General features: G+C 49.2%; 2 protein-coding genes and 1 pseudogene across 4 annotated transcripts; 2 read left to right on the top strand and 1 right to left on the bottom strand.

Moving 5' to 3' along the window:
* The first annotated feature begins 7,874 nt into the window (after window positions 1–7,874).
* LOC116900868 lies at window positions 7,875–21,344 on the top strand (annotated as a pseudogene).
* A 111,340-nt stretch (window positions 21,345–132,684) lies between these two features.
* Window positions 132,685–206,114, top strand: Prdm11 (PR/SET domain 11). 3 transcript variants are annotated; one of them, XM_032903754.1, is made up of 8 exons: window positions 132,685–132,840; window positions 163,885–164,009; window positions 164,350–164,453; window positions 164,888–165,150; window positions 183,613–183,680; window positions 196,395–196,582; window positions 201,190–201,801; window positions 202,842–206,114. In XM_032903754.1, exons 2-8 carry the CDS (start codon window positions 163,891–163,893, stop codon window positions 205,004–205,006), a joined length of 3,519 nt encoding a protein of 1,172 aa, XP_032759645.1. In that variant the 5' UTR covers window positions 132,685–132,840; window positions 163,885–163,890; the 3' UTR covers window positions 205,007–206,114. The 3 variants fall into 3 exon arrangements, with proteins under 3 accessions (XP_032759645.1, XP_032759646.1, XP_032759644.1); XM_032903753.1 differs by lacking the exon at window positions 132,685–132,840 and adding an exon at window positions 162,802–162,879; XM_032903755.1 differs by lacking the exon at window positions 201,190–201,801 and having other exon boundaries at window positions 132,783–132,840.
* Window positions 206,115–220,004: 13,890 nt separating this feature from the next.
* On the bottom strand, window positions 220,005–260,764 carry Syt13 (synaptotagmin 13). The gene is made up of 6 exons (XM_032903752.1): window positions 260,498–260,764; window positions 234,812–235,037; window positions 232,579–232,713; window positions 229,424–229,725; window positions 224,344–224,473; window positions 220,005–222,477 (listed from the first exon to the last, which is right to left on the bottom strand). The coding sequence occupies exons 1-6, from the start codon at window positions 260,678–260,680 to the stop codon at window positions 222,173–222,175; spliced, it is 1,281 nt and encodes a 426-aa protein (XP_032759643.1). The 5' UTR covers window positions 260,681–260,764; the 3' UTR covers window positions 220,005–222,172.
* Window positions 260,765–287,554: the final 26,790 nt, after the last annotated feature.

The following is a 287,554-nucleotide window of genomic DNA, read 5'->3' as shown; positions in this document are numbered from 1 at the left end:
ACCCCCAGAAAGGGCCTGGTGGATAATCCCCACTCCCAAGGGACCCCTAGGACAAAACAGGCACTCCCTTCCCTCAGCCTTCAGCTCACCAGCCGCCCACCTCCCTCCATCACAGTGAGGGGAGAAAAAAGCCCAGTATTATATGAGGTTTCAGGGTACAGATCTTATGAGTACATCTCACAGTCAGCAACCTCTGGGAGGTGGCCCATCACTTAGATGGAAAACCGGGGTCTGCGTTGGCTTTATACCCAAAAAAGTTGCATCCTTAAATCTGTGGGTGGCAAAGCTGACGTTCTCCCCACCCACAGATCCTGTAGATCTCCGACCAACACAGATCTTAATTGCCCCTGCTTCTTCAGAGTGTCATACGGCCGCTTCTGACCTTTGCTCGGCCTGGGTTCCCAGCAGCACCCTCACCCAGAGAGGTGCCTCCTGCCAAGAATTGGAAGGGCCTCTTCCAGATCTGAGCACACCTGGCCATAGCAGCTGCCACAGCGAATCGAATCACCGAATCCTCTGTCACCTGTCTGTCCTCCTAAGTCCACAGTCACTGCGATGGTGGCTCTTTTGGCCCCCAGACACAGCGGGACTTTCACAGTACTGGATAACTTTGGATCCAACCCTCAGAGAGGCTTAAGGCTTGCTCAGAGTCTCAGACCCTCAGACTGCCAACTCTAAGCTGTGAGGCCCCAGGAGGCCCCAGTCTTCTGGCAAAACAGTGTCATGATTCTGGGATTCTTTGAGACCTCACTACCGTGCCAAACATCACTATGATGGGTGACTTTTGGAGATCCGCACATGAGCCCGTGGAGGGGACTGCTGATAGAGACAGAACCCTGGTGTCTCTCTCTCTCTCTCTCTCTCTCTCTCTCTCTCTCTCTCTCTCTCTCTCTCTCTCTCTCTCTCTCTCTCTCTCTCTCTCTCTCTCTCTCTCTCTCTCTCTCTCTCTGTCTCTCTCTCTCTCTCTCTCTCTCTCTCTCTCTCTCTCTCTCTCTCTCTCCTTCACAGAATTATTTATATAATTCAGTGATAGATCATGAAGGGCACATAGTAGTAGATGATCAGTTGGCTTGGCAACATTGTTTGGATCTTTCTTCCCCACTCCTATGCTCCAGCACCAGGGCATTGTGGGAGTCTCTCTGCCTGGCTGGAGAAGGGATGCAGGAGAGCTGGCGGAGGCAACGATCTGGTTTCTGGGTATAAATAAGTTACGGCTTTATAGCTCTATGTGAAGGGCACGGTGTGTGCCAACCAGCCCAGCAGGCGTGTGAACTGTACCCTCCCTGGGGTAATCAATGGCTAACGTGCTTTTAACCCCAGCCTGCGCACAGTCCTGTGATGCCTGAACCTCAGGTCCAGTGGTGGGCAGGGCACCTGCATTCACAGAGACGGAAGAGAGTATGGGAGCCAATTTTTCTCCCCAGATCCTGAAAAGCAACGTGGTGCTCCCATATCTGAGCCTGTTGGCTCGGCTTCTTGTTTCTTGATAGGTAAAGCAGGTTTAAACGTGCCTTACCCTCCTGACAGTAAGATTTTTGTCTGACCCCCATTCCCACTGGAGTAACCCTTGCATGTTTTCTATCCCTCTGTAAGTGGCCACTCCTGTTTCCTCTTCCCCAGGCTACTGTCAATGCTATTGTATGCCCAGCTCTAAGCACTGCTTCTGACCAGCCCAACAGAGCCTAGGCAAAGCAGATCAGAGACTGGGAGATACAGCCTCCCTTCTCACCTGTCCCTGTGGGCACTGTGACCCTGTGGGCTCTGTTCCCTGCACATAGCCCCTCCTGGATAACAACAGGAAACTCACCTTCCTGCCTGTTGCATCCAGTGACTGTGTTTCCACCCCAGGCCCTTTGCATATGCCCTTTCCTTAGTGGCAAATGCTCTTCCTAAGCCTGCCTTTGCTCCTGTTCCTCCCTCTCTGGCAGGACATCCCGGCAGATCACTTTAGACCGTGCCCCTCCACTGCTTTATCCTATCCAGTCCTTATCACACGTTTTTCTCTCCGTTCTGCCTCATACCCCACCATATTCTTAGCTCTTATTCTCCTCATGTTATATAAACATAGAGAAAGAGAATGGGTAATTACCAGTAATAAATGGCAGCGTGGAGCAGGGCCACAGGCTGTTACTCTGGAAGCAGATGGAGCTGTTCAGTGCACAGCCTGTACAGCAGTACATTGTGGCCGCAGGGTCCAGGCCATCACAGATCTGCCATTTTGCCTGGTAAGATCTGTGGTAGACTTTAGATGGTGCCACGTAAAACAAATGGAGGAATGAATGCACACCACATGTGCGTGCACATGCATGCACGCATACAGACACACATATACACTGTGTGTGTGTGTGTGTGTGTGTGTGTGTGTGTGTGTGTGTGTGTGAGACCCATCACAGACCCTTCTACTGAGGTGGAGGAGAGACAGCAGAGCAGATGTTATTGCCTCGGACCCCTCTGTGCCTCCCTCTGTCCCCATGTTTGCTGTCCTCCGCTCATCTCCACCTTTAATTAGCATTCCTTGTTCATGATCTTTTCATGACAGGGTGGATATTATTTTCTCTGAAAAGCCTTCCTGACCCCTGACCCTGTAGCCAAGCGCCACCCAGTAGAAGGGTCCATGGCCAGGACAATAAGTTTCTTTGTTTTGTCTCTTTTCTACTTTCCCTTTCTTTTTGGCAACCTCATGTAACCTAGGCTCACCTATAATGAACTCAAACTTCTGATCCTCCTGCTTCTGCCTCCCCAGTGCTAGAATTACTGTAAGTCTGACTCTGCCCAGTTTAGGAGGTGCTGGGGGGTGGAACCCCAGGCACACATAACGAGCAAACATTCTACCAACTCAGCTACATTCCCAGATGAGATGCTTCTTCTCGCCTACCCCGGTGCCAGGCACACGGGAACCACTGGAAAGGGATGTGGACTGGCTGCCCTCCTATCTCTCAACAGGCCTATCAAAACTCCAGAAAGAGCGGGGAGCCAATGGCAACCTCTGACCCGGCCCACACACACCTGCTGTCCGGCCTGTCCCTCCTCCCTCCCTTTCTGGGTGGCTTCCCAGATGGTGAGAAATCGGGCAGCCTGGGCCTCTCTCTGCCTGTAGACCTCTTCTCACCCCACAGCATTTTCTTTGTCTTCCTTTTGTTTCTTCCCTCAAGCTGAATCCCCTCCCCCTGCCTGGTGAATGCAAACAGAAAAGAAAATAAAAAGGCCACCTAGCTACATCAACAGTGAGAAATCACCCATTTAAGAAGTAATTGCTGCTGCGGTGTTGTCCGAGCCTGAGTCACCACAGGCAATCAAGCTGTGGCCTGGGACTCCTAGGCTTCCGGGCTGACTTCAGTGCTGAAACTCAGGACATCATTGTTCCCATAGGCACAATGGAGGGGATGGTTTCAGCCCCCAGAGACTGCCTCTGGGGGCTGGAACTCAAGAGTGACAGTAGGACACAGCTGTGTCATCAGGCTGTCAATGGGGCCCTGCCTTTCCTGCCAGAGGGGACTGAGAAACTCAGTGCCAAGAGCCTCCATTTGGGAGGCCTTAGGGCAGGTGTCTAGAGACACCATAGAAAGTGCTGCAGTGCTCCTTTAGGAACTAGGCCACGGTTCTAGTCCCCACATTTCCTTTATAGATTGTAAAACTGAGGTTCTAAAGGGTGGTGGGGATTGACCAAAGTCTCCCATACAGTTCCAGGCATCCCAGATGGACCTCTTGCCTGGACTCCAGTGGCCAACTGCTCTTGGGCTCGCAAGCCTCATGAATCTCCAGCCAGCGTCTCTGTGCTAAGCACCTTCTGAAGGGCATTCATTGCCTTGCTGCCTTCCTTCCTCAGAGTCAAGGCAGACATGCAGTGTAGGCCTTGTGTCACTTCCTCAGATACACACGTAAAGCCCTTGGGTTACAGTAGCCCCTCCAGGCTTTCCTATTTTCCCATTTTCTAAGTAAGATCTTTGGTAAATTGTGGGGGACTTGCTAGCCTTCCAGAGGGGATGATTCAATTAAGGAAGGGGGGTGTGGGGGAGTGAGGGCTGGAAGAAACCTGTGATGTCTTTTCAGGGAAGCTGGGTTGTCAAGGAGACAAGAGGGCAGCCTTCCTGGCCCAGAGGGTGCTCCAGCTGCCCACCTGCCCAGATCCCATGCTGAGGGGGGATTTTGGAGACACCAGGAAGAACAAGATGAGAAATTGTGTCCTAGACTCAGGCCCACTAATAAAATGGGAAAGTCATTTCAAACAGTTTCACTTTTTCCTTCTAAGAGCTGCTTTTAGAGTGCCTGTGGTGCGGTGGGATTTCCTTACAGTTAATTTGGAGTTTCTGTATTTTTATTTAGGATTCACTGGGGATGAGGGAGATAGCATAATCTTTTCAGGACTTGAGGCCTTTCAAGGGAGCTGTGTAGAGGAGAGCAGTGTTTCAGGGGATCCCTCCTCTCCCCTGAGGACGTGAGTGTCCAGAAGTCATTAACTAAGGAGCCACCAGCTCTGCAAGAACAGACCTAGTGAAATTTGTTTTGGAAAGCTGCCTGCCTTTGGGAGGGGTGTGTGTGTCTCCGTTTCTTCCTGGGTTAAGTGGGGATCACAGTTATTCCCATGCCCCCAGTCACAGACCTCTGACTGTTACCCAGGCTGGAAATAAACAGAAACAGCCAGAGGGCAGTATTCGGGAGACCTTCATGAACCCTTGTGAGTCTATTAAAAACACAGCTGGGAATGTGGCTCAGTTGGTAGAGTGCTCTCATAGCATGCACGGGGGCCTGGGTTCGATCCCCAGCACCACTTAAACTGGGCTTGATGCCCCTCCCCCACCCAGTCCCAGATTAGAGTGGAGAGAGGAGCAGCACGAACAGATATTAAAGGTCACCATCAGCTATTGTAGCTTGAGATCAGAGCTAAACATCCTGTCTTAATCAATCACTCAGTCAACTGGGCCTAGTGCATCCCTGTAGTCTCGGTACAGGGGGTAAAAAGAGGGCTGTGGACACAGCTCAGTAACAGAGCACTTGTCCAGAGCTTTTAAGGTCTTGGATTCCACACAGGCTGTCCAGACCTCCCAGGAACATTCTCACCCTAGGGGTCACCTAAGACTGTTGGAGAACACAGATATTCATGCTATGATTCGTAACAGTAGAAAAGCACAGATATTCACATTATGATTCATAACAGTTATGAAGTAGCAATGAAAATAATTTTATGGCTGGGGAGGGAGTCATCACAACATGACACACTATGTTAAAGGAACACAGCACTAGGAAGGTTGAGAACCACTGCCCTTAGAGTATAATTTATGAGGCCTGGACTAGGGGACTAGTGTCACCTCAGAGAATCCAGGACCCCAGCAGGAGAATGCAGCATTAGGATTTAGCATGGGTGTCTTAGAGCTGGGTGTGCTAGGCTGGCTCCCGATCTAACCCTAGGGCAAAGACCTGGGAAAGGAAAATGCCCACATATGTAAGACTCACCACCACCCCCTGACTCATAGGGCTTTCAGACTCCTAGATGGCAGCTGGGCCATCTGCTCTTTCCTGGGCCAGGAAGGGGCAGACATAGGCCACCAGAGCTCTGAATGGCCTCTCTGTAGGGAGCTAGCTTGAAGAACAGATGGTTAGCCCCTGTTCCCTGCTAAGTCACAAGGTCCTCTTCCTGGGAGAAGAGGCCCCCACAAGTCATCCTGTGTCCTGTGTCAGGAAGAAGCTAATCTAAGGGATTAGCAGATTCCAGAAGAACTGGGTGAGGAGGGGAGAGGTTTGAGCAACTGGGCACAGCCACAGTCCAGACAACCTATGAAAGATAAGCCATCAGCTCCTTAGGGAAGGGTGATGGGGAACAGAGATGTTCAGAGCTACCACACCAGGGAGCTCAGGTCACTTACTGCATAGCTTACCCAGGACGAGGCTGAGGATCAGCATTCTATATGAGGAGTCCAGAGTGCTAAGGTTACTTTTCGTCATCCCCCCTCCCTCTTTCTTGCATCTCCTGCATCTTTCTTGGGCTGCACCTCTTGCCCTGTGCTATCAGGACAGAGTAGATGGTTGGCCAGGTCTTCAGCTGGAAAGGTGGAAGCCAGACTCCCCAGATTCAAGCTGTGATTGAGGCCATTCAACCTGACTCATTCATTTCCCCAAGCATTCCTCATCTGAGCACCTACAGTACACCAAGTGCTGGGGGCATAGGACAGTGTTAAGGCCCAAACTTAACATCTTATCATAAGAGAGACAACGGAATCTGTGTCCAGACTGACATAATACCAAATATTACAGAGGTTCCAAAACAGATGGAGGTCCTTTATGGCTGGCATTGCAACTGAGACCCAGGAGTGTGTGTGTTAGTGGGGAAGGGGTAGTCACATGTCCTACAGGGGAAGCATGGCCAGTCCAAGAAAAGCCAGGAAGACCTTAGTACCATGAGATAGGGTCTTAGAGGCCTCAAACTTCCTTTAAAAAAAAAAAAAAGACAAGCCTTCTTGACCTTGATCCTCCTGCATCTACCTTCCAAGAGCTAGAATGAAGGGGATTTCAGCTTATGCAAAGCTCAGGATAGAATCTAGGACCTCCTGCATGCTAGGCAAGCACTCTAACAATTAGATCACAGCCTGAGTCTCCAAACTTGCTATTTTCAAGGGCGGAATCCAACTGGGAAGAGTGGCCAGGCTAGCACTGAAGAGCCCAGGATGGGCCCACTGATGGCTTCCATAGGAGGTGGCTGTCTGGATGATGACAGAGTCACTGCTTGTCCCAATACTACTAAGGGACCCTCTCAGAAACCCTTGATCTGCCTGGCCTTTTCACCCATCTTTCTATTCACCTGCCTGCCTGCTTGCCTATCTGTCTCTCTGTCTGCTTTGCTCAAGCCATGATAACCCCAGCAAGTGGAACTCCCCCAGCCGACTTTGATCTGGGGCGGCGTTCTCTCCTTCTCAAATGAACTGAGCTCTAAGGGAACTGATTCCCTTAAAGGGTAAAGATCCTGCCAGGGCCCTAGGATTATTTATTCACTGCCCAGTAATAGACTGGAGCACATGCCCTGGCTGAAAAGAAGGGGACTCTGAAGGGATCAGGAGCCTGTTTGTCCCACTTGTGCCGATGAGGTGTTTGACTTGGGGATACCTTCCTGGCAGCATCCTTATCAGGAGGAGTGGGCATGGCAGTCCTCTGGCTATATCCATCACATGTGAAATTGCCAGGCCCTCCAGAGAACAGGCCCTAGGCCTCTATCTTCTTTGAGACCAGGTTTGTTCTCTGACTGAGCTTATTTGCAGGGTTAAGACAACAGACTTCCTTCCGTGTAACTTTAACGTTTTTCAAACATTATTTTCAATGATGGTTCTTAAATGCTTTAACCTCCCCTTTAGCCCACCACCCACCAGAGAAAATAGAAAAGAAAAGATACAGGGTGTGTGGGGTGGGGGTGGGGGGTAGACCTGTTTAAAAATAGCTCTTTGGAGTCTGTGTTGTCTGGAAATCGGTAGTTCAATCCACAAGTTAACAGCGACACTCCCATCTGGTTCCTCCAAGTCCCTAAGGTCCTCAGACCCCCAGGTGTCTCCCATGGACCATCAGTGGCCTGCCTCCTCTCCTCTTGGATCCCTGTCTGTTTCTCCTGTAGCCACAGTTCAGAAAGCTGACTCCCCAGAGCATGTTTCCCATACTGTTCCCAGGCAGCAGTTTCCAAGTGCTTGGCATCAGGACACATTTATTAATAAAATGAGCAAAATAACCAAATGCTTTGGCAGCACCAAAACTTGCCAGGGAAGCCTGAAAGCCCAGAGACACCAGAATGTAGAGGTGGGAGAATGTCTGTGAGAGTCATGGAGGCTGTGTCCCTGACCAGTGGTGTCATACTTTCTGAATCCACAGCTTTGGGAGCATCTCCGTAATTTGGCACCATGGCGGATGGGAAGGTGCTCACTGTGACGGGGTCAGGGTGGCTTAAAAAATGGCCACTTGGGCAACAGTCTCACCCAATTGTCCTTCAGAGTAGGGACCAGTCCAGAAACCCCAGCCTAGTGCGACAAGGCAGGTTGGCACAGGTGCTGGGGATGTGCACTGTACACTGAGCAATGCACCTGTGTTACCTACAGGGGTCACCTGCCATTCCAGTGTTGCCCCTGCTCCTGACTGGTTGTGTGGTCTTGGCACCTGATCTGTAGGCTCCTCATCTCTAAGTCTCCTGATGGCTGGGTCCCCCAACCTCATAAGCTCCACACCTCCTCCAAATGCCCTTATTGGGCTTTCCCACCTCTAAGAGTCCTGATCCTGCAGCTCTCTTTTGTCAAATCCCTTGACCTAGGACTTGTTTTCCAACCTCCAATTTCCCCAACTCTACTTGTCTCTGCACTGCAAACACAGCAAGTTCATTCTTGGTTCTCAGAACCAGCTTCTCCACAAACAATTTATCACATGCTTTCCCTGTGTATGCCAGGAGTCAGGCGAGCCCCAGGGAGCCACCCCTTTAACATCAACGCTTTCCCTTTCTTCAGAGTAATGAAGGCTGCACCAATGGATACCTACAGCCAAAGTCCAGATCTAGGTAACGTTTGCAGGAGTCCATTAGTCAGCCAGTCCCCAGTGCAGTCCTTGGAGTTGATGCTACTCCAGTTATTAGGACAATTCACAGAGAGGGACACTGAGGCTCAGCTACAGGAAGTGATGTGCCCTACCGCACAGATGGTGGTGGCTGGGATCCATTCAGTCGCTTGGTCCAGTGCCCAGAGCATCATAAATACTCATTAATTTGTGGTCATCTTTTGCATGGGCTCAGTCCATGACTGTCTTTGGAAAAGAGATGTCCCTGCACATTCTGCCCCGCCCCATACTACAGGAAGTGCCCAGCTGCCTGATGGATTTCTAGCCAGGCTTGGCATCTCGAGCACCGTTAGCTGCCTTTCCAGGCCTCCCCCAGGAGCATTCTGGGAGCTGGATCCAGCCAGGCTCCTTAGCCCCAGGAACACCCACTGGGCCCACGCATTCATCCGCTTTACCCTGAGCTCTGGAAATTCTCGCCAGGTGCAGAGGGAAATGGAACGGGCGGTCTGTTTCCTCGGCTGGCGCCTGAGCGTTCCAGTTCACACGTAGGGCTTTTCTTAGAGCGGGTGTCACTTACTCTAGCAGCAAGCAGAGCTTCAACAGAGAGAGGGTTCCAGACGCTGGGACAGGACCTGAGTGCATCGTCTCCTTCGTGTTCCCAGCAGCCCTACTCAGGAAGGGTCGGTCATTCAGTCCATTTTGCATCCTAGAAAAATTAAGACCAGAGACAAAACAACCTGGCAATACAGGAGAGCTGACATTCCTCGAGGGCTTCTTCCCGCTATCCTAACCTTTATCCATCCATTCCTTTAATCCACGTGGAAGATGAGTCATTGCCCCAGATCATACAGGAAAGCTTGGAGAATTCAAAGCCCGGTCTGTGTGCTTTCAAAACAATTCTTTCTGCTCTAAATGTCAGCATTTGGGAACTGCGTGGTTTCTCTTAGTCTTTGGAACCCCGTCGACAGGTGTGATCCAGATGTTCCCTTGTGGGATCCCTGAAGCACATGGAGTTGGAACCTCCACTTGCTGGATGAGCGTGGGCAGCATCTCCCGTCTGTGCTTCCCCTTAACCAGAAAGAAGGAAGGGTGAACTTCCTCTGCTTTATGTCCTTGTGAGAAACTGCCTAGAGGGAAAGCTCACCTGTGGGTACCTCTGCAGGTCCTAAGGAGGATTTGGAGGGTAAGTTTGCTCATCTGACCCCTGTGGTCCTACTCTGGGTCACTCACTGTCACCATTATTCCAAGTTAGGTTCATGTAGCAAACACTGGGAACATGTATCCTCAGTGTACCAGGGTCCAAGGTGCAGCAAGAAACAAGGTCCAAGAAACCAAATGACTGCCCATCCAACAGACATTTGTGAGAGACTCCTATGGTGAAGCCACTTGGACCATACCCAGCTGATCCTACTGGGACCTCTCCAAAGCAGTTCTCCCTCCTAAACCTCCCCTGTCCTCTGAGACCCAAGGTCATCCCTAAGAAGCCGTCACCCCAGCTTAGATCTCCTGGCATCTTTCCTTGGGATCTCCTCCTGGCTTTGGGAAAAGCCTAGAGAGTGGACTAGAGCCTTCCATGTGCATACGGAGCCAAACTGCTGTACAGGGACTCCAGCCCCAGCTCTGTCCTTTTTGCTTTGAGCCTGGAACCCAGGAAGGTCCCCACAAGTGACCGAGAACATCAGCAATCATTACCAGGGATAATATGATATAACAAATTCCTTTGGCAGGATCAACCTTTATCTGAAGATCAACAGATTTATTAAGACCAAGAACCAACTGAATTATTTTAAAAATATTCCTTGCAGAGAAACTTGGAGGGTAGCTTTGTATAGATTCAAAATGGATATGCTAGGCTCTCAAGCATCTACTTGAGAAACATTCAAAGGGACTGAGACAAAGACTCCGTGTTCTCTGGCCACTTCCAGGGAAGGGCAGGGTTATACTGCCTGTAGGTTATACCTACACATGGGTAGTTGGACCCAGGTTAGACACGGCTCAATCTGGTCTAGTCATTTCTTTTTTCCCTAGGAAGACCAGCTGAGGTGGAATTCAGTCATGCCCAAGATTGTCCTACTTAGCTGCCTTGGCTGGGAAAGCTAAAAGGGGTCCCCTTTGCTAAACCAGCTTAAGCGAGTTTTTTTGACTCATGACTCAGGAGGTGACCAATATGCCTTGCCTCCATGGAGAACAGAAAGACTCTGGGGCTCCATCCTACAGACCTAAGTGGTCAGAGCCAACACCAGGAATGCCATGGGACAGAGATGGCACTGTGACCCAGGGAGTTGGCCTCTTCACTGTTGGGCTGCCATGATGTCTTCCAATTGAATGTGACTGTCATCATCTTACATCAGAGGATCTGTGCTGGCCTGCGAGAGAAACTCAGGAGGTCAGGTATGCTACCATTGTCTTATGGAGGGAAGATGGGACTCATGGGGACAGGAGACACTCAAGCCTTCACCTCCTTGACGTGCTGGTTACCACTAAGAGGTAAACAACGTCTGAGGAGAGTCCCCTGCAGTGCTGTTGAGACAGGAGGTAACAACCCTTGGACAATAAGGTGCCACCCATGGTAGATCATAAGCACATCAGGTAGCACACTAACTCCTCCCCTGAATGGACCAGTAACTCTCCACTGGGCTGGGGGAGCACAAACAAACAAAACAATATCAGCAACAACAACAAGCTTCATATGGATTTCTTATTGGCTTGGTTCACAGCGCCCTCGAAATGGACCAATCTCAATGAAGATGACTTAGTAAAGTCTCGTCTAATTCCTGCTACAAGATCCAAAACCATTGAACCTGGCTATAACTAAGTGTCTCCCCTGGAGTCCTGGAACTCTGGAGTTCTTCTCACTGTCCCTTAATACATCTGTTCTCTGTCTCTCTCTGTCTCTCTGTCTCTGTCTCCCCCCACCCCCCGCCTCTCTCTCTGTTTACTCCTTGTCTGCATTTCCTTACTCTTCTTGGGCTTGAGATAACTCAAAGCTACTGATTCAGGATGGCTTTGGTGTCCTGTCTTTCTACTACCTCAGCTCCCTGACATAAGATGACCAAGAGTCGAGAATGTCTCATTCAAAGAACCCACATCAGTGAAGCTGCCTGAGTCACCCATACTTCTGTAGGCAACCCCAATAACCCAATGGCCCATCAAGGGGAACTGGGATCTAATCCTTGCTTTGGTCTCCCTATCTGGAATGAGCAGACATTTATTTATATCTCCCACATGAAAAGCTCCAGAACACACCATAGCTAGACACAGAGGATGCTTGCTTAGCTCTACAAGGGCCGGAGCCATGTCTCCAAGAGTGACTCTAAGCAGAAGTGCTTCAAGCTCACCTACGTGGTGGCAGCAGTCACCTCAGCGGAAGGACTATCACACCCACCTGAAGGGACAGCTCATGGAAGCCAGCCCCTAGGCTAGTGTCATCTTTGTTCAGCACTGTTAGTTCTCCCCCTACCAGTTCACTGTCTAGTCTTCACTTAAGCCACAATTGGTGTCTTCACCACTGCCCTACTCAGCGTCCCTACATTCCCACATTCCACAACCATGGGGCTCTGTTACCCTTAGGGCAGCTCTGAAATCCTTCCTGGTACACATTGACAGCAGGGAGCAGAAGTGTGGGGCTGATGTGAGTGGGACAAAAAGGGAAAGCAAACTTGCAAGGCTTTGTCAGGTTCTCCAAGCCTGGCCTTGAGTCTGACCAACACTACAGACACCCACAGGCTTATTATAGGCCAGAAGACATCCATTGGCTCAGAGGAATCCAGCTACTCACTGAGCACACCCCTCCTCTCCCCGAAATGAGACTGAGCACTGTGAAGCAGTGCGTTGAGGCCCACCTGGCACGGTTGCCACCACCGGCTGTATATAGAGATGTGTTCACACGGGAAGCTGCACAGGGGAAGCCGCGCCATTCCCAAGTGGTGGGGAGAACAGGCTGGGGAGCCAGGCGGGCTTGTTGCCCGCCCTGCTCTCGGCCTCCTTTTCCTCTGCCGAGGATGGAAGTGCGCCTTGGGGGTTCTGAAGTGGGTGAGCAAAACCAGCTGGGTGCTTAGAACTCGCAGGCTCCCCCTGGACTGACTTCCTTATCCCTGCTCCACACAGGAGGAAATGAAAGTCGTTTTCTTAGACCACAGGAGAAAAGAAAGGAAGAGAGGTTTTATTTAGACCGTGCTCAAATCTTCAGAGATACCATGTTTGAAAGTCACAGGAAAGCAAGGCCTTTGTGCACTGCGCCTCACACATCCAGCAAAGGCAGAGTGAAGCTGAGGGAAGGGAGTGGGCGCTCCATCTTCTGAACACGTCTTCATGCTTTCTAGACTCTGCCTAAGGGTCCCTGGGTTTCCTTGTGACATCCAAGCTGGTTGCCATGGGGACCAGGTTGCTGAAATGTCCATCAGGAGACAGTGATAAAGAGTCTGGTTCAGTTCAGAGACTGGAAAATGGGGCACCCTGTAAGGTCTGCCAAATGTCTCTTCCCCGGACACTAAGTACACAGATGCACACAGTGGCAGTGCCCCATGGGAACTCCCAGCTTGCCAGGCTCAGCTGTGATCTGATAACATGGATTTGAGGGCACATGGTAGCGTCTGAGGTATCCCCATAGAAATGTGGGGACAGACTTCTCTGCAATGGACTTCATCTGAGACCCTGCACAGGGGCAAGAATGAGTTCCCTACTCCCTGCTTCTGACATTGCCATAGAAAGAAGTGGAAAAGGAGCTATCTCAAAACAAACAAACAAACTAACTAACTAACTAACTAACTAACTAACTAACTAACTAACAATAATAAAATCCAAACTGAGTCTGTGCTCCCAGTGGTCTGCCTATGGGTGAGGTTATACTCTATTCCCAGCAGCAGGCAAGTCCTGGATTCTCACAGGGCTCTGGCCTCAGGGAACGGTAGCCAGCAGACTGCCTTCCTGTAGAGGTCTCCTGTTACTCCTGTAGCTCCAATGCCTGAGGCCTGTGGAAAGGGAGAAACTTAATGTGACTACTGAGTTAGTGGGGTCCTTATTACCATGTGAGGCCCTTCTCAAGACAGAGTGGGACCCAAGCCACACCTGCAGCCTTTTCTTGTCCTAACTAGGCCCACCCTCTTTATTCACCAACATTGGCCCCCTCCACCTCCTTCCCTATTGGGGACACCTGTGCAGGAGGCTCCCCACCTTTCTTCCAATGGGCCCTCTGTAGATCTACAGTTTCGGGTAGAGCTGGGTGTTTACCCCAAGGAGGGAGGGAGAGGCAAGGGACAGTGTGAGAACATGGGAAGAGAAAGGGAGGTCTTACTCTGGAGTCTGGTTGAAGCTTCTCACTACCAGAGATGCAAAAATGTCAGAGCAATTTACAGCTGATCAAGGCCTTTCTTTCTCCCTTTATAGTTGAAGACTTGCAATAGGACTTGGTCCAACCTCCCTGTGCAACCACAGTGACTCCTGGTTTTATTTCAGCAGATTATAATCCCAAGGTACCTGCAGAGCTCTGAAAACACCAAAAAGGAGCCATGAACATATTGTGTATGGCTGAGGCTAAGACACGTAATTGCCCTCTCCTTTGAGGAGCCTTGTGCCCACATTTGGGCCTGTCTTGTTCTCCCCATGACTGTCTCCTGTCTTTGAATCTATGTCAAAAATGTCTTTTAAAGTCAGATATAGTGGCACACATCTTTAATCCCAGTGCCCGAGAGGCAGAGGTAAGTGGATCTTACCAGGGTCAGCCTGGTCTCCAGAGAGAGTTCCAGGACAGCCAGGCCTGCACAGAGAAACCCTGTCTTGAAAACCAAAGAGCAGCAATAGTTAAAGAAAAGCATCTTTTAACGAATCCTGCATCTTCTTTGAGAAGCCGGTACCTGTGTTTCATGTGTGCCTTAGTTTTTCCCTGAGTATTTTTCTATTTTCAATAAATCCCAACTTAGCATCACACTGGCTAAGCCCAAAGTTCTTTCCTGTGCCAAAGCCAAGAATCCTGGGCTTGCCTGAGTGGAGATCCCTAAGAGATTAAAGGAACGCCTCAGGACGCCTCTATGCCCTCCCCACCGACAGCCACAGTAGGCTTATCAAAAGGATTAAACTTGGGATAAATACCTGGCACCAAATAAATACTATAGAAATCGTGTTGTGAAATTAAAAATGGGAGAGGGAGGGAAAGAAACCTCACAGCAGTTTTTCAGGAAGGTGGGGTATTGGACTCAGAGAGGTGAGTTAATATACCTGAGGACACACAGCGTGTACATGGCAAGGCTAAGAACTTAGTAAACACCGAGTTCTTGTCAGAACTGCCAGTCTCCGAGGCAGCAGAGGACTGTAGGAACCCTACTGAAATGACAGAGTCCAAGTCCTGTCAGAGGCCTGTCTCAGGAAATGGTTGGGCCTTGCCTAGGTGAGGAAAGGCTGGCTCTAGTTGGGGAAGAAGGAAGACAATTGGACACCTAGCCAAGGCTCACCAAGATCCCAGAATCCCAAATTCTTATTCCAGCTAAGTCCAAGGGAAGGAATGGCCCTGTTCTTTCTGTCTAGTTAGACTTTGAACCCCTATAAAAGCCCTAGATTTAATGTGGCCCAACTGGAGGCCTCAGAGAGCTGGCAGCTGCAGTGTTTACTCAATGTCTCCTCCAGACATCTGGGATTGGGGCAGAGGGAGAGAGAGAGCTGGAAGGGGTTCCCTACACAAGATGGCAGTGATAGCAGCAGTTCTTGTTTTGCGTTCTTGTTTTGCAGTTCTGGGACGATCCCTCAACTTTACTGAAATAATGTGGATTATATATACTTGACTCCGTATGTTCTAGAAATGGGGCTGCCAAGTTTCCAACTCTGACCTTAGGCAAGTTTGCCATGAGGTTGTCATGGGGATGAATGAGTGACTGGCCTGCAGTTCTGGGGGTTCATTTGGAGCCTAAGCAGGATGATTGGGATATAGCATCCCCCTTTCTGCCTGGCTTAGTGGCCCAGAAGGATGCTTTCTTGTGTCCCCAGGGGCATTCGCTCTGTCTTCGCAGGTGGTCTAGGGTGGGGAATCACTGGTTAGCAAGTGTCTGCTAGAGACCAGAGGCTTCCTCCTAAGAACTAGCTGGAGGCCATCTGGTCAGAGGGAATGCAAATGGATTCCCCTCTGTGCTCACTGAGGAAGACTTTAGGAAATGATGACCAGTCCTTCTAGGTGGAGAAATCAAAAGAAAAGGGCTCAGTCCATGCCAGGCCAGAAGTGACTGCTGGCTACTGTGACTTCCTGAGGCCACCATAATGGTGATGGTAAGAAGGGGGCACAGAGACCACCCCCCTCCCCCGAGGGAGAGCTGACAAGAGTGCCCAGGGCCACCTCCCTTCCTTTTCTGTAACCTTCCAAGGTGCTGGCTGCCAGCCCAGGCTACCTGAGACCTCCCTGCTAAAGGCTGAGGCTCCTCCTCTACAGTCCCAGAATCAGAGAATAAGCTTGCAGGCGCAGGGGCTCAAGCTTGGCAGGCAGTGTGCTGAGTTCCCAGTACATTATCTCATTTAATTTCATTAGCAAGAACAGCCTTTGAAGCCTGGTGACAGAGCTTTGAAATCCTGGAGCACTTTAGCCCGGCTGCTTTTAATTTGAAAGGAGATTGAAAAGGCTGTGATCACAGAAATTCCCTTCAGGGACAACACCTAGCTGACTCTCTTCAGGGGAGAGGGGACATGGGACAGTGGTGACAGTGGGAGTGGGCAATTCCAGTGACAAAATGTGCTGTTAACTTGCTGTAAACAATCGAAACCATGTGTGTGTGTGTGTGTGTGTGTGTGTGTGTGTGTGTGTGTGTGTACATGCAGATGTGTTTGAGTGCACATGAATGCATACATGTATATATGTGTGTGTTTGTATGTGTTTACACACACAGGCTGCAGTATCTATGAGAGAAGAGACTGAAGCAAATGAAGCTTTCAGCTGCCTCCCGGAAACAGGAAAATGAGGCTCAACACGTCACAGGAGGAGGCAGCCAAATCAAAAGTATCAGAGAGGTTTCAGCAGGGCCAGGAGCTAGGCTGTGTAACATGGTTCTCTTAGCAGAAGCTCTGAAATCTTGCAGAAAATGTGGCCTTCCACCCTGCACATGGATGTCCTGGAGACCCTTCCATTTCTTTCCCGCCAGATGGTGACAGTCTTGTGGGTGAAGTGTGGTTTACTCCCAACCTTGGGTCCAGTCTAGAACTAGAAGGAACCAGAACTTTCAGTATAGCTAGGTTTAGACTTTCTTTCTTCCTTTCTCTCTCTCTCTCTCTCTCTCTCTTTCTTTCTTTCTTTCTTTCTTTCCTTTCTTTCTTTCCTTTCTTTCTTTCTTTCTTTCTTTCTTTCTTTCTTTCGCGTGCATACCCATGTTACCTGCCCAGTTTTGGGGTTCCCTGGAAAATATCTTTGGGTCTGCCCAATGATGTTCTCATGATACCTGGCTGAGTGTCTGGGGTCTATGGAAGAGCCACATATGCTCTGTGCTGGGCATTGGAGCTTAAGGAAGGGAGGGGCATTGAGCTCACAGTGCATGCTAGAGGGGCCAGGAAATAAGGCTGAGAAGGGAGGACCCTTGTTGCTGGGCTGGGTGAGAGGCATTCCCTAGGAATTATGGGAGCTGCTTTTCCATCTACGCAGAAATGTACCAGGGTGGACCCATTACCAGAGAAGAGGCAGCACCCACAGGGAATCCTGGGTAGCTTGTAAGTCATCTGGGACTGGACAATGACCTTCCTGCCCCCTTGTATTATCAGTGCAACGGTCTGAGGAATATTACTGGAAGCCATGTATTTGACTACTTCATTCTGGGATGGTGGTGTTATTTTGGGAAAGTCTGGAACTTTCAAGATGTGGAGTCTTGATTGAAGAAGTAGGTGACTTGGGGGTGAGAGTTTATAACTTCAACTGACTTCCAGTTTGCTCTCTCTGCTTCTTGTCTGTGGTTGAAGACGTGATCTCCTAGCTTTCTGCTCTTACAACCTGCTGCCATGAGAAACTCTTGTCCCCCTGGAACCATACCCCAAACAGACATTTTCGTCTGTATGTCACTTTGGGAGACAGTAGTTTATCCCAGCAACAATAAAATAATGAAAGCAGCTTCTTTTTCATAACCGTGACAAACTCCCCATCAGCAGTGACTTGAGAGAAGAAGATGTGTTTTGATTTGTGGTTTTACAGGGATTTCGGTTTGTCAGGGAGTGGAGACATGGTGGTCCATCCATCTTCAGCGTTTCAGACTGTGTGGCAGTGGGTTTGTTAATTGTGGGTGACTGGAAGCAGAGAAAGCTAGACCAGAATCAGGCTGCTGGTGTAGACAGCTCATTACCTTGCTGAACAGTAAAGCTTATAGGGCATGTTTTTCTTGGGACGGGCTACTTGCCTAAGAAGCCTCTGGGTGAGCTACCCCCAACTCTAGCCGCAAGTCTGTAAAAGGCCTCATGGGTCATGCTCCAAATGTTTGTGGTCTTAAGGGTGAAGAAAGGAATTCTGATTTTGGATTTGGTCACCCAGTAAGTAGCACAGTCAGAGGATTGTGGGATACAGGTGTGGTCTCCTTTGTGGGTCCAGAGGCAGGGGATGATTGGGCTGTCTGGCACCTGAAGCCCTGCCACGATCCCCAGGTCTACTCTGTGGGCTGTTCCCATTCCACTAAGATCAGACCGCAGGCCTCTGCCTCTCCCTCAGTAAGGGCATATCTCCTGCTGAGCATGTCCAGTGCATCCCTACCAAAGGAAGCTGGGCCCCCAGAAGGCTGTTCTCCTCGCAGAGATTCTCCTCAACTCACATGATATTGAAGTGTGGAGGAAGTGACCCCCCCTTCTCAAGGTCACAGATATGTCAGAGGCAGTGCCAGGACTGGATCTCCATCTCTAGACTGCAGTCTTGGGCTGCTTGGCTCCCTGCTCAGCTTGCAGCCCACTGTGGGGCTGGTGTAAGGCCTGGGAACATCAGAGGACAGGTGGCTCTAATTGCTTCCCAGCTCCTCTAATTGCCCACCCTTCTCAGAGGGCCTGAGCTGCACAGGCTGCCTGCTAGCCCTGAGCTTTTTGCTTTCTCAATCTTTGTTACGGAATTGTGCTTTGAAGAGCCTGCTGGCTGTTTGCTTTGAATTTCCCCTGTGGCTCCTCTGCCCCAAATCCTGACAGCTTAGCGTGGGAAGAATGAATTCCTCGAAGCTCCAGCATATGCTAGGGCTGGGGGATACCTGTTCTTCTGAAGGGGGACTAAGCCCTGGACCAATGGTTCACAGGTCCATCACCTGACCCCCGAAGGTCAGCTGGCTTTTCACAGGGGTTGCCAAAGGCTATCAGAAAACATAGAGCCTTATATCACAATTTATAACAGTAGCAAAAATACCAGTTATGAAGTAGCAATGAAGATAATATTATGTTTGGGGGTTATCACAACAAGAAGAATGGTATAAAAGGGTTGCAGCATTAGGAAGGTTGAGAAACACTGCCCTAGACCCACTCCAGAGACACCCAAGCCTCAGTTTGAGGCAGTCATGGTGAGACAGTAGCACCCACACCTGTCTGCATCTGATGAAGTTCTTCCACCATGTCCTGGTGTGGGAGCTCAGCACACGAGAGACAAAGCGAGCATGCCAGCTGGAGCCACCTCCTTTCCCTCCAAAGTGACAAATGCCATTGTGAGGGCCCCGTCCTCAAACCCTCATGGGATCCCAGTCATCTTACCGAACTGTACCTGTGAAACATCAGTATATGAATTTAGGGAGCACACGCTCAGACCTCAGCAGTTTCCAGTGGTGATCAGCCTGGAGCCTGTCACCTTTCCCCTCCCCCAACCGAGGCTCCTCTGAGAGCTTGGAGAAGGACCACACCATTCTTTCACCCAACCTCCTGCAGTCTCCTGAATAGTGGCTGTGAGACATCACGTCCTAGAGCCAGCCCCAGGACTGTGTCCCCTTATTTAGCAAAAGAGACTCTAGAAAGCGGGAAAAGCCAGGGTCACATTCTTCTCTTGAGGCCTCAAAGGAACCAGCCCAGCTGACTCGATTTCGGCCCTGTGTGGTGCACTTGGGGACTTCCGATTTCTAGGGAAGAAGTTTGAGCCACTAAGCATGTGGTCATTTTACAGTCATGCTGAGGAGCAGCTCTGCCCCTCCTTTCTACGGAGACAGGATATCACACCACTGTAACCCTGGCTGTCCTCAGACCCACTCTGTAGACCGGGCTGGCCTCAAACTTGTGGCAATCCTCTTGCCCTCATCTCCAGGCCACTGGGATTACAGGTAAGAGTCACCATGGTGGCAGACGACAGCAACAGGCTGTGCCCGGATTGCATTTTCTCCCTACTTGTGAACAGTGCCAAAGAAAGTGAAGTCCAAAAGGGATGAGGACAAAGAAGAGTCTGTTCCTTGGAGATATATAATATATTATATATATATCCCCCCCCCGGGAGATATGCTTTCTGTATTAAACTTTGACAGCCCCAGTAGTTCCTTTGAAAGTTTAATCTCACCCATCAAAGTAGAGACATTTTTCAAGGAATTCTGGGAACAAAAGCCCCTTCTCATTCAGAGCGATGACCCTTCACTGGCCTCATATTACCAGTCTCTGTTCGGCCTCTCAGATCTGAGGAGTCTCTGCAACCAAGGGCTATACTATGAAGAGATGTGAATGTCTGTCGGAGCATCAGTAGGGAGAAGAAGGTTTAAATAAGGATGGCAAAGCACAGTTTCTCGGCTGAGAAAAGAAATTGATCAGAAGAGGGCAACAATTCAGTTTCGCCAACCACAGAGATTTAAGGATGAGCTCCGGAGGATCCAGGAAAAGCTGGAATGTTACTTCGGCTCCTTAGTAGGCTCGAATGTGTACATGACTCCGGCAGGATCTCAGGGCCTCCCTCCACATTACAAGGATGTTGATGTTTTTATCCTGCGGCTGGAGGGAAGGAAACATTGGCGCCTGTACTCCCCAACGGTGCCCCTGGCACATGAGTCCAGTGTGGAGCCTGAGGACCCGATTGGCACACCAACACATGACTTCCTGCTGAAGCCTGGTGATCTGTTGTACTTCCCCAGAGGGTCCATTCATCAGGCAGAAACTCCTTCAGGCTTGGCCCCCTCTAATCACCTGATGATTAGCACCTACCAGAGCAATCCATAGGGAGATTGCCTTTTAGATTCCATTTTGGGGCTGGTATTTGATTTTGCAAAGGAAGATGTGATGTTAAGGACCAGAATGCCCAGGCGGATGCTCATGAATGTGGAACCCCCAGCCGATGTAACAACGATGGACGTTGAGCGGCTTGCTGAGGACTCTTGCAGACCAGCTCGGGGGCAGAAAAGAACTGCTGTCATGGGGTTGGGGATTTAGCTCAGTGGTAAAGCGCTTGCCTAGGAAGCGCAAGGCCCTGGGTTCGGTCCCCAGCTCCGGAAAAAAAAAAAAAAAGATTTAAAAAAAAAAAAAAGAACTGCTGTCATTGGATATGAAGAAGGACTTCGTCACGCACAAACTGCCCCCTTTCTGTGTGGGAAGTGGAACAGAGACGATGGACCCAGGTGGAAAGTTGCCGAAGTTGAATAGCATAGTAAGACTGCAGTTTAAAGACTGACCACATTGTCCTCATAGTAGGGCCAGGTCAGAATCAATCTGATGAGCTCAACAAAAGATGGTGTACGTCTATCATTTTCTAGAGAATGTGAGACAGACGGACACAATGGAGAAAGAGGTGGAAACAGAGTTGTATGGACTTCGCTTCCCTTTATCCTATGCGGATGCTCTGAAGGAAATCTGGTGCGGGTCACCAATTCATGCTAAGGACCTGAAACGACACAGGTGAAGAAAAGGAGAACCTGGCAGTGTCTCTGACAGAGTCTTTACTCCAAGTGCTCTAATGCCTTTATGAAGAGAATTGTTATTTTCTTCACGCATGCATTCAGTGAAGGAAAGACTTACTTTCTAGGGGAGTGTTCTAATTAGTACTCTGGGTGGAGGTGTGGTTGGTTGCATAGAAGATTAGGAGAAGAAGCTGGTTCACGTCCTCATGGACATGAGAGGGAAAACGGGAAATTATTATACATCCAAGGCTGTGATAAAACAATACTTCAGACAAGTTTATTTAGTCCAGTGTTGTAGAAAAGGCACAACTCCAGTACATGTGTCATATAGAATTATGTCATTAACCTGGCTTCTTTGTCTTGGTTTTTTGGAAAAAAAAAAAAACTCCAAAAATACTTTTTAACAATTAAAACTTAGGAATAAAGTTTTCTTTTTCTTTTTCTTTTTTTTTTTTAAACAATGGGAAGAAAGAGTCACCATGGCAGCCAGTAAATGCCCTTGATTAGATCCTCTGCAGCCGCACCTCAAGCCTGCTGTTGTTTCCCGAGCCAGCATGACTAACAGGACCACTGGCAGGTGTCAGAAACTGCACTGTATTATTCACCCTCTGTGATGTGTGGACTGGAGGTCAGAGGTCATGCTGTCCACAGAAGCTGCCAAAAGTCAACTCAGACTCCAGAACTGTGGACTGCTGCTGACAGCTCTTAGAGACTGGGCCAGTGTCAAGATCTCGGATGAGGTGGGCAGCCTCCAGGCCTGCAGGCAGCCTCCCTGCAACATTCTCAGGAACCCACAGACTGAGGAAGTTTCAATGCTTACTTCCTGCTTTTTTTCAAGGTTCCACTGACCCCAAGAGGCCACACTCATGTCCTGTTGGCTTACTGGGTTCCTTTCAAGCCTCAGTTTCCTTTCTCTGCAAAGTGGGAAGGAATCTGGGATGGGATTATAAGAATAAAAATACATGCAAGAATTGATCAGCACGTGGTGACTGTCTGCTACATAGTAAGTGTGGTTACCTGTGTACCAGACATAGTTCAAGGCGGGTACTAGGGACAGATCAGAGAAGATGCATTGTCTCTTTTGGGGTGGATGAGGAGTGAGGGCCTTAGGGGCAAGATTCTCCAGGAGGTATCGTTATAGGATCTCATTTCAGCAAGCAGTCACTACACCTCTGGCGGGGTGTTGAGTGGCTGGAGGCTGGTGCAGTCCTCGCTCACACACAGGCCAGACATGAGTTGTTTCACAGCCTTCTGCACAGTAGTAGATTATACCACAGAGTTCCTGGCTTGCTGCTGATTCTTGAGCTTGCACGGGAGCATTTTTACACACTCAACTATCTCACCCGCACTCAGTATAGTGTCTGAATGCAGTAAGCCTGGGATGAGTGAGGTCTTGCTGATTGATTCCCGAGATGCTTTTAAATCATCTTTCCTCTTGTCCAGCACTCATCTCCTTAGTGACCACGCCCTTCTCAGCAGTGCCTGGAGACACACTCCTTTTCTGGTCAAATCGCATGTCTTTCAAACCTTTCTACTCCAGCCTTTGCTCCCAATTCCCACTGTAGAACTTCAAAGGCAGCCAACAATGCTCACGTCAGAGTCCGAATGCCAGGCTGCCTGCAACGTGCTCTACCTGATCAGCTATCACATTGCCTTTAAACTCAGTCTTTCCCTAGCCTCAGGCCATGCACGCAGCACACGCAAATTCTTGTCCAATTATTAACAGGAATGGCTTCTGCTCCTGTTCCCAGTGAATCCTTGCCCCCCTCCCATCCTGAGCATAACCTTGAGGGTTAACATTCCAGTCATCGGGATCCTCACCAGAGTCCACTCATCAGTGTCTCCGGGGTTCACCGTCTTCTCTCTACTGCTGCTCTCATGGACCTTATAGCACTGACTCCATTTTCTGCTACCATTCTGTAACAAAACACCTGAGGTAAATTAATATACTCAGAGGAAAGGCTGGAGGCCAGAGAGATGACCCAGTGGTTAAGAGCATTTGTAGCTCTTTCAGAGGACCCTGGTTCAGTTCCCAGCATCCACATGATGGCTCACAACCTCCTGGGGACCCAACAGCCTCTTCTGACCTCTGTGGGGACTGCCCACACATGGTGCACCTACATAAAAGAAATAAATCTAATACAAATCAAAGTTTAAAAAGGTATTGGGAGTGAGAAAGAGAGACTTGTTTGCTTGGTTGGCCAAGGTTTGACAGCCCAGTCTGAGGCTGACTGGCCTCTCCTTTGAGGCCTGTTGTAAGGCAGCTCACTCTGGAGGAAACTGCTCACTTCGTGACAATGGGAAACAGAGAGGAAGGAGACAGTGACCAAATATTCCCTTTAAGGGCATGCTTCCACTGATTTAACTTCCTGTAACAGGGCCACATGTAATGTCACAGGCTGGGGACCAAGCCTTTTCTAAATGAAGCTTTGGCAGACACTTCAGACTGAAACTATAGCACCTTTCAAAGGCCCCACTTCTAAATATCATCGCACTTGGGATTGGGGTGAGCATATGCATCCTAGGGAACACAAACATCCCACCTCAACTTCTTCCTAACACAGCTGCTTCCTCAACCAGGATGGGAAACACCTGGTGTAAGCAATGCCACCGTAGTCCTCATTACTAATCACTAGGGGCTTAGACTGCTCTAACACGATGGTTCCTCCAGCCACTCAGCACTAAGAACTGGGGCAAATGAAGATTTTGCTTTGCCGTCTGTCCAAATTTCATTTCTGTGATAAAATACTTGACAACAAGCAGCCTAGGATAAAGAATTTATGTTAGCTCAGAATTCTAGGTTACAGTTCAGTATGGTAGGGAAGCCATGGTGGAAGGAGATCGAGACAGCTGGTCACGTCACACCACAGTCACGAGCCCAGAGACATGAATATGCTTTTTGTTTGGTTTCTGCTTGGCTGGATTTCTCCACTCTAGCAGCACCCAGGGAATGGTGCCTCCTACAGTGGGCTGGGTCTTCCTGCATTCATTAACTTAGTTAAGACAATCCCTCCACACACAGACACGCCCATAGGCCAACCCGTGCAGTGCATTGACACTCTCGTCCTAGTTGATTCCTGTCAAGTTAACAATTAAAGCTAACCCTCCTACCATCGTCCTTCCTCCTCATACTGACACAGCCCAGGATACGAGGTTTCCCAGGGCATTCATTTACAAGCATCCTCTGCACGTGGCCTTAGCTCCCTGCATCCGTGTTCCCACCATGCTGGAGAAGTCTCCTTCTCAGACAGTGAAGTTTCCCTACCACACTGCTTTCTAAATGTTGCCATCTCCCCCATCTCTACCTCACCTCATGGCTGCCACACCTCTCCTTACCCTTCTCTCCTCTCACTTTGCCTCCACCACCACCTTACCTCATCCCACCTCCAACATCCCCTCACCTTGCCTCTGCCACACTTTTACTCACCTTACTACATCTCATTCCTACCTCACCTCCACATCCATTCCCTCAACTCCACCTCAACTCAGCTCCAGATCCCCTCGCTACACTTCCTCTCACTTCACCTCAGCCTCGGGTCCTTTCCCTTCCACCTCACTTCCTCCTTCCTCTCCACACTGTCTTCCTAATGTACTTCAAATCATTCCACCTCCCCTCCCCTTCTTTCACTTCCCCTCCCCTCCCTTTTCTCACATCACCTGTCCTCACCTCCCCTCAACTTGACTCACCTCTCTTCTAAGACTCTTCTCAACACTTTCTCTGGGGCCTAAGGGCTTTCTCATTGTTGATATTTATTGCGTCTTTTCTACTCTTGGGCCCCTAATTGCCAACTGCCCAGGGACCCTTGCAGCTGCTCCAGTGTGTCTCTCAGATTATGCCCTTGGCCTCAGATGAACTTTAGAATCACTGGAGTGCTGTAAGGGACACCAAGACTTGGCTTACTTAATTGATCTGAGGGTCCCTGGGCTCCAGGGTGAGAATCCCTTGCAGCTGAGGTAAAATCACTCTCATGGACCTGAAGGAACTTTCATCATGGACCTGACACCAAGGCCAGCCCTCCACAGAGGGTTCTTAAGGAAGACTGGCTTCCATCATTCACTCACAGAGAGGTGTGACATCAGGGCACAGAGCTGTTGGCTGGGGCCAGGCTCTGTGCTCACTTCAGCTCATGACAGCTTCATGTCTTGCTGGAAGGAAATCTCCTTATAGTGCTGAATTGGGGACAATCAATCAAGATCTCAGAATATGAAGGCCCATCAAGTTTGTACAGAGGTCAGCAGTGGAGCCAGAATTCTAATCCCAGCCTGTGCAGGCAGCCTCACCTCCACACAGCTGCACCCCAGTGGGTACAGCTTCCTTCTTTCCTTCTGGACAAATGCTACTAGCGCTCAGATCAAGTTCTGGGGCCTCCTTGACTGCTAACCCACACTGGGGACTTTTTACACCTGAGGCAAACACTAACAACTGAGCCACATCCCCAAACCCATTTTATTATTTATTTGCCTCCTTCCCTGGCACATATTGGCTGGCTAGGAAAGGAAGGAACAGTAGAGGCAAAGATAGGAAAAAGGAGCCAGCTTCCTGCTGTGCTACAACAAACCACAGTGTCTCCCAGGAGCCTTCTTCTAGGCTCTCTTTCCCATCAGACACCAGAAGAGAGTCCAGTGGAGGCAGAACCTAAAAACCATTTCAGGGGGCTGGAGAGATGGCTCAGAGGTTAAGGGCACTGACTGTTCTTCCAGAGGTCCTGAGTGCAATTCCCAGCAACCATATGGTGGCTCACAACCATCTGTAATGTAGTCTGATGCCCTCTTCTGGTGTGTCTGAAGACAATGGCAGTGTACGGTGTACTTACACACAACCAGGAATAAATCTTAAAAAAAAAAAAAAAAGAAAGAAAGAAAAGGAAAGGAAAGGAAACCATTTCGGACAGTAATTGGCAGCCAGCAAGTGCCTGTGTCTGCCAAGATTCCATCTCGGGGCCTTTCCCATTCTGCCAATAAAGAAGCCAAGGATCAGAGAGGTTCACCGTATCCCAGCTGAATACCTGTCTGTGTGACTTGACACCAGGGAAGTGAGGTATCTTTGATGGGGAGGAGTGGATGAAACTTGCAGAGGACATGGGATCTGGCTGTGGATGAGAAGATTTGGGATTTGGATGTAGAGGGATTAGGGTGGGACTGGGGTCAGGGCAGAGTGTTATCGCGAGTGTACAGAGGAAACAAGTGAAGATGGCCGTGAAGAGAAACCAAGGATTTGTGCTTGGTCAGGACGAGGTGGCCCCAAAAAGGAAGGCTTGGGATTTTCTTTTGGGGATTTTTGTTTTGTTTATTTATTTTTATTCCCATTCTTTTCTACTATGGTGTGTGTGTGTGTGTGTGTGTGTGTGTGTGTGTGTTGTTTGTTTTATTTCAAACAAGGTCTTACTTTGTAGCCCAGCCTGGAACTTGATACATAGCCCAGGCTAGCCTTAAACTGATGGCACTCCTCTGCCTCGGGTTTTGACATCCCGGAATCATTAGGAGTAAGCCACAACTTCTCTATTTTAGGGTTGGTTTTATGACAAGTGAGAACCATGGAAGTTTCTACTCCTGCACTGCCACATCTGAGCCACTATGGACCAGTGGGCATCTTCAGGTGAATATGGCCCTGTTGCCAAAGGCCACTCTCATTTCCTCTTTAGAAGGCCTGGCGGTGAATGGCCTTGGATCTAGGCTGGGCCGGAAGCCATGTAACACAGAATTAGGTCATATCCTACAGCCATATTTCCGGGGGTGGAGCCTGCCAGGTAGAAAAGCAAGACTCAGCATCAGTGAACCCCAAGGTCAAGTGGGACTTTCAGCCTGGCTCTGACCTCCACGGAGTCTCCGCCAACGGCTATGTTTTCTTTCTTGGCTGGCTATCGAGGAAAGCCAGCCTTGTTTTCAGCCCTTGGCCAACTAGGACAGGTGCCAGCAGGGACTCTGGCACTGCCCGGAGGCCAGCTGGCCCGTAGGAATGAAGGAGCTGGATTTGCGGGCTGAGAGGCAGAGCAGGATCCCCTCAGCCCCAACACACCTTAGCTGTGGGACTTCGTGCAGGTCTCTGTTCCGTCCATGCTCTGACCTCACCTGTAAAGTGAGGATGATCCTTCCCACTCTGCCGGACTCTGGTTTCTCTGCTCAGTGTGACGGTAGGTGTCACATGTGCTTTCCAGGCTCATGCTGGGCTGTGACAATGAGGAGACAAAGGCAGGTGTCACAGCACCTGGTGCATCTGAGGGGTCCAGCACAGTTATTATTTTGATATCTTTTGTTTTGTGTTTTGACAGAAGGTCTCACATAGCCCAGGCTGTCTCACATGTGTTATGTAGCTGAGGATCTTGAGTTATGGTCTACCTAACTCTACCTTCCAGGTGCCAGGATTACGGGAGTGCACAGCCACAACAAGTTCGTGGTGCTGCGGATGGGACCAGTTTAGCGCATACCCACTGAGCCACATGCCCAGCCCTCAGCACAAACTGGATGGTTTAACCCTATCGGTTAAGGGAATCACCATGCAAGGACCAACTGAGGTTTAGCATGTGAAACCCTCCTCCAAAGAGAAGATGTCACGACCCACACAGCAGCCTGGGGGCTTCTATCTCACCATACCACAGAGCAGCTCCAGGTGGTTACAAGAACAAGAAAACACAAGTCAAAATTATCAACAGTAAAAAGGGAGGAAACATGCTAAGAATCTGCTGACGGGATGATTTTCCACACTGAATAATCTGAACAAATGCCCTGGCCACGAGTATCCAGGAGCAAGTCCAAGCAGCCCTTACTGGGAAGGCTGCTGAAATGACCAGGAGTCAGAATTAGGGAAAACGAGTTCTCTGCCATACTGCTCACAATGGTTAATTTCAAACTGCTATTCGAAGGAGGATCTCCTCCTAACGGAGACCAGGAGCTGAGAGGCCCCTATGAAATTTGTAGAATAGCGTCCTGAGTGTCACCAGGAGGAATCTTTAACCCTTTACGGCAGGGGGATAAGTTTGAGTAAGATGGAGACATATTTGAGTTTCTAGAAAGGAGTTCCCAGAGGAAAGATGCAAATGTCTAATATAAATTAGCAAGCAGAATCTTATTCCAGGAAAAGCAGCAGTGGGGCTGTAAAGGGCATTTGGAAGAGAAATTGCTGGAGACTATCTAGGGAAATGTGGGCAAGAAAGATAACGGAACAGCAGCGAGGAGTCCTTCCTGCCGGGCACCAGGCAGGCTATGAAGGGACAGTAGGAGGAGCAGAACGGGTGGCATTGGGAAGCCCTGTGCCCGTGACTCAAAGAATGATTAATAAGCACGGTGGTACGTCCTTTCTGCTGGGTGCTGTGGGGCATCAGGTCAGCATCATCATGTGCCCCCTGTATTTCAGGGGTTCTATGCCTTCCACAGGAGCCAAATACCCTACCTGGCTCTTTCTGAGGTGTAGGTCCTAACCAGAAAAGATCAGAAATGAATGGAGCTGGGGCTTCAGTGGCCTGTGACAGTGTCTGCTGCCAACAGCATGGAATAGCTGATTATTTCATTTCCTAAAAATGATTCTAAACAGGCAAGTTTTTTAATGAATTCAGGACCAAGGGATGGCCCATTTGCATTCTTTAGTTACTGGCTGATGGGCTCTGGCTACAGAGAAATGGCTGGTGGAAGGTGGAGCCTTTGAGTATTGAACTTGGACCGAGTTCCTCTGCTCTCAGCTCAACTCTGGATGGTTTCGTGGTAGCCTTCTGATCATGGCAGAGAAGGCCAACCTCCATATCAAGGTCAGATTTGCCAATACTGGGACCCAGTAGCCAGCAGCTGCCCAAACATGTTTGTGTGGGCCTCTGCCCTCTTGTGGTATTTTCCTTGGGCCATTCAATATCTGGGATGGGCCCACTCTTCAGGACTGAGTTCCTCACAGGGTAGGAAGTCTCCTCCTCTCTCCGCCCACACCGATCTTCTGACACCTGCTGGTTCCCAGCTGTGAGAGAATAATATTTTTCCCCAAACAATCTGCACAGTCTCAGGCAAAGCTCCCAGGGAGTGACCTTGGAATGACATTGCAAGGAGGGATACACAGAGCATGGTGTGACCTTATGAGCACCGGCAGGTCACATGGGACTGTCATCCTGGCCGTGTTTCATGTGGGAGGATGTGCTCTGAGTGGGCAGGGCATGGACAGAAAGTAAGTTTGCTGGCCTAGAGTCAGAGGCCGATGTTAGTCTTTTCAGCTCTCAGAAGCAATGGCAGCATGGGCTGACTTTGCTCAGATGCTCCTCTACTAAAGGGCCCAGCAAAGGCCATGCTTCCTGGGTCTCTAGGCCCATTAGGTGCCTTGTAGGCCTTTCAGAGGCTCCCAGTATTGAGAAGATGGTAGGCAGAGAACTTGCACCTACGAAGAATGACACCCATGTGACCATTGACCAGACAGACAATGACTAAGTCCCCTTCAGCCCCTGAAGATGTATCTGACCCATAGTCACTTGGAAGTGGAAGCCACATGTTTCTACCTATTGGCACAGCCAGACCTTAGAGACCAGCTGGGGACAAGGGTTTAATCTCATTGGGTTCTGTGTCCAGCTAGGCCCATTAAAATGTTGTGGACTGCCCTGTTGTTTGATGGCTTTCTTTCCTCCTAAGTCACCTGCTCTGGTTCCCATGTCCCTTACCTGCACCAGCACCCCCACCCCACCTAGGCAACGCACAGGAGCTGCCCTACTTTCCTTTCTGATCCTTACTCCCATCCAGTCTATCATCAAACTAGTATAGGTCATAGAGCCATCAGGATCTCATCTCAGCTCCCAGTGGCTCGGGCCGGCTGCCCCAGCAGGACAGTGTCCAGCACTCCAGGCAGGGTCTTCTGTTTGTTTGATGCTGGGGTTGGGATTTAGGAAGCTTATTTTCTCAGGGAGGCAAGCACAATGTCCTATTGTCAGCGTTCTCTAACAATGGTAATCTTGTCTTTTTTCTTAGTTGGTGGAGAAGTTAGAGAAGATGAAAAGATTTTCAGAGATCCCTGAGAAACATCAGCATAAAATTTTTCTTTATTTTTTTAAATTGAAAGTAGATTTTTTAATTAGTACAATATATTTTGATTATATATCATCCCAGCTCTGCCCACCTCCCCACTCACCCAAATCCACTCCTTCCCCATCCCGCGTCAGATACAAACAGGCATCTAAAACTAAGGATGATGAAAACGAATCATATAAAATAAAAGCAAGTTAGAATAGTATAAAACAAGCGAACAGACGACAAAGAACCAAAGAAAAAGCTCAAGAAACACATAGATATTTGTTTATGTCATAGACACATGCATTTGAACACGAAGAAATCCCATAAAGACATGAAACTGGAAACCATAAGGACCTATAAAGAAAGGTGGTGGGGAGGAAGGGGAGGAGGAGGACCAAATGAAGTATTATAAAACAAACATTCTCAAATGCCATTGAGTTTATGTTGTCCATGCTGGGCATGGGGTCTGCCCTTTAGTGTGGTTTGTATACCCAGTGAGACACCTTTGGAGAAAACTAGTATTTCATTTGTAAGTGGTCATCAATTGAAGATAGCTTCTGGGTTAAGGATGGGGCTTCTCGGCTTCTCGGCTTCTCGGCAGTGGGACCATCAGGCCCAGACCTGTGCATGCTGCCACAGTCTCTGAGTGTGTGTGTGTTGGTCCTGCTGTGTTTAGAGGCCCTTGTTCCCCTGGTGTCCTCTGTCCCTTCTGGCTCTTACCCTCTTTCTGCCTCTTCTTTGGTTGGGCTCCCTGGGCCTCGAGGGGAGGGATTTGATGGAGACATCCCATTTAGAACTGAGCGTTCTGAGGTGTCTGGCTCTCTGAACATTTTTCAGATGTGGATCTCTGTATCAGCTCCCATCTGCTGCAGGAGACAGCTTCTCTGATGATGGTTGAGTGAGACTCTGATTTATGGACATAGCAGAATGTCATTAGGAGTCATTTTATTGCTATGTTCCTTTAGCAGAACAGTGGCATTTGGTTTCCCCTTAGTCCCTGGTCTATCTAGTCTCAAGGTCTTGGTCACCTGAGCAGTGTTGGGGTGCGTTACTCCTCATGGAGTGGGCCTTAAACCCAATCAGATTGTCTTAGTTAGGGTTTTACTGCTGTTAACAGACACCATGACCAAGGCAACTCTTATAAAGGACTACATTTAATTGGGGCTGACTTACAGGTTCAGAGGTTCAGTCCATTATCATCAAGATGGGAGCAGCATCCAGGCAGGCATGGTACAGACAGAGCTGAGAGTTCTACACCTTCATCTAGAGGCTGCTAGTGGAAGACTGGCTTCCAGGCAGCCAGGGTGAAGGTTTTAAGCCCACACCCACAGTGACACATGCACTCCAATAAGGCCACACCTCCTAATAGTGCCACTCCCTCGGCCAATATTGGTTGGTGAGTCCCACCAGCTTTGTGACACTATTGCACTAGTATGTCTTGCAGGCAGGTCCTCACTGTAGATTGAAGAGTTTATAGCTGGGTTGATGCTTATCTTTCTCCTTTGGTATCATGCAGCCTACCCTTCAGTGCCATGAACACTACTCAGAAGGGGTAAAGGCTCTAGGTAGACACCAGCTCAACTTTTCCATATTCAATGAGTTATGTAGGTGTTGTCTCTAGCAACGGGCCTTACCATGAGTTTGTGGAGAGCAACCAGTAGCCTTGGCAACAGTCTGGGTTGTTTTGGGGTTCCCATGGAGCCCGTTTAGCCAACAGTTCCCATTCTCAGACCTGGAGCCTTGGTTTGGTAATAAGAGAGGTCCAGTCAGGGCTCTGTTTCCTCATTATTTGGTGTTTCCATTCAGATCACTTTCAGATATGTATCTTTTAAGAAGCTTCTACTCTATTAGCTTTCCATATGACCCCTCATGTGACCCTTAGTGTTAGCTGTCCCTTACCTCCCTTTTCCCTTCTCCCTGTTTGAACTTCCGTGCCAGGCCTCCCCCATCTCCCATCCACCATACTCACTATTCTGTTTCCCTTCCCTAGGGTGATCTAACCTGACCCACTAATCCCTTACTCTGCTTAATCTATGTGGTTATATGAATTGCAGTCTGATTACTGAAGACTTAACAGTCATCAGTGAAGACTTTGGTGTCACTTTGTATGTCAAAGACGTGTGTGTGCACCTTGAACGGAGGCCAAAGGAAACAGTGTCCTGTTCTATCACTTTCTATCTTTCCCCCTTTGAGTCAAGGTCTCTCACTGACCCTGGAGCTAGGCTTGCAGCCAGGAAGCCCCAGTATTCTCCCTGTGTCTCTTCTTCTCAGTGCCAGGGGGGTTAGATGTGTTCAAAAGGCCATGCCTACCTTCCACATGGGTTCTGGGCATCAGAACTCAGACCTTCATGCCATTTGGCAAGTGCTTTACCCACTGGGCCATCTCCAACCCCTGAGCTCAGTTCTTACCAACACAGTGAGGGAGGGAGGGAGGGGATGGGCTGAGTGGTGCAGCTCCACTGTGCAGCTCCACCCATGCCAGGCTTGGGACAGGCAACACACGAAGCAATGGCAGCTTTTCCTGGTGGGGGACTGATTGCGAGGCTGACCGGAGTGATGGGAAATGTCCTACTTCTTGATTGGAGTGGTTCTTACACCAACAATGTCTATCTGTGTAAAGTCCCAAACCTGAGCTCTAGGATTTGTGTATGTTATTAGCTGGAGTGTGACCTTGAGGGAGATGGGGCTGGTGTCCCTGGGAAACATGTGAACTCCTTCTGCCTCAGTTTCCTCAGTTGTAGAATGAGAAAAGCAACAACCCTTCTGTCATGAATGCTTGCAAGATGTAATAGTTCTAAGAATACCCAAGATACCCTACCTGCTTCATACACTATAGCTTCCGTTAGGCTTCCTGCTATATTTAGAATGGTTCTTTTGGATTCCGAGAGCTGACAGGCATCCCCATGGTCACTGTGCTGGTTGAACATGGCTTCTTTCCCTAGCACAGCTGAAACTCAGAGAGCAAGCCTTCCAGAAAGATTACAGGGAAATAAACAAATGCACCTGGCTCCTCAGGACAGAGGCGCATCCGTAGACCAAGCTCTGCCCCAAACCCAGTTCTTTGGCCCTTGCTGTCTTCTGGCTGGTGCTGGGCTCATCCCTGTATGGAGGCCACCATTTTACTGCTCAACCAGTGCTCACACCGCAGGACCTTCTAGGCATGTCTTCTTTGGGGGCAAGAGAAGGAACTTCCAAGCTCTCTGCTTTCCACTTCAGCCTTTCCTCCCAGTTGCTGAGGCATGTTGTCTATGTAGCTGTCCGGAAATGACCTCATCCCTCATCCCTCATCCCTCATCCCTCAGGGGAGGCCCCGCCCCCTCCCTCCTGCACGGATTAGCCTAGCAGACAGGGCTGTGGAACAGAGCTATGGGCAGGGGTTGTGGGCTGCTGGTTCTTCTCAACAGTGAATCTATGGTAAGATTGGGCTGATCCAGTCAAACGAGGAGAGGAAATAGAAGTTATCCATGAGGCCAAGGAAAGAAGAGAAGCTCAGTGGGGCCCAGAGCTCACGCCCTGAAGAGCAAAGAAGAAATGTTCTAGGGCTCACCCGGGCTGTAGCCAGTGTCAGGAACCTTGAAGACTTAATTAGCCCTTGGGGTTACACCCATCTCAGGCTGCCAGGAACAATGAAGCAGGAGGGAGGCAGGTTCTGTCCATGCTGGTGGATCACAGCAGGAGAGCTTCTTCAAAGTTCCCACAGAAACCTCTTGATGTTTCCTAGCAGGATCTTCCAGCTTTCAGAGAGCCACAACGCAGTCTAGAGAGTTGGCAAGCATGGGATTAAAGCTTTACATGGAAAAACTATCTTTTCTCCATTTATCTATCTATCCACCCATCTACCTGTTGAACCGTTATTGATCCATCTACCAATCCACTCACCTACCATGCATTTATCTACCTACTCTACTTACCCATCCCATCCATCTATCCATCTTTCCACTGACCTACTTCATTCATCCACCTACTCATCCATCTGTCTGTCCATCCATCTATCCTTCTACCTGCTTCCATGCCTATCCACTCATCCACCCAATAGCGTATTATGCCACATAAGTATGCCATGGGTACTCAGATAAACACCAAATCCCACCTCCAGGTTTCGCTCCCCGAAGTTTCAGTATCCAGGCTGTTACAGGGCAGAATAACACCAAGAAGGATGGGACGCAGAGCACATGGGACAGGGACAACTGACCATTGCGCCTAGAGGCTCAAGGTGGGCTTCCTGGAGGAGCCAATGAGAGCTTGCCATTTGAAGAATAAAGTGAAGCTAGTCAGATGTGTTAGGGGTGGTGACTGTTCCCCAAATCCAGGAATCCAGACTCCTTGTCTATCTCTGTCTGGGACTTGTCACAGAAAAAGGTCTCCACCATGCAAACCACCCTCCCCTTACTGGTGTGGGCTAATGGCAGGATCTTGCGGGGAGGTTTCAGATCTAGATGGGCTTTTAAGAAGCAGCCGTGTCTTCTCAGGTATCCCCTCCTCCTCCCCATCTGGAGTCGGATGAAGACAGGAATGGCAGAGATAGGTTGGAAGAACACCCCCACTCTCACCCCAGCGTAAGGAGGACCGGACACCTGCAGGGTGTAAACACCTGCTTCCTGCCTGCTGTGAGAACAACCAATAAACCTGTTAGCTTCAACCAAGGGTGTTTGGAGTTTATTTGTTCCAATTCTTGGTATTTCCATAAAAGCACACCAGGAAGAGGAGGGAGGTTTCTCAGAGGGACCCACAATGAGCACACACGCTAGAGAAAGAGAGGCAGGGAGGGAGCTGCTGGGGCATGCTGGGAGATAGACTTAGGACAGCTAAGGGGCTCTATCCTAAGTGAATGGGTCTAACCAGGATAGATGCGCAGGGATGAGTTTGTGAAGAGTATAGGTGCTTTGATACAAGGTCAGTGAACAGCAGAGCTGGACTTACCCTAGGTCTTGCTGCTTTGCTGTTGAAAGTACAAGTCACATGTTCCGTGTGGGAACTAGAGCTGGGAGTCTGGAGACGAAGGCTCCTTAGGTGTTTCTCTGGGACTGGCCTCTGCTAAGAATGCTCTTTTTCAAGAGCTCACAAATAGGAGCCACCAGCAATCCCCACATGGATGGAGGCTCTGCTTCCCCCAGGAGAACCAAATGGATATCTTGCTTGGTCTGGTCCCACCTTCTTGGGGGAGCCTAGAGAAGGCCATCACCAAGAGCTGAGGCTGGCCACTTTTGCCAGCTTCTAGGACTCTAGTAGATGTCACTGGTGCCCAAGTCACCCGCTCCTCTCTGCAGCAACCTGGGCCGAGTAAACAATAGAGCAAAGCTGCAGATAGGGCCCAGCTCACCACCTGGCCACTCTCAGGGCACTAAGGCCACACTGCCCTGGCCCTTTGCCTGCACCACAGATAGCCAAACAATGTAGGAATATGCAGGGCTTGGCTAAGACATCCTACTTCCCTCCCTCTTCTCCTCAAAATGTCTGCTCCTAAATATGAAGACAGAATGTTCCAGAGCACCTTTGTCCACAGCCTTTCTTGACTTTGTAGATGTGTCTTGTTCTGCTGCAGAGAATGAGGGCTTGAATGTGTTTAATACCCTTACCTGTGTCCTCTCTTGATGGCGTCCAGAGCATTTCCTCTCCCACCATGACCCTTGTCATCCACACCAGGCAACATCTGAAGGAAGGTTTTTACCCTCAGCAAGTGATGTCCAAACTTCAGCCTTTCTACACGGAGACTGTGAGGATCAGAAAGTCAGGAAGCTCTATGGAAACACAAGTGCTAATGTAAGAGAAATCTTGTGTCTGCCTATGATCATCTACCTACCGGTCTGTGCATCTGTCCATTCATTCACACTTCCATCCATCTAGTCACCCATTCATTTATCTACCCATTAATCCATTTGTCTACCATTCACCTACTTTTCTTTACACCTTCCATCTATCCACTGACCAGTCAATCTATCCACCCATCTCTTCCCATCTACCCAACCAATTCCTCTACCCACCCATGTATTCATCTACCAACCCATCTACCCATCCATTGACTCACTCACTCACCTACTCACCTATTTACTGTTTGTCTCTCCATCCATGTATCTCTACCCAACACCCCTCTGCTCAGCCATCTATGTATTCATTTGCACACTCATCTATCCATTAATCTAGCCACCCGCCCACCCATCTGTCCATCTACCCAGCCACTCACTCACTTATTCATCAATTCCTCCAGCCATGTACTCATCCACTTATGCATCTCTCCACCTACCCATCCACCTGTACATTCACCCATCCACCCACTCACTCATCCACCCATACAACCACACACACACACACACACACACACACACACACACACACACACACTCACACACGTACATACATACATACATACAGACAGACAGACAACTGGCACCCTGGACTCCCCTGTTCTACTCTTACGTTTTAACCTAGGTAACTACACTGACTACCCTCAGTTTTCTTAGCACCACAATAAGGAAGGCATCTGAGTTCTGCACAGACTGAGATTCAAGCTCCCAGCAATGAGTGTACTGTCAATTTTCTTAACTAGAAAAAGAACCAATGCTTTCTAGCTCCAGATTACTGCAGGGATTTAATGAAGCAGGGAACACTAGCCCTGAGGAGCATCAGCAGAGCCTCTGTGGGCTAGAATGAGAACTCTGTCCTTGGGGTGCATAGAAAGTCTCTGCAGCCGCCTCACCCGGAAGAGCTCAAGGCCACTAGCCAAGGACAACTCTGCTCCTTTTGCAGGAAGCCTGGCCTTGGCTTTCCCTGGGTTGTGACCTAATTTTGGTCTGGCCAGATCTAGCGTCTTCCTTTTCCCCTTATTGTCTCCGAGAGGTCAAGTGTGTTTGGCATGGGCCATTTCTACAGAAATAACACGTACAGCCCACAGACCACAGTGTCACCCACCTCCACATTGTTTCATGCCTTTCTCAAGCACATGTAACTCTGCAGTACGACCCCAGAACTCACCCAGGCACATGTCCTACAAGCCTCACTTCAGCTACCACACCATGGAGGCTGCCAGGGTCCTCTCTGCCACTCTCTTCCTTTTCCTCAGATGGTGGAATAACTTAGCTCTTAGGCTGGTGCTCATTACTCTTCACAGCCTGCCTCATTCCACCATCGCAGGAACTTCGGGATTTTGTTCATTACTGAGAATCCAGCCTCATCGCTTTAAAAGTCATCTCTCCTCTCAGATTGTACATAGACTCCTGGGTAGGGGTGGTGGGTGTCTCAGGCAAGGAAGAGGAGAAGAACAGAGTGAGGTCAAGCTTGCCTGGTTACATGAGGGGCTTGCCTGGGTCACACCTGCCCTTCAAGAGGGCCCATTGGAAGCTGGAGAGGTCAGAGCCAAGTTCAGGTCCTGGTTCAGCTACTTTCTCTAGACTCAGAGTCCCAGTTCCTTTAGGGGACAGGGCTGATCATTCTAATGGTGGAACTGTTTATAACAAAAGCTAAGCTCTGAGCACCCGACAGAGCAGAGGAGCACACCAGACCCACATCTTTGCCTTGGGTGTCACCAGGCTGTGACCTCGAGCTTTTTGTAGCCGCTCTTGATGCCTCTGCCTCATTTGTGTGACTGTGATGCTTCTGTGACTTAATTCATGTGAAATATGAGATCCATGGAGGCTCTGGTAATGCTTAAGTTTTGTGTTATTTCACCACAGAGAGAGACTCTAGCCAAGGCCTCTGTGAAGGCTATATACAGGCTCTCCATGACTGAGCTGCAGGGCAGTATGGGTTTTTGAGACAGTGTCTCCCTGGGTAGCCAAAGTTTGTTTGAAATCTGCTGGCCTCAGCCTCTGCAACTCTCAGATTATAGTTTGAGGCACTCCTGCAAGAATTTTATATAGGCATATAGTTTACATTGCATATGTATACATTATATTTATACATGTATACACTGTTTGCATATATGTATATATTCACACTATCTATGTTGCATGTAATACACATATACAGTATATAACCATATATAAGTATATAATAGTACATATTTTATGCATGCATATGTATGCTTATATTATATGTCTATATGCCTGTCATGTTATCTATGATGCACATGCATATATCCTATATAAATATGTTTGTATTGAATGTATATAGCATGCCTGTGCATGTATATATAACAGATGGTTCTAGGAAGACTCCCAGCACCCTGCAGGGCAGCAGCTGTCTCCCCTCCTGACATCATGGACTGCCACCAGCTGCTGTTCCTTGCAGCAGCCCAGTACTGCAGGCATCTACAGAGCTCAATGTCACTAACCCAGGAAGAGATGCAAATTCAGAAACAGAAGTATGGTTTTCACAGTATTATGTGACTTCCATACGGTTATAATGTTGGAAACCTGTAAGTTGAATCCTTGCTGGTAGGAGACCATCTATAGTCTCTCTCTGTGTACCCCATACTAGTGAAAACAGGCTGTCCACAGCACCCTAGAGAGTTCCTGCATTTAAGGATTTTGCTCTGTGTATGTCCACAGTAGGATCTCGTTGTGTTGACACATCACCTTTGCCTGTCTCTCCTCTTCCTCATTTTTGTTTTTTGTTTTTGGTGGTAGTGGGGGGAGGGTTGTTTGCTCGTTTGTTTTGAGACACGTTTTCTCTAGGTGGACTTGACTGTCTTGGAACTCACTCTGTAGACCAGGCTGGCCTGGAACTCACAGAGATCTGCCTGCCTCTCTCTGCCTCACCTCTGCTAAGATTAAAGGCGTGAGGCATCACCCCACAGCTTGCCTTTGGGTTAATTGTAAAGGGAGCAGAACATGCACATCTGCTTCTCTTTGTACAGATGTTTTGTCTCTCTTGGGCTTGTAGGGAAGGTTACTTTGCTAACATATGAGACAAATGCATGTTTAAATTTGTAGGAAATGACTACAACTCTTTGAACTTGGGGGAATTTTGCTCTTTTCCAACACATAATCTTGAGTCAAGACTCTGATGCCTGTTCCACACACTTAAGGAAAGATTATTCTGCTGCAATTAAATGCAGCTCTGTTGGCCGTGCTGTTGAAATCCGTGGTTCTGCTTTTTTGTCCCTTCTTTGTTGGAGGCGGACTGTCATATTTCTCCAACAGAGTGATTCTTAGACTTCTTTCTGTTCTCCCAACTTTGACCCTGCGTGTTTTTCCGTGCTGCTAGTGGGCACAGACACATCAGAACTGCTGAGGCTTCGTGACGGTATAGGCAGTAAGAAATACTGGCTGGTGTTGCTCACCTTGTACGTTTGGCCTGGTCCTCCTTCAGGCTGTCGTTCAGCTTTCTTCTGTTGAACGTTTGCAGGGTTTATCATGGAACTTCGACCTTTATGTGTCTTTATATCCAAAATGGGTTCTTTGCGGACAGCATATGGTAGACCTTGCTTTTTCGTACAATCCGATAATCTTCACGTTAACATGCGGTGCTATGAATATATATTTAATGTAATGGTGACATTTGGGGAGCTGCAGTTGAGTCAGTCACGTGTGCTTTGTTTATTCTTTCCTGCTTCTTCTTAACTACTCAGACACATCTTGCAGGATTCCATTGTAGGCGCTCTCTCTCTCTCTCTCTCTCTCTCTCTCTCTCTCTCTCCTCTCCCTCTGTTCTTCACTTTCTTTTTCTCTCTTTCTTTTGATGATCTTGGGGATCAAACCCAGGGCCTCATAAATGCTAGGCAAGTGCTCTACCATTGAGCTGCATCATCACCCTTGGTTTGAAAACATTTGGAGACAATGTCTTGATAAGTTGTCCAGGCTGGCTTTGAACTTGCGGTCTTCCTTCCTCAGGAGCTGGAATTACAGACCTATGCCACCAGGCCTGGCTCACCTTAGGTTTTCTAGTGATCTTTAAATTATACCTTTGCTCTGTTTACTTTGAAGTTCAATGTTAGGGATAAAAGTAAGAGTCACATGTGGAACCTCACATACACTAGTCTAAGAAAGCAGGAATTGGGGATTGGAGAGATGGCTTAGTGCTTAGAACATTTGCTGCTCTTGCGGAGAACTGAAGTTTGGTTCCCAAAACCTGTATCAGGTGGATTACAACCTTCTGTAACTCTACCTCCAGGGGACCTGATGCTTCTGACTTCTGCAGGCACCTAAATACACACATGCATGCACAGTGCACGAAACACACACACACACACACACACACACACACACACACACACACACTGAAAAAAAAAACAGAACAAAACAAATTTTTGAAAATGAAAGCTAAAAAGGTCAGTGTGTTTGCTTACCCTCTCATTGTTGGTTTTGATGGTTTTCAGCTCCTCTCTGCTTTCTGGATATCGAGAATGTTGTTGCTAGGGACATTCCTTCTAAACCCAAGTGTCTGAGGATTTGTTTGTATTTCTCTTGAGTAGCTATCCCTAGCAATGCAGTCACTAGGTTCTGCAGTAAGATCATGTTTAATATTTAAAAACAAACTTGTCAAACTGCTTCCAGTGAGGCTTGGCCAGTAGCATTCTCATTTACAAAGGACAAAAAACTCTAAAATGGTTACAGAGGAGGAGACAGTCTTTCCTGTTACTCACAGATGGTTTTGGTGCTCTCTGTTTCTCCCTGCAGACCAGCATCTTTCTCCTTCACCCTGAACACCTCGTTCTGCAGTCTTGCTGCTGTGGAGTGCTCTCCAATTGGGATCATTTTACCGCGTCTTTATTTTAGATCAACTAATCACTGAGTGAAGTGTGTATGTGAATGTGTGCACACCCAGGTCCTGTGTGAAGGTGAAAGGTCAATGTGCTGGTTTGAATAAGAACATGGCCCCCATAGGCTCATATATTTGTATACTTGGTCATTAGGGAGCAGCAATTATTTGACAGGGATTAGGTGGTGTATCCTTGTCGGAGTAGGTGTGGCCTTGTTGGAGGAAGTGTGTCACTGGGGGTGGGCTTTGAGGTTTCAAATTCCTAAGCCAGCCCAGGTGTCTTTCTCTTCTTGCTGCCTGTCTATCCAGATGTAGAATTCTCACTCCTTCTCCAACATAGTGTCTGCTTATGTGCCTGCCATGATGATAACGGACTAAGCTTCTAGACCTGCAAGACAGCCCCAAATAAGTGTTTTTCTTTTATAAGAGTTGCTGTGGCTATGATGTCTCTTCACAGCAATAGAAACCCTAACTAAGACAGTTGAGTCAGGTGTGATAGCTATTCTTGGTTGTCACCTTGACTACATCTGGAATTAACTAAAGCTCAAACAATTGGGCACACCTTTGAGGGATTTGTTTTCTTTTTTTTTTTTTTTTCTTTTTTTCGGAGCTGGGGACCGAACTCAGGGCCTTGCGCTTGCTAGGCAAGTGCTCTACCACTGAGCTAAATCCCCAACCCCGGGATTTGTTTTCTTGATTGGATCATTCAAGGTCACAAGATCAACCCTAAACCTGGGCTGCACCTTCTGGTGGCAACCTATATAGGACATGGAAAAAAGAACAATTCACCTTTTGCCTGCTCGCCCTCCTCACTCCTGCTGGCAAGCTCATTCCTTCACTGCTGTTAGATCCTACTTCTTTAGGATTCTAATGTATACTGAAGGCCAGCTGAGACATCCAGTCTTGTGAATGGAAGAACTACAGGACTTTCTGTTAGGAGACATCCACTATTAGACTAGCCAGACTATAGTCTGGTCATATTTATTATATTTATATATGTTCTATCCATATATCTGGCATATATATAAAACCTCTAGAGAATCCTGATTAATATATCAGGTTGCTTTCTCAACCATTTTCCACCGCATTTTTTGAGGCAGGGTCTCTCACTGAATTTGGAGCATGTCAAATCAGCCAGACTGACTGGTCAAGTGGTTCCAGGGCACTGCCTATCTCTGTTCCCCTCTGGCACTGTGGCTACAGGTGCACCAAAAAACCCTACCCATCTTTTAACATGGCTGCTGTGGCTCCAGAATCAGGTCCTCAGACTATGTGGCAACCATTCTACCCACTGAGCCATCTCCCCGGTCCCCACTTTTATTTTTAAACAGAAGATTTAAAAGATTTGCTGGATCTGAAATCCTAGGTGAGTAGGTTTGGTTTCTATCAGCATTCAAAAGCTACTTTCCAGCTGGGCCTGCTGGCACATACCTGTAACTCCAGTAGTCAGGATGATGAGGCAGGGGGATTGCAAGTTCCAGGCCAGACTATACTACCTAGAGATCCTGTCTCAAAACATAAAAGCAAACTCTTGGGTAAGTATTGTTGTAAAAATATAAAAAATAAAAAGCTGTCTTTTATCCCCCCACTAGGTTCAGCTCCTAAGTGCCCCAAGATATCTGCTAGATATCTTAATTCTCAGTCAGCAAAGCCTCTCACCCGTTCTGCTCCATCTCATATCACACTGCCGAAGGCCTCTCTCTGAGCCTGGCAGCAATCTCTCTACCCATCCAGTTCCCAAGGCAGGTTTCCATGCCAGAAACACACATCCCATCTCCACGGTGGCCCCTTGGCCACCACAAACTCTCCCAAACTCAGTTCTCCACATGAAAAACCACACAGCACAATAACCTTTTACCCAACTGATAAGATATAATTGCCCACCTAAACATACAAAGCCCAGTACCATCCATCCCTTAAGAACATTAATAACAACCTGTAAATACACAGAGTGGAATCTTAACATCACCTGCCCTATTGTCCTGCCACGGCTTCTCTCCCTCTCCCTCCTGTCTCTTCCTCCTTTCCATTCCAGTCTCCTCCTCTTCCTTCAAACTTTTCTCCCGCCCATCCTTCTTTCTCGTCCAATGACAGGCCTCCTTCTATCCTGTATCTACCTCACCTGTGACATCATCCCACAGGTAAACTCCGTGAAAAAGTGCTTGCCTAACAAGCTCAAGCCTGGGTCAATGCTCTGCCTCCCGCCTCCCCACAAAGCTACTTTCAATTGCTTATTGACTTTTATAGTTTCCAACTGTCAATCAGCAGTGACTCTTGCTACTTCATTCCTGTATGGCTTTTTAAAAACACACTAAAGATACAGCTATTTACTGTTGCTTAAAAAAACAAAAACAAACAACAACAACAACAACAACAACAACAACAACAACAAAACTATGTTAGTATAAAGTGCCCGGCTATGGGTTTCACTGCACCTAGATGGTATTCTTCCTTCTGGGATTCCAACTAGACTCTTGCAAACTGGCTAATGTTAAAACCAGGTGGCTAATGCTTGCTCTACACCCCACTCCCCAGCTGTGCCCCTGCTCTGGACCGATTTCCCTTCATCTGTCTTCCTCCCTACCCATCTCCTCCCCTTATCTCAAGTTTAATCTGCTGCTCACCAGTCATGCTCTCAGTTCTGAGATTTTAATTTTTATTTCTAGAACTGTCATTTTGTTATTTTTCAAGGTTTCCCTTGATAACCCTGGAACACCACTTCTGCACACACACCATCTATTTTTGTCCTCCACGTCTCCTCGTAAATATTCATACACAGAGCCGATCTCACGTCTGCTTCCATTATCTGCATTTGCTCTTAGTCAGGAGTCACATTTTCCCAGTTAGCTTCTGGGGTCTTGTACTGTCTCCTTCCATTATATTTTTGAGAGTGTGTATGAAAAAAATGCGGTGGAGATAATCCAATTTCCCCCCTTTTTTTGTGTGCTTTGTTTGCTATAGAGTCGGACCCTCCCGCTGCCTGGTGGGCGGGCAGATGGAGAAGCTGGGTACTGTGTTTCTCTTCACACGTAGTTCGGCTGGAATCGAGAGCTGGAATGACCTGGCATCAGCTCCCCTGACAGCCTCTGTCTTCTCTTGTCAGTATTGAGCTCCAGTTTCAGATGGGTTTTATTATTATCTAAGGTCAGCCGCTTCAGCAAGACGGTCAATATGAGAAAGCGTGCGGCCACCACGGCCTTCTTCATTTCCGTCCGTTTCTTCCATCTCTGCCTTCTAGGAGACCTTTGGTGGGGCGGGTGGGAAGTTGAACGACAGGACACCTCCTCCTCCTGCGTCAGAGCACCCCCTCTCTGCCGGCTTCACTGATTTCCTGTCTTCCAAACTCTAATTTGCCCTACCCACAGCACTCCACTCAAGGCTAAAGTGATTTCCGGTTGACCTTGCAAGGCAGCCCCTTCCTAGACCAGACACTGTTCCAGCTCTGGCTTCCCTTCAGAACTCTGTTCACTGAGGCCCTTTGATCCTACTGCTTTTGATTAGCACATTGAAAGTACAGTTTGGGGCAGACAAGATGACTCAGTGTGTAAAGGTGCCTGCCGTCAAGCCTGCCAATTTGGGTTCTATCCCTGGGAACCCACAGTTTAGAAGGAGAGATCCAACTCCCACAGGTTGTCCTCTCACCTCACGTGTGCTTCTGACATAAAATTGAAGCCTGGTTTTAAAAACCTTTCAGGGATTTTGTTGCTGCGTCTTGGACCTCTCTCTACGTCATCGCCAGAAATACAAGTCTCTGTAGAGTTACACAGCATGATCAGTAGACGATTATTAATAAGACTATAGTTACAATACAGATTAGTGCTCTGACACAGCTGTATAGTCCTTAGTCTTTTCTGGCAGGTGACTGTATCAGCCACTTGCCTTATTGCTAAGACAAAAATGCATGAGGAAGACAAGTTCAAGGTGGGGGTTATTTTGTCTCACAGCTCAAAGGTGCAGTCGGACCTTGTTGGGGAAGTCAACTGTAGCTGGACATGGGGTCACAATGTAGCCAGGAAGCAGAGAGCGGTGCATGCCGGTTCTCAAGCTCTCTTTCTCCTTTTTATTCACTCTGAAATCCAGCCCATGAGATGTAGCTCACTTCCAATTCTAAGTTAACCTCTGGTGTAATCTTAAAGGTCTCCAGGCATAAGGAGGGAGGAGGGAGGCAGAGTGAACCTGTGGTCTAGCACAGGAGGCTGACACCAGCTGCTTCCCTCCAGGTCGAGTATCCAGAGACCTTTGAGGAAAGAGTGGCTGAGCATCCTCTCAGGAACAATAAACCAAGAGGACAGACCTAAGGACACCATACGGCTACCTACTTTTGGCTCTGGCTCTACTATTCTTTGGGGTGGCTGCCGGGAGACCAGAGGATGGTGAAGGGCCCTGGGTGACACAAATATGAAGTCCTGGAGGTGGAAAGACCTAGAAAGGTAGAGAGGACACACTTGTGATAACGGTATGATCAATCAGTCATAATTCCCCAAACCCTACAAAGAAGGCTCAGAGTAGACAAGGATGCTATAGGGCATGTGGGGAAGAAATGTCAGTAAGACACTCAAGGAGAACTTCTCAAGGGAAAGATGAGGCTCTTATGGCTGAAAGGACCCAAGAAAGGTTCAGCACCACAGAGCATCAGTGGAGATGCTAGGGACTAGACGCATGGAGGCTGTAACTAACCCTCCAAAGAGTTCTCTGAAGCAGCCTTATTAGTGACAGCATGACTGAAAACTGTCCTGAAGGCCCCAGAGGAACGAGAGAGAGAGAGAGAGAGAGAGAGAGAGAGAGAGAGAGAGAGAGAGAGAGAATAGTTCTAGACATTCAAAATAACAAGAAATTTGCCTCTAGCTGCCTTTTTTTTTTAAACTACTGGAGGATGCCTTCCACTCAAACGAGAGAGTGAACTATAAAAATATATATGGATCAAGGAAACAGGACATGCAGCTAGGGGCTGGCGAAAGTCTCCTCACAAAACGAGGCCATCTGTCTACAAGTTCAGGCTAGCAGGTCCCAAGAAGATGTTTTTCAGAGGGCGAACTGGAGAAAGGCTAATGTGAATGAAAATACTAAGACTGGTTAGGGCAAACTGGGGACGTTTGTGGTTAGAAAATGAGCTGTTCTTGAGCAGAGAACTGCCGAAAATGAAAATAAAATAAACAGAGGTCACCACAGCAAAGGCTGATCATCTCACCCAAATCACGGAAGAAAGGACAGAGGAAGGGAGGTCAGAGGGAGAAAGGGAGCTCCCCGACTGAGACCTGCGGCTCCTGCCAGCGCGGTCTGAAAAGAAACGCGCCATCGTCTGAGCGTGGTGACAGCGAACAGGGGTGGGGATGGGGATGGGGGATGGGGGATGGGGGATGAGGGGTTAGGGGAAGGGGGCGTCAGAGTAGACAGTGAGAAGGTAAAGACAGAAGGAAGCTCTAAGCACTGGCTGGAGACTAGAGTGTCTTGAGTCAGCACTGGTGGAGATGGTAAAACTGAAAATTAGGGGTTTGGGATTTAGCTCAGTGGTAGGCGCTTGCCTAGGAAGCGCAAGGCCCTGGGTTGGTCCCCAGCTCGAAAAAAAAAAGAACCAAAAAAAAAAAAAAAAAAAAAAAACAAAAAAAAAAACCCTGAAAATTAAAAACAGGATTGCAAGAGCTGGAGAAACCAGAATAAAGCTCAAATCTCAAGTTTTCCTGGGCAGATCTGATTCCAACAGGGTCACTGAAGGCAGCTGTGTCGGGCAGCTGGGTGAGGCTATCTGTGTAGGGATATTCTCAGGGTTAGTTTTGCAAACCGTTAAACCATTTAAACCAAGTCTTAAGCCATTTCACTTTTAAAAGTTACATAAAAGGCTGCTGTGCTGCCCACTGGTAGAATACTTGCCTAGCAGGCAGGCGGCACTCGGTTTGAGCTTCAGTACTGCCCAACAACTACTGGGGGGCCAGGGAGGTAGTCCAGTACAAACATGAAGACTCAAACCGAATCCCAGCACCCACATTAAAAGTTCCCAGTTTTATGGGAACAGAGACAGGAGGATGGCTGAGATTTACTGGCTATCTGCCTTGTTGCAGGTTATAATAGATATTACTATATTATTGGAGCATGGGAAACTAAGACACCCCATCTTTCTCTGGATCCACATATGTATAGATGGGAGAGCTGACACTTGTGTACACACACACACACACACACACACACACACACACACACAACACAACAAACAAACCATAGTAAGAGAATAGACCATCCCCAAAGCCACACCTTGCACAAGGAAGCATTATAATGGTCACCTATACTCAGGTCCTAAGCACAGGGCCTAGAGTTTCAGCTGAGCCTCCTGGGACACTTAACAGCCATTAGTTGATCTTCTGAAAGAGTCTGAGTCGAGGAGCATACAGTAGGCTTGCCCAGGCAGCCCTGCCCTGTGAGCCTTTGCAAACACCCAGGCTGCTACCCCTGAGGGCCATCTCCAGGGTTGGGGGAGGAGCAGTTGCACAAGCAGAGCTGTGCTTCTCCATACCTTCTGCATATCTGTGGTAGAGAAAACAAAAATTAAACCATAAACACACCACAGCTGTTAGCTTCTTAAGAGGAAATAAACGCCTGCCAATCACTGTCAGCAGAGGAAGCCAGCCTTCATCATGTCCTGGCAGAGCGACATCTGGGTAGAGCCCAACCCATTCTGTTGGCAGCCACCCCAGAGGGTTGGGGGACTTGTCGGCTCTCAGCTCAGGCCTGGCCATCAGGAAGAAGAGCAGGAGGCACACTGGGGTCATTAAGCTGAGCGGAGCCTGCCAGATCTTCCCCTCCAGTTGGAGTGGAGCTGGTGAACAAATGGGGGAAGGAAGGAAGAAAAAAAGGAGAAAATGGTGAATTCGGAATCACATCAATCTGAGCTTAAATACTAGTGACCCCAGACTGACTTCAAATTGTACGGTTTGGAGCAGGCAGTAGCCTTGTGTTTCCCAGCCCTCATTGTCTTCCTGCCAGCACAGATGTTCAGTCTGTGGATTGAAAATCAAACCTCAGCTGAGAATGGTGTCCCACGCCTTTAATCTTAGTACCTAGGAGGCAGAAACAGGCAGATCCCCACGTTCAAGCCTGGCCTAGTTTATAGAATGAATTTTAGGTCTACTAGAGAGACACAGAGAAACCCTGTCTCAAAATAAAGAAAAACAAAAATAAAGAGAGAAAGGAAGGAAGAATGGAAGGAAGGACAAAGGAAAGAGAAAGAAAGAAAGAAAGAAAGAAAGAAAGAAAGAAAGAAAGAGAGAGAGAAGAAAGAAAGAAAGGAAGGAAGAAAGAAAGAAAGAGAGAGAAAGAAAGAAAGGAAGGAAGGAAGAAAGAAAGAAAGAAAGAGAGAGAGAAAGAAAGAAAGGAAGGAAGGAAGAAAGAAAGAAAGAAAGAAAAGGAAGGAAGGAAGGAAGGAAGGAAGGAAGGAAGGAAGGAAGAAAGAAAGAAAGAAAGGTGAAAACCTCTACACAAAATGGTCCCTTGCCATTTTGAGAGGTTAAGTAGTTTGCCTCAGATGTCACAGCTGATAGGGACCAACCAGGTGGAAACTCCTTGGTGTGGATCTGAAGTGTGACCAGAGAGCCCCTTGGCCAATGTTATACAGCTCTATAGCTCAGGAGGGGAGTCTTTGGCCCACAAAGCTCTCACGAATGGGCCAAAGAGAAGGAAGGAGATGATGGTGTACTCATCACTGAGGAACCCTGTGGAAGCAGGTGTCAAGCCTGCAGCTGCAGGAAGCCATCCAGCCATGGAGTCATCACTGAGGCATAGATGCCTTTCTTCACTGTGTGATCCTGAACTTCTCTCAGAGATAAAACTTCCTGGAAGGGCTTTAAAAGGGACGTTAGAGCTTGGATGTCTGTGAAAACATTCTGAATTATGTAAGTCCCAGCAGTGTGTGGAGTAGGAGAGAACAGAGCCTCCTAGCTGGAGATCCCAGGCCTAGCTTTCTGACACACTATAGACTGACCAGCAGGCTGGGGAGACGATGCAGCCCATAGAGTGCTTGCCTAAAGTGGGGAACCCTGAGTTACATCCCCAGCATAGCATAACCAGGAGCAAACCTTTAATCCCAGCACTTGGAAGGCGACTTGGGACATCCACGACTTCAAGGCTATCTTCCACCACCTAGAGAGTCTGAGCCCCAGTGGTTTTTCTCTGAAGCGCCTCCTGTACCATTCAACCAGATGTTTGATATAGCCCAGGAGAAAGGCAGCCTTTGTAAGTGGCTCATATGCGGCACCTCGGTAAACACCCTCCCACCTGCCTCCACTCTCTTATACTCCAGGGCTATAGAATCCAGTAACTTGCTGGGGAAATGGGTCAACCCTACTTATCTGGAGAGGGATGACCAAGTTCAGTTTCAAGGGGAGTCGTCAACAGGTCCAAAATCCAGAATCTCCCAACACATACATTTATCTCTTTATCTATTTATTTACTTACTTACTTATTTATTTCCTTTTCCTTTTTTTTTTTTTTTTATTTCAAGACAGGGAGCTCAGAGATCTACCTGCCTCTGTCTCCTGAGAGCTGGGACTAAAGGCATGACTACCATCTGGCTCCTAACACATTTTTAAGCTATAGAAATCAGTGAAGCTATGTGAGGCCACAGAGGAAGGAGATTCAGAGTGGGCAGTGATGTTCTTAACACTGTCTGCAATGTCCCTGCATCACTGGGGCGGGGGCGGGGCTGCATTGCTTTTTTGTTGCTGGAATAAACACTATAACCCAACTTGTAGAAGAAAGAGTTTGTTTTGGCTTACAGTTTCAGAGGGTTAAAATCTATAATGGCAGGGCAGAGAGAGAGAGAGAGAGAGAGAGAGAGAGAGAGAGAGAGAGAGAGAGAGAGAGAATGAATATTGAGCATGGGAGAGGCTTTGAACCCTCTTAAGTCCACCCCTAACAATGTACTTCTCCAGCAATGCTGAACCTCCCAGACCTTCACAAACTGAGAATCCAGTGTTCAAAAATGCCAGAGCCCATGGGCAACATTCTCATACAACCACTTCAAGGACCCAATGGGCTGGTCCAGGCAGAGCCAAGGAGAAACTGAAGGGTGAAGTGAAAGGATGATTGCATGCAGCGAGGACGGGTCCCAGAGTGGAGGGGACAAGGGGCTCCTACTCACTCAGAAAACTCCTCACACACCCAGTGGTATTGCCTAGAGGCCAGCGGGCAGCTGTAAGTGGTGCTTAGTATGAAATCACCCTTCTTTATACATGCCATGCTTGAAGACTTGGCAGAGAACCAAAGCTTATAACGAGATAGCACAGGGCTGGAGAGATGGCTCGGTAGTTAAGATCACTGGCTTCTCTTCCATATGACTGACCCTGGTTCAAATCTCAGTACCCACATGGTAGCTCACACCTGTCTGTATCTAGTTCCAGGGCTTCAGACACCCTCGCACAGACGTACATGCTAGCAATGCATGCAAAATAAAAACAAATTTGAGAGAGAGAGAGAGAGAGAGAGAGAGAGAGAGAGAGAGAGAGAGAGAGAGAGAGAGAGAGAGAGAGAGAGAGAACAGAGATAGCTTATACTAGGTCACCTAGAAGAAGTGGGGAACTGTAGTTTAGGCTGGTTTAATCTGGCTCCCGGTGGTATTCTCTCCACAGGACCCTCTCTTTCACTGGTCTTGCACCCACTCAAGTGCTTGTCCTTTTGGGGACCTTCCTCTTAGCTATCTGCTTAGATGCAAACAGACAAACAGGCAGGAGGCACAACATCAAAGATGCAACGGACTCTTGAGTCCCACAGGCTGGTGAAGAGAGGGCTGGAGGATTGGTCTTTGATCCAGAACTTAGAGGTCTAGAGTCTTTTCTCTGCTGTGGCCTCCAGGTCAGTGTTGTTCTCAGGGGAGGAGTGGGAGGAGGGGGAAGAAAGTCATCCTTGAGATCAGAGCTCTCATTGCCCTCGGCATAAGCTCTTCCCTGAGGCTAAGGCAGCATCCTGGTGTAGGACTACTTCAGCCTGACCCTTACCTGATCCCTGCAGGGGTCCTCCAGGGAGTCCAGAGACAGTTTCTCAAGTTTCCATGTCTGTAAAGTGATGACACATAGGTCCTTCTCAGGGGACAAGTCAAGAGGTATCTGCTGCCAGCCCTGCACGCCTCCTCTGGGGGGAGGAGGAGGAGGAGGAGGAGGAGGAGGAGGAGGAGGAGGAGGAGGAGGAGGAGGAGGAGGAGGAGGAGGAGGAGGAGGAGGAGGAGGAAAGGGTCTGTCTCCAGGCTACCTTACAGGGCTGTGGGTCTATCTGAAGGGTGACTGCACGTACCAGCTGTGGTTATGGCCAGTGGAGCTCTGTGGATGAAGTAAGACTTCCCTGCAGTCTCCTACCCAGAGGGGATGGATCTCTTCGGGTACCACTTGATCTGGGTTTGGCCTTGTAACTTGGCCAGTGGTCTATGACAGATGTGATATTGAATGATTGTTTTTCTACATGGCTGTTGGGTCCAGATCCAGTAGTCATATGGAGAGGTTGGAGCAAATACTCTGGAAAGGATACCGAGAGGTAAACTGAGGCCCAAGCCAGCTGCCAGACTTATCAGCAGGGCAGCTGGGGGCAGACAGCAACAGTCCTCCCACCAAGGGCCCTCTCCCCTTGTGTCCACTGAGTCTACCATGACCAGGGAAGCAGAATAGGTCAGACTAGCCAAACCCTGCCAAGGTGCCAAGCCCTGGAAGCAAGTCATCAAAACGTACCATTAGAAAACAACCGCCATCCCGCCCAAATTTTTTTAAATTTAATTTTGTGTTATGTGTACGTGTGTTCTGCTTGCTTGTATAGCTGTGTGCCATGAGCATGTGGGCCCTACAGAGGCAAGAAGAGGGCTTCAGATTCCCGAAATTGGAGTTTTAGACTGTTGTGAACTGTCATGTGGGCGTTGGGAACTGAACTTGGGTCCTCTGCCGATCCATCTCTCCATCCCTGACATTTGGCTATTTTAAGCCACTAAATCTCAGTACTTCGTTTCAGGATGGTAGATGACAAATAACTGTCACTTGCCTGCCATCAACTGAGTCAGACTTTTCTAATCTAATTACCTCCTGACCCCTGGGAAATATTAAGGCCATGAAGATGTGCTAGACACACCTGAGACAATCTAGCCTCTCATGCTGGTCACTGTGTCATCTCAGATAGGTCTCTCAATGTCTCTAAACACCATCTTCCCTCATCAGTAAGAGAGCTAATAAGAGCACGTGCCTTCAATGTAAGGGCTATCATGAGTTTGGAATAAAGCTCAGCTCCTGATGCATTGCTTCATGCTCAGCAGATGCATGAAGCCATTGTGATTGGTTACATGCATACTCCATGCAGACCCTGATCATATAATGAGAAGACTGAACAAGACATACAGAGATTACCTGCACAGGGCTTATATTCCAGGGAAGACAGGGCAATATAGGAAAACAAGATGAGAGCAGATAGAGGATGTAATAAAGACCTGGGGTAAGGGGGAGTAATAGTCAGGGTTCTCTAGAGTAACAGACTTACGAAGCCAGAACCAGCAGAAAGGGCATCTTCCATGTCTTTATATAAGATCCCAACAGAAGGTGTAACCCACATTAGAGGTGGGTCTTCTCGCCTCAAAAATCCAGATTAGGGGTTGGGGATTTGGCTCAGTGGTAGAGCGCTTGCCTAGCAAGCGCAAGGCCCTGGGTTCAGTCCCCAGCTCCAAAAACAAAACAAAACAAAACAAAACAAAAAACAACAAAAAAAAATCCAGATTAGTAGTAGTGGATCTTCCAACTTCTAGTGAAGCAAAAAAATCCCTCATGGGTGTGCCTCTTGATCTTGGAGTTTTAATTAATTCCAGATGCCATCAAGTTGACAACCAAGAATTGCCATCATAGACGGCTACCAGATCAGGAGACATCTAAAGCTAGAAAGAGCCACTCTTAGGAAGAGCAGACGTCTAAGGGAGAGCAGTGTATGCAAAGGTCCGGGGGTGGAGCTCCAGAACTCAGAGGAATCTAGTGCTACCACTGCACTGTGGAGAGAGGTGAGTGGGAGGAGTCAGTCTTGACAGATGACAGCAGGGTTATTACAGCAGGGACAACTGATACAAGCCCAGGTTAGGAACTGACTCAGAACAATGGCCAGTGTGTGAGGGCCTCAGAGTAACTGGAAAACCCTTACCACTCCAGTTCATCATTTGAGCAGTCTGCGTTCTTATACCTCCTAGTCCCACTTGGGGGCATACCCCTCAGTCTTCCACAGAGGGGCCTCTCTTCCTCTTCCTCTCACCTAGGGCCCTAGCTATTTGGGAAGACATCGAGACGATGACCTGTGGCTCTTCCCCAGTGCTCCCTCCACACAAGGAGCCCAGCAGGCCAGATGGCCTGGAGCCAGGCCTCACTGTGTGTTGATCCACGTCAGCTCGAGCCACAGGATGCAGCTGGCCACCTTAGGCCGTGCAGCAGGAAGGGTCAGCTGGCTGACTGCCACGGACAAAGATGCTGTTTCAAAATACATTCCTCCTGAGATGAAGCCACGAGATTGGGACATCTGTCCAGTGGGCAAGGGCTGTGTGGCCCAGAACCAAGACTGGCAGCTCACTAAGAGCCAGTGATCCAGGGATGGAAAGTAGACCCTTCTTAGAGAGCCTGCAGCTGGTTACACATGAGCACACAGGTGCACACATGTACACACACACACACACACACACACACACACACACACACACAGATGCATGGACCAGTCAGCCAGCAGAGCGGATATGCTCTCCCCTGAGGCCGAGTCACTACGCAGAAAGATAGAGACACATCCCTGAGTCCCTGACGTTTCTGCTTTTGCCTCCCAGATAATTGTGCCAGAAAATAGAAACACCTGCGCCCACCCAGCCCACACCACAGCAGAGCGGTAATTAGGCCCCAGCAGGATGTACCATTTTCCTGGTAGCCTGCTGCCTCTCCCTGCCAGCCAGCCAACTTCCCCAAGGTCTTTGTGATGGGCTCCAGGGGCACAGTTGGTCCATCTTGGTCAAGCTCGTCTTACACTAGTTACTATAATGGTCCCCACTTCACTCTCCTCAGGACCCTTCCTCAGCCTATGACCTGTCGATGAGACTAGGTACTCCCTCAGAGCCATCCTTATGTTCTGTGTCTCAAGGGCATTTGAAGGACTTATGTCAGCTGTGAGCAAGAGGCAGGGTACTCTCTGGGGCGTCAATGGCTAGTCTAGTCCTTCTGGCCAGAGGGACCCGCGGTTTCCTATTCTTGCCCTCCGGGGGCTTGGGCCCTTAGCTAGTACACACACCCACCTTTCTCCCACCCCAGGCTACCTGCTGCTTTCCTCACATACCAAATCCATGCCTGTCCCAGGACCTTGGCACCAACTCTATTCTCTGTTTGAAACATTGGTACCCACTCTATTCTCTGTTTAAACTCCTCTGTCATCAATTCCTGCCTGCCATCTCTATCTCAGCTCAGATAGCCCCTCCTCCAGAAGGCCCGGCCTGCTTAGTTAGAGCCCCTCTCTAAGTCAGTGGCCCTTGGGCCTGGCCTGGCTGTTTATTAGTATTTCCTGGGCATTTAAAAATCTCACTGGATGCCAGGTGTCCTGTAGACCAATGGAGGATGTGGAAGTGGGCATCGGACAAGGCCCCCATGCAGTGCCAGTGTGGAGTCAGGACTGAGAACTCTTGGCCCAGAGTTTTCACAAGCGCTGGCCCCTCCTCCTGGCTGCTGTGTTCCGCGCGCCCAGCCAGCATTGGATGCTGCTCTTCTTCGGGTGGGTAGCTCGGGCATACGATGCCATCACAGCGCTTACCAAACGCTGCCTACAGCGGAACCTGCTTCTTGGTTGCTGCTCATCTCAGCCCGGACAGTTCTGTGCAAACAGAGGAAGTGAGGCTCAGAGAGGGGCAGGCAGTACCTACCCAAAGCATCTGGGACTTTAACCCAAGCTGCATGGCTGCAGAGCCTGGGCCCCTGGGCTGACACCAAATGCTCATTTAGTGTAATCCCCATAACCCTACTAAGCCACCGCTTTCATGATGAGCTCCCAGGGTTCCAAGTCAGGAGACCTGACCAAGGTCACCCTGAAGGAATTGCAAATTAAGGCCAGGCTGGTCTTGGTGGATAAAATGCTTGCTGTGCAAGTAAAATTTAGGTACCCAGGGCCCACATAAAGCTGGGCATCGTGGCTCACCTAATCTCGGTGTTTCACAGTGAGATGGAGTGTGAGGCGGAGACCAAGGAACCTCTGAGTGCTCTTGGGGAAGCTAGCAAACAGCAAAGAAACTCTGCCTCAAACAAAATGGATGACAAGGGCAACCCCTGAGATTGACCTCCACACCACCACCACCTCCGGCTTTTCTCCTTTTTAAACCTGGGTTCTGGGTATTAAACTTGGACCCTCCAGCTTGCACAAGTGTTTATCCACTGAGCCATCTCTCCAGCCTCTTAATTTTTTTTTTTTTTTTGGTTCTTTTTTTCGGAGCTGGGGATCACTAAGTTCCCAGGCCACCTACGAATGCTCTAGCTCAGTCAGGCCTTCCGTGGACGTTCCCTCTGCTTCTTCTTCCAGAGTAACGGGGCTCCAAGGTGGCATCAGGCCCAGCTAGAAGCAGGCACTGTCTGTAGAGTGTACCAGCTCAGACCCATGTCATACCCCAAGTTCTGGTCCCTTAGCAGTTCAAAGCTGGCTTTTTTTGGACCATAAAATGGGAGGGAATCATTTGCAAAGACAGGAAGGAAGGCAATCTGTAAGATTTCTATGAGGCTGCAGAAGGCGCGCACCAGCCAAAGCAATTTCCAGCAGCCATTGGTGCTTTGAAATGGGTACAGTGGTCCCTCCCTTGTGTGGACAATGTAGGGAGGAGGAGAAGAAAAAGCCCCCATGAGGGACCTTCCTGCAGGCGGTGGCTGAGTGGCATCCTGGCACAGCAACGACGTCATTCCTTCAGGGCCCCAAGGAGCCATGCCCACAGGTCGTGTGTTATGTGTGTACAGCTGAAGCGCAGCATGAATGCAGGTGGTAACATTTGGAGGCCTCCGGCCTACACTCTCTAAGAGGGATTCTACATTCGGCCCGCACCTTGGATGCCTGGAGACGGCTCTGCGTCAGCATCATCCCCATTAGCCAGTAATTGCTGTGCTCTCTGGGGTCAGATCTGCACTGAGCAAGAAATCGCCCAGCTAAGGGCTGCGGAGGAGATGGGGAGGGAGAGATCAGGAGCGATGACGTCTGCAGGAGAGAAGCTGGAACCTTGGGAGTTATGTGCGTGGCCGTGTTTAAACCAGGCTTCCTCATCACACGGGGCATGGCAGGCCCCAGCCTCTCAGCTATCCGGTTGGCAGGGCAGAACAGGGCTGCAGTTTCTGGATGAGTCTACCTCTCTCTTCCTCTGTGTGTATTTCCACCAAGACTCACTGACTTTGAGGGGAAGAAGATCTTTTAAAATTGAGGTCCCATTTCCTGTCCAGGCTGCTATGACCCTAGCACTAGGTCCTTAGCTCAGGACACTCGTTCTTCCAGAATCTCCAAATGTGTAAAGCACGCTCTCCCTCTGTTCCACTGCACTCTCTCAGGTAGCCTGAGGTGCAGGAAGACAGATCAGTGAGGGAGGAAACTATGAACTCTGCTTTCTCCTGCTATTCACCTTTCAACCAACCTCCTGTCCCTCTGCTATGAGCACCCTCAGAGGGGTCAGCCTGGCAAATCCCTGGGTTCCTGCCCAGCTCAGCTGAAATAACATTGCTTTGGAGAAGCCTAGCATCTCCACTCCCCCAGCTCTGGTCAACCCCCAGAAAGCCTGACCAGCCATCTTCCTGAGTGTGTGAGTCCCAAGGTCAACTGTGCATTCCCTAAACACTCCCAACATAGGCTTGAGCAAGAACGGTTGGTTCCGTTTAGAGCCCTACTAAGCAAGGCAGATGCTCCTTGGCCCATACCCAGTGTTATCCTTGGACAAGTCCTGAGGTGAACACTGAGTTAATGCTATCTCTTATGCCATTGGTTTTAGACCCTTGCATTGGCCTCTGTTGGACAGACAGGAAATTTTGCTTCTGTATGACTTCTGTTTGAAGACTAGTGTATAGGCCTAGAAGGCTCTAGAATCACGAAAAGGCCCACCACTTCACAGTGAGGTCTCTAGGAAATTCCCCCAGTTCCCTGGCTCTGGGGACTAGAGACCCTGTGACTCCAGCATCATCAGCTAAATCCATATTCCAACTTAGGTGTGCTCAGATTTCTGTCTTTTTTAAGAGAAAAATTTACTTTCTGGTGTTTCTTAACTCATAAAAATTTAGGACAAGTCTAGGAAAGATAAAGTCTAAGAAAGATTGAAAAACATCCAAAAGCTTTACTATTAACCCAAGGCTCCTGACTCATGGTTCAAAATGGCTGCTTGAGCTCCAGCCATCATGCTTACATCCTAGTCACTAGCAGAGGATTCTCATTCCATAGAAGAACATTTCTGATAGCTGTGCTTTTAGGCTGATAATGCTGAACTCAGTCCCTCAGTTACGCCCCTGGTGTGCAAACCTTGTCTTACCGAGAACACAACATGACTCAACCATTGCCTCCTTCTTCTTGCCTGAGTTTGTTTTGCTCTGTTCCTTCCACTCCTCCCACTGCAGGGTTCTGTTGGCAATGACCTGTGAGAGTTCCCAGCCTGAGTGGAGCACTCTGTTCTCAGGTGAAATGGCAGCTCTCTGGAGAGCCTTCCTGATCCATAGGCAGGACCTCTAATGGTCTCAACGCCTTTGGGTGGTCTTCCTCCTGGCATCTGTTGCCATAGTAACTTGCCACAGACTTGAGCTGCGCATCATACATCACCCTCTCTGTTGCTGATGCTGAACTCTCAGACACAGGGCCATCTAAAGCCCATCTGTGGTACTAGAGGATGTATCTTCCCTCAGGGCATCCTCCATATGCGAGCAGTGGGAAGCCTCGTCTGGCTGCAGGAAGCAGTCCTGGTCTCCATTAGGGAAGGGCACATCCAACCCTGGCCCCTCCTGTCTCTGCTCTGCTTCCTGCCCCCTGGGAATTGAGCTGTTCTGTGCCCCATGCTGTGGTCACCAAGACATCCTGCCTCACTGTGTGTCTGGAACCAAGAGAGCGCAGGAGTGCAAACTGACACCTTTGAAAGCCTGAGTCAAAACAAGTCATTTTAAAGCTGTCCCCTGGGCACATGTGCATGGCTGGCACACTCAGGGTGCATGTTCTAGCTCCCTCTTAAGCTAGGAAGCAAGGCTCATGCTGTGGCTTTTGGCTCTCCACATGTGACCTCAGCCTCTTTGTCCCCATCCAATGCTATCTGATCTACCTTCCCATGCTGCAAGTGTGTATGTGTTTGTTTTTTGTGTGTGTGTGTGTGTGTGTGTGTGTGTGTGTGTGTGTGTGTGTACTGAACTGTACTCAGCATGCTTCTCTCCTTGAGTCAAGGGTTCCAATTCCTGGGGTTTTGTTTTCCATTTAGAGATCAAAGGAGCAGAAATTCTGGGGCTCAGGGCCCACAGGCAAAACAAAACAAAACAAGGGAGGTGTGGAGTGGAGGTACTCTTATTAACCTAACAGCTGGCATCAGAGTTCCTGTCACAGGAACGAGATAGTGTTTGGGAAAAAATATTTTGACAAGTGCTGGGGAAGGAGGGAGAACTTGTGAGCCCTGTGTCAATGTCTCAAAGAATGAGAAGACAGTGAACAGAGCATGGGAAGATAGTGTTCTGGGAAAAGGTGTTTACATCTAGCCAAAGAGCAATACACTATCTATTGATGGCCTGTGCTGCTTCAAGGACCAAGAGCGTTCAGTACCTAACATCCCAGGACAATGAGTGCACTTGATTACAGAGGAAGGGACGCACCAGATGACCACCTCTGGCAGTCAACAGAGGAGGAACCACGCTGCCAGGCCTATCAGTGAGACCAAAGGCGCACGCAGGCCTTGTGAACAGCCCAGAGATGGCTCTTGCTTCAGTTCTTAGTGTTTCTCCTTCTCATGTGTCATCGGAACATTAGGTTGATGATAAAGGCTGGGGTGCAGCTCAGCTGATCTGAGCTTTCACAGCATTTGTGAAGCCCTGGGTTTGATCTCAGCGCTGTGTAACCACGTGGTGGCACACAACAAATCCAGGCACGCGGGTGGTGGAGACAGAAAGATCAAGGGTTCAAAGTCATCCTTTGGTACTTGGGGAGTCTGTGGCCAACCCAGGATGTGTGAGATCCTCTTTCAAAGAGCAAAACCAAACTGAAATGCAGCCAAAACGGAAAGTGCTAGGCTGGGTTCTTGGCCTATTTAAGTAACCATAACACAGTGCTTTACACTGGGGCTGTTTATAAGCAGACGTTGTTTGTTTGCTTGTTTTTCCAGAAGTTGAAAGTTCAGAATTATGGATCCAGCAACTCAGTGTCCACAGCGGCACTGTGGCTGGTCCCCACACTGTGCAAAGGCATATGGGTAAAAGCGGTCAGACTGGCTCCCTCAGACTTTTTGGTGAACTCCCTAAAAGTACATAAAATGCCCCAACTCTGCCCGTGGGTATTTGGCTGAGAACGGAGGACTGTTAAATACTGAGGCAGTGTTAACGCCTAACCACACACCTTTACTGTAGCCCCTGTTTTAACTTTTTCACTTATCCCTTATACAGCTAATCCACAGGGGTGCTAGGGCCCCTTGACTCCTGATTGAGAGCTCTGAGACTCTACCCTGAGTCCCACTGCCTGGAGGTGGCGTTGTAAATGGCTTCCACTGGGCTTTTTATCATGACAAGCTCAAGCCCCTATGAATTCTAGCAGCCAATGTCACCTAGACCAGTCCTCTGCCTCTGGCTGCTGCAAACACCTTTTTTTTTTTTCACTTTCATGACCTTGAACTTTTGATCCTCCTGCCTCCACCTCTGAGTGCTTGGATCACGGGCACGGACCACCACACCCTGCTACGGGCACACATCACCCTACCCTGCTTAAGTAATGCACAAGATCAAGCCTAGGACTTCATGCATGCTAGGCAGATGCTGTCGACTGAGCCTGCAGCCTGGCCTGCAGCCTCAGTCCCCAGTAGAATGTTTAATTGCTGCAAACCTCTCCCCTCCCAAGCCATGTACTTGTTGGCACCGTGGCTGTACGAAGGATCCTGTACGAAGGATCCCATTTAGCAATGATCTAGTTTTCTGTCTCTTTTAGTTTCAGCTGGCCTGAGAGTCATTCTCCAGTCAAAACTGGAAAATGTAATATTATATGGGTTTTTGAAATTAGGTTCCAAGAGGCCTTTCAATTAACCCTCTCTCTCTCTCAGAACATACATGAGGTCTGGAGCTGTGGCAGCCATCCTGTGTCCATGAGGACAATACACGGTAAAGCCATCTTGGGAGAGACTCTGCAGCTCCAAGTAACTACTGACATTTTTGAGGGCTACCCAGTCGCCTCACCACATACTGTAAGATGAAAAATAAATCTATTTTTTTTAAGAGTTTATCTTTCAGACTAGTGGTTCCCAGTGTGTGTCTTACCACAGCTTCTGCTCCATAGAGGAACTTATGGGGAAGCTGGTGCCTGGGCCTTGTTGAGCTGTGCAGGCTCAGCATCTCTAAGCTGTCTGAATGATGTGCACACACAACCCACATGGGGGCTGGGGGGTTGTAGAGGCGCTTGCTTGGGTGCCTGTGAAACCTGGTGCATGGCTGCCTGCCTCTAAGTTTGAATCTGTTGATGCTATGTCTCACTGGACTCCTGCTCAGATCTGTCCCCTACCCAGCATGCCCCCTTTCCCTCTTCTGTGCCAGATTTTCATGTAGCGAATTAATTTACATCGCCGGAGCCCAGCACGGCAGGAAGTTCAGCGGTGGCAATTTGGTGAGGGAAATGAGTGTTTTCTAGCTCTGGCCTCAGCAGTGCCAGTGGGTTGGACATCAACAGAGTGCTGTGAAATAGCCCCATTTGCAAGCGTGTGCCTCCAGTGGAAAACCGCGAGTGGGCGTTTGTTGCTGACCCTCTATGTCAGTTCAGAAGACTGGCCTGTGGGCTTCAGGTCCTCCTGCTCCTGTATCTGTGGGCTCCCCAGGACTCCCCTCTTCTTCAGCCACTAGCTGAGCCTGCAAAGGGGGTTGGGTGGGAAGGAGGCTGGGAGATGGTGAAGAATTGTGCAGAGTTCATTGCACACCAAAACAGCCCAACTCTTGGTGGCTTAAAACACCAAAGACTTGTTGTGAAATCAGCAAGTGACCAGCAGAGCCCCCAGGGGTCTGGCCTGTGTATATAGCAGGAGGGTCCACAGGAGGTGGGGTAGACATGATGCTGGGCCCTTCTCTCTTTACATGGCCTGTCATTCCAGCCAAGGTCCTATCAGAACAATGAAGAAAGGACAGTGGAGGCCATGAAGAGGGGAGTCTGAACTCTGCCTTAAAGACCACTTCTGCCCACTCTGGCTTCTCCGGCCCTCCACATTAGCAGATACACACTATACTGGGGGACCAGAGAGACAGGCTGGCCAGTCCAGGGCTCTGTGCTTCCATTGGCAGAGGCAGCCAGAGCAAAGGTCCCTGGTGTGAGAAAGTCTGGGACCCAAGTGTCTGGAACCTAGGCTTGCTGAAGTCAGTCAGGACCTAGTGTGCTCTCAGCAAGTGTTTTATGAATGAATGTCAGAGGGTATGAGAAGAATGAAAGGACCAGAACTCCCACAGGCATGATCTTGGGTGTATATGTTCACTGCTCTCTTGTCTCAGTCTCTCCCATTTCCTTTTCCTTCCTTCCTTCCTTCCTTCCTTCCTTCCTTCCTTCCTTCCTTCCTTCCCTCCACCTGCCTGCCTTCCTTCTGCCCCCCTCCTTCCCTCCTTTCCTTCCTTCTTTCTCAGGTAGCCCAAGCCTTAGACTTGCTATGCAGCTGGCTCAGCATAGCCAGATCGGGAACTCTATCTTTAAAGTTCCCATTAATGGAAGCCAGCCCCAGTCAGTCTTAGCCAGACTGTGGTTCCCAGAAGGAGAGGAATTGAAGAGCCCACTTGGCCCCAGAGTCCAAGTAAGCAAGCAGCAGGCTGGGGTCTAGCAGGGCAGGGACAGCGTGGGGATGATTTGGATGTGGACGGAAACAGTTCCTGGATGAGAGTGCATAGGAGGAGTGAGTCAGGAGGTGACACCACCATCACCTCTCTAAGATGAGGTCACCAGCAAAGCTCCCTCACCCCCGCCCCCTCCCCCGACAGACAGGACAAGCAATGCTGGGGTCCAAAAAAGAGGAGAGACCTTCCCCAGCATGGTCCACAGCAGTGAGAGGTACAAACCCTCTCCCTCTTTCCCTCTTTCCCTCCCTCCCTACCCCCCTCCCTCCCTGTCACCTTCTCTCGCATATTGATTTACTTTAGTCTTTTGTCTGCCCGTGTGGATATGCCCTGTGTCCAGGCAGTGCCTGTGGAGGCCAGAAGAGGGCGTTGGTTTCCTGGAGGTGGGTGATGGTGAGCTGTCCTGTGAGTGCTGGAGACAGAACCAGGGTCCCCTGCAAGCAAGCACTCCCAATGGTTGAGCCTGTTGGGGATTTGTTCTAATGCTTTGATTTCATCAGGAACCTGTGTGTCCAAATGCTGAAGGTCCTTGTTGGTTTTTGATTGATCAATAAAGATGTCAGCAGACAATGATTGGGCAAAGGGAAACAGGGTGGGACCTTTAGATTTGCATGGCCTAGGAACTGGGAAGGAGATGGAGGATCTCCATGATGCAGTGGGAGACAGATCAGATTTAGAGCTGCAGGAGAGAGTCAAGGAGCCATGTAAGAATTCCGGTAGGTGGCCACTGGCTACTTCCTCCATTGGGCCTAGGGTAGCAGGCGGGGGATTAGAACTGCCCAGCCATTGAACTAGATGGCATATTAAAATAAGTTAGTGTGTATGTTGGGCGGGTGGCTGGGGGAGCGTGACCCGCCAGGAGCATAAAGCGGAGTAGCCAAACCCCACACTACATGAGCCATCTCTCCGGTCCTGCCTGTTCTCTTCTTCTCTTTGTTCCACTTTCATAAGCTCAGCTTTGTGACCAGTCAGACCATACCAGGTCAGTGGCAGCAGGGACAAAGACAGAGAGCAATGCTGTAGCCTGCAGCAGCCTGAGGCCTTCTCTAAATCTTTTAGGGACTTTGACTCAGGTCAGTCCCATCCTTGGCCACATTAGGGAAAGGTATACCCAAGAGCAGTCGCTCCTGCGCCCTGTGCATTAGCCCTGTGCATACTGTTGGGTGCCTCTGAAGCGACGTCTCAAAGCTGTGCTCCTCTTTGTCAGTAAGTTGAGGTTATAGAATGGCTCTGGAGATAGCTTTGCCAGGACTCTGTCCTGATCAGATAAAACCAGGAGTTGCCGGTTACAGAAGAGAGGCTAGGCATGCCCTATTACTGTAAAGGGGATTTCTGATGAGATTTTTTTGAAAATTGTAGGTTTCCAACTGGGTAGGGGGAAAGGTCATACATTCTCAGACTTTAAGCACCTGTTGGTGTATTCCTGCTAGAAACAGAGCTATTGAAAAGGAATCTCATCTCTCTGTTGGCATCTTCCAGGCCTTGGCTGTGTTAAAATTCTTGACTGTCATCTGGCACAGGCTTCAATCAGATTCTGGAGTGAGTGACTTCTTTTCCTCCCCTGTCCCCACAGTTTGTCTGTCTTGCAGTCACACCTCAGTCAGGGTCAGTAATGGTTGTAGAACACTTTGCAGTCTCAGTCGGCTCTACAGGAGAATTGTAGGTTGCACAAGTGCATTTATGTATGTGTGTACATATTGTGAGTGTCTGTGTGTGTGCATGCGTGTGCACACGTACACGCAGGTATGCACACGTACACACAAAGACTGGAGGTCAGCATTGAGTGACTTCCTCTGTTCCCCTCCACCTTGTTATTCAAGGCAGGGTCTCTCACTGAACCCAGAGCTCGTCCTTTTATCTAAGCTGGCTGGCCAGTCGGCCCCAGTTCCCTCTGTCTCTGCTCTACAGGATCAAAACCACACTGTCTTTTATGTAGATGCTGCTGCGATCCAAACTCAGGTTCTCTTTCTTGTATAGGGAACATGTTACTGACTGGGCCCGCACTCCCCACTCCCAGCCCTACATCCCAGGCTTTACTGACCTGCCTTGACCCTCTGCAAATGCTTCCCCATAATTGGCTCTGCTCCTGGAGCTGCCAGTCACTGTCTAAGCTAGGAAAGCTACTGTGACCTCTTGCCACACACAACCTTCTTGTCCTGGAGCTGTCGTCCCAAAACACTGACTCGTGCTTTCTCCCCAGAGTCTCCCCAGGCAGTGAGGCAAGACTCAGGGAAACCCCATCTGGCGGAGGCAATCTGTCCATATGGGGCCTACCAATTTCCATAGCAGCTTGGCCCAATGTAAGTGTCCAAGCCCTCAAAGATGATCCTTTTCTGATTGAGGGTTCCCCAAGCAAGCAAATTCAGGAAATGCCCCTTAGAAGAGGCAAGCCTAGAGTTGCAGAGTGAGGGTTGCATGCTTCCCTTCATGTTCAAAGCCTGGCTTCCATTCCCAGAGTCATGCTAATCTGCCATTGGTGGCATAAACTCATGTCCCAGGATGGAGGAGGATCGGAAGTTCAAGGTCACCCTCAGCTACATAATGAGCTCGAGGTCAGCCTTAGCTACACGAGACCCTGTCTTTACTATTTCCTACTGCTGCTGCTGCTGCTGCTGCTGCTACTACTACTACTACTACCACTACCACTATCACTACTACTACTACTACTACTGCTACTACTACTACCACCACCATCACTACTACTACTACTACTACTACTACTGCTGCTGCTGCTACTGCTACTACTGCTGCTGCTGCTGCTACTACTACTACTACTACCACCACCACCACCATTATCACTACTACTACTATAAAGAGAGATATTTAAAATCCTAAGGTGAAAAGGCCTTGACTATATTTAATCTGACATTTTGTGGCATGTGTAACCAGTGCCCTCCGTATGACACTCAGGGCCACCTTGGGAGGGACTGTTACGGATTAGACCCTTGCTTACTCCAAGCAAGCTGGGCAGAGGAACTGCAGAGTGGTGCTGGGAAGGGCCCTGGAGGCCTCAGGAGGGTTCACTTGCCATTATGGATGGTATCCCTCCGTGAAACCATCACAGCCAGTCCCAGGCTAGATTGGAGCCTTCCTCCAGTGGGAAGGCAGGTGTGGAGCCACGGCTCATCCCATGAGCGCTGGAAATGATTCTACTCTAGCCTGCAGGTCTATGACACCCTAACTCACACCTAGAAACCCCACATTTAATGTGTTGACAATAGGGCGCGGGGCTTTAGGGAGGAGTTATTGGGGGTGGGGTGGGAGTTGGGGGATGGGAGTGTAGTTCCTGTAAGAAGAGGAAGGAAGCCCAGATTTACTGTCTCTTCCTGTCTCTATATGTATCTCTTTTATTTTATTTGTTTGTGTTTTCACATATGTGCACTATATGTGCATGTGTAGGGGCCAGAGGTCAATGTCTAGTGTCTTCCCTAGTCGCTCTCTAACTTCTCACGGAGTTTAACTGAACTTGACTTAGGTTCAGTCATGTGTGTTAAAGATGGGGCTGAGACTGAGGGGACAGGGACAGGAGCAGCTTTCAAGCAGAGCCAGGAAGCCAGAAGAGGCATTCATTTCAGGTTCCACCCACCAGTGAGGTTTCCTCCAGGGCAGAAACTCCTCACATATTCCTGGGTCATAAATGCGACTGGAGGTGGCCAGGCAGGTGTCCTGAAGGCAGGTTGCTGCTGTGTGAATACAGTCCAAGCCCCTGTGGAAAATGGAAAAGACAATCAGTCCATGCGGAGTCACCTGGCTGAGGCTGAGGCTGGAGGGTGTGCTGTGACACATGGGGTTTCAGGTGGGACCAAGGCTACCAGGCCCTCCAGAAGCTACTGCAGGTTTTAAGCTCAGTATGGACTGAAAATCACACAGCATGAAGGTTATGGAAAGGAGACCAGGGATCGTGGGTTCCCCAGCTTTAGAAAGGTTGCCTCAGAGCCAGTGGATGGGTACCAGACTCTCACCCATCACAAGCCGGAGTGGGCACAGTCTTGAGTTGTCTCTGCCACTGCCCTGGTGAGAACTGTCCAGCTTAGCATCCTCCTGGCCTGCCTCCTGCCAGCATCGAGATGACTCTCTTAACCTGAGAGTCTCTTAACCTCATATCCTTCCCTCTGCATTTGATTCCCGTCCGGGATCTCCCTGTCCCACCCTACATCTTCCTCATGATGCTCAAGGCACCAAACGTCCCTATCAGTTTCATCCTGATTCTGCAGGTCAACCCACTCTCTCAGTTTGGTCTCTTCTTGCTAGAACCTCAGGGCTTTCTCATGTGCTAGCTTGCTGTTCCGGGAGTAGTCTCTGCTCACATGCCTCCCAGGAACACATCTTGACATACACTCTAGCTGTGCTTCTTTCCAAACAACATCCCTGCCTCTCTCTGATTCCCAGCCCCTTCCCATCTCCATTGACTGCAAAGTATCCACCTGTTGCTACCTGTTGGCCTCCAGCAATGCCATCCTGATATGCTCTTTGACCACAATTGCCAGCCACCTACAGCCACTGAGCCCTTGAAACGTGGGCAGTATGACACAGAACCTGGGTTTTAACTTTTCCTTCTTCTTTTTTTTTTTTTTTTTTTTTTTTTGGTTTGAAGTATGAACCTCCATTCGTAGCTGTGGTTTCTCATGGTGATAATGCAGGGGTCGCACTTTCTCCCCCAAAGGATGCCAGTGTTGCTAGGAGTTGCTAGGGAAAAGATTCCACTGTGTCCACAGCTATACCACACAGCTGAAAGTGTTTTCTGGCACACACAGTAGGCACTGAAACAAAAGACTCATGATGAGGAACTATTATCTCACAACTACATCCATACCCCCTTTGTCTCTCTCAGCAAGTTCCTATTAACGAAGCTCGGTCTCGTTCATTCCCACTCCGCTTCCTGGTGTCCAGCACTAGAGCAGCAGAGGTGAGAGAGGAGCCAGTGCCGCTGCCTCCTCGGCTGGGGACAATGGGACCCAGGGGCCCTTGAACCACAGGCTGAGCATCCCAAAGTCCTCTGCGGTGAACAATGGGACAAAGATAAAAAATCTAGGAGGCTGCAGCCACTAGGGTTTAACCAAGAACATTTCCTGGTGCTCCATGACTTGCCTTGGGAAAATGAGGTCCAAGGTAGTCCAACCGGAAGCTTGGTGGAAGCAGTAAATGTTTCCTGGTGCTGGTCAGAGATGGTGAGCAGGAGGTGCTCATTATCCCTAAAGACAGATAAGAGGGTAAGAAGGGGCCCTGAGAAGCCAATTCAGCAAAGAGCAGACAGAGCAAACCAGGATGCCAGGTCAAAGATGGATTCCAAATAGGCCGTAGTTTCTCAGCTAAAGTGGACAGAGGCCAGGACTCACTTATTTTTTAAGTGACTAGTGGAGCTTGTAAGGCTGAGGGATGAGTGATTGATGGAGCACTTGCCTGCCACACACAGACCCCTGGGTTTAATCCTTAGCACTCTGTAACCTGGATGTGGTGGTACACGACTGTAATTGCAGCTCTTGAGAGATAGAGGATCTGGAGCTGAAGGTCGTCCTTGGCTACGTAGGGAGTCTGAGGTCAGCCTGTGCTACATGAGATGCAGCCTCAAAACAAACAAATCAGCAAAATGTGACCATTGTATCTGGAACATAAAGGCAGCTGGCCAGCGGGTTGACAATGTCAATCAGACCCAGGCGGTTGTGACAACCCAGGTCAGGCCAGACACCACCCAGAATCTCTCACATGAAGTCCTTTGCTTCTTGGTGGTGTTCAAGCCTCCTCCTCGTTTCCTGGCATCCTGCTGCTTTAGGAGTCTCCCAGATTCCTGCTTCCACACTTTCACCCTAACTACGCCTCACGCTGGAGCACATCTCCTCAATGGCAGGGTGCTTGCTCTCCTGGGTGGCAGCTCCTTTATGCTGTCAGGGTTCCTCCTCCATCATACACAGACGTCATGTTACATCACTCTCTAACCCTAAGGTCTGTGCTGTCATCATTATGCAGAGTCCAGCACTAGCCTCACCCTGGTAGGTGTTGGGTGAGCTGTATGAATGCTCGAGAGCTATCCCAGAAAGGCAGAGCTGGAAGCACTTTGCAGTCACTCCCAAGAGAGCCTGTTGCTCTGCTAATGACCAGCCTGAGTCTACAGACAGCATAGGAGCCCACGAGCATGGTGTAGATGCCTGGAGGCTAACAGCAGGATCCTAGAGTGACCTCAGCAGCTCACTATGGGCAGTGCCCTCTTGCTCACCGAGCTAACCTTAGTGTTCCTCCCAGCTCTGCCCTTGTGTAAGAAGCTCTTCCTGCCCCTCCCACCATAGGCTGTCACCATGTGTAGCCGTGGCAGCCATGCTACCTCAGATGGCCTAGGACATGGCAGGCAGGAGGTGAAAGCAAGAGAAATCCAGTAACCAAAGTCAAGCACCCAGTCAAACGGTTCCCGCTAACTCCTATGGCGCAGCCGGAGAGGGCTGGGGTGAGAGTTGGCAGGTGTAGCACCACCAGAATGTGTCTCTGGCACCTAAGGAGGACCAGATTTCACCCAGCATCCTGGGCGGTTGACAACATGTGTGAAAGAGGAACCAGGAGGTGAGATTTTAGTGCATTTTGTGGAACAGGATGAAAGCTGGGGAGGGAGTGAACCAGACTGGGTGCATCTTGTGGAGCAGGAGGCTGGGGAGGGAAGGAGCCAGAGCGTGAGCCGCTGTGATCTGGAGAAGAGCTATCTATGGTCCTTGCTCTGGCCACCCGCAGGTCCTGGTGTTCCCACTTCTCCGAAATCCATTTCCCCATCTGAGAGCACCATCCTGGACTTGACCATCACTTGACTCCACTCTCAGGTTCTCAGCCACAGCCTAGACCTCTCTCTGAGTGCAGAGCCTGGTTTGGTGCTAGTGCTAGGAGATCGCCCAGAGAGCCCTGAGCCTGGGAAAGAGAGGGGCCCTCCCAAGGTGGGAAGGAAAGCCTGGTGAACAGATTCTGTTTTAGGAAAAGGCCAGAGGCAGGACAGAGCTGAGTCGGGTGGCTCACACCCGGAATACTGGCACTTGGGAGGCCAGGGCAGGAGTGTAGTTGCAAGTTCAAGCCCAGCCTGGGTTACTTAATGAACTCTGTGTTTGCTGGGCTGTAGAGTTGTCTATCTCAAGCTAGGACAAGAAGGGGGTGGCGGGGAGAAGAAGGAGGAAGAGGAGGAGGAGGGAGGGGGAAAGGAAGAGGAAGAGGAGGAACAGGAGGAGGAGAGGAGAGAGACAACAAACGAGACTAGAACAGAGTGAAGAAGGCAGAAGGCAGGATTCAGTGTGCTGCTGTCTGGAAGTTCCAGCACTCAGGTGGAGTCCAGGAGCTCAAGGCCAGCCTCATCTGTATAGCGAGCAGAGTGGGCTATGAAACCTCGTTTCAAACCAAAACAAAGGGGGTAGAAGGCAGAACAAGAAAGATGAGGAAGGAAAGAATGGACCCAAATGGCAAGGTCTGAGTTCCTGGACCCGTATAGCACCTGGAGCTGAGATGCTGGATGACACCAGCAAAACAATGAGCTGAGACACAAAGAACCATTAATTCTCTTTAGTCCTGTTCAGTTGTACAAGCCTGGTGCGAGCCCTCAGGACACATGACATGTCCTGCTATAGATTACTAAGGCAGCAACCTTACTCAAGAAAGACACCCCCATCTCTGTCTCCCATTCATTCCCCCCTCTACCCTGCGATTAGAATTGATGTTTCAAAGCACCCCAAGATGGACTAGCTCCTTCCTGCCACCCATGGTAGCTACTGGACTTTTGTGTGCATCTAACTCCCATTTGTGTATGTATTAACCTCTCTTTGGTTAACCTGCACCTAGGGCAGGCTGGGAGGTCTCTTGTGGAGTCAAGAGTCATTTCCACCCACATCTACCAGGTGCCAGGGCCAGGCTGAGTGTGCATCTGGCCCACAGAAATTTCCAGCTGTGAAGCAGCTGCCAGCTTTGCTAACCTACCCTGATCTTTCTCCACCTCTCGCTGCAGTGGCTCATGGGAAACAACGTTAAGGATTCAGCAGGTGCATCCTTTAGTCACCCCTGTGTCTACCATTTCAGCCCCCCTTTCCTGGCAGCTGTTACCTTCAGGCAAATTGCCCCTCTGAGGCCTTTTTCACTCTGGCAAAGCCACTTACTGTGAAATCTGCCACTTTAAGCATCCGTAAGTGTCCAGCTCTGTGGCAGTTTGTGCTCTTGCTTTGCTCTGCAGCCTGCAGTGCTGTCCAGAGCTCTTGTCATCTCACAAAGCACAAACTCAGCCCATTGACAATCCTCTGTTCTCCTCCCTCACTGCCAGACCCTTTCACCGTCCAGTCTCTGTCTCCATGTACTTGACGGCCCGCGTTTCTCACAGAAGAGAGGAATCCTTCCCACAGCAGTTGCTCTCTGTGACTGGCTGATTTCACATAAAGTAGTGTCCTCAAGACCTCGAGTAATTGCATATCACAATTTCTTCCTTTTCCAGGCTGAGTAATAGTGCACTGCCCACATTCCACTTTATCCTCTACAGAGTGGTTGGAGCCAACGTCCACGGCATCCTGAGCCACTAGCACCCGGGTCCTGTGCAAGCCAAGCTTCTTCCATGGAGTGTTTTATGGTGAGAGGGAGGGTAAGTCCAGCATCTATTCTGTCCCCTTTCCAAACAACTGCCTGCCAGGGAGAAGAAAAGGGAGATGGGACAGTGGCTCAGTGGTTAAAGTGATTGCTGCACTGAGGACTGGAGTTTGTACTCCTAGGACCCGTATACACGTTGGGTGCGGTGAGGGTCTGCCTGCCATTCCAGCCTTCAAAGGTGAAAACAAGATCCCCAGAGTAATCTGGTAAGGGAGATGAACCACACCACAGAGCTCTGAATTCGATTGAGAGTCCTGGTCTCCCTGAACAGGGTAGATGAGCCATGAAGGATGATTTCTTGTCGTTAACCTCAAGCCTTCACATGCACATGCACCTGTGGGGGACTGGGTCTAATGCTTCATCTCAGTTCAGCTCCCAAAATCACATGGGAATCTACGCGTCCAGGTGCTGAGGGTCCCTGTGCCCAGTTGGTTTTTGATTGGCCAATAACGTTTCTAACAGCCAATGGCTGGGCAGAGAGATGGAGGCGGGACTTTTAGATTTCCTGGACAAGGGATGAAGGGGAAAAGGAGCAGAATCGCCATGATGGGAAGCAGAGAGATGAGACTTAAGAGCTGCAGGAGAGAAAGCACCCAGCCATGTAAGAGTAAGGGAAGTGGCTCCAGGGGCCACATCCCCGCTTAGGTCTGGGGTAGCAGGGATGAAATATAGATTTAGCAAGTGTTGCCTCAGGAATACCTGAGGGGAGTGTGTTAGCCAGGTAGAGGTTCAGGAGTGACCCAATTATTGAGCTAGTTATGGCATATCAAGATATAAAGTGTGTGTGTGTGTGTGTGTGTGTGTGTGTGTGTGTGTGTGTGTGCGCGCGCGCACGCGCGCGCACGCCTTTTCATTCGTGAATCCAGAAAACTCTGGTGGGTGGTAAGAAGCTCAATTACTCACCAGAAGCTCAGAGCAGTTTGATTACTGCTACATGCATCCCCCCAACATACAAACACACATGTACAGTACACTCCAAACATGTGTGTCCCCTCTCAATACACTTGCAGAAACATGCACATACACATACACATATACACCCTCATGCAAAAACATGCACGCACACATACACACACACACATAAACACACACACACACACACACACACACACACACAGAGGGGGGGGTAGGTAAGGGGGCAGGCCTGGCCTCTGTGCTGCCAAGTCCTGCTTGCATCTCCATGTAGATCACTCCACCACTTGCTGAGACATGATCCATAAGCCACACATAAGTCCCCAACTGTCCTCCTCACTGCCCAGGTGATGCTCACAGGGGAAATGACAAGGTGAGGACAGGCAGAAGTGACCTAGGTGACAAGAGAAATTGCACCTTCTGGGGATCTGCAGTGTCACCTCTGCAGGGAATGAAATTAAATACCTGTCTCATTTCTGGAAGCAGCTCCCTGGGCCTGAGGTTGCAGGGGGAGGAGAGGTGGCTTGGGGTTCCCTGTGTTCTGGGCTTTTCCACCACCAATCTCCTTGTTCTTGAATAGAGACAGGTGAGCTCAGCAGGTGCAGACATCTGCAAGATTCTGCAAACCCAAGGCCCACCCCAAACACTCATGCCTTCCTCAGAAGTGTTCTAAATAATTCCAGCCCTGGAACCCAGCCAGCTTGAGGGGCTGCTAGTACTGGTGACTGTGGACATTTATACCAACAGTGAGGGGCAGGGAAAACGTGGCACAGCTCTCCCAGGCTACCCTCAGAGATGAGCAACCTCCTGCTGCAGGAAACTGCACTGTGTCCGCCTCCCCACAACCACCTCCTTGGATAGCATCCCATCCAAGCGCTCAGCCCACTGACCGGGGGCTGTACCTAAGTGACCTACTTGGATGATGCCTCCCTCCCCCCACTCCCCATCCCTCAGCATCAGTCTCTCTTTCAACAGGATATAAGCTGGTTGTGGTTTCTCTACCTTAACTGGAACCCACGGAAGTCCCACCCCCACTCCCTCCCTGCACACCTGTGTCCTCCCTTTACAGAGAAGGCCTTGGAGAGCAGCCAGGCTGTCTGAGAGCAGCCCCATTCTAACCCCACTCTCATCAAGTTATATCACCTTGTCGGGGGGCACTGATGGCCTCCCCCTCCCCTCCTCCTTCCCCTCCTCCTTCCCCTCCTCCTTCCCCCTCCTTCCCTCCCCTCCTCCTCCTTCCCTCCTCCTGCCCTCCTTTCCTCCTCCTTCCTTCTCCTCCTCCTCCTCCTCCCCCTCATTCCTCCTTTTCCTCTCAACCTTCAAATGCCCCCATTCTGTTTTCCTCTCAACCTTCAAATGCCATCTTTCATATATATGGCTGCCGTGTGTGTGTGTGTGTGTGTGTGTGTGTGTGTGTGTGTGTGTGTGTGTGTCTGCCTCATATAGCAGCCTCCAGACCCTGCAGCTCCTCTTGTCTCCTTAACACTTTTGGGCATTGGCACACAGTAGCCCAGGCTGGACACTCAGCTCATTGCCGAGCCCCTGGTCTGTGGTCCCTCCACCCCTATATGGGCCTATGCAGCCCCTCTCTTCTCTCTATACCAGCCCCCACCCCACCGTGTTCTTTCTCAGTACCCTTCTTAATCCACCCACCTCTCCTTCCAGAGTCATCCTTGCATGTCAGCCCAGGCACAAGCCTTCTGACTTAGTTAGGGTTTTCATTGCTGTGCACAGACACCATGACCAACAACTCTTCTTATAAAGACAACATTTAATTGGGACCGGCTTACAGGTTCAGAGGTTCAGTCCATCATCCTCAAGGTGGGAGCACTGAAGCATCCAGGCAGGGGTGGTGCAGGAGGAACTGAGAGTTCTACATCTTCATCTAGAGGCTGCTAGGAAAATACTGGCTTCCAGGCAGCTAGGACGAGGGTCTTAAAGCCCACACCCACAGTGACACACTCACTTCCTCGGGGCCACACCTTCTAATAGTGCCACTCCTGGGCAGAGCACATACAAACCATCCCACCTTCTATGCTCAGGGTCACTTGTCAATCTTCCTGTGCACTGCTAATTCTAGCCCCTTGCCCAACTCTTATCCCCACAAGGGGTGCCCTGCTTCCCACATAGCATCCTTGGGAGACTCTGTTTAGCTCTACTGCGGCCTCCTGACCTGTGTGCCAATCTCTTCCTGATAGGAGGAGTCCCACATCCTCCACTCTCACCCCCAGGGCACAGCTTCTGGTTCATGAGAACTCTGGTCAGACACTGGGTTGGAGCATGCAGCCCAGAGACTAGTGTGACTGAGGACTGCTGCAGCCATCACCTTCTCTGTTACCTGTGCACAGTGGGCAGAAGTAAGAATCCGGGGACACAAGACCTGGTGACCAACCACAAATATAACCACTTGGATTGGCCCAACTCTGTGACCAATGGACGCCCCCTACTGTAAGACCCCATATTGCAAGGAAAGCTCAGGAAAACCAGCGACCAGGGTGGAGCCATGGTCGCTCAATTTAGCGATTCAAACTTTTTTCCTTCTGCTGCAAGGATACAGGACAAATGCAAGCCACTCCGAGGAAGCTGTTTCACTGGGTTCTAGAAGGGTCTGTCATCCAGCCCACGCCCTGTGGCTTTGCTAACTGCCGTTTGAAGACCAGACTTTCTTCTTGCTCTTTCTACCCCACAGAGATGAACCCAGAGAGGAAGCTCTGTCCCTGGGTGGCAAGGAAGGACAGTTCCCACAGGGCCACTCATACCTTCATTTCCACCTGCTCCACGTCCCGTGCCTCCACATGCCTCCTTCCACCCAACCCACTTAATTGAAGCCAATTATTTTCTACAAAGGGACAGAGAGGATGCGTCTTTGTTCATGTCTTTGTCCCAGCTGGACGAGGAACTGCGGTCTTTGTTTCCAGAGGTGCTCATTAGAGAGCAGCTGAGATGAGTCTGGGTGAGACAGTGCAGGACTGTCACCATAGTGTGTCCAGAATCAGCTATTAGAGACTCTGGTGTGGTGGCCTCGAGGTGAGCACAGAGCTTTTGACATGGGACAGAGCACTTGGGACATTAGCAAGCTGAGGTATAAAAAAATAGGTAGCTGGCATCTTGGGAAAGCCCCAGGGTCCTGGCTTCTGTGACAGTGGCAAAATGGATGTGTAGGTTGATATCTGCAGAGTGCTTGTAGCATAGTATGTGTACTTGGTATCTGATAACAGCTACTGTAACTCACTGGTAATGGACACTCCATTGTCAACATGAAAACACAGTGTGCTTAGCTCTGAGGCCAGCAGATGAGGGTTTGAACCTGGCTGAGCCCTGTCCAGGCTGGGTGGCCTCTCAGAATCTCCATCCTCACTGTAGAGCTGTATCAGGCTGGGTACAAAGGCTTGCTTGGGAGAAGGAGCTGAAACAGTATGAGCTGTGCAGAGGTGGTTAGGTAGAGACTGGGCCAGGCTGCATCCATACTCATCTACCAGGGAAGGTTTTAGCTTTGGAAGCAGGTAACTGGGTGATGCTCACATTCTTTGGGTTTCAGTCCCTGTTGTATAGATAGTCCTTTGAGAAAAAAAAAGCCACATTTTTTTCTACACTAAATTTGTAGACCAGGCTGGCCTCAAACTCACAGAGATCCTCATGCCTCTGGGATTAAAAGCATGCATGTCCACACCTGGCCTAACAGCCACCATTTTTTTTTAAATCATGCAATTATTCCTGCTTGCAAGAGACCATACGAGCAGGCCTGTTGGCTGAATGTTCCCAGAGAAGAAGGCTATTGGGAAGGTCCTCCTAGCCATGTGTATGTAATTCTGCTCTAATGTCATATAGTTTTAGGGCCTTTGGAAGGTGCTAGAAGAATGTGGGAGGTTGATAGGTAGGCAGGAAGAACTCCAACTATGTAACCATGGGGAAGCCAGTGTCTATGTTGATGTTGTTGGGTGAAGATGTTCCACGTGGCTGCTTTGGGGTCCTCTATGCTCCTATAAGCAACCCATCACCAATGCTCTGAAAGCCCAACAAACCCACTGGTTCCTGAGGTTGAACTTTGAAGAAACTGTGGTTTACTCTGTCTTTGGGATCTTGTAAGGAGGGGTTCAGTCACCTACATTTCTTTGTGGAACAAATCCTCTAAATAGTCCTTCGTGGAAGGTAGGAACAGAGCTGATATCCACAGGAAGAGAGCATTCAGAGAGCTGGACACAGATGTGTTTATAAAGGCTCTACATGGTTTCCACTCGACCGACAGCTCACGGCTGTCCACCCTGTGCTGGGCTTAGCAGACAAATTATAAGCATTGAATCTTCTGGCTGCATTTCAGATACAGAAACATCATGTTCCCCAGGAGGCAATGGAGCTTATCCCAGTTCAAAAGGCACGGTTATAGGATACCAGCTTGCTTCGTCAGGAGACAGGGTCTGTTCAACCAGTGAGTCTTCTCCATATCACCCCAACACTGATCCAGTCAGCAGGCTATTTCCGTCCTGGCCCAATGAAGAAATAGAGTTTCTCCACATCAAAATAAGAGGAAGAAATCAAGGCAGGCTTTCTGTAAGAAGCAGTACTTAAGCCTTTAAAGACGGGTCCCCTCATAACAAGCAGAAAGGAACTGAGGGGAAGGGAAAGGCAGGGGACAGGATACAGACAGCACAGAGGACAGGAAGGACAGAGGACAGGAAGGTAGAGCATGCTCACAGGTTAGTTTGTACTCTCCGTGGCCTGGTAGGGTGAATTGACAGTGGGGCAGGGGTTCACCCCAAATCAAGAGATCCTAGTGAGCCTTGGCCTCCAAAGCCTTAAATAGAATTGGCTTAGAAGGAACTTTTCCAGCCGCTTCCCTGCTCAATGTCAGCTGTCACCAACGGCACCAGCATGGGAGCTGGGCTGCTTCCTTATCAGGGCCTTCACTACTACCCAAGCCCTCATGGGACTCCAAGTAGCCTTCTTGACCTCTCCTTACTAGATGCTAGGAGGACCCTTCCCCAGTCTTGACAACTGATCTTGTCCAGACATGGGCAAACATCCCTCTAGACTGCTAGACTCGGGGACCCCTGGACCTAACGGTGTGCAGAATCGCTCCCTCGCCCCTCTACTCTCCCTCTCCACGTCTTCATACGGAAGCAGCCAAGCTTGCACCCTGATCGCTCTTCTGCCTGCCTACAAATGGTCGGTAATTGCCTCACTGCAGCACACCCTGCTAAGACCGCCAAGCTTCCCCCCTGAGCTTCCAAACATCCTCTTCCACAGCTCCGCAGAACACACGCACTGTGGGACCTGTGGCACCAATTTTGATAATGATGATAAATATGGTGATTTTCCAGAGGGTCAGCAGGCCCTGGGCAGAGAGGCAACTTTAGCTGTTAAACTCTGATATGTCATTTCTGTCACTGTGCCAGCAGAACAAAGCTTTTCTTCTTTTTCTGTCATAAAGGCAGCAAAATTACAACAAGTTTAGGAAGGCAAGGGGTGTGCGCCAGGCCACCACTGGTTCCTATTATTCAACAAGGGACTTAATGTTTATTCGAATGTCGTCCGGAGCCTCATCCTGCACAGCTCTGATTGCATTTCTGCATATTTGACTGGGCACAGACTGATTCTCCTGTAATTACAGACACAAGGCGTGCGTAATGTGGTATTCTGCCTTACATTTTTAGTTAAAATTCATATAATAATACCTCTGTATGGCACTAGACAAGCCCTGACATGCCATAGCCACCATGTTGACAGAAAGGGCATCCCAGGTTAACAGAATCAGCAGCAGGTACAAGTCCCTTGCAAATCTGTGGCCCTAGAGACATAGGGTGGTGTCTCAGACAAAAGCAAGTTTTCCCTGAGATCAGATCCTTGGGTGGGGCTTGAAGCTCTGCTATGCCCTCCTGGGAGGATGTTGATCTAAAAGAAGGCTTCAGGGACAGAAAAGGTGATCATTTCCCTTGGCCACATCCTTTATAAAACTATGCAGGATATTTAGGTGTGTGCTTCAGAATTTAAGAACATTATGTTTTCTGACAGAGTTGTGTTTTGCTGTTGTTTTTATCTTTGTTTTATTCAAGGCTGGACCCCTGCTGCCATAGATACCTGGGCTATCAGGAAGTCCAGATGGGCGTCTGGCCTGGTGGTGCTCACCTGTCAGCTACACAGGAGGCTGAAGAAGGAGTTCAAAAGTTCAAAGCTATCTTGTACTGCAGAGCAAGTTCAAGGTCAACATGGGCTAGGACTGTAGCTGAGTGGTAGAGTACTTGTCCAGTGTGAGCAAGGGTCTGAGTTCAATCTCTGGTCTCACACACACATGCAAGTGCACACACACTCGCTCCTGATAAAAACACACCTATCCTAGCCAACAGAAGGGACTGTAAAAAAGTGTGGACACACCACCCTGGAGGCAGACAGAGCACCTGTGTAGAGGAGGCATGGTGCTAGGTACAGATGGCCTCTTCAGGGAAGACCGGATGGTAAATGCTCTACTGGGGCCAGATAAATTCATCCTCCTGGAGACCCCTCCTCTTACAGGCTCTCCTGCAGTCTCCTCCTCCTGGAGATCCCTCCTCCTGGAGATCCCTCCTCCTGCAGACTCCTCCTCCTAGAGACCCCTCCTCCTGCAGACTCCTCCTCCTTGAGACCCCTCCTCCTGCAGACTCCTCCCCCTTGAGACCCCTCCTCCTGCAGACCCCTCCTCCTGGACACCCCTCTCCTGGAGACCCCTCCTTCTGCAGACCCTTCCTCCTGAAGATCCCTCCTCCTGGAGACCCCTCCACTTGAAAACTCCTCCTCCTGTAGACCCCTCCTCTTACAGACTACTCCTTTCAAGGGGTCAAAGTAGTCACTTTCAACAGGCTCTCGGGCTACAGGCTGCACAGATCTGTCAGCCAGCCTGGATTGAACTTGTTTGGGGCCAGATGCTGAGCTCACAGGTGAGTGGAGCCAACACCTCAAGCCCCTGGAGAAGTCACCACTTAAGGAAAGTGTATAAGTAAGCCACAAGGAATCCTGCACTACAATGTGCAGGAACCAGGAAGATGGCCTTCTTAGGCCAGGGCACATCTGCCTTCCTGTTTTCTGCTCTTTCCCAGTAAGCATGCATCCTTTGACAGGCATCCTTTCTGAGGGATATTTAGTGTCCTATTTTCCGTATGTTCCTGCTTCAGGCTGATGTCCCTGTGTAAAGTAGCGCTGAAGGGTCGCTGAGTGTCCTAGCCTGGTTTATGTTTTGGTGTTGCTGGCGATGCGTTCACTGTTAACCATGTGACTTCATGAAAGTGCCTCTATATGAAAGTGTACACAAACAAGCTACACAGAGAGACTGGGAACACTGTGCGCAGGGCTCACAGGCACCCATGGCACTGTAGCACCCGTAGGTCAGTATAGGCTGAGTCATTGTGTAACAGAGCTGAATGAATCTGGTCTAGATGTTAGGTGTGCTTTGGCTGGTACAATGCAATAGAAGACACCTGTGCCGGGGTTGGGGAGTTGGTTCAGTGGATAGGGCATTTGCTGCACAAACCTAAGGATCTTAGTTTGACTATCCAGCATCCGTGTGAAACCCAGGTGGCCATGGTGACCTGCCTGTAATCTCTGTTCAGAAGGCAGAAGATCCTAGGACACGCGGTTGGCTAGGTAAGCCAGACTGGAGAGCCCCAGGTTCAGTGGGAAACTGTCTCAGTAAGTGAAGAGGGAGAGACGGAGGAAGACACAAATGTCAACATCTGGTCCCCATACCTATATGCAACCACACAGGCGTGAACGTGCACACACCACATACACATGCAACAAAAATAAAAAGGAAGAAAGCCATGCCTCAATCTGAGTTTCTGTTCTTTCTTTTGAGCTCTGCCAACTAGCATGTAGGTAGCTAGAGCTACCCATGTGAATAGCCAGAGATAACCCAGTACAACATAAAAGACTGAGAAGGGTATCTGGCAATCAGAGCCAGATCAGCTCTGTCACACTAGAGAATAGCACCTGTGAGTAGCCAGTCAGGCCACTAACTGCCCGTGATTGAGCAAGCCCTGCAAAACTCAGCCAGGCCGGACTCCAGAGCAGCTGAACTGCCTGGCTAGACAATGTACTTATGAGTTAACATTCTTTGCTTTAAGTGACTGTGTTTGGGGCTGCTTGTTATACAGCAGGGACTAGCTGATACATTGAAAGTTTATAGCTGAGAGCTGGGCCAGTGTCTGTCAGATTCCTACATCGAGGCTCTTATCCATTATGTTCTCTCATTTCCTTCTTGACTACAATGACACTCAGAGCTCTGAGCTGAGAGGGAGAAGAACTAGGCTTAATGATGAGGGAAACATCACCTCCCCTGCCAGCAGTATGAATGGCTGTCCCATGCTGAGTACCTTCAAACGGACCACCATCTGAGCTGTCAGTGATGGGATGAAACATTCATGATGGAGCTTGGCAGTGCCTTCCTCATTAGCGCTAATGGCCTTCTTGCCTGTGTCTGTCTGAGGTCCCTGGGAGGAGCTGCATGTGGCTCCTTCTCACGCGGATCTTCCTCATTCCCCCCTGCTCACCAGCAAGTCAGATGTGCAAACTGTCTGCTACTTGCCCATCAACCAGATCATTAGATTGGCTCTGGGGACGATGATGAGAGCCACCCTGATGACATCACCATATGCATATGCCCACTTTGCACTTAGCAATGTCGGCTCACATCTCTCCCTGCATCCTTATAAGCCAAATGGGTGGGAGGCGCCAGGCAGAGAAAGACAGGCACAGTGACTCTCCCACCTCTTCACAAATGAGCTCCCCTCCAAGGGGTTAGCTCGCCCATTGACACCTAGAGCTCTCCCTGTGGACACAGGCCACCTCTTGTGGTTCTGCATGTGGCCGGGTCTGCTGTAGGCTCTGTTGGGTACTTTTCCCCGGCTGTGACAGAATACCTGACACAAACAACTTAACAGAGGAAGGACTTATTTTGGTTCACAGTTTCAAAACGTTTGACCCTCGGTTGCCTCGCCTCATGCACTGGAGCAGACACCTCAGTGCTGGGAGTGTGGGGCTCTTCCCAGTTGTCAACTTGACTATTTCTGGAGTAAACTACAATCCAGAAATGGAGGGCACACCTATGGTCAGGATCTTGGGGCTGGAAGACACAGGTTTTTGATCCAGATCTTGAGGCACAGTGGCCATGAAAAGCTTAGGCCCAGGCAAAGGTGGTACATACCTTTAATTCCAGGAGACAGGGGCAAGCAGATCCCTCAGTTCAAGGCCAGCCTGGGACAGAACGAGTTACAAGTAAAGAACAGCTGAGGTCCAGGCCGGTGGTACACATCTTTAATCTGGGCCGTAACTTCAGCTGGAGGCCTACATAAGGACAATGGAAGAAGAGAGGCTTCCTCCTTCTCTGCCTGCTGCACTTACTTGCCAGCACATCTGTAACTCTTCAGGATTCCAGCTCACACAGAAGAGCAGCTGAAACACCTAGCCTCATGGGACTGAGCAACTACTAGACTCTTAGATTTCCTAGTCACATCTGGTCATTATTGCATCAGTTGGACTGCAGACTATGAGTTATTCCAATAATTTCCCTTAGTATATAGAGACATAAGAGAACATTCCATAAGTTCTGTGACTCTAGAGAACCCTGACTAATACAGAAGTAGAGGCTGCTTTATACTGGTTTGTGGTTAGAAATAGAATAAACCAGGAAGGGGCCAGAGACAAAATATTCTCTAGGACCTGTCCCCAAAGATTCACTTCCTCAAGCTATGGCCTACCTCCCAAAGTTTCCACACCCTCCCCAGTAGTGTCACCAACTAGCAGCAAGCCCTCCACCCATGACCCTGTGGGGGACATTCCACATTCACACTGTGGCAGTTCTCACTAACTGTAGTCCTGGAGGTGGCCAGGCCTGCAGTCCTGAAGGTTGGAGCAGGGTTATCCCTGTGGCTCTAGGCTTGAGGCCACAGTTTCCTTGTTGACTGCCGGGGGCACTTTTAGCTCCTTGAAGCTGCCCACCACATGACCATTTTCATTTGCCTGTCATACAGCTTGGGGGCCCGCTCATCTATTTCTGCAAAAGGAAAGGAGAGCTATTCTTTAAAAGAACTTAAAAATTGCATTTATCTATTGCGCGTGTATGCAGGGGTGCATGTGTATAAATACATGTGTGTGTGCATGTATGTGAACATGTGCACACTTCTGTGTGTGCGCATGCATACATGTGCATGCCACAGAATACATGTAGATGTTAGAGGACAACTTGCAGGAGTTGATTTCTCCACTTCCATCATGTGGGTTCCAAGAATTGAATTCAGGTTGTCAGAGCTGGTAGAAAGAGAAGGTTGTCAGATCGTTGCACAATGAGCTATCGTGTCTGTGCTCTCTCCCTTCTCTTCTCCTCCCCACTCCACATACCCCCACCCTTCACCCCACCCATCTAGCAAAATGTTTGTTACTTTAGACAACAGAACACATGGAGTCCCAGGGAAACACTGAGTCCTGGCAGGGAGAACAACAGGTACTCTTTAAGGTCCCCATGGAGAAGTAAGGAGGTGTGATATTGTACCAGAAGGAAGCGGGTGTAAGCTCAGTGGGCATCTCCACTTGGCCTTAGCACCATGGTCTTATGGCTGGGCTGAGGCTGGTTTGGAATCTCGGGGATATATCTGAATAAGTGGAGCAGTGGGTCTGGTTCATATATGACCTCCATAATCCTGGGAGTGAGGACAGGCAGGCTAGGCTGTCCCTACCTCAGTCTTTCCTGCTTTGGGCCTTGCCACCTGGAAGACCTGTTTCCAAGAGAGAGATAGGTTCCCCACTTACTTGACCTGTTGGCCTTCACTAACCTGTTGAACAGTAAGTAACTGGGAAGCCCTGATGCTTTTCTTGGCCCTTGCCAAACCCCATGCCTACTCTCTGCTCAAGTATTTGACCAAATCAGGCCCAGGGCAGAACCAGGCTGACACAGAGCTGTGTGTCTACTTGTCCTGCTTGGCCTGATGGATTTACAGATGAGGAGATGCAGGGATAAGGACACAGGTAGCCCAGGCTGGATTCAGATATAGCCAGCTCAAAGGCCTTTAGCTGTATCTTGCAAGGTTTAGAGTGGAGGAATTTGAGGGAAACACAAAGACTCAGGAAAAACAAACAACAAACAAAAAACCTCAATGCAGTGTCCTACTGGAGGCCACGGTGCAGCAGTCAGGAGACAGACAGGTGGCACCCTGGGACCAGGAGGGCACGAAACCAAGACAGGAGGCCCTCACTGGAGGAGGGAAAGGCTCAGTTTGGGGAGGGTCAGAAGCTGATCAGCCTACAGCTGCTACAGCCTGAGAAAGTGCTCACATCAGGCTGAAGGTTGCAGTGGGCAAGAAGGAAAACTGAGCCCAGTCGTGAACAAAGAGAGGGTCTTTTCCATCAGAGAAGATGCAGAAGGAAGAAGAGTGTGGAGGAGGGGATAGGAGGGGCTGGATATTCTCATCCTTTGAAATCTAGCTCAAGACTCTGCTGAGAAGTCCTTGGTAACTCCACCAGACAGAGCCTTCTCCTCCTGCTTTTCTCATTGGCTAACTCTTTCATGGGAATTGAATGTTCTGTAATCCGGAGAAGACTCCTGAGACTCAGGAAGTTAAGGAAACTTACTAGGCTTAGGAAGATCAGAAAGTTAACAAGATTCACAAGATCCCTCCTTAAGGTTATAAATGCAGGAAGCTCTCTGTAGGAGAGCTGCCTATGTACAAGTAGGAAGGTCTGGGGAGGCAGCTTTCGTGCTTCATGTGCAAGGATGGGCTCTGCTGTCATACAGTGTTTGCATTTCCTGTAAGAAACCCCAGTGAATTCACTGCTTCACCAAGCTGGTCAAGAACAGATCGATTCTTTGGCCAGTTCCCTATCCAGAGAGAACTGAAAACTCACACCATAGTTCCTGAAGCCCTTCAGTCACTGGAGGCCTGCCTGACAAGGAGGGCCACAGGGTGCTGAGCAGTGGCAGTGGGCTATGTTGGTCTCTGTACTTTTTGCTGCCCAGGCTGGTCCCCCGCTAGGCTCCTTTCTGTGTCCCTGGAATGGATAAACACCTCCTTCACTTTTGAGCACAGGTGCTCAACCTAGGCACCAGGGGAGCTCGTGCTGACTGGCTGGATGATAGGCCTGTGGACCTAGAGTCAGGTACGGGAAGCTCAGAAAGCTCTCACCATCTACCCCAAGACCAGAGCTCCAGTCTGCCTGCATGCTTCTCTTCTGCAGACTCCACCCCCAGCCCTGCTGACCTGGCTGAAAGCAATCTTGTTTAGGAAGCCCAACCCCCTTCCTAGCCCGGATGGAAGTAAACTGGAACGTACAGCTCAGAACCAGTGTGATCCAGTGGTGTCTGGTTCTAGGCTGAGCTGTGAGTTCCGCAGCACATAAAGTAGAGGTGAGAGGATGCGGTCCCGGGTTTGTGCAGGAGGCTGTTGTCCCTGTGTTTGCGTTGGGGCTGTGAAGAGTGGGCACCAGGCACAGCATGCAGTCAGCAGTCTGAGGCATGGAGAGGCTAATAACACATAATCACAGTGACACCCCATCTGGGGCCAGAGGGTGATTACAGCCCAATTATGCACAGAACAACTAATGACAGCTTGGCTCACAGGATAACACCCTCCAGTGGGATTCTCAACGCCCCAGGCCCCAGGCCCAGGACCCTGCCAGTCAAGCTGTGCTCCCACAGTTGGGCCAGGAGGCTCCATGGCCCGCTGTGCTCTGGGGCCAGAGCCTCTGCAGCTGTGGAAACACTGGGAGCTGATGGTTGGCAGAGACCCAAGCTGGGACCTCATCCACTGCCAAGCTCCACCAAGTGGCCGCTGCAGAGCCAGCCAGCCAGTTGCACCTCCAGGACCTCTTCCCACACCAGGGCATGGGAGGGGAGGGACCACCCTGTTTCAAGCACAAAGATACATCAGGGAATTTGTTTGGTCTGTGAACACAGTGACACCCCCCCCACTCCCCCAGAACAACTTGACCAGTCTCATTTAGAATAGAAGATAGGAGAGGAGAGGTGACATGACATGTCCAGTGTCACACAGCTAGAGAACCAGATTCAAACCCAGGCCTTTCTGAGACCAAACTTAAATATTCTTCAGGGTCCCAGATGATAAGAGTTTTTGAAGATTGTGGGGTTCCCTGGGGACCTAGAGGGAAACAAGGTCAAAAAGAAGAGCCCAACCTTCTGCAGGTCAGGTGTCAGCCAGCTCTGGGAAGGTGTGCATACTGTGATCAGAGTGACCTCTGGCCTTGGCACAGAGATGTGGGGCTCTTCATTCTTTCCTCTTAGAGGCAGGCTGGACTCTGTGAGGAGGAGCAGGGCGGGCATGAAGAGGTAGGTCCCGCTCCTTCAGTTAGGAGGCCTTTTCTACCTTCCTACTGCTGGGTTGGGTGGACAGGTCCTTAGGACTCAGGTTGTTCGAAGGTCCCATTCTGCCCACCCCCACCCCCACAGCCTTCTTCCCCCACATTGTGAGGCTGGAGTTCTCTTAGGATCCATGCCAGGCTCCAGGCTGTTGGCTTGTCTGAGGTCTCAGAGGACGTGAAAGATTATGAAGGCAGTGCATCCTACCTGCCTGCTGGGTGCAGCTGGGTCTGGGAGAGAGAGGGAAGCCATGTGCTGGACAGAGCCATCCTTGGGAAGGATTGTCAAAGATCGACCACTTTTGCTACAGCCTAGACCTTTCTAGGAACTCCAGAAGAGCAATCAGGGGCTCATGTAGAGACACTGGGCCAGAAGAAGGCATCTGCTGCAGACCCAGGCTCTATCATTCTGCCAGGGAGGAGAGGAGGGAACAGAAAGAGACAAGTCACCAAAGCTGAGGAAGGGTTCAGGGGACTGAGCTGCTCGCCCCACATATGATTGGGCTGGGATGGACGAGGAAGAAGAAGGTGGGAGGAAGATAGAAAGTGGGCCCAGAAGTAGGGGTCCTCCTTCCTTCCTTCCTGTCTGTCTTTTTTCTTCTTTCTTTTATTTTTTTGTTTGTTCTTTTTTGTTTTGTTTTGAAACAGGGTTCCTCTGTGTAGCTCAGGCTGTCCTTCAACTTACTCTGTAGACCAGGCTGGTCTCAAACTCAGAACTTTCTGCCTGCTTCTGTCCCCAGAATGCCTCTGTCTCCAGAATGCTGGAGACAGGCATTGGCCACAGTGCCTGGCTGGAAGAAGTAAGTCATTGTAAAAGGACGTCAAGAGGAGTCCCAGTCTTCATCAGTCACTGGATGCTGCCGAGAGGCACATCTGCAGGCAGTCAGGGCTACAGAATGCTGTTGGAACAGTGGACAAAACAAACTGCCTTAGCATTGGGAGAAGGAGCTAAAGAGACCCACTGCCACTCTCTAATAGTAAGCCATCTCTCCCTGTTCCAAACATCCTACTCTGGCCTGCCAAGTCAACAAGCAACGGGAGTAGCCAGGAGTGTGTCCCAGGGGCCCTGAGCAAGCAGCTCACCACCGGGCTGGAAGATGCACTTTCCAGAGCTGAGCCAGTAAACTAGACTGTGGCAGCCAGGCTGTAGCATCCCCAGCCAATGGCTACATTGTTTACACAACCAGGTGCACCAATGTAAAAGCATCTGTACCCATTATGCAAATGACCAAATGCTGATTGGAGCTAAAAACACCACCACCCTCCTAGTTATCTCTGGGAAGCCTGGGATTACTAGTTTGTAAATGCCCACCACTCGTGCCTGAAATGCGGGATTCTTGGCCCATAACTGGCTATTCCAGAGTGCTGATTCAAAGTAACACACAGGATTGCTATGGCACCACACCCTGAGGTTTCCCAAGTACTCATCAACAGTTTCACTCTGTTCAAAGACAAGAGCAAACTGGATGTGGTGCATGTCTGTAATCACTGCACTCAAGAGGCAGAGGCAGAGGGTCACTGAAGGTTCAAGGCCAGCTTGGCCAGGAAAATGAAACTTTGTCTCCAATACAAAAAGAGGAAAAGAAAAGGAAGAGGAAGAGGAGGAGGAGAAAGAGGAGGGGGGAAGAGGGAGAAGAGAAGGAGGGGGAGGAGGAGGAAGAGGAGGAAGAGGAGGAGGAGGGGAAAAGGAGGAGAAGGAGAGAAAAGAGGACGAAGGAAGGAAGGAAAAAAGGAAGGAAGGAAGAAAGGGAGAGGGGGTAGCTCAGTAGCTAAGTACACATTCTACGACATCACACATTGTGAGGACCAGAGTTTAGCATCCATATAACAAGACAGCATCCCACACATATCTGAGATCCAAAGAGTCCAGAGACCAAGGACTGTGGGAGCTTGCTGGCTTCCGGCATAACTGAGAGCAAGAGAGCTCTAGGTTTAGGGAGAAAACCTGCCTCAAAGGAGTGGGCAGAGGGTGATAGAGGACGATCGGTGACAACTGACGCCCTCTTCTGGCCTCTGTAGGTGCAGCACACACATGTGCACATACATTTACACAGACACATACACTCCACACCCAGATGGACACATTTAACACACACACACACACACACACACACACACACACACAAATAAATCTTAAGGGGGGAAAAGCGAGCAAAGGTTGGGAAAGCCTCTGGCTTTGAACAGGACTTGGGTGTAGGGAGACTATATGAGAGGTCATTTAAGAATCTCCTTTAGGACCTTGGATCTTGGCTCTGAAGCAGATTTGCATGTTCATTTCAGATTGTGGCCATTTTATTAGTGGTTGCCATGTCCCAAAAGATGATGCGAAAGTTTACTTTGAGTTTAAGCAATTATATCTCAATATTTTTAAAGATGGATTATCTTAGCTACTGTTCCATTGCCATGAAGAGACACCATGGTCAAGGCCACTTGGAAGGCGTTTAATTGGGACTTTCTTACAGTTTCAGAGGAGGCTTAGTCTGAGTCAGGCAGAATGAGAGCAGACAGGCATGGCACTGAGCAGTAGCTGAGAGCTTACATCTGTTGTAGACAGAGAGAGATTAGGCCTAGCATGGGCTTTTGAAACTTCAAAGCTGGTCCCTGGTGACACACCTCCTCTAACAAGGCCACACCTCTTAATCCTTCCTAGACCGTCCACCCATGCGGAACCAAACATTGAAATAAATGAGCCATTCATATTCAAATCACCACATGGAGTCTCATGTAGTCCAGGCTGTCTGCAACTCAACATGTAGCTACAGATAACCTTGAACTTCTCATTCTCCTGCCTCTACCGCCAGGCTGCATACCCCACCAGCGCACCTGGTTTGTGTGCTCTTGGGTACAGGACTTCAAATATGCTGGGCAGGTGTTCGACCGACTGAGCTATGTCCCAGGTTTCTGGAGTTCAAGTTATTAAGTAAAACAGCAACCCTGGATCTATCCCCAGTTTCAAGTTCACTTACAAATCTTTTTCTGTTTATAGTAAGCAGGTTCCCAGCAACCGCTTCGAGGAGGCCTTGGAAGGAAATGTAGCTGCGTCTACAAACATAATGAATTAAACCTGCCTCTGACAACTCAGCTGGAATTCTTCAGATGTTTTGAGGCTGGGAGCCTCAGGAGTTTCCAGCTACTGGCATGGTTCTTGGGTTCTGGGGGTCATGATATACCCCTGTAACCTCAGGACTTTTCTGGGTGTGCAGCCAACTTTGGTATAAATGAAAAAGCCTCCTGATATGTCTTTTTTTTTTTTTTTGGCCTCATTTGGTTGTTTTAAATAAAATTTCCTTCTATCTAGTAAGTGAACAACCCATGTAGAGTAAAACTAACCTCCTCCCAGCTACTTGGTTAGTAAGTGTGAGCCTCGTAGGATTTCAGCGGAAATTCACACATCTAAGCTAATTACTCAATTGCGTTTAAAATCAGAATAATTAGGTCTTCTCTGTAATAGGATAAACTATCTCTGCGTTACCGGTGAGCACATAATGAAAAAGTAAGATCCTCTCATTTCAACTCCTACACACCCAACCACACAGAGCTCAGAATTAACCAAAGTGAGGATGCGCGCATCACTAGGGAAACCTTGCACCTGGGAGCCAGGGTCGACTAACTGTCCAAGGGGAGACTGCAAGGCGCTGTGTTTCAGGCAGCTCAGAACGGTTTGGGTGTGTGCTGGTGACCCGAGGAGCCTCCCTAGAGCCTGTTTCATGGTTTTGACTCTTATGCTCCAAAGGAAAGCACCTCCTCACAGCTGACTCGGTCTCTGGATGCTGGCCAAGAGCAGAGATCTTCATTCCTACCCTGCCCCCAAGAACTCTGACCACAGGAACTCGTGTTTGCTTTGGTTTTATGTCCCTGCGGATCAATCTCCGGTACTTACACAGTTTAAACCACTACTCTACTACAGAGCCATATGCCCCAGCCTGAGTTTTCACCTCTTAATGGTTTTTATGTTTTTTGAAAGCATATAATGCCCTGGCTGGTCTGGAACTCATGAGCACAAGTGATCTTCACCTCTCAGTCCCTCCTGTACTAGCTGGCCATAAGACCAACTACACAAGGCCTTTGGATGTGAATGGAATCCTGTACTCTCAGGAACGTGCAACCCTTGCAGGCTTAAGATCTGCTTTAAGTTCACAGGGCAATGTCATTTGCTACAGCCAGTGGAGTCAGTGAACTGGAAGGCCCATGGAGAAGCAGAAAGTTCTATTAACAAGGAGACATAGAAGACCATGGAATCCCCTTCCCACCCATCTAGCTTCCCTCTGGCCCAAAATGGGTCTTTCATATGATTTTTTTCCCAAGGGAGGTTTTGTGGACTCTCAGTCAGGTGGGCATCCCAGCTCTTTTAGTGGTTTTTAAAGAGTTGGGGGTGGGATTGGAGATTTAGCTCAGTGGTAGAGCACTTGCCTAGCAAGCGTAAGGCCTTGGGTTTGGTCCCCAGCTCCGGAAAAAAAAAAGAGTCGGGGGTGCTCATTATGATAGCGCACATCTGTAAACTCAGCCCTTAGGAGACAGAGGCAGGAGGATCTAGAGTTTGAGGCTAGCTTGAGCTACATAGAGAATTCTGGTCTAGCCTGGGCTACGAAGAAAGCCACCCTCTCAAAAATAAATCAGCAGTCAACAGGAAAATGAGGAGGAGGGAGGAGGAGGAGAAGTAATTTGAAACTCGGGAATATTCAGGAAGATGTTTGACTGTGAAGTGAATCTGTGAATCCTTAAACAATGGCAATTGAGAACAAGTAGAAAACTTGTAGAATTAGGTCTGGGGGTGGGAGCGGGGGCGGGGGGACTGGTACTGTGGTCAGATTGCATTTTCTCCAGTTCAGCCAGGGCAGAGAGGAATCGAAATCTGGCTTTCAAGGCCTGGGTTTGCCTCCTCTGTTCACCTCTGTGCAGGCCAGCTGGAGCGGTCCTTGAGGGAGCCCTGCTCCTTCCAAGGAGGCTTCCCTGCTGATCCCACACCCACTGTCACTCCACCCCCAGGCCCAGCTTGCTCGTTGCAACAGGCTTCTAAAGCCTCAGAGTCTTCCCGCACAGAAGATGGCTCAGCCAGCATAGGCAAGTGGCCAAGTCCGTGACAACCTGTGGGCCCAGCACAGCTGAGCACACCCAGGCAGGCTCTCCCTGGCAGCCTCCTCTCGCGCCTTTCCACCGCAGGCAAGCCATGTCTGTTTGGAAGGCACACTCCCAAGGCTCCTCATCATTTGCTCCCACGGTTTCCAGAGAGACTGGCCCATGAAGCTGGCAGGCCCGCCAAGGCAGGGAGACAGAAGGCTGGGGGACTTTCCAGCCGGCCTGGTTTCCACTTAAACAGCAGCGGTACGCTCACAGTGGGCTCAGAGTTCCCCTGGCATTTGCTCATTTCATCCTGACAGGAGCCCTGGGAAAGGAAAGGATTGTCCTTTCTAGAGAGGAGGAAGCTGAAGCTCAGAGAGGTGAGGTAACTTGCAAGATCACACAGCCAGTGAGTAGAGCAGCATGCGGAGGTTGGCGCACAGGATGCTAGATGCTGTCTTCTTAACTCTCTGGCCCCAGCTGGTGTCCCCCACCCCGTCAGTCTGCAGCTCAGCATAGCGGCAGTTGTGCAAGAGGAGCCCAGGCGCTGAATGGAATTGAAAACCTTCAAGCTCCAGGCTCATTTTCCTTTATCCTGCCAAGCCTTTCTCTTAATTGAAAAAGATAAAAACAGAAAAGGAACCGATGCTACCACCTTATAAACAAGGACTTAACATCTCACGAGTACCAGGAACCCAGAATCTTCTCCCCAGGGCCTTCTCTGCCAACCTGCTTTCCTGTGCCAGGCTCAGCAAATGACATGGCTCTCCCTGGTGGGCTGTGCAGCCAACACATCTGCATGGTCTCCTCGGTGCACAGCCACTTGCCTGGGATTCCCCCACAGGGAAGAAGGGGCCGGGTGGCCCAGCCCAAACTGCCGGAGGACTCTGGCCACAGGCAGTGGTTCTTCCTGCCCTAGAAGGTTCTCTTCTGCAAGGGACCTTGTTGGAGATGGTGGCAAAAACTCTGGGGTTGGGGGACAGTAAAGAAGGATGTTCGAGCAGCAGGTTAAGCCACATCTGGACTGCCCTGCATGGGGCTCTGAGGGATTATTGGTGATTGCCAGAGGCTGCACCAGCAGAGAGCCTAACTTGGTCATCATGGACAGATGGGGGATGGGTTCGTGAATGGATCTGGAGCCTGGAGGTGGGAGCTGCAGGGTGTGGAGTCTCCCCGCTGGAATATCTTGAGCTCCCCCTCTTTGCACTTGGCATTTGATAGTCCCAAGTTGTGTCTTTTCTTTCTTCTCCTCCTACTTCATCTTCCAACCTAGCACGGCACAACACTACACCCCCACATACTCACACACACACAGACACAACGCCCACATGTACCATGAACACCCAGACAACTGCACGCTCTCAGACCACATCAGCCTCCAGGCGTACAACGCTGACTTCGAGCGACGCCGTGCCCCTCCCTACACCGCAGCACACAACCCGCTTGCACACACAGACACAGAATCTACGTCTTCTGCACTTGCATTTCGCGACCTCCCAAGCATCCCTTGTGAACACACGCTTACGGCATACTCCCACCACCTCAAGAAGCTGATCGTCAGGCCTCCTGCTTATCTCTCTCATCTTGTCCAGAAAGCTGTCTCTTCCCTTCCCTTGTCCTTTACAACCAATGATGTGCTTACTTGTGTGTACCTGTAAGTTCTTGTTTCCTTTTTGGGAATGAGGTCTCCTTAGCCCAAGCCAGACTTGAACTTCATATGTTATCAGAGATGACCTTGAACTTCTGATCTTCCAGCTTCCACATGCTGGGTGTTGGGGTTGCAGGTATGCCTCACCCTGCCTGTTTTATATAGTGTTGGAATAAAACCTAGGGCTTCATGCACGCTAGGAAAACAGTGAGCCGTATCCCCAGGTCCCTACCTAGGTATTTTGAACATGTCTCCTGGACTAGGTTACACTTATCAAGATGAAGAGGCCAAAGACCTGACAGCGGAGGCTCTTAATCTATTAGAGGAACCATAGAAAATGATCAACAGTGTCCAGGACTCACAGAACTCAAAAGCTGTGTCCAGTGCTGCTAGACCTAGGGACGTGGAGCTTAGCAAGGCTGGTCTCTCTGGCTTCTGGGAACTTTCAGACATCAGTGGAAAGAGATAGGTGAAGGTGTAAATATCATATTGACCAAATGCCAACAGGACACCAGGGTGTCCTAATGACGGGCCTGAGACAATTGGGCTGAGCCTGGGAGCGATGTGTTCTTGGAAAAAATAGGGACCTGGCCAAACAAAACAGCTGGCTGGGGTTGTCCCTGTTCTAGGGTGAGCCCCATGACCCCCCACCTCTGTTTCCCAGGAGAAGGCTGCAATACAGATTATTGTAATGGTGCGTATCGATGAGGTGGTTGTGCAAGGAAGGAGACAACCTGAAAAGAAAGTTTGGGGGAAACTGAGACTCAGAAATAAAAGTCGCTGTCTATGAGGCCTGCTGGGCATTTCCAGGCTCTGGGGATGGCAACACATTCCAGGGAATTTCTTGGCTAGGGCCAGGCTGAGGCCTCCCAACTGAGAAAGTGGGAGACCTATGGTGGGAGAGAGGTTGTCACAGCACCATGGCTGTATTTTGAAGACTAGCTCACCAGGGCCCCTCCTTTGGAGCCTGGCCAAAGGGGATTTGAGCCTTTGAGGCTGAGTCTTCCCACCCTGCTGGTGGCTTTCCCTGGCAAATCTTGGCCTTGCTTGGGTTCCACAGGCCTCACCTCAGATCCTTCTGAGGCTACCCCTCCCTCTACCATTAATTAACTGTCCTCAGACAAGGAGTGGCTAGCTCCCAGTTTTTCTGCAGTCTGAGTTATTTTCCTAAAAGGAGCACCCTTACCAGAAGCATCAGTGTGAACTTGGTCTCACCACTCACCACTCTGAGCCTCGATTTCCCTAATGTTCCCAGGGACAGACCTGCTCATTGTACTGTTTGACCAACATCCTGTCTTCTGAAGGACCTGCCCCTTCCAGCCACACCCCAGTTTGTCTCAGACTCCACTCCCCCCTGCTGTCTATCCCCAGTTCCCTTATATGGCATCTGAAGCATATAAGTCCTAGAACCCTGAACCAACTGAGTGAAAAGCTTCTTCCAAGTCTCTCAGCAGGGCCCTGTGACTGGAGATAATGGGACAGGCCAGGGAGATATCAGGGATGGCACACGCACACCACTGACCCAGAACCTTGCTTCCCAGCTGGCTGCCTTTGCTCGGTTACTGGCCCAGCCTGTCATTCAGCTGTGCAGCGATGCTCTGTGGAAGCACTGGACTGGATGGAGCTGAGCTTTCCCTGGCACTGATAGTCCCAAGTCGTGCTGGGGCAGCAGCCTTGACCTTGTTGTCACTGTTCACCCGCAAAGTCCAGAGAGAAGTCTGTGCACGCGCATACACACATGCTTATACATACTCACGCACACAGACAAGCACACACACTCATGTACATACACACAGAAGCACACCCCACACTGAACACACCATCTCATAAAGCATACATGCACACACACACACACACACACACACACACACACACACACACACACACACGTACACATTGATGGAGGTCCAGAGAAGCAGAGATCTCAGGAGCTCAGCCTCCCCCAAGACCCTGGCCCTTCTGCCTTGTGTCTGTGGGACCACCTCCCTCCCTGTGGGGTGCATCTCTCTGCTTCCCTCACCTTACCCAAGAGGAGTGAGCTGTGTACTTCTCTCACTCCCTTTGCTTCCCTCTCCCCCATTTTCTTTTCTCCATGTCTTTCTTCTGCTCAGATCTCTGTCCACTTTCCCTGCACTCAGACTCTGTTTCAAGCTCCTATGGGCAGTGATGTGTGTGTGTTGAGGATGGAGTGTGCCTCAGCCAAAGAAAAAGAAAAAACTCTCTTTGTAGCAGCAGGAAATGGCCCAATTAAAGCCAGAAAAAGGACACAGGCTGCTCAAGCAACTGAACAAGAAGAAAATAAAAGTAGCTGTACGGGAGGCTCCCAGGGGCGAGGAGAAGGCAGACAGGCCAGTCATCCCAGAGTGCAGAGGTCAAAGCTGCAGGCCTCCTGGTCAAGCGTCTGCTAGGCACAGATCTCTTGGTTGGACTGTCGGCCACTTGGCAGAGTGTACCTGCTTTCTCCTCTAACCCACTGGAGCCAGTCTCATGGAGCAGACCTGCCAGGAATCCTGGAAGTCTTGAACTCCTGGGGAGCTGCCAAGTACACAGGAGTCTCCCCACTGTAGACTGTCCACTCCACTAAGTCCAGCTGTCATCCACCCTTTGCCCTTCCATGAGCTGGGGACACAAAGGCAGCATCATGGGGAGCTGTGCAGACAACATGATCGTGAGCTCACAGCCCTGAGTGACCTACAGAACAGGAGACAAGAGCCTGAGTTGTTTAAAGAGGATGCTTAGGGGTTGGGGATTTAGCTCAGTGGTAGAGCGCTTGCCTAGCAAGCGCAAGGCCCTGGGTTCGGTCCCCAGCTCCGAAAAAAAGAAAAGAAAAAAAAAAGAGGATGCTTAACAGGGCTTGGGTGTACTGGGTAGTTTTATGTTGATTTGACACCATCTTAAGTCATTTTAGACGAGGGAACCTAAACTGAGAAAATGCCCCCTCCAGACTGATCTGTAGGCAAGATTGTGATGAATTTTCCTGACTGACAATTGATGTGAGAGGGCCTAGTTCACTGGGGGTGGTGCCACCCCTGGACTGGTTGGTGGTCCTGGGTGTTCAGATAAAATAGGTCATGTAAGCCTTGAGGAGCAAGCCAATGACCAGCATTTCTCCACGGCCTCTCCAATAGCTTCTGCCTTCAGGTTCCTGTCATGACGTCCCTGGGTGATGGACTAAAGTTGTAAGATGTAACAAGGGCAGATGTAAATTCTGCCCTTCCCAAGTTGCTTCTGATTATGGTGTTTTATTGCAGCAAAGAAACCCGGTAAGATACTGGTGGATCCCAGAAAGTGTTGCCAAGAGAACTATCTAGGGTGAGCCTGCTTAGAATTGGGCAGGGAAAACAAAACAAAACAAAACAAAACAAACCTCAGAACCCTTTAAGGACTTGGAAGACCTGCCTCAGGAGGCTTTGGGGAGGAAATATGTACAACTGAGGATCAGAGGCTTAGAGTCTATGCCCAGAGCCCTGGGGAGCCATGGAAGATTTTATGCAAAGAAAGGACCTCTCAACGCTCTTCCTTCTGGTGATTCCAGTGCCCTTGGGAGAGTAGGAAAGCTGAAGATAGGGATAGGAGAGCACGTTGGGTGCTGCTGGGGACCTCCAGGAAAAAGGACACAGGCCCGAGGCAGAAGAAGTTGTTGTGGGGACCGAGGGGACCCTGTATATGGAGAATATTTGACTTACGGAACCCAGCCCTTGCAACAAGGCCCCTCCTCAGCCCAAACCCCTGTAGTGACTCTTGCACAGGAGTGATGGCAGCCTTTTACCCTCTGATAACAGTGTCTCTATCCACCAGCACCCTGTCTATAGCTGGGAACAGGATCTTTGCTGAGTGACTAATCAGTGCCCCTCCCCCGTCCTTACTCACCCTCTCCTTCTCTTCCTTCTGCCTCCTCCGCCCTGCAGCTGGACTCACCTGCATTCACACTGTCCTGTGTCTTTTATTCTTTAATGACTTCCTTCTAGAATGTTCTCCCATCATGCTACATATCCAAACTCCACCCAGCCATTAAGTTCAAACATCCCTTCCTCCCTGCAGTCTTTCTGCTTCTTTCTCAGGGAATCAGAGCACATTGTCAGAGCCTCTCTACTGAAATTCTGTTTACCTTCTGGATTGTTCTCTGTGCCGGTCCCAGAGCCCTATGAGCAAGTAGGATCTGCAGAGCAGAAGTCCTCAGGAGAGGCTGGGCCTGGGGGAGGGTCATAAGAAGACTCCATAGAAGACCAGTGTTGGGGGAAGGGAAGTGAGAGGAGACACTGTGGGCTGCAGCTTGAAGGGGAGGCTCAAAATGCCTCAGCTCCTGCCGATGACTCATGCCCACCCTCAGCTCCACTCCCTGCCTCAGTGCCCACACATGGCTCTGACTTTGGAGATTGATCTATCCCCTCACATCAAATCTGACATTCACACCAGAAATCCTGCCTTCCTTCTTTCTTCCTAAAACTGTGAGTAACTGCAAGCTCAATCTCACTGTCTCCTCCATGCCGAAGAATTGGATGGACAGATGGACACACATGTATGCATGATGCTTGGAGGATGAATGGAAAGATGTGATGGGGAGACGTGTGGGAGGATGGATAGATAAGTGGATTGATGGATGGAGTAGGCAAATGACAGGATGGGTATGTATGGATATGTGGGTGAGTGGGTGATGGATGGAGAAACAGGTGGGCTGATGGAGAGAGAATGAATGGATTGATGGATGGATGGATGGATGGATGGATGGATGGTTTGTTGATAAATCGATGGATGGGTAGGTGGGTGCATGGATAGATGGTTTATTTGATGAATGGGTAAATGGATGAATAGATGAATGGATGGATGGATGGATGGATGGATGGATGAATAGATGGATGGGTGGATGGATTGATGGGTGGATGGATGGTTTGATAGGTGAGTGGATGGATGGATGGATGGATGGATGGATGGATGGATGGTTTGATAGGTGGGTGGATGGATAGATGGATAGATGGATGAATAGATGGATGGATGCTAAATGGATGAATGGATGAGTGGATGATTAGATGGCTGGATGGATAGACAGATGGATGCATGGATAAATATGTGGATTGTGAGTGAACAGGTGGAGAGATGGATGGAGAAATAGGTGGGTTAGTGGGTAGATGGCTTGATGTGGTAGCCAGGTGGATGAATGAGTAATGGATAGGTGGGTTGTAGATGTGCAGTTGAATGGTAAGATCACTGGAAAGATAAATGGGAGGGTAAATTGGTGAGTAGGTGGGTGGATAGATAAACGAGTAGATGGATAGATGTGTGGACAGGTAGATGGGATATGTAGGTAGGTAGATAGGGGTCCAGATGGCTGATTGGATGGCTGGACAGATGGATGGATGGACAAATGGATGGGTAGATAGCTTGGTGGACAGGTGGATGGACAAGTAAATAGGTAGATAGGGGAATAGATGAGTAGATGGGTGGGTGGATAGATGGGAGGGTGGGTGGGTGAATGGACAGATGGATGGATGGGTGGATGAGTGGATGGAGGGAGGAATAAAGGAGCAGATGGATAAGATGATAGATGGACAGATGGATGGGTATATGGATGGACAGATAACTGTGTAAGCATATGGACAAAGAGACTGAACAAGATAATGACTAAGAGGAACATATGCTAGAAGCAGCAGTGACAAACCATGAATGACAGACTGAATACAAGAGCTTTCAGGTGGGGAACCATTGAAGGTCTGGGAGCTCCCAATATAAGAGTAGGCAGCAGACAGGCTAGGCAGGAGGCAGGAGCTTGGCATTGGAGGACTTGGGCTTCTGACTCATCCAAGGTCCAGGCTTGGCTTCAGGGCTAAGAGCTTTGAGCAGGGAGAGGGCTGATTGCAATCTCAGGGGACCTTTTAACTGAGTAGCAGCTGTGCAAATTTCTTCTGGGAATACAGAAAGATGTTTCATTTTTCTGACATCTTGTAAATAATGCCTTGCTAAATCTATATGCCACCACAGACATTGAAAGGCACGATGGGGGAGGGGGGGCAGAGCCACTTTCCTTGGTGGTAGCAAACTAAGAAAGTGGCCAGCCTGTAAGTTCCTCTTACCTCACAGTAGCCAAGCTGAGATGCTTCGACTTCCATGTCATTCAAAAGTGACTCCCGTTTTATTTATAAGCCCAAAGGTTACAGGGCCAGCAGTCAAAACTCATCACTGGCAAACTATTCCCGAGCTTCATTGAGGAAAAGTAAGCAGTGTCGAAACTTAGTCTCCTGGGTAAATGGTGCATTCTCTAGAAAAGTTCTCAAGTGCTCAAGGGGAAACCTGATAAAGGCCGGGTGGTTCACATGCTATATAAACACCAGTGGCAAACAACAGCTCAGGGGTCAGGGCTGCATTTTCTGATATAGCTATAAAAGGAAACAGAGAGAAGGAATCTCCCCGTAGAAGGATGATGGTGTGTTCCAGCTTGTGTGCCATGAGGCTGCTCTGGGTGGCCTGGACAGCAAGTGCGCATGCACATTCTGGGTGTTTTCCTTACTCCAAAGTTAGGGAAAGCCTGGCTTGGAAGGTGGGACTTTTTCCAGGAGAATACAGTTCTCTGATTCCCAGAGGAACAAGGAAGGGTGTTCTTGTCAGACATGGTAGCGAGTGCCTTTAATCCCATTGCTTAGGAGGTAGAAGCAGGAAGTCCTCTGTGAGTTTGAGGTCAGTCTGGTCTACATGGCAAGTTCCAGACCAGCCTGGGCTACATAGCGAGACCGTGTCTCAAACAAAACAACATGTCCAGACTATCCGGCTCACTCTAGGAATGCTGCCTCGCCATGTAACTCTTTCTGTTCTGTCTCTGTTCACATTACAGCATGCACAGGGTAGAGAGATCCCAAGGCTGTTGGAGATCTGCCCTTCCCTACTCCTCCTGGTCAGCCTGCCCACTTGCAGCTATTGGCTGTGGATGCTGGTAGCCTGCTTTTTAAAAGCCAGCCATCTAAGGAGACTTTTGTCCCTAAACAAGCACTCAAAACCACCACCTTTGTCCCCAGGGATGGGAGCACAGAACTAGGGTCAGAGGCACCGAAAGGTAGAGATGGGCAGGGTATCTATCTAGACCATGGACTCTCCTTATCCCAAGACCCCAAGTCCCACCTACCCAGGCCACCAAGCCTGGGGCTGTTCCTTGGCTGTCTGCCAAGTTGTGCAGGCAGAAGGCCAGAGTGCCTGCTCGATTGGTCAGCAGGAATGTGGCTTCTATTTTCCATCTTGGGCTTCACTTTGCTATTTTTACTTTTTATTAGGAAAGGAACATACAGAAGAATGTGCCAACATAGGCACAATTTTTAATTTTTTTCATCTTTATTAAATTGGGTATTTCTTATTTATATTTCAAATGTTATTCCCTTTCCCGGTTTCAAGATCAACATCCCCCTAACCCCTCCCACTCGCCTTCTATAAGGGTGTTCCCCTTTCTATCCTCCCCCCATTACTGCCCTCCCTCCAAGAATCCTTTTCACTAGGGGTCCAGTCTTGGCAGGACCAAGGGTTTCCCCTTCCACTGGTGCCCTTACTAAGATATTCATTGCAGTTGGACCTAGAATCAGTCCATGTATAGTCTTTGGGTAGTGGCTTAGTCCCTGGAAGCTCTGGTTGGTTGGCATTGTTGTTCATATGAGGTCTCAAGCCCCTTCAGCTCTTTCAGTCTTTCTCTGATTCCTTCAGCGGGGATCCTATTCTCAGTTCAATTGTTTGCTGCTGGCATTTGCCTATGTATTTGCCATATTCTGGCTGTGTCTCTATATCCAGTTCCTGTCGGCCTGCACTTCTTTGCTTCATCCATCTTATCTAGTTTGGTGGCTGTATATGTATGGGCCATGTGTGGGGCAGGCTCTGAATGGGTGTTCCTTCAGCCTCTGTTCTAAACTTTGCCTCCCTATCCCCTCCTAACGGGAGTTCCCCTTTAAAAGAAGGAGTGAAGCATTCGCATTTTGGTCATCCTTCTTGAGCTTCATGTGTTCTGTGCATCTAGGGTAATTCGAGCATTTAGGCTAATAGCCACTTATCAATGAGTGCATGCCATGTGTGTTTTTCTGTGATTGAGTTACTTCACTCACGATGATATTTCCCAGTTCCATCTATTTGCCTATGAATTTCATAAAGTCATTGTTTTTGATAGCTGAGTAATATTCCACTGTGTAGATGTATGACAATCTCTGTATCCATTCCTCTGTTGAAGGGCATCTAAGTTCTTTCCAGCTTCTGGCTATTACAAATAAGGCTGCTATGAACATAGTGGAGCATGTGTCTTTGTTGTATGTTGGAGCATCTTTTGGGTATATGCCCAAGAGAGGTATAGCTGGGTCCTCAGGTAGTGCAATGTCCAGTTTTCTGAGGAACCTCCAGACTGATTTCCAGAATGGTTGTACCAGTCTGCAATCCCACCAACAATGGAGGAGTGTTCCTCTTTCTCCACATCCTCACCAACATCTACTGTCACCGGAGTTTTTGATCCGGTTTTTGATCATTCTGACTGGTGTGAGGTAGAATCTCGGGGTTGTTTCCCTTATGACTAAAGATGTTGAACATTTTTTTAAGTGCTTCAGCCATTCGATATTCCTCAGCTGTAAATTCTTTGTTTAGCTCTGAACCCCATTTTAAATAAGGTTATTTCTCTCCCTGCAGTCTACCTTCTTGAGTTCTTTGTATATTTTGGATATAAGCCCTCTATCAGTTGTAGGATTGGTAAAGATCTTTTCCCAATCTGTTGGTTGCCATTTTGTCCTAACAACAGTGTCCTTTGACTTACAGAAGTTTTGTAGTTTTATGAGATCCCATTTGTCGATTCTTGATCTTAGAGCATAAGCCATTGGTGTTTTATTCAGGAAATTTTCTCCAGTGCCCATGTGTTTGAGATTCTTCCCCACTTTTCTTCTATTAGTTTGAGTGTGTCTGGTTTGATGTGGAAGTCCTTGATCCACTTGGACTTAAGCTTTGTACAGGGTGATAAGAATGGATCGATCTGCATTCTTCTACATGCTCACTTCCAGTTGAACCAGCACCATTTGCTGAAAATGCTCTTTTTTCCATTGGATGATTTTGGCTCCTTTGTCAAAAATCAAGTGACCATAGGTGTGTGGGTTCATGTCTGGGTCTTTAATTCTATTCCACTGGTCTATCTGCCTGTCTCTGTACCAATACCATGCAGTTTTTATCACTATTGCTCTGTAATACTGCTTGAATTCAGGGATAATGATTCCCCTGGAAGTCCTTTTATTGTTGAGGATAGTTTTAGCTCTCCTGGGTTTTTTGCTAATCCAGATGAATTTGCAAATTGTTCTGTCTAACTCTATGAAGATTTGGATTGGAATTTTGATGGGGATTGCATTGAATCTGTAGATCGATTTTGGTAAAATGGTCATTTTTACTATATTAATCCTGCCAATCCATGAGCATGGGAGATCTTTCCATCTTCTGAGATCTTCAATTTCTTTCTTCAGAGGCTTGAAGTTCGTATCATATAGATCTTTCACTTGCTTGGATAAAGTCACACCAAGGTATTTTATATTATTTAGGACTATTCTGAAGGGTGTCGTTTCCCTAATTTCTTTCTCAGCTTGTTTCTCTTTTGTGTAGAGGAATGCTACTGATCTATTTGAGTTAATTTTATACCCAGCCACTTTGCTGAAGGTGTTTATCAGGTTTAGTAGTTCTCTGGTGGAACCTTTGGGATCACTTAAATATACTCTCATATCATCTGCAAATAGTGATATTTTGACTTCTTCCTTTCCAATCTGTATCCCTTTGGTCTCCTTTTGTTGTCTGATTGCTCTGGCTAGGACTTCGAGGACTATATTGAATAAGTAGGGAGAGAGTGGACAGCCTTGTTTAGTCCCTGATTTTAGTGGGATTGCTTCAAGTTTCTCTCCATTTAGTTTAATGTTAGCAACTGATTTGCTGTATATGGCTTTTACTATGTTTAGGTATGGGCCTTGAATTCCTATTCTTTCCAGGACTTTTATCATGAAGGGGTGTTGAATTTTGTCAAATGCTTTCTCAATGTCTAATGAAATGATCATGTGGTTTTGTTCTTTCAGTTTGTTTAGATAGTGGATTACGTTGATGGTTTTCCATATATTAAACCATCCCTGCATACCTGGGATGAAGCCTACTTGATCATGATGGATGACTGTTTTGATGTGTTCTTGGATTTGGTTTGCAAGAATTTTATTGAGTATTTTTGTGTCGATATTCATAAGGGAAACTGGTCTGAAGTTCTCTTTGTTTGTTGGGTCTTTGTGTGGTTTAGGTATAAGAGTTATTGTGGCTTCATAGAAGGAATTCGGTAGCATTCCATCTGTTTCAATTTTGTGGAATAGTTTGGATAGTATTGGTATGAGGTCTTCTATGAAGGTCTGATAGAATTCTGCACTGAACCCATCTGGACCTTAGCTCTTTTTGGTTGGGAGACTTTTAATGACTGCTTCTATTTCTTTAGGAGTTATGGGATTGTTTAAATGGTTTATCTGTTCCTGATTTAACTTCAGTACCTGGTATCAGTCTAGGAAATTGTCCATTTCCTCCAGATTTTCAAGTTTTGTTGAATATAGGCTTTTGTAGTAAGATCTGATGATTTTTTTGAATTTCCTCTGATTCTGCTGTTATGTCTCCCTTTTCACTTCTGATTTTGTTAATTTGGACACATTCTCTGTGTCTTCTGGTTAGTCTGGCTAAGGGTTTATCTATCTTGTTGATTTTCTCAAAGAACCAGCTTTTGGTTCTGTTGATTCTTTGTATAGTCCTTTTGTTTCTACTTGGTTGATTTCAGTTCTGAGTTTGATTATTTCCTGCCTTCTACTCCTCCTGGGTGTGTTGCTTCTTTTTGTTCTAGAGACTTTAGGTGTGCTGTCAAGCTGCTGACATATGCTCTCTCCTGTTTCTTTCTGCAGGCACTCAGAGCTATGAGTTTTCCTCTTAGCACAGCTTTCATTGTGTCCCAATAAGTTTGGGTATGTTGTACCCTCATTTTCATTAAGTTCTAAGAAGTCTTTAATTTCTTTCTTTATTTCTTCCTTGACCAGGTTATCATTGAATAGAGCGTTGCTCAACTTCCATGTATATTTTGGCATTCTTTCTTTATCGTTATTGAAGACCAGCTTTAGCCCGTGGTGGTCTGATAGGACGCATCGGATTATTTTTATCTTTCTGTATCTGTTGAGGCCTGTTTTGTGCCCATTTATATGGTTAATTTTGGAGAAAGTACCATGAGGTAGTGGAAAGAAGGTATATCCTTTTGTTTAGGATAGAATGCTCTATAAATATCTGTTAAGTTCATTTGGTTCATAACTTCTGTTAGTCTGTCTATGTCTCTGTTTAATTTCTGTTTCCATGACCTGTCCATTGATGAGAGAGGGATGTTGAAATCTCCTACCATTATTGTGTGAGGTGCAATGTGTGCTTTGAGCTTTAGTAAGGTTTCTTTTATGTATGTAGGTGCCCTTAAATTTGGGGCATAGATATTTAGGATTGAGAGTTCATCTTGTTGGATTTTTCCTTTGATGAATATGAAGTGTCCTTCATTATCTTTTTTGATGACTTTTGGTTAAAAATCTATTTTATTCGATATTAGAATGGTTACTCCAGCTTGCTTCTTCAGACCATTTGCTTGAAAAGTTGTTTTCCAGCCTTTTACTCTGAGGTAGTGTCTGTCTTTGTCTCTGAGGTGTGTTTCCTGTAGGCAGCAAAATGCTGGGTCCTCATTGCATATCCAGTTTGTTAATTGGTGTCTTTTTATTGGGGAATTGAGTCCATTGATGTTAAGAGATATTAAGGAATAGTGATTGTTGTTTCCTGTTATCTTCATATTTGGAGGTGAGATTATGTTGTGTGCTTGTCTTTGTTTTGTTGCAAAACGATTAGTTTCTTGCTTTTTCTAGGGTGTAGCTTGCCTCTTTGTGTTGAGCTTTACCATTTATTATCCTTTGTAGCACTGGATTTGTAGAAAGATATTGTGTAAATTTGTTTTTGTCATGGAATATCTTGGTTTCTCCATCTATGTTAATTGAGAGTTTTGCTGGATAGAGTAACCTGGGCTGGCATTTGTGTTCTCTTAGGGTCTGTATGACATCTCTTCAGGATCTTCTGGCCTTCATAGTCTCTGGTGAGAAGTCTGGTGTAATTCTGATAGGTCTGCCTTTATATGTTACTTGACCTTTTCCCCTTACTGCTTTTAACATTCTTTCTTTTTTTGTGCATTTGGTGTTTTGAGTATTATGTGATGGGAGGAGTTTCTTTTCTGGTTCAATCTATTTGCTGTTCTGTAGGCTTCTTGTATGTTTATGGGCATCTCTTTCTTTAGGTTTCTATGATTTTGTTGAAGATATTTACTGGTCCTTTGAGTTGGGAGTCTTCACTCTCTTCTATTCCTGTTATCCTTAGATTTGATCTTCTCATTATGTCCTGGATTTCCTGTATATTTTGGGCCAGTAGCTTTTTCACTTTTACATTATATTTGACAGTTGTGTCAATGATTTCTATGGAATCTTCTGCTCCTGAGATTCTTCTATCTCTTGTATTCTGTTGGTGATGCTCGTATCTATGGCTCCTTGTCTCTTCCTTTGGTTTTCTATATCCAGGGTTGTCTCCCTTTGTGCTTTCTTTATTGTTTCTATTTCCATTTTCAATTCCTTCACCTGTTTGATTGTGTTTTCCTGGAATTCTTTCAGGGATTTTTGTGTTTCCTCTAAACAAGCTTCTACTTGTTTACTTGTGTTTTCCTGCATTTCTCTAAGGGAATTCTATATGTCTTTCTTAAAGTCCTCTATCAGCATGATCAAATGTGATTTTAAATCTAGATCTTGCTTTTCTGGTGTGTTTGGATATTCAGTGTTTGCTTTGGTGGGAGAATTGGGCTCCGATGATGCCATGTAGTCTTGGTTTCTGTTGTTTGGGTTCCTGTGCTTGCCTCTTGCCATCAAGTTGTCTCTGGTTACCTTGTTCTGCTATTTCTGACAGTGACTAGACTGTCCTATAAGCCTGTGTGTCAGGAGTGCTGAAGACCTGTTTTCCTGTTTTCTCTCAGCCAGTTATGGGAACAGAGTGTTCTTCTTTCAGGTGTGTGATTGTTCCTGTTCACTGGCTTTCAGTTGTTCCTGTGGCTGTGTGTCCTGAGTCCACCAAGCAGGTCACTTGGAGCAGAAAAGTTGGTCTTACCTCTGGTCTTGGGCTTGAAGTCGCTCCTCGTATCTGGGTTTCAGCTCTCCACGAGAGCAGCAACTAGAAGGGCTTGCCCCTACTTCTGGGTCCCTGTGCACAGGGGGCCCTAATGGCTTTAGGTGTTTTCCTCTAAAGTCAGAAATGTGGGCAGAGAGTAGTCTCCTCTGGTTTTCCAGGCGTGTCTGCCCCTCTGAAGGTCTAGCTCTCCCTCTCATGGGATTTGAGTGCAGGGAGCTGTTTGACCAGGTTCGTTCAGATCCAGGTGCAGTCTGGACCGCAGGGCTCCTGCAGCTTGACTGTCCCTATCTTCCTGTGCCCAGAGGCCCTATACAGTTTCCTTTTGGGCCAGGGATGTGGGCAAAGATGGGCAGAAGTGGTGGTCTCCCCTACCCTGCAGTCTCAGGGTTGCCCACACATCTGAGCAATGAGCTCTCTCTCCCATGGGGTTTGGGAGCAGGGAGCTGTGGCCATAGGCACATTTTTTTTTAAAGATTTATTTATCTAATATATATGCACTGTCACTATCTTCGGACACACCAGAAGAGGGCATCAGATCTCATTACAGATGGCTATGAGCCACCATGTGTTTGCTGGGAATTGAACCCAGGACCTCTGGAAGAGCAGTCAGTGCTCTTAACCACTGAGCCATCTCTCCAGCCCCCCATAGGCACATTTTAAAGAATATGTTGGTTCCTGAAATATGAAGGCTTGCACCCCTCCACTCAGCATGAGAAACATCACAAGCACCTTCTAAACCCCTGTGACCTGCCCTAGTCAGTCACTGATCCAGTAATGGGAACAGCCAGCTGCCCAAACACCAAGGCATGCCACTCCTGTGGGAAAAGAAAGCTGACAGCACCAGTGCATAGCTGCCACTAGGAGGCGCTGGAGTCCTTAGGAAGGCCTTGTGAACACAGAGGCCAGCACAGGATTTTCCAGCTCAGGGGACCCAAGAAGCCTGTTCTCTGCATGCTGTCCGGAGTGATTGCTCCAGGTTGGTCTAGTGTGGCAGTGAGGAGCAGCATCTGCTGGGAAAGGGAGTGGAGATGGGAATTCAATCAGGGGTGGGGGATGGGGTGGGTGCAGGGTGGTAGGTCTCTGTCTAGTCGGAGGCTGTTAGTAGGCCGGCCTCATCTTGCTCAGTGTTAATGGTGTTTTTTTCTTACAGCATGCCTGTGATATCTATGTCAGCTGTGTCTACACTGCGGGACAATATGTTGGGAATCACCACTACCACCACCACATCCCCAGGCTGTGTCCAGACCACATCTCTGCCATCTCCACCGCCTTTACTCCACAACAACATGGTTGTCGATGTCCCCACACCCCCACAGCCTTGTGGGAGGTCACGTGTGCTCTGGATGCTCCATTGTGGGCGAGCATCTGTGGGTGCAGGGCTGTGGTTGGGGAGCAACAGGAGGCTATTTAAAGAGAGGAGGCCTAGCAGCCCAAGAGCTGAGAAGCTGCAGAGCTAGGTTACAGGGGAGCGGGCTGAGGCCTGCCTGCTAAGCCCTGCTGGAAGTTCTAGCCTGAGCCACTTAGAGGGTAGGCAACCAGAGACCCAAGGGTCCAGGAGCTCAGAGACAGAGCAGATCAAGGACAGACAAAAGCTTGTCCTCCTGACCATCTCTCCCAGTCAATTTCAAACAATTCTGACATGGTGATAAACAGTAGATGAGGCTGGATTGGGAGAACTCAGTCCATACAGACAGGTCGTCATGTGCGAATGGAGCTTGGAAGCCTCAGATCCTTATCCTTATCTTGGGGGTACTGGAGTCACAGGTTAGTAGGTGCAGGTGGTAAGAGGTAGGTGATCACACCTAAAAGGTATGCCGTGACATCTGACATCCTGACTCCTAACGCTGGAGCTGGACGTGAAGTCAGAGAGGCTAAGACCAAGGTGACCTGCTCAAGCTGTCCTCTATTGTCCTTTGTCCCAGTGGGGTCCCCAGAGAGTAAGGTCTGGGCTGTGGGGGTACTAGAGGATGGGAGTGTTCAGTTATTCAGGAAAGGAGGGGGAGAGGGCAAAGAATTTTCAGGAAGGGGAGAGGAAGAGCAAGGGCCAGGAGGAAGGAGGAGAGGACAGGAAAGACGAGCCATTTGAAGGATTTGAAAGACTGGGACAGAAAGACAGAGGGACAGAGGATAGAGGGACAGAGAGACAGAAGCAGAAATGGAGAGGAGATGAGGAAGGATAAGAAGAGGACCTCCCTGCTCAGTGCCATTTAGAAGACAGTGACCAAGTCAGACCCACCAGGAATGTTGTCCTTGTCTAACTGACAGTACAGAGCCAGAGGAAACCATGGGATGGAGACTGGACAGGGCTGGCATCCCCTGCTCTCACCCTTTGTCACAGTGAGATCACATCAACATGCCAGTCTTTCCACTGGGAACAGGGAGTCATCCAAAGCTAGCTCACTATTCCCTGTCCTAGAAGGAAGTAGCAGTGATGTCCCTCTGGCCCAGGCTCAGGGCCAGGATGCTCTTTGTGCACCTCCTCTCTCTGTTCCCTCTTGTTCTCAATGCTTTCATGCCCTCTCCTCAGAGCCACCCCACATTGGCTCTTTCTTCTTCCTGCCCAATGCTGATTACACTGAGGGCAGATGCAGGGACTGCACAGTGAAAAGACTCGTGAATCTCCATGGTGGGCATGATCACCTGTCCCTCATTGCCTCTTCTTACCTTTCTGGTTAATGCCACTCCTGACCTTTGGGTAAAGTAGATGGCTTCTCAGATTCAAAACTACATTTCCCAGCCTCCTTTGCAGCTCAGTATAATCACATGACGAAATTCAGCCAACACAGTATAATTACAACTCTGGGGCATTTTTTCAAAAGACAGGCTTGATGACTGCAGCTGGGGCAGCCACCTTGGGTCATGAGGTTGATAGTAAACAAATTAGAAGGAATTGGGGTCCCCAGTGATGGTGGTACTGTCCCACTGCCCCACAATGCACTGTCTTCGGTTGCTTTTCCATCACTTGGATGGACATGATCATGTACAGTCATGATCTTAAATGGCAGCATTTTGAATTTGCACTATGATTTTTGTCCTTATCATTTTCTGTCTCGAGACTCCAGTTGACCTCTCAACATTGGGCATTCCTCACTTCCAGGCACCTCTGGGGCCCCTGCCTGTTCTGATGTTTTAAGGTTAGTGGGCTCAAGCTGAATTCACAGATGAACAAGGGAATAGAAAAGTCTTAAGTAAATGCACCTCGCAGGGGCCCAGAAGACTTCTGCCACCCATGCAGCTCCCTCCTTACTACAGCCTGTCTGGTCTCCTTTCCAGGGCACCAGGCTCCTGACCAGCACAGGATTTCACATCCACTTTCCCCAGCTAAATCTTCCCTCCCTAACTGTACCTAGGTCTCTGCTCATCATCAGCTCTTTAGGAAGGTCCCCCCACCCCCAGCTCTCCTTGAGACTTGACTCTCAATTCCTCTTCCCTACCCAACCATAAAGCTGGGAGTTGCTGTGTTTCAGGCTGGTCTCAGGATGTTAGGTGTTAGGATAATTTGATCCTCTTGCCTCCACCAATCAAGTTCTGGGATTACAGACATGTGCCACTATGCATTGCTGGAGATTGAACCTGGGGCTTTGCGGGTTGTAGGCAAGTACACTACCAACCAAGATACATCCCCAACCCTAAAAGTTTGCTTTTGTTTTTATTTTATACTACTTGCTGATAACCAAATTTCCTCCTTCCTGTTCTTTGTTTTGTTTTGTTTTTTTTCTGACTCTCCCCAGTAAACTGAGTCTGGGTACAGTGACTTTACACCTAGTCTTACAAACTTGGTACACGCCAAGTTCACAGACAAAGACATGACCAGTAGATACAGGTAGACCAGAAGGACTAGATAGGCCCACAAGCTGATTAAGCCAGTGCTGACACTGAACAAGAATCACCCCAGTTCCCTTATGTCCTCAGAACTCAGTGCTCTCAGTTCTGGCATCCAGATGCAGAGTCCTGAGGTCAGATCATCACCACCCCAGTCACCAAGCCCAGAGCTCGAGCAGTGGGGGTAAGACCTGAATTCAAGGGCCCTGGATGGAATCCAAAGGGCCTCAATGTTCTAGCCAGACCTGAAGATGCTTTCAGATGGCCAAGTGCTCCTCAGGTCCCTAGTGTCCCTACTCAGCCTTTTCTCTCCCCATTATATCACCCAAACCTCACACCCCACATCTCATATCTCCCATAGTCCCGCTCTCTCTACACAGCCCTGCTAGGCCTTTCTCTCCCCAGCATCTTCCCGCTGGCCTGAACTCCACGTCTTAAGCAACTGATTTTTTGGTTTTGATGTTCAGCATCCCTTATCTTCTCTCTCAGAGATGGTGCTTGAAGCCTGTTAGAATCAGAGGGGCCATAGAGGACTGGCAAGGGGTAAGGTAAGACAGGTAAGGGGATGTTGCACTTCCAAGCATACTCCTGAGAGGCTGGCTTCTGAGCTGTCTTCTCATCTCTCATGGACCCACCAAGCCTACAGGGAGATACTGGGGGCCATGCACCAAGCTCCAAGGTCTTTTGAGCCTCAATTTCTCATACAGAAAATGAAATATTGGGGATAGCAACCTAGCAAGGTGGTTGAGAGAGGAACAGGTGGAGAAGATATGGGAACCTTTGGCGGGGGGGGGCTTCAATCAAGGTTATGTTTCTCAACAAAATGGGGAAATTGTGTCCTTCATGCTGTTGGCAGCCCATGATCCAACCACATCAGATATCTTGAACTAGCTGTATCTTCTTGATTTTGAGATCCTCCCTTGATCTGTGCATGGGTTATGTGCATGGGTTCCTTCTAACTGGCTGGCTTCAGTTTCCCTGAACACAAACTGGGGGTAGCGGGTGTACACTAGATTATCTCAATGTCTGAAATTCTTCAGATTTTATTTTCAGCAAAAGAAAATCAGTGGTTCTTCACTGGGCTTTTGTCCTGAGGCAGGCAGACACTTCAACAGCAATACCACGAGGACTTGGCCATTAATTCCATTTACCAGATGAGAAAACTGAGTTTCAGATGGAAAAAAAAAACCCACAAAGTCACACATGAATGATGGGACTCGAATTCAGGCAAGAGTTTAAGCCAGTTAACTCCTGTGAATGCAGGCTACAGTTTCTATTCTTTCCATCCATGGTCCGCATTCTGCTTGGTCTGAGATGGGGCCATGAGATGGGGCTTCCAAGACTGCTTACAGAGACCGTGGAAAGAGCAGGCATGCAGTGGGAATCCTGTGATATGGTTCGTTCCATCCACGGCTCTGGGGGAAACATTAATAAGTTAGGGGACGCCTGCTGGTGTGGAGGGGTAGGGAATGGCAGAACAGTTGTCCAAGGGATTGGACAGGCAGGAGAAAGAGCTGTGCAACCAACGTCACATCACCGGCAGAGGGCCAGGTAAATGACAGAACAAAATGTGCTGGCTGAAGCTGAAAATGAAAATTCATTCCTGGCTGCCCCAAGCAAATCTTTTTACTTCCCAGCGGCCAGCTCAGACAGAGGGATTAGTCACTGAGCGCGCTTTTCAGCACCGCGGACAGCTCCCGCCTCCCTTCCTAATGCTCACAGTTCCTGGCTCTACCCGCACCTCAACAAACCCAAGGCAGAGCTGTGCTCCAATCCCCCCCAACCCCCCGCCCCTTTCTTCCGACTCAGCCTCTGGTTTAACAAGGAAAACCATCAGGTCAGGGAACCTCACTCGGTTGTAAGAATTGTTTTAGCCAGCATATTGACACACATTCAGACCCCGGGGTGAGACTGAGGTGACCACTGGTGTCTTCTACCCCACGGAAGGTCTTCTACCTGCCAGTTAACCGGGTCTGTGACCTGTCCACGGTCCTGAATCCAAGAAGCGGAGTAGCCGGGGACCATGTCTTGTAGCTAGAGTCAGGATTCCTGACTGTAATCACTGTAAAGATGAGGTTGGGGGGAGAGAGAGAGAGAGAGAGAGAGAGAGAGAGAGACAGAGAGAGAGACAGAGAGAGAGAGAGAGAGAGAGAGAGAGACAGAGACAGAGAGAGACAGAGAGAGAGAGAGAGAGAGAGAGACAGAGAGAGACAGAGAGAGACAGAGAGAGAGAGACAGGAGAGACAGACAGAGAGAGAGAGAAACAGAGAGACAGAGAGAGAGAGACAGAGAGAGACAGAGAGAGAGACAGAGACACAGAGACAGAGACAGAGACACAGAGACAGAGGGACAGTGGGACAGAGAGACAGAGACAGATAGATTCAGAGACAGAGGCAGAGATAAAGAGCAGAGACAGAGAGAGAGAGAGAGAGAGAGAGAGAGAGAGAGATATCATGGAGCTCACTTCGGTTCTGCAAAGTGAAAGTGAGGGAGTTGCAAAGAACAGAGAGAAGAACTGAAGTCTAAGGGACTTGGTACCTCGTGGTAGGTGTTGGAGAGGGTTACAGAGAGGGTGTTGGGACAAAGTTGGCAAAGACGCAGGCCAGGAGTCTTGAAAGGTAGTCCATTAGTGGTGTTGCATAGAGCTAGGGATTTTGATCTCGAATGTACCGCTCTACAGAGGAGCCCTGAAGTGTATGTTGAGAGGTAGATGATGTGGAGGGAACCCCAGTGGGTGGTGAGCCCAGCAGGGTCCAGTGAAGGAAGGCCTGTGATAGGATGGTGTGATGGTGTGTAAGGGATGGCCACAGCACAGGAGAAGCTGTCCCAGGGTCGGTCTCCCTACTTTCTCCTGACCTCACAACAGAGAGCTAGAGTGAAAAGCCAGGCTCTCGCTCTCTCTCTCTCTCTCTCTCTCTCTCTCTCTCTCTCTCTCTCTCTCTCTCTGTCTGTGTGTGTGTAGGGTGGCGGTCCCACAGTGCTCAGACCCCTCTGCCCTCCTACATATGACTCCTACAAACAGTCCCTGGCAGACAGAGGCAGCAGCTGCACAGCAGTGCAGTTTTGCTACTGGGAGCTGCTAGGAAAGGAGCTGACACTGAGAGACCAGGACCTTCTTTTAATAAGAAAACCCAATGAAATGGCTCCTGTTAGCAGATTTTGAAAGTACCCATACAGCTTATAGAGTTACTGCACTTTATAGAGTCAGGGAATTGGTCAACTTTAAAAGTTATTTCTAACCAAAGTGCAAATGAAGAAGATGGGGGTGGTGGCCCAGTCCGTAAAGCACTGGCCTCAGAAACACAAGGACCTGAGTTTGGGTCACAGGAACCCATGTAAGAAGCCAGGCATGGCAGTGGGCACCTGTGATTACAGCAATGCTGACATGAGAGGAGACAGGATGGCATGTGAAGCAGTGAGCTTGGCCTTTGTGCAAAGCTCCAGGCCAATAAGAGACCCCAGATCTGCTGGTGGTTCCTGAGATCCAGCTTGGCTGATGGGACCCAACATACCTACTCCATGGGTGGAAGTTGGGGAGACCTTCCTAACAATAAGGGGTGAAGGCGGGCTGCAGAGCAGAGATTTGCAACCATTCAGACCCTGAAGGGTTTCCTGTGGGGCCTTCTGGGGCCATGGACTGGGCTGTAGGCTGGGATGAGAAGTCACTCTGGTCTGGCTGGGTGTGAGCCATGGTCCCAGGGGTCTCTTCCTATCCTAGCTCTATGCTAGTGGTGGTAGCAGCTACAAGCTGACCCAAATGGTGGAATTCCCCAGCCCTGTCTTACTTTCCAAGGGCTGACACAGGGTGAAGAACCACGGTGGAAGGGATGTCCATGCAGCCACTCTTAGAAGCCTCACTGTCTGTCAAGCAGGCTCCCCTCTCTGAGTCAGGCCACCATCTCCTGGCCCATGCCACTGGTTCATTAGGTCTCATTAGTCTGTTCCATGCACACAAGGGCACAGACCCATGCAGGAATCCTCAGCAGATACCCAAAGTGAAAAGTAGGCTTTTCCCATAGGAAGCCAGTACCTGATGCAGAGGAGACTGTAGGAAATGACGTGAACTCAGACAGTCAGGAAAAGTTTCCTGGTGACAGCTGAGCTCAGTGTGTCACTGGGGTTAACAGGAATGTGACACTAGAGAGTATGACAGAGTTAACTTCTAGCACAGGTCTTGGTCCCCCAGCTCAGGATCCATCAATGCCTGAGTCATAGCCTGTGTGTCTATCCTCATTTCCTACCTGGACAGATCTTGAGACAGGTTAGCCAGCTATATCTGCTGCACCAGACCCAGAATGACCACCCACTGCTATCCCCTGCCAGCCACCCCAAAAGCCCAGAAAACTGGGTCCAATGAGGACTCCAGGGCCTGTACTCCACACTTGGCCCTTTGGCACCATCTGGTGGTTGATCTGTGAAATGACAGGTGGCCCATAAAGGGAGTTTGTGAATGAAGAAGAGAAAAAAACTGTTGGGTTGACTCTGTGGATTGCTTTGTGCTGTGAGAGAGATAAAAGTGTCGGCGTCCAGGCCTTGGCAGATATCGGATTGTGTGGCCATCACCACTTCTGAGCTGAACAGTGGATAAATACACGCAATCAAGCTGATAGCTCTAGGAGCAACTGACAGTTACGTCCATATCAAACGTGTACAGACCTTTTGCCCTCAAAATCCACAGCCCAGCCCAGCACAGCCCAGCCCAGCCCAGCCCAGCCCAGTCCCAGCCCCAACACAGCCAAGCCCAGCCCAGCCCCAGTCCAGCCCAGCCCCAGCCCCAGCCCAGCCCCAGCCAGTCCCAGCCCCAGCCCAGCCAGCCCAGCCCCAGCCAGCCCCAGCCCAGGGCAGCCCAGCCCCTGCCCAGCCAGCCCAGCCCCAGCCCAGCCCAGCCCCAGCCCCAGCCCAGCCCAATCCAGCCAGATCCAAGGTAGCAGGGCACATAAGCCATGCTGGTGGAGGGCAGGACAGGAGTGAATGAGAGGAAAGAAGCAGACAGCTAGGTGCAGGCTCAGGTTCCTCTGTGTGACCTGGGTCAGGTGCTTCTCATGCATGACTCGTTCACACGAGGCAAGATGTGCTTCTCCTACCATTTAGGGTTTCCTTAGAGATAAGTAGGGTATTGAGGATTCTCCATTTGTCTTCTGACCTTTCAAAGGGATAGGGGCCTCTCTATTATACAGGCAAGTAAACTGAGTCGCAGATACCACAGGCTAGCTCCAATCTACTTCTCACCAAGACCTCAGTCCACAGAAAGAATAAACCTAGCCCTGAAAAGAAGGGGCATTGATAAGTAGAGACCCTCCAGCCAGACTAGAAATCTAGGGACACAGAGGAAACAAGACAGTGGGTGTGCCCAAAGACACTCATGGGTCAGAGTTATTGTTCCCATCCTGAGGCTGGCTCAGACCAGGTTCTGGGTTAAGCCCTTGGGGACAGTGACAACTAAGCCACTCTAAGCTGCCCTCCTCCCAGGGAGCCTCAGGCCTGGCCCCTCACCTGTACTCTCATCCTTCATGTCCTGGTCTGTGCAGGTGCTACAGTGAAGCTCAAAGGGAGGCTTACAGTTGAGCCTTTATTTCCCATCACTCTGGAGACTAGAAGATGAGGATCAAGGCAATGATTTGATGTCTGAACAGACACACTACCTTGTTCTCTCATCTTGCAGTGGCCTCATGAGCTATGATGGGGAATGGCTCTCTGGGCACGTTTCAGATAACAAACATTAATTTCAGGCCTCTCTTCTCACTAACTCACCCCTGAAGGCTCCACCTCCCGACCCCATCACATTAGTGAGTAGGATCCAATGAATTAGCCATGGCTTTCTGAGGCTACCCAGCCGCCACAGAGTCCAGTCAATGCAAACCTTGTTTTTCAGAGAAGAGGGGCTTCTTTGAGGCCGCCCAGCATCGCTTATCGGGACACCAGACCTGAGAGGTGGGAACGGTGGGTGCTCAGCTCTTCTTCCGTATGTGAGTACACAGCCTCAGCCTATAGACAGCCTCTGACCCTACCATCTGACTCTCTAGCTAGGACAGCCTCAGGGCTGGAGAAAACCGCTCTCCTGATCCAGTTTCCCTAAAGAATGACCCTTCTAGGCAACCAGACATGGCCTACCCCGCCATCTAGGGGCCATGCTGAGGATTGTCAGGACAAAGCGCTCTTCTCTGGCATCATCCCTCTCAGTGGGGCACACAAACTTGGGGTGGAGTTGGGGGAGGAGGAACTTGCGGCTTCCCCCAGAAAGCCCTTTATTCTGTTATGCAGAGTCTCTGAATCCCCTCCAAAGTGCCTGGCATTAACCTCCCAAGAGCTTAGGGTGAACTTGATAGAGTCCTCCACAAGCCCAGGAGATGCCAGAGTGGCAGATGCCAGGTCCTGGCTCAGATGCTCCCAGGCTTAGGGGTGGCCATCACCACCTCATCGGCATGACGACGTACAGGTTCTAGCCTGTGTGCTACTTTCTGCAAAGGAGGATGGCTTTCGCTGAGAGACTCCATCTATTTCAGATGTAAAGAAAAACTTGCTACCGATGAAACTGCTATTTAAAACCCCATGGGGTACCAACGTGGAGAACCCAGGTTTATGGGACGATGGGGAGGCTGCAGCAGGTGTCTGCCTTTTAGGACATCCCCTAAACTTGCAGCTGATGCGTGGATAGGGTGGGATGCGGGCTCTGTTGGGCTTACCAACTGCTGTCCAGTTCTGTTCAGTGCCAGTCCTCTATGAGCTTAATAGAAGTCATGGGTTGTGTGCAAGTTACCCTCATGTAGGGGCTCTAAGCACAGTTTCCGGTTCCTAATGGCTGCTCAGTAAACACAAGCTAAGTTTGAGCTTGGATCTTGCTCTATCCGGCCAGACAGGTGGCTCATTTTCAGCTGCTGTGTCTCTTTTAGCCATTAAAATGTGTTGGTTCCAGTAGTTTCAGTCTCCCAGGGTGCACCTCCTTGCTCCAGAATCCTATGAGTGCTTCCCACTTCCCTGGTATATTTAGAACCCCTCCCCACTGCCTCTATCTGTGCCCTGCAAGTCCTCCCCGCCACTCCATGCCCTGCGAGTGGAAAGTGCTCCCCATTGCTCTCAAACACTGAGTGTTCCTCTTCACCCTGTGAGCGTTCTCCACCACGTCTGTGCCCTGTGACTGTTCCCACTGCCTTGGTTCCCCTGACCTCATATGTGGGACCCTCTCATCTCCCAGAATCCAGCATGCTCCTCAAGGGTACTCTGACCCGGAAGTGTAACCAGCATTGTTTGTGGGCACTAGGCTGGGCTCCTTTCTTTCTGTTGCTATCAGGAGCCTCTGAAATTCCATTCCCAATAGTTACTCTTGAGCACACACCCACCGCTCCATAAAAAGAAGATGGAGGACCCAGTGCAAGCTTCCTGCTCTTCTCAGTTCACATTTCCTGCATGGCTCCCTTGTTCAGCCTGGGCTTATGGCCAGGGACTGGGATCTGGGGAAGTTTCACCCTTGCTGTGAGTCCCCACACAGGGGAGGATATGCATGCTTGCACAGGGCAGGGAGAAGTCTGGGTACAGCAGGTCCACCACAGTGGCTGTCTTTGGACACCCTAGGTCACGAGCCTGCCTGTGGTGAGTGGAGAATCTCCTCACAATGCTTCTCACTCTCTCCCAAAGCACTTGTTAGCACCAAGAGAAGATAAGTGTGCTCACCGCAGGCCACCGGCCTGGAGTGTAAGTTTCCTTTAAAGTCTTGATTCTATCTCAAAAATAGATCCAGTCCTGATTTCTACTCCAAAATCTTGCTGCTTTGTGCAAGCCTTAAAATAGCACCATGAGTCCCTATTACCCACTATGCCGCTGCTCCATCCAGAAAGGTGGGGTCATCAGTGGCTTCATCTATAGTGCTGGCTGGAAGCAGGGTCCACATTCAAGACGACGAAGACTTCTCACCATATTTTGAGAGGCAGCTTTAATTTGGTTTCCAAGAAGGATTAGGTTTCGTGTGATCAGACTGGAAATGCGGTAGCATTAACGAGTTAAAACTGTGTCCACAGCCTTAGCAGAATAGACTTCACTAAGTCTGGATGCCAACGCAGACCTGAATGGAATTGCCTAGAAACTGGAAAAGCGGAAAGTGTTAGGACATGGGTTTGGTATGTAGTTCTGGATAACCTGGAACTGTCTTTGTGGACCAGGCTGACCTTGGTCTCTCAAAGATCCACCTGCCTCTGCCTCCCCAGTGCTGGGCTTGAAGGTATGAGTCATCATGCTGGCTCCTAAGCAGGATGCTGAAGATTTTCCTCCACTCATCTTCAGAGAAACCAAGGTGCAAAAAGACCCTAAAAGCTACACACACACACACACACACACACACACACACACACACACACACACACACACGGTCCCAGGCATCTGACTAGCTGTCCCCTGGTCTGTTAGCCACAGTGTCCAGCAGGATAGACTATGCTTTGCTGGACACAGGCCTAGCTTCCTCACCTGAAGGATTCACTGGGTACCCTGGGTTTGGGGGCTGTTGTCCTCCTTGTTGTAATAGTGTTCCATTTGCCCAGCAGGGGGCAGCAAAGCAATCACACAAGTGGTTTGCATAGATGTCTTTTATTTATTCATTCATCCATCTCTTCATTCATCACTCATTTGCATGTGTACGAGTACGTGTATGCAAGTGTGTATCTGTGTCTCTATGTGTATGCATACCACTGAATTTGCGTGGAGATTAGAAAACAATTTCTGTAGATTCCAGGGATCAAACACAGAGGCTTGGTCCCAAGCACCTTTATCCACTGAGCAATCTCGCCAACCCAGTGCTTTATATTTTGTGATGGGTTCTCACTAAGTCTCCCAAGATTGCCTTGCACTCATTCTGCAGCTCAGACAGGTCTTGAATGTGAGATCCTCCCCCTTCAGCCTCCTGAGTAGCTGATATCTGCACTTCTAGGTCTGGTACCTGAGGAACTTTTTAAAATCACAGTAATCAGTAAAATAATGAGAGTGTAGAGAACCTGAAGGATAAGGATGCAGAGGACTATGAACCACAGCTGCTGGTGCACTCTGATTTGGCTCCAGGTCCAGTGACAGCAAGTTGGTTTAACTGACCTAAACTCTCCTTTAGATAATTAACTGCAGACTTCGAACAATATTTTTATACTTGTTTGAAGATATCGGAGGGAAAATGAAAGTATCTAAAGAATCAAAAATTGAAGTGGTGTTGAGCAGAGGACTGAGAGCGCAGAGCTGTTTAAAAACCATACCAATGGTACCTCCCCTGAGGAGGAGGGGTGTGTGTGTGTGTGTGTGTGTGTGTGTGTGTGTGTGTGTGTGTGTGTGTGTGGAGGGTGGGGTGACCACTGAGGTAGAACACTCAAGGAACCACAGCAAAGAACAGGGAGAGCAAACCGACTGTGAGGAAAATTCCAGAAGCGATGAAACCATGAAAATCCACAGCTGACCTCAGAGAGGCCAAGGCAGCTAGTGAGCGAGCATTGAGAGGGAAAGACTGAGATTTCGGTGACCGCCCATCAAGAGGAGATGGCTCAGGGCTGGAGTCAGGCTGAATTCACTGATTGCTATCACAAATGTCAACACTTCACCAGAAGAAAAGAGGCCAGAGAAAATAATGACATAATAAGCAGGCTGAGTGACGAAGACCTTAGAATCAGCACCAAGTTTACAGAAGATATTGCGCATGCGCTCAAGGACTTAGAGGAAAGAATTCACAATGGATGAGCAGACAAAAACAGCAGAAAAGTGTGAACCCTAAAGAATAGTAAAATAATCTAGACAAGTACACCACCATATAAAACAAAAACTCATGGCTGTACAAGACAGTGGACAGGATCTGGTCAAAAGGTAAACCTGAAGCTCGAAACATGGGGCGGGAGTGGGGTGATCTGAAGGCGGGGAAATTGGAGATAACTGGAACAGCTGCTGAAACATCTGTGGCACAGGATCAATTGGCTATACGCATACACGTACACATACACGTACACATATACGCACACGTACACATACATATTAAAGTTGGAGAAAAGAGAAAATGGACACTAGAGAAGAAAAATGATTTTTGGAAAAATTACTGGCTTAAATGTTCTAAACATGCTTAAAAACTAATGTGTAAGCCCAACACTTTCCCTGAGCGCTAAGATATATACTCCAAAGGGAACGTCTGAGTACAATGCACACAGGAACACGACGGAGTGAGAAATCTTAAACGCAGCCAGGGAGTAAAAGGCAGGTGAACAGTGGCAAGAGTGTCTCCAGCATACGCCACACTGCTCATGTAGACAGCTGGCGAATTCCCAGCAGAGATGACAAAGAGCAGACTTCAAACGTGGAGAAACAGAGACATTTCAAGCAAAGGATAACTGACGTGGTTCATTGCCAGCCGACCTGTTGGGGAAAAATGGCCCTACACAGATGGCTCAGAAGTTAAGAGTCCTGGATGCTTTTCCAGAGGACCTGAGTTCATTTCCCAGCACCCACATGGCATTTCCAGAACTGCCGCCAAGTTTTGGCCTTCTTGGGCATGTGATGCATTAACATGCAGGCAAAATAGCCAAGCAAAAAAAAAAAAAAAAAAAAAAAATTGAAAAAAAAAATTGAAAGCTAAAAATGTTTAGACAAGGAATAAAAAAGGAATCCTTCAAATTTGAAGGGAATTTTAGATCAGAAATAAATTCAAACGATAGGAAGGAATGTAGAATACTAAAAATAGTAAACATGTAAATAGTTATTAAAGAAGCCCTAATTTTTTGTTCTTTTTATTTAACAGATAGAAGCATAAGTTATAATCTGGTAGTATGGAGGTTATAAAGCATACAATCAAAGAAAATGCAAAGAGTAGGGATATTGTTGCAAAGTTTGATATAAAATGACAGAATAATCAGCTGTGGGTAAATAAGTATTCTTACAAAACATACTATGAAATAATGTGCAAAGATGACCCAAAAAGTCAAAAGCGAAGACTGATTCTTTAAAGTTTAACTCAGAAGGAGACAGGGAAGGAGTAATGGCAGAAGAAAGGGTGTATGAGATAAACAGAGTGCAGATGAGAAAGCTGGTAGAAGTACATGCATATATGCCAGCCATTACATTAAACGTAAATGGATTAAACACTCCAGTTAAAAACCAGAGCTCACCAGATTGCACGAAGGGGTAAGAATTGATGCTGTGCCATCTACCAGGGCCACTCTTCAGTGTAATGACAGATTGAAAACAAAAGGTGGGACAAAGAAATCCCACACCAACATTAGAAAGACAAACTGGTGCTGTTGGTATCAGATTCAATCACTTTAAATCAGGCAGTAGCTGCTAATGAAGAGCAAGCTGTGAAGACTAATTTATCAAAAAATTCAATTATGAATGTGTATTTCCCCTATAGCTTTGATTTACATGGAAATAAACCTGATAAGTCTAAAAGGGGGAATCGACCAAATCTATAATAATGCTATATTTCTTTGTTTATTTTCTGTTGCTGGGATAAAATGGTCCAATAAAAGCAACTTAAAGGAGAGAAGGCTAGCTTTGGCTCACAGTTCAAGGTATATCACAGTAGGGGAATCAAGACAGGAGGGGCTTGGGCCAGCTGGTCACACAGCATCGAAGTCAGGGTGCAGAGAGTGATGGATGCATGTTGCTGCCCAGCTCCAGGATCTCAGCCGGGGAACGGTGCCAGCCACAGAGGGCAGGTCTTCCCAACTCAATCAATGTAATAAAGATTGTCCTTCACGGGGATGCCCAGAAGTCCATCTAGATTCTAGATTTCTTTTCAAGTTGACCATGAACACTGACTATTACAGCCACCTTCTTGGAAATGATGGAACAGATCAAAGGTGAGCTGAAGCACAGGAGATTGAATGCAGTATTCATCCAGCTGTCACATGGACGGTTATACTGTATGACTGCACTGGATTATTGTGCATACGTGCTCATATTGTAGAACTTTTTGTTTCTGAGCCAGGGTTTCCCTGAGGAGCTCTGGCTGTCCTGGGCTCTCTGTAAACCACCTGCCTCTGACTCCCGAGTACTGGAATTAAAAGCATGTTTCAACACCACCCCACATACAGATCATCCTAACCCTTATTTAGTAGCCTTATTTTTTTATTGAAATCTTACAAACTATGTTTTCTGTCAGTAATAATTTAAATTAAATTGCCTTATACTACCAATGAATAATCAGAAGCTTAAATAGTAAATATATCATTTATTAAAAAATATATGAATGTAGAATGTTGAATTTCAGAATTGTTGAAAATTCTAAACATGATCTGTTATTTTACATAAAATATATTCAATTATTTTGTCTGCCTAACCATTTACCAAAGGTATTTTTAAATAGTCTATATTAATAGTTTGCATATTGTGCTATAGTATATACTTCTTTATCTTGAAATTATTAAAAAAATTTTTCACAAAACAATAAAATCATATTTCAATACAATAAGAAATCTAGAAAGCTCCACAGATGTTTGGAAATTAAACGGCGTACCTCTACATGGTGTGTGTCAGTCAAAGAAACAATCAGAGCGACAATCCTAAAATCTCTGAGGCTAAACAATGAGGTCCGAACAACATTCAACATGTGAGGGAAGCCACTAAAGTGGAGCTCAGGACTTTCAGCCTTGAGTTGCGAGGAGAGACACCCAACCTGTCCTCCTGGGTGGTGGTAGCCCGACCACACTGTCAAAGATGATTTCTGACTCAGGATCTTCTGGTATCAAAACGTTGCCCAAGCAGCAGGACCTCAGTGGAAATCACACGTTGGGTCAGGAGTTCCAAAGTCAGGAGTTTGGAACTTAGCCTGGGTGTCCGTGTAAGAGATGGAACAGTCTTGGGAGCAGCGAGCCACAGCTCCGGTCAGTCACTGATCATGATGGGAGTCAGTCCACGCTGTGCAGCCAGCAAGCCTGGGTATAGACAACCAATAGCTCATGCGCCAACTCTCTATTATGAAACAGACTGTGTCAGACAATCTTGCCCAGCTGGAGGCAAATGTGTTTTAAGCATGTACAAGGTAGGGCGAGCTAAGACCTGGTGTCCAGTAGGGTGAGCTTACTAACAGACAGACAGACGAGAGAGAGAGAGAGAGAGAGAGAGAGAGAGAGAGAGAGAGAGAGAGAGAGAGAGAGACATAGATAGGCTCACTATGCAATCCAGGTTGCCCTTGAATTTATTATGTAGCCCAGGTTGTCTTCAAACTCAGCCCTCCTGCACCTACCTCCTGTGTACTGGGATTACAAGTGCATCTGCACTATTTACTATTTTTGGTGTGCGTACTTGTTTGTGTGTAAATGTACATGTATGTGCATGTTGAGGCCACACTTTTTTTTTTTAAGAGACAGGGTTTCTCACAGAACCTGGTGCTTACCAGTTCGGCTAGATTGGCTGAACTCCAGGGATCTCCCTGCTCCCTTCCCCAACCCCCCGTCACAGAAGAGCTGGGATGTGAATGGGTTTGAAGCTCAGCACCTGGCTTGTGTGCGTATGTGGGTGCTTGGAATCTGAACGGGTCCTCCCTCATTCACACTGTGTGGCACGCACTTTACCAAACAGGCTTTCTTCCTGGCCCTTTAAGGGGTCTTACTTCAAGGTTCTTCATTTTTGAGGCCAAGGTCTTGCTTGAAGCCAAATCTATCTTGAAATCAGTGATGTTCTTGTCTCAGCTCCACAAGTGCTGGGGTCACAGACACCTGCCATCATACACAGCGACTTATAATATTTTCAGATTATTATGGGATTACTTGTACATAACCCTGCCAGAAGTTCAGATGCCCTGCACAGGGCACTACACTCCAGTGAAGGAATCAGGGCTTTGAGTCTATCACTGAAGGAGGAAACATAAAAGATAAAGCTGGAAGAGCTTGTAGTTAAAAGAAAAAGAGAAATCTCATGAGTTGAAGAATTAGTCAAAGGAGGCTAGGATTTAACCGACAGAAATATAAATGTTAAAGCTGGAACAACTCAGCAAGAAAATCAAAAGATGCTATTGGAGTAAAATGAAAGCATAAAACAAAAGTCCCTGAACCCACATTGATACAATTAGTAGGGTGATGAGTTGGGGAGCTAGGGAAGGAGAGGGAGGGAGGGGGAGGGAGAGGGAGGAGGGGAGAGAGAGAGAGAGAGAGAGAGAGAGAGAGAGAGAGAGAGAGAGAGAGGTCTCACAGAACAATTCCAGCGAATTGATAGATACATTGGAGGGCTATGCCCCACTTGTTGGTGTGGAGTATGCACATCCTGATGCCTTCTCAAATGCACCATGGGAAGAGGAGAAGGATGTCTTCACAGTGAGGAACCTGGGAGACCCTTTCTGTCAGGTGTCTAGGGGCTGCATCAACAGTCCTCAGCTGTACTGACAAGATAGATTCCTGGTGCAATGAGACAGAAATGAAGCTTCATCTCCACCTCCTTCCACTCGACAGTCCATGACCTCAATAAGATCGGTGAGTGTGGAATATTGAATTTATTGCTGTGTAGCCAAGACTATCCTGAAATGGGTGATCTTTCTGCCTAAGCCTCCCAAGTGCTGAGGTAAGAGGGTATCTACTCCCACACCTGGTCACTTACGCTATTTTCAATTTATGATACGACAGGATTAACCAGTGGCATCTGTTCACTATCATACTGAATAACTCAGAAGGGCTATCAGAATGCTGTTCCGTGACACAGATATAAAACAGACTAGACTGGCAACCAGCATAGACCATATTAGCTAAAGAAAATTTCAAAGACATGGAATTCTGTGGACTATGCTCCCTCACTGGAGTGGGATGTAACAGGAAGCTCCATGGAAAGGGCACAGAGGGGTTGGGGATTTAGCCCAGGGGGAGGGCCCTGGCCTAGGAAGCGCAAGGCCCTGGGTTCGGTCCCCAGCCCCAAAAAAAAAGAACCAAAAAAAAAAAAAAAAAAAAAAAAAGAAAGGGCACAGCAAAATCTCCAATACTTACAAATCAACCAGCATATTGCTATATAGTGCTTGGTTATAGAAGAAACCATGCTAAAGTCATTGGGAAATACTTTGAATGAGAAGATGCTGAGAATCATGAGATGTATACAAGGGTAAAATAAAATTGGGAACTTGGAGTCGTTAAGAGAACAAACCATCAGCTCTGTGGATTGTCTAACATTGTGAGATCCCTGTCACTAACACCAGCCCATCCTACATCAGGGATCTGCTAGGATCTTTCTGCATGCCATCTAGTTTAATCTGCAACAGCTTAAGTTAAATGAACACGCCCATTGAAAATATAACTTACTACATGAAAAGAAGTTAAAATGTGGCAGTGTAGGGCTGGTGAGATGGCTCAACGGTTAAGAGCACTGCCTGCCCTTGCAGAGGTCCTGAGTTCAATTCCCAGCAACCATCTGTAATGGGATCTGATGCCCTCTTGTGGCATGTGGATGTATATGCAGAACACTCATACGTTAAATAAATAAGTTATGTGAAAGTGTATGTGAGCTGCAAAATGCAATCTGTATTTTAAATTAGAACCGTCCTGCACAGAGATTACAGTGTTTACCAGTTTTAGCCAGTTGGCATATGTTCTCAATAACTACAGAAGGGATATCTGCTTTTATATATATATAAAACAGACTAGATGGTTTCAGGGCCAGATAGCTGTGCTGGTAGTTTTCAGTGCTAATCTTGCATAAATTCTTTCAGAAAATAGAGAAAGAGGAAACAACTCTGAACTCATTCTGCAAGGGCAGCTACTTCTTGGGACAAAATATGACATTTCATTATTATATTTTAGAGGAAAGGAAAATTACAGACCCATAACTCTCATAAATATAAATAGAACAGTCATATGTAAAATATTTCCAAATCAAATCTAAAAAAAAATGCAGGTTAACATGCCATGACTAAATGTCATTGATTTAAAAGTGTGTGTGTGTGTGTGTGTGTGTGTGTGTGTGTGTGTGTGTGTGCGCTCGCGCATGTGTCTGGAGTTAAAGAAATACAAAGTTACTGTCTGTGTTTCTGTTGCAGCATTAGTTGAGGACTGTAGTCAGTGCATTAGAGAAAAGAAAGCATACAATCTGAAAGAAAAGAAAACCTTAATGCACTACGATTTCACGCATGGCATGACGATGTATATGGGAAATCCTAAAGGACCAACAAATGTTAGAATTTTTAAAAAAGCAAACCTTAAGGTGTTGTTTGAAAAAGCTGATGAGTTGTTTAAACACAGTGACTTCCAAATCAATTGTAATTCTATAAACAAGTGAAATAAGTCGGAAGGACTTTCATTTGCAGTTGAATTGTTAAAATCCCTCTTGATGATGCAGGGTCTCTGCTCTCTCTGTTGTTGTGTCGCTGCAGGTCGGCTGACCTGTGAGCCTCAGGCTGATTCCCCTGCCTCCGATTTCCCTTTAGTCATAGGAGTGTTAGGGTTACAGATGCCTTGGTATGTGGCCTCCTTGAATCAGAAAGTATTTTTACACACTGGACCAACTCCCTTGATTGATTTTTGGCAAAAGAATATTAGTGAGAAAGGACACACATTCTCAAGCTCATTTCTTATGGGATCAATGAGTACCAGTTATTCTAGAAAGCTGTCTCTAACTTTCAAAAATGAAATTTACCGCACATCCACCCATCTGTGAGTAATACGAATCTGAAGCTACGATATGGGAAAGCTAATACACACATGTCCATCAAAACCCATGTGTCAAATGCTTACGGTGTCTGCTTAAAGGAGCCAGCAGTTAGGTACAACTCAAATGTCTGCAAGCAGTGAAAGGGATCACTGTGTGTTCATACAAGGGAATATTATACAGTAAGAGAGGAACATGTCTGCTCTTCTGAGTATGGTGTCTGAATCACATGCATACGCAAGGAGCAGAAGGAGCAAACCTGGAAGTTTATGGATTGTACAATTTCCCTATATGAAGTCTGAGATTGGCTGCAGCAAAGGCTACCTCTGAGGTATTAGATGTATAAAGTACAGGTCTTGAGCCTGCAATTGCTTTGTTCCACAATTCGGTGTTGACCACATGGAGGTGTTCAGTATTTGAGAATGAGACTTTGCTGTTCTAGTTATTATAGCCCAAATTCCTGATAAGCATGAATGGAGAGGAGGATGCATGCTGCCTCACAGTTTGAGGGGATACAGTCACTGTGGATGGGAAAGTTGGAAGCTGAGGGCTCAGGCGTTTGTGGCGGTGGAAATGTGAAAACTGCTCACTCACATCTCAGTAGATCAGGAAACAGAAGGAACATCCTGCCCAGTTGCTATCTTCCTTTTCCTATTTTTATTCAATCCAGAACTCCAGCCCACTGAATTTCTCACCCCCATTCACTAATCTTCTCTGGAAACCTGAAGGTGGGCCCCTGAATGAGCATAAGCATTTCTTAATCCAATCAAGGTCAGGAAGTTTACCGTTCCATCATTACAAATGGCATGCTCGCCACGCAGGTTGGTGGCGGTTACGGGAGTGTGTGTGGGCTCAGACTCTGATAACATCATTACAGATCAGCGGAAAGTTCTGGAGAAAAACTTATGGAAAATCTTAGCAAGGTATCATGGTTTGAATATGCTTGGTGCAGGAGTAGCACCATTTGGAAACGTGGACTTGTTGTGTCACTGTGGGTGGGGGCTTTAATTCCCTCATCCTAGCCACCTGGAAGTTGGTCTTCCACTAGCAGCCTCCAGATGAAAATGTAGAACCCTCAGCTCTTCCTTGCACCATGCCTTGCCTGTATTCTGCCATGTTCCTTCCTTGATGATGATGGACAGAACCTCTGGACCTGTAAACTAGCCCTAATTAAGTGTTGTCCTATATAAGGCTTGCCTTGGTCTTGATGTCTGTTCACAGCAGTAAAACCCTAAGACAGAAGACATAGACGATTTCCCCAGTAATTTAATTCCTAGAAAAATTTCCCTCAGACCAAATGAGGATATTATCATGCCATTATTTATAATGGCAGAAAACGACAACACTCAAACATGTCACAACATGCTGTGCACAGCACAGCCATTTAAAATCTTCTTAGAGCTAAAAAGTGCTTGTAAAAAACAAAACAAAACAACAACAAAGACTTGTAAAGGGGCCTTGAGAAGATGTTCATGGTGTGTTGTGAGATGAAAGGGCACGTTCAAAATCATTCACACTACACTGTCTGTCCGAAAACTTTAGAACACCTTGACAGTAAGTCCCAGAAAGCAGACAGAAGTGACTGGTGGTAAAGGCAGCTACTCTCCAGTCACAGGGTCCTAAGAGAGGCCAGGTCCCACCCAGCTATCCAACTCTGCCTCCATAGCTTTACCCAGGGCTCAGGGCAATTCTTTCGAGCTATCACCAGGCTTGACCAAGGCGGTGGATCTCCCACAGCCAGACTGAGGGGCAGAAAGAGAACTGTGAGCTGCTTTTGTCAGGTATTTTAGCACCGAGACAGAAGTTGGTCCTGAGAACTGGGACCATCGTTTGATAAAACCTACTCATGCTTTTCTTAGGCCCCTGGAGCTGTTCTGTGGCTGGAACTTACGGAAGAATTGGAATTTTGGAACCTTGGGCTAGAAAATCCCCTGAATGCTGGACACAGAACTTAATGGGTGATTCTGGTGGGAGCTAGGAAGGCAAAACATGTGGAGTGTGGGGGCCAGCTCAAGGGATTCCTGCAAGGCCTCTGTCAGGAACTGGTAAGAGGACATTTGTGTGATATTTTGTTCACATAACCTGGCTTCGTTCTGTCCCAGACACACATCAAGGGAGCTGTGAATATGGACTGGAACCAGCACAGGGGAAAGCCTGTATGTGTGAGAATAATATAGCTGAATGGCTGGTGCTATCCTTGTCTTTTGGAGCCCAGCTGTTTTTATCATAAGCTCCAGATGCCAGACATGGAGCTCAGGGTTTGATGTTTTCCCTGTTTGATTTTGGTTTTGCTTTTGAGTGGTTTTGATTGTTATGTGTCCTCTTTCTTCAATTTTGGGATGGGAAGTTTTACTCTTTGCCATTATATGTTGCACGTATTTTAATTTCAGAGTTGTGCACATAAGAGACTGTGTGTCTAAATATTTGCTGGCAAATGTGCATATGCATCACATGTGTGTTTGGTGCTCACAGAGGTGAGGAGAGGGAGGTATTAGATCCTCTGGAACTAGAATTATAGGTGGTTATGAGGGCTGCTGTGAACCAAGGCCAGATTCTCTACAAAAGCAGCATGTGCTCATAACGTCTCCGCCCTCTCCCTAGCCCACAGACTCCAGACGTAGTTTTTAAAGTTCTGCACCTTTGACAGTCAGCAGTTTCGTTTTCACCCTTGTGTTCTGTCTGTGGGTTTGTGAATGTGGTGACGGGCACATAAGTTACCAGTGCTAGAGTTTGCTTACCGAGTTCTCATCTTCACTACATTTTTTGTACAAACATACACAGATATGATATGGGACATTCCTTATCCATTTGGTCCAGATTTTTTTTTATCAATGTGCACACCTGGAGTGCCCATCTTCATGGCAAATTTCTGGATTCGTGTACCCAGGGAGCACACCTCTTGAAGCCCATTTCATGGGTGAACTTGTGGATTTTGATGATGTATCTTTGGGTCACCACCTCATTGATGGCAGAATGGCCCTTCTTTTTGCCACCATTCTTTGTGGGAGCCATTCTGTGAGGTTCTGTGGGGAGCGGGTGTGGCAGCAGTCCCAAGATGGCGACCGGGACTGCAGCTAAGTCTCATGACTAGCACCTGACTTCCTCACACACCTGAAACTAGCCACGTCCATTGTGAGAGCTGCGCAGGCGCACCATGACGCAAGATCAGGCCATGTGACGTGGACCTATGAACTGAGACTACGCAGTCTGGACTGAGGAGGCAGAGTTGAGGGAGGATATAAGGGAGTGTGCTCAGGGGAGGGGAGAGAGAGAAGAAAAGAAAGATTCCTGCTTGCATGTTGTAAGGTTCCTGAGTAAACCGCTTTGAGAAGAACGCTGTGTCGTCGCTCTTTTCTGCGGGACAGAAACAGAAGCGGCAAGGTTCAAGATGGCGAAAAGGATGAGACTCTGGACTTTTAAAGTGTTGGAATTGTTAAAGACTACAGAGACTTTTAAAATTGGACTGGGGCGGGAGTGCTAGAGAGATAGCTCAGCGCTTAAGGGCACTGATTGCTCTTCCAGAAGACCTGGGTTCAAATCCCAGTACCCACGTGGCAGCTCAGAACTGTCTATAACTCCCAAGATCTCACGTAGACACCCATGCAGACATAATATCATAAAATAAAGGTCAATAAATTTTGTAAAGATCTTTTAAAGTTGGACTGGATGCATTTTAAAGTATTCCAATGTCATGAGATTTTCAGGCAAGAGGTAGAAGGTTATGGCATGAACACACGTTTGGGGATCAGGTCAACAAGGAGTGGAGCTACAATATGTTGATTATGCTGATGCCTGTCAGAATTTAGACTCGCCTGGGAGACGGGCGTCAGGCATGCTTGTGGGTATTCTCTTGCTATATTAGTTGGTGTGGGAAATCCATCTTGATCGTTGCCAAGGCCATTCCTAGACAAAAGATCCCGACGGTGGAAGACAGAGCAATCAGGCTGAGCACTAGTATGTATCCATCCCTCTCCTCCTCTGTGGATTCTGTGTGACCCACTCCTTCAAGCCCCCCCCCTTCTGCCTTCTAGCCACCTCGGATTGTAGCTTAAACCTCAAGCTAAACAAGCCCTTTCTCCCTGAAGTCACTCCTTTTCAGAATATTTCTTTATGGCAACAGAAAAGAAGCTACGACCCCATGGCAACGGGGCAAGCTTGTGTAAACCCAAACCGAGCCTATGTTTCCCAGCTTGAGGCTCAGTGGCTTCTGCTCTCCAAGCAGATCTCACCAGGGAGGCTGGACTTGGACCCCACTACTGCCACTTCCTCCCATATTATGTCTTCTTTCTCGCCTCAGTGTCTTTGCAGTGGCTGTGTCCCCTGCAGAGACTCTGCCATTCTTCTCTTGGCAAGGCTGACTTGTCCACCGAGCATATCCCCCACCCACAAAGTGCTGCTTCCTCAGAGAGGTTGTTCTTGTCTAAAGATACCTGCCAGTGCCTTGGGTCTCCCACTCCATCTCCCACCTGAACCCTGTTGCCCTCTCCTTGTTGTACAGCATTGAAATCCATTCAATGACAGTTGGCCCTCCAGAGGGAAGGGGCTGTCTTCTGCCATGGCTCAGTGGGGTGGATCCTTAGAGGACACTTGGGGTGTTGAGTTGGGCATGGTGGTTTCTGCTTCTAGGGAGCTAGCAGGAAATAGGCGAGCTGCCTGTCAGTAGCTTACAGAAGAGCACGAGGACCTGACCCTAGCCCTTTGATCTTAGCCTTTGCCGGCAGCTGTGAGAGCAATCCCTTGGTCTTAAGCCAGTCCCTCTTTCCTTCCAAGAGAGAGATCCCTCAGCTGTTGGGCAAGTGGGCAAGACCAGAATGGAACCATATCTGGCCAAGAACATGGCCCAAGGGATCCAGGCCACTTCAGTAACTCTTCCAAATGTGGATTCATTTGGAAGATTTATGTCTTGCCATTAACGAGGGGAGACATTTTTTTTTAATGAAAGGCAGAGAAAACAAGGCTCAGCCAGTAGGGTTAGACGTGGGGAAACGGAATGAGAAGGAAGCAACTGCCAATGTTGTTGGGAATGAGGATAGAATTTGGCTCTGAGCTTCCTGGCAGCCCAAGTGAAAAAGGGAAGACTGATCAGTTACAGAGTTCCTCTCATTAGCAGGGAGACGCCTGCTGGTTCCTCGGGGGAGATGTAATTTGTTCCAGTTTTAGTTTTTCCAGGCAATAAATCCTGAGTCACATTTCTCCCTTGAGGTTGTAAGAGATATCATCAGTTGATGGACTAAATAATATGCTTGTTTGATAGTAAGTATCAAAAAGACTCTCCAGGGACCTGGGGCACCCACCATGCTGCTCACTGGGTGTGGATTTTGATTGGGTATCTTTATTTTTAAAATGTATTAGTACTTGTTTATTTTCAAGACAGGGTCTCTCTCTGTAGCACGGGCTGTCCTGGATGGGTATCTTTACTACTAGTGGCTCTCACACAGACTTTTCCTTCTGGAGAGCTAAGACTATTCATAAGTCACATCTCAATGGCTTCATGGGGACAGTTTTGCAAAGAGGGGCAAGGGAGGAACCTGGCTTCTTCTCTCAAGATAGTGGTAAACTCTGTGTGTGCAGTATTTGTGGAAGGAGGCAAAGGAAATCCTTACTTGCCTCGTGGGAAAGAGCAGCCAACTCCAAGGGGCTGAGAAGACACTGTCTGAGGGAGGGAGGCAGCCCAGTGTGAGTCTCCCCTGCCTTCACTAGTTGTGTGATTTCAGGTCAGTTGAACCTCTCTGAGCATGTTGTCTCTTGGTAAAAAAAAATACTTGCTTTGGAAGACCAGGAGGGCAAAGGGTCAGTGGCAAGGCACCGGATGTGTGATTTCAGCTCCAGTCCTGAGGGAATTCCAGAGAGCACCCTCCCACCAACATTTCTGGGATTCGGGTCCAACTTAGCCAGAGGGAAGCTTGAGACACCCACTGACCTTGGCTTGACCACATGTCTATAGGGGTCCCACAAGTCTTGTCAGCTGGTTCAGACCAGAGAAAACCAGTCCACAGGGACTGCTAGTCCTTCTGGCCATGGCCACACCCTTTCTTTTCCTGTGCCTCTTTCTGGTCTATCTCAGGTTCTTGGCCCCACCCATTCTCTGCAGCAGGCACCATGTGTCAAACCCCTGGGCACTCTTGACACCTCCAGGTCTTCACTGTTTGCCTTCCTGGCATGCTGTCCTGTGGATTCCTGGCCCACCTTTGATGTTGTTTCATGTATGGTGTCTTCCCCTCAGAAGAGACAAGTAGCTAATTCCCCAGCCTCTCTTCGAAGGCCTGACCTCTCCCATGTGTTACTTAGAACTTGAGGAAGTCTTACAGACTTCTGACTGGGCTGGGATACACCGGGATGCACAGATCCAGGTCTTCATCTATTACCCACAGTACCCGGTGCTTCAGAAAGCTACAGTTGTGGACACACAACCCCTAGCCGTTTCCATAGCATTACAGCTGCTTCTGGGCTCTTTACGCACACCCTCAGGGCTCACCCTAGAGCTGGCAGCTGGACCTTACAGCTTTGCAAGATGAGGAAACAGGGTCAAAGCTACAGACACTCAAGGTCATACTGCAAGTGACAGACAAAGGATCCCAAGAAGCGCTTGTGTTATTAAGGTCAAGAGAAATACGGTCAAGAAGTTGCTTCCCCTCCCAGCCCCCATCGGGTCTCCAGGAGCTACAGCATCCTCAGGAGTGCTTGACCTTGGAAAGCCCTCTGGGATCACCCTGGTAGAAGCTCGTTTCCCTTGGTAATCGGCTCCCCTAAGGTGACACCTTCTTGGGACTTTCTGGACCTTCCTGGACTACTTGGCACTGGGCAGGCCTTCCAAGATCTCTTACTAAGGTAGAATCCTTTTTGGCAACTTCCAGCCTAAGGTGAGGCCCTCCTACCGCTAGGAAACCCACCCTGCAGCAGCCTTCCCCTTGGGATCATTACAAAGAAGGGGTTGCTTGGGGTATGGTCGTTTTGGTTCCTATCTGACCACTCACACTTTCTTTAAACACCCTGGCATCACCATATCCCTTCAATATCTTTTTTGTTAAGTGCCATTTCACAGATGGATACAAGGAGGCACTAGCCAAGGAAAGTTAGAGAGCAGTCGGTCCCAGTTTTGTATTCTGATTTGGTACTGTACTTTGATCTGAGCAGCAAGTGACACTCACCCTTTAAGCCCCCTCCTGTAAATAGTTAATTTTTCTCTTTTCTCTCACAGGCCCCAGAGCCCTTCCCCTTGTTGGTCCATGGGACACATGTTACCCAACTTCAGTTGATACTCAAATTGTAGAGCATCCAAAGGGTTAAAGGGGCCCGGAAAGGGACCCAGTAAGGGTTAAAATTATAAACGCATTTATCGCCTTCTGACTATTTTTTGGGTTGTAGACCGACAGCGTCGAAGCCGGGCAGAGCTAGGGGGCACCCTCGGATGGGCTTGCGCAAACGCCACAACTTTCCAGCACGACCCCCCGAAAGTATCCCGGGCGCAAAGTTGGCGCAGCCCGCTCCTCCTCCGCAGCGTCGCCCTCCCCGTGGGGCGCGCGGCGGGGACGCGCGAGCTCCCGCGCGGGGCCGGCTCGGGGGACGCGGGGCTCAGCGAGGCCCGGCTCCGGCCCCCTGAATTGGGGGGTCCGCGTCTGCCCCAAACGCCGCTTTCTTCCGTTTTCCATGTCATTTCCTGTACTAATAAGATGGTGGTCAAAGCAGGGGAGGAGAGCAGCAGCGAGTCGCCGCCGCGCTGCCGCTGGCGCTGAAACTTTGCCCGGCCGGGGACCCCGCGCGCGGCCGCCCGTCCCGCCGCGTCCCGCCGCCCTGGCCCCGGCCCGCCCGCCGCCCCGCGTGGGAACCCGCGAAGGTGAGTGGGCCCGGTGGCCACCGTGGCCATGAACGTGAACATGGCTTCGGAAGACGCTGGGCGGCTCGCCAACCGGCGCGGGGGCCGCGGCGACGAGCGCACGGGGACACTGGGGAACAGGGCGCAGGCGGGCGACTGGGCACCGGCCGGAGCACCGAGAGCGGGGTGGGTCCCAAGGTGGCCCAGGCCCGCAGGTCGTCGCCGCCGCCCGACGCGGGCCTCGGGCGGCCCAGCCTCCGCCTCCTTCCTCCGCGCACTCGCCCGCCTTGTTCCACTGTAGCCTTTTCCTCGGCTCCGCCGCGCGCTGACGGACGCGGCCGCCGGCCAATGGGAGCGGCTTCCCGGGCCCGGCGTTCGCAAAGAGAACGCGTAGACAGGGGGCAGGGCGGGGCGAGGGCGGGATGCAGCCGCTGGCCTAGTTGCAGGGACCTGGTCGCCGGTGCTCCGGGGCCGGGCTGGGGGGCTTGGGGACTGCATGCCTCTCTGCGACCTGCCGCGGGCCTGGGGCGGCGGAGGGAGGGCGTGCCTTTCATCTATTTTAAGACTTGGTTGCGGCGTGGACTCTTCGGGAATTCGCCCCCGAGTGTCCTCTCCACCCCCCACCTCCTCATTCCTGGTCCCTAAGGTACTATGTGATGCAGAAACTGCAGAAACTTGGTGGCCAATGACCTTCCTCCGTCAAGGCCAGCGTGCCCTAGGCAAGTCGCTGCAGGGACTACCGAGCAACCTTGGGCTAATATAGCAAAAAGTTGCGGGTGTCTTGAGCCCGTCAGAGTAGGAGCTCAGACCCTTAGAATGAGTTGGTGACCCAGAGGAAGAAAGTCTATCTTTTGTTTTTTGACAGTGGGTTCGTGTGGAGGACAGCCGTGGTCTATGATTTAAAGTGATCTAGAAGAAGCACGCCCAGCCCTTTGTGCGTGGGGACTTCGAGCGGTGAAGGGAGCCTGCTCTTCATCTTGGGAATCCTCTAAACTTTGGGAGTTTTTTCTATCTGAAGCAGAATAATTTTCCATGAAGTATGATGCCCGTGGCACCCCAGCTTGCCTTGCCCTCTTGTCCCCTGCAGAGGAAGACAGGGACTTTCCTAGGGTCTTGGTTGGTGGAGTACGGTGTATGGGTCAGAAGTCCCATATTCCTCTCATCTCTGGGGAGCCAGGCATGGTCTCTTCTGGGAACTTTCTGGGCACACGGCCCAGGCCCCTTGGTTTATTTAGTTTCATGGAAAGGGCATCTTCAGGATCCTTCCCACGGGGCTTTGGATTTTGCAGGGCTGTAATTGATCTCTCCGAGGGGGCTCTTCTTCCCTGCAGCGGGCTCAGTGCAGCCTGTCTGGGAGTCAGCTGGGAGAGCATTGAGATAGTACCTGGCTCGGGGTCAGGCTCCTGGTTTCAGAAGCTAGAGCTTTGATCCCAGGCGATGCTCTGTGAACCATCTTGGGTATCACAATTGTTTGTCAGATCCCAGCCTGCTCCACCCAGCCCCTAACTGACAGTGCCCCCAGAGCAGGTGCTCTCAGGGTGTGGTACCTCAAGAATGAGGAGCACTTGTCCCAGGAGTCCTTAATCTGTCATCACAGACGTCACCTCCAGCCTGAGTTACTGGAGTTTTCTGGTCCACATGTTTCTTAGGTTGGTTCTCCGAGGTGTCTGATGAGTCTTCCCTCTCACTTACTCTTCACGAAGACTCAACATGGAGTTATCAGAAAGCCTGAAAGGGGCAAAGACCATTGGAGGAGGAGTTGGGGGGTTGGAGTTATGCTGCCTTTGTGGTCTCTCACTTGGGGATCCTAACGTACTCCTGGCCTTCCTCCTTAAGTTTCCTCCAGCATTGATCTCTATGGTGTCTCTGCCTCCCTCATCCCAGTCAGTCCACCCATCTCCAAGCCCAGGAGACTCTCTTTAGTGAATCTTACCCATCCCAGATTCCTAACTGCTCCCCACTGGCACATTGGTGAACAGTATGCCCGTTCCCAGGACAACTACTGAGTCTGACATAAGGCACCTGCTCTTGCCCTGTTCCCTGTGGTACAATTGGGGTCACCTCAGGCTCCCAGTTCCCGCTCCCGCCCCACCCTCCAGTCTGCCTAGTGCAGTTCTGATAAAGCATCAGATTGTTGCTAGCTGTAACATCTGCCTATAACATGTCTCTCCCTTCCCCTCTCCCTCCCTCTCAGTTCATCTCCCGCCCTCCCCACCTCTCTGTGCCCAGCCCAGTCTGCCCCAGTCTCTCTTGGCGTCATGACCTAGGATTTATGAATGAGTGAAAGACAGTGGGGGGCAGGGTGGTGTGGCAATGTCTGCTGTTTTTAGATTTATTTATGTGAGCACACAATCACTTACACCACGAGGGCATCGGATCTCATTACAGATGGTTGTGAGCCACCATAAGGTTGCTAGGAATTGAGCTCAGGACCTCTGGAAGAACAGTCAGTGCTCTTAACCACTGAGCCATCTCTCCAGCCCCCGTGTCTGGTGGTCTTTATTGCTCTCCTAAAAGTATTTCCAGCAAATCGAGGTACACCACAGGGTTGACTTCAGGTCCTCTCATTCTAGGTCAAGGCCGTGTGACTAGCTAGTGAGTTGGGACCCACAGAGATGTGTACTTGTGGCTCTGTCAATGCAAGACTCTAAGGGTCTCGTGCTTGGTGGTGTGGCATCTGATAGCAGGATTGGAATTGCCTCCGTGTCACTCCATGAGCAGTGTACCTTGATGGTCCACAGTACCAGGCAGTACACCTGAGAGATAGACCTTTGTTATTTGAAACTACTGAGACATCAGGCTGGTTTATTGTTACAGGATAGCTTATGCCACCTCCTCCAAGAAGCCTTTCTGGACTAGGCTAAACCTTGGGTTACAGGTGTTTCTGGTCTCATCCCTCTCTCCTTGGATTCCTGTTTTACTTGGTGATATCTTACGTCCTCATGACCATGGGTCCTGTTTCAGGTAAGTGGCTTGTGTCTGAGAGCTGCTAGGGGAATGCACTCTCTGAGTACTTGGTCTCGACTGGGAATCACCCAGGTCAGAGGCTGAGGACAGGCAGTGTGCCCCAAGCTTCCCTGAGCTGCAGTCCCAGCAGGAAGGTGTCAGGCACAGCATTAAATAACTCGTAGAGGGCAAATGTGAACAAACTCTTGGTCCTTGCAGGTGTCTGGACCCAGCAGTGCTGAGCTCCAGAAAACTATGATAGGTAATTCCAGGAGAGGAGGGGTGGGATGAGATTAGAGATCTTGAGGTCTCTGCTGACTTAAGGGGTGATTCAGTGAAAGGGCAGGGCTGAGGGGGAGAGGATGGCGGTGACACCAGCTAGTGTTCCCTGAGGGTTTACATCCGTCAGGCCCTAAGCAGTCCCATCCTGTATGGGTCATTTTCTCAGGACAGTGAAACACCCAAGGCCATTTATTGCCTGAGGCAAGGGCATTCATTTAGCTAACAGTTTTGGCATCTGAAGGTCCAAACAGCATGGTCCGAGCTCCAGGAAGATGTCTTGGAGTGTCTCAGTGTGCTGGATAGCACCATGACAGGCAAGATCACATGGTAAGACAGGAAGTCTGGAAGGAGCCTCTTCAGAGACCTCATCAGAGACACACACACACACACACACACACACACACACACACACACACACACACACACACACACACACACACACACACCAGTGACCTAGGGACCTCCTAGTAGGCCCCATGTCTTTAAATGCTACCACCCCTGTACTGCCTCAGGGCCTTCAAACATGTGAACCACTATCATTAGGGCACACTCAAGTACTAGCCACTCAATACCACATCCCACAAGTGTTTCACAGATGGGGAAACTGAGGCTTTGAGAGGCAGGTTGAGAGGTATAGAGCTTATAGCACGATCAGAATCAGATGTCACCTGCAAGTGGTCTTTTGGAGCAAAGACAGAAGACCCTGGGAGCCCCCTGGATAGGATTGGCAGGGTAGAGTAGGAGAGAGAGAGAGAGGAGAGACAGCAATGTGGGGAAGCAATTTGTGACCAGCCTTGGAGAGGCAAGAGTGAGTCAGTGCCTGGTGAGTATGTGGCTGTGAGAGGGTGGAAAGGGCGGTGTGTGTGTGTGTGTGTGTGTGTGTGTGTGTGTGTGTGTGTGTGTGTGTGTGTTTACATATATGTATATAAAATAGAGCAAGCTCTGTGAAAGTGTAGTGTGGGGTCAATGACCCCTCAGGACAGCCCTCTAATATCAACGTTTGAGCAGAGATGTGTCTGGCCCAGCAGTACCTGGGAGCGGGGCTTGAGGACTTGTTCTGAAGCTGGCTGGTAATCTCCACCTCTGACTGGAGCCTGCAAGTCCTAGGAGGCCCTAGAGCCCCATGTTCTCAGAGTGGGGCCAGGGAGGGGCATTTCGGCAGCTGGCCCAGGGGCCATGGCAGAAAAACAAGCCGTGCAGAAAGAAAAAAAAAAGCCAGAAGAAAGAAAAATGTGTGTTGTTATTTTTAAAAAGCCTATTTCCTATTGCAGATTTGGGTCTGCTGATACTGAGGGCTGATGTTCACATACACTAGAGACATTCCCCATCCCAGCACCCAAAAAGTTGCAGGAGGGGAAGCCTGGGCCTGGGTGTCATCCGGTGCTTTGTTCCTCCAAGAAGCTTATGTATGGGGCGTGGGGCCACCCAGTCCTTGCCTTACACAGCTCACAGGCCCACGCATAGCTAGGCACCAGGAAAGGTGGTCATAGGTTCCAGTGGTGGGGAAGGGGATAGCTGTCGGTTCCTGGTCACGGCACAGTCTCCTCAGGGGAGGAAGCCTTCAGGATGGACTTGGGAGGATGGGCTGGATGTAGAAGAGAGAGAGGGGCATCAGAGCGAGTCAGGGCTGGTGGGCAGCCTTGGAAAGATGGCCTGTGGTTGGTGAGTGTGTGGGTGCAAGAGGGAGGGACAAATATCAGAGAACAACATCCTGGTCCTGCCCTCCGACAGGAGCTCCATCTCCCTGGAGTATTGCTCCCCAGTTAGCTTTGTACTGGCTCCATCTTCAGCACCAGGACTGCCAAACTACTGCCTTCTGGGGCATTTTCCTGTTTAGCATTGCAGCCCACATAACTCTCTGCCTCAGCTTCCTGCTTTCTCTCTTTATAACGAATCTTACGCCATACTCACCTGCTTTATTTATTTCTCCCTCTCTGTTCTCAGAGAGCTGGAGATTATCTGGTGCTTGGTTCACCCCTGGGAACAGTTTAGGGTTTCGAGATTGTGGTCTGGAAGCTGTGTGAAATCGTGAAGGAATGGAGGGCTCACTCCTCAGAAGGTGCTTTCCCCCTCACAGTCCCTTCATCCGTGTTTCCCCAGTCTGTGGTTTGAGACACCGAGGCTCAGAAAGGGAGAGGGCTTCACTGCCGGTAAGCTGTGCATCTCTGGGATTTGAAGCTGGTTCACCTGGCTCCTGCCTAACCCTGACCCCAGTTCTCAACTACGTTGGGATAGTTGTGCTGGCCAAGGAGTTTGCACACTGGTGGGCTATAGGGAGCCTCCGAGGCATCTTACAGAACACGGTGACCAGATCCCTGTTCTAGAGTGCACAGGCTGCATAGAAGCTGCGGAGCTGATGGAAGAGGAGGAAGCTAGCGAAAGGAGATGATTACACGTCAGAGTGGACTGGTGAAGGTTCAGCTCAGGCGGGCAGAGAATCCTAGTGTTTATCTTTTAGATCTGGGACCCTGCCGGGAGAGGGAAGCTGGGAAGATACCAGGTTGGTGGGGTTGACCTTGTGCCCTGCAGAGGACCTGCACCTTAGGTCAGGTCCCTGGTCTTGCTGCTTGTCAGCAGGGATGTCCTAATGGGAGAAGGCCGCTCCCCTGACTGGCCATTCCCTGCCTGTGGAGTGAGAATAATAACCCAGTGGGGCTGTACAGACCGCTCACTGCAAGCACTGGGCAACCAGTGACTGGTGTCAGGTCAACTTGGAGCCACCTTTAAGGATGTAGAGTCACTGTGCACCAGGGGAGCATGTCCTAGGCACGGACATAATCTTTATTCCTGACCAAGGTACCTGAAATGAGATAGACAGAGGTCTCCGTGCTCGCCTTTGATCTGGCAAATTCCCCTCTATGTTGTCAGTACCAAATTGAAGACAAATTGAAGCTCCCCACGAGGGCTGCTGGAAGGAAGATGGTTTGAGTACCATGGTCCTTGACAACAGCTGCTTTTCACATTTATGGATGGAGGAAGCTGGGCTCGGAGAGGTCGCTTGACCAGCTGAAGGTCACACAGCTTCAACTCCCCCCAGTCACTCTGTGAAAGCTACATCACAAAGGAAGCCTTAGGGGCTACTTTATGTCTTATCTAATAATCCCCTCAGGTTTCTTTGGCTGCTTAAAGCGGATTTGATCGGTAGGGTCTTGGCACAGCCGTTTTCAGGACCTTTTCCATGGAGTACATTTGGCTAGACCAAGAGTCCCAGATGCAGTGGCGATGGGGGAGGGGAGCAGACACGGGCAGTTGGTACCCTGCCTCCTGGCGTCAGCCTCAGAGTGGAGTAGCTGTGCAGGGCTGGGTCCTATCTTTCCAGTGAGACACACCTGAACCTCCGGAGCTTTCTGCGACCTGTGGAATTTTCTCTCCCCTCCTACACAGAAAGAAACCCAGCCTTCTACTCACGGCTCTGCCTACTCCCAGAGCCTTTATACAAGGTCTCAAGGCAGGCAGGCCACATCATAGGACACCCCATTGTGCCATTGAGGAAACTGAGTGTCTTAGTCAGGGTTTCTATTCCTGCACAAAACATCATGACCAAGAAGCAAGTTGGGGAGAAAAGGGTTTTATTCAGCTTAAACTTCCACATTGCTGTTCATCACCAAAGGAAGTCAGGACTGGAACTCAAGCAGGTCAGGAAGCAGAAGCTGATGCAGAGGCCATGGAGGGATGTTTCTTACTGGCTTGCTTCCCCTGGCTTGCTCAGCTTGCTTTCTTATAGAACCCAAGACTACCAGCCCAGGGGTGGCACCAGCCACCATGGGCCCTCCCACCCTTGATCACTAATTGAGAAAATGCCTCACAGCTGGGTCTCGTGGAGGCATTTCCTAAAGGGAGGCTCCTTTCTCTGTGATAACTCCAGCTTGTGTCAAGTTGACACACAAAACCAGCCAGTACACTGAGGCTCAGAGATCAGAAGTGACCTTATAGGAATCACTTGCTTTAGAGAGGCCAAACTCCACATCCAACCTTTCCCTGTGCCCAAGGACCTCACTCCTGGGTATATTTTGTAGTAACTGGTGTCCATACTCAGGGAAGGTTGTTAGTGAGCACAGGAGAGCAGGCTATACAGGTGGGGTATGGTATGACTTAACCTTGAGCTGACCTGGTGTGGACATAACTGAGAAGGTGTGGGACCTGGCTCAGACTACAGTCCCAGCAGAGTCAGGGTGACTTGTCTTATATCTGTCCCTGTGTATCTGTGTAAAGCCCCTGTGCAGGCCCATGAAGCAAGTCAAACTAGCCAGGAAGGTTGGTGTTTGCCGAAGATTCAGTGTCCCAGCCCAGAAGTGTGGTGAAGAGAGAGAAGCCCCTTGCCTCAGGAAGGGGAAGAGGAGGTGTACCAAAGAGACTTGTGACTTAGTGGATATTAGAACAGTGCTTATCCCTCTCAAGAAATATCAAGATTCCTGTGGGCTTCTCCAAAGCCCCAGTACCAGCCATGCCTGCAGAAGGCACATGAGTGTGCACGGTCCTGCTAGCCACAGCTGCCCAATGTGCTGATGTTATTGGATCCAGTTTGTAAAGGTGAAACAAGGGTCCAAAGGGTCCAAAGAAGTACACAGATAGGAAAGGCTGAGCCAAGATCACCCACTCTGTGTCACTGCTGGTGGTGGCCAGGCTGAGGGATCTTTGCACTGGGTGATGGTGGCTTTTCTGTTTCACCCCTGAACTGCAAGGTAGTGCGGCAGAAACAGAGCACGAAGAACTTTGTAGCCCAGGCCAGTCTGGGGAATAGATGGCTTTTGGCACAAGTGCAGCTGTATTGTGGGGTGGTTGGGCCTATCTACCCAACATTTTGTCACCACATAGTTGAACAATATTCCCTTGGGGTCTGGGAATGCAAGCACACTGCTGCATGGCTCTCCTTGGAATGCTAGGCTGACAGCAGCCTGGCCAGTGCCTCACAGGGAATGCTGGGTGGACCTCTGCCCTGGGTGAGCAGCCGCAAGTTATTCTTCTGCTACAGATCCATCAAGGGAGTGTTACAAGGTCCCCATGCCATTCTCATTGTGGTTTGCAAACACAACCAAGGACCACTGTTTGGAAGCTGAAACCGAAGGTGCTTTTATTTAATCACAGGCAACTTGAGTGTTTCCAGCTCCCATCCTGACTGTAAGTGAAGGCAGGGAGTGTGAGGATTGGCCTAGGCAATGGAGAAGAGTTCATGCAGGTTCACTTTCCAGAGGTAGGGGAGCAGTGGGACACCCCTCATAAAAGTAGAAGTGTGTTTGTAAAGGGAAGGGAATTGGGCATTGAGAACAGAAACGTGGAGGTAAGCATCAGGAAGACCTGCCATCCGTTGAGTGATAAGTGGTTTTGGCATTTGGAAGAGGGGGAAGATGGCCCTAGAGACTGGAAGGACTCGAGTGAAGCTACTAAGGAATTCTTGATTGTTCCTTAGTAGGGGTGAGATGCAGCTAGCTTTTAGGTTGAGAATTTCTGTCCCTGTAGCAGGAGGCTTGGAACAGTCATGGTTATTTAGAGGAGGGATAAGACCACTCTGGGATACAATCCTTCTTTTGTTAGGGAGGCTGTCCTTGGGCTCAGTGGAATGAGTTGCCAGGGAGTAGCTGTCTGCTCATTCTATGAGGCAGCCCTGGTTGATGAGCCAGCAGGCCCCTAAGGTGAGGCCACAGCCTTCCTAAGCTGTCCTGGTCGTGAACTTGTGTTTGCTGGCTGGGGGTGAAGCTTCATTCCCCCACCTCTAACACTAGAGCTGCAGGGTTGTGACCTGGAGAGCAGCCAGTGGAGTGTCCAGGTTCTTTGACCTGGTGGGTCCTGTGCAAGGAGGAGGGAAGCTGGGGCTTCTTGTCGAGGCTGGCGTTACCTGAGTTTGTGGCCTGCCATCTGGAGAGCTGGGGTCAGAAGGGACAGTGGCCTGCAGTTGTTTGCCAGGTTGATTCTCTAATGGTCAGGTCTGAGGTCAGCATTTCTGCCACACCTGGAAGCTGGGCCCAGCCTGCACCACTCCAAGGGAGCACAGCATAGTGTGAAGAGGGAGCACGGCATAGTGTGAAGAGGTTACTCCCTCAGCTCTCTCCCAGGCTCTTTTTTTGAGCTTAAGGGACCCACCTTGTACTTGGTTTCTGGGAAGAACCCAAGGTGTGCCTGGGCCTGCATGTGGCCACAAGCCCAAGGAGGGGGGCTGCCCAGGAGGGAGCTGAAGGAGCACCCCTCCCACTAGCTCCAGCCTCTCCCTTCTCCTGGGGCCCTGTTAAGGGTGCCCTGGCTCACTCTCTCGGTTAGGTTCCCAGACCAGCTGGGTCCTGCAGCAGCCGCAGGCAGGGTAGCTGCTGTTCGGGGGAGTCTGTACTGCAGAATGAGGTGGGGCAGGGCAGGCCTTCTTCACCTGACCCAACTTGGGCTTCAGGCCAACCAGCCTGGAGTCACTGAGGTGCTTTTGGCTTTGACGTGTCTCTGGTCACACTGGAAGAGTGGCACTCTGTGTGGGGAGCGGATCCTAGGCCAGTGGTCTCAGGTTTCCCTCTGCTGCCTTCCCTCCCCGAAGCTGGCAGCTTCCCTGGTTAATGTCATGCAGGACCACCTTGCTTCCTCATGTCCCTCTTTCTCAAAGAACACCCAAAGCCTGTTTGGCAGGGTCTCCCAATGTAATCTTCTAAGGTTGCACCCGGGAGTCAGGGCTCAGTCAGGTGCTCGGTTTGTCTCAGGCACCATTTAGTTTACCCCCAATAACAACCCCCTGCTCCTCACATCTCTGCCTATGCTTTGATTGTTTGTTTTGAGACAGGGTCCAACTATGTAGTCTTGGCTGGTCTGAAACTCTGTGTCGATCAGGGTGACCTCAAGTTCACGGATCTGCCTACCTCTGTCTCCTAAGTGCTAGAACGAAAGGCACGTGCCACCACACCCAGCAAGCCTAACTGTCTTGGAGGCCAGACACTGCCCATTTATTTTCTTGGTGCCTTGGGTCTCCCTAGAGTGTGGCTGTGACCGCTCGTGTGAGTGGAGACACTGTTTTTCACAAGGACGTGAACTGATATTAACTTATTCATAGCCAGCTTGGGAGATGCGCCATTGGCCCAATTGGCGGACAAACTAGCTGGGTCTCCCAGGTCTATTCCTCCTGGCTCTTCTGTCCACACTGGAGTTGGCTTGAAGTAGTGATGTCATCAGCATTGACATCACTGACACATGGTCCTGACCTGGGGTTTAGCTGGGACTGTGCCAGGTTCAGGCTGTATGGGGTTAGGGTTCACTGGACAGTTAGGGCTCTTGCCTGGGTACAGTGTCACAGTGTCACAGTCAGGTACTTGGCCCCATGAGCACTTGGTATGTTTGCCTGCTTCTCCTATTTCCTTTCGGAATAGGAATCATTCCTCTCAGATGAGCCCTCTATCCTGAAGCACCCCGGAAGCTGGACAGGAGCTGGGCAGCTTCTGGGAGGGAGGCTGAGGTCACTGCGAAAGCTGGGTGGTGTGAGGAAGGGGAGGCCATTCACAGTACCCAGGCTGTTCACCTCTGATTGCCTAAGCCACTTCTTAAGTCAAAATGGGGCCCACATTGCCCAGCTCCCCTCCCCCTATCTAGCTGTGTACAGTGCTTCTTTAAAATGACTCTACGTGTGGCTTGATAGGCCTTAGGTTCCTGCTTCCTAACGAGACCCGGCAGGGACACCCAACCCACCTGTCCATGATGCTCCTACCCCTATTGTAGGTGATTGTGTTGCTGAGGGGCGAGGTGGGTCGTTCTCCCAAGGCAGAGCTCTGTGTCTTTTAAATTTCGTTGTGCTGAGTTTTAATCCTATAAGGATCATACAACATGTATTTGCTGTAGAAGTGGGATGTTGACAAATAAGGCTTTCCTTAGCAGCTCCACATGCCCAGCTCTTCCGAAGCTCTCTACATCACAGTTGCTGTGGCCCTGCAGAGTTCTTTCTGTATACAGTCTGACAGTATGTAGCAGATGGACGGCGATAGTTGTCTGTAGTATTGATTATTGGGTACATTGACTTTCAACATTCTACCTAGGGAAAAAAAATCTGGCTTTTCTGGAGAGAAAAAGAGAGAGAGAGAGAGAGAGAGAGAGAGAGAGAGAGAGAGAGAGAACAAACATGTGCTAGTGCATGCAGAGACCAGGGATCAGTGTTGGATGTTTTCCTCAGTCAATTTCCACACTTTTCGACCTCGTGGCTGTCAGGGTCTCTCTCTCACCTAACTCGGAGCTCGCTAGTTTGGCTGGACTGACTGGCCCCAAACCCCAGGACACTTTCTGCCTCCTCAGATTTCAAGAACGCATTGGTGCACCCGGCTTTTCTACATCACTAGGGTTTGAACTCGGGTCCTTAAACACAGCAAGCACTTTCCTGACTCAGCTGTCTTCCTGTTCTCCCCCACCAGCCTCTCTTTGCTATGTAGCCCAGGCCAGCTTCCAGCTCGTTGGTCCTCCTGCCTCGGTGTTCTGAACTGAGATTACAGGCTTGAGCCACCAAAGCCAGTTTGGTTATGTCTTCACATGGAGACCTACCATCTTTTTAAAGACACTAATACATAGTACTTGGAAGTCATTGTTATTTAGCCATTCACCCCAATGGACATTTACGTGTATGTTAGCTATGATTTTATTCCAGAACTTCCTTGGGCCTCTCTGGAGTTGCTCTTGCTGGGTTAGGGGAACCCGCTGTGCTTTAAAACTGTGTTATCCGATATTTGAGGTGTGTCCATTGAGAGTTTGTGGAGAGCCAGACACCTCCCATGGATGCTGTTATGCCAGACTCTCTCCTCTTTTGAGCTGGATGGAAAGTCTGCTTCCGTGGCTCCGGAGTCTCCTATCCTTCACAGTCCCCTTTCCTGTCCTTGTTCTAGTGGCTCAGTTCTGGTGAGCTGGAAGCAGGGAGAGATGGTGGTGGTGGTGATGGTTCAAAAGATCAGCAGCCTCTGGAATCAGAATGCCTGGGTTGAAATCCTGACCCAACTCCTCCAGAGCCACTATTTCTAGAACTGTGGCACTTCTGTGGCTTGGCCACATCCACTGTGAACCAGAAATAACAACAACACTCACATCATTGAGCAGCCCTGAGTGCAAAGGGCTGGCCAGGCAAAGGGTAGGCACCCAGCAGTGTCCTTGTCATGGGGTCCTGCCTCTGCTTTAGTTCACCATCGCCTCACTGGGCACGGAGCCCACGTCCCTGGTGAGCAGCCTGGGTTGGCTCTCACCTTTGTGACGCCTCCATTCCCAGGCCAGTGGGTGTCCCAGAGGACACTGCTGCCTGGGAATGCAATGGGTGATCAGATTTCTACCCTGCTGGCCCTGAAGTTCTGGACTGGGGCCTGTAGAAAGGGATAGTGGTTGTCCTGGTCATTTTCTGTGAGGAGGTGGCCAGGAGCACAGTACCTAATGTAACCCCACACTTTGGACACATTTACTGGTCTTCAATGGGGCCGTTGTGGCTGTGGATTTGATCTCTGTTGGCCTGCAGGGTGGGCAAGAGAAGAAAGCTACTTGGGCCAGACTTTCCCCTGGGCGCTGGGTGTCTTAGCACCATGTTGGCCCAGGCAAGGGTTTGCCTCGGCCTCTGGATCACATCATTCTCCTGGTTCCCTGTTGGGAGAATGGCTTCCAACTCGTCCTTACCGCCCTTGCAAGCAGCAGAGTGTGCCCCGCCTGACCAGCTTGCCTTGTGAAACAGGTGCCCTGGCTGTGGCTGTTGCCCAGGAGGAGAACCAAGATTATAGATTCCTAAATGACGTTCTCAAAGCCACCCGCATGGTTGACCACTGGCAGGGCTGGGCGTGGTAGCCAGGCCATCTGGCTGTCTATCCACTCCTTTCTTACAAGGCCACCCAATGTGATCATTTTGGCAGAGGGTGGCCAGCCGGGCAGCCTGCTTAGCCTTGCCTCTCTGGGCAGTGGCGTGTGGTCAGCGAGTGCAGACAGCTGGGATTACATTTTAAAAGCAGAGGAGTTTGTGGCTGGCCCCAGCCCAGCCCTCCCCAGCACCAAGCCACACACACACTCCCTCCTGGTAGTTGAAATGGCCAGCTGAAGAGTTGCTGCTCCAAGGTCCTCTGCCCTGTTAGAGGGAGGACACTGGGGACTCCCAGGGAAGCACAGAACAGCCATCATTGGTCCAGTTTTCAACTGGGAAAAGTAAGTCTTTGAAAGACAAATGGGCTAGAGGGTGCTGGTGGGCAGCAGGGCATCTGTCTGCTGCCTCTGTTCTAGCTGCTGGCTCCTCCTGGTCTGAAGGACCTGGCCATGCTCCGAGTGAAGGTCGTGGTATAGTGTCAGAGGGATTTGAACAGGGGTCTGGTCTCACACCTCTCTTGTGTACTGAGCGCTTACCTGGTACTAGGTGATGTTCAGTGCCTTGTGATGAGCCGGATACTCCTCAGACTAACCCATGGTGGCTGCATCGTTAGTTCCCATGTATAGCAGGGAAGCTGAGGCATTGGAGACAGCGTCATCATGTAGCCCCAGATGGCCTCAAATTCATAGGGCTTCTCTTGCCTCAGTGCTCCCAAGTGCTGGAGTTGCAGGTGTGCTTGGCTAGCCCCATCCCTTCTTACTTCTAGTGCAGGCTGCGTGAGCAAGGGACCCTTCAGACTGTGAAATAAGGGCTTTTCTGGGAGCACCGATGACTGGGTGGGGGGCTTCTGGGAGCCACCTGGACTCTACATGCCAGTTTTGGTGGAAAGAGGCCCATGCAGTGCAGTTTGAAAGCTCTGTACCCCAGGGCCCTGGCCACAGCAGCTGTGCTCACTCTGGGAGACCTGCAGCAGAGCTGATTTGAACTACATCCCAGGGAGGAGATGACGCTTCTCCCAGCTGTCCACACGGCAGTTCAGCTGCCAGCCCCTGGAATGGAGGTATATTCTCTCTGCAAGGATGGCTGTGGCTGTTCCTGGTGCTGGCTTTGGCTTCCTCTGGGGCCAGAGGGACTGAGGGCAGACAGCGTGCCCACCTTTATACAGGACACTTGTGTTGCCATTGAACTCTATCAGCCTACAGTGCTCACCCACTCCCAACCCCAGTCCCCCAGCCCCCAAGCCGATCTCTAAGAAGGCTCAGGAAGGTGAGGTAACTTACCTGACTCACTTGCCTTCCGATGAACCCTTCCTCCAGTGGCTCCTGTGTCCCTCATGGATCCCACGTATAGAAACAGTTGCCTAAATGAGAACTAGACCCAGGGTTTGTCTCTATTGGGCCTGGTCAGTCCTATGAGTGGCACAGCCACATAGGCCCCTGTATGCAGGGAGTCCTTCACTCCCACCCAGACTTACTCTCTGCATGAACAGCCCAATAGCAGGACCTCTGCAGTGGCATTCACCCTTGCCATGTGGCCTTTTGTAAGCCCCACTTCCTGGGTTAGTAAGGAACCTCCCTCCACCTTGCCAGTGGATAGAACATGAAGGTCTTGGTGTCTAGTGCCTGAGACTGGAAAACACATAGGAGATATGGGGGGCTGCCGGTGTCCCCTTGTCACACTCACCTCAGGGCTGGAGACCAGGTAGAAGTACCAAGCATGGGAAAGCACCCTACCTCGTGGGAAGCAGGGGTCTGGGTTCAGATCCTGCTTGGTTGTTTCCCTGTAGTTGCCCAAGCATCCCCTCTAAGCCGAATCTCCCTCACCTGTGAACTGAGGGCAGTGGGAGGGGCACCCGCAGGAACCCAAGCATGTCTGTTTGCTGGAGGTCTGCTGCCAGGGAGGGGACAAGGAGGGACTTAGAAAAACTCTAGAGTCTGTGCCAGAAGCCCAGGAAGCTGAGGCCAGAAATAGAAGAGCCCGGAGACAGGAGCTCCAGATGGCCAGGCTGCCCTCTGCCCACCCCAGAGGCCAACCCAAGCCTGTGTACAGTCCTCCCTCCAGGGGCTGGTCACAGCATAAATTACTCCTTGGCAGGGCGGACTAATTTTACCTTCTTGGTTTTCATGATTCATTTCCCATTCGGGAACCTGTGAGAGAAATGGAAAAGGCACCTAGTTGAGTGCTGGGTACCAGCTGCAGTGGCATGCCCTGTCCATGTGGGGTGCCCCACTGGGTTATCACGATTTGGTCTAATGCTGCAGTGGATCCCAGGGCTGGGATCCATCAGCCTTTTCCGTAGTTTACTTGGCTTCTGTGGTAGCTTGACAGGAAGGTGTTTGTCACTTGCTGGTCAGGCACTGGGAGTTTGCATAAGGCTACCTTCTCTCCCTGCACTGTGGTCACAGAAAGCCAGAGCAGGCAGGTGCTAAAGGAAATGAAGCCCAATCAACTCACTGTACTCACAGGTTAAGTGGGGCTCAAAGCCTAAGTGGAAGAAGTCCCAGGCTTACAGCAGCCCAGCCTGACTTGTTTCATTTTATAAAGGGACAGCAGGAGGCCTCCCTAGTTATGATCACACCAGGGCATCTCCCTCTGGCACTTGCCTTCCCTGGTTCTACTTGAGCTGCTCCTTGCAGGGACCTGGCTGCCTTTGCTCTGGTTCCCAGCCTCCTGTACCTCTGGGAGCACAGGATTTCATGCACTTCAGCTCAGAGTCTGCGGGGTTCAGCATAAGGGAGCAGTTCAAAGGAAGTCGAGCTGGCAGACTGGATGCTTCCCAAGTCGTCATCATCTGGGACCTGTCCTCAGTCTGCCACATAGGTCACCAGCTCAGCAGCCAGCACAGGAAACACAGGAGGCTGACTGTCTGCCTTCAGAGCTGGGGAACCAGGCCGGCTCATCTGAGCAGGGTTCCCACTTGCCTCCAGCACCCCCCACCATGTGGAGCCACCTGTGCAGTGTGACGGGCCTTTCTGGCAGCAGAGAGCAGACTGCCCAGGCTTTCCTGCGGAATCTTCTGTTTCTTTAAAGCTGTAGAAATAAGAGTTGAGATAGCAACAGCTGCCACTTTGCCACCTACACTTCCTTCCTTCCGCCTCAGGGTGGACCAGGTTCTACGGTGATTATCTTGTGGGATTCTCTTAGGAAGGCCTGTCCTCCTGAGCAGGATCCCTTCCTCTCTGTTGCAGGCCATCACCTGTCCTACAGGCTTGCCTGGGAATAGTAGCAAGAGGGCAGGCTTTGGGCTGGTTAGACTCCATACGGCTTGAAAGCCGCCTAATCTCTCTGAACTTCCCTCTGAAAAGCAAAGGGAAACTGTTCTCAAGGTTGTGGACTTCATGGAACTACGACCTGCCAGGAACTCAGCCATCATGCAAAAATGGAAAGCACGTGGCTCAGCTCGGGGTCCAAGAGGATCCCGAGAGCTTCAGGCAGTGTTGGATCCAGCGGCTCACACAGTGTCTTCAGGACTCTCTCCATCCAGGCTTCTCCACTTTCTTCTGTACTGGCTCCGCTCACAGGCAGCTCACTGGGGTGCCATTGTGGGTGGAGGGTGAGGCACAGGCCTGGCAGCAGGTACAGCTGTTCTGCATCCTTTTCTCTCATAGTGGTTTCCTGTGAAGCTCCATCTCTTCATCCATTGGCTGGATCTCCTACCTGTCTACCCTGAGGAGATAGGAAGGAAGGAGGGAGGGAGGGAGGGAGGGAGGGAGGGAGGGAGGGAAGGAAGCTGCACTAACCCCTATATATAGCTGATACAGTATGTTGATCCAAGCTCTGACTGGTTGGTCTTCACAATCATATACTCAACTGTCCCCAAAATACCAGGCAGTCGGTGCCAGAAAAATGAAGGGTCAGGGTAAATCATGCCCCGGGGCATAACTGCTGACCCATGAGGAGGGGAACCTTGTTCTCTGGGTTCTCAGCGCGTAGGACAGTGCTGATGTTGAGTTCTGGCACTGCAGGAGGACAGGTCACAAGGGAGGGAATGGGCGCCCTCCACTGGGTTTAGAAGACACCCCACCCTGCCAGGGTGCTGACACATTAGTGCGGCTCCCCTCCCACCTCCTTCCAGAAGGCCTGTGAGGAAGGTCACCTTCCTGGCAGTGTGACTGCTCTGCAGAGACTCTTCTGTCTGAGCTTGTCAGCTCCACCAGAGCAGTCCCACAACCCCAGTCTGTCCCACAGGTGTGACAAGCAGTCATTACAAGTGTTAGTGACCATGTCACCATACGTACGCAGGCGTATTAGCCGATGTCATCTCCCCCTGGGTCTCCTTCATCTGTAAGCTGTTGTTCACACAGCTTGTCCTCCTTTGGAAGCAGAGCACCTGTTCCATCACTTGTAGGAAGGACACAGTGAGGAGTGAGATCATGCACACAGTAGGTGCTTGCGAAAGGCAGGGCCCATCTACATCCCTCCCAGCCAGGATCTCTCCTAACACATGTGTCTGTACGTGAGCCCTTCCACCTTCGTGGAAAAAAGTGCTTACTCTGGTCTTTATACATGACTGCTTCAGGCACAGGAGTGCACGCGTGCGCGCGCGTGCGCACACACACACACACACACACACACACACACACACACACACACACACAAGTTACGGAAGAATCCCAGGTTCATAGTGTCAGTACTAAAGTTCAAAGGATCAACTTTATAGCTAGCAGCTTAGCACACAGTAGAAGCCCCAGCTGCTCAACACACAGTAGGAGCCCCAGCAGCTCAGCACACAGTAGGAGCCCCTATATGTCAGATGACTGAGTAGGTAGGGCAGGTAGATCACCCTTCTTTATTACTATGTGACCCATGGCAGGAGTGGTTTGGGGGTCAGAGAACAGGAAGCCCTCCCAGCCAGAGATGGTCAGTGGAGTTGTTACAAGGATGCCCAGAACTCAGGCGGGCAGCCCTCCCCAATCTTGAGCATGCACTTATATAGTTCCCTGAACGAGGCATGTCAGGCAGACTCTGGCTCAAGAAGTCAGGGGTGGAGCCTAGGGTTCTGTTTTACCTGCCGAGCTCACCTCTCAACTCAACCTCATCAACTGCCCAGAGCGCCATGCAGCATGTGAAAATACTTCTAAGTACCAGACCCATTCTGTGTGTACCACCGATGCTACTGTGTATTTGAAAATAGATTTATTGTTTATTTGTATGTGTGTGTGCGCGCGTGCATGTGTGCGGATGTACACATGCTGTGGTCTATGTGTGGAGGTCAAAAGATAACTTGAGTCAGTCCACTCCTTCCACCATATTGGGCCTGGGCATTGAACTCGTCATCAGGCTTGTCAAGAAGGACCTGAAAGGTCTTTACTCATTGAGCTCCACACACATTTCACACAGCAACCTTACCAAGAGGATGCTGCCTGCATCCACAGGCCCCGAGAGGGTCAGGCACCCCCAGTCACACTACAGTAAGTAGAAGCACCACGGCGTGCACCTCTCATCAGCCATTCTGCTTCAGGTCCTGCTGTTACCACGGAGGAGACCATGTATCCCAGAGCCTGTTGTGTGTCCACTTTGCACCAGGCCCTGTTCTGGCTGCAGGGGACACAGCAAGGGACAGAATAGATAAGCATCTTCACTTCCTGGAGTCTACATTCTAACTGGAGAGAGACCGGGGCCAATCTTATAAATAAATACTGTGCAAGTTGAATGACGACGTGGTCGGCAGAAAGTGCAGCAGGCAGGAGAGAGAGAGAGAGCAAGGGGTGCTAGTTAATGTAGGATGCCCAGAGATAGCAGTCAAAGCCTGGAGGGCGGGATAAGCCGTATGGATCTGCTGGAATGAGCACTCCTTACAGAGGAAGTAGCCACCGCAAAGTCATGTGGGAGGCAGGGCAGACTCCTGGGGCTATGCTAGGGGTAGTGGGAGAAAGGACCATGAGTGATGAGGTCTCAGGAAATGGGGACTGTCTGTATTTATTTGCTATGCATGGGATGGTCACTGTGCAGGGTTTGAAGCAAGGGACCCCTTGTGACAAATTCGGTTGGCCAGTAGGGAGCTGCTATGTGCTAGTAGCTGAGATCAGGAAGAGTCACTGGGGAGGAGGAGCCTCCTTCTGTACATCGATGTGTTACAGAGCTCACAACCCCTAGGGAGGCTAAGAGAAAAGGAGAGAAATGGTGGGATTGAAGGCTACCTGTAGCTTTTTCCTGTTTTCAAGGTTTGAGATCAAATCCGCACTGTGCAGCAGGGGCTGCCCTTGAATTCAAGATTTGGGGTATAGGTGCGAGCTATCACATCCAGGTTCTGTCCCTCTCCATAGAACACCCAATGCTAACTCCCAACCCAGAGAGCAAGCATCTGAGACGGTTTCCAAGGCACAGGGGGAGAGCTGGAGCCACCAAGAACAAGCCTATCTGGACAGAGCCCCATAGCTGCAGTGGGCCAGGGCAGAGTAAGGGTAGGTGACAGCTGCTCAGAGCGGAAACTGCCTGAAGAGGCTCTGAAGCAGGGTTCCAGGCAATGAAGAGGTGACCATCTGCTGACTAGCACTCCAGCCTCGCCCACTGAATCCCCGTTCTCAGGTCCTCCAGCCTCAACTGTCCACACTGGCTTCCCAGACTCAGCGCAGACCCTAGAGGACTAGGACTCAGTCCCACGGGATGTCCACTTCATTCTTTCAGATCCTAAGTCTCTGTGCTTCTGACCTCTGTAGATCCGAGGCTCTGAGCCTTCCTCAGCCTCCATGACTCACTGGGTTGACTTACAGAGTGGTGTTTCTCACCGTTCCTGGCTTGTAGAAAAGGCCCAACTCAGACACTGCCAGGTGGGAGAGCTGCATAGGGGGTGGTGTGGGGAAGGGGCAGGAGCTACTGAGCTCTCTCTGTGTACGGACCCCCAATTCTTGAGACTTCAGTGTGCGTGTAGGGGGTGTGCGTGTGCGGTGTGTGTGTGTGTGTGTGTGTGTGTGTGTGTGTGTGTGTGTGTGTGAGTAGCCTGCAAGTCCCTAAGATCCGTCTGTCCCCTCCGCCACTTGACCCCATACTCCTATGTGGGTGCTGGGAACTGAACTCAGTTTCTCTTGCTAGCACAGCAGTTTACTCACTGAGCATTTCCCCAATTCCATATATATATATATATATATATATTTCATGTTGTTTTTTTTTTTAATTTTCTGGTTCTGCTCGTGGGATCCAGTGCCCTGTGCACACCAGGCAAATAGTCTGCCTCAGAGCCACACCCCAGTCCTGTTGAAGTAGGGTTTAATCTCCAGCTCCTATTCCCCAGTTTCAGAGCTCAGTGGGCTCCAAAAGCTCTAGCGTTCTAATGAGGCTGGCCCCACACTGAAGCTCTCAGGAGTCCGCAGAAGTAAACTCAGGTGCTGGCCAAAGGGCTTCTTATAAATAACAAGAGACATTCCCTTTAGAGAGTGTGCCAGAAACCAAGGACATGGTCAAAGATGTTTCTTATTGTACCCATGTCCTTCCTCTCTGTTGGCTGGCTTCATGGATGTGCCCTGCAAAGCCCTCTGCAGGGCTTGGTTGCCTTGGCTGTGGACTCTCACTGAAGTCACAAAATAAACACCTCTCACTCACTTTGACTCCCCCAAAGTGAGTCAGCTGTCTGATGCAGAGGAGAGAAATCATGTGTGACGATATTCCTTGAAGGCCAGGCTCTCGCTGGTTGTGATGGTGCACACCTTAAATCCCAGCACTTGGAGGCAGAGGCTGGTAGATCTCTGTGAGTTTGAGGCCAGCCTGGTCTACAGAATAAGTTTTAGGACAGTCAGGGCTACACAGAGAAACCTTGTCTTGAATAACAAAACCAAATCAGAGAGCTGGCTGGAGAGATAGCTCAGTGATTAAGAGCGCTGGCTGCTCTTCCAGAGGACCTGGGTTCAATTCCCGACACCCACATGGCAGCTCACAACTCCAGTTCCAGGGGATCCAACACCTTCATACATGAATGCAGGCAAAACACCAATTCACATAAAATATAAATAAATAAATCATAAAAAAGAAAAGAAACCAAAAGGCCAGGCTCCGTATCTAGTTAGTTGCTGGGGAGACCATGGAGGTACACCACTGATCGATGAGGGCAGCTCCTGCTTCTGGGGCTGACAGTGGGCCCCACCCCCACCGCTGCCGAAGGCACCTGAGACTCCTGAGTGTGACAAACCCAGTGGGAGGCAAGCCCACAAAAACAGTACCACTGAAGTATGTTCTTCAGGGCTTGTTCCAACCTCTGTCTCTCCAAGTCCTACCAGCAGAGGAGTACGGGGTACATTTCAGAAGTGCTGCAGGAGGGACCACCTCGGGAGGAGCACTGTGTTCTACCAGACCCAAACAGCTGGGATCCACAGGAGGAAGCCCTGATCTGACTGGAGCTCAGTTCCACAGCTGCCTGTGATGTTTCCTGCCTTTGAGTCCCCTGCAGATGTCTTGCCTTTGCATGCTGGTTCATACAAAAACAAAACAAAAACAAAAACAAAACAAAACAAAAAAAAATCATACAAAAGCATGGCCAGAGACATTTCCACAAACATACACACGGAACCAGCTCCCAGGCGGAGAAATCAAATTTGATTTTAGCACCTCTTTTCTACTTATTCCATTTGGTTCCAAGACTAACTCTGAACTTGACCCCTGTTTTACTTCCTCTCATAGATGTGACTACATACCCGACAGAAATAATTGGAGGGAGGAAGGCTGTGCTTTGCCCCGTGGTCCAGGGGATATAGGCTATCGTGGTGGGAAGGTATGGTAGCTGGGACTCCATCTGTGGCAAGCAGAGTGAGGCCTGTTCACTTCTCAGTGACAGACCATGTTGCAGAGAGGCCTCAATGGGAACTGGTAAGCTCTGAACTTTAGGTTCTCCTCTGCCTGCTGGAACGCAATGCAAAAGATTCCACACCTTCCCCAGTGTCACCAGCCAGGGACTAACTCTTCAAACTCAGAGCCTGTGAGGGAATGGGGCTGGCCATCATGTGAGCTAAACCGGAACAGTTTCACACTATGACTGTCCTCGGTTATCTTGTTTCTCTGTACAAATTAAACCCCACAAAGAATTCTCTCTGGAGTATAGCCTCTCTTCTCCGGGTCACCCTTCCCATATAGCATTCTATCTACCGTTTGATTTTATTTTAAACGTGAAGCTGGATACATGGTATATGTTTGTCACCTCAGCTCAGAAGGCTGAGGCAGGAGGATCAAGGATCCAAAGCTAGCCTCGCCTGTATAGGCAGACTGTCCCAAAAAACAACAGCAAAACAATCAAAATGGGGAAGCTTCCTGAGCAATGTGTACTTCATGAGGAAGAGGCATGGCAGAGTGAGCGTGCACGGTCTTTTGGGGCCTTTGCTTGGGATGCTGACAGCTAGCCAGCCTGTTGATCTGATTGCCACACAGCCTGAGTCCTGTGAAGGGCCGGCAGGCAGGTCTTTCAAAACAGGACCATAAGACAAAACCAAGGATGCTTCCTGGTGGAGATACCCGGCTGCCTTGTTCCATCGGTGAGCCCCTCGCCCATCAAGTATGTGCCCAGAGCCCCCTTGTATTCAGTTTCTAAGCCGGATCCCATCCCTTTGCCACCTTGGGGTTTGTTCTGAGAGTCTATGGACAGATGGGAATAGTTCTTTTAAAGCAGCAGTTCTCAACCTGTGGGCTGCAATCCGTTCGTGGGTCAAACGACCCTCTCACAGGGGTCGCGTAAGATAGCTTACATATCAGATATTTACATTACAATTATAGTTATGAAGCAACAATGAAGATAATTTTATGGTTGGGGTCACCACCGTGTGAGGAACCGTACTAAAGAGTCACAGCATTAGTAAGGTTGAGAAGCACTGCTTTAAGGGCTTCATTCTCTTAGCCCTTCCCTCTTTTCCTCCTTCTCCACTTCCTCCCCTTCCTCCTCACCTACTTCCTCCTCCCCTTACCTATCCTCCCCTTCTTCCTTCTCCCCTTCCTCCTCCCTGCCCACCCTCATGCAGAGGCCAAAACTCACATGGGTTTACCCAGTCCTGGGATTACTTTGTGTCTCTTTATGCCATTCCTGGGCTCACTCCCCACTGCACAGCACTTTGAGTCACCCCAAAACAGAGTTCCATGTCTCTGCTTCTCACTCACCCACCACAAGGGCATGCATATTGTTTCAATTGGTGACCTTACAGTGAGATCATTGTCAAAGTCCACAGTGACATGAGGGTCCCTTTTGGTATTGACACTCTCTGTCGTACCAAACAAATGGGTGACTGGATGCTGATGTCTGTCTGCTATCAGAGTGTCTGAAACTGTCACTTCATGACCAATCTAGTGTTCTGCTGCTCCCCACTTCTCCCATTACTGCCTCCACAGGTTCCCTTTCTCAGAATGTCGTACAGTGCCAGTACATTTCCTCAGTGACCTTTTCCACTTAATAATAACGTCCATGTTTCTTCCATGTGTAGAGCACATGTTTCATGTCAGTAGTTGCCCAGCAGATTGTAAATTGCCATCCAATCTTCCATCCCATGCTCTGTGTCAGCTCCTCTCTGGTTTTGGAAGTTTAAAGCACTTCTGTGTTTGTGTGAGCACGGATCACATTGTAGAGGACAGCCCTGCAAATTCATGTTTGCGTGAGCCATCGTCGTCCGCACGATTGCTTCCTTACAGTGGATTCCTCGGCGGGAGATCTCTCTTGCAGAGAGCTGGTCTTTGGGTTGTGGAATCACCCCCTGAGAACACTGTCCCACACACGTCACACTCCAGCCCGCAACATTTGCGTAACTACTTCTCCTGGCTCCTGGCGAGCCTCAAGAGCTTTAAGACTTTAAGGTTTTGTCTGTTTACTGATGGAGGGGCTGCCTAGTATGCAGGAAGATCCTGATCAGAGCCCTAGTTCAAGCCAAGGAAGGAAGAGAGCTCTGATGGATTAGTGATGTGTGTCACGCTGGTGAATGTAGGAGACATAGGCTCTTCATCTCTGACACCAGAGCCTGTGTGTTAAGGTTTTACACTTTCCATTGAGCATTTTAGCATTTATCACTCACCTCTTTTACAAAATGTTCATGGTTTTTCTATTGAGCTGAGCGTCACTATCGATGGATGAGAAGTGTTTTTCTATTGGGTGTAGTAGCTGCTGTGAAGCTCTTTATCCAAGCTAAGGCTATGATTTAGGGCATCACGAATGATCGGCAAATGGTCCACCTCTGACCTATATTCTCAGCCCAACTCCAAAATTTCCCCAACCTTCTTTAATGTCTATACTTTTTTTTTTTTTTTGAGACAGGTTCTTACTATGTTTCCATGGCTGGCCTTGAACTCATGCCTCTCCTATCAACCTCCCAAGCAGCTGGACTTAGTTCATGGTACTTTTAAATGACACTAACATTTACATACTAAGACTACTGTTAATAAAGTGATTACTATGGACTAAACATTGTGTGTGCAGACCAGACCTGCGAAACAGAAGTGTGTAGATACTTGGTCTCTCTAAACAAGCAAGGAAACCAAAACAAGTTGTCACTTGTCAAAGTTACTGAGCCTAGGTGTGGCCATGCTGCTGTCAGTGACAGAATGTGTGCTTGTGTAAGACTTCCATAAGTTTAGCCAGTTTGCAGTGGCTCACGTCTTTGATCCCAGTACTTGGGAGGCAGAGGCAGATGTGAGTTCAAGGCCAGCCTGATTTATATAGTGAATCTCAGGACAGCCAGGACTATGTGGAGGGATCTTGTCTCAAGAAGGGGAGGGGCCTGCATGGACTCTGAAACGTGTTTTAGTAGACTTACCTCACGGTGATGCACACGAGAGAAGTAGGAGGATTGTGAGCTGCCAGACTCTGTTGTTGAGACAAGGTCTCACTGTAGCTCTGACTGTCTTGGAACTCACTATGTAGACTAGACTGGCCTAGAACTCACAGAGAGTTCCACTTCTGTCTTCCCAGTGCTGGGATCGGAGGTGGTGTCCACCACACCTGGCTCAGACTTTTTTAAAAAGGTCTTTGTTTTGTTTTTTGTTTTGTTTTGTTTCTTTTTTCCTGGAGCTGAGGACCGAACCCAGGGCTAGGCAAGCACTCTACCACTGAGCTAAATCCCCAACCCTGGTAAATAGTTTTTTTAAACTGCCTTTTGCCCATCATAGGATCAGCTTACCTGTATTGGCAGGCTTATCTTACATGTAAATTCAAGGAATACTGATCGTTCTTCCCATAGATAGTGCTTGCTGGTCATATAAACTTAACTATCCAGGGGCTAGAGAGCATTTGCTGCTCTCACAGAATATCCAAGTGTAATTCCCAGGACCCAGAGTGGGTGACCCACAGCTGCCTGTAACTCCACTTCCTAGGGACTTGCTCTCTTCTGGCCTGAACACGCACACACATTTGCACATACCCAGATGTGTGTGCACACACATAAACACATACATGTGCATGCATACACAAGGAAAATATAATTTTAAATTCAACTATTCCTTCTAATAATTTCCAAATGCCCCCACTCCCGATCCTGTGGTTTATTGATCAACACCATTAATTGATGAGGTGTGGATTGGGAGGTAGAATCAGGAGGATTGCCACAAGATTTTGGCCAGTTTGGTTTACACAGCAAGCATCAGTTCAGCTAGACTATATAGTGAAACCCTGTCTTAAAAGAAAACGACTTTTCAAGAAGGGAAAGCTGAGGCTTAGAGCGTAGGCGGAAACATCTCATTTTATGGCACAAACAAGACCAAGTGCCCAAGACTCAGAATCCCCAGCCCAGGTCAATGTCTGACTTTAAGTCCTTTAGATATTCAAGGGGACAGGCAGGGTGGATACTAAACAGAACTGCAAACTCTCAGGGGGCCAAGCTTAAGGGAAGCCAAGTGGGCACAGCGTCGTGATGCCCAGTCCCCTGGCTGCCAGGCAATCTGGGGTTCTGGCTCTCTGCCAAGGGTGAAAATGAGCTGCAGGCCTTGGGCCACTCTCTACCCCTCCTCTTGGGTTTGCATCTCATTGCCGAAGGTTCCACCAGGCTTAATCTCTGTGAGCGCAGACTCCGAGGAGCCAGGCTGGAGGGAGCAGTGCCAGCAGCTTGGAGTGCTTCAGGAGGCTGCCCTCTGCTTGGGCAAGGAGGCCAGAACAAATGGCTTTTAGAGCTTCCCCCTGGCCCGTGGCTTCTCATGCAGACTGGTATGGAGGACCCGGTGAAGGTCACCAGCCCGAAGCAGTCACTTAATCACATCATATTCCAACCTATGTCCCTGTAAGCCTTCCATCGAGACAGTCTATTTCAGAGTAAAGGTGCCTGTGACCCGCTTCAGGCTTTAAACGCACAGCACTCAGACAAGTGGTCACGGCCTCTAGGCAGCTGGGCGTTTCTAAGAATGGAGAGGCCTGAATAGATGTTAGGCACAGTGAGAGCAGGGCACCCTTTTTTTGTTTTGTTTACCGGAAGCTCAGACCTAGTTGGATGTTGCATCGCTCACCATCTAACAACAGAGTATTATAATCTGTCGGGTGCCCCCTGGAAGAGGTTTGAAGACACAGGGCATGCTTGTCATCTCTGACACTCTTTCCTAAGCATCTACTTTGTACGAGCTGCTTAAATATTCCTAGTCTGAAAAAATCCCAAACCCAACATAAGTCAAAATCTGACAAGTTCAACAAGTGGTCAAGTTTTAGAACTTCGAGACTTGGTGAAGAGAATGCCAGCATCCTAATGCTGGGACACTCCTGGGTCTGAAACACTTTTGGCCACTGTCTTAGTTAGAGTCTTACTGCTGTAAACAGACACCTTGACCAAGGCAACTCTTTTAAAGACAACATTTAATTGGAGCTGGTTTACAGGTTCAGAGGTTCAGTCCATTATCATCCAGGCAGGCATGGAGCAGGAGGAACTGAGAGGTCTACATCTTCACCTGAAGGCTGCCAGTGGAGGACTGGCTTCCAGGCAGCTAGGATGAGGGTCTTAAAGCCCACATCCATAGTGACACACCCACTCCAACAAGGCCACACATACCCAACAGGACCACCCCTTCTAATAGTGCCACTCCCTGGGTGGAGCACAGACAAACCATCACAGCCACCAAGCTCTCAGACAAGAGTCACATTACCCGGATGTGCTTCTGTAAGAAAATGTCCAGAACAACGTGCAGGCAAAAGCCACAGGCCTCTCCTAGGAGGTGGAGGTGCTGTCTGGTGACCGTTAGATTGGGACTGTCTATGTGTCTTCTCCTAGTTCCTAGTCATGTGTCCCTTTCCTTCCCCATTGGATGCCCTCTAGGAAGCCAATGAAATACAGCCCTTATAAAGCACTGGTGCTCAACTCTCCAAGCCCTCCTCTCAGTCTGTATCCCAGTTCTCCCATAGGATGCCCTGGGAGTTAGGATTCTTTCTGGCTTACCCATGAAGATTCTCTAAGGCTTAGCGCACAATCTTTTGATATGGCCGCAGATGCTGTCATCTACAAGGTTCATACTCCAGACCTTGAACAAAGCAGGGTCTGGAGAGATGGCACGGAGGCTCTCGTGGGACTCCTGTTCACTTTCCAGCATCCACATCAGGTGACTCACAACCACCTGCAATTCCAGCTGCAAGGAATCTCACAACCCCTCTGGTCTCCATGGGCACCTCCACTCACATGGACAGACAGACAGACAGACACACTTTAAAATAAACTTAATAAAAAGCTTTAAAAACTATTCTAGGTTTATTTATTTTTATTTTATGCGTATGAGTGTTTTGCCTGCGTATATGTCCTGTGTACCATGTGCATACCTGGTGCCCACAGAGGAGGGCGTTGGATTCTCTGGAACTGGAGTTACAGATGGTAGTGAGCTGCCAAGTGCCAGGGATCAAACCTGGGTTGTTTAGAAGAGCAACAAGCGCTCTTAACTGCTAGGCTATCCCTTCAGCCCCTGTTTAAAAAAACTTCAAAAAGAAAAGAAAGTCTGATGGTGCCTTGAGTTTGTGGTTTTGTGTTAGCCATCCCGGGGTGCCCGTGAGTCTGAGAAGCAAGGGTTGGCATTGCCAGGTAGAAAGACGCAGTATCTCAAAGCTGAATGCTTTAGGACGCACTGTAAGAGTCGGCCTCCCAGATTTGAGATCTGATTCCGCTGTGCCTGTCACTGCTCTAGCCCCCTCAGTGCCAGCCTTGTCTCCTTTCTTGCCACCCTCCTTGCCCAGTCATATGTGAACGGAGAGGGAAAAATAACTCGCAAGGCTTTCTTTCCTTCTAGAGTCTCTGTGGAGCTGAGTGTCTATGGGGCCAGTGGGACACAGAAGACTCAGTGCATTTTGACCTGGGTCACTGATTCATTTGGCAGATGTGAATGCTGCTGGGATGGGATGGGATGGACCTGAGACGAGGGTGAGGTGCAGCGGATGCTCAGAGTGCAGAACTGAAGGAAGTCCACTCCCATGCCTCGCAGGCTCCCTGGGAATGGAGGCCCCTTGAAGTTCATGCTCTAGTCCTTACATGCTTTCCCAGCTCCATATGTTCCCTGGCGCCTGTTGCAGGTGCTGGGAAGTCAGTGGTAAGCCAGGGAGCCTGGTAAAACCATTGTCCTGCCCTCGGGGAGCTTGCTATTGCAAGTCAGCTAAAGGCCATTATCCAAAAAGCAGGTCTGAGACATTATGACCCAGACTAGTAGAGACACTGTGGGGGGTGGATGTGGGGGGTTCAGTGAGGAGATGGGAGGGAACACATCTTGTTCCCAGGCATTGTGGCTGGTGGAGTAGACAGAGGCCAGAGAAGGGGAACACTACAAAATGGTCCTAAGTTCCCAGAAAGCCAGAGTTTGTCAGTGATTGACTAAAAAAGAGAAATCCAACCTAGTGGAGACCATTCTAAGCTGCCCTTGTTGGTGCTACCTGGTTGTGTTCCTGATCAGCTTTCTTTTTCTTTGTTTCATATTTTTATTTATTTTACGTCATCCATCTATCTATCTATCTATCTATCTATCTATTTTTGAGTCAGGGTCTCACTATGTAATTCTGGTTGACCTGGAACTCGCTATATAGACCAGTCTGGCTTTGAACTCACAGAGATCTGCCTGCCTCTGCCTCCTAAACCCTGGGATTAAGGGATTACACCACTATGGGCAGCTCCTGATCAGCTTTCCATCCTGGGGTTGTAGCCTCGCCCACATTTATCTCTGTCCCTGTCACCCACCACATTGGATGGAATCTATCATTAGCCACATTTTGTTGGAAGGAGAGTGGACTCCTGCAAGTTGTCCTCTTACCTCTACATAAGTTCATGTCCACACCCCCCCACACACACACGCACACACATTAGCTAGATTCACTGAGAGAAATGAAAATGTAAAGAAATCAGACAGCCTTATCAGTCAGCTTGCTGGCCATGGTCAAGTACCACAGACATGCCACATGTCTTCAGCCTCTCAGTTCTGAAGGTTAAGAAGTCAAAGGATAAGTTACATTGAGTCAGATAAGGGCTCTCTACATTGCAGATGGGACTTTTCTACTGTGTCCTCACAGGCTGAGAACCCTGTGTCACCTTTCCTTAAAAGGTTACCTGACCCTGAACCACCATATCCAGTCCTTGCCTCCTCTCCAAATAGTCACATTTGGATTTAGGATTTGAATGTAGGGGAGCGTCAAGGGTTCAGCCCCTAACACCTGCTCCTTGGCTGCACAGCTTGTCTTTGAGACTTGAACTCTCAGAGTGCGCTGTTCCTAGACGCAGCGCTTGTGGGACTCCTGCCCTTGCAACTGCATTCCAGTCAGTCGGCGTGACCTTGGGCCAGTCCCTTTTCAGCCTTCAGCCCTCTCACCCCCTTTCTCCGCGGGTGACTGGGGAGCCATCTCCCGGGCCGGGAGGTGGAGCAAAACGCCGCGCTCGCACCCGGGGCGGTGCAGGTGGCGCAGGGCGCGGGCTGCGGTGGCCGAGGTGGGTGTCGGCGGCGGCGCTGCGGAGGCGGCTGCGGGCCGCGCGCGACCGTCCGCGCGTGAACCCGGGGCTGTCCCCTCGGCAGCCGCCCCCCAACCCCCGCCGCTCGTGTCCTTCGAGCCCCGCGCCCCTCCCGACCGCCAGCCAACTGCGTGCCCCCGGGGCCGGCAAGAAGCCACATGCCCCCGCAAGGAATGCCGGGCGGGCGGGGGGCGGGCCGGGCTGCGGCGCCCCGCCGCGAAGGTGGGTGACGGCCGGGGCGCCGCCCCCGTGCACACTTTCCCCGCGGGCCACACACGCGGTCGAACGGCGGCCCCCGGGCTGGGGGCAGGGCGCCCTGTCCCCTGCGGTCCCCTGTGCGCGCCCCCCGCATCCCGGCTCGCAGGAGGGGCAGGCCGTGCCGCTCTCCCACCCCTCCCGCCGCCGCGGGCTTTGGGGCCCCCGGTGGGGAGCAGGGGGCTGGTGAGCCGAGGAGCAGGGGTGTGGCCAGCGGGGGCCCCGGGGAGTGAGTCACACACACACTCTGCTTGCCCAGTCCCGGGGCCCAGCACGGTCCCAAGGCCGAGCTACTGCACAGTCCTCTGAAGAAGAGTGTCCCGGGGTCTGGCATGAGGACCGTGGGGAGGGGCTGCAGCCAGGTTCTGTGGTCAGGGCGGTAAGCATGCTCTGGGGACACTCCCCCCTGGAGAGAGAGAGGTGGGCTTGGAGTCAGGGCAGGGCTAGCCCTGGCTGGCACACAACCAGCTCCCCAGCCCCGCCTGTACCTGCTGTGAGCTGCCCAAGGGGCCTGGCTTCTTCCTCCTGGCAGCCCCTCGCTTGGGGCCTCACAGCCAGCCATGCAGAGCTCACTTCAGCTTTGCACTCCCTCGGGCCCAGTTGGATTTGTGGAGTCCCCTTCCTGCCCACTTTGGCAGTTTGTCAGGTTCTTGGGGGTTCCTTGTGTCCTTTGGACTTAGTGTCCAGGCTTCTCAGGCCTGCCTCCTGGCCTGAGCTGCCCCTGGGCCTTGACCCCTTGAGGCTGGTGGCTCCAGTCGTCCCCAGGACCAGCCCGGGATAGAAATGGCATTTCCTCTTGGCCATGCTACAGCTGTTTTTGTTGTCTGAGTTCTCAAGTGCTTCCTCTGGGGATGGCAGGGAGGGTAACCAGACTCCTAGGGACCCCTGCTCTCTCTCCCAGCCACTCACCCCTCTTCCCCTGTCTCTTTCATCTTCTTCCTGTGCTGGTCCCGCCTCCTTGCCTGTCCCCAGGACAGAATGACTGAGAACATGAAGGAGTGCTTGGCCCACACCAAGGCGGCGGTAGGGGACATGGTGACAGTAGTGAAGACAGAGGTCTGCTCACCACTCCGGGACCAGGAGTATGGCCAGCCCTGGTGAGGCCCCTGGGTGGTGACTTGAGGAGGGGAGGTGGGTGGCTGTGCTGGGTTGGTTGGGGACCCAGGGGACGTTCTTACTTGATGCCAGCCTTCCTAACTGGACAGCTTCTGGGGTCAGAGGTGAGCAGGCACTAGATGGGCTGGGGCAGAGTTTCCCAGGGCCCAACTCTCAGGAATTCCTGCGCTCCACTGCTCCTACAGTGAACAGCCAGCCTGGTGGAGTTCTTTGCTCATCTGCAACTCTCTGCCTCCTGGACAGTCTGTCTGCCCCTTGGGTTGTCTCTGATGGCTTCTTTGCTTTTTTTTTTTTTTTTTTTTGGGCCCTTTCCCTGACCAGCTCTCGGAGACTGGAGCCATCTTCCATGGAAGTTGAACCTAAGAAACTAAAGGGAAAACGTGACCTCATCATGACCAAAAGCTTCCAGCAAGTGGACTTCTGGTGTAAGTGGAGCCGAGGCTCTGGGTGACTCCTCCCTTCACCCCATATCCCATCTGCCCCTGGGTTATTGTGCCAGAGTTACGGTGAGAGCCACTCACGTGGGACACACCAGGGTTCAGCAGTCTGTCGTGGGTCTTAGAGTCCACAGATGTACAGTTGACTCCAAACCCAATTTTTTGGTAAGACTTGAGACAGAAGCCTTGACATTAGTAGCATGTCCTTCAGTCCCCCAGGGAGTATCATGGGTTATTGCTTCTGATGGACCTGGGACTGCAGCTGACTGGGCAGATCTAGGGTTAGTAGCTGGAACCGCATGCAGTGTGCTTTTTACTGCTCCAAGTGGTCCTCAGTGGCTTCCAGTGTTTCCCTAGCCAGTAACGGGGAGGGGTCCTACATCCCACCTCTACTGAACTTTCCGTCTTCTTCATTCTTCCAGTCTGCGAGTCCTGCCAAGAGTACTTTGTGGATGAATGTCCGAACCATGGTCCCCCCGTGTTTGTGTCTGACACACCAGTGCCTGTGGGCATCCCAGATCGGGCGGCCCTCACCATTCCACAGGGCATGGAGGTGGTAAAGGAAGTTGGTGGAGAGAGCGACGTGCGGTGTATAAATGAAGTCGTCCCCAAGGGTCACATCTTTGGCCCCTATGAGGGGCAGATCTCTACCCAGGACAAGTCAGCTGGCTTCTTCTCATGGCTGGTGAGTGTCCCCTGTACTATTCATTCCCAGGGAGAGGTTGGCATGGGACTCGGAGAAAACAGCCTGCACAAGTGCTTTTCTGTGGCTGCCTATGGACACATGGATGATGGGTCTTGCTACCTTCTTGTCCACCCATGTGGCTTTTGTCCTTTGGCGTCCAAAGGCCAAGCTAAGGGACCCCACCTCAGCAGCAAACAGGTAAGTCATCACCAAGTAGTACTTAAGGCTGATTTTTCCCAAGTATCCTCCTGTGTGCCTGTATATGTGGCTGTGTGTGCATGTGGCTGTGTCACGTAAATACCATGAGGTATCTACAAAGACCTCAGTCAACCCCTCTTCCAAAGACCTGTAGCTAAGGGCTGCAGGGCCAATGACCATGGTATTCCGCTCAGAAAATGGGCATGCCAGGTACCGGAGGGAAGGCCTTCTGCAAGACAGGCAGGGTTCCTGTTGTTGAGAGCATATGGTCTCCTGGGAAGGCAAGCACCAAGCATGCACATGTGACTGTTGCCACCAGAGGGGGAGCACAGCATACTTTGGGACATTGTGTTTGTGGTACCCGGAGTCTGCAGTGGGAATGTCAGCAAGCTTTAACTGTTTACTCTCTAACGACCTCGAATGTATCACTTTCTTCTCTGGGCCTGTTTTGTGACACAGGATAATAAGAGCCACTGATGGAGATGACTCCAGATGGCCTTGCATCGTTCTCAGTCACTAAAACATTATCATTGCTTGATGTTACTGCTGTTGGCCTGGATGAAGGCTGGGTTCCTCCAGAATAAGCCCTGGAGAATGAGATGCAGCTTCTCTTGGAAGGGAATCGAACCTCATTCCTCATAGACAGGAGGGATGGAGAAGAAGTTGGCCATGGTGGCAATGGAGATTAGCAGAGAAGATGGGTGGGGGTTGGGGGGAGGGCCTGTGCATGATAAATTTCCCAAACCCGACGACTTGGAAGCTGGTGATGCGGCCAAGCAGAAGTGTGGCTGGGTCTGGTTGTGGCAGAGAAAGTCTTGACTCAGGGAGGAGATTGGGGAGAAGGTTCATGCCAGATGAGCCTGGTGATGGCTTGATTTGAGGTCTGGAGGCAGGCAACTCTGAGAGGTTCAGGAGGGAGAGCCCTGAGGCTGGTGGGATAGCTAGGGTACCAAAGTGAGGAGTAAGGGCTTTCAAAAACACAAGGAGGGAGTCCTAGAACTGCTCACAGGGGAGAGGTGCACCATGGGTGGGGCATAGGATGGTAAAGGAACGCAGCAGGACCATTCAGAGCATATGTATGCCTCTCTCTGAGCATCTCCTTGGTGCCAGCCCCAGGGGCAGGCCAGATCAGGTATAAATCCTACCTTCATGGGCAGGAGACGGAACTAACCAAAGAATAATGAAAATGCACATAAAACTACTAGCAGGTGTTGGTGAGCTAAGAAACTAGGAGAAAGTGAAGAACCAGGAAATCCACATGGTCAGAGGGCAGAAGAGGCCTCCAGATGCTGAGCTGGGGTTGAAGGAAGAACATGATCACCTGTATTAGTCAGGGTTCTCCACAGTAACAGAATGTGAAGAGAGAATCAACCCCCCCCCCCCGTGTGTGTGTGTGTGTGTGTGTGTGTGTGTGTGTGTGTGTAATAAATTTTATATATATATATGTATATATATATATATATATATATGACATATTAGAATGACTTACAAGAGTGTGGTCCAGCTAATCAAACAATGGCTGTGTATGAATGGAAGGTCCCATGAGTCAAGCAGTTGTTCAGTCCATGAGGCTGGATGTTTCAGCTGGTCTTCTGTCTACACCAGAATCTTGAAGTAGTAGGCTCCAATGCCAGTGAAGGAATGAACTTGCTAGCAAGGGAGGGCAAGGAGGCCAAGAACAAATCTTCCTTCTTCCATATCCTTATATAGGCTTCTGGCCCAGATTAGAGGTCTGTCTTTCCACCTCAAAGATACGGATTAGAAGTGGATCCCCATGTCAAAGTAAGCAAAAATCCTTCACAAGAGTTTTCCTCAATTCTTGGGTTTTACTTAATTCCAGATGTAGTCAAAGTGACGATTAAGAATAGACATCACATCACCAAAGCACACATCGGTGAGGGTTATCAGATCAGTAGACCCAAACGTGGGGCTGGAGAAGGCATGGAGGTGTACCAGGTGGGGTCCTGTGCAGACTTTATTCTGTGAAGGATGCTGGGAAGTTTCCAGGTTGCTTCAAGTAATGATGAATGACCAGATAATTTCAGTTTGGTTGTTTATTGATTTCTTTTGTTGTGTGTATATGTGTTCAGCATGATGATGGTGGTGATGGTGGTGGTGGTGGTCTCTCTCTCTCTCTCTCTCTCTCTCTGCGTGTGTGTGTGTGTGTGTGTGTGTGTGTGTGTGCGCGCGCGCGCGCGCGCTCGTGCGCGCCTGCCTATGTGGAGGACAGAGGTCTCTAATGGCGGTCGGTGTCTTCCTTAATTATAACTCTACCTTACTTTTGAGTCAGGGTCTCTCTCTAAACCTGGAGTTCACTGGTTCAGCTGGTTAACCAATAAATCTCCAGGGAATCCTCCTACCTCCCAGCACTGGGATCACAGATGCACACCACAGCATTGGGTTTTTACCTGGGTCCTGGGAATCAGCTCAGTTCTTCATGATGACACAGCAAACATTATCCACTAAGCCATGTCCTCAACCCCACGTTAATGTTTCTAAAGGACAACATTGTCTGCAGCCTACAGAACTGACTGGGACAGAGATGTGGCCTTGGTCAGGAAGCAGGTAGAGAGTCAGTGTAATTCCAGACTTTCAGTGGAGGTGGTGTGGGTGGAGACAGGGACAGACACGTGGAGACTGAAGGATCAACTTGAGGACTAGATGAGGGATGAAGGCCAGTCAGAATGGGATGGCTTCAGTAAGGGAGCCAAGTATCAAGGCCAGCTCAGGTCCTCTCTGCCTCCCACCTAGCACTTCTGGGAAGACTGCTGGATGGAAAGAAGGTTGAGAATGACTGGGATTCCAGTGTTGGTCTTGTTGAATGGTAATAGCAGACAGGTGGATGTACAGTTCTGGAACATACAGAGGGAGTATAGAGATGTGACTTACGTCCATAGGGGCTGGTGGAAATGGTGCGGCCCTGCCTCAGTGTCAAGGGACTTCAGTAGTTAACAGTCCAGAAGGGAGTATGGGAGAAAGCTGCAGTGGAGGAAAGAAGGCCAGGAGAGTGACCTGCCTACATAGCCAGAAAAGAGGTCTACAAAGGCTGCTGGAAAGCCTAGGATGACAGGGCCCAGAGTGTCTATTGGATCTTGTGCCCACAAAAGCATTGTGACATGAGAGGAGCAGTAGGCCTCAACCTGGGATCTTGGGCCCATATGGTCTTTGGCCATACTGACAGCTCAGGGTGGGGACATGCTACTGGTTCCTCAAGGCAGAGACCAGGGCCAAAAGTGTTTTGCACTGCCTAGGACCGAGACCCACAACAAAGGCTTATCAGTAGCCCCCTGCAGTAGAGTGCTGGAGCTGGGCACCTGATTAGCATAGAGGTGGCCTGTAGAAAGACTTCTCAGAAATTTGGCTAGAACTCAGACGTGAAAATGAGAGATAAGAGAGGTGGCTGGTAATTGGAGGGTCAGGAAAGCTGTTGTTAGAATGAAAGCATTCTTAGGGCCAGCAAGAGGAGTGCTTTGGAGAGAAACAGGAGGTGAGAACACCATCCATACATGCATTTGTAGCACCTCTAGAAGGGTCTCCAGAAGCTGCTGAGTATGGAAAAGGGTGGGTCAGCACATTTTCCATCACCTAAGGGTAGGTGGGTGTGGTAGACTAATTAATGGCTCTTTGAAGATTATTAGTATTCATTGCCAAGTTGGTAAGATCTGGAGTCACCTAGGAGACAAGTTTCCAGGACATTATGGATCCTGTGGGGGGATTGTCTTGATAGTTTGATTGATGTGGGAAGACCCATCTTGGGTGGTAGCATTCCCTAGGCAGAGATACTGGACCTTATAAAATAGAGTGAGTTGAGCATAGGTGTCATCCCTCTTTGCTTCGGGATTGCAGATGCAATGCAACCAGCTGCCTAGAGCTCCTGCCTGTGTGACTTCCCCATTATGATAGACTCTGGAATTGTGAGCCAAATGACCCTTTCCTTTTTAAGTTAGGTTTGTCCGTATTTTATGACAGGAATGAGATTAAGATAGGCCCCATAGTGTTCTCATTCTTGTCCCCAGAACTGGTGACTGTCTTTCAGTGCCAAAAGACACTAGCATCTGTGGTTACAGTGAACATCTTGAGTCTGGGAGATGATCTTAGGTTTTCTAGCTGGGTTCAACGTAATTACAAAATTCTTCCATGGAGGAAGTCAAGAGTGCCAGAGTCAAATTGGATGTGGGGAAAATAACTTCTGTTGACCCCCAAGAAGTGGAGGGGACTAGGAAGTGTTAGGTCTCAATCCCAGTACAAACAGCTAACCGAGGTGCCTATTAGTATATCAGAGTGGACCCTGGCTGCCAGTCTCCCTCAGTCTCTACCTGTTACTGGGTCCTCCTGACTGGCAAACCTCCCCCACCCCATCCTCCCACCCCTAAACTCTCCAGCCCAGGGGCTGAGCTGAGCCCCCTTCCCCAGCTTCTCTTCCCTCTATCACTCAGCCATTTTGGCTAAGTGATCCTTTTGGTCTCTTGGTCTCCAGGCTCGATCCCGGCCTCTTGGCTTCTGGTTCCTCTCTCTTCCTCTCTGGCTCTCTCCCCGACCCTTTCTCATGGCCAGCTTCAGTCTGGACCCTTCCGGATGCCTCTGCCTGTGCTCTCCCTTATACGTTTAATAAAAACCTCAGTCTTAGGAGCAGCCATGTCCTCTTGGTCTTCTCATGCAGGAGGCAGGGATGCTCTTAGACCAAGGAGGAGGCTTGTGGGTCAGGGACATCTGCTAAAATGTGAAAGGTGACAGAGGGAGGAGGCAAGGCCACATAGTGGACCTGTGGCCTCCAGAATATCAAGTGGTGACCGATACCAGAGGCCTGAAGAGAATGGGTGGTTGGAAAGGCTCAAGATAGCAGGAACTGCCCCCCTCCGCGCGCGTGTGTGTGTATAGTGTGTGTATCTATGTATGTTTGTGTGTCTATTCTGTGTGTGGGTGTCTCTGTGTGTTTACCTGTAAATATGTGTCATTGTGTCTGTGTGTATGTATCTGTGTATATGTGTGTGTGTGTGTGTGTGTGTATAGTGTGTGTATAGTGAGTGTATCTATGTATGTTTGTGTGTCTATTCTGTGTGTGGGTGTCTCTGTGTGTTTACCTGTAAATATGTGTCATTGTGTCTGTGTGTATGTATCTGTGTATATGTGTGTGTGTGTGTGTGTGTGTGTGTGTGTCTGTATGTGTATGTGTGTCCCCACATATGTCAGGGACGGCTGTTTATACCTCACTGGGGAGCCCAGGGAGGAGCTTGGCCTACTCAGATGATAAATGAGAAAGGAAAGAAACCATCTGGATCGTGATGCTGATTTGGGGCCAGAATCTGGAAACCCTGCATCATCCATGAACTGCACTCGTTGGTCAAATCCTGTTCCTAAGCTTTCCTGGTTATTTTTCCTTATCCTTTTTCCTGGTTTCAGAAGCCCTGGCCCCACCCAAGAAGACACATTTAAAGTTACAGGGATGACTGTCACTAATGCTTGCTATGCAGACATGAGGACCTGGGTTTGAGCCCTAGAACTCATGTCAAAAAGCATGCTATGGTGGCTTGCTCTTAAAACCCAAGCAGTGGGGAGGCAGAGGCTGGAAATCCCACATCTCCCTGTCCAGTCACTAGAGCCAATGAGTGAGCTCTGGGCCAGAGAGGAACCCTGTTTCAAAAAGAAAGGGTGAAATGAAGTAGTCTTGGGGAAAGACACCGTTGTTGACTTCTCTGGCTTTGCAAAACCACACACACACACACACACACACACACACACACACACACACACACACTACTTTTTGTGTACAACAGTTTAATGATTTGTGCACACAGCATTCCGGTGGGCATGGGGCCTGATCATAGTAAACACAGCCCTTAGTGTTTATAGCGCCAGGTAAAGTCTGGCCAAGGGTAGACTCCCCACTAACAGCATTGCTCCTCTGATTGTACCATGTTCCTCCTGTAACACAGTGTGTTGTCATCCTGCTGGAGGATGGTGAGGAGGGGAGGAAAAGGGCATTGCATACAAAACTAAGCAGCTAGGCAGAACTACGTTAGGCTTTAGGCCTGCTGCCATCTGGCTGCAGAGCCTGCCTCCTCTCACCTCTTGGCCCTCCCCACCTCCCTTCCTTCTGTGCCTTTTCCTTCCTTCTTCCCTGCTTCCCTGATTGGATCTTTTCTTCTCCTTCCTGCCCAGCATCAGTTCCCTCTCTGATTGTGTTCAAGCTGGAGAGCTGACCCCACTGTGTGCTGACTGTGAGGGCCTGGGTTCACAGTCAGCCTGGCTGCCCTGGCATGAGTTTCGTGCTCAGTTCTGGCTGCTGAGACAAGATACGCCCCTTTCCCTGCTCTCTCAGCCCAATGGAATTTATCATGCTGTAAATCATGGATCAAAGTCTCCCAGCCCCCCACAGCACACCTCCCTCCCCGACAGATGCTGCTGCGGGCTAGGACAGTACCACACGCACACATGCTTACAGCCACCGTGTAACCCTGTGGTTTGGAAAAGAGGCAGAAGGAAGAGAAGCCAGCAAAGGTTCTATTTTAAGTTTTTCATCCAGCCCGTGTTTTATTCCAGAGAGGATTTAGGGCAGCCTAGCAAGGTGTGTAAAACAGACCTCAGTGGGGTGCTACAACTGAGAGAAGAAAGTAAAGCAAGCCTAGAGTCTCACAATGTTGCCAGGAGTTGGCAGCCTAGGTCTGCTATCTCAGGGTGCTCAGGGAAGCTCAGAACCTCAGGCTTGTCCATTGACTGAGGGGACATCGGAGAGATTGGAATGTGTGTATGGGTGTACACAGGTGAACAAGGGCTTGGCATGTGATTATGTATGTGTGTCTGTGTGTGTACTTTTGTGTGTGCCCGTGGAGGCCAGATACTGACTTTGGTGTCCTCCTTGGTCTTTCTCCACCTTATGTTCGGAAGCAGTGTTTTCTCTTCTTGAACCCAGCGTTCACTGATGGGTGGGAATGGCTCATCAATGGGCCCTAGGATCCTCCTGGTTCCTCAGCATTACCACGCACAGCTCTTCTGTGGGTTCCGGGGATTCAAACCCAGGTCCTCAGGCTCTGTGGCCCTCTGAGTCTCCCCATCCTGAACAAGAGCTTCTTTTGAGTGCTTTTTATTTAATTTCTACTAATTCTTAACTATGAAAGTTTCAAAGAGCCTGGTGTGGTGGGTGGGTGCCTATAATCTGAACACCCAGGAGGCTAAGGGAAGAGAATAGCCAGAATTAAAAGCCTGGGTTACATATTGTAATCCTGTCTGACAAAAACCCAAACCCCAAGAAAACCACACCAAAAAGCTTGCAGAAAGATATAAGCCTAATAATGAACACCTTGCTCTTAGGATCACCTGTGGCTACATAACATTTACGCTTGTATTTAAAGTCGTGTGTGTGTGTGCGCGCGCGCGTATGTGTGCATGCATCTCTGTGTGTGTACGCATGTGTGCGTGTGTGTGTGTGCATGCGTGTGTGTGTATGCGTGTGTGTGTGTGTGTGTGTGTGTGTGTGTGTGTGTGTGTGTGTGTGTGTGCGCGCGTGTGTGTGTAGGTACAGTCCAAGCCTTTCATAAAGTAGTTTAAGGGGTTGAAGAGATGGTTTAGCAGTTAGGAGCATTTATTTGTGCTGCTCTTCCAGAAGATCCAAATTCAGTTCCCAGCACCCATGTCTAACAGCAGCTCACAACTGTCCATCACTCCATCTCCCTGGCTCCAGCACCTTCTCCTGGCATCTTCAGACAACAGACAACCTCATATGCATGGCCTATACACATGTAAACCTAAGTCTTTATTTTTTAAGTTAGAGGCCGTGAAGCACCCAGTTTCTATCCCAGCTACTGCACTCTGCCCATTGTAGTACAGAAGTAGCCCCAGATGAGTGTGTGTAAATTGTGTTCCAATAAAGTTTTATTTAGGGTCTAAAATTCTGAACTGTATGTGATTTCAAATGAAGTTCGAAATTCGTATAAATGTAAAAAACCATAAGTAAAGTTGCATGAAGGAAAACATTTTTATAAAACCATTCAAAAATGTTTATTTTTTTTAAAGGTTCAAAAGCCATTCTTAGTTCACAGGGGTATGTGGAAATGGGGTGGGGTCATGATGGGTATGTTTGGCTGGCCTGTCCTATGCCACTCCGGGTTATTACCCCAGGCATGTCTCTGTGTTCACTGCTGTCTTGTCAATGTCTCTTGTAGCAGTAATGCCCTTATGAAGGCCTCCCCTGGAGCCATCCAAGGACACACCGGTGGTCAGGCTTCGTAGCCTCCTCTTTCCCCCTCCTGATACTGATGCTTACGAGAGCATGCAGGCCAATAGAATGTGCACAGGATGCCCCACAGTTTCCACTGGTCGCATTCCTCACTTCCTACCCAACAGCAGTGCCGTGTCTTTCTCATTATGGGGTACTGGAAGGGAAAGGCAGCGGTAAGAATGAATTCACAGATAAAGAGACTAGAATGAGTCTGCCATACACAGCTGAGACCCACAAAATCATTTGAACAGGACAGGCCATAGCTTCACAGGTAGTGCCTCTGGGTGAAGTTGTTGGAGTCTCTGGGGCTGGAATGCTCATACCTTTGCATGCTGTGTTCAAGCTCCTCTCTCTCTCTCTCTCTCTCTCTCTCTCTCTCTCTCTCTCTCTCTCTCTCTGTGTGTGTGTGTGTGTGTGTGTAATGTACATATGTGTTTGTGCACATATGTGTGCATACCTATAAAGACCAGAAGCTTCAGTGTCTTCTTCATTTACTCCCCACTACATTTATGGAGGCAGGGTCTTTGCTGAATCTATAGCCAGCTTTTGCCTGGAATTCCCTGGCTGGGCTTCCTGAGTACTGCCACGCCTACCCAGCTTTTACACGGTGTCTGGAGATGTGAGCTCCACCTGTGCAGCAAGCATTTTATCCACCAAGCCAATTCTCCAGTAATCTCTTTATTTTCCCCGTTTGTCCCTGGCTTTGATTACCATTACTGCCACAGGGAGCTTTGCCAGAAGGAAGATTTTATTTACTTAGACAGTGTGTATCTGTCCTTTGGCCACTGTCTAGTGACAAGTAGTAATAACTGATATTGAATAATCAACTCATGTGTGACACCAGCTACCTCAGTGTCATGAGACACAGCCAATCGGTATTTTCTGTAATGGGCCAGAAGGGAAACTATCCCGTACAGTGGATCACAGTGTCCTCTTGCAAGGACAGATGTCCTTAGGATGGTGCTAAACTCAGAATGGACTCAGGTCACCTCCTTTCCTCAGCATCCCAGCCTTGTGACACAGTGCTCTATGCAGGATCAGTTGTCCCCTGTGACTCCAGAGGTGCCAGGGTGTGACCCAGTGCTGTTGGAAACCCTTCTAAACCACCGTATGGTACTTCACATTCGTCGTTTGCCTTTTCCCTTGGCCATTTCAGTTAGCCCTTGTGTTACCTGCAGGGCAGGCAGATCCTTCTAGATTTGCTCAAGGCTCTCCCTGCTCCAAACCATCCTTTTCAGTCCCACCTCATATACTCCCTAAGGTCTACCTTAGGACCTGAAAGTGCCCTTTGCTTCCCTGGGAGCCTACTCCTTACCCCGAGGAAGGGGTGGGTGGTTTGTACTGACACTGGTTCCGTGGGATCAGGTGCCCTTCCCAGACAGAACCATGGGACCCTTAAGAGGAAGCACTGTTTGACGTGACCAAAGAGCTCTACACAGTTCAGATCCTGGTTCTTCAACTGGCTGGAAGTTCAGCTTTGAATTTGTCAGTGGTCTAGCAACACAAGCACACAGCCTCTGGAAGACATTCAGGAGATAAAAGTATTGATACTTGATGGCTGTAGTGGGCAGGTGACAGGCTGCTTTGATTGTTCTTGGCCAACTTCATGTAACTTCAGGAAGAGATAAGGAAGGTGAACTATGTCAGATTGGATATAAGATCTGGGTTCATGTGAATAGGATTTATTTAACACATCTCCAGGGACACACACACACACACACACACACACACACGAGTGTGTGTGTAGCATTGAATACACAGAAGTAAAGAAATCCATTCCACAACAGTTCAACAGTTCTAAGAAGAATCAGACAGAGGCAGAGACAGAAAGACTGGCAGTTGCTGAGGGCTGGGACACAGGGAAACAAAGCACCAAGTGTCTATCATGCAAGACGACAGGTCCTCAAGGTTGCTGTAGAGCTCAGGGCCTGGAATGCACTGTTGTGTCAGAGCTGTCGAGGGCAGTGCGGTACTTCACGGAGTCACAGTAACAATGGCCGTTAAGGCAGAAGTAGGTTGGGCGTGGGTTAGGCTGATGTGCCAAGGTGTGTACTTCTTCCCAGACTCATCAAGGACTGTCCATTACACTTGCACACCAGTGGGTGTGACAATCAAGTCAATCAAAACCAGCCAGTAAGGTGGTTTTACAAACAGAGATTTTATCAACAGCAGTTTCAGAACAATGAAAGGAAGTTCCCGTGGTTTCTTTGGAATGATGATAATGGACTAAACCTCTGAAACTGTAAGCAAGCCCCCAGTCACATGCTTTCTTTTGTGAGAGTTGCCTTGGTCATGGTGTCTCTTTACAGCAATAGAACAGTGACTAAGGCAGTAGTTGATATGGGGCCTCGGGTACACGTGTGACAGGCATGACCACACTGTTTGCTGGAGGGATATGGAAGACTTTGGGATTTTAGAATAGGGAAGCATTTGGATGCTTTAAGTGGGGCTTACTGGGCTACCCTAGAAGGATCATGGAAGACAGTGCTGGGGACAGTTTGAACTGTGAGGACCTAGATCAAGAAGTTTTAAAGGAAAGGAATATTAGCAAGTGTCCTAGAAACCTTCCCTGTAAGATGTTGGCCAAGATTGTAGCTACTTTCACCACTGTCCTAAAAACCCGCCTGAGGCTAAACTGAAGAGGTTTGGATTAGTGGCGCTGGCAGAGGATATTTCAAGTCTTCATTGTTTGTATGGTTATTAGTAATCTCACAGACCTATAATGCAGAGGAGCAAGCTGTGCAGACAGAAATACAAAGCATGCAGTTTGAGGAGAGAAGGAGCACCAGGAAACGTGATGGTGGGGCCAGGGTCTGTGCCCAGGGAGGAAAAATGTGTAAAGAAAAGCCTGATGCTAAAAGTATAAAGGGCTTGGATAGGACCAAGGATAGGACCCCACCCGGCTAAGGTTCTAACATATGAAAGTTTCAGCAGTGAGGGGAAGCATCCACAACAGAGAGCTGATGCACATGTCATTCAAAGAGGGGTCAAATCCCTGCCCCAGCAAGCCGCAGAGCTTGGCAGCTTTGGCCAGGTAGTTCTGGCTTTAGACTCAGGGATACAAGAAAGGAGTTGCGGAATCTCCTTTCATGGCTAAGGAAGTAGCAGAGGCCAGGCATATGTGAGGGGTGTCCCTTCATGGAGGCCTAGAGAGACCATTGTGTGTAGCTGTGAAGGTGAAGCCTGGTTTGCCTTGGAGATCCCGAGGTGTTGGATAAGACAGAGTCCTGGGAGACCTGTGGAGGAGAGCTGCTAACCTCTGAGGTCAGGACCCAGCCTAAGAGAGAGAAGTGTGCTGCAGTCAAGAGAACTGAAAGGAGTTAGAGATCTAAAGACCATTTTGACACCAGACATGGAGATGCAGAATTTGGAGTTCACCCTGCTGGGTTTTGGTCTTGTTTTGGCCCTGTATTTCCTGGCTCTGCTCCTTTTGCTCCCTTTTGGAATGGTGTGCCATGGTATGTTGGAAGAATGTGATCTGCTTTTGATTTTGATTTTACAGGGGGTTACAGTTAGGAGATTGCATGAATCTCAGAAGAGACTTTGAACTTTTAAAGAGTGTTAGGACTGTGATAGAATATGGGGATTTTTGAAGTTGGACGGAGTGCATTTTTGTATTAAGATATGGCTATAAACCTATGGGGCCCAGGGAGTGAAATGTGGTGATTTGAATAAGAATGGCCCCGGAGGCTCATACATTTAATGCACAGTCACCAGGAAGTGGCACCGTTTGGCTTGTTGGAGAAAGGGGGTGGGCTTTGAGCTTTCGAAAGGCCATGCCAAGCCTGGTGATGCTCTCTGTGCCTGTCCATGGATTAGGATGTAGCTCTCAGCTACAGCTTCAGCACCGCCAGCACGTCACCGTGCTCCCCACCATGATAATGGTGGGTTAAACCTCTGAAACCATAAGCCCCCCAGTTAAATGCTTTCTTTCACAGGAGTTGCCTTGATCATGGTGTCTCTTCAAAGCAGTGGGACAGTGACTAAGATTTCTAAGTCTTCACCACTTTGTCCCTAAGCTTGTCACTCCGGCTGCTCCTCCGATGTCATGTACTGGTGAGCGTGAATAGAGAAAACCCCAAATGGTGAGCCAAGGAACATCCCCCAGAAAACCAGCCACAGATAGAAGCCACAGAGGCTTCCGGTAGCTTCCATGTCCCTCCAGCCCAGTTAGATCCCTCTGCTCCATTGACGCTGTAAGGGACCAAAAGGTAATTAGTACCACTCTATGTTGACTGCTGACTGGTATATATCACCCCTCAACCCTAACAACAGGGAATATTTGGCCTTTTCCTCAGTGGCAGTCATGATGCTCATGGTGCTGATAGCCACCATTACCCTCTGCTGTGCTCAAGGCTGAAAGTCTACAAGGTGGTGTTACAGAGAAAACTTGCCTGAGGTTGTGAACTGTGAGCTGTGCTCACTGGGAGATGTAACATAGGTGTGCAGTGTTAGTATAAGAACTAGACTCTGTGCCACTCCATGGAGGTCCTGGTATATACTAGGGCACCCGTCATCTGGGGAGCGTGTAGAGGGGGAGGAGGCCTGGGCTGCAGCACATATGACCTTAATATCATAAACATGTGTGCACACACACATGATGTGTGTAGAGGGTTTTTTGTTTTAAGAATCATTTATTTTATGTATGTTTTTAAGAATTATTCACTCATTTTATGTATATGAGTACACTGTAGCTGTCTGGGTGTTTGCTGGGAATTGAACTCAGGACCTCAGGAAGAACAGTCAGAGTCTTAACCACTGAGCCATCTCTCCAGCCCACTTATCTTTGATTTGGAAACAAGGTTGCTCCCTGGCCTGCGGCTTGCAGATTGGCTAGACAGTTGGCCAGCAAGCCCCAGAGATCCGCTGTCCATCTCCACAGTGTCAGCATTACAAGGCCACAGCACCATGTCCAGCTTCTTAATTTGGGTTCTGAGAATTGAACTTGAATGGGGGGTGGGGGAAGGAGATAAAAAGGAAAGGGTGTGTGCTCCTGGGTATGGTGAAGGAGAAAACTTACTGTAGATAAAGAGACAGCATAGTCAGAGGCAGGGACACCTGGGAGAGTCCAGAGTGGGCATGACCAGACTGAGCTGGGTCAAAAGGAAGGTGGAGGGAGAGGGGAGAGGGGAACCAGGTACGGCAACCAGGAGAAGAGAAGAGGTAACCAAAATGGCTAGATTATATTGAGAAGGGCAACCCAGTCCTCTGAGCTGGAGAATTCAGGGTAGGGGGTGGGGTAACCATCCCCTGTACTAGGTTGGGACTGAGGGATGCTGGGAGAACCTGACTGCCAGATTTGCTTTGGTGGGTTAAACAGACACCTCAGCTGCTTGTCCAAGGGGTTGAGACTTAACAGAACCCAGGTCACTTGAATGTGAATGCTTCGTGAGAGCTTCATTGCTTGAACTGCAAGTACGTTACCAAGGGGGCCATCTTCCCAGTACCCTGTCACTGAGATTTTTTAAAGCACAAAGGCAGGTCAGACTCATACAGACAAATGAGGAGCACCCCACTTCTCTCTCCTCTTCTAGCAATAAGTTAGAGTTGAATGTTTTCAGAATGCCATCTAGCTCCTCTGATCCTGTAAGCACAGCCATAGCTCTGGGCTGGTGTGTGAACCGCCTGCTGGTAACCATGGAGCATACTTGCTGGTCTCTAGGGTTCATGCTCTTGACATGCCTTGCTCACAGCCCTTCCACATGAACCCCCTGAGTGTGGAATTGGGAAGAAATGCCTTGAATGTGCATGGCTTTGATTCCTCTGGAAGAGTCTGTGTGAGTGCGTGGTCCTGGGAATGGAATTCTGGGTCCCGTGTCCGTTAGCCAAGGTCTCCACGGTGGTGTTGCATTCCCACGGCCTGTTGCTGTGACTGAATTTGTGAAGGTCAGGCTAAGACCTGGGCTCACAGTGTCAGTGGCTTCAATCCCTAATCATCTGACTGCTTTGCTTTGGGCCCTGCCTGCTGTGAGTCAGTACATTATGCTGGGGAGCACCAGCAAGCAAGTTGCAATACCTTGTGACCCCTAGACAGAGACTGGCCTTCCATAAGCACCTTGAAGGGCACGTCTTTATGACCCAAGACCTCCCACTGGGCTCTACCTCTTAAAGGTTCCATCACTTTCCAATAGTGCCGAGCTGAAGACTAAGCTGCTACCTCAGGGTCTTCAGGGAACAATCCAGGTCTAAGCCACGCAGATGTCATGCATGCATGCCACGTGGCCATTACCAGCAGGTGGTCACCACCAGCACCCACCAAACACCAGTGCTTACAGGACCAGAGGACCTGGGTGGCACTCTGCAGTGCAGTAAAGCAGCCGAGGAGTGCTAAGTTTGCTTTTGGTGTTGGTTTTTGTGGGGGTTTGTTTTGGTTTGGTTTGGTTTGGTTTTTTTCAAGACAGGGTTTCTCTGTGTCACAGCCATGGCTCTTCTGGAACTCACTCTGTAGACCAGGCTGGCTTTGAACTTACAGAAATGGTCTGCTTCTGCCTCCAGAGCACCATCATGCCAGGCTCTGAGTGGTACCTCTTAAAAGTGTGAAATGTGTTTCCTTGTATGTTTTGAAGATGGATGTGTCTCACATCACCCCAGTTGGCACAGGCTGGCCCAGTGTACTCGCTCATTGCTTCCTTACTAACAAAGCAACACTGTCAGGTTGTTTGTGGGTTTCCCCCTTGCTTTTTACTTAAAGGGCTCTTTGTTCCACCATCCACCAACCAACCAGGATTCTACCACGTATCTACACTAAGTAAGGCACTGGGGCTGCTACTGGGAATGGCAGAGCCCTTTGTCTTGTCTCCACTCCTTTGGATGTTGAGGGAGCCTCTCATCAGACTCACAGCTACCGGACATACCATCAACAGTAATGTTCTTTATCACTAGGGTCTTCGGAAAAGTAACGGGATGTCATGGGACTAATGCTGGGAGAGGCCAGGGCTGTGGCAGGTGAGAGCTAGCTCAAATCAGAAAGGCCTGCAGAGGTGACATAGTCTGAGGCCCACAGATTAGAAGGGAATGGGTACCCCCAGCTCAGTGAGGTAATGTTTTAGCAGGATGTGGTCACTTGGAGACTCTTTCAGTGAACTTGCAGCATTCGTTACTAGTGCATGTCTATAGTTAATCACCCCATAGAAAAGGGGAGAGGAAGAAATGCTTATGTTAGCTCAGGGTTTCGAACCATCATAGTGGGGAAGTGCTGGAAAAGTGTATGGGGGTGACGATGCCTCACATCTAAAGCACAGGGAGGGGCAGGAGCCAGAGTCTGCCACCTGGGTGCCGAAAGTCTTCAAATATAGTGGCACCCTTCAAGATAGTGCTACCAGCAGGGGACTGACTGCACTGTCAAAACACAAGCCTGCAGGGAACATTCCAGACTGGACTAATATTTTCTAGATTTTGCAAAACAGTATTGCATGTTGATCTTAGGAGAAGAAAATGTATGTGTCAAAAATGGGGTGGGGGTGGGGGTGGGGTTCCTGCTGACTCCAGATGTACTGAGGATGTCATGTCAGGGAAGAAGTGGAAAAGGAGATGGAGGCTGAGAGGGTCTCTATTTGGAATTTATCATTTTTATTTATTTGGAGTGTGTTTGTGTGTGTGTGTGTGTGTGAGTGTGTGTGTTATGTGCATGCAAGTATGTCTGTGTATGTGGTGTGTATGTTCGTGTGTATATGTCTGTTAGAGAACAGCTCTCAGGAACTGGTTCTTTCCTATCTCCGTTTGTGATCGGGGATTAAACTCAGGTTGTCAAGCCCAAATCCTAGCACCTATACCCACTGAGTCATCTTCCTGTTTCAACTTGGGATTTTTTTGAAGCACAGGAAAGATCTGAGCTGAAAATGACTGGTGTGCATTTCATTGGCTCTTGCTGTCAGCTACATTATCCTCTTATCATCTCTGGGTGTTTGAGGTGCTTCATGAGTATGGTTCCTTTAAGTTGATGGAAAGGAGGTTCTGGGCACAGACCCAAGCTGGGCTGGCTGGCCCTCAGAACAGGCTGCAGTGAGTGAGAGACAAAGAGAGGCTGGACTAGTTACTTTTTTCCTTACTAGGACAATACCTGACATACACTGCTGAACAAAGGAAAGGACATTTTGGCTCACGGTTTGAAGGTTCCAGTCCATAGTATTTGGCTCCATTAGTCCCAGGCAGACTAATGTGGTGAGGCAGAACATGGCCGTAGGAGACTGTAGAGGAGGGTGTTCACCTCATGGTGGACAAGCAAGCAAGAAGAAAGGATACATCACAGCATTCTCCAAGTAGATCTTCCTCCTGAAGTTCTCAGCAATTCTCAAAACAGCACTGTCATCCAGAAAACCAAATGCTCAACACAGGAGCCTGGTGTGCACAGTTCATATTCAAACCATAACAGGTCAAGGTCAATCAGACAGGTGGGCAGGGCTCAAGTGTACAGACCTGAGAGGTTATGACCATAAATGTGAATCCCATTAGAAGCTCAAGGACAGAACCCTGAGATGATATGAGTTACATGGTCTGATTACAATTGACAAAAGTTTGTTCTGCCATTTTTGAGAATGATGGAGTGTTAGCACCCGTGCCCAGGGGCTTCTGATCGCTCTGTTTTACCAAGTCTTCGGGGAACTAGCCTTGAACTAGCACGTTTCCACAGTCAGGAAGTTTGTGTTGTATGATTTATACCTCAACTAAGCTGTGCAAACAAGAAGGATTATGTTGATATGAAACCCAAAGAGACAAAAAATGGACAGATCCTCAAAAAGAATCAATAACACTGAAAGTGAAAAATATCAATTGGATAAAAGATACTCATTACAAAGGCAGCAAAGCATCAGGCATGTGGTGAGTGCCTGCAAGTCCAGCACCCAAGGAGGGTGAATAAGAGGATTGAAAGTTCAAGACCAGCCTGGGTATGTAGTGAAGGCCTGCCTCAAAATTTCTACAAACCAAAATGAAAACAAAAACCAAGTGAAGTGAGAAAGGAAAACTCTCATGAATGGAAATAGCTGGCGTAGGCAGAGACACAACTGGCAGATTGAAAGACTGAGAACTGTCCCCTGACACTGCTCCGAAAGACAGAGGAAACCATGGAGCGGCAGCTAGAAGACGTGGGGGGCTGAACGAGCTACTCTATGTTTATTCAATAGAAATTCTACCGTTGGAGGATGGCATAAGTGAGAGGTTATATTAAAAAGCATAAAGGCCGAGGATTACCAGAACTAAAATGTGGAAGTGCTCATTAAGCAGTGAAGAGAACTTTATGATCTTTGCTTCACCAACACAACACAAAATGATGTCAAGCAGTACACAAAAGGAAAGATTACGGACTGATTATCTACAAAAGATCCATAGGAGACTATCAGTAGGTTGCTTATAACTTGGGTCAGGAAAGAACCAGAGATGCCATCAGAGAAGTCGACACCTATGCTCTCTAAGTGTATCTCTCTTTCTGAGTGTATCTCTCTTTCTGCCTTAACCTTCAAGCTTAAAATTTGTGCCAGAACTGCCTTTGAAGGACCCCCGCCCTCCACAAAGAGAGTAAGGGACAACCTACAATTCCATGGATCTTGGTACTCAGAATGATTGTGGAGTATAGACGGTTGGACACAACCCACCCCAAACCCCAAGGGTCTTGAGTATTTGAAATTTCAGCAGAGGATGAGCCCTTTCAGATCAATTCCTGGGCCCCAGTGATGACCTCATCTCCTACACACACCGCAGAGAGAGAAGGGCTGTCTTCAGCTTCTGTCGTACAAGCCTGGTACCTGTGGGGAGTGGTGAGCCTGGGCCATGTTGCAATGGGCCATGGCCCAGGATTCTGATTCCATCAGCACAGATGAGAGGGGTGTCGCCTCTCGGGTTGTCTCCAGGGTCTCTAAGAGAATGGGAGTAGGTGGAGAGGAGACAGCAAACTTCTTGACAGCAGCTGAGGTGATGGTGTGGACAGTGTAGGAGGGCAGAGGGAAGAGGTGATACTGAGGATGGAGCTGGATCCTGGGCCTCAGGTAAGGAGCCCAGGCACATGAGAGCCCCTTCCGTAATGGCTCGCTTCAGACGGTCTCTCTGTTTTCCAGATTGTGGACAAGAACAACCGCTACAAGTCCATAGATGGGTCGGATGAGACCAAGGCCAACTGGATGAGGTGAGTCCCATCCCTCCCAGCTCCAGTGAGCTCCACCAGCCTCTGGGATGGGCTCTGAGTATCTTGGGCCTCCAGGATCTCAGAGCTCTCCAGGATGCTCCAGAACTGCAGCTGACAGGGTCTGAAAGAAGTCTCCTGTTCCCCAGGCTTCCATCAGAGGCTCTAGAGAGCCTATGGCCAGACCAGCAGGCTGCAGGAATCAGGCTGCATGCCATAGCTCCTGATAGAACTCCTGCAAAGAGGAAAATGTGCCTGACCTAGGATGGACCCCTGACATTTATCCCAGAGCAGATTCTTGCTACCTGGATGACATCATTCCAGGGAAGACCCAGAAATCGTCCTATGGTTTTATGGTAGGGAAGGCTCCTAACATCTCCAGCTCCCTTTCCCGCGGGGCTCACACTAAACTTGACTGCTGCCCAGTGTGGATCTATCCTGGCAGGGCCATGGCCCGGGACTGTGTGTCAGAAATGTCCTTAAAGTCTAGCCAGAGATAGCAGAGAAGAACAAGGGTCACTTCCCAGGTGGCCACACTGAATTGGGAGCCATGCTTAGGGCTGGCCTATATGGTGTGTGTGGTTCCTACCAGAGGGTGTGTATTAGGGAAAAAGGTCAGTCTGATCCCGGTACCACTTTGCGATCTACATCTGGGATCCAGAGGCGGTGGTAGGGCATTTAGATTTGTAGAGACGAAAGGAAGGCCTTTGAGGACCAGGGGCCCAGCCTCGTCACGAACCCAAGGCCCTGTCACATACAGTTCTGTGCGTCTCAGATAGCAGATGGGTGACCTTTGAGGGCAGATGGGAAGATGAGAGATGGGGATATCAGGGGTTGTCTTGGGCAGTCTGAGCACATGAGGAGGAGCTGGTTGGAAATGGAAAGTCATGAGGAGGTCCCCTGTGTGTCCCCCCACCCCCACCCCTGTGGCCTCACTGCCACCTGCGTGTCCCCAGGGCTGCAGCTGGTTTGCAGGGCAGTTTAGACTCTTCCTCTTATTGAGCGCACAGCTGTTTCCGCTGCCCTAGACAGGTGCAGAATCAGCACCCACATATGACAGCCTCCTCTACAAGATGGTCAGCTCTCCCTAAAAGTGGCACCAGAAGTTGTACTCGACACTCCTACCTACCTTCTTCTCTCTCTCCCCAAAGGTCCAGGTCACCTTGACAGCCTGTCCATCCCTCATGCTGAGCACCCTGTCAGCTCAGCACATATGGACACTTGAGAGTAGGCCAGTTCAATCCTGCCCTCCTCAGCACCCCACTACAGGCACACCTGCCAGTGCGTAATGCCAGAGAGGCACAGACATGTGCTCTGTGGGGGTCCAGACGGAACAGGGAGGAGCCTTTGATGTGTTCCATCAGAGGGTCCAGGACTTTGTCGAGGGCAGCTGGAGCAAGTGAGTCTTGCGGAAAGACTGCTAATGGAGACCTCAGCCCTGGGCTGGGCCTTCACATATGTCACTACGCCAGGTCCAGGCTGAAAGAGTGAATCTGATGCCTCCTGTGACATTGTTGTGTGCAGAGCTCCAGAAGCTATGGCTCAGAGAGCTGACCCGTCCCATGTTTCCTCCCATTTCTGAGATTTTGTCTGGGCAAAGGGTTTTCCCACTGCCCCTGAGAAGACAGTTGGCCTCATCTCAGCCAACTCGGGTGTTGTTTAACACTCCAGGGCTGCGTGTAACTTGGTTGGGGATGAGTTCAGAGCATCTCAGTTTTGCAAGCTCTTTATAGTGACTCTGATGACTCTCATTCCTGTCATCTGTGGCAAAACTTGGCCTGGGGCCCTGTGTCTCTAGACCTGCAAGCCACAGTTCTTTCTGATAATAAACACGGACCAAGCAGAGCATTGGATCCTTGTGACTGTGGGTGGGTTCAAGAGGTGGGAGTTAGCTGCTCCCACTTCTATTAACAGGACTCTGCCCTGAGCCCAAGTGACTCCTGGGTGGTCGGTCTTAGCTGATGTGTCCTGACTTAGGACGGTTCCAGGATCCAGTGATCGTGTGTGTGTGTGGCTTTGCTTTTTGGAGCTCTTGTTAACTTATAGACTCTTAGTTGTGCTGTCACAGGCCAGGGCCTTGGGGGTGATGTAATAGATCTTTACGAAATTAGTGGTGGGCCCAGCAAGGGGTAGGTACAAGGGTATTCATGTCTTGAGTGTTAACCTATGCAAGCTCTGTGTTAGGTGCTGTGCATGCAGTAATTCTCAACCAGGGGCACTTGAGACATGTGAGAGTTTGGCAGTGCTCTCAGACATTCTAGATGAGCACAGCTTCATTGCAGAGGCCAAAGGTAAGCGTATTATTGAACATTCCACACTGTACAGCAATCTCCTCTCCTAACACAGTCTCTGAATTCCCACAAGGGTATAAGCAGGGCCTATAGACTTCACTAGTTTTACAGGGGCTCTGTGGTCCCCAAGGATAGTTTCAAGTCTGTCTGAGTGCAAGGCCTTTGTCCTGAGCTGGGTACTGAAGCAAGGCTGCAGGAACCGAGTCCTGCTGGTACTACTGTGATTTTGGAAGCATCCAAAGGTATGGGTTTGGATCTGAGTGTGCCTCAACACCCTGGTTCCTCCTGGGTGAAGCTATAGTTTCAAAGTTGTAGGGAAAGGCAGGTAGAACTATGATGCTCTCTGAGTTCTAAAGCCAGAGCAGGAGCAGGGTCAGGTTGAAGAGCCTCAGCAAAATCAACGTTGTCCTTCCAAGGGCAACATGTCTCTGGGTGGACGCTCATGGGTGTCTCATGTCTTAACTAGAATACCACAGCAGCTAAACCATGAGGAGCCCCTTCTGAGGGAGAAGAGCTTGTTCTCTGCACACACTCAGGGAAGTAGGGACATGAGAGACACAGGAAAAAGGGAAACAGGTCATAGGTGACAGGGTAAGCTTTCTGTGGTTGTAACATGATGGACACCAGCCACCAGTGCCACAGCCACACAGCCTACTGTCGGCTGTTTAAAATTAAGTTGGCGTGTGTGTGTGTGTGTGTGTGTGTGTGTGTGTGTGTGTATCTGTGTGTGTGTATCTGTGTGTGTGTGTTTGTGTATGTATCTGTGTGTGTGTGTATGTGTATCTGTGTGTGTGTCTCTATGTGTGTCTGTGTGTGAATCTGTATGTGTCTGTGTGTGTGTGTGTGTCTGTGTGTGTGTATCTGTGTGTGTGTGTGTGTATCTGTGTGTGTCTCTGTGTGTGTCTCTGTGTGTGTATCTGTGTGTGTCTGTGTGTGTGTCTCTGTGTGTGTGTGTGTGTGTGTGTGTGTGTGTGTGTGTGTGTGTGTGTGTATGCGCAGATGCCCAAAGAGGTCCAACAAATCCGTTGGAGTTTGAATAAGAGGCACTTTTGCATTACTTGATGTGGTTGCTGGGATCCAAATTCTAATCCTTCACAGAGAGTTGTAGGAAATGTCCTTAACCACTGAGCTGCTTCTCCAGTCCCTTAAGTGGCCGAAGCTCTTGTACATAGATGGAGCCCTCAGAAACTGGTCTGGATGGGGAGAAGCAGAGGATGGGCAGCAGAGGTTGATTGAGCTCGAAGTGCCTGGTGCTCAAGGCTGATGAGAGGTAGGGTAGCCCTGCCCTCCAGTCACTGGACTCCTACCACCTCCTTCCTGCCTTCCCTCTGAGGAGGACAGAGGGAAAGGCATCACAGTAGGAGGAGGGTATGGTGGGGCTGGGCCGAGGTGGCCCCAGCCATTCCCTTGCTTCCCAGATGGGGCCTGTGATTGGGAAGGAGGAGGACCACCCTCATTAACGGTCATTTACCCAATTATGCTTTGTGGGATATTCAACCCAAGGAACGTGCTGCCCCTGGCTGAGCGTAAGAGGAAGCCTAAATTCTCCAAGGAGGAGCTGGACATTCTGGTCACAGAGGTGACCCGTCACGAAGCGGTTCTCTTTGGGAGGGAGACCATGCGGCTGTCCCATGCCGACAGGGACAAGATTTGGGAAGGCATAGCTCGGAAAGTCACCTCCGTCAGCCAGGTTCCCCGCTCCATCAAGGATATTAAACACAGATGGGATGACATGAAGCGCAGGACCAAGGACAAGCTGGCCTTCATGCGGCAGTCACTGTCGGGCCCAGGGATCGGGGGCCACGCCCATCCCATCATGCTTGCTGCCCACAAGAGAGCTATCAAGTCAGCACTGCTCACTGCCAGGGCTGGGCACAGCTTCCCCAGGGCAGAGCTGGATGGAACCGACAGCCCTAACACCAGCTGTGAGTATCGCTGCCTGAGTGTGGGACTTGCTTCCTTGTGTGCACCTCTTCTCTTGCTATCTTTCAGCCCTGCCTACCTCCCTGGCTCTCTCCATGGCCCCATCTTACCTCTGACCTGTCTCTACTTCCTGAGCATCCCTTCTGTGCCAGAAGCTGGCTTGGGAGCAGGAAGGAGAGGGCTGCATCTAAAACCCACACAGACACTTGTAGGACTAAACACACTTTGGATGGATCCAACCTGTGGCCTAAGGGTTACATGCACATCGCTATGAAGGCGGCCTAACCCAAATCATAGCCTTGTTTAAAACAGTACACATTTTTTGTTTGTTTGTTTGTTTGGCACCTGAGCAGAAACTTTGTAGTTGACCTTGTGTTACAATGTCAAAGGTTAGGCAGACATACCTTCTTGAATTAGATTATCATTCACCTTAGAGGAAGAATGAGTGCTCACCCAATCCAGCACAAGCCTTGGACTTGTGTGATCTCGGGGGCCCACACTGGGTCTGCCGCCCCACAGTCTGCTGGGTCTGCAAAGCACATGAATGGAGTACTGCAGCTGCAGAAAAGGCCAAGGCTGGCTGAGGAAGATGCTTGAAGGTTGAGGAAGAGTTAACCAGGCCTGGTGAGAGGAGGCACAGAAGAGGGGAGGGGAAGGCGAGCAGGCTGGGAACAGCATGTACAAGGCCCACATCAGGAAGGCGCTTGGCACGTTCCAGGAACTGCAAAGGCCAGGGAAGCCCCATCATAGCCGGTAGGGGGAGGGGCACCACCACAGCAGCCAAGTGGCAGGCCAGGGAGAGACCTTTCTTCATGATTGTCTGGTCACTCTGTGCTTTGTCCTCTACTCTCCAGTCTTCCGAGCTTAATCTACTTCTGTTCAGTTCCTGCTTCTTGGTGCTCACCTGAGACTGAGACCGGCTGGGTCCCCCTCTCCTGCCTCCTTTCCCCGTTCTCCCCTGGCTCCCCTGCCCCACCCATTTTGTTTCCCTGTGTTCCCACCTTCTTGCTTCCTGGGACTTCAGCCAGTCTAGTTGGAGTTCACCAGAAGGGGGAGCCATCGGAGTCCATCCCTGAAGAATTCCACCCCACCCTCCCACTTCTTCACACACCCACACCCTTCCTCATCTGCTGTCCTCGATGCAGTCCTGTGAGCAAGGCAGGAGGATCTAAGCATTCAGCCAGCAGGAAAGCGGTTCACCCAGTCCGACTTCCTCCCTGGCCCTTTGCCATGGGGACCTGTTTATTTCCTGTTTGGCCGAGGTCTCTGACAGGTGGCCACTCACAAAGTCAGCCTCAGGAGTAGAAAAGAGTGTTCACGAAGAGGCAGACTTCCTCGTTAGCTAGTTGAGGCAAACAATCTTCCAGAAAATGGAGGGGGCCCTGAGGCATCAGAACCAGACTTGAGCCTGGATCTGGCAGCGTTTGCTGGAGCCTCAAAGCGGGCAGCATCGGGAAAAGCTTATTTCCTGAATCCTGCCCTATCCACCACTCCATCTCCTAGAGATCAAAGATGATGAGGTTAGCAGAGGTAACATGGGCTGCAGGAGCTCCCAAATCTTCTAATAGTCACAAGCCTTAGCCTGACTGGGCTTGGAAAAGGGGTAATGACAGCTCAGAGTGTTCCTTCCCACCCTTTCTGGCACCCCAAGAGGATGGCTGCCGTTTATAGAGCATGCTCAGGAAGCAGTAGGCTCCCACTGTGCCAGCATCAGGGAACCTACGGACCTGTGTAATCAAGCATTCATGAGTGGGCCATGATGTGTCTGACCTCACAGCCCACCTCGGGGGGACAACAGGGCTAATGGCTTGCCCTTCATAATCCTGCTGAATCCTGCACCTACCGTTCCCTCTCATCTTCAGCCATCTGGCATCTAGCTCCCTGCAGTGGTTAGGATTCCAGCAAGGCCACAAGGTGGCCCCAAGCAACTTTGACAGTCCTTCCTTTGTGGAGACTGGTGCTCACAAGAGAGCAGCTTAGAACCTCTTACAGGGTGACTCGTTCAGCTCTGCCATGCACTGTAGTATGGGAGCCCCACTAGGAGCCCAGCCAGGGCCCCAGGGGTTCAGCAAAGCAGACATCATTGTTTTTTTGAAGGTAGTGAAATATAATGACACCATCAGGGTCATGAGCCCTTAGACTGGCATGGCTGCCACTGGAGATGGGGCCTCCTTGGACTGGACTCCTTTCCTGGAATGTAGCTGCTTCTGTGGGAAGAAGGGAACCAGCTCCTGCTCATCCTTCTACCAATGCTGGACCTCCATACCTCAGGGACTTAGAAGCTGGCATTTCTCTGTGTGTGGTGCCAGTATAGGCTGAGGGGTGTGCAGCAGGGAGTTTCAGAGGCGAGCCTGTGACCCGGGCTGTCCCTTCGCCCTTTTGTAATCATCTGTCCTTCTCTCCTTGTACGCTCCAAGATGATGAAGATGAGGAAGCTCCTGGGCCCTCACAGCAGCCTCTTCGGATGCCCCTGCTACGTTCTCCAGAGGAAGAGGCCCTCCTGGCCAGGCCCACACTGCTCTGTTCATCTTCCTCAGACCAGTCCAAGATGCTGGGCCCTAAGCCAGAGGTCCTGCCCCATCCCTCATTCCAGGCCCAGGCATGCAGGACCCCAGAGCCACATCCCAACTCACCCACCATGGGCCTGGACTGGCATCTCCTGCATGCCCGTGCCCATCAGACCGAAATGTTCCAGAAGTTCTGCCAGGAGCTGGTGACTGTGCACCAAGACATGGCTGACAGCATGCATGTTATCAGCCAGGCTATGGCTGAACTGAACAGCCGTGTTGGTCAGATGTGTGAGACACTTATGGAGATCCGAGGTGCAGTTCAAGCATCTCAGCAGGGGCCAAAAGGGGCAGCTCCCGTTGACTGCACTTTCCAGGCTCAGGCATCCCTGCCGGACCCTACAGCAACTTGCCCAGAACCAGCCCCAACATGGACTACCAGGTCTCGGAAGAGAAAGCACAATTTCTAACATGGCCAGTTTGCATAAGGAGAAGCAATGCCAGTGGTGTCTGGTCTTGAGATGGGGGAGTCCCTTGTGTCCAGAAACGAGACCGATGACCCTGGGGCACAGTCATCTCTTCACCTGGTGCAGTCCAGCTTCCTGTGCTTTAACAGAGCGGGTATACAGCCCACCCCCATATCTCAGGAAGATGCTCAAGACACAAGAAAAGCTGCCTGCTTGAATGCTTGCTTGGCCTAGAAGGTTGCTCTCCTCGTGGCCTGTATCCTGTAGCCTATGGAACAGGCCTTGCTGGGGGAGGGGGCAGCATCCAACAGAATCTTGCTTCCAACCCAGGGCTGCAGCAGAGCTGACCTCCCAGGTCCTGATTCTGCCCTGTTCCCAGGTGGCGCGGCCTGTGGGTGGGCGGGGCTGGCTCAGCTGGGTGGGTGGGGCTGGCTCAGCTGGGTGGGCAGGGCCCTGGCCTTGGCCCTGCGCTTGCCAGACATTGCTCAGCTGCTGTGCTTGCCTTTTGTGGGAGGAAGGAGAATGGGTGTGTGAGGAGGGGAAAGAGATGATCTGGCATTCTTAGCATACTGTAAGCTTTTCTCCAAGCCTGCACATGACAGGCCATCTCAGGGAGCTTTCTGAGCAGTGAGAAAGCAGCCAAGTCAGTCTTTGCAATCACTGATTACTGGTCATTCCAATCCTAGTCATGCATCTCAGGGGTCAGAAACAACACAGCCATGTAGTGGGGACCTGGCCAGCTTTCATCAAGAGGCCAGATGTGGAGTGCTAATAGATGGAGATCTTCTCCTCACCCAAGCCCTGCCTTAGCTTCCACAGTTGGAAGAGGGAACAAGAACAGCATGGGGATGATTCTGCCAGCCTGTGATGCCTTGAGTCTCGCAGCCAGCGGTGGGAGGTCCCGGGCTCAGGCCTCGGGAGCCAGCAGGCACACTGTCCACTCACTGGCTCTGAATTAGGCCGAGACCAATGAGGCTGTGTCCAGTCCATCTCCCAGCATGCCTTGCCTCTGCTTGCTTGGGCTGTATGTTCACTTAGTCATACATACTTCTAGCTTTGTGTTTTGCTTAAGGGACATGGTCAGAGAGCTGGGTTCTTGAGTTAGGGAGGAGAAACTAAGCCAAAGGCTTCACTCTGACCTAGGTGCAGCTTTGTCCTCCCTCCCTGGCCTGAGGCCGACCCCAGCAGACCTTTCACACCCTTTCTTCCTGAGAAACTAAGTGGACCTGGAAGCCCACTGGACCCAGTGCCCACTGAGGCTGTTGCTGGAGTTGTTTATAAACACACACCATGCTTTGTCTTACATGAAATGATAAACGGATGGCTCCTGCTGTGTCCCTGGGCCCTGGGCTTCATTGCCCCAATTTGTGGTTCTTTGGTGGTTCCTGCCCCATCAAACTGCATATTGTCTTGTCCAGTAATAGCCTGGTGCCTGGATTGCCCATCCATGCTGGAACCCAAGATGGCCTTCTCAAATATTTTTGTTAAGATGACAATAAAATGAATCAGATGTCACACTTTGAACACAGCCAGGCTCCAGAATCTTTTATTTTTTTAGCGTGTATTCTCTTTCTTCATATCCCAAGGAGACCCCACAAGTCTCCAGAGCAGGGGTTAGATGCCTAATGGAAAGTGTGTGGCAACGAGGGTTCTGTGGTCCTTGCATATCCTGGATTCCATAGACTCCCCATGGGCACACTCAACCCCATGCTTGCCCTGCAAAGGAAAGACAGTGTAGGCCAAAGGCAGCTGAGCATCCATGGCTGCTAGGTCAACTTTTCTTTTGTCCTGCACATCAAAGGTGACATAATGTTCAGTGAGTTTAACCTTGTGCTCCCCAAAAGTGTTGCAGTTTCCAGGGAGTGAAATAGTTTCTGACTGGAGACTTGAGAGGCTCCTGGATGACCATTAGGGGCCATCCTGGGACACACCTCTGTAGTGGCTGCATCTCCACTGACCTGGGCAGCTGCCTGCAAAAGGCAAGGCCCTGCCTGCCAAGAATTCTCAGAGGGACTAGAGCGGCTTCCTCTTGCATTCACTAGAGTGTGCCCCACCACAGAGCTGTCTCCTGACCACTCACCAGCCTGGCTTACCTCCAGCTGTGGAGAGAGTTTCCTTGAGTCAGGAATCCCCAAATCGTAGACTGTAGTGTCCTTTCCTAATAGTTCTTAGCTTCGGAATCCAGACCATTCTCTTCAGTTCCTGAATAAAATATGACCATGGAAATTCAGATGGCTGTTTGCAGGAGATATAGAGATCCCATGCCGCTGGCCTGGCTCTCCTCTGATGCCCACAATTTGTGAGACTGGTTGGCCTCCATTTCTGGCGTTGGGGAAGAAGAGGCCAAATTGAAGGCTGTATATCAGAGACAAGGTCAGAGTCCAGGGACAGCGATCAGTTTGAGGTGGAAATGATTTCCATTTTGGTGTCTTGGTGGCAGTGGGGACCAGGAGGCCAGAATATTCAATAGGAAAAAGAAATGACTGGGGAGCCTGTCCCAGCTTCCTCAAGGGAAGCCTTAAAAGGAAGCCGACAGCATATGGGAGCATGTTTTACAGAGACTGGGCAACTGCATGGACACCAGAGTCCTAACCCAGTGACATCACAGAGACCAGCTCCTCTTGTCCAGTCTTCCCATTTCCCTCTTCCCGGGCAACTTCCTTTCTGGTGGAAAGCTGTGTTGGCCAAGACCGGCATGTGTCAGTCCCATTAAACAAAGTGGACGTCTCCATGGGCCATTCTCTTTCTTGAGTAGGAACCCGTAGTCATTTCCTGACCCAGATAGAAAATATGGTACACTTGATAAGACCCAGTGGGTGAGGCCTGAGAATTGTCTCCCGGTGCTTATCTGTCCGGTACCCAAGGCCAGTGCGGAGACAGGACTCAAAACAATGTGTTATCTTCTGGAAAGATTCAGTCCAGGACCCCTGCCCTCCCCACCACTGTCAGTCACCTTTCATTTACTTCTAGGGTGCCTGAGTCTGAACTGCCAGATGTGAACTCAGTCTCTGCAGGACAGCCTGGGCCCAAGCATTTAAGCATTTCCCACTCAGCTCTGTTTTCCCAACAAGGGAGGATGAGCTGGGAACTCAGACCCCCCTGTAGACAGCTGAGCTTGACCACAAGGAGGAGACAGTTCCCGGAAACCGTGGGGTCCTTGACCGTGTGACACAGGACAGTATTTCATAAGAATGAGCACAGCAATTCCAAGAATGTGCCAAGCCTTTGAGTGTTACCACTATAAAGGGAGGGGACCGAATTAGAGGTGATGGGTCCCCAATCTTCTCTGGATGCAGTTAACTTTCTCTTGAAAGTTCTGTCACATAAACATGTCTTATTGTGGGACTGGGTGGCTGTGATTCACCCACAGTTGCCATATGTATCTCATTTCTAAAGCCAAGTTTTAAAACAACCAAATGCAGGATGCTCAACACATTTTGGTCTGATACTGGAAATACTTTGTGATCTGTGGGAAGACTAAGGGTGCTCTTTCTAAATGCTGGTTCTTGTTGGGTAGAACGACAGTGGGGGTGGGGTAGGGGGTGCGAAGGGAAATGGATACAAACCGTTTGAAATGTTCAGACCCATCCCAGACATGGCTGTTTTGCATCAGCAAACCTTGACAGTGACTCGTTCCTCATTTACCTTTTTCTCAGGTATTTAGTATTTGATGGCTGGCCAGTATTTGATGACATGTCTGGCTTCTGGATGTGTCTGGAACAGAAAAGCATTGAGCTACATTTATTCTTTGCCCTGCTGACCATTAAGATGGTTGGTTTTGGACATCACTCCCAGACTCTTGCTATATAGGAAACTTGGAATTATTTTGCACAGGCAAAGGAAGTTTCAGGGTTGGAGTTGAGGCTGGTCCCTTGAGTGGAGCCATGAGGCCGAGCGTGATTTCTGCAGTCGTGGGGTCCGTCTTTCGCCCTTGCTAACAGTGTTGTGCTAGGTGCATGGAGAGCCCCATGAGATTCTTCACAGCACATGGGGGCCTCTCGGATGCTCATGTAAGATACTGATGGAGATACCGGTGCTGAGGCTGAGGTCCTGGGCAACATGTCTGAAGTAGGGCTGTAAGCACCATTGATCTTGTCCAGATTGGAGGAGGTTGGCCTTTGTTCTCCCACTGCTTAGGTCTTCATCCCTCGGCCTATGGTATCTTCTGTGGCCAGAGTGGATGGTTTCCTGGGCTTCAGGGGATGTGTTTGTAAAGTGCCAGCCTCCTCCAAGGCTAAGTCAAGCTGATTCCGCAGGGCCTGCCCAGATAAGAGAAGGGTGGATGTGAGGACTGCAGGCACTGCCCCACGGGTGGCGTGGTCTCCAATGTGGATGTTCTTGGAGCTGCCGGCCCCCATTGTCACCTTGCAAAGGATCTGACATCTGTGTGAATGTTTTCTCTTTGCCTTTTGGTTGAGAGAAGCCGCACAAACTTTATTGAGGAAACCAGGAAGGTACAGACAATTCCAGAGACGATCCACTCCAAGCAATGGTGTACGTGGTTAAAACATGGGTGTGTTTGCTTCAGGCTGTTCTGCTGGGTAGACACATTGTAGGCACACAGTGGACATGGTTTTGGCTCCCACCCGCCTCACTTGGCATCACAGCAGCACTGTTTGGTGATACCGGGATATTGGAAGTGTCATCTGAAGGAGACTTGGTGAGGGATGTGGATTCACTGGTGTCTTGGGCATTGCTGAATCCATGCACTCCGTGTCCACATGGAAGCCATGAGTTGTGGCTCAGGGAAGGATAGGCCACAACACTGCATCATTAACTGTGTCCTTGGACAAGTTTCCCGGCCTTGCTGAGCCTTCTGTCCTTGCAGTCTCTTGTTTAACTTCCCCCTTTGTCCCCGTTGGGCCAACTATAAAGACGCTGCTCTAAAACAGACCTATTGCTGGTCACTATTAGAGCATCAGTTATTTCTACTAAGCCTAGAGAAATATGGAAACAGCCCAAAGCTTCCCCCGCTCTAACCGCCGTCAGAGGCCTGAGGTTCAAAGTCAATGAAAGTGGAGCTGGAGCATACGTGGCTCGTGGCTCAGCGCTGAAGAGCACCGACTGCTCTTTCATAGGACCCAGCCTTGATTCCCAGCACTCATATGGTAGCTCTCAACCATCTGTAACTCCGCTTCCAGAGGCTCTAATGCCCTCTTCTGGCCTCTGGGCTCTATTCATATGGTACACAGACGTGAGTACAGGCAAAACACCCCTACACACAAAATACTGAAATAAAATAAGTTGTTTTTAAGTCAGTAAGGAGGGTAAGGGATAGCCACCCGCTGTTGAGCCTGGTGTTGGCTGTGACCCTCGAGGCCGGCAGGACAGACATTGTTTCTGGTCTCAGATTAAACAGTCTTAAGGTCCAGAGAATGTGTTCACATGATGCAAAACAGAGATGCGGGTAGGAGGGCCAGCTCTGGTTAGCTGTCTCTCTGTGCCCACATATCCTAACCTCCTGGGCCCTGCACTGGAGGCACTCAACCAGGTGTGGCCCATGGTTCTCACCTGTCCCCTCCCCACCAGGTACGTGGTCATTTCCCGGGAGGAGAGGGAGCAGAACCTCCTGGCCTTCCAGCACAGCGAGCGCATCTACTTCCGGGCATGCCGAGACATCCGGCCAGGAGAACGGCTGCGGGTCTGGTACAGCGAGGACTACATGAAGCGTCTGCACAGCATGTCCCAGGAAACCATCCACCGCAACCTGGCCCGGGGTGAGTATGGGCAGGGGAAGGAGCGAGCATGCCCTCAGGGCCAGGGACATGCCCACAAAGCTAAATCCACAAGTCTAAGTCAGTCCTGATGGTGAAGGGACACTCCCCAAAGCTAGGGTCACGCCTACAGGCCCAAGACCGTGCCCACAGGGCTAAAGCCACGAAGGGCACACCCACTCTGAACCACAAAAGCTCAGAAAGCTCCTCTGGGAACCTTCCAAGCAAACCAATGAGGAATGCAGTATCCAGCAGTACAAAGAGCCAGGCCAGGACAGACCTCAGCACAGTAAGCCAGCCGCCACCCCAGGGAATTCTTTTCTCTAGGAGGCCGTCCTGAGAGACAGCAAATCCCAGCCAAAGATCAAATTAAATGAACACCAATCCCGTCACCCCAACTCTAACTGATGAAAAGACACTTCTCACTCAGTACCTCAATAGATACCTCCCGTGTGCTAGCTGGGTTCCCTTCACTTTGCCATGGGATCAAGGTAATGAGAACTGACCTGCCAAGATACTCTGCAAATCCGTGGAACCATGTGCTTACCACCGTTGATGCAATCTCTACCTTGACCATCACCAAGTCCTTGGTCGTCAAATTCTAGTCTGATGATTTTTGTGGCATCAGCTCCATCACTGTACAAATGTCCAGACATTACAGAAATGCAGTAGCTTACCCAGGCTCATGACTGACGAGCCCAGGGCTAGCTTTCCAATTTGAGGCGTCTGAAGAGGATCTAAGTTTTATCTAACAGTGGCCACCAGACGAAGCCAGCCGTGGCATGGTTGAGCTTGTTCCCGGCAGCCCAAATGATACACAGCATGAAGGAATGGCTTCCAGGAGAAGGCCAATGGACATGAGAAGATGGGCTTAGGTTGACAGACCCTAGCGGGTTGGCTGTCCATCCATGCTCCACTGGAATGACTCATTTGAAAGGAGCTTGGCTCACTCCCGGCCCCTGGCTCTCCACCTGTAGATGCCATTCTCAGCCTGGCCAGGGTAAACAGGTGCGCCCAGGTCTTTTCTGAGAGAGCCATCTTTGCACAGAGCTGCACACCCACACACCCAGGGTCCATTTGGTCCTTGGAGGCAGAGCCATGCCCAAGGTCTTCTACACCACCATCTCCTTAACTAACCTCTTCACTGGGGACAGCCTTGTTTAGAAGGTGAGCGGAGGAGATGAAGCAGGTGACTCACTGAGGTGAAGCTGACTTGGAAGACAAAACGGAACAGGCCTTGGGGTGTCCTGAAGCTGTCTGGCACCTGGCAATTGCTGGAGAGCTGAGAGACCCTCGGGTAAATGCATCTCCTGTCTCCTTTGGAGCTGAGCTTGGGCATGCTTCTGTGATAAAGGGTGGCTACTGTTTGACCTCTTCCTGAAACTCCAAAAGGGCTCATCGGACCTCGGAACCTCCGGAAGTGTTTGGTGAGCCTCCTTCACATCGACAAAAGCAGAAGTAAACGAATCACACTACCCAAAGAAGAAAACCAAGAGAGGTCACAGCTGCTGTGGCACCGATTTCGTCTCTAGCTCGCCATCTTGGATTCTTCTGGAACATGTCTTCCTGTGTCTTCTCCAAAGTACCTCAACCTGCATCATCCTCAGGAAGACCCGAGACCCAGAGACAGCTCAGAGAGAGGATAGAGTTTTGAGAAGTGAAGGCTCACAGGAGGCTTGGAGAGAGAGAGAGAGAGAGAGAGAGAGAGAGAGAGAGAGAGAGAGAGAGAGAGAGAGAGAGAGCGAGCAAGCCTTGGAAGATACAAGAGGAAGAGGAAGGCATCTATCCATGACCAGGCCAGATTGTAGGCTGCAGGAGGAAACCAGCAACCATAGTGGGCCCAGCCAGAACTGTGATGAAAGTGGTCCTTGAGAGTGACCATGAGTCTTGGCAGCTGATGGATGCCTGTTTGATGTTAGGTACAGAGTCCTGGTCCTTTCAATGTGCCTTCGATAGCCTATCAGCCCTGTTCAGGAAGGTCCCCGTTGCCTGGTCACTTAAGGTATTACAGATACATTAGCTCTGTGTGTGTGTGTGTGTGTGTGTGTGTGTGTGTCTGTCTGTCTGTCTGTCTGTCTGTCTGTGTCTGGTGTGTTCATGTGTGTGTTTATGTATATATGTATGTGTATGTGTATGTGTTCATATGCAGGTGTATGCATGTATGAATCAACTGTCATTCCTCAGGAATCACTTTGCTTTTGAGACAACTCTCCCTGACCTGGAACTTGCCAAATGTGCTAAGCTGGCCGGCCAGTGAACCTTAGGGACCCCCCCACCCCATCTTCACCTTCCCAGCACTGGAATTACGAGTACTGGTCACTACACATGGTGGGTTTTTTGTTGGTCTTTTTTGTTGTTGTTGTTGGTTTTTTTTGTTTGTTTGTTTAAAAACATGAATTCTAGACATTAAACTCAAGTCCTCATACTTGTAAAACAAACATTTTGTCAGCTGAGCTATCTCCCAGTCCCCACCTCCTTGTGAGACACAGTCTTATGTAACCCCGGCTGGCTTTGAACTCCAGAACCTCCCACCTCTGCCTCCCAAGCACTGGGATCACTGACGGACACCACTGCGTCTGGCTTTTAGAGAAGGGCAGCTTCATGATCAGAGGCTGCTTAACCAGATCGTATTTATTGTCGTTTTTATGGAAGAGTGTTGTTTGGAGCCCAGAACTTCTGGAGAGAATGTCATTTATCCCTTTGTGGTTAATCTTTGAAGGAGAGGAATCAACATATTTAGGTGATCTGTGTGGGGATGTTCTAAATTTTTCTTTGATTTTATCCACAAATGTCAAGGAGGATTTGGAATAGAATTCATGGTGACATTCATTAAAGGTCATCTGTGAACCATGGATTTTATACGGAATCCATAAGTTCAGAAGTCTGTCCTGCTCATCCTAGAAAACATGGGTGACTTTATCTTTGATTACAGAGACAATGAGAGTCTTCTGTGGTTATCACTCTGACCTGCCAGCATTCTCAGCGGTCTGATGTCTTGAGGAGTCCATGAGAAGGTGAAAGGGCACCCTTGCTTTTCACAGATTCAGCGTGGTGAGCACCTCACCTGCTCCCGTGACACAAACACATTGCATTACATTTTTAAAATTTAATTTTATTTATGTACTTTTATGTATATGTGTGTTTTGTTTGCATACATGTCTGTGTACCACGTGTGTGTCTGCTGCCTTTTTAGGTGTCTTCTGGCTACCCTGGGACTAGAGTCTGTCACAGGGTGTTGTGAGCTGCCATGTGGGTTCTGGGAATTGAACCCAGATCTTTTGGGAGGGCAGCCAGCACTTCTAATCTCTAAGGCATCTCTCCAGCTCACAAGATGCATTTTTAAAGGGTTCCTTCTCAGCATTGAGCTTCCTGTGGTTCTACTGGTAGAGACACAGGGGCTTCTGGAAGCTGCCTGAGTGCCGAGAGCCCAGGATGAGGTTATTACTTAAGCAGCTCCTGTGAGGACAGAATAGGGACCTGGGTGGCTTAAACCCTGCTGTGCTGTTTTCTGTGGGAGCCTGGAGACATGAGGAAAGCATGGGGGGAAGCCAAGGCATGGAGCCTCCTGACCTTCACCCAGGGCCTATGAAAACCTTCCACAGACGCCTGGACACTGAATGAAGGCTCAAGGTTGCAGCGCCAGGACCCTGACCCTGACCAATCCAGGAGGCCTTTGAGATTGCCCAACCCCACAGGCTGCTGGCAGAACCTTTCTGAAAGCTGAGAGACAGCTCTCCTTAGCATGTCTCCCCTGGGCATACCAGCACTTCTGTAGCAGACTGTGCTATTCCACTGGCCTCGTTAACGAATCTAAAATAGCTTACTATTGGTGATCTCACCAACACTCCAAGGTAATTAAAAATGAAGAAGGAAAAAGAGGCATCTTTTGTTGGGTGAGGAAACAGCTGTTCTTAAGGATATTTTGGGTCTCTCTGCCACCTTGCCCTTATCTTGAGGGAGGCTGATACATTGACATGTTTAGGAATGTTTCCCAAGGCACCCTGCTGCTTTTCAGCCTTAGCCATGACTGGGAACCGCGGGACTTTCAACCATTCTTCTTTGTGTATTTCCTGTCTTTAGGCAGCCGGGAGAATAGAGAGGCAGTAACTGTAGGTGGCTATTCCCCTCGGCTTTCCAGACCCACAAGCATGGAAGAAGGCAGGACCTGTGCTCTCCCCATGCCGTCTACTGAGGCACTGCAACCACTGTGTCGTTTTAGGGCCAGAGAACAGCTTGACCCATGGTGGGCGGATATCCACTCAGTTCGGAAGGTTGTTGCGTTGGTCAGATAGGGTGAGATGCTGTCTCCTGGGGTCAAGCGCCATCCCCTTAGGATGGTAACTCCTTTTTATTCTCCCCTTCAGACGTACGCCAACTCACAAGTGAAGCATTTATCCAGGTGAGGCGTCTTCAAAGCTGCCTTTTGGTAAAGGCCCCGTGACGTCAGTCCCCGTGATCCGTTCTTCTCTCCATTTGGGTCTCACCTGACCCAGGTGGTCAGCACCAGGGGGATGTCAGGCAGTTCCCAAGCAGAAGGCCCATTCTGTTCCCTGTTAACCTCTCCATTGGGGCTTTTCCCCACGTCCTCACACCCTGGTTTTCCTTCCTAGGAGAGAAGAGATTGCAGAGAGAGAAGGCTGAGCAAGCCCTGGATAACCCAGAAGACCTAAGGGGCCCCTCCCATTTCCCTGTGTTGAAGCAGGGCAGAAGTCCTTACAAGCGCAGCTTTGATGAGGGGGACCTCCACCCTCAGGCCAAGAAGAAGAAAATAGACCTCATCTTCAAGGACGTCCTGGAAGCCTCTCTGGAGTCTGCTAACGTGGAAGCCCGCCAGCTGGCCCTGAGCACCTCCCTGGTCATCCGGAAAGTCCCCAAGTACCAGGACGATGACTATGGTAGAGCTGCCCTGACACAAGGCATCTGCAGGACCCCAGGGGAAGGGGACTGGAAGGTCCCTCAAAGGGTGGCCAAGGAGCTAGGCCCACTGGAAGATGAAGAGGAGGAGCGTACGTCGTTCAAGGCCGACAGCCCCGCCGAGGCCTCTCTGGCATCTGACCCCCACGAGCTGCCCACCACCTCCTTTTGCCCTAACTGCATCCGACTGAAAAAGAAAGTGCGGGAATTGCAGGCGGAACTAGATATGCTTAAGTCTGGAAAGGTGCCTGAGCCTCCCATTCTGCCACAGCAGGTACTGGAGCTCCCAGAGTTCTCAGATCCTGCAGGTAAGTTGCTGAGGATGAGGTCACTATTAAAGGGAAGAGTGTGTAGTGCAGCGCCCTGTGTGGAGGGTGGCCCAGAGCTCTCTGTCACAGCCGCCACCGGAGACCAGAGGAGTGCAACACAGAGGCAGCCACCTCTGGGGGTGGGAACCCACTTCCTCAGGTGCCAGAGGCGGGCCGGCTTGAAGCTCGGGGGGGCATTGCATGTGCCAACCTGTATCCTCATCAATAAAATACGTCCCATTGCAGGAGGGCTGTGTGCTGTGTTCTTGACCTGTTGTTTTCTCTTGGGCAGGGGCGGGGGTCCCACCGTTGTCTCCCCTGACCCAACTTCTCTCTCCCTCAGTCTTGAACAGGGTGTCTGCTGGGAGCTTTCACAGCTCCCCAAACTCAGGCCAGGAGCACAGCCGCGTCCACTTCTTCCCGACTGTGTCCTACCCACATGGTGCTCGGTTCCCAGCCTAGAGTTCTAGAAGGATGAGGAGCCAGAGAGCCTGGGGCTGACAGCTGTGTGACTGTCCTTTTTTGCTGGCTGCCTGGATCTCTTCAAGTTGTTGGACCGAGGAAGAACTGGGGGTCGATTCTGTGCAGATCTGCAGCTGAGCCGGGCTGTTTTCCTCAGGCTTTCCTTCTCGACTGCCCTCAGAATGGGGTGGGGTGGACATAAAAACCGCATTTCGCCTCAGTTAAGAGCCACGTGCTTACCCTGACCATATCAGTGGCCATTCCAGTGCCAGGGCCTCCAGTGCAACCTGAATGCGTGACATCAGACATTTTGCCTCTCCTAGAACATTCCACCCCAGAAGCACCCACAAGTCAAGGCTGAGCTCAGGCGCAGGCAGCTTGGAGCATAACGAGTAGCGTCCAAGACCACCATGGGCAGCTCATGGGGAGGGAACCTCAGTGTGGAGAGCAGGGTTTCCCTTGAATCAACTCCAGGCTGGGCTTCCATCTCTGTGGGTCCTATGCTTCCTCAGAGTCCCTTGCCGAGCCTGTGCTGTCAACAGCCCACGTGAATGTCTCCCTCCCCTCTTATTTTCCAGCTTCAGAGAGTATGGTCTCCTGCCCAGCCATCATGGAGGACGACGACCAGGAAGTGGATTCTGCAGACGAATCTGTCTCCAATGACGTGATGACGGCAACCGACGAACCCTCCAAGTTGTCTTCGGCCACGGGACGCCGCATCCGGCGCTTCAAGCAGGAGTGGCTGAAGAAGTTCTGGTTCCTAAGGTACTCCCCGACCCTCAACGAGATGTGGTGCCACGTGTGCCGCCAGTACACCGTGCAGTCCTCACGCACGTCCGCCTTCATCATCGGCTCCAAGCAGTTCAAGATCCACACCATCAAGCTGCACAGTCAGAGCAACCTGCACAAGAAGTGCCTGCAGCTGTACAAGCTGCGCATGCACCCGGAGAAGACAGAGGAGATGTGCCGCAACATGACCCTGCTCTTCAACACTGCCTACCACCTGGCACTGGAGGGAAGGCCCTACCTCGACTTCCGGCCACTGGCAGAGCTGCTGCGTAAGTGCGAGCTCAAGGTGGTGGACCAGTATATGAATGAGGGGGACTGCCAGATCCTCATCCACCACATCGCCCGGGCACTGCGAGAGGACCTGGTGGAGCGCATCCGTCAGTCACCCTGCCTCAGCATCATCCTGGATGGGCAGAGCGACGACCTCCTGGCTGACACGGTGGCCGTCTATGTGCAGTATACCAGCAGCGATGGGCCCCCGGCCACAGAATTCCTATCCCTGCAGGAGCTAGGCTTCTCCAGCACAGAAAGCTATCTCCAGGCGCTTGACCGGGCCTTTGCTGCTCTGGGCATCCGCTTACAGGATGAGAAGCCAACTGTGGGCTTGGGAGTCGATGGGGCCAACATCACCGCCAGCTTGCGTGCCAGCATGTTCATGACCATCCGCAAGACGCTGCCATGGCTGCTGTGCTTGCCCTTCATGGTGCACCGGCCACACCTGGAGATCCTGGATGCCATCAGTGGGAAGGAACTGCCCTGTCTAGAGGAGCTGGAGAACAACCTGAAGCAGCTCCTCAGCTTCTACCGCTACTCACCACGCCTCATGTGTGAGCTGCGCTCCACGGCCTCCACCCTGTGCGAGGAGACTGAATTCCTGGGGGACATCCGCGCCGTGAGGTGGATCATCGGCGAGCAGAATGTCTTGAATGCCCTTATCAAGGATTACCTGGAAGTGGTGGCCCACCTGAAGGATGTCAGCAGCCAGACACAGCGGGCAGACGCTTCCGCCATAGCCCTGGCCCTGTTGCAGTTCCTCATGGACTACCAGTCCATCAAGCTCATCTACTTCCTGCTGGACGTGATTGCCGTGCTGTCACGCCTGGCCTACATCTTCCAGGGAGAGTACCTACTGGTGTCGCAGGTGGACGACAAGATCGAGGAGGCAATCCAGGAGATCAGCCGGCTTGCAGACTCCCCGGGAGAGTACCTGCAGGAATTCGAGGAGAATTTCCGAGAGAGCTTCAATGGGATCGCTGTGAAGAACCTCAGGGTGGCAGAGGCCAAGTTTCAGTCTATCAGGGAGAAGATCTGCCAGAAGACACAGGTCATTCTGGCTCAGAGGTTCGACTCCCGAAGCCGGGTCTTTGTGAAGGCCTGCCAAGTGTTCGACTTAGCCGCCTGGCCCAGGAACAGTGAGGAGCTTCTGAGCTTCGGCAAGGAAGATATGGTTCAGATCTTTGACCACTTGGAAGCCATTCCTGCCTTCTCCCGGGATGTGTGCCGTGAAGGGATGGACCCCCGGGGGAGCCTGCTGATGGAGTGGAGAGACCTCAAGGCTGATTACTACACCAAAAATGGCTTCAAAGACCTCATAAGCCACATCTGCAAGTACAAGCAAAGGTTTCCGCTCTTGAACAAGATCATTCAGGTCCTTAAAGTTCTCCCCACCTCCACCGCCTGCTGTGAGAAAGGCCGAAGTGCCCTGCAGCGGGTCCGCAAAAACCACCGCTCACGCCTGACCCTGGAGCAGCTCAGTGACCTGTTGACGATTGCTGTGAACGGACCACCCATCGCCAGCTTTGATGCTAAGCGAGCCCTGGACAGCTGGTTTGAGGAGAAGTCTGGCAACAGCTACGCACTTTCAGCCGAGGTCCTCAGTAGGATGTCTGCCTTGGAGCAGAAGCCCATGCTGCAGGCTGTGGACCATGGCTCTGAGTTCTACCCAGACATGTAGGGGGGCTGCGCTCCAGAGGCCACAAAGACGGTGAATATTTTTTTAATCTATACTCATAAGCTTTGATATATTATATAAATATATATTATATTATATTATATATATATATATATAAACCCACACTGAAATTTTTTTTAAAAACTAAGTTAATTATGTCCACCAGAAGCCACTGGCAGCTTTCAGAAAGGAGCAGTGTTGGCAACTGACTTTTGTCTCCGCACTTGGCAGCTGCAGCCTACATGGCAACCCATCTTCACTCACACAAGCGTGTTACGGGGCCACGCATGTTCCCACCCAACAGTCAAAGCGGCATAAGCTAAATGACGGTTCTCTTGTCACTTGTAGGTGACTTGTTCTGTTTCTGTTCTCATGTATTGGTTGAGGTCTGGGGGTTGGGTGCTTGGCTTCTCCTTTTAGGTATGGTTTTATGACTGGGGGCCTCCGTGGTCTCCGCATTGGCATTCTGGTCCAGATACACTACATCGGGGTTTTCATGGGGATGAATTGGATTTCTGGACTGGACTATCAGGTCTTTCTCCCCTCGCCTGACTTTAGCTTGGGAGACCTTTCGTTGTTCATTTCCTGATTGATCCCTTCCCTCGTCCCACGTCCCACGTCAAATGCATCTCCCTCAACTGTGAGCCCACTCGCTCCCCCGTGTCACCTCTCCCAACCCCGTGTCAGTTCCTTTCTTCAGGCCTCTGGAGTTTAAAGGTATGAGCTGTTACACTGAATGCAATTGTTTTTTCACATTTGAGCTTGAAATCTTGGGAGGGGACAGAAAGGTAAACTTTATGCCTCCCCCTCCTTTCCAGCCACTGGGGGATAAAGTATATACGTCCATTCAGATCTTGGGCTGTTGGGGAGACAATGAGCCAAGTGATCTAAACTCCAACAGGACCACAATTTTTTTTTTTATTTTTTTTTTGGCTAAAACCAGGTAAAATGAAAAGTGTATATTCAATTTTCACATTTTTTTGTCTTTATAATTAAGGAATGTGTTGCGGGGTTTGTGTTTCTTCTCGTAATCAAGGAGTAGCTGTTTTGTAGTTCAAGGGCGGAATCTATCAATGCAAGTCGTGCCCTGGGCTACAGAGAACTCAGAGAGTGCCTAGAGAAGTTGTTCCAGGCTGACGACCTGCTCCTCGGCCTGGCAGGAAAGTCACAGGACACCAGTCAGGGTTCTCTGCCTGTGAACTCTTCCTATTTTGAATAGAGTTGAGATGTCCTATAGAAAAGGAGAAAACAGAAGGTGAGGCGGGATTCTCAAGGTACAAGCATGTATACATACCTACACACACACACATACACACACACACACACTTCAACTACATATAAGCTTTAGAAATGCCTCTTGCCTCCCCCCATGGGGTGGGGGCAGACAGTGGTTTAAACGAGAGGAGTCTGACCAATGTTCATTTATCTACCGGTATACCTCGCAAAGAGTTTTCAGAAATGTGCATGAGCTGTTTAAAACCTTCTCTGCAGTTTCCACATCCGACCTCTGCAGTCAGTGCAGATCCCAGAATGTGGATACAGGGTTGTCTTTGGGGAAGGGAGGAAGATCTGAAGGACCTGCCCGTGGTCAGTTCTGCAGAGAACTGTCCCTCTCCTTCAGTGGGGCACTGGGGATCCAACCCCATGCCCTCAACCTACCTGGCCGGGTCTATAAGTATGTGGTAGCTTCCTTCCTTCTGGGTTCGTCTCACCTCTGAGGCCTCACGGAAATGTCATTAACACTGAACATGTTGCTACCCTTTCCTGGTTCTGCAGTCTGCCCGTCCTCCCTCAGATCCTCCCTTTGCCTCCATGGTCTTGGTGCTAAGATAACTTTAGAATCATTGCTGCTAGCCAATAGCTTTTCATTATATAAATATTATATATATATATATTATATTATTTTTGAAATGTTTTTGTTTTCAACAGTGATGTAGCATGTTAAAACAAACAAAACTGAACAAACTAAAACCTGGGTCTTTCCAACTGTCCCACTGCCAGGCCTCTTATGCTGCCTTCTTCAACAAGTTGATACACCCCCGCCTGGTGACTTTCACCCCTCATCTCACTCTGGTCCCCACCTCTGAGCAGGGAGAGTTAGCAGGAACTAAGTAGGAAAACGCAAAGCCCCTTTCAGAGGCCTGGGAATCCCCAGCCTCAGTCCCCTTGCCCACCCACGCTGAGCTTGTGTCTCTCTCCAGCTGCCCCTCCTACCCTGGGCCAAGCCTAGCTGGAGCCACATGGGCTGCTGTTGTGAAGCACAAGGTCTCCACTTGCCTGCCTAGCTCCTGCCCCGGGACCCCGTCTCCTCACAGATGCAGGCTTTGGTCTGGGACATTTTCATTGAAAATCTAATGGGCCAAGGTTGGTTCAGAGTATTGATGGCTGGCAAGGCGGGTCTCCCATGGGCAGCCTGCAGGCATCAACAGTGGCCTGGGTCTTTCCTTCTTGCCAATGGTTGCCTTACACCTCTCCTTCCCAGTGCATGGGACTTCCTCAACCAAGAAGGGACCTCTCCCAGGTGGCCCTAAGCCAGACGTGTGAAACCAGGACTGACCATTCCCTCCCAAGGGGCTGTAGCTGGGTGAGCTCAAGTCTCAGGCAAGGAGACAGATTGTGCCAGGCCAAGCCAGTGTTACCTGAGTCTCCTCAAGATACCTAGGAGCAGTGGCCCTGCCTTGTGACCTAGAAGAATGAGCTGTTCTGGCAGCATCACGTGACTGCAGAGTCACTCATTCACTGGTCCTCTGCCTCTCCAACCCCACTTCTGCCCTCTGCTGCAATGGCCTCTGCCTCAGAGCCACTGAAAAGCTGAGCTCTCCTGTTGTCTTACATTTGGTCTCTGAAACTCTGGGTGCTGGGGACTCTGGATGCAGACAAGCAGGGAGGTGACAGATGCTGTACGGGCCACTTTGCCTTGGGATAATGAAAGGGAAGCTGAGGGTGAACCCCTTGCAGTCTTTTCTCAGCCTGGATGCTCCCTGGGAGGGTCAGGGAGTTCCATATGTGATGCCCTGTGATTTCTGGCCTATTCTCACACTTCCCTTGAAGAAAGGCTTGGGTCAGCCCACCATTTCATGTCTGGCCGTAGAACCATATGCCTGGCTCACCTCATATCTTGGCTGGGTTAACAGACTGTGGGGAGGTAGGGCTTAGAGTGTAAATGTCTCTGGAGTAGAACTGGTAGTCACGGGCACAGAATGAAATGTATCTGTGGGGCTGAGATTTATTCCCTCGGGGCTAATTGTGGCTTTCACTGGCTCACTGCGAGGAGAGCAGGAAGTGGGGCAGTGTTGAAGGCTGAGGCTCGTGGCTGTTGTGCCAAATGGGTACCTTGCTGAACCCTCGGAGCAAAGGAAAACAATGACCACTGAGGCCGATGGCCCACTCAGCTCCGTGGGCAGCTCCTGCCCTGTTAGAATCCCTCCAGAGACAGCAGGGTGCAGGCACCACAGGTGCCAGGGCTTTTGTTTTGTAATGTCTGGGTGCAGCGTCTCATGATGTCAGGTCCAGCGGCCTCCCCTCATCCTCCCTGGGGAAAGAGAGCACACGGAGCTCCAGGGCCCCGTGTCGCCAGGTTCTGCCCGGGAGCCCTGAATCTGAGGTCCCCAGAGCTTCGGCCCTCTGCGCAGAGTGTGTGTTCCCAGCCTGAGTTGTTCTGCTGAGGGTTCTGTTCGGCTTGTTCGCACCAGATTTTGGTGTGATCTTTGATTTTGAGCAAGGACCTTGGAGTGACCTGAAGCACCTTTTAAATGTCTTTCATTTGTTTGGAGGGGGAGGGAATAGGGAAAGGTGTGGAGAGAGTAGACATGGCCGTAGAGAGGGAGGAATGGACTTAAGATGTTACCCAGCCTGGGCTTTGACGACTGGTAGCTCACTGCTGCCCACCTGGAGCCGATGAGGCCCCAGCCTGGAGAGGCTGGATGGGTTGCGGTCTAATTTCTAGAACACTCCCTTGTTTGCATTTCTGCCCCCTTGGAAGAAATCCCAACCCGTTTTCGGTGTATAGTCTGGGTTAAATTCTAACCCAGCTTTGTGCTCTTTTGTTTTCTTTTTGTGGCCCATGCACCCCATTGGGGGACAGGCCCCAGGTTCACTGGAGCTCACGTGTGCCCTGGATATCCTCTAAGAAGCAGCCCAGCCAGACTGGGCTAGCAACTGAAGCAGGGAGAGTGAGCCTCTAGAGTGAGGAAAGGAGGGCACATCTGGCAGTTAAGCTGGGATCGCTCCCTTATACACTGCCCTGGATTCCAATTTTACTGTTTCTCCAATCCTGGAGGGGGAAAAGTGTACCAGGTGTGCATGGTCCTTCTCCTCAGAGGAATGCTCTTTCCTAGTCCTCTGTTAGTCAGGGTCTTTTTAAGAGTCTTTGAGGTAATCTTTGCATGTTAGTGAGAGGGAGAAAAAGTGCCCTTTGGAGAGGAAGATAGTATGGCCCTCCTCTTTGATCTAGCGCTCTCTCCCCTTCCCCCATCCCTTCAAATGGTATCACCCTAGAAATACCTATGCAATCCAGTCTCCCTGGGGAGGCTGTGCATGGAGGCAGGGGTATGTGCAGTGAGTGTATCATACTGATGCTAAGGTATATCAATTGTATATACGGACATATACAGTACGTATACATGCAGAGTAAGAGAGTAAATCACGTCTATATATCTATAAATAATATCCTATATATTTATACATTTTTTATGTTTTAAATAGATATAAAAATAGTCTATAGAGCTGGAAGGGTGGTGGGGAAGTCTGGTGCTGGGTTGGGCTAGGGGAAGGGGACAGGGCTCTGGAGAGGAGGTAGGAATGCTCATCAGAATGGGTTACTAGCCGCTGAGGGGGGCGTCTTTCTTGGGGTGTTGGAGAGGAGGGCAGCTGTGTTCAGGCTCTCTCCATGCACTTTCTCTCCTTTCCTGCCAGCAAGGCTGAGGCTGGAAGGAGATACCCCCGAGCTCCGACTGCAGTACCCCTACCTCCCACCACCGCCAGCCCGCACTTAGCTGGTCATTGCTGCTTAGCAGTGGGGGGTGGGACTTGGTCCCCGACCCCTAGTGGAGGGACCTCTGCACAAACTCCCCAATACCCGCCCCTGTCAGGAATGAGCAACGTTGATGGCAATAGGAAAGGGGCACCTGGGATGAACAGTTATCCAGAAAGACGACGACGTCAGCCCCATTCCCCGGATGCCTCTGCCTACTCCCCCCCCGCCCCCCAGAGGCCAAGCCTCTAAAGTACAGCCGTCCTGGCCACCTTCACCTATTCAACCACTGTCTCTAGAGCACTGGGAGTTGAGGAGGGCAGCGTGAGCTTTAGGTAGCACTGCCTTTCCCCATGCAGAGGCCCCCCCTGGTGGAAGAGATGTATCTGCACACTGACATTTTCAATGGCAACTCAAATTCAGGAGCAGGGCCCTGGCCCACCTGACCCTGCACAGCTGCAGCAGCTGTTGGCTGTACTCAGGACAATGTTGTCCCCTCTTCCCAAACCAACCAAGCAGCCCAACCTCCTCCGCTGTGACAGCAGGTTTAGGTTTAGTTCACAAACACTGTTCTCATTCTGTGACCAGATGCCCAAGCCCACTCTTTCTGGGGAGGGTATCGTCTTCAGCTTGTCCCCAGGCAACACCCCCCATCAAGCTGGGTGGGGGTGTCTGGGGTCCCTGGGAGTCCCGGCTGCTTGTGCAGCCCAGATGGGAGTCAGAAGCTCCCAACTCCTCGATTTCCTTCTCTCTCCTGGAAGCAGAAGGGGTCTGATGACAGATCCCTCCCTGCTCTTGAGAGCAGCCTGCCTTTGGGCTACATAAACACACTCATTTCTCATACCGAGCCTTCGCAGGTCTCCCCCTGCTCTTCCTCACCATCCTACCAACGGACCTCAGTCTCCAGCAGACCAGTCCTGTACCACAGTTGAGACCAGGTCTGCTCTGCCAATGCCCACCTCCTTGAGCCACAGCTAGCTGCCAACTGGGCTGAACACCTTCTAGTGCCTGGCTCAGTGGAGTTCAGGACCAATGGCCCAAGCCTTCCTCCAGCTACAGTGGGTCAGAGCTTGGCCAGGGGATAGGCATTCTCAGTAGCAATCCCACAATGCACTGTACCTCAGAGAGAGAGAACACGCCACAGGGCATCGAGTGAACCAGCCTCCATGCAGAGGGGGCAACGGCTCACAATACTGCTCAGGAGAAGACAAAGGTCAGGCTGTCCTAGGGCACCCCTCAGTCTACCCTTTGGCCTCTCCGGAAGAACCAGTAGTCTTTTTCAGCCCTGATCTCTCTCCTCCTCTCCACCCCCAAGCTGCTGAACCATTTTTCATGTCAATCACAAAGAAAAAAAATAAAGTGGGGGTGGGGAGGGAACTCCTAGGAGCCTATTACCACATGCATATTAATATGTTAATACTTTCTTTATTAAAAACAATTCTCAATGTTATTATTTGGCAGACTGTGCTTTATAGTACCTGTGTGTCGGGGCTAGAACACTGGATACAAATAGAGCTATGCTGGTTTATAATCTGTATGCAGCGTCTTTCCTTTTGTCACATTATCCTCGTAATGTAAGAAGATTATTAATAAAAGCATTTAAATTGACACACCAAGCTTGGCTCCTTGTTTCTGTGACAGGCCTCAGTAAGTCGTGAGACCACCCCAACTCGCCCCCAACCCATCAAAGGGGTTGGAAGGAACACAAGTCCTTGTTAGCTGGTGGTCCCTGCCTTCTCCCACTGTGACCTCATTTTCCCACTGCAGTCCACTTCTGTCTGGCAGGAAGCCCCAGAGTATGTTAATCAGGCCAAAGAAGGTGTGACTGAAACCGTGTAAAATACCTACCCCATGAACACTGGCCCCACAAGAATCTCTGTGGGGAAGCATCCAGAGCCTCTGCAGATCCACTGGTTCCAGCTCTCCCACTTAACTACCTTTGGTGGCCCTCCACGTGCAGGCCTGATCCCCACTTAGAAAACTCTTAGAACCTCGTTGATGGCACTGGAGACAGCAGGTGATGAGCAAGATTTTTCCCACATTTTTTGAGGAAGGAATTAGACAGGGATAGAGTCAATATTGGCAATGTAGTCAAATACCTCAAAGTGCAGGTTTTTCCTCTTGAGATGCTGAGGCCTCCACTCTCAGTTCCTATGCCCCTGACTTCCTCACAGTGGTCTTCCCTCTTCCTGTCTCCTTACTTCTGTCTTCTTAGCGTTAGACATTTTTCTTTCAGCCCAGAAGTGCTATCATCTTGACACTGGTCACCAAGCAGCTGTTGTGTGACACTATTTCTGAGGAAGTGTGAAAAAAAAGTCTTCTCCATCCAGAGATAGAACCAATAGCAGACCGAAGTAACTATATCAACAAAGTCAAACTTGGTGAGCCAATGAGCTTATTGGAGTTACTTGGAAGAATATGGATGAGGGCTTACTTATAGCAACATGGATAACTCAAAGGCTGCTACACTGCCAAAGGCCCATTCCAAGGTGAGTGGTCTCATGAAAACTGGAACCCTGGCCATCTCTTGACAGCTTGCATCAACTCAACAAGTAGGAGAGCCTGCCCTTACTAAATATATAAGATTGGAAAGGGAGGGGACTTAGAACTCTGATTAAGTTTCAGGAACTTCCTGAGACTTATGAGTTGTTTATTTCTAGAGTCTTAAGAAGTCTCTCTAAAGAAACTCTCAAGTCCTAATGAGCCTCCTAATGAGCCTCCATTCAGGATGCATTGTTTCAATTTAGAGGAAATGCTACATAGCTCTCTACCCCTTCTTCCAGTTCTTTCTGCTCTCTGTTGGTGATGTTCTCTAAGCTTTAGAATGGTGACTTAACTAAACCTTGGGCTACTCTGCCACAGCAACGGTCCCTTATTCTCAGGCCCTTCATTGGTAGTTACAAGTCTTTGTAGCCTATCATCACTTGTAAAGGAAACATCCTTTTATGACCAATTACAATTGACAACAGTGCTTTATGGCCAGTTGTCATAAACACGCTTAGAGAGAAGTTTGACAGAGCCATATCACGTCCACGTAACAAAAAACAACAGCAGTTGTTTCCCTACAGAGACCTGGGGCCTCCATAGCCATTTTTGTTTTCCAGACATGGTTTCTCTGTGTAGCCCTGGCTGCATCCATCTCTCTCTCTCTCTCTCTCTCTCTCTCTCTCTCTCTCTCTCTCTCTCTCTCTCTCTCTGTCACCAGGCTGGCCTCGAACTCAGAGATCTGTCTGCCTCTGTGTCCTGAGTGCTGGGATTAAAGGCATGCACCACTATCACCAACTCAGTCACAGGTTTTTGCCTTAGATTGCAGTATCAGACGTGAATTCCTCCTTATGGGGTGGGCCTTAAATCCAATCAGAAAGTTGTTGGTTGAACCCTAAACAGTACATGCCACTACTGTTCCTATAGTCACTTCTTTCTTAGCCTTATGATAAGGTAGCTGCAGGGTACACAGCCAAGTTGGTGACAACTGTCCCCTAGCAGGTTATGCTGTACCTTCCAACAATATAAAAACAAGCCAGAAGGGAGTGAATATTCAGTTCAGCCCCAGCTTTATTTTTCTATGTCTTATAATCATGCACTGTCTTCATCCATAGGGTCATATTATCCAGCTCTGGTATGCAGCTAACAACAGTAGTAGTGACATCATTATTTGGGGGGAGGGCTCTGGGGCCTCCTTGGCCAACGATTTCCCATTCTGAGCTTTTTACTCAACAATTCTTTGACTTCTGTGAGTGCTCATTCCCATTAGATGACATGTCTGTGTCTTTATTTAAAATCAACAATTGCCCCTACTGCTCTTTTACAAATCAGTGAAACGCTTGAGGTTTGGCATTAGCCACAAAAGCCTTTTTTACAGAGAGTTGCAGGATCTCTAAAAGCCCACCATCATCTATCCTAGAAAAAAATTTCTAGTTTGTTTGGGTCAGCTAAACTAAGCTACAAGGATGGTTAAAAAAAATAAAAGTTAACAAGGCTCAATATAGTATGAAAAGATTTCAAGGCTTTTTATCAATTCTTCAGTCAAAAGAATTGGGTACTGTGACATTGCCACATTTAGCCTTCTGTGATCCATAGGTATTCCCCTTAATTCATCTGCATGATGCTGTTGTCATGACTACTGTGCATCGCCCAACCCCTAATGGTCCAGGGAGGATAAGGTGGACCCCATTCATTGAGGAGACATAATTCTATAGCAAGCAGTGGAAGATGGCTGCCCTGGGATTTCCTTCCAAACTGCTCCAGTCATAGATAAATTCAGCCTTGTTGCCTATCCTGTTGAACATCTAATGACCTTGCATCCACCACTACATTAAGGAGGCACAACATTCCATCCGCCATGGGGGAAGGGTCCCCATATTAAGGACTTTCCTCACAGGCATTCTGCCTTCACATATACTACCTCAGTTGTATGCCTCAGAACCTACTGCAGGGGCCATGAAGCCACCACCACTGCTCCCAACTCTCCAGCTCATCTTTGGTTTTGTCAGTCCTTGCATGGATACCAATTGTGTTGTATGATACTATTTTGGGGGAAAATCAAATGAGCATTTTCTCATCCTAGAGTGGGAGCCAATGACAGACCAATTAACAGTAGAACTTGGTGAAAGAGTTTGAAGTTTTTTTCAGGAGTGTGGGTGAGTGCTTACTTACAGAAACACAGGTAACTCAAAGGGAACTTACATCACTATAAACCTACCAAGCACAGATGACACCTTCTGAAAACTGGAACCCTGGAACTTTCTGCACAATTTGCAGAGTCCAGTCAACTCCTACTGTTTATACACTCTTGAGTAGAGAGGGGCCCTGTGAATCTAGTCAGTTTCAGGGGCTTCATGAAACTTGTGAATTGTCTAAAGGAGCCTCTTCCTAGAATAGGATGTTTCAATTAGGAGGATATTATTACACAGTGCCCCCAGATCTGACACAGATTTGCAGAAGTTTGTGGAATATAATTTTGTCATTAAGAAGCAAGGGAAGAAAAGACCTCCACCTGCCCTTGCTTATGAAATTGTCCCCCCAGAGTGACTCTTGGAGGACACTTACTTCTTGGAGGATGTAGTAAGCTCTCTCCATTCCCTTCTCTCTTTTCCCCAACTTTCCAAGGTCCAAAGGACAAGTTGAAGTCACTCCAGAGAGAAGACTCAGGAGCCTGTCTAGTATCCTATGGTTCTTCAGTGCTTCCAGTGTTTCTGTGACAACTTCAAGAATAGTCCTTTTTTTTTTTTAGAGCGGATCTAACTATGCTTCTCAATTAGCTAGACACATAGATTTCCCAGGGGAAATTGTCCCGATGTGCTCCAGTCCCTGTGTGCCTCCATGTCTCATCCTGTACTCATTTAGTGGTCACACTGTCCTCAAACCCCTGCCAAGTTTTTGTTTGTTTTATTATTATTTTATTTTATCTGATAAAATTATTATTTTATTTATCTGATACTCCGAGCCTATGCCCGAGACAGCTGTTCCCAGTATAATAGCAGGTTGTGGCAAAATGCTAGTTATGGCCATTTTATACAACCCTCTCTCTCTCTCTCTCTCTCTCTCTCTCTCTCTCTCTCTCTCTGTCTCTCTCTCTGTCTCTCTCTGTCTCTGTCTCTCTGTCTCTCTCTGTCTCTCTCTCTCTGTCTCTCTCTCTCTCTCTGTCTCTCTCTCTCTCTCTCTCTCTCTCTCTCTCTGTGTGTGTGTGTGTCTCTTTCTCTCTCTCTCTCTCTCTCTCTGTCTCTCTTTCTCTCTCTCTCTCTCTCTCTCTCTCTCTCTCTCTCTCTCTCTGTCTCTGTGTGTGTGTGTGTGTGTGTGTGTGTGTGTGTGTGTGTGTGTGTGTGTGTGTGTAGTTCCCTTTCCTAAGTAATGCCAATGAAGAGAAAGTAGAGATGTTTCACTATGGTGGGTAGTTCCTGTCAATAAGTAGGCAGGAAATGGTGTATGCTGATGGGATGGAGGGCTGTAAGCAGCTCCTCAAAGGAGCCTAGTGCCAGCCCTGCATTGGGCACAGCTTGAGTCCTGTGTTCCTCCTCATTGCCTCATTGTCTTGGTTTCCTCATGCAATCAGAATGACCCAGCACTTGACTTCTGGTGGCATCTGGCCTTGACCCAGTCCCTTCCCTGCAAAGTGAAAGGTTGGCAAGTTTACCTATGCTCCTTTTTCTTGCCCGTGGACAGAATCCCAACCAAGCCACCAAGCATCTCCTAGTACCCCTCTCCCTGCACCCCCTTCCAGAGGGAAGATCTCAGCTCCTTTTAAGTTAGCCATGTCTGGGCTCTGTAGCTCCAGATAACACTTGGCAACTATAACCGATACTTCTAAGTGGTCTTCAAGTAGTGATGCATGGCTACGGGATATACCCGAAGAGTCTTGACTTTACAAAGAGACGTACCATATTAAAATTCCCCAGTCTCTTAGAAGCACACAACCTTGGAAAATGAGGAATCCCAGTCTGCATCTTCAGTTGCTCAGCACAGAGGGGAGGTCTGCTGTGAATGATTATCTTTTTGTTTCTGTTGTGTCCTCTTTGATCAGGATGAAGTGGGTGCTGGGAAGTATTGGGGTTCTCACCTCCTAGAATTATTGGGAATACCTGACCTTAAGGCCTGAGTGGGAACCACCATTTCCTCTTCCGAGAGGGCACTGGAGTGCTGGAGGCAACTCAAGACATCCCAACAGCAGGTTCTCAGCACAAAGAGATTTATTTATCACAGAGGGACAAAGACAGAAGCTAGAGGATAAGGAAGAAAAGGAAGAGAAGAAGGGAGAAGGGGAAGGGATGTTTGTCCCAGAGGGGGTCAAAGGTCTGCCTCTGGATAAAGAGGAGACAGACAGGGCCCATAGGAAAGTGGAGTTTATAAAGGTAAGAGGGAGACTCCATGTTAGGATGAGGTGTTTTAAGCTTTTTTTCTATTGTATTTTATGTATGTGAGTATACTGTAGCTGTCTTTAGACACACCAGAAGGATCTGTACCAGATCCCATTATAGATGGTTGTGAGCCATCATGTGTTTGTTGGGAATTGAACTCGGGACCTCTGGAAGAGCAGTCAGTTAACTGCTGAGATGTTTACTTTTGATTGGGCATGTTAATTAGGTGAGCCAACAAGGGCTTTTGATTACTGAACTTCAATACTTTGATAGCTAGACATTGCAGTCGCCTCAAGAGGAGGAGGTGGCCAAATAGTGGAATAGAACTTGGTGGCTAACTTTAGAAATGTAATCTAAAGATTTTTAGCAAGACAGGGGAATAGGGAGAGGGCAAGGCCTGCTAGGCAATGTTTACCATACTCTGGCTGGCTAGAGTCGCTTCAACTGGGATTCCTTTCTCAGCTCACATCTGTTTATCTCACTTGAGCCCCCAAGCAAGAGGGGCCGAAGGAAAATTTGATTTGTTACTTTGGGCTGGAAAAGCAGGTTCTCCTTGTTTGTCCCTGGATGGCATCCAAGTTTCTCAAGTAGGACTTTTGCCACCCACATTTGCCAGCAAGCTGTCTCAAAATCTCTGGAAAGAGCATCAGGAAATTGGAGAGAACTCTGATAAACAACAAAGCCCAGCTGAAGACCATACTCCTCGGGACTAAGCTTTCATCACAGTGGTCACTACCAGACTGGTTTCCACGACATCTATTTCCAGTAGAGGAATTTTAATCCAACAACACGAGTGCTCTGGCAAGGGATCATATCCAAAAACCTGCTAGGTCTACCTGATCTGACTGGAATGCAGCCAGGCTCTGGATCACAGTATGATCTGGCTGGAATACAAACACACCCTTAGTACACACATTTCATCCCTAACAACATAGGTAAAGTTGGTTTGTAGAAGAAAGCAGCCATGTTTGAAAGTGACTTCTAATTGAGAGGCATACAAAGTGACAAATCAGAGAAAGATTTGACAGAATGAGTCAGATAGGATACGCCCAATGAGAACAGATAGGAAAAGTGAAGCTATGTAAGGGCAGAGCGGTTGAGTATGGAGAGCAGTTCAGTTGAGTTCTGTTCAGTTCTGTTCAGTTCATGCAGTCTGTACAGTCAGTGCAGTTCAGTTCATGGAGTTCAGAGGCAGAGCAATTCAGTGAGAAGCTGAGAAAAGCCAGTTTGAATCAGTCAGCTTGGAGAGGAGTTTTGAGTCAGAGCATGAGTTGAACCAGCAAACCAGAGCTCAGAAAGGACTAGAGAGAGTAAGCTTATTCAACAGTAAGCCTCCCTAGATGACAAGTACATCTGGTGAATAAAAGTTACTTTTAGTTTCCCAATATCAGAGACCATCTGTGCTGACTCACCTGCAAGGGGAGTGCAGGGGTGGGTGTGGGGGGTGAGGAGGAACATTCTTCAGCACTAGTTAGTTCCCAACCTCCCATCTCTTGATTATATTCCTTGCAGATGTCTGCTGTGGAGGAAGATGGACATGTGCTCCAAATGGGATATCCCCAATGTTGGCATCCAACTGGCTCTAAAATGTAATAATTCTTAGGTGGAAAAGTACCAGTGCCCAGCAGTAATCCGATAGATGAGACCCAGTTCTCTCAGAGCCTCAGGTGCCGTGCTCAGGAGAGTACCAGTAGCCTTCAGAAGGGCTGTAGCAGATGCCAAAGCTGTACCCAGTGTTGGACAGAGAGAGCAGCTTTCCTTTCGTGTCTACAGGAGACAGTAAACTAAAGAAATGTGAGAACGAAGTTGTTACCAGACTGTCTCGGCTAGTTTTGCGCCAGTGTGGCACAGCTAAACGTCATGTGAGAGGAGGGAACCTCAATTGAGAAAAACGGCTCCATGCAATCAGTCTGTAAGGCAAACCTGGAGGGTACTTTCTCTATTAGTGATTGATGGGGGACAGCCAGGCCATTGTGTGAGGTGCCACCCCTACACTAGTCCTGGGTCTATGAGAAAGCAGGGTGAGCAAGCCACGGGGACCAAGCCAGTAAGCAGCATGCCTCTATGACCTTCTCATGAGTCCCTGCGTCCAGGTTCCTGCCCTGTTTGAGTTCCTGCCTTGGTTTCCTCAGTAGACTGTGATGTGGGATATGTACGCCAAATATAAACCCCTTTCTCCCTAAGTTACTTTTGGTCATTGTTGTGCATCATAGCAATGGCCCTAAGACACAGAACTACAAAAGGTTAAAGCCGGAAGGACCTGCAGGTCATTTAGTTCAAACTAATTTTATAGATACTGTCACTTAGGCCCAGAGGCAATTAACTAGCTTGAGGATGTAATGGTGGCCAGGGACAGTGCCCTGTAGGGTTACATAGTCTTAGCTCTGTGTCATGATGACACACCTCTTTAATCACAGCACTCAGGGAGCAGAAGTGGGCGAATATCTGTGACTTTAAGGCCAGTCTGGTCTACACCAAGAGTTCTAAGACAGCCAGGAACACATAGAAAGAGCCTGTCTCGAAAATAAGATAAAATGGACCCTCCAAAAAAAATCAAATATCCTTTTCTTACTCTCAAGGCACCTCCTTCAGAGGTCAGTGCAGAGATGGGTCACCTGAACGGCTTAGGGTGGCAGGGTTCTAGGCCATTTGCCCCTGTCTGTTCTCTGTTTTCTCGATCCTCCACTGACAGGGTACTGGGGGAGTCCTGGAGAGTCGCAAGAGCCCACCTGATATTCCTTACCAGGAATGAAGTCAATGCTACAGCACACACACACGTGCACGCACACACACTTCCTTCTCTTTGTTGAGCAGCTCCACTCACTTTTACACATATCTCCCAAGAGACTATACATGTACATGGGAAACAACTGCAGAGAGGGAGGCGGATTTAAATGTGCATCAATAGAATAGACCGTAGTAGATTCATACAGTGGAATATTATACAGCTGTGAAAGGGAAATTAGTTAGAACCACATGTCTGCATGAAGCTTAAAATTTTTTTAAAAAGTGTGATGCAATTTAAGAATTAAAGTAAAATTTGGAAACAGACAAATATTCGCTAGTGCTCAGGGATCAAATGATCATTTACAAAAAATATAAAGGAATGCTTAGAATAACAAATCAGAATGTGAGATCCTTGTCTTCTCAGTATAGAGACTAGAGGAAATTCAACTGTAGTTGTCAAGGTTTATTGAAGTTGGCAGAGGTTTGTGGGTGCTTGATACACAAGATTTTTTCCCTAAATTTTATACATCTAAAATATTAACAAAAAAGAACAAAGAGAAACACTGGGCTGCCAACCCCATTGGAAATGATTTATTTACCACTCTAAGATTTGTGCTCCAAAGTGTAACCAGACATGTGACCACAATGTCTCATGCGACATTTTTGTGCTTTGATTCGGGATGGCATAATGAACACGCAGCGTCTAACAACAGGAAACGGCGAAGGCAGAAACACTCCACAGGACTAACTTTCTCCTCCAAAAATTCCCACCTCAGTTCAGTTCAGATACTGCCCCCTTACCCCGGGACCCATTTCTATCTGAGAGCTGCTGACCTGAACAGCATTCCCAGGATTCTCTTATCTGTTGTTTCCATTAGGGTGATACGCTGCCCACTCACCCTCCCCCGCAGAGTCTTCTCTAATCAGAATGGACAGACACATGCAAGGTCTTGGTGGACACTCAACAAATAGATACCTAGTTGACACTGGGAGGGGATTCACAGAGAACTGGGGTGAACTCCTCACTGCCCATCATAGCCTAGCCTGTAATGGCCTCTCACTTTATTTCCACCTCTTGCTGGAAAACACTCCCTGACAAAGATATAGACCCTAATTGGGAGGTGACTTATAAGCATGGCTGGAAACAGGCTAAACTGATGTAAAAGGTGACTGAAATTTTTTGGTTCACCAGTCTAACATCTCTGAGCAATTTACAGAGGAGGTTTTGAAGAGGAAGCACAGACAATGGAGGAGCCAGGAAGTCCCATCAAGTGGACAGTGACAACTGATGCCTGCTAAGATGCCTTGTTGCTTACCTTCTGAAGTCGGACTGGCAGGCACCCATGACATTGGTGCTGTGCTATGGGTAGCCACACTGAGGCGCTGTGGAGCAAGGAAGTAACTGACAACCGAATTCTGCCTCACAAGTATCTACCCCTGCAGCTAGCTACTTATACTCTTTCCTAGTGGGACATCTACTGGAAATATCAACGGGGCATAAACCTAGCCTTTTGTTATTTGAGTTAAGGGGCATAGACCCCAGGTTGGAGGGAGGCATAATTCCAAGAGGCCACGTTTAAAGTTCTCCCACCTCCTCATTCACATAGCCTGATGGAACAAGCCAAGCTCAGAGCTGCTTCTTCCTGAAGTACAGGCACACTGAGCAGGACAGGTCTGTCACACGGAGTCAACTGGGTGGGTGACGCTGGTAGACATGACAGTTGTCCTCAGAATGCCACAGACACTCCAGAGGAACGGCAACCTAGGTTTGCCAGGGAAAGGGCACTCTACGTGTGATCAAAGACAAACAAAACCCACATCAATTCCTTAAATAAAACAGTCAAAACACACAGTACAGTTCAAGAGTGGGATACGAACAGCAGAAATATAAAAAAGGAGAAGTAAGCGGAGAGCTCTTGTCTTCATACTGCCCAGTGTTGAGATTCTGGAGGTCAGGGGTGGAAAGGTTGCCTGGGTAGTGTCGAAGGGACCTCATCAAGCGCAGCCCCTCCTGCTCCAGAACCCCTGTGCTAGTTAAGGACAGGAGCCTGGTGTATTCCACCTAGAGCATCAGTGTGGCATGAGCCCCCGTGGCCCAGGGACCTGCTGCCAGCCAGTGGTTCTCAACCTTCCAAATGCTGTGACCCTATAATAAAGTTTCTTGTGTTTTGGCAATCTCCAACCACAGAACTATTTTCATTGCTACTTCATATCTGTAATTTTGCTACTGTTATGAATCACAATGTAAATATTTTGGAGATAGAGGGTGGCCAAAGGGGCCATGACACACAGGTTGAGAACTGCTGCTTTAGACCAATGTGAGCAGGGACTGTCTACTGAGTGTACCTGACGCACATCTTTTTCCAAAACACAGATGAGCAAGACACACAGTCTTCTGAGTGACCCTGACATGCCAATCCCGCTCACTGTCCTGCCGATGCTGCTCACTCTTTAGTATTGGGAATACAGTAAGAGAGGAATGAGTTCCTGGCCTCAGCCAACATGTCTGCATCTGTCTTTGGGTGTAGGCATGTGGACAGGGCACGAGGGGATGACTGACAGCTGAGCCTGGAAGATGACTGTGTCCAAGAAAGACGGTCAGTGGCCGGTGGCCGACTACAGGTGCAATTGGTGCCACATGGCGATCTGCCGGCGTGGGTTTTTTAGCATCTCCTCCCAGTGGCTTCGCTCAGAGCCGGAGGCATGCAGGCCCAGGCTGCAGCGCCCAAGCTCGAAGCTCGGCCCCTCCTCGCCCTGGCCCAGCACCTCCAGCTCCACACTGGATGCCTGCAGCAGGTCATCTGGTAGCTCAAACATGATCATCTCATTCCACACGGGGTTGATCTTGTGCTTGGCCCGTTTTGTCTGTTTCTTCTTCAGCTTCTGAGCCTGGTGTTTCAAGGTCACCTTGACAGAGACATCTAGGGAGGGGTACAGAGAAAAGAAAGTTGGAGGGGAGCAAGTGACCTGTTAGGATCTGGTCACACCTGGAATACTGATCCTTTTTTGGGGTTCCCTACACTTCCACTGGACCATGCATTCACTCAACAGGGCAGGAACTAGTCTAAAGATAAGGAACGGCAAAGTTGCCATTAGAATGTGTAAGACTGGCCATACAGGTTGAATATCTTTCTCTGGAAGGTTTGGGACCATAAACATTTCAGATTTGGGGTGTTTTTCAGACTAGGGGATATTTGCATATATATTATGCAAATTGGGATTGGGACTCAAGTGTAAGCATAACATTCATTTAATGACTCTTTTTTCTTGATCCTAGGACTTTTCACAAGCATTCTAGCACTGAGCCAAATCTCCAGCCTTCCTTTTACTTGTTCTTTGGCGACAGGATTGTACCAGTTGGTCTCGAACTTTCTCTGCAGCCCACGCAGTCCTGGAACTTGAGATCTTCCTTCACAGAAGCTGGGATTCCAGGCCTGCACCCCTAGGCTTTCATGTGCATCTTATACACATAGCCTAAAGATACTTTTATACAACATAAAGCCAAGTGTTCATGGAGTAGAATTCTCTACTAGTGCCCAAGAGATTCCAGAAGTTGGCATTTATTAGATTTTCAGATTAGAGATACATTAGCCTGTCACAAAACATATGAGGTCAGTAGGTGGCTAAGACCTGAGCACATCAGATAGTCTCTGGAGAATCACTTTGGCCATAAGTCCTTTCTTGGTTTCTGACAAACCAAGTCAGGGGCAAGGGCTTAAGTGTCCTCTAGTTTGCTATCAAATCAGACCAGAAAAATATTGCTCTCTCCACCTTCATCCTCTCCATTCTCCCGTCAAGCCTTCGTGTTCATTGTTAAGATGGTCCTCCTGGCTGTCTGAGTTCTCTTCACATGTCTCTTTCCTAAGTTTTACTTGAGGACCTTGATTTACTATGGAGAGGGTGAAGGCAGGCTCCCCAGCCTCAGGTCCCCAGGAAATTCACAAGTCAGCAGGCAAGCTTCCACCGCTAAGGACAGTTTGTTTTCATTAGTCAAGGTTGCCCAAGCTAATGTGAGAATAATTGTTACTTTGTATTTATTGCTATCGTTATCGCCCCTGGGTGGTTAGTTTGTTATTTCTACAGAGATATTTCAGACACAAAGTGCTCTTCTATAATGGTCCTGATGGGAGCTATTAAAAAAAAAAAAAAAAAAGCAAGACAGAATTGACTGGAAGGGATGAAGCCAGGCATCAGCTTCTGACCTGTGGCTCAGGACTGTAGCAACACCAGCCCTTCTGATTTCATTTACCCAAGACCTGTTAGGAATGCACAAGTGAGTCTGTATTTTTAACTTTTAATACATAAAGATGATTTCTGTATTATTGATATCTTGCATTGAGCACTCCATTCCCTGTGTAGGTGTGTCCCAGGTAATCCTTGCTGCTTTTCTGCTTTGCTAGGAGAGCCTGCTCTGTCCTCAAGACCAGGGACCTATGCTCAAGTATCAGAAGGCAACCTTAAGCCTACAGGCTTTTGTGAATAGGTTTATATGGGCATCTGTACCATAGACTCCTTAAGCCCCAGACTTTAGCAGGTGTGTATGGGAGGGGGCATTTGGCCAAGACTTGGAATGGAGAAGCGAATGGGAGGGTGTAAGAACACTAGTAGAGAGGTGAGAGCACTTAAGGCATTTGTGTGTCTGTCAGACCTGGCAACAGATGCTGAAGGTGACTTCACAACAGGACCCTTGTTCACCCATCCATCTCCGTTTTACACCTGGTACCACTGCCTTCTGCATGAATCCCAGAGCTGGGGCATCCTGCCTGTCTCCTTGCACCCTCACTTACCTTTGCCTAGAAGCTCCTTGGATTGGTTGGAGTGGAGGTTCTTAGCTTTAATCAGCACCACCAGGAGGCGATTGGCAGCTGGAAGGTAGCTGATTGACAGAAGGACCTCCCCAGTTCCTGCAGATGGCTCCTAAACACAGAAGGATAGAGATTGCACTGAACTTGACTTCTGATCCATCAACCGAAGCCAAGGCTGGAGTCACACTACCCTCACACCCCATAGACATTCCAGGATCCACTCACCTAAGGTTCATTTCTCTGCCACTGTACAAGGCAGCAGGGCTGAGGAAGGGGGCTGGCATGTATGCCAACAGGAGAACTTGGTCTACCATATGTCGCCATTCTATGTTTATTTGAAACAGGTCTCACTATGCAGCCCTAACTGGCCCAGAACTCACTATGTAGATCAGGCTGGCCTCCCACTTAAGAAATTCACCTGCCTCTGCCTCCTGAGTGTTGAGATTAGGCATGAGCTACCAAGTCCTGGCACATGCTTTCTCTTTAAATCCAGTTATAAATGTAGCCTCTCACGCTACATGGAAGGTGGAAAGCAGGGGCCCCTCTCCTTCTGCACCCTTTGCCTAGACTCTGGGAGTACCTTGGTAGATATCTAGGGCCCTAGGGAGCCCAGTTTGAGAGTCCTAGCATGGACCCACCAGGCTCCTGGGGGAGTAGAGTTATTGCTTCTCACTCCTCTCTCCTTGTGTTTATTTTAATTCTGTGTATTTGTGTGTGTGTGTGTGTGTGTGTGTGTGTGTGTGTGTGAATGTGTGAATGCAGATTCCCTCAGAGACCAGGTGACACAGATCCCTTGAAACTGGGGTTACAGGTAGCTGTGAGTCATCAAACACATATGCTGGAACGTGGGTCCTCTTCAGGAGTAGTTGGAGCTCTCCATCACTGAGCCATTCCTTCAGGCCCAAGTCGTCCGTTTCTTTGTTTGAAGAGATAACTCCAGCTTTATAGGCTAACATCACCAATGAAGTGGCATGTCTAATGCTTAACAGGGACTGGATTCACCAACAGGAACCAGCCACATGAGCACAAGGCTCCAAGGACAGCTGGCAAGGACCGAGTGGCAGTGTCATAGTCAGGGTAGGCTGGAGACACTCTGTCTCTGTCCACGCCAAGCACCTCCCAGTCCCCCTTACTCCCACATGTACTGGTTTACCGTGTCCCCATCAGCTTCCTGCAGGAGTGTGAACTGTTGTTGCCAAGTCTTTTGAATGACACCCTCCCTGACCTGTGGTACAGCTTTTAAGCCTCAGATTTTGCCCCTTTTTTTTTGTGCTGATCAGTGAGGGGATCCAGGGAGCCCATCCCCCACCCACCAATGAGGTCACTGTGAGTGGTTTTGCTTCCTTCAGTCACACTGGCACAGAGCCCAGCGGTGGATAGTGGAACCCTGCTGTGTGTTCTGAGCATACCCTCTGCCTGTCATCCATGCCTGTCGTCCAGGACAAATGTCTCTCTGCCATGGCCCCAATGGCTCGTTCTTCCCAGGGGACTCTTTTGAAACTGCTCTTGAGGGAGGAGCCAGGTCTCTACCCTAATTGAGTCTGCTCTGCTCCTCTAATCTTCTCTCCCCTTTTGAATTGCTTCTAAGAATTGGGGAACCTGCTGGCCATTACCTCATGTTGGAAACTGAACCCCCAAAGCAGTAGCAGTATCCCCACGGAAAAGTGAGATAACCTCATCCACACCTTTGTGCCCACAATTGTCCTTCCTCTGCCATCTCAGGACAGGACAGCACAGGACAGGACAGGAAAGGCAGACAGCTTTCTTAAGTGGTTGTTAGACTTGCCGCCCTCCTGGTGTAGCAGGCAGGGGAGGGGGTGGGGCGGTGGGGGTGGGGCAGCAGGGGACGGGGCACAAGCTTTCCTGTCCTTACTAATTGGACCCTTGAGGCAGCTAGTGGTCTATCCCAGTCTGTTGAGACACCCAGAGGCAGGCCCTGGCCTTGAGATTTCAGTAGTAGTTTAATTAGATTTAGACGGCTAGTCACATGACAAATTGATCCAGGAGTGTCAGGGATTCTTGGTGTGACAAGATTACAGATGGCCAAGGTCTATTAAACACAAGCTCTGCTTCACCCAAGTGCGTTGCCTGTCCCACCAGACTGCAGGTTCATTACACATCCCTGGCACCAAACATGCCCTGGATACAAAATAAATGTTTGCCAGAAAAATATCAGACATCTCTCTTAATCTTGGCAGTGACCTTGGGAAAGGCACTAAAATTCTCATTCTCCACAGGAGAGTCAGGTGGGGTTTGCTACCTCCTGGGTCAGTAGCTATGACACAGCAAGTCCCAGACTCCCGTGGAATCTGCTCTAAGTCCCAGGTCACTGCTCCGGCTTCCTAGGTGGACAGTCTGTCTTTGAACTCTCATGTCAGAGTGGAGGCAGGGAGGTCTGGGAACAGGTGACAAGCACACAGCCCAGGAGCAGCAGAGCTGGCAAGGTGACCCATCAAAGTGACACAGCTGTCCTGGGCTGCTATTACAGATGGCCAGGCCTGAGCCTTCTGCCCTCCACCCCTCAGCAGGCCTGCACTCTTGATGGGCTTCTCACATATGTGAAAGTGAAGACCAGGATCAGCCTTGTGGATGTCATCATGCAAGAGAACTGCAGGGACACCTGGCCTTGGCCTCTGATGCTCAAAGTACCACAAGTGAAAACCAGCCTTTCCCCCCCTCTTCCGGTCTCTCCCCACCTCCTTTTGTCTTAGATGCTCGGTGAATCACTCCAGGCGGCTCTCAGAGTGGGGTGCTCTGTTGTCCCTAATGACGCACATGCCACTTTTGGCTAAAATGTCTTCTGGCAGGAACTGGGGCACTGCTGCCACCTCTGTTAACCCATTCAAGCCCAGAAAAGAAAAGAAAAGAAAACAAAACAAAACCAGAAACATCTGGGTTGCAGAAACTGCAGACTCCCTCAGCAGCTTTAAATCAGTCCTCAGTCTCCATCTGGGTGGGGTTCCAGACCTGGCCTGGAGCCGAATGGTTCCTGCTGCACGCCACTGCCCAGAGGGTGCCTGGCTAACTGTGGAGTAGTGACAGCTGCAGCAGGAGATGACATTGAGATGGATGAGCCTGAGGACAGGACTGCTGCAGCTGTGGCTTGCTGCCTGGGACACAGCAGGGGTTGGGTGAGGTGCTTGTGCATGAGTGACTGTTGTCTTTCAGGGGATAGATAGAAACAGGCAAGACCCAAGATTCTGTCTCAGTGAGGTGGATTTCAGCCCTTCTGGGGTCATACCAAAACACCAAGCCTGGTAGGTGGAACTTTTAAGCTCCAGGAAAAATAAGCTTATTAGTTTAATAAGCCCACATGTCTTCTTTCCCACCAGGGACCCTGTAGGTGGCCCCATATGCACCCCAAGCCACACAGTCATTAGAAAGTGTGCGTTGAGACATCGGATCTCAAAGGGTGGCTGTGGTTTTTCCTATCAATTTTCCAAGTCGAGAAAAGACAGAAAAAACAGAGCCCAGAAGAAACAATGAGCCAAAGAGAAGCAGGTGAGGAGGGAACGCACTCTGCCTGCTAAAGTCCAGGCTTGATAGGAAAGACGCCTGCCCAGCACCTCCTCTGGCAAAGGCACGGCAGTTCAGAAAAGCACCCAGGGTGAGTCAGAAGGACATGCCGTCGAGGCTGAGCTATCTGCCAGCCTTGGTCTGCTGATGCTGTGTGGATTTCTGATCGGGTCAGCCTCAGTTGCCCTGTGTGCATACAGGGTGTTCATGGTGTTGCCCTTACCTGACTGGTTTGGGAAGTGATGATGATGGTGGTGGTGGTGGTGGTGGTGGTGGTGGTGGTGGTGGTGGTGATGGTGACTACTACTGCTACTACTACTATTCAGATAGGTGACTTCCTGAGCTGAGCCACTGAGATGGCAAGCACAGAAAGAGTGTCCCAGTGGGCAGGTTGGCAACTTGCTTTATCCAGAAAGGTGAAAGGAAAGGCTTGCAACTTTGTGGGTCTTGCAAGCTCGTCCAGACTGGTCCACCTTGTGACCCCTGAGCTATGTGAAGTCTCTTGGCCCAAGGACTCTATGAATGCCACCCAATGCAAAACTGTAAACTCACGTACAGCATTCTGAGATTGTTTTGCGATTTGTGTGTGTGTGTATACATACATACATATATATATATATATACACACACACACATATATATATACACACACACACACACACACACACACATATATATATATATATATATATATATATATATCTTGACTGTATGACTATTGGTGGTCAATCATGACATGTTGTGATGACGACATCGTGTGCCAGTGTCATAAGGTTAGACACATCTTCATGGTGTAGAGCAGCTAACTGACAGATGAGCTATCTTGATCAGAGGTTCCCTGAAGCAGGCTCTTGGATTGATTCTGAGGACTGACGCACCATCCCTGACATGCCTTGATTACATATTATACTGGCTGGTGGGGGATATGGCTTGATCTCCAAGGAGCCCAAGGTCTCGGCAGCCTCCACAGTGGGCACTATCCCAGCCCAGTCTCCATGCAGACCACTGACTGTACTCTGGTCTTCAAGGAGACCAGGCAGTTCATTCAGACTCAGACTTAGTACCAGCACCCCTGCCTAACAGGCCTTCCAGAACATTCCATCCGAGCACATACAGGCTCTTCTTAGACATCCCAGGATCTAAATCCTGTCTCAGATCAGCCGTCGGGAACCATCTCTAACAGTTTACCCCCAGGTCTGCATGCTCTGAGATCAGAGGGGCTCCGTGCTTCCTTCCTCCACTCACCTCTGCAGGGCTAGCTAGAGAGGAACAGAAGAACTGAAGTTGTATTTAGATGAGGGTGACTACCATAGCATTAAGCTAATGCCACCCTCACCGTGATGTGCCCCTGTTAGTAGGGCTGTCCTCAAACAAGTGCGGGGAAACCCAAGTTCAGGGCTATGCATCTGCTCCAGCCTCTGACCAGGAGCCCAAGCTGCCTTTTTTTCTGAGCTGAGAGTGTCTCTGTGTGTTGTTCCATCATCTCAACCTTCCACTCTCACACTCTACCAGCCAGCTCTAGGCCTCTGGTCTGAAAACCCCCTACCTTTGCTGTGGTCTTCAGTTCACCCCACTGTGCTGTCCCCAGGGGTACAGATGCTCCATTCAGGCCCAGGCGGAGTTCCCCAATCACACTATGTCGGGAGAAGCGGTCACAGGTCCGCAGGGTGAGTGTCAGGGTAGCTGTGGGGAGCTCTTCCTCACCCAGGGGCAGGGCCAGGCCCTCCTCCCAGGTTGTGTGCAGCTGCCGTTTCTTCAGAGCCGTCTGTGCCTCCACGGAGCCTGTCTTGACAGCCACACTGCCCTGGATGTAACAGTCACAGCCTCCTTCGTGGTCACTGGTGACAGCTGCAGGCAGGAACAAAACAAGACAGACCTGGGACTTCCTGGGCATTGGGGGACTGGCTACAGAACACAGATGGCCTTGGGTGTCTGCAGGACCATGGGGCTGACACAGCATTCCATCACTATGTAGCTATGTAGGGAGGAAGCTTTTCAAAATGGGACATCATGGGTTGGGGAAAGGGCTCCTTGGATAATAAGGATAAAAGAAAGCACTTTCTAGATTCCTTCTGACCTCAAGATTCAGAGACGTCCTCATTGGTGCCAAGGCCTTTGGAGAGCTTTGGTTAGGATAGCTACCAATGCTGTGTGTGACTCATGTATTTTTGTATTTTAAATATTTACCACACAGCCACTTGCGATCTGAATCACCCAGCTGGCGCCTCATGAATGTTGCTTCCGATTCTCAACCTTGATGTCTTGAATGTGTCACACTGTGGATGGTGTTAGTCAGCCTTCTGACACTATAACAAACACCTTGGAGAACCAGCTTAGAGAGCGAAGAGGTTTACTTGGACTCACAGTTTTAGAAACGCTAGCCCATAGTACCAGTGGTTATATTGCTTTGTGAGGCATCATGCCATGGTGGAATCACATAACCCAGCAGAACAATTACATCATAGCCAGGAAACAAATGAGTGTGAGAGAAAGAATCCAGTGGGCTGGGGAGCAAGCGTTGGCCGGATGCACCTCTGGGGACAGTTAGAAACTAAGCTATAGCATTTGTGTGAATCTCTTAGCGGTTATTTGGGCGTTGGTCTTTAACCTCACCAGGAAAGGGAACTGAGTCTCCCACACAGTGTGCCCCGCTTCCCTGCTGACCAGTGTTTATAAAGTGTCATGGTGTGGGTGTGTCCTGCAGACCCTCTTCCTCCTAAGACTCTGATGACTGTCCCTTCAGTGTGGAAGCTGACATTTCAGAGAGAGATGTCGAATGAGCTTGTTCTCCACCAATGAGGCCTGAGGACCTGACGCCCCACCAGTCAACAGCTTCCTTCTGTGCTTCCTTGGGCTGTTTGTTCCTGGCTCCATCACTCATGATCAGAGTGACCTGGAGCGCTCGGAGGAGAGGTTAGAACTGTTTCCTAATCTGTAAAATGGTAGTTACCTGAGGACCAGAGGTGTCCATGGAAGTGCTTAAACGTCTTCAGCAACAGTAAAAGAATTTGAGTAAAATTCTCACTCAAATATGGAAACAAGGGGCTGGGGTGCAGGGAAGCTCAGGGTAGGGCACTTACTCAGCAGGTTTGAAGCCCTGGTTTGCATTCTAAAGGGCCAAGTTCAACACAAGACTGACGTGGTACACGTGATAGTTAGCTTTGCCAATGACAAATCTAGGAGACAATCCTATGGGCATGCTCATAAGGAGCTTTTAGATCTCAAAGACCCACCAAACTGTAGGAGGTACCCTATGTCTGAGATCCTAACCTGAATAATAATAATAAAAAAAATTAGCCTCAGAGCTCATTGTTCTCTGTTTCCGGTCAGTAGACACAATGTGCTTGGCTGCCTCAAGCCCCGGCAGCCATGGTACACAATGGACATGCATCCTCCAACTGTGTGGCAAAATTAATCCTTTCTTTTTTTTTTTTTTTTTTTTTTAAAGATTTATTCATTTATTATATATAAGTACACTGTAGCTGTCTTCAGACACACCAGAAGAGGGCATCGGATCTCTTTACAGATGGTTGTGAGCCACCATGTGGTTGCTGGGAATTGAACTCAGGACCTTTGGAAGAGTAGTCGGGTGCTCTTAACTGCTGAGCCATCTCTCCAGCCCCAATCCTTTCTCTTTAAGCTGTCTTTGTCAGGATATTTTATCGCAGCAGCTAGACAAGTCACTAATGCAGGTTTGTATCTTAAAATGTCCTGAAAAGCGAGTGGGCTGAAGGTTTGGCCCCTGGTTGATGGTGCTCTAGGGATTCTTGAAGAGGATCTTAGGACTCTGCCCAGCCCCTGCTTCCTCGTCACTGTAAGGTGGGTGGCTTTGTTCAGTGTGTGTTCTCTGCCGTGGTGTTCTGCTTACTGCGGTGTTCTGCTCACCACTGACCCAAGGCTAACGAGGCTGAGTGAAACTTCTGTGAGCCAGAACAAATCTTCCTTCCTTTCCAGTCCCCTCCTCAGGTATTTTGCCACAGCGATGGAAAGTTGGCTAACACAGAAACAGAAGACACTGGGGATGGAAACAGCACAGGTGGCACTCCACTGCCTCCAGCCCCGGTTTCTCCGTAAAGTCTTAACTTTGTTGTTGGTGGGGTGTACTGTCAGAGGAGCACTCCCCAGGATATCCCACCAGACAGACTACCCGATTCATGCGGAAGTTCTCAGAAATGTGTGTGACCCTTGAAAGACTGTCTTTGTCTGGTGCAGCCCCCTGTTCGATGTTGAGGGCATTGCTGACAAAGAACGCTAGCCGTTCATCCATCACTTATCTCCCTATCCCAGTGGGCAGCCGGCCAGGCCACCTTTGCTAAAATACCCTGCAACAAAATGTGGCCAAGTGAGAAGGCGCCAACCACTGGATAAGAGAAGTGACTCATACTCTGTCCATTAAGGCTATTATGGGATGGCTGTGACCTCTTCTAATTCTCATCTTATCAGCTAGAAGCCCCTACGAGGAGGTCTGAGGAGCTTAGAGAAGGTGTAGGGGACTGGTCCTTGAGTCACCATGCAGAAGAAAGATGTCTGCTGGCTAGGAATCCCTGGTGTGCACGGTTATAGAAGGGGCGGGGAGGGAAGAATCTCTTTGTCTGAGCATCGTGCATGAGGGACTGTTTGAGTGCTAACCTTTGCTCTCTCCAGCTGCAGACTCTCCCATCCCACCCACAGGGCCTGCCAAACGCACAAAGCAAGCAGTACCTTCCAGGCTAGTCACAAATAACTCGGCCTTCTTCTGGTCATAGTCCAGGCGAAAGTGGAGTTTGGGGGCCTGGTTCCAGCTGGCAACCTTCTCTGGGTTCCAGGTCTCCATGACACAGACATCCTCTACTACACCTGGGAGACAGACAGGTTGACCATGACTGTCATGCTGGGCTTCTGATCATATCATGCTATCTGTGCCATCCAAGCCCAAAACTGTCCCTAAAGGGAGTTATAGAATTGCACCTCAAGGGACCAGTATGGTTCAGTGGTCAATATGTGGGTTCTAATAATACACTTAAGTTGCCATGTAGTAGCTGTGTGTTCTTTAGGGGATGTTCTCAGCTCTGTGCTGGTCTATAGTCCACAAGGAAAGCTGTCATGTGGTCACATGGTTGCAGCGGGGGATGGAATTATGGGCAAATCTCACAGGAAAGAACAGGCAGAGAGAGCAGCCAGACCAAGTCTAGAGTCAAAGCCACTGGCGAGGATGGTGGCTTTGATTTTGATTTTATTTCCATTCAACACTTGCTGAGTGAACGGAGGACCTTATCTTTAATCAAGAAGCTCCCAAAACTGCCAATGTTGCTGACTTCACCCCTCTCTTGAGCTAGAGCCTAATGTGAAAGATTCTCGCCAGTCAAGTCTGAAAGGAGAATTAAGAAGCCATAGTAGCTGCCGCAGATGACACTTTAAGCAACCAGAGCTGAACTGCTGATCCTCGGATGAATCAGAGGGCAGGACTCTAGGGGACCATTAGTGTCCCCAAGGACTCATTATTAGATTCTTTCTATAAGCTATCCTCTAAGGAGCAGATCCACTATGGTGAGACGAAGGCACATATGTGTGCAGGATGCGGATGGCTCCCAAAGCCATCCTGAGGATGCTGTAGTAGACTGGGTAATGAGGGGCTTAATGGTACCTAGAGGTCTTGGAGCTCAGGCAGCCTCAGACTGAGGACCCATTTATCTGCCATCACCTGGTTGGGCTTCTGTCCAGGGGCAGCATCTGCAAAGTTCCCTCTGCAGCTGTTTTTTTCTTGAGTGACCAAGGGACAATACCATGTGAGTGGCAGGAATGGACTCTTCTTCCAGACATGAGGTGCTGAGCACTATAGTGAGGGGGGCAGTGGAGTTGGGGGGGAGTCAAACACACTCAGTATATCATATCATGGGATGTCGGCTGAAGTGCCCAATGCTGCCAGCTGTCTGCAGGTCAGAACCAGGATGCTGCCCTCTGCGACGGGAAGGAAATGAAGACACCAGTCTATGCGTGCTGGATTCTCTGCAGCCATGAGGGTTCCATCCTGGATCTATACAAGCACTGAGCAGTCTCTTGAGAGAGGCTCTGACTGTGGGAATCATCCCTGAGAGTACTCACACCCATCAATCTTGCCTGACTTTCAATTCTCCTGTCTTCAATTTTGAATCTATTTAAAATGTGGGCAGGGAAGCTTGACTACTGACAGCCAAAAGGATCGGCCATTTGCAGCACAGATTGAAGTGGTTTCTGAAAAGCCAAGCTAGTGAGTACTGGCCCCTGTGGTAGGCCATCTGTCCACTGACCAAGAGGAATGCACATGAACCCAGGTCATTGTTAGAGCTGCTGCGTCCTGCCCCGCCACATGCAGCAAACCTGTCTCACAGGACTGGCTACCTCTTACTCTTAGGATTGTCTCTCTGAGAAGCTTCTGTATTCCTGTGGGCTAAAGCCTGAATCTCAGCTCCCCTGCGTTTGCCCTGGCTGCACCATGCTGGCTACCTCTGGGTCCTGTCTTCTGAAACCTGATGCTCATAGGAAGAATAGGGACAGTGACAATAGACATATATGTTTTGGTGCTTTGTGCTAAGCCCTGGTTTAGTCATTATTTATATACATTTAACAGTAACTTTCCCAGGTGGGTGATAATATGGTCCCACTCCATCGATGAGAACGAAGTCCCAGAGAGGCTTAATAGTATGTCCAGTGCAGTACAGCAAGCATATAAAAAGGCAGAGAATTAAACACAACTCAGAAGCCTGTTTTTAACCTTGATTTTTTTTTTTTATCCCTTATGTAATTACACAGTCAGATCTGAAACAGACTTCTCATTTCTCACAGAAAAGCTAGATGCCAAACGTTGGCGTATACCACATTGGGGCTCTGGACAGCTTCAGCATTTCACACACTGTATCCAAAGACACAGGCAAGACCCTTCCCAGACCCATGCTGCCCACCAGGTGCAGAACCCTACCGTTCTGAGGGAGGATGAACAGCTCCTCTGTGACCTGCCTCTTGAGGCGACTGTCACTCTGGGCCTGGGGGCTGGCAGGTGCAGCAGACTCCTCTGTGGTCCCCAGGGTGTAGTCTGCGTAGTTGATGACTTCTGGGGCCGTCACAGCTGGCCGGGGACCGTAGATATCCGGGAACTTAAGGAGAGGTCGGGGCTGGACAGGCTCTGTGGACTTTTTAACGTTGAACTACAAACGTGAATAGAACCGGTTAGTTGGTATGAACACAAGAATGTGGTAGGGACCATGTCCACCCCAAGAAGGAAAAGTGGGGGCTGACTTCCTGAAGGAGGCATGGTCAGAGGTCTGCTTCCAGTCTCTCCCAAAAGAACATACTCTGGGAAGGGAAAATGTCACTCCTAACCACATTTCAGAGTGTATGTGTGAATGGCGGTCGGTGGGCATAAGCCACCATTCACCCTCCCCCAACCATCTCTGAGTAAGGTCATGCTTCTTCTGTGCACACACACACCCCTTTGATGGCCTTCCTCTCTGTCACTCTGTCTTACTGTCATCTGTCTCTTATTCTTCGTTCCTTCTCTTTGTCCCTTTCCAATGGCTGAACTGGGCTAGTGGTTCCCCTCTATATCTACCACAAAATCCAGACTCCTGTGGTGACCTATAAGAGCCTGCCTTGCCTGACCCACTGGCCTCTGGCACTTCCCAAATCTGTCCACCTCCCTTCTCAGGCCCCAAAGGCCAGCTCTTAGCTACTCATTACCCTCTGAACTATTCCCACCTCTCCTCACCACCACATCTGGTCTTTGGCTCACAGCACCGAGCTGTTCCTTCAGGTTACAAGAGGTCGGTGACACTGTCCTTTAGGGAGATAGCCCAAACAGCAGAAGGAAAGAGGGAGCCCATCTGCCTGTTTAGGAGATATGGCGTCAGCAGACCGAAGGTCGAGGGCAGGACTGCATGCCATCCACAGGCAATTATAGAGCCTGGAAATCAGGCCTGACCTTGGCCTTGAAAGAGGGAGGTGTGCAGAAGGCAGAAGGACCATGTCCCCGACACATAGTAGTACAGAGCCACATCCTGCGTCTCACCTAAAAGTGGGTTCCATCTCTTTTACTATTTCGTGGTGGGGAAACTGAGACTCAGAAGCACTTTGGACCATTCAGAGCCCCTAGAAACTGACCAGATTTCATACCATTTGCCTGTTGGTATTGGCTGCCATTTGGACATTGCTAGTGAACCGAATGGTAATTGTAACACCTGGTCCAGCCTCAGGGGTTCTACCTTGTTCCTCAGCCCCAAGGAGTTCCTGGATACGCTGGTCTCAGCCACCCTTGACTCAGAACCAGTCTTGTCTGCCACATATTGGAGCGAGAAGTGAGGCTGTTTGGGTGGCCTTGGGAGCACGCCCCTGGCTGCATTTGATTGTATTCCACCTCAATTGTTTTATATGAGGGCTGGGTTTGGTTCTTGGCTGAGTCATGACTGGCTGAACTTGTGGTTTTGGTGGGGGACTCATCATTGGCTCCAGAAATGAACGGGGTTCTCCACGGGGCCCTTCACAGAGCTACAGAATGCTCTCCTGCCTATCCTGAAGCGGAAAGACCCATGGTGACTCCTTCCATTGCTTCCCCGCACACGGTCACCTGGTTGTCTGGGGCCATGTTCACCTCCTAGGCTGTGATTGCTTCCTCTGATCCTCCTGTCCATGGCACTGCCTTGGTGGCTTTTCCTGTTCAATCCTAGGGAAGCCAGCCCAGATGCTATGGTGGGCATGTCCTCCAGACAGAATGTGTCCCCACTAAGCAGAAACCACACACCCCTGTCTTGTGACTGCAAGATGAGTCAGTTAGAACAATGCCAACACCACTCACTGCGGGTGGAAGGACACAGAGTCTGTGTCCCTGATATTAATATCATTTGGCCACCAAGTCTATCCACCCTGTGTCCTGGCCACCTCGAATGCTCACAAGTGATATTGTTCTTACGTTTGGAGCTCTGCCTTGCAGCCCAAAACATGCTAAATAGATGCCCGGCATTGCAGCCCCTCAGGGGTCATCAGCCTGATGTCCACTCAGCCTTGGGCAGGACTTTGTACCCCTGGAATCTCTGTATACCCAGCCTATGGCTTCCACACTTGGTATTGATCCTTATCCTGAGGGCAAACAGTGGTGGCCTTTTGCAGGAATGATTAATGGCCCAAGCTCTGGGAGCTGCTGTCAGTGACTTACATCCTCAAGGCACAAAAGCACCAATCACACATCTTGTTCCTCATTTCAGAACCCTGTTTCAGGGCCACTGAGTTGGTTCACTGGGTAAGGGTATTTCTGTCAAGTCTGACAACCTAAGTTCAATACTCAGAACCTACATAGTGGAATGAAAGAATTGACTCCTGTGGGCAGTCTTCTGACCATATATGTACCACGCATGTGTGGTTGATACACATACATACATACATACATACATACATACATACATACATACATGTAAGAAATTTTGTTCCATGTCAAATAACAGAAACCTTTCAGTCCATGTCATAGAAAAGAGGTTGAGGGCAGAGGGAGCCTAGGAGAGGGGTTTGGGGGTGGGGATAAGAATGCCTGAGAGGGGCTGGAGAGATGGCTCAGCGGTTAAGAGCACTGACTGTTCTTCCAGAGGTCCTGAGTTCAAATCCCAGCAACCACATGGTGGCTCACAACCATCTGTAATGGGATCTGATGCCCTCTTCTGGTGTGTCTGAAGACAGCGACAGTGTACTCACATATATAATAAATAAATCTTTAAAAAAAAAAAAAAAGAATGCCTGAGAGAATGAGAATGTTAAGGAGCAGGCCCTGCAGGCACACTGTACCCAAGTGGAGGTGGAGAGGTGACCTCAGAACTGGGTCTTCTGGTCTCCCTGTCCCTGCAGCCCAGGACTACAATCAGGAATGTCTGTCTGTCTGGAGTGTGTCAGAAGAGACACGCATTCAAGACAGACCCCTCGGAGGAGCCCCTTGGAGTTCCAGTCTCACCTATATCCTAGGCTGTTAACCTCTGATTCCCTGCACCATGACCAACTCTGCAGGTACCAGGTTCAGGCTGGGAAGGAGTGTACAATAGCCCTTGAGACATGCCTGGTCATGTCTAGCCTTCCTCCTGCTGCAGGGCTGAATCGGCCATCAAAACCAATCAGGGAATATAGAGCGCTAAAAGACTATGGGGAAAGTCAGAAACTACTCCGCCCAAAAGCAGGCAAAGGAATGGTCATTCTCCAAAGAGGAAACACAGTTACCACCTCGGTGATGTGTGCTCGGTAATTTCTGTCAACTTGACACAAGCTGGATCATGTGGGCAGAGGGAACCTCAAATGAGAAACTGCCTCCATAAGACTGTGCTGAAGGCAACAGATTTTCTTCATTAAAGATAGATGTGGGAGTGGCCAGACCACTGTGGGTGGTGCTGCCCCTGAGCAGGTGATTCTGAGCTACATAAGAAAGCAAGATGAGCGAGCCAAGGGGAGCAAGCCTCTAAGCAGCACTCCTCCATGGTCTCTGCTTCAAGTCCGGCCTCCAGGTTCCTGCCTGAGGAACAGAGAGACAGAGGAGAGAAAGGAAAGAAAATGGCAGCGCAGGCATTGCAATGCTACTCGTCCTTAAAAGAGGAGTCCTGAAATTCTACTGTATGCACAGACCTAGAGAACATGAGTGCATCTGGAAGATGCTGCTGGCTACAAGACAAGCCTGAGAGACTCTGTGTGGTCAGACACCATAGGTAGGATGCAGAAGGGTGGTAGCAAGACACAGTGGGGAGGAGGGAGGCACTGTTGAAAGGGGACAGAGTTCCAGCTTTACAGAAGCAACATGCCATGGCGATGCTGGCTCATCACCCAGCCAGTTAAATATGTGAGCATATTTAACACACACGCCACACTGAGCAGACTTCATGCCATGCGTATTTAGTACAATAAGGCATAGCGGGTCTGGTGTGTTGGTCAGGTATGATGGTTCCTTATGTAATCATAGCAGTTGGGAGGCAGAGCTAGGGAGACTGCCATGAGTTTTGAGGTCAGCCTGGTCTACAATAATGGGTTCCAGGCCAGGCAAGGATATGTACTGAGAAACTGTTTTAAAAAACCCAATACATACACACATTCACATAATACACACACACACATATGTATATATATACACATACACACATATATTTACAAACACACATGCATATGCATACATAAACTATATACAGCACATATACACACATGTAACATACATATATAAATACACATACATAAACATATACGCACATATAAAGCATACATATACATACACATATATACAATATATATACATACATATACAAACACACACATACATATTACACATTGAAGTTGGCATAGTGATTCATACCTGTAATTCTAGCACTCAGGAGTTGGAGGCAGGCCGATCACAAATTGAAGACCAGCTAGGCCTATATAGTAAGATCCTTCCACAGACTATATCTATATCTATATCTATATCTATATCTATATCTATATCTATATCTATATCTATATCTATATCTATATCTATATCTATATCTATATCTATATCTATATCTATATCTATATCTATATCTTGGAAAACACTTATGAAAAGCCAGTAGCTCTAGGGAGAACTTGCCTCTGTGTGCAGGAAACCTTACCATAAATTTCTGTTTTTCTTCCTCTTTGTTTTCCCTAATGGCGTCTTTGGAACTCCAGGGTTGAAGGTGACTCCTGCAGCCCCAGCTGTCATTCTGGATGCTAAATGGAGGCTGCTGCTCTCCTTGTGCCCTTCCTCCCAGCCTCGGCCCCACCTTCCTAGCTCAGGCTTCCCCAGGCTCTGTCTATGTCAGCTGTTGTAGGCTGACAGATGGCTTGAGGGCAGGGCGGGAGGACCTGGACTTAATTCAATGAGCAAATATTGATGGAGCCTCACCTCAGGCCAGGCCTCACCTGAGTGTGAAGGCTACAGGAGGGAGGAAACAGATGCCCTCCCAGGTGAGGTTTATGTTGGGAAAGCAGAAGTTAATTACAGAGCTAGACATCTGTGAAGACTCAGCTTACCTGAGGTTTTCATTGACCCTGGTTATTAATTTAGTGTTTTGTGCTGGGACATCCTTCTTAAAGTAACGAATGCTTCAGGGAGCTGGAGAGATGGCTCAGTCACAAACACACACGTGCGCACACATGTACATGCATACAAATGAGCACACACATAATCACCATCTCCCCAGGGGAAGACTACCTCCTACAGGCTAAGTATGTAGTTCAGAATGACCTGGCTTTCCTCTAATTTTGCCATGGAAGACCATGTGCTCCGTAACAAACAGCTTCTTCTGCACCTCAGAGAACAGTGGGGTTTCCTTTCAACCTAGGCTAAACTCTAGGGTTTTACCTTGATGTGCCCTACTGCCCCACCTAGCTTTCTGTCCAGGCATTGGGGTTTGGGGGCAGGCATATTGGTGGAGCTAGCTGACAGACATCATTCACAGAGAGGGATGTACAGCTCAGATTCCTGCCCTAACCTCAGGTAGATTCTTCATGTCTAAGAAGCCTCCCAGGATGTACTGGTGTGAATGGTACTTGAACCACACACTTGGGCCCACCCCAGATTGAAGGAGATCCCAGGGACACAGGTATGGTAGATCAGCTGGGCTGCTCAGGGCTTAGTCCTCAGGGTCCCAGTGAAAGAAGTGTGTATTTCAAACTGCTGAGCAGAGCTTCATTTTAAAGAAACAGCTGGTCTTCCGGTCCTGGCGCAAAGCAGTGTTTCCATGGCGACCCTGCAGCCTGCACCACCTCCTCCTCTGTGTATTCCAAGCCTGTGTCCCAAATCTCCTTCTCTCAGGACTCACCTCTTCCTACTCTGTTTTCCCTTGGAGGTTATTTTTAAACCTAAAAAGGCTAGTTTTGAGGACTGGGGACCTGGCTCAGTAGGTAGACTTTTGTCTAACGTTTACGAAGCCCTGGGTTCAACCCTCAACTCTCCACAAACGAGCGCTGGCACAACACCTGTGATCCTAACACTTGGGAGGTAAACAGAGGAGGATCAGGAGTTCAAGGTCATCTTTGGCTACATAGTATGTCTGAGGACAGTCTAGCCTCTAGTGAGTCCTTGTCTAGATAGACTGACAGACATGTAGATGATAAAGGGCAGACTGAAGACAGATAGATAGATAGCCTAGTTTGTTCTGGACCTAGCCTGTGAGTCAGTACCCAATGCAAAGGTAGGTAACCCTCTGTCAGTGGTTCACGGTGTCAGTGGCAAGCGTGTGCCACAAGTAGAGAAGGCAAACCCTCTCTCTGCAGTCAGTCATCCATCCGCTACCCACTAAGCACTGACTTCGTCTCTGCGGGCCAAGAAGCAGTAGTTAACAATATCTCTAAATCAGTGTCCTCATGGGAAGGACAGTCTCCACAGATACCAATTAGATACGGTTAATCCCAAAGATGCTTTTGGTTAGAAGGAAGTAGTATTAAGACCACAGCAGGGAGTAAGCCAGGAAGGAAGAAAGAAAGGAAATTATGTCCAAAGTGTCATTCTTAAGCTAAATTCTTCTCCTCTCTCTCTCTCTCTCTCTCTCTCTCTCTCTCTCTCTCTCTCTCTGTGTGTGTTCTCTCTGTGTGTGTGTGTGTGTGTGTGTGTGTGTGTGTGTGAAAATTGTATGGCACACACCTTTGATCCTAGCACTCAGAAGGCAGATCTTTATGAATTTGAAGCCAATCTGGTCTACACAATGAGTGCTGGGCCAGCCAGTGCTGTTATACTAAGAAACCTTGTCTTGAAAAACCAATAAACAAACTAGCAAGCATAGATAGATAAATATCTCTGTATCGATCAGGTGTCATCCATAGGTCTATACATTGTGCCAGAAGGATTTGTTTAAAGCTCACTACCTCATGAGGAAAGGGCCTACATTCTGCCTGCTTTGCAGAAGAGAAAACTGAGGCACAGAGTGGTAAGCCTGAAGTCACGTGGTTAGTGAGACACCAAGCTTTGTTTTGGATCCAGGCATGTGACTATAGGGTCTGTGGACCAGCCTGTACGTCTCTGCTGGCAGTGGACTGGCGTCTTCCCAGGGCTGTAGGAAGATGTATGGAGAAGTCAGAGGCTTGAGGGAAGAATATCCCATCTCTGTGTTTCTAGGCTGGACCTTCGCTCATTCATCTGGTCAGACATCATTCACCATCAAGGGCATTTTCTGTGAAAGTAGCCATGGCAGCTGCTGGTCTCTACCCTCACATGTGGTCTGCATGTGTGTGATACAGGGAGGGGAGAGAGGTGGATGGGTCTGTTAAGTTAAGCCAGCTCGCTGAGGGAGATCACTGTGTCCCCAGGGGAAGACGACGTCCTACAGGCTAAATCTGTAGTCAGAATGGCCTTCCTCTCCTTGGAGCTTAATTTGGCCAGAGAATACTATGTGCTCTGTGCCCCAGGTCAGTGGCTAAGCAATTCGAAAGCAGAGTTTTCCAGTCTGAGGAAGATCTGTTTCTTTCCTTTAAACTCAGGCTTCCAGCCTTTCTCATCCTATGTCTGTCTGTGCCCTACACTGCCCCATGCAAACTCCCCAAGCCTTCTAAGTCTCCGCAAAGGAAACTCTGTGAGATCGATACATAGTTACAGATGTTCTAAGCTCATCTGCTATGCTGAGCCCAATACAAACCCAGCTAGACCATGTGGCTAGAATCACACAGCACCCGGAGAAGGGAACCATGCAAGAAGATGCTGAGAGAACCTGACTTTGAACTGGGCACCCCAATGCATAAGTGGCAGCTCGACAGGCAGAGACATTAGGGAGGAGGACTCTGGGGCAAAGCAGTGGCTGAAAACCTTCATCTAGAGAGCAGTGGGTCTCGAGCGAGTGACGGTGAGGTACCGGAGGATGAGGTGGGCTAGACCCCAGTCCTTCAGAGAAGAGACAGAACAGAGGTGAGCATGGCCTTGCAGCTCACCCAGAGGATCTGGGCTCAGTTTTCAGCACCCACACGGTGGTACCATTAGTCACTCTAGTTCCAGAAGATCCCACACCCTCTCCTGACCCCCACATACCGCATGAAAGTGGTGGACAGACATTAATGCAGGTGAAACACTCACATGTAAAATTAAATAAAATTTAAAAACAAAGTAAAAATCAAATCATCATAACTACTTTCTCTACCAGGAGAAGATGGGGTATCGTAAAAGCTGAAGCTTGTCCAAGGCCTCAGAGTGGGTGGGCAGCTCAGATAGAGTTAGAGCCCAAAGCCAATGCTGCTCAGAACTTGGGTGGCTCCCTGGTGCCATGTCTGGATATCTAGGGAAACAGTTGAGAATGGAAGCTCCCAAGGTGTGGCTTTTGACTTTCCCTTCGGTGTTGCGTATCTGGACACCGTGTCCCATGGGGCTCCTTCTCCAGACCAGTTGCGTGTTGGTTTTGAATGAATTGTCAGAATGTTTGAGCATTATCCACCTTTACTATATGGTTTCTGTTCAAATCCGAGTTTGATATTCCTTGTGTAGCTTACTGGCTTTTGACCCCAGAGCTGTCTCTCCACCAGCCTTTGACCTCCAAAATTTCCATGTGAGCTCCTCCCTCACCACCGGTCCCTCCATCTGCAGGGGCTTAAAGTCTCTCTGTTAAACAGAGACCATGGGCCAGGAGCAGTTCAGCCTGTCAGTGGCTTCTATGAGACAGCAGCACACAGGCTTCATACAGCCTGTGATCCAATTTAACCCTTAGATACTTTTACTTCCATTTCTTATCTGTGGTGGCCATGTTTGTTTGGTGTGTGTGTGTGTGTGTGTGTGTGTGTGTGTGTGTGTGTGTGTGTGTGTCTGTGTGTCTGTGTGTCTGTGTATGGTCACTGAAAGACACATGTGTATGCAGGCATGTGGAGGCCTGAGGACATGCCTTGGTTGTTTCTTAGGTGACATATCTACTCAGTTCTATTGAGGCAGAGTCTCTCACTAGCCCAGGGCTCTCCAAGTAGCCTGGACTGGCCAGCAAGCCTGTGTGTGGCTCCTCACCCCTCACTGGGGTTACAGTGTAACCATGCCTGGCTTTTATTACAAGGGCCCTGGTCACTTTCCTAGACACAGAATCTGGAATCTCTCCAAAGCAGCCAGAGAAACTGTTGATTTTGTAATCCTTGCATAATTGATGAAGCCATGGGCCACGACAACATTTTCACCCCTGTTATTATGCCAACCTATTGAAAAGCCATAAGTTACTGGAACAGGATTGCTTTTACCCATGAAATAAGGAGTGCACTCAAGATTATCCTTCTAACAACGCCTACTGTTCCCATTCGCATCCCCGAAGCTTTTCTCCGTGTTAGAGGAGGAAGTACATTTGCTGAGTCTGGCAAGCATATAAATCACCCGTCAAGGGTGACACAGGGTGGAAAAAGTGCAGAGAGGTGCAAGTCTCTGGGAACAGCTGTCCTCTTTGTTCAGTCATGTGGAAGGCACAGCAGTCTCTACCCTGGAGGTGTGAGTACAGCCAGGGCCGTAGTGTGCTAGCAAACAGGTGTGTGTTCTCCTTAGATTTGGGGCTTAGGCCTAGATTCTCCTCATTGAGTCAGGATCTGGTAAGTCATCCCACACCTATTTCCTGCATACTCACCCAGCCTCTGCAGCAAACGTGAGGCCCCCCCTCCCAGAGAGTATACTGAAGGGTCGGATGAGAGACTCCATACTTAAGAGCATGGAAGTGCTTATGCCTCAACCCCTGAGACTGAACTCATGGCAGACATAGCTAATTTATCAAACTCCTGAGACTGAACTCACGGCAGACATAGCTAATCCATCAGAGGGTTCGTTCTTGCTGAGCTCAGGCATCCTTGTGCTGTATTAATGAACGAGAACTGATATACAAGATGAAAGGTATTGGCTACCCTGGGTGCATCTGTATAAAAGCTGAGCTGCAGACTTTCATTTTGGGCAGTTCCGAGGACGGAACCCACAGCCTCATGTGTGTGGGCAAGCCCACTACAGCTGAGCTACTCCCCCAGCCTGCTGAATGTGGCCTTTGAAAAGAAAGGGTTGTTTTTATTTTTGTGTATATGTCTATGCGAGTGTATGCCATATACACACAGGTGCCCGAGAATACTAAAAGAGAGTGTAAGATCATCTGAAACTGAAGTCACAAGCAGTCGTGAGTCACTTGATCAAAGTGCTGGGAACTGAACTCAGGACGTCTGGAAGACCAACGAGGATTCCCAACTACTGAGCTGTCTCTCCAGTTCCCTGAATGTGATCTTAAAAGGTCCAGTGTCTGGGGCCGTGTGCTACCGAAGGCCCAAAGAACAGCTCCTCACATCAGTGTGATCAGAAGAAAATGGCTTCAGCCTAGAGTTTAAGGCTGATGAATGGTAGGAGAGACAGAGGCATCTCAAGTCAGATGGCAGTAATCTGGATCCACACACATGAGGGGTACACACATGTGGCACGGTGAAGTCACTAAGGCGAGGCTGGAAAAGAATGTGAGGCCAGCCCATCGAGGGCCTTGAACCAAGGATTTAGAATTCTATCTCAACAGCGGAAGCTTTGCAGAGTCTGGGATGGCAGGATGGTCTGAACAAAATGGATTCATGTAACTCACACCGGCAGGTCAGGGACAGACGTGAGAGGTGGGAGGAGGGAGAGGGATGGTGGGGGAAATGTCTAGGAGGGAAGAATCAGGGACACCAAGAACCAAGATGGGGAAAGGAGACATCTCCAAGAACAATAGACTGCTTAGGGTGGAACCAGGTTTGAGGGCGAGGGGTGTGCAAGAGAGCTGCACTCAGGAGGAGCACTTCCGGTTTTGTTTGTAAGCTTCCCAGAGGGAACTATTCCTGAAGGTGCTGTATACAGCAGGGCTTGGAGGGCAGACTGGCTCCTTCCCTCACTCTCCTGTCTAGTCAATAGGGGATGTCCCCTTCAAAGGGCGGATACTGGGTAGGCAAGGAGTTGGAGATAAGGTAGCCAAGGATACTGGCATGTTGGCAGCTGTATTTCCTCATGGTCTGAATGCCCCATTTGGGGTCACAGCAAGGTTGTTGCTACTAGATCAGAAATTAGGGTGCTCACCCAATTTCCAGATGTACGCTAAAGAATGACGTGTGTGCTCTTAAAGACTCTGGCTTTATAATTTGCATCACTTACGATGTGGTTTTAACTTCTGCACCCATGTGACTATTTTATAGGCTCATGGGAAGAAATACCCTAAAAGGGAGATCTGGCCCACCATGATTTGGGTGTGAAATGGCTTACCTTAGCCCATGAATATGTTGCCTACCATATACATAGTTGTAAAAGTTTCTTTCAAATGCAGAACCCACTGGGCAGCTTGTTTCCTTCAAGGCTGCCCTTTGAAGTTTCTCTTTGGTATATCTGCTTTGCTTAGCTTTGCTAAAACAACAATAACAAACACAAGCCAGCAAGCAGACAAAACCGTCAGTTTATACAGCCTGTCTGTCTTTCTTAATCCTCTCCCTTGAGAAAATACAGAGAGATGTCTACCTCCAACCTCAGCAGAGCCACATCTAGCACATCCCTCCAAGCTGCCATTTTGGTACAGCTGTTCTTCCTTTTAAACCAGATACAAACCTCTCCCACCAACAGGTCTGCAAAATGTGCAAACATGATTGGACCACAGGAGGCCCGGAATATCAGAGCAGCTGGTTTCCGCTAAGTATAAACTTGGGTGTTTTTCCTCAGGTTCTTACAAGCTCCTTGAAATGAGAACCACCCTGAAGTGCTCTGCTCCCAGGTGTTGGTTGGCAACAGGTATTAAAGCCCTATTTAATGCACAAGGTATTGGCTAGATGCTGGATAAAAATGGAAAATGAAAGCCACTGCTATACGTTGGGACCTTGTGTGACTAGAAGCATCTTCTCTATTGGGCCCTACCTTGCCAGTTTCATTGGTACCTTCTCTTGACCATCTGCTCCCCCTTCTCCTGGCTGACTGTCAGGGTCTGTGATGGTGGCTAACACTGACTGAACGCCCATTGTTAGATTTGGGCAGGAGCACATGGTACATTTACACTGGATATCGGATGCTGGGGGGACAGGGGGGGGAACTTTCATTAGACATTTACAGTAGTGGAGGGTCAAGGTACCAGCATGAAACATGAATGGTAGATATCTCAGGCCCGGCAGGATCACTGGGACGCTGGGTAGGGAAGGTTACAAGACCCAGGGCAGCTGGCTGACTGAAGACATACCCCTGGAAAGTGCTGAGCCCTTCCGTTGTGGAGACCTGGCAGGGAGGAATCTAGGGGACGTCTCCTTCAGGGTCCTCTTGGACTAGTGCCACAATGTTCTACCAGTGTAGTTGACAGGAAGAAGCCTCTTGGGCCAGAGCATAAAAGGACAGAAAATAAGGGTTGCTCAGAGTAAAGGCAGGGATCGGGTAAGATTGGAGCTGGGTCAGGAGGGCCCAGAGAGAGGCCTTGGAAGCCACAAGGGACAGTTCCACCCCAGCACTAACTACATTCTGGAGATCAAGCTTTGTGTGCATTTGCTACTTTTTGTTGTTGTTTGTTTAAGGTCCGGTTTGTTTAGGCTCACGGTTTGAAGGTGCAGTGCATCCTGGTAGGAAAGGTGTGGCTGCAGGTCCTTGAGGTGGTTGGTTCTATGGTTGCTTGTACTGTATCCACAGTCGGAAAGCAGAGAGATAAACCCTGGTGCTTAGCTGGTCTCTTATTTTAATCTGTCTAAGACCCGACCCACCCCTTGGAATAGTTTCCCCTATGGTTAAGGTGGGTCTTGTCACCTCAATTAACCTAATTTGTTAATTCCCACCGCCAGACCCAGGGGCTTGCTTCCTTAGTGATTCTAGATTCTGTCAAGTAGACAATTTATCCTAACCATCACAGCATGCTACCTAATCTCCATGATGATTTACTGATGGGGAAACAACAGGTAACCAAGGCAGGTGCGGAAAGCTTAGGTCACTGGCTGGTCAAAGCAGAGGGAAGGTAGAGCTCAGATGCCTCGTGCCTTCACTCACTCAAAGAGGGTATAGCAAAATCAGTCTGAGAAGGGCCTCTGAAGGCAGCTTAATTATTCATACTATTTATTAGCCTAATTACCATTCCGTTTACTGTTGCAATTAGAGCAGCCTCCCAAGGCGGCCTGTCTGAGTCCCCGGAGCAAGGTTTCTCCCAGCTTAGTCAGTCTCAGCCACAGCCACCTCTCTGTGCTCCTGAGGAGGCCATGGCTCTACAGCGCCTCCCTCAGGGATAATCTGCAATGCTGCATGGATCCCTGGTAGGAGCCTCAGCCCACGTTTCCAGACCTCACGGCTCAGGCTCAGGTATAGGCAGACCTGGAGTCACTGTGAGTGCTCCTGTAGGACTCTCCTATGAGTTGGCCAAGGATTCTGGAGCCTTCCTAAAAGGAAGGGTCTAGAAACACTACTGGGCACGTTTGACAGGGATTTGCTTCCTCCGACGCTAGCAGCTCAGTCTCCTTTGTATGGACTGCAAGTGTTCCAGTTGTCCCCTAACACTTCCCCCACTAGGGCCCCTACTTGCCATATAGGGCTCTAAAGCATGGCTCTGTCTATTCACACTCTGGTGGGCATGACACTCTCAGGGCCCCCTGTGACATGGTGCTCTCCATCCCCAGCTTCCTCTCATTCCAGCTGCAGGCTGAGCTCTCCTGCCTCTGGTCCACAGAGCCTTTGACCATCTTCACCTCCAGGCTTCCCCATTGGATTCTGTAATCTATCGTTTCAAGAGTATGTGTTGTGGAACCCAAAGATCGCCTGGTTCCTCGTCCTTGTCCTGATGTCATCGGCAAAGCTCTGGCCTTGAGTCAGCCATTGCTAACACTCTTACTCCTCATGTCCTTAGGTGTTTTGCACAAGGGGCCCCCATCAGGTGCTGCTTCGAGGATCTGCTACTCCTACAGTAGGAGATGAGCTCTTCAAAGGACCAAAGGACACAGCTACAGGAAAGCCCTGCAGGTCAGGGTGGATTTTTGTCTTGAAATAGCACCACTGCCTCTGTCTGGCAGTTTGCTCTTCCTTGTACTGGAAATGGAAGCATGTGTGCTGCTGCTGAAAGGCACTGAGGAAAGGAAAGATGTGAAATCAGGAAAGGAAAGGCCACCAAAAGTGAAGAGAGGCAGCTTGGCCTGGGCCTGCCTCCGCCAGACCCTCTGCTGTTCCCTCAGTGCTCTCCCCTAAGCTGAATCCTCTCCAGAACATTCACCTTTAGAATTTCAGTCATCACTAGCTTCGATTTTTTGAGACTGGGCCTCATGTAGCCCAAATCAGTCTTGAATTTGCTAGGTACTCAAGAATGGCCTTGAACTATTGACTCTCCCGCTCTACCTCCCCAGTGCTAAGATTACAGGCATGCAGCACCACGCCTGTTGAGCTCCATCATGACATTTTCACTCATATGTGTCACTTTCATACCTTGCCCTTCCAACTAGCGTTCCCTCTCTCTCACCCAACTTTCTGATCCCCTCTTCCCTCCCAGTATTTCCCCCCTGCTTTTATGTGTATATGAGAATCTCCTTGGCATAGGAGAGAAGACAGTTTATCATAGTCAGTTGTGTTGTCTTCCAGTCCTGTGGTCTTCCTCCTCCTCCTTTGTGACATGCTGGGGACTGAACCAAGGACCATGCTAGGCAAGTTTCCATCACTAAGCCGCATTCCAGTCTGAAGGTATGTCTTTCTTCCCTTCCTCATCCCTTCTTCGGTCCTCCCTTTCTTTAGAAATCTTCCTCCCACATCATAGTCTTCCTTCTACTTTCCTGATAGACACATATGCATACACACAAACATACATATATGAATACACATATAAAAATGTACACAAATGTACATATATGTGTGGAAACACACACTTGCACACACACAAACACGTATGCACACAGGCACGCATATGGATATACATATACACATGCATACACACACATCCACACAGACACATACATGGACACATGTATGCACAAGTGCTTACATGTATGAACGTGCATATACACATGTGCACACACACACACACACACACACACACACACACACCTTTCCCTCTCCTTCATTGTCCTATTTGCCACCGTTCCTCCTTGATACCTCAGCAGCATAGCCACCTTAAGCAGTTTGGACTCTCTGTCGCGCACAGTATGAACTTCCCAAGAGTTGGAGCCTGGTCCTCACAGGTGAGGATTTAGGTGTGTGTGCAGATACACATCTCTCGTGTGTATGTGCACATGGAGATCAGAGGTGCTGGGATTACAAACGCTCACCACTAGGCCAGGCCTTTCCATTGGTGCCACAGATGTGAACAGGTCTCCATGCTTGCACAGCCAGCCCTCTGCAGACTGAGACAGCTCCCCATGCCCATGGGTGAAGTCGTTAATTTGTCCTATGCTAACCAAGTGAGCGAAGGCCTAAAGGGAGGGAAACCAATAAGGAGTGAGTTTGCCCCAACTCCACGCCTTCATGGGTCCCCATTGTACTAAAAGACAAGTGCAGAGACTGCCCATGAACCTGCAGCCCTCCTGCAGCCCTCCTGGAGCCCTCCTGCAGCCCTATGCTATGCTGTATGCCGTGGCTGCAGGCAGCTTGCTTATCCACTCCCCAGCCATCACCCAGGCAGCCTGTAATCCATTCACTCTCCTAGCCTTCCTCTGAGCCCTGTGCCAGTTTCTAAGAAAGTAAAGCACACCCTGGCTTTAATGAGCGGAAGTGAGGGCAGAGGAAATCAATGAAATATATCAATGTGCCCTGGGTCTTTGCCAGGTGGACTCAATCACACAGAATTCCTTCAGGGCCCTTCCCGCTTTTGTTCATTCATACTCACATGCGTAAATGCCCCTCATGGCACGATCCCGACTTGTTCCCATAGAGCAAGCTTCAGAAGGCAAGTGATACTGTCGTTTTCATGGAAAAACTCATAATGCGATCCTCAGCCACCCTAAAATCTCAACCAACTTCTCCAAATATCTCATAATTACCTTTCAATGCAGTGTGAACATCGTCTAAGACTTTTCTGTACTACAAAGGCACAAAAACCCGTTAGCCAAGGAATTAGCGCTTAGGTTTGATGGGAAGGCTTGAGTACAGGCCACACCAGCCCCATGGGGACATTGTCAGAGCTGCTCCTGGCACTGCTCTGTCCTGTCAGCATCAAGACATAAGGACAAAATACATGTACAAAATGGAGTTGAGTTTAGAGGACACCCAAGTGTCTGGGTGGACCTAGGACCCAGGAGGGCTAAAGGTTGGTGGGGTGGGAGCTGAGGAAGAGGACCGTGACAGCATGCAACAGATTTAAGGTACAGAATGGCAGGTACAGACATCTCAACTGTGTCCCACCCCACTGCTTCAGGGACACGTGTATCTCAGACGCACTGAGATGTTCCTGGGTTCACTTCAATAAAGTTTCAGTGCAAAGTGCAAGTGGCTGTTTAAAACCAGTTGAAGAGCTTAGAAATGTAAATCAGAATCAATGCGCAAGAATAATTTTAAAATGCTTCCATGAAGGGCTTGGAAAATTCTGAAGTGAGATACACGTATGTTTTAGTTCCATCTCCTGCAACTGTGACTAAACCTGACAAGAAGCAGCTTATGGGAAGAAGAGCTCATTCTGACTCACAGTTTTAGGAAATAGCAGGCCATCCTGGGAGATCCAGGATATCAGAGGACGAGGTGGTTGGTCAGATTGCTTCTGCAATCGGGAAACAGACCAGACAGGATGTGGTACCAGTCTGTAAAACTCCAAAGCCCACCCCTAGTGCCCACTCCCCTTGGCAAGGCTCCACTTCCTCAACCTTCCAAAACACTGCCACCAGCTGGAGACCAGATGTTAGAGCAGGTGAACCTGGGCGGGGTGGGGGCGGGGCACCGCTTACACCCAAAGCACAGCTTCACATATTGCTAGGGGACTATCTCAAAGAGGAAGAGGAGGAGGGAGGGAGGGAGGGAAGGAAGGAAGGAAGGAAGGAAAGAAGGAAGGAAGGAAGGAAGGAAGGAAAGAAGGAAGGAAGGAAGGAAAAACCAGAATGTCAAAAGAGTTGCAGAATTTGGCTTCTCAAATATTGTTGGGGGAATAGAAAATGCAGTGTCTATGGAAGGCAGTTTGGCTGATCCTCCATAATTTATGTAGAACTTCCATATGACCTGAAAATTCAACTCCCATGTGTATTGTGTACCTGAAGGGACACAAACCAACAAGCTGGGAAGCCCAGGGCAGTGGGACTAGGGACAGAAAACAGGAGGGATGTGTGGACAATGGGACAGACCTCAGAAATGCTGCGTGGTGTGGAAGGAGAGCTGGTGCAGCAGTGAGCACCATTTGCTGTTTTGCAGATGACCAAAGCAGGGTTCCCACACCAGACAGCTCACAGCCATCTGTAACTTCCCGTCCGGGGACTCGGCCAGCCTCCTACACTCACATCCAAGTGCACCAACATACACACTTTGATGGGGGCACGTGCGTACACACACACACACACACACACACACACACACACACACACACAAATAAAACAAAGCGTTGTAAAAAGAGACATTATGCTAACTGTAAGATACCAGACACAGAAGGTCACTTGCTAAATGATTCTATTTATATGAAATGTCCGTGGAGACAGACACCCCACTCAATGGGTGCAGGTTTTCTGCTGAGGCGATGGATTCTGGAACTAGGTGGAGTGGTGACTGGTTAACAGTGGAATGTACTAAACGGCCCTGATTCATGATTCACTTTCGAGTGGTTGGGTTTTGTGTGGATTCTACCTTAATACAAAAACACACGGAAACGGAATAGAATCCGTACTCAGTGTGCAGAGGCATTAGAACATTCTGTGCTTGCATGAGGATGAACCTGAACAGGGGCTGCAATGGGTTGCTGGCCTCAGCTTCACTGACCCTCCAGCTTGACTTCAGCTCGCTTCACTTCACACATGCTGACCTTTCTGTTGACTCTGCTCCTGCCCACGGCACTGTATGCTTCATGAGGATAGAGAATGGGTCACTGTGTCACGGATGACGAAGCAGTCACTACAGTGTACCCATCCCCCAGTACTGAGCCTGGCACATAGTATGTGCTCACTCAACGTCATTACAGGGATAAGAAAAAGGAATAGAGGGCCAGGTGTGGTGGCACAAACCTTTAATACCAGCACTTGGGAGGCAAGGGGGGAGGATCTCTAAATTTCAGGCCAACTTGGTCTACAGAGTGAGTACCAGTCTAGCCTGTGCTACATAGTTATAACAGTGAGTCCCTGTCTGAAATCCCCAACTCAAAGAAGCAGGGGGTGGGGTGGGGAGGGGAAATGAAGAAAGAGAAGGGGGAGGAGGAGGTGGAGGTGGAGGAGGAGAAAGAGGAGGAGGAGGAGAAAAGTATAAAAATAGTGAAGGGGAGAGAGGACAGGAAGGAGGAGCACTTCTGTTTTCTTTCCCCCTCTGTTGACATGTTAGTTTCTACAACTTGGTTATGGGGTATTTTGTGTGCTTAGATGTGTTGGTTCTGATGCCCACAAAGAGAATTCCTTAGTTACTGAAATTCAACTCTATGGGGCTGGAGAGATAGCTCAGTGGTTAAGAGCACTTGCTCTTGAAGAGAACTTGGATTTGGTTTCCAGTGGCTCACAATTGCTTGTACCTCCAGTCCCAAGTGATCCAATGCCCTCTTCTGACTTTGGCAAACACTGCATGCATGTATGCGCTAGTGCCCATGAACACACACAGACACACAGACACACTCAGACACACTCAGACACACACACACACACACACACACACAAAGTACACTTGCTTCTATGAAGCTATTTTCTTCATCCTCAAATCAGGTTTCCCCAGAGCTAGAAAGAAATAGGCTCTGTGGGCTCTTAACACAGAGCCACTAAAGTCAGGGTGTGTGTGTGTGTGTGTGTGTGTGTGTGTGTGTGAACTGTTGCTTTTTAGTAGAGGAATGGGCAGAGAAACTGTACTCAGAGTACGTAAGAGAGAGCCTTGACCTCAATAGCTCTGTAGTGTGACAGGTGCCCAGGAAAGAACTTGTTCTGTGTATTCTGATTGTTCCTGGGTCTTGTCTCAGATACCTTCATCTTCCCTTGTCCTTTTGGGTCCTCCTGATGGTCTCTTCTTTCCCTTATCTCCTTGCCTTATCTCTTGCTGGCTGCTTTAGCTATTTCCCCTACTGAGTCCTTCTCCGCATTCCCAGCATCTAAGATCCTGGGCAGGGTGCAACAGTGTTTTCTGTATGGGCTCCACCAGGGAATAAGTCACAAACCTGACTGTTGGCTAATTTTCCTGTTGCTGTGATAACATGCCTGGTAGACAAGGGGAAAGGTTGTCCTTTGGCTCAAGGGATAGCAGGGAAGTCAAGGCAGCAGGAGATTGGAGCAGCTAATCACATCACGTTCATAACAGTGAATGCAGAGGGCAGTGAAGGCACACTGCTCTTCAGCTCCCTTTCACCATGTGTTTAGTCCGGGATCTCAGCCAGGGAATGGTGCCACCCACAGTGGACATGTCTTCCCACCTTGGTTAGCATAATCAAAATAATCCCCACAGGTATGCCCAGAAGCCTGTCTCCTGGGTGATTCTAAATTCTGTCAAGTTGATAATTAACACTAATCACTACATTAATCTATAAGCCATACTAAAAAAGAGAAACGGGGAGATGGGGGAACCAGGACTGCAATAGGTCAGGACCTGCTATTAGGAAGGGACTGATAGGTACAGGTACAGAGATACCCTATTCGATTGCTTTGAAGGGCTTAGCACTTCCTGCAGTTGTGTGCTCATCTCCCTGAAATAATTTATGGTAATCTTGTGATGAAAAATTCATACTGTCTTTATTGTTGCTAAGCAACCAGCCCAAACATGTTTACTGTGTAAAATCTCTCAGGAGGGCCCTGAGCTGTACCTAGTGCCTGGAACCAGCAGATGTACAAAGAAGAGAATAACCCAAGCATCAGAGGATATTTTGGAAACTGACCTGCAAAGACACAGGCACCTGTTCACCTGTCTGGGGAAACAGTGGCCTGAACAAAATTTTTACTAGCTTTTTCTTATAAAGCTCTAGCTAAGTGATCCAATATTTTGTTCTAGAGTGAGACTTCATGAGTCTGTGTCCCAGCTCTGCCTATGAATGTGTTACTTACGCTCTCCAGATTCCCATTTCTGACTGGTAAAGTGCAATTGTCTGGTATATATAAAGAACTTGTGTAGATGGCTGTGCCAGTCCTGATATTTACTACTCTGTGGAAATGGGTCTTTTATTATTGTTTGTACAGACAGAAGAGTTACAAGTCAGGTTATTTAATAACAGTAAGCTGGCAGTTAAATCCTTTAAAAAACTGAGAATGGGGCTGGGCTGGCCTCAGTAGTACCATATGTATTTAGCATGTAGGAAGGGTTGAATTCAAGCCTCCCCTGTCTCCATGAACACCTATCAACAACAATAATGAATAAGTAAAAGCTTGAGAACCTATGGAGGTCAACCCTTAAAGCAGCCGGAGTCCAATCGGTTCCAGGAGTGGGGTTAGCAATTTACAGGGCCTCCAGTCTTTAAGAGTCAACAAAGGGATGTCCAGAGAGTAGCCTCTCAGACCCGGAGAAAGATGTACTTTATACTGTCACTGGCATTGCCTCTCCTCAGGATTCTGCACAGCTCCCTGAATGTTACCTATCACGCAGCACCATTACATGCTCTGTGGCAGCTGCACTTTCTGTCTTCTCAGCAGCAACATGTCTGCCTTTCACTGTATGCTGTACCTCAGATGCACTCATTAACCTTTAATGGATGATGTGATTAATATGTGGTGCCACCGTTGTTCTTGGCCCATCTTACTCATGAGTGTAGTGAAAACAAGAAGCCTGGAGGTGATACTCTGAGGCTACAGGAAGGAGAGTTAGAGGATTCCTAGGGCCTCACTGATGGCCCTGTGATCCCAGTCCATAGGGCAAGACTTTTATGTTGCAAATGGAGAAACAGTAGCAAATAGGTAGGGCCAAGAGGCAGCTTGTTATAGACCATGTATGTGAGGATCTCAGGCCTAAAAGCCCCTATCATTAGAGTACTGGTCTGATATAATGTGCACAAACACTATGTCATGATGAGATGGCTTAATAGGAACCATGTTGGTACATTACTTCTTACAGGGAAGAACAAAAACAATTAGGCTAGGTGAATTTTAAAGGAAATAAACCATGTACCCAGCGCTTACATCAGAGGCAGTGCAGAGATCAAAGTCCAAAGGCTACCCAGTCTGTATTCCACCTGTTCCTTACTTGCCTTACAGGGTGGCACCATGCATGGCTCAAACCTGGCCTTGGGTTTCCTATAAATGGGTACTTGCCTGTATGACCTGTGGTTTGTCCCCCCTAGTCCGTGTTATATATAAAATGTTTTCATTCAGTATGTACAACCAGGTGGATCCCATACCCTGTTTCCCAGCAGACAATGTCAGGAACATGTATACTTTGAACTTTGGGGGAAAGGACTCAGCTATGCATATATTATTTGACATAAATTTAGCATTTATTCATCCCACAAAAACTTGGAATTCAGCTTCTGTTGAAAGCCATCATGTCTCAACTCTGTTGGAAGGAAAGAAGTGTATGAGCTGGGTGCTGGTGGCAGTGGGGAGCAGGGGTGTGGATGGGAGAGTTGGGTGGGGCAGTGGGGAGCAGGGGTGTGGATGGGAGAGTTGGGTGGGGCAGTGGGGAGCAGGAGTGTGGATGGGAGAGTTGGGTGTGGCAGTGGGGAGGAGGGGTGTGGATGGGGGAGTTGAGTGTGGCAGTGGGGAGGAGGGGTGTGGATGGGAGAGTTGGGTGTGGCAGTGGGGAGGAGAGGTGTGGATGGGGGAGTAGGTTGTAGCAGTGGGGAGCAGGGGTGTGGATGGGAGAGTTGGGTGTGGCAGTGGGGAGCAGGGGTGTGGATGGGGGAGTAGGTTGTTGCAGTGGGGAGGAGGGGTGTGGATGGGGGAGTTGGGTGTGGCAGTGGGGAGCAGAGATGTGGATGGGGGAGTAGGTTGTTGCAGTGGGGAGCAGGGGTGTGGATGGGGGAGTTGGTTGTGGCAGTGGGGAGCACGGGTGTGGATGGGAGAGTTGGGCGAGTACCAATTAAGGCCAAGCAAGTTCACTAAAGCCTCTGGCTACATGTTGCCTTTGAGAGAACAGACAATGCCAGGTCCCCTGGGAACCTAAGAGTTATTTGAAAAGATCCACTTAAGGCACTTACAGTCATAGTTAAGCAAGTGTCACCTAAGGGAAATAGGACCCTAAAATGAAAGCCTCTTGACCATGTAGGGTCATGTTAGAGACTTCAGGGTGAACAAGGGGGAGGGCAGCTTCTCTGCTCACCCAGGAATGCCAAAAAGGACAGTGGGAACCTGAAACCTGGGAAGAGGAAGTTCCAGAGAATGAAGCTAGGGGTTCTAAAGGCAGCTTTCCCATAAATTCAGACAATTGTGAAGGAGAAGGAACAGCCCTCAGAGGACCCTGAGTGGGGCATCTCCCTGACTACAGGTCACCTGTAATGAAGCTTCCTAGAGTGAACTGAGGTGTTCCCTGTGGTCCCAGGAATGGCCTGTGTGAGAGACTGAATTGTCTGCACCCCCACAAAGACTGGACACAAGTGAGGGGGAGCAAAGGGACAATAGTCTGGCTCTAGTGCAAAGCCCTGTGACCTGTGACCGGAAGCCAGCAGGGGATGGTCTGCAGAGGGGATGCTACAGAGACCCTCCACCCTCTGCCACCTGGCCCTCAGCAGGAGCTCCTGATCATTTGTGCTATGACCTGACCCCTTCACTATCTAGAGAAGCCCTCAGATATGTCTCCAGGATGCTTAAAAATCTGAAGGTAGAACACATAGGCCGTAAAGGGATAGTCAATAGCATATATCCAGGGAAAGTTACACGCGTGGTCTTTTATTAATGTAGTAAATCACGGGACAGAGCAGGAACTTTAATAAATGCCATAACTTAAAATGGGAGGGGAGGGGAATAAACGACAGGGGAAGCGTCAGCAGTCGGGCAGCATGCTTCAAATGAGCTATGATCTCCTGCAACAAAGTTGCAGGGATCAGGAACACACTCATGCTTTCTTGTTTATAGCCCCACTTAGAGAAATTGCCAAGTTTCAGTTGGAGTTGCTGGTGACAAAACCATGATCATCTCTCCCCACTCAAGACCCTGACCCCCATAAACTCCATCTGCAGGCTCCTGGCAGAGTTTGAACCCCTGGGAAGACCTCCAGGCTTCTTTTTCAGTACAAATCTCAATTGTGTTTATCCACTTGGGGCATAAATCAGATTCCCAGTCTGCCCTATGACACCAAAGACATTTCCCAGCAACACAGCCAATGAGATCTGGAAGCACGAGGCAGGGATGCTGCACCCTACAAACACCCCAGACCTCAGCGGGACACAACAGCTGCAAGCTATTGGAGCCAGAAATTTAGTCTTCTCCCTCCCCCAGCACAGCGTCCTTTCTCTGAGGATCATCTTCAGTGAGCCTTGCTGACTGCTCTCGTCACCTCCCACCCTGCGCCTGCCTCCTTGGCTTCCTTGAAATCAAGTGCACTGTCTTTGTCCTTACTTTATCTGGGTCAGTGGCTGAATCAGAGCACAGTGGCCACCAAGACACCTTGAGCTCCCAGGCCATCGTTTTCACACCTATTGATTTCGCCTCTGTTGCCAAGTTCCCTGGCCCCAGGGAGCCAGGAGAAGAAATGTAGATGGGTGAGCATTACTTATCAACAGATACTCGTGGGCAGACATCACTGAGCCTCCATAGAACTGGCCCTGGGCTGCAGAGACACAGCCCCCTGCACCCATATCCCTTGGAACAGAAAACTGGGCGCCTTTGTTTGCCAGTGGTTTCTTATTGCACAAATGGCATTTTCTAGGTACTAGGAATGAGTATCATGCAGGTGGCTGATATGAATGACAGCCAATGTTGGGAGTGCTCTAAAGGGTATTAGAAGGGATGGTATGGAACATGGTCATCAGGGGGTTGTTTCATGGGCCAGTAAAAGGCTGAGATTCAAAGGCTGAGAAACCATCTGGATGGAAAATGAGTGGGGAGCAAGGAGGAGAAGGAGGAGGGGGGGAGAGGAGGAAGAAGAGGGAGGGGGAGAAGGAGAAGGGGAGAAAGGAGGAGGATGGGGAGAAGGGGGAAGCGGGAGAGGAGGAGGAGGAGAAGGAAGAAAAGGAGAATCAAGCCAGAGAGGCAAAGACAGCAGAAAGAGTCACAGGGGTGAGGCTTCCTGGAGAGAGAGGCACCTGACAGAGGGGGAGGGGATTGGTTGGAGGGGCTACTAGTTAGGAATCTTAAATCAGGCTAGCTCAGGGATAGTGGGGCTCAAAAACTCTAACTGTGTGGCCTTGGGCAAGTCACTTATGTTTCCTAATTTGTAAGTTGGCCTTTTACCTTTGTCAGTCTGTTGACAAGCATGGATATATGTAAAAGTCTTACCAGTGAGGCAGTGTGGGGGTGACTAAGCCATGGCTGGCTTGCTGCCACTTATTCTAATGAGGTGTTTGGGGGGGTTAAGTTGTGAAGAAATAGCCTGGCTGGCACGTCTTTGGGAGATAATCAACATTGTGTGGGCTACTGGGGGTCAGTAGGACAGTTAGAAGGGAGCCTGGTGGCTGTTTATGCTAACCGATTCCCAGTCAGGGGCAGGGCTGAAGGGCCATGGCTGAAAGGCAGCAGGATGCCATATGTCCCTCAGGTGTGTCTCTCATCCACACCAGATGGGAGGGAAAGGCAGCGGGCCACACCCTCACCGCCGGGGAGCCCACTCCCCACTTGCAGACCTTTCCAGGCTGACCTCCCACCACTCCCCAGCTCCTGTTTACAGTGACAATGTCACTTGCCTGGAATTCTAAGTGCCTCAAGGACAGCAGCCATTTCCCTTTACTCTCTACTGTGACCAATGACACAGGCTCCACTCTGGGACCTGGGGGGTTTCTGAATAATTAATTTACTAGGAAAATGAGGACTGGCTTAGAGCAGGATGCTCCCAGAAGACCAAAAACCAGAGGGTCTGTAAGTTGCTGGGAGGTCCTTGATGCACGCCTGACCTATGGCCAGCCTTCCTCTGGCTCTCCAGGAAGCACTGTCCTCCACCTGAGAAGCTTTCTGGAGGTCACAGATCATGGAGCAGGCTCTTCTCCCAGACCTCTCAGAGCCTGCTGCCATTCCTGCCTGGGATGCACAGCCCATTTCTAGCTCAAGCAGGACCACGGATGAAGGTGATAAAAGCCCTCTAATCTCCAGAGACCGTGGGGCTGCTGAGGCTCAGCTGCTAGGACTGGGGGTCTGGCAGACTCCTCACTGGCTCCTTCTAGAGCCCCCCATCTCCTGCTGTCCAGCTGGGAGGAGGTGTCGCCTCCCTTCTGATTATTTTCCAGTTATTTGTTTGTCCTACAGTCACCCTCGTTCCTCTGGAAGACCCCACTATCCTTGTCCCCTATTTCTGCGGGCTTCTCCTCGGTGTCCCCCCGAAGGGTATCCTTACCCTGCAGCTCTCTCAGCCTTCCAAAGGCTCACAACCACTCCTCCCTGCACACTGTCTCCCCACCTAATTCCTTTCCCAGCCTTCTGAAGCCCTAATTCCCCACTCCGCCCATTCTCCTTCATGTCCCTCCCCCATTCCTCGGGGCCACCGCGACCCCTGCTGCAGGTCTGCTGTCCCTTCCCTGCCTGGGAAAACAGGGTGTCCCGGCCATCCTACCTGGCCTTCACTCACCTGTTGGGCTGCCTGGAGCACACCGGGCCTCGCTTTCTCCGGGTCGGGCTCACGGTCCCGCGGCAGCAACCCCTTCTTGGGGTGCATGTGCCGGCACAGGCAAGTGACCCCACACAGTGCAAGGATGCTGGTGGCAGTGCCCAGCGTGGCGCCCAGCGCGATCACAGGCACCGAAAGAACCATGGTGCCTGCTTCCCGCGGCTCGCCCGCCTCCCGCCGGCCTCCTGCACCTCGCGCTCCCGCCTGGCTCCAGCCGCTCTCTAGACTCCGAGGGCGGGGACGCAGCCAGCTGGGAGGGAGGATGGCTGTAAGGACGTCAGAGGCGGAGGCTGACCCGGAGGCGCGTCAAATGTTACCCCCTCCTCGCCACCATGTGACCCGCCCCTCTATCGCCAGGAGGGCAGGAGAAGGTAGGTGATAGCCTCAGGTTTGTGTGTTCTATGTACACACATACACACACACACACACACACACACACACACACACACACGCACACACACACACACGTACATACACATGCACACACATATTGGCGGATGATAGCCTCAGAGTTGTGTGGGGTCATTCCAAGTGTTTTCTCTCTCTCTCTCTCTCTCTCTCTCTCTCTCTCCCTCTCTCTCAGGTGATAATCTCGGGGTTGTATGGAGCAATTCATAGAACTCTATGTACACACACACACACACACACACACACGCAAAAATATGCACACGCAGATGCACACATAGGTATGGACACACACACACGCACAAATACGCACACGCAGATGCACACATAGGTATGGACACACACACACACACACACACACACACACACACACACACACACACACACACTGGAACATGATAACCTCAGAGTTCTATGAAGCCATTCTTAGTGCTCCATCATAGACACACACATATGCACATATTCACAAAGACACACACACACAAGTGGGTAATTTTAGTGTTGTCTGTGCACGTACATGTACACACACAGGACATAGGAAGGACTGGAGATTATTAAAGGCACAGGTTCAAGCAGGCCTGGAACTCATTCTGGGTAGTTGGTCATCTCATCAGATTAGTAACCCTTTGTTTGCCATACCACCCTTCCCCCTTCCCCAGAGCTGCTAAGGAGGCTGTAAAGTGGGTGCCCCAGGCTTTGCAAACACACAGGACTAGAGCGGACTCATTTTCTAGGCTCACAGTGACTTGCCGCTAAGGACAGACAAAGGCAGAGACTGGGAGGAGGAGTATGGGGAAAATCAGGAGAGAGATGGGGGAGCTTGAGGTATGGCAAGGGCTGACTGATGCAGTGTGGTTTTTGGCGTGGGGTCCTGTGTTCTGGCGGTTATCTATGGGCTGCATGGATTACCTGATCTGATCACCAGAGACCTTACTTCCTACATAGCTGAGGATACTGAAGCTCAGAAAGGACACAAGTCCACTACCATCCTGAGGCCACACTCAGTGTTTGCTGATTCAAAGTCCTATCTTCCCAGGGCCAATGACATGAGAGGTTGTCTGTCCCTGGGCACAGAGCTCACAACGTGGAGAATATGTATGCTTATGAAGGAGGGAAAATGAGAATTTGTCCAGGAAGGTGACTGTCTTGGCTCTAGGAAGCTGGAGTGCATTATGAGGAAGGTTTGCTTCACTGAGGGCTAGATGTCTGTAGGCTTTTGGCGTGCTGGGCACTCCAGAGACAGGCTTGGCAGAATTTAATCCACAGCTTCCAGGCAGCTGATGACTGGAGTTGGAGATGTCCAGTAGCTCTTGTCTGTCTACCCTCAGGTGTGATCATTGCCGGGGTCCCCTTTTTCTCCCTCTAATTTATCACTTACCCACTGCACAGAGCCCCACCCAGGACACCATGGCTTAGAACAGTTGTTTTCTGTAGGAAGTCTCTGGAACCACTCTTATCTAGGGGTCCAGCTGGTCTGGGCTGTGAGATGAAGCACTCAGCGGCAGCAGCTGGTGCTGGGCCTCCACAGGAAACAACCTGAAACCTCGCTGGGCGCCCTTGCTTCTCCTCCGCAGGGATTTTTCCCTGTAGCCTGAGCATCTCCCACCCAGCACCGCAGCCAGCTTCGAAGAGGAAGAAAGCCCTGGCTGCCGTTTCTCTTAAGGGGTGGGGACAGGAGAAAATCATTTCTTCTGCTCTAAATAGTTAGCTTGTTTTTCTAATCCTCTCAACGTATGTCAGAATGGATGTTTCTGAAATCTGCTTCAGACCCTGACTGTCACCTACATAACTTCCCAAAGGTTCTCCATGGATAGACCAGAGGAGCAACTGAGATCCAAACACTTTGCTATATGGTTGGTCCTGCTTCTCTTCAGTCATCAGTAATTCAAAAATCTGAGGCTCCACGTCACTCATGATTGCACTCAGTAGGCACTTAATAATTGTTAAGTGATACATGGGACCATGTCCCTAGGGGTTCTAGCAGCTTGGAGGGAGTTTCAGTTTCTATATCAACTCGATTTTATTGCATTGACTTTTCCACAGTTATTACTTGTGTGCCTGCTCTACACCAGGAATAGTTTCCTATTAAGCTCCATTTGTTTACAGCTGTGAACTGTACTTCTTAAACCGCCCCCCCCCACCCCATCTCCTGTGTTCTATTTAGCAGCCTCTCTCATCGGAACTGCCCTGGGAGGTTCTTTGGGCTCCTGAGCTTGGCAATGCTAAACATTCCGGGGAGATGAGAGGCTTAATTAAGGCAGCTGGCTGCAGGTCTCCCAGGCCTGAGCTGCTCCCTTGGGAGACTCTTAATGCCACCAGTCAGAATAGAATCTAAGGGAGCCATGGGTGGAAGGAGGAAAAGCACTTAACGCCAGAAAATGTCTGATGGACATCAGACACCTGCCATGTGGTCCACTGTTGCTATGGTTACTGGGATGCTAACAGCTTCAGTGGCCCCCAGCCTAGGAAGAAGAGCTTACCTCTCATCTCTTTCATATGCAATGAACCTATTAGAGAGCCAAGAGCAGGGCCCAAGACAGATGAACCCCAGGGGTTGTCAGGATGCTGGAATGCCTTTGCTATCCAACCAGACAGCCTCACACACACCATCAAAGAGCTAACTTACACTTCCTGCGACTGATATCTGAGAAGTGGCCTTTAATGAAAAGGCATGACTGGGTTTCTTTGACAAATGAAATCATGTGGTCTGATAAAAGTGGTTGACAGAGTCATCCTGAAAGAATGGATGAGACAGTGAAGAAAAGGCTGGTAGATAATTGGGAATATTCCGGCTGCCGGGCTGCCAAGGTCGGACAAGAGCAAAATTGATGGGGGTGGGGGGTCATCTCAAGCAGAAGGGCTGCCCCCAACCTCTGTAGGAAACACCTCCATTCTTATTTCGATATAAGCTTGGATGTTTAAATAATGGGAGGAGTCACCCCTAGTCTCTAAGATCCAGGAAGACTTTCATCCTGGAGAAAAAAATTTCAAATACAGCCACATGGCTGCTCACCATGGGGTAGCTTCTGAGAATTCTTCAAGCCACCATCCCATCACTGGATGCAATTACACAAGACCAGAACACACAGATCAGCCAACTCCCCTGGTCCCTGTACGCAATTAAGGGAAACCATGACCAGAGGCTGCAGAGGCTGCATCCAGCATCATTGTTTCACAGTAGTAATTTTTAAAATGATTATAAGGAATGCATTAGGAAACGCTGAGAACAGCGAGTACATGAACCAGTAACTGTGCTTTGTTGCTACAAACAAGTATCATCATGAGCGTAACTCTGTGCACCGTGCTTTCCTATGACCGGTGGGTGGTATAGTATGTCCGTTCTCACAACGCTCTGCAAAGGCTGTCCTTAGATGAGTAAATAGAGACTCATATTAGAGAAGAATCCAGATGGCAGTATAGTATAGTATCACTTTCAATTTCTTTTTAGCAAAATATATTTTTAACCTTTATCTTCTATCTATCTATCTATCTATCTATCTATCTATCTATCTATCTATCTATCTATGTATCTATCTGCCTGATGGTTCCTTGAATTATTTTCTTATAAACTTTAGAAATATTTTTCCTAAAATATTATAGTTTCATAAAGATCAAAGAAAGCTATATTTAAAAACAGAAAACATGGACATCAGGTATTTGTTATCTAATAGTTATAGATACAACATGAAACATGGCACACTTCTGTGTTATCTTAGCACCGAAAACCCTTTTCACAATCGAAGTCTTGGTATAACGGGCATTTAGAAACCCGCCTTTGCTCAAAGCATCAATTTGTCATTCAGAGCAGAAGGTAACCAAAAAGCTGGTGCTGGCTTAAAGTCGGACATTTCTGTCTCCCACCCAGCTTATCGTCCCCTGTACATTTGGGTCATCAGTTTAATCATCTAAAGGGGCTCTATTTAAATTAGTCTTTCCTCTTCAAGGCTGAAGAATTATTGTGCAAATGCACTGTAAAACAGGGAATCTAAGTTGTATTTAGGATGTAATTTAAGATATTAGTATCATTTGTAAATGTGACCTTTTTTTAATCTGTAAGCTTTAATCAGCAAAGAAAGGGCTAGCAGTATCGTTTTATAATGATCTTTAAGACGTTAGTCCTAAATTTTCAGAGTTGTATTTTACTTAGGCTTGAGCAAAATAAGAATCTTGAAAACACTGTTTTTCAAAAATGGTCAGAAATCAAAATTATTCTCAAAAGGCTTACATTCACATGCACACATGCACATACTTGCACACACATTTAAGCATGCATGTATGAATGCACACACACACACACACACAAACATACACACATGCACACATCTTAAGTTAGGCATGCCAAGAAAGGAATTCTAGTGCACAATAAATTAAAAATGTAAACTACAGTGTCCACAGATTTTGTTGCTCAGTTATCAGTTAATTTTAGAGACAGAATCTTGTCTCACAATGTCTTTAACACATAAGTGACCCACAAAAGTGATCATGCAAATGGTGATCATTAACACAGGACACGACATCAATAAATCAGAGCGTCTTAGAAAGATGAAGTGGAGAGTTTCACCACTTTGAGAGGAAACAAAGGGTAAACAAGAATCACAGGGAGGCTGGTCAAGGGACTCAGGGGAATAACTGTAGCTGTCTTTGGCTACTTTGTGGATTCTTCCTTCCCCACCCCTTTTCTCTCACCCTTTCAACCTCCTAACCCTAGACAGGAGAGACAAAAGGATAGAGGGAAAAGGGGAGACATTATTGTTAGACTACTTTCTGCTGCTTGGAAGAGTTGAGTTCCTTGGGGGCAAGTTTGATGTTCACAGTCAGGATATCTAGTTTCTTCTTGTTTCTTCTTTGTGCATGACTACTTAACAAACCGTGGCCAACAGCAACTAAGCAACAACCCATTCTATCTCTAGGGACTCTGGCATTTATATACCCTCTGTGATGGTTTGCACATGCTTGTCCCAGGGAGTGGCACTTTTAGACGGTGTGGCCTTGTTGGAGGAAGTGTTTCACTGAGGGGGTGGGCTTGGAGACCCTCCTCTTAGCTGCTTGAGGATGTTCAGTCTGCTCCTGGCCTCCTTCCGGTGAAGATGTAGAACTCAGCTCCTCCTGCACCATGCCTGTCTGGACGCTGCGATGCTCCTGCCTTGATGGTAATGGACTGAACCTTTGAACCTGTAAGCCAGCCCCAATTAAATGTTATCCTTTATAAAACTCACACTGATCATGGTGTCTGTTCACAGCAATAAGACCCTAACTAAGACACCCTCTGAAAAGTCCCCAGAAATCTCAATGTCACACAATCACAGAAACTATCGGCTGCTGGCAAAATCACACCCCTGCTACAGCATGGGGCAAATCATAGTCAGCTGCTATGGACAATCTGAAGCAGCCCCCTATCCTACACCTGGGATTAAAATGAAAACATATTCTTATACTATTTCTGTGTTTTTTAAAGAAATCAAAATCCCAAAATTGTCACTGCAAGTAACTGTCCTTATTCCACAGCCACACGGCAGGGGGTGGGGTGGGAGGTGTTTCACAGATGCAAAGCTTTTCCTAGAGCAGACATGTAGCTAACATCTTCTGTTGAAGATAAAGAGGAAGAGGTATGGTCAGGGAAGGCTAAGTGAGAGGAAGGGATTGAAAATTATATCACTCAGAATTTAGCTCTGGCACAGCCTCTAGAATTTTCTTATTAATTTCCTTTTCATCTTTAACATCTCTTATTAACTTAAATGTAGTTCCCAAGGCACCCTGGGAGCTTCCACAGTCCATCACTGAATCCTACCCAGACACCATGTGAAGAAGCCCAGTAGATCTCAAAGGACAATGACAGCTCAAGTGAGCTGTTTATTCCTACGACCCCCAACCTGCAGCAGGCCCATCCTGAAGCAATGCTACCCAGGTGACTGGCCACTCACTTCAACACATGACTGAGCCAAGCAGAAGCTAGAAGAACCTCCCCACTGAGCCCAGCCAAATGCCACCCACGGAACTCTGAGTTCCATTAAGCAATACGCTATTTAGTTTTAGAGTATATGTTACATATCAGGAGCTAACTGATATAAACAAAGAGATGATAGTCTATCATTCTTGGGTTCATGGTAAGACAGGTAATACCCTCCCCCCTTTTAAAAATGTTGTATCTTTTACCTTGCTTTTTGCATGAATGGTTTGCCTTGTATGTCTGTTTGACACATATGTGCCTGGTCCCTGTAGAGGTCAGAAGAGGGCATCAGAACCCTTGGGATAGGGTGGCTATGAGAAGCTGTGTGGATTCTGGGAACCAAACCTTGGTCTTCTACAGGAGCAGCCGGTGCTAGTATCCACTGAGCCGTCTCTCCAGCCCCCTAATACTCTGCATTGTGATGTTACCCAGAGCAGAGCCTTTAAGTTACATTAATGCCTTTGATTATTTTTCTTACTGACCAGGGGTAGCCTTACAAATGCCCAAGATCTTTTACACCCCAGCACTGAGGAAGTAGACTATCACTTCCCAGAACTGACCTCCACTGGTCCAGCTTTCTAGCTTCGTCCCAGCTCGCCACGGCTATGGCCGCCACTGATGCCTCAGTCTATTCTGTGATGCTCACAGCCCACAGCCCACACCCTGACTGACCTCACCCTTCTCCCCTCACCCCAGTCTCCCACCTACCTAGGGAGGTTGGTCTCATATCCAGACCTTTTAATATCTGTTGATATCATTACCAAAACACATGTTTTACTTGTACACCACTTTGGAAGTCAATCTGGCAGTTTCTGAGAAAATTGAAAATAGTTCTACCTGAAGACCCAGTTACCACTCCTGGGCATATACCCAAAAGATGCCCCACCATATCACAGGGACACATGCTCTACTGTGTTCGAAGCAGCTTCATTCGTGATGGCCAGAAGCTGGAAACAACCCAGATGACCCTCAACTGAAGAATGGATACAGAAAATGGAGTTCATTTGCACAAAGGAATACTACTCAGCTATTAAAAATAAAACCATCATGAAATTTTCAGGCAAATGGATAGAACTAGCAAACATCATCCCGAGTGAGGTAGCTCAGACCCAAGAGGACATGCATGGTGTATACTTACTGATAAGTGGGTATTAGCTATAAAGTACAGGATAACAACGCTACACTCCACAGACCCAAAGAAGCAAAATAACAAGGAAGGCCCAAGCAAGGATGCTTGAATTTCACTCAGAAGGGGAAACAGAATAGTCATAGGAGGTAGAGGAAGGGAGGGAACTGGGTAGAAGAGGGGATAAAGAGAGCAATGGGCGAGGGGTTGTCTCTAGGATCCAGAGACCTGGATTGGGAAGGCTCCCAGGAGTCTGTGGGGCTGACTCTAGCTGAGATTCCTAGCAGTGGGGGATATGGAACCTGAAGTGGCCATCTCCTGTAGCCAGGCAGGACTCCAAATGGAGGGATATGAACACCAACCCATCCACAAAACCTTGTTCCAAAAATTTATCTTGCTTACAAGACATGGAGGAACAAAGATGGAGCAGAGACCGAGAAAATGGTCAACCAATGACTGGCCCAACTTGAGACCCATCCCGTGGGCAAGAAGCAAACCCTGACACTGTTAATGATACTCTGTTGTGCTTGCAGACAGGAGTCTAGCCTAACTGTCCTTTGAGACTCTTCACCCAGCAGCTGACTGAAACAGAAGCAGAAGCCCACAGCTAAACATTAGACAGAGTTTGGGGGGAAGAGTTGAGGGAAGGATTTAGGGCCCCAGATGGGATAGGAACTCTACAGGAAGACCAACAAGGTCAACTAACCTGGACCCTTGAGGACTCCATCAACCAAAGAGCATACCTGAACTGGACCTAGGCCCCCACATATGTAGTAGATATACAGCTTAGTCTTCATGTGGCTCCCCCAACAACGGGAGCAGAGGCTGTCCCTAAATCTATTGCCTGCCTCTGGATCCTGTTCCCATAACTGGGCTGCCTTGTCTGGCCTCAGTGAGAGAGGATGTGCCTAGTCCTGAAGTTACTTGATATGCCAGGGTGGGGTGATACCCAAGGGGTCCTCCCTCCCTCTTCTCAGGGGGGGCAGCAGGAGGGGGGCTGTGATTAGGATGTAAAGTGAATAAATAAATCAATTAATTAATGAAAAAACCCAACATAACCCCACATATTTTAATTAATTGAGAAGTCAACCAACAAATGAGAGGTCTGGAGTGTTTGCTTCATGGAATCCAAGATGGGTGGTTTGCCCAGATCCACTGGGTAATTGAAACCTTTAGAGTTGCTAATGAGATAGGGTGAGTTATCCAAAAACAGAGTAGGAGAGATGCCCCAACAGTTAAGAGCTCTTACTGCTCTTCCAGAGGATCCGAATTCTTTTTCCCAGGACCCATGTCACGTGATTTGCAATTGCCTGTAACTCCAGATCTGAGAGGATCTAATACCTTTGGCCTCCTTTGGCAAGTGTACTCGTGTATACATATAATCATCATCATCATCCCCATCATCACCATCATCATCACCACCACCACCACCATCACCATCATCACCACCACCATCCACCATCATCACCACCACCATCATCATCACCACCACCATCACATCATCACCACCATCACCATCATCACCACCACCACCAACACCATCACCACCACTAACACCCCCATCAACCACCACACCACCACCACCATCAGGGTGATGGATATTCCAGCATTCTAGAAGTCTCTCTCTCTCCTCTCTCTCTCTCTCTCTCTCTCTCTCTCTCTCTCTCTCTCTCTCTCTCACACACACACACACACACACACACACACACACACACAGAGCAAATCTGCTTGTTTGCTTGTTCTCCCTTTACTGTAGAACTGGGACAGACCAGGAATCGCAAAGGAGGCTCCGTGGGTGTGCTCCGGAGGTGAGGCTCACAGTCACTAAGTGCTTCCTACCTGTCAAGCACACTCTGAGCTTTCTGTCGGTACTAATCTATTACGTAAAATCTGAGGAGATTGGCAGCTCTTGCTAGTGGGGGCAGGAGCAAAACAATGTAACTGTGATTCACATTCAAATAAAAGCTTACGGTGGGGGTGTCATTGTGACTTATTTTTGGAGTAGGATGCACACAGTGCATAAGTTCTAAGTATGTCACAGAGGTTCCTATAGTGTGGGTACCCCTGTTTACCAGATCAGAGAGCCAGTGGCCTGATTTTAGAAACAGTTTTAGACAGTTGTTTCTTAAATGAGGAAATGCTTCCCCCTAGAGGCCATCTCAGGAATTGTTCCCTCTCTGGATCTGCTGTAAGCCTAACCTCTAAAGCAGCCTTCAAGGGACCTGATACATCTGCTCCGTCCTCCCATCTCTCGCCCCATCACCTCCTGCTCCTCTTTCCTGCATTAATTTTTCGAGCATTTGCACTTACACTATTTAACCTTCCACAGCGCCCTGCGTATCTGTCTTGTCTATCTTGCTGAGTCTCCTCTGGAAATAAGGCCTTTGGAAGGCAGGGAAAAACGGGTCTGTGTTGCTCTTTGGTGTGTTCTCAGCCTCAGAACAGAGCCAGGAATACTACATCTCAGGCACTGAAAGCCCCTGTCCAGAATAGGACATTCAAGTCTCTGAGCCCTCCTGCCTCTATGCACAGACTTTTTGTAGGTTTCTCTACTGCTTCCCACTTGTGGAGGGGGCCACGGATCTCCTGAGATCCTCTCTGGGGCTTGCTTATCTGGAGGAGCCTTGGCCAGAGTCCGTGGCCTCCTTGGTTTGTGTCTGTTCAGTGGTAAGGCAGGCTGAGAACAGTGTTGTGATTTTGTTAAGCCAGAGGAAAATGGCCCCAGTGAACCTGAGTCCCACAGGGGAGCCAACTGGGAAGCCTTGGACAAAATAGCATCGTGAAGGCTCAGCTCAGTGTCCGGAAATTGTAAGACTACGCAATAGACACAGAGGTTCAGCCTAATGCGTGTCACGTGATGTTCAATGGACTTGGAATGATTGCTGTCCTTTTAAACAGTATCATAGAATGTGAAACTGGTGCTTTCAGGGTGTGGGAGGGAGTCCAGTCACAGTGACAGCACACAGTACAGTAGAAAACAAAAGACAAACTACTTTGGTGGAGGAGAGAGCGAGAGCAGACTCACTCCGGTAGACTCGCTCGGGCTAGCCTCGGCCCTCAGCATCATCTCCCACGCACCTCTCCGAAGCGCCAACAGCTTGGCTCTCCCTAGTGTGTATGAAGCACCTGATGGTAGTTTGTGCCCTCATTTTACAGGAGTGGGGACAGGGAGGCATTTTACAGATGGGGACAAGGGGGTATACGCAGTGGCGGGAGCGGGGCAGGGGGCAGATTTGCTACATCAACCAGATAGCCTCTCCCAGGGGAAATGTCCTCAGAGTTTTGTCAGCTGTCCTGGTCTCTGAACTCGATGTTGTGCTGATAAAATGTCCTCCTGAGAGGTTCCAATTATGTAGCATCCAATGACCTCCTGGGAATCTAGCTTCAGCAAACATGAGGTGGATGGGGCGAAGGTGTGGGGTGGGGATGGGAGAATCTCCACGCCGGCGGCTGATGGCTTTCTCAGAATCATGTGCCTGCCACCAAACATGTGAATCTGCCTATGATCCAGCCCTGAGAACCCTGTGCCACCCTGGCTTGGAACCCCCTCCTCTAAGATGTGGTGACAGGAACCAGACTGATGTGCAGGCAGAATTCACACTGACCTGGCTTCTCACACATTTGTCCTGTTGCCAATCTAGATGATCAGTTATGTTCCCTACACACTCATTCAGCAAGGACGGACCGAAGTTTGGGGACATATCAGTCAACAACCAAGACAGTGGAGACTGCAGAGATGGCTTGGCCGGTAGAGTGCTTCCTTCACAGACGTGAGGCCCTGAGTTCAGATCCCTAGGACTTACATAAAATCTGGCACAGCTCCATCAGGGCAGGGCAGAGACAAGTAAACCCCTGAAGCTCACTGGCTAGTCAGCCTGGCCAATCAGTGAGCTCCAGGTTCAGTAAGAGATCCTGTCCCCAAATACATGGAGGAGTGCAGTAGAGAAAGGTACCTGACATAACCTTTGGGTTTCTTACACACACACACACACACACACACACACACACACACACACGACACAGACACATGCATACACACGTGCACACACTAAACTGTAAACAGCAGAGTGGATCTTCATGGGGCTCTTGTACTTGTTACTTTGCGCTGGACAACTCCATTGGTGTGGGAGGCTCTCCTGTGCTTTGCGGGACACTGACAGACTCTCTTTACCAATAGTTGTCAGTAGCAGTTCCTCCTCCCTTTGTTATGACTCCCTAAACTGACTTGCTAGCCAATGTCTCTGAGAACAAAACCATTACCTGCTGTGAGCCACTGACCCAGGGGCACACACCTGATGTCTCTCTCTCTCCTTTGCAGACACACACACACACACACACACACACACACACACACACACACACACACACACACCCTTTATAAGGTTTGCTTACTTTATTATTGGAGCACATCCTTAAGTAACTTCCTCAGAAAGGGTGAGTGTGAGAGAAAAGGTCCAGTTCCTGGTAGAGCTGAAGCGTGTCCTTCCCCTCCTTCTATCTTGATACTCTGCTGGCCACAGCATGGAGACTGAAGCTGATTCCCCCCCCACCTATAATTTTATAGACTTGGTTCTACTCCCCCACCCCACCCCCACAGTCAGTGTCTCAGATGACACTGCTCATTTGGTGGTGACATCTTTTTGTTTGTTTTTCTCTGAGTTCCCAGAATCTGGGCTTCAGCAGTGAGCCTGGATGTGTCACCCAGTGTTGTTGGGCTGGGCACTCTGGGAACCTTGTGGCTTAAACACTTGTGTCCTCTTGCTCTTGGATCTCATTGCTTCCCCGGTTCTCTCCCTGGAACACTACAGAGGAGAGGAGCCTCCTGGACCAATCTCTTCCTGCTTTTCTTCATTTGCCTACTTCTGGGAGGGTTTCCCATTTCTCACTTGCACCTTAATTTTTACTTGCACGACCATATTTTTATTTCTCAAGTGCTCAGTGTATCTGTCTCCAAACAACTGGATTTCTTGCTTGCAACATCCCGAAACGTTCAGAATTGTTGAAAACTATTGCCTGTCGCCCAAACTAGCTCCTTTTCCTTTATACTCGGTTTACCGTTTATCTTTTACTCTCTTTTATGTTGAATTGCTCTCCTCATTTTTCTCTGAGGATCACTCTTTTCCCCAAGGATGAAGTTAACAGTCTGAATCACTAGTGTGGTAATTAACTTTAGTGCCAGCCTGGCTGGATTGAGAGCCGTCCAATTCGCTGGTAAAGCATTATTTGGTGGAATGTGTGTGGCCGGGTCTGAATATGTTCTCAGAATTTGTGTGCTTCTAACATGTCTGCACTGTGTCAGTGCAGGAGTTGGGACCCCATGAGAAGCAGGAGAGCCTCACCATTGGGTGATGGCGTTACCCCAAGGATTGCAGAAGTGGATTCCCTCTCTGTTCTATTCCCTGGTGTTCCAGCTTACAGATGGCTACTTATGGGACTTCTTGACTTCCATAATTATAGGAGTCAGTTCCCCTATTAAGCCCCATTCCTGTCTGCTTGCCTACTAATCTATGTATCTATCATCTATCTGTCCCCCTATTTGTGCATCTGTCATCAGCATATTCTATATTTGTGTGTCTATCTACCTATGTATTTATCTATTATTTCTATCAACTATCGTCTATTTATTTATATATCTCCTATCTATCTATCTATCTATCTATCTATCTATCTATCTATCTATCTTCTATCTATCACCTGTCTGTCTGACTACCTATCAACTGTTAGGTTTCAAATCAGGACAAATGACTGAGGTGCCTATGTAACATATCAAAGTGGACCTGGGTTCTTCCCTCATCCTTCATCCTCTACTTGTTAGAGAGTCCTCCTGATTCACATAATCCACCCGGATCCCTGGGCTGCTCTTCCCTGTATAATCCAACCAGTTTGCCACCTGCTCTTTGTACTTCGGGCCTCCCAGCTGCTGCATCTGGTTCCCCTCTCTTTCCTTTCCCTTCCCCCTCCCCACATGGCACAGCTCAGCCTGGACCTGTCCACTCTGGACTCCCTCAGACACTCTTGCCTCTGGCTCTGCTCTCCCACACACCTTCTCCTCCACCATGCCCAGGAGCAGTCAGATTTTTCCTTTTTATTTTTTACTGTACCTGGTGCTGAAACTTAGGGCCAGTCATGTCCTATACCTAGGAACAATCTTTCCTTTCCTTTCTATTCCTTTTTAAGTTCACCTACCTATCATCTATCTGTGTATCTATCTATGTGAATACCTCTATATATCTATGAATCTATCTATCTATCTACCTGCCTACCTATCCTCTAGGTATCAATGTATGTAAGTATGGATGTGTGTATGTATATGTATGTATTATCTATCTGTCTGTCTGTCTGTCTGTGTTGCGAACCCTAAGTACTACAGTGGGACATATTACTCACTAACTGGTGAGCTTATCTCATGACCAAGGACAAGGACAGGCTTTTTCTTAGAAGACTCTGAAGTGTCAGGTTGCAGGGCAAACAGAACCTACCAGATGTGTACTGACCTTCAGCAAGTGCTCTCCCCTTGCCAAGGTCCCTTTCCTCTCTTATGAAGGGGGTGATGATCCCTGCTTGCTTAAAGTACTGCCCAAGTGACTTAGTGGAGGCCATTATTCTTGGGGAACTGCAGCCTGCTGTGATACCCACACAATTAGCATTGTGGTGGTGCATCCTTTTGTTTGACCTATTTAGAAGGTAGCTTCCCTCCCTCCGTCCTTTCCTCCCTCCCTCCCTCCCTCCGTCCCTTCCTTCCTTCCTTCCTCCCTTCCTTCCTTCTCTCTCCCTCTTTCCCTCCCTTCCCTCTCTCCCTACCCCCCTCTCCCTCCCCCTGAGAAAAACAATCACTAAGTTTTTGTTTCTTTGGAAAACAAAACTAAGGGAGGTACCCAGAGCTGAGTGTCCCCTCTCCCCTGCTGCAGGGGAAGGTTTGACAGAGTTCTGGCTTCTCTGGGACTGCAGAATGGGGGACTTTCTTACTTTGTTTAGTGCTTTGCACCCTTGGAGGGCCACGTGATCCCTCCATGATTGAGCCTAATTGTTATTGATATTTAGTGGGCCATAAAACCCCAATTTCCTGACTGCACCCCCAGCTATAAATGACCCATTTGCAGCAGCCTATAAACACGTGGGTCCCAGTTCCATTCCCAAAGCCTGGAGGGTTTTCAAACATCAAAATGTCTCCCCATCCTTTGCCTTGCTGGTTCTTCTGGCCTGCCTCATCCCATGACCTCCTGGCCTAGCTTCTGCACTGAGCAAGGACCCCAGCAGGAGCACTATATCCCGGAGACAGTTGAGAATACACGCTGGAAGCCTGTGGGCTGAAGGGCCTGATGTATGTGAGCCGCCTTCTTTCTTCCTTCCACGCAGAGTTCCAGGTCCCCTGGAACAAAGGGACACTGAAAGCCACCAGCAGCAATAAAGTCTCCTCCACTGACCAGGCCTGGTTGAGGCTGCACTCCTTTACGTGCACTTCCTGTCTGTAGTCTCACTCCTTATACCCACGGCTTCTATGGTAGTCAGTGCTGTCTCAACCTTTCCCAACAGGTAGGACGCTAGTGGCCACTTCAACAAATGCTGGTCTAGGGACTCCTTGTGCTTCAACTGTCCCAGTGGCAAGCACCCCAAGAGGAGGAGCATGTCTTGTCTTCCCTGTCCTCCCACAAATCCAGCTAGACCTGAATGAGGTGCTCCATGCCTGACCCTCTCTTCCCTGCTGTCCAGGGTCTCACTATGAAGCCCAGGTTGGTCTCAAACTCTCAATCCTCCTGCCTCTGCCTCCTTGAGTGCTGGGATTACAGTTGTGTACCCACACAACTTGCTGTTCCATGTCTTTCTGAGAAGATAAGATAAAGAGGCCAGGCAAGGAAGAGCTAAGCCAGAGAGAACCCAGTGGATTGGAGCACAGCCTGGTGGCTTGAATCCTCTTCATCTCCTGTATTATATATGTCTCTGGGGACACAATAAAGAGAAGGTCTGGGCAGGAAGTCAGGAATGATCTAGGCAAACCTCATTTTTCCTTCTTTCTCTCCTCCCTCTTTTTATTAAGGACTATTTATTTATTTGGGTATGTGTATATATGTGCTGTAGTGTATGTGTGGAAATCAGAGGACAATTTTTGGGAGCTGGCTTTCCCTTTATACCATATGAGTTCCATGGATTGAACCCAGGTTGTCAGGCTTGGAGACAAGCTCCTTCCTACACTGAGCTACTCACTAGCCCTTAGATGGCATGGTCAGAGGCTCGGGTCCCCTCCTGTTAAGAAAGGTATGGTCCCAAGATACCTGGTTGGTATCTGTGCCCAAGATACTAACAAGGAATCCTCAGCAACAAATGCTGGGCTTCATTGGTTCACATTTTGGGCTGCTAATGGTTATAAGAGTCTGTGGCTGTAGCTCTTACGTGCAGGTTGTGAGAGCCCTGCCGCCTGGCCGTGGTAAACATCTACAGCTGGCAGAGTGGAGGTCTCGCTCACACTGCTGTTCTTGGCTTGCAGAGGTCTTTCATTATTTGGGAGTGTGGTGATTTGAATGTGCTTGACCCGGGGAGTGGCACTATTAGGAGGTCTGACTTTGTTGGAAGACGTGTGTCACTGTAGGGGTAGGCAATGAGATTCTCCTCCTAACCACATGGGAGCCAGTCTTCTCCTAGAGGTCTTCAGATGAAGATGTAGACCTCTCAGCTCCTCCTGCACCACGCCTGCCTGGATGCTGCCATGCTCCTGCCTTGATGATAATGGATTAAACCTCTGAACCTGTAAACCAGCTCCAATTAAATGTTGCCTCTTAGAAGAGTTGCCTTGGTCATGGTGTCTGTTTACAATAATGGAAACCCTAATTAAGAAGGGGAATGTCCACCCAGGTAAAGTTAGATCTATGACTTCCACAGAAACAGATGTCAGGATGTTCTGAAGTTGTCTTTACCCAGACTCAGGATTGAGGAGCTTCCTTTTCTTTTCATCTCCCCATTACTTCCTGTCCTACCCCACCTCAATGGAGGTAACTGAACACCATAGCAGTGGGGAAGGGGTGCTGGGTTTGGTTATGTAGAGCCTTTTACCTGAGACAGTGGGGGTGAGCACTTCTGTGTATATCTTGCAGGTCCTCAATCCCTGTTACTAGTGTCCCTTGTCACCTTAGACACCAGCAGCCCGAGACAGTCATGAGGAGGTAGGCAGTGACAGCCACCTTCCCCATCTGGTGGCTTTTCCTTATCAGTCTCAATGACGACAGCCTCTCACACAGACATATCAGGAACTTCACATCTGAATGAGAAGGATGACAGAGGTTTAGACGGAGTGGGACCTCTGCTGTCACTGCATCCACAGAAGAGCCACCTGCAGTGGTCTTCCTGGAGACTGGGGAGGAGACTACCTCCACTCGCCTCCATAGGATCGGGAGAAAGTGGGGAGGCCATGTTGCTCCTTTCAAACCCAGCAGCTGTCCAATAGGACTCACTCTACTTTGTGGGCAGTGAGTTCTACTTTGCCTTAAGAAACAAGGGACAGGAAGCTACCCCAAGACAGGGAGCTGTTAGCTTCACCATCAAGCTGAAAGAAGACCCAGGCAGGAATATTATTAGGCTCAATAATTCAATTGTGACTGAAGTCTTTTCTTTCCTTCTCCCTACCTTTCTGCTCACCTCCAGACGTTCACGCTGAACTGTGTGGTTTCAAAGAAACGGGGTTGTCTTTGCCCACAGGCTTGAATACAGTTTCAGAGAAAGTGCCCACTTGACTCAGCTTAGATGAGGACAGCTACTCATAGGTCCTGAAGAAGTAGAGATGAGGTTGGTCTGCTCAGAACCATGGCAGGTGGATGTGGTTCTCAGAGAAAGGAAGTTGGAGAGGGCAGGAGCTGACAGCAGGGCAAGGAAGCAGGGTGAGGGTCTAGCCTCTCACCCAAAGATTCTGGCTCTGCAAGTGACGCTCCTGACTTGGCCCTGAATCTGCCTGACTCTGCAAGGACCAAGGGCAAAAGCAGAGGGTCACCGTGAGATGATAACCAGGGCATGGAAGGAAAGCCCTCAGGCTGGAGTGGATCGCTCCACTTGAACCCTCAGGGTTTCCCAGCAATGAGGTATGCTGAGTCTCTAGGGCTGAAATTGCATTGCCGAGTCCTACATGGAGACCAAAGGAGGCAGAATGTTCGCAGAAGAGGAGGGGGTTCATGCCAATACTGAGAAGTCTTAGGATCTGAGCAGGGGCTGAGCTGCTCCAGGGAGGGCAGCTGCTCCACATCACAGATGTCATCTCCATCGACTTCATTTCCAAAGCCAGACGCAGGAGTGTGGGACAGGTGAACCGTGCCACCAGACAGAACTGGTAAGGTCAAACAGACAGACCCCGGAGAATCTCAGAATCAAGAACATCAGGAGTGATCCCGCTCCCTGCCAAACTACTTGATCTGGAACGCGTAACCCATGACACACACTGAGAGGACCATGGCAATCAGTCATGTAGCATGAAAACCTGGAGTTCTCCATGCTAATGAGGTATCTAGATAGGCCCCGAGTGTTCAGCCAATGCGCTTCCCTTCTTGCACATTCCTTCCCCAAAAAAGGTATTTAATCCCTGGTTCACCCTGAGTGAGGGGTATGCATTCAAATTTGCCATCAAATAAAACAGCCCCTCTGTACTCTTGGCACCCGGTCCTGAACTCTGCCATCTCCCTCCTGCCTGGCACTTAAATGCCCTGAGGGGCCTTCGGAACACCCCCCAATCCCCCACCTCCTTTCTCAACTCCCAAGTGGTGCTGGGATCCACAGGAGACTAGGAACCACAACAACCACCCCAGAGCCTGCTGCTTCCCACCCGAGAAAACAAGGATTGAGAACCACCATTACAGGCTGTGCTCTGCTTCCCTTGAGCAGCTTGCCAGACAAGCAGTTAGCACAGGAGCTCTGAGACAAGCAAGCCACTTTCCCCCTTCCCTGCTTCCATGCTGGCACGTAGTGAGGCTTTGATAGGTTGAGGTGGCTACTGGATAATTTCCCACCACAGATAAGCAGGCAGTTGTGTCAAAAACTCTTCCTTCCCATGTCAACAAGGATACATAGTACCTTTGAAGTGTCCTGTGGGTATCTGGAGAAGCAGCATGTGGTGGCTCTGTGCCTGAATGTCACACCTATCTCTGACTCTGTGTCCTGGTATCTCACTTTGTCATCCCTGTGGCCTTCTCCCTACAAGACAGTGAACTTCTCTGCTCTGGGAATTGACTTTTCAGAAGCACTCGCTTCTTGACTCTTCATTGGATAGCCTGGAACTCACAATGTAGCCCAGGCTGTCCTTGAATCCCTGGCAATCCTCCTGCTTTAGCCTGTAGAAATACTAAGATTGAGCCACCACCAGTCACCATGCTAGCTCTTTCTCTGCCCTCCCCCTACCCGATTCTAGCTCTTTCAAAAGTTTAAAAGTTTGTATTTCCCATTTAGGACAATACTTCACCCTGGACACTGCTGTTCCTGTGTTTGGTGGGAGGTGGAGATCTGAGCATATTTTTCTATAAGGAACACCAATGGTCAACACACCGTGGGTTGGCCTCTGAACCCTCCCGTACTGACTTGGAGGGCTCCCTCTCACTGTGAGGATCCTCAAGTGAAGATGTGGTTTTCTTCTGGTTCTGTCTCATTAGCCCATGTGTCCCTCATCGCTCATAGCACACTATCTTCAGCACATTGCCTTTAAATTAAGTCTTTCTACCAGAGCCACGAACTTCGATCCAACTGTCAAAGTCAATGAAAAACCTTTTGAAGACTTTGGTTGGAATTAAATTAAATTTATAAATGGAACTGAGAGAAATAGACATAGTTCAGATTTTTTCCATCTATGAACTTATCTCTCCATTACTGGGGACTTTAATGCCCCAGTAAAACTTCACTCTCTGCTACATCAAATCCTTCACCATCTTTCGTTAGATCCAGCCTTGGTTGATTTACTTTTATTGCTATATTTAAATGAAATACTATGACTTTTTTTTGTCCCAGAATGCTTTGATGTAAACATGCATCTTTGCCTTTGTTTACTGATCCTGCACACAGCAGCCCAGCTCAGTTCCCTTAGGACTGATAATTTGTTTGCAGTGGAGGGGATTTAGTTCCCTTCCATTCAGCGCCCCTCCCCATCACTGCCTGACTGGGACTCACTAGTCCACCTTAAGTGAAAATACAGGAGATATTTCCTAGTCCACCTTAAGTGACAATGAGGCAGATACTTTCTCTGGGTGTAATTTCTTTTAAGCTGAAGGTTTAGTCTTTCCATTCCTTTGTCTTTCTTTCGGTTTTATGTTTTAATTTTCTCTAAGTGGTATCCTTTAGATTTTTTTATCTCAGTTTCTGTCCTTGCCTTTGATTCTTTTCAAGAACAAAAAGTTTCTAGGAACATTGAAAGAATGGTGGGTAACCACTGTGTACCTCCTCATCTACATCATTAATATTTCTTCTTTAATGTCTTTTCGATTTATTTGTTTTTATTTTATGTGCACTTGTGCTCTGTCTGCATGTATGTGCACTGCATGTGTTCCAAGTGTCCTTGGAGGTCGAGGAGGACGTTGGATTCCCTGTAGTAACAGATGGTCATGAGTCACCATGTGGGGCCTAGGAGTGAACCCCTGTAAAAGCTCTGTAAAAGCAATAAGTGCTCTTAACTGCTGAGCCATCCCTCCAGACCATTGCTGGTCTTTAACACTGTGCCACATGCTTCCATTTCTCTTTCACTACACACAGTTCCTTTCATCAAAAACACTCAAGAAAGCAAGAGACAAGTACCTAAAACCTTCAGCCTGAAGCTTCCAAGACAAGGACATCCTCCAACACAGCTTCCTCATCATAACCTAAGAACACTGATGTTAATTCAGTCAGCCCTAATGTACAATCTATACACACCAGCAGCTGCAAGTCAGCCTGAAGATGTAGCATATTGCTTTAAAAAAAAACCTGGAATCCAATCACACATGCTCGCTGCATTTTTGTCTCTTCGGTCTAGAGAGGACACCCCATCTCCCTGTGGCTCTTGGCTGAGTGAGCATTGTGTTGTGAACTTCATCAGTGCTGTCCTACGCAGCAGGAGCTCATCTGGTCCCACGGCAGTATAATGTTCCATAGCATGCGACTCCATCACAATTATCTCCCTGCCCCGACACTGATGAGCAATGGCGGTTCTCCAGTGTTTTGTCCCCAATTAGTTGAGCCAGTAATAGCAGCCTCCTATGTATCTCCTGGGAAACTTATGCTTATGGCTTGAAAAGGTGTCACTAGGTCACTGGTTAAATGTGTGCTCAGCTGTAGTACTCAGGAAGTTTTTCAAAGTAGGTTTACACTAATTCTCTTAGTAGCCATGGGTTCAATGCTCTGTATGCCTCAGTGTGAGTGGCTTACCTTGAGCGATTCTGGACTTATTGAATCGTCTTTATAATTGGTAGTCAAACAATGGCCATCTTTGATTCAACAGTGGAGGTGTAGACAACTCAGTGACTGCTCAGTTCAAGAGACTGGAAGCCTCAGAACCAGGGTGCCTTAGTCAGGGTTTCTATTGCTGTGATGAAACACCACCAAGACGGTGATCAATTTGGAGAGGAAAGGATTTGCTTCACTTACTCTTCCACATCATAGTCCATCACGGAAGGAAATCAGGACAGGAACCTGGAGGCAGGAGCCGACACAGAGGCCGCAGAAGAATGCTGCTTACTGGCTCAATCGACATGGCTTACTCAGTTTGCTTTCTCATAGCACCTAGGGCCACCTACCCAGGAATGGCACCACCCACAATGAGCTGGGCCTGCCAACATCAATCATTGTGTTGTATTGTTCTCTAGAGGAAGGGAAGTGACAGAATGATTTTACACACACACACACACACACACACACACACACACACACACACACACACACACACAGTGGACCTGAATTCTGCCCCAACACTGGGGTGTGGGTGGGGCGGCAGAGTTGGGGAGGGGCGGAAAGTGGAGAAAACAAGATCTGGAAAGTGCTGTTAAAAGTCAAAGTGGTCAGAGAGCCAGAAGCAGAGAGTGGAGAGCAAGATTAAAGCAACATGAGCAAGAGGGGAGAGGGAAGGGAAAGAGAGAGAAGGGTCAGGGAGAGGAGAGGAGAGGAGAGGGAGAGGAGGAGAGGAGAGAGAGAGAGAGAGAGAGAGAGAGAGAGAGAGAGAGAGAGAGAGAGCCTGGGTCTTTTGAACTAGTGTCAGGGGTCTCTCACGGTCCTTGTTTAATCTGGAGTTCTGATGTGGGTCTAAGTGTCTTGTCAACATCATCTGGGCATGGTCCACATTGTAGTGCCATGTCTGGGAAGGGACGCTTACGGGCTAAACCCTCAGGGCCTCTAGATTCCTCATTAGCATGGGGAACTCTGCTCTGGGCTATGTGGCTGACATGGGGAGTGTGGGCCTGTACTCTGGGCCAGGAATCTAGCAGGGAGCAGGGAGACACCATCTTAGGTGGGTGCCCAGGTACCAGAGACGCTAAACCTGCTCAGCCTACCAAGTTCCCTGGCATGGTCCCCTGTCCCACAACACATTCTGGATCTTATTAGAGAGGCTTACAGTCTGTGGACCAACTTGTCCAAAAATGGTTGTCTACCAACACAATGTCCAAGAATCCAATACTGGTTCAGTCTGTGAGGCTGGATGTCTCAGCTGGTTTTCAGCACATGTCAAAATCCCAAAGCAGTAAACTCTAATACCAGTGAAGGTATGAACTTTCCAGTAATTGTGAGGTCAAGTAGACAGAGAGCAAGTGCTTCCGTCTTCCATGTTCTTTATATAGGCTGCTACCAGAGGGTGTGGCCATATTTAAGGTGGATCTCCCCACCTCAAAGGATGCTGATTTAAGTGACACTTTCCACTTCAAATAATTTGGTCAAGGAAAGTCCCTCACAGGTGTCCCCAGCTGTCTGAAGTTCTAGCTAGTTCCAGAGGTAATCAAGTTGACAATGAAGGAGAGCCATGACAGTTATCAACTGTGAAAACTCATGATAGGCTTGCCCTCGGGCCAGTCATTGGGAGCACTTTCTGCATCAAGTTCAGTCTTCTCAAATGGCTGGCTCCAGTTGTTAACCAGCGCACAAGAGTAAGAAGTGATGGAGCTCCAGCCTGAGGATGGAAATCTGGGGTTTCCTGGACTTACTGGTGTAAGTTTGTGTTGAAAGGCTGAAGAATCTGGAGTGGGGTGTCCCTGGGCAATTATAGCAGTAATAGGTGCATGCACTCAAGAAAAATAGTGCCTACATGAGCTGGCTGACTGCCTCCTTCCTTTCTTCTTCCTAATAGATGATGCTGCCCACATTCAGGGCAGCTCTGTTCCCGCAGTTACTGTACCTCTCCTCAGTCTTCTCTAGAAATGCACCCTCCCAGACACATCTAGAGGAGTTAATCCAGTCAAGCCAACAATGATGGTTACCCCTCATAGTAAGAGTTCAGCACCCTTCCTCATGCTCAAGGACCAGGTTGGGGAAAACTTACATCTTATTAATTTTATACTGTCGACTTGACACAACCTAAAGCCATCTGGGAAGAGGGAATGTCAACTGAAAAACTGGCTCTTCAGATTGTTTTGATTGATGATTGGTATAAAGGGCTCTGTCCACCGTGGGCGGTTCCATCCCTAAGCAGGTAGGCTTGGGCTATATAAGAAAGCATGCTGAGCATGAGCAGAGAGTGAGCCAGTAAGCAGTGTTGCTTCAGGGTTTATGCTTTAGGTCCTGCTTAAATTCCTGCCCCAAATTCCCTCAGTGATAAACTATGGCCTGGAAATGTAAGCTGAAATAAACCTCTGTTCCCCTAAGTTGCTTTTGGTTGAGGTTTTTATCATAGCAACAGAAAGCAACTAAGACAACTTTATTAAGCCATATTACTGTGCTGTTATTTTTGCCTCACTTGTAAGCAGTTGATATCATTTATCATTGATAACTGACTTGATTCCACAGCTGTGTGAGGGTAGGCTCTGAATGCTTCTAATATTTTACATTTTTGAAGTTTCTATAAATAGCCCAGCAATATGGTATTTGAGTAAATATTCTATGTGCACTTGGAAAATGTGTTGATTTTTTTCCACTGTGACATTGTGATTGACAAGAGAAATGTGTGTGTGTGTGTGTGTGTGTGTGTGTGTGTGTGTGTGTGTGTGTGTGTATTGGTCTTCAAACCAGTTCCTGGCAGAAAGCTCCCAAAACCCTCAGAAGTTCTCAAGCAATAGAAATAGTAGTAGAATCTTTGGTCCTGATATTAGCTCTCTGACCCAGTTCTAGTCTCAGAGCTTAGATCCTCTTGGAATTTCCTGGGTACTAAAAACCATCTTCATTCTGAAAAGATGACTCTTTGTGGGCTCCTGAATGGGGCTGCACCAGCCACATTGGCTTAGTTACTGTTCTATTACTGTGGAGAGATACCATGACTAACACAACTTAAAAAAGAAAGCGCTTATTTAAGGACTGGCTTAGAGTTTCAGAGTACATCATCATCATGGCAGGAAGCTTGGTAACAGACAGGCCTGAAGGCTCACATATGATCTAAAGTTACGGTGAAGTTATGGTGGGGGGATCTCAAAGCCTACCTCCAGTGACACACATTCTCTGACAAGGCCACACCTACTCCATCAAGGCCACACCTCTTAATCCTTCCCAAATGGTACCATTAACTGGGATCAAGCATTCATCATGAGTCTCAGGAGGAGGGCAGTCTCATTCTTACTACCAAGGCATGATTAAAGGCTTGAGACCTTCTACCCAATCCCTCACCCTAGCTCATCACACCTATCTGAGGAAGCTGCCCCAAAACACCCCAGGATGAAAGTCCAGACAGCCTCAGGTGGATGAATGTACTCACATTACAGAAGGGGTGATGCACCCAAAACACATGGGGATACAAGGGCTTGTGTTCAGAACCTTGTGGGACCTTGTTCCATGTGATGATTTGAAATTTGGAAACAGTTAGGAGATAAGACCTTGTTGGAAAAGGTGTGTCCCTGGGGGTGGGCTTGGATGTTTCAAAAGACTTGAAACTGTCTCCCTCCCTCCCTCCTTCTCTCCCTCCCTCCCCCTCCCTCCTTCCCCCTGCTTTCTTCTTGCAGATCACATGTGAGCACTCAGCTGCTCTGCCAGCCTTTGCCCTGGTCATCCTGTCTTGTCACTGCAATAGGAAAGAAACCAAGGCATCCCATGCGGCTCTCTAGCTGCTCACTGTATGCAGTACCAGCTCCCCCTACGTGATACGGCAGTGCATATGTCCCTGATTTGGTGAGCCAGTCTAGCTAACTAATTAAATCCTAAAAGGGGATCGTGGGAGACTCTAATTTATACTCAAGCTGGGGAGAAGTTGGGTGACTTATTCTTCATAACTCAGGTGTGAGGCGGGGGAGGCAGTCACTTGTGAGCTGTGACTCAAAGTCCAGGTACAGAGTATTGGAATTAAGCAGTTAGCCTGTGACTACTGGAGAAAGCTCCGGTGTTTGAGGACGCTGGTGTATATTTTGATGTTTAGAATGTTCTTCAAAGTGTTGAGCGTGAGAGCAGAAGAAAAGCAGCTTTTTGTGTGTGTGTGTGTGTGTGTGTGTGTGTATGTGTGTGTGTGTGTGTGTGTGTGTGTGTGTGTGTGTGTGTGTGTGTGTGTGTGTGTGTGTGTGTGTGTGTGTGTGTGTGTGTGTGTGTGTGTGTGTGTGTGTGTGTGTGTGTGTGTGTGTGTGTGTGTGTGTGTGTGTGTGTGTGTGTGTGTGTGTGTGTGTGTGTGTGTGTGTGTGTGTGTGTGTGTGTGTGTGTGTGTGTGTGTGTGTGTGTGTGTGTGTGTGTGTGTGTGTGTGTGTGTGTGTGTGTGTGTGTGTGTGTGTGTGTGTGTGTGTGTGTGTGTGTGTGTGTGTGTGTGTGTGTGTGTGTGTGTGTGTGTGTGTGTGTGTGTATCCAATGGATATATTATATCCATTTGTTCCTGCCTGGACTATGAATGTGTTCCTGGCCAATGTGGGCAACTCTGAGAGACCCAATTTCTAAATAAAAAGAGAAAAGAGGGCTGGGTTCAGTGGTAGAACACTTTCCCTGCATGGTGGGGACTCTGGATCTGCCCTTAATGTTGCAGATCTTCAAGAGCAAGGGGACTTCTGATGATCCACATGGACTTGACCTGGGAGCTAAGGTGCTAGACTGACAATGGCTCCCAAAAGCCGACCTGAGACGGTGGCCCCTGGGCTCTTCATCTCACCTCAGTGAGGAATCAAGACACGGACAAAGGAGGAGAGAGCACAGCTAAAGCAGGTTTTATTAAAGAAAATTAAGAGAAAATGAGAAATTATGGGGAAAACGGGAGAAACACCCAGGAGTGGGAGTGGCTTGGGAGAAAGAGAGAAACTGCAGCCTGGAATTTTAGAATTTTTATGGGATTTATGGCAGAAACTGGTCATAATCTGAGGCAACTTTTTAAAAGATTGGTTATCTACAAATGCTGTGAGCTGAAGCAGCAGGGCCACACAGGTCTATGCAAGCCCTGTGACCCAGCTGAGGAGGGAGTCACAGGCTGCTGTGTGCTGCTCACCTAGTTAAGGGTGGTGTGTAAGCTCTACTGCTCATGTCTGATGCACTTCCTGAACTGCTGACCTTGGCTGGTCCACCAGCCTTGGGCCCTAACTGGTCCACTGGCCGCTGGCCCTGGCTGGTGTCACTGATCAGTTCAGCTGGGTTCTTTGTGTTCACAGCTAAGTGGGCAGCTTGTCGTTCTACTATGGAGCTTCCCCTTTAATGCCTATGCAGAATGAATTCCTGCCTTATTAGCAATACAAGAAAAAAAAAACCAGTAATAACATATAAAGTACACACATACAACTGAATTCTTTTCCAGGAGAGAAAATTTTAGTGTTGGTGAAGTCAGCCGTCCTGCATTTTCTGTGGCATCTATGCGTTTACACCTTACCTGAGAAACCCTGTAGTGGTTCTGACATAAAATGTCTCCCGCAGCCTCATGTGCCTAAGTGTCCCGTCGGCATTGCTATTTCTGGAGGTGGGGAACTCTGTGACATAGGGTCTAGCCAGGGGATGCAGGTCACTTGTGTTATCTGGGGATTGATAAAAGGAAGGAGACAGGCCTTTCTGAAAGCGGAATTGTTCTTCAGGCAGAGCGTCTGGAGGACACGGTCTCTTTGAAGGGGCACAGACTGTGTTTGAGCATGTGTAGGGAGGTTGAGGTTTTATAGGGTGGAAAAGGGGATTTGGGGCATAGAAGATGCCACCTGAGGTCAGTCTCCTGCAGTGGTAATTCCCCCAGGTTGCATGTTGGCCTTCCTATGAGAAGGGTTCTAATTAGCCCACAGGTGTCCAGAGTTTCTTTCTCCCTGAGGGGCATTGAAGGTTACATCTGATCCCTGCTTCTGGCCCCACCTTGATCTGCCCAGATATAAACAAGCTGCACTGACAGCTCTTCCTGTCCTAGACAGAACTGCCAGGGAACTGTGCCTACCCAACAATTATGGACCCTGCTCCTGGAAACCATGAACCCAAACACACTTTCTTCCCTGAACTTGTCACAGTGATGAGAAAAACTAATGTGTGTCCTCTCATTCTTCTG

The sequence above is a fragment of the Rattus rattus genome, chromosome 5, assembly GCF_011064425.1.
Source record: "Rattus rattus isolate New Zealand chromosome 5, Rrattus_CSIRO_v1, whole genome shotgun sequence".
Taxonomy (NCBI): domain Eukaryota; kingdom Metazoa; phylum Chordata; class Mammalia; order Rodentia; family Muridae; genus Rattus; species Rattus rattus.
This window is presented reverse-complemented; position numbering and strand designations above follow the sequence as displayed.

Coding starts and splice junctions, on each gene's coding strand:
- Prdm11 (XM_032903754.1), top strand. CDS start 163,891: ATGACTGAGAACATGAAGGAGTGCTTGGCCCACACCAAGGCGGCGGTA. Junction 165,151..183,612: donor CTGGCTTCTTCTCATGGCTG/GTGAGTGTCCCC, acceptor TCTGTTTTCCAG/ATTGTGGACAAGAACAACCG. Junction 201,802..202,841: donor AGAGTTCTCAGATCCTGCAG/GTAAGTTGCTGA, acceptor CTTATTTTCCAG/CTTCAGAGAGTATGGTCTCC.
- Syt13 (XM_032903752.1), bottom strand. CDS start 260,680: ATGGTTCTTTCGGTGCCTGTGATCGCGCTGGGCGCCACGCTGGGCACT. Junction 232,714..234,811: donor GTTCATCCTCCCTCAGAACG/GTAGGGTTCTGC, acceptor TCTGTCTCCCAG/GTGTAGTAGAGGATGTCTGT. Junction 229,726..232,578: donor ATTTGTGACTAGCCTGGAAG/GTACTGCTTGCT, acceptor TCCTGCCTGCAG/CTGTCACCAGTGACCACGAA.